Source organism: Melospiza melodia, chromosome 2, assembly GCF_035770615.1.
Source record: "Melospiza melodia melodia isolate bMelMel2 chromosome 2, bMelMel2.pri, whole genome shotgun sequence".
In the NCBI taxonomy this organism is placed as follows: domain Eukaryota; kingdom Metazoa; phylum Chordata; class Aves; order Passeriformes; family Passerellidae; genus Melospiza; species Melospiza melodia.
The window spans coordinates 143,657,973-143,892,942 of record NC_086195.1 but is presented as its reverse complement, the minus strand read 5'-3'; the positions used below and the strand labels follow the sequence as shown (position 1 = coordinate 143,892,942).

General features: G+C 50.7%; 12 protein-coding genes and 3 long non-coding RNA genes across 19 annotated transcripts; 6 read left to right on the top strand and 9 right to left on the bottom strand.

Moving 5' to 3' along the window:
• Positions 1 to 2,915: 2,915 nt before the first annotated feature.
• EVA1C (eva-1 homolog C) lies at positions 2,916 to 34,705 on the bottom strand. Its single transcript, XM_063150281.1, has 8 exons — positions 34,579 to 34,705; positions 22,280 to 22,476; positions 18,913 to 19,036; positions 15,853 to 16,005; positions 8,538 to 8,681; positions 5,096 to 5,167; positions 4,378 to 4,470; positions 2,916 to 3,582 (listed from the first exon to the last, which is right to left on the bottom strand). Exons 1-8 carry the CDS (start codon positions 34,703 to 34,705, stop codon positions 3,191 to 3,193), a joined length of 1,302 nt encoding a protein of 433 aa, XP_063006351.1. The 3' UTR covers positions 2,916 to 3,190.
• Positions 34,706 to 44,213: 9,508 nt separating this feature from the next.
• Positions 44,214 to 83,143, top strand: URB1 (URB1 ribosome biogenesis homolog). The gene is made up of 39 exons (XM_063150280.1): positions 44,214 to 44,352; positions 45,032 to 45,171; positions 46,359 to 46,510; positions 48,002 to 48,134; positions 50,049 to 50,145; positions 51,258 to 51,343; positions 52,454 to 52,579; positions 53,247 to 53,377; positions 53,689 to 53,884; positions 54,347 to 54,484; positions 54,875 to 55,048; positions 55,616 to 55,763; positions 57,158 to 57,280; positions 57,545 to 57,657; positions 58,520 to 58,639; positions 60,882 to 60,998; positions 61,648 to 61,786; positions 62,601 to 62,771; positions 63,702 to 63,898; positions 64,423 to 64,647; positions 65,229 to 65,408; positions 66,159 to 67,020; positions 67,905 to 68,106; positions 68,280 to 68,457; positions 69,026 to 69,084; positions 69,227 to 69,420; positions 70,799 to 70,909; positions 70,996 to 71,059; positions 71,794 to 71,965; positions 72,536 to 72,638; positions 74,735 to 74,895; positions 76,186 to 76,297; positions 76,575 to 76,681; positions 77,285 to 77,428; positions 78,027 to 78,136; positions 79,558 to 79,734; positions 80,059 to 80,300; positions 80,877 to 81,470; positions 82,063 to 83,143. Exons 1-39 carry the CDS (start codon positions 44,214 to 44,216, stop codon positions 82,272 to 82,274), a joined length of 6,849 nt encoding a protein of 2,282 aa, XP_063006350.1. The 3' UTR covers positions 82,275 to 83,143.
• Positions 83,144 to 83,834: 691 nt separating this feature from the next.
• MRAP (melanocortin 2 receptor accessory protein) lies at positions 83,835 to 90,726 on the bottom strand. The gene is made up of 3 exons (XM_063150279.1): positions 90,588 to 90,726; positions 87,264 to 87,363; positions 83,835 to 84,116 (listed from the first exon to the last, which is right to left on the bottom strand). Exons 1-3 carry the CDS (start codon positions 90,691 to 90,693, stop codon positions 84,047 to 84,049), a joined length of 276 nt encoding a protein of 91 aa, XP_063006349.1. The 5' UTR covers positions 90,694 to 90,726; the 3' UTR covers positions 83,835 to 84,046.
• Positions 90,727 to 90,812: 86 nt separating this feature from the next.
• On the top strand, positions 90,813 to 94,922 carry MIS18A (MIS18 kinetochore protein A). The gene is made up of 5 exons (XM_063150278.1): positions 90,813 to 91,860; positions 91,936 to 92,002; positions 92,716 to 92,838; positions 93,853 to 93,946; positions 94,637 to 94,922. Exons 1-5 carry the CDS (start codon positions 91,554 to 91,556, stop codon positions 94,715 to 94,717), a joined length of 672 nt encoding a protein of 223 aa, XP_063006348.1. The 5' UTR covers positions 90,813 to 91,553; the 3' UTR covers positions 94,718 to 94,922.
• A 6,456-nt stretch (positions 94,923 to 101,378) lies between these two features.
• Positions 101,379 to 108,369, top strand: LOC134414960 (uncharacterized). Its single transcript, XR_010026892.1, has 4 exons — positions 101,379 to 101,520; positions 101,615 to 101,734; positions 103,352 to 103,426; positions 106,895 to 108,369. It is a non-coding gene; the product is annotated as an uncharacterized LOC134414960 (long non-coding RNA).
• On the bottom strand, positions 103,103 to 112,218 carry LOC134414961 (uncharacterized). The gene is made up of 4 exons (XR_010026893.1): positions 112,025 to 112,218; positions 110,446 to 110,525; positions 108,051 to 108,171; positions 103,103 to 103,439 (listed from the first exon to the last, which is right to left on the bottom strand). It is a non-coding gene; the product is annotated as an uncharacterized LOC134414961 (long non-coding RNA).
• A 1,170-nt stretch (positions 112,219 to 113,388) lies between these two features.
• Positions 113,389 to 115,711, bottom strand: LOC134414957 (putative mitochondrial transporter UCP3). The gene is made up of 7 exons (XM_063150275.1): positions 115,653 to 115,711; positions 115,202 to 115,340; positions 114,879 to 115,089; positions 114,496 to 114,693; positions 114,240 to 114,341; positions 113,976 to 114,156; positions 113,389 to 113,827 (listed from the first exon to the last, which is right to left on the bottom strand). The coding sequence occupies exons 2-7, from the start codon at positions 115,325 to 115,327 to the stop codon at positions 113,722 to 113,724; spliced, it is 924 nt and encodes a 307-aa protein (XP_063006345.1). The 5' UTR covers positions 115,328 to 115,340; positions 115,653 to 115,711; the 3' UTR covers positions 113,389 to 113,721.
• Positions 115,712 to 117,096: 1,385 nt separating this feature from the next.
• On the bottom strand, positions 117,097 to 153,720 carry C2CD3 (C2 domain containing 3 centriole elongation regulator). The gene is given in 36 exon segments (XM_063150276.1): positions 117,097 to 117,571; positions 117,574 to 117,775; positions 122,793 to 122,895; positions 123,534 to 124,599; positions 125,361 to 125,569; positions 126,277 to 126,489; positions 127,389 to 127,489; positions 128,198 to 128,403; positions 128,980 to 129,044; positions 129,701 to 129,839; positions 130,701 to 131,021; positions 131,867 to 132,478; positions 133,522 to 133,611; positions 133,971 to 134,239; positions 135,393 to 135,513; positions 136,678 to 136,850; positions 137,839 to 138,019; positions 139,374 to 139,557; positions 140,208 to 140,451; positions 141,733 to 141,884; positions 142,143 to 142,580; positions 143,325 to 143,447; positions 144,298 to 144,416; positions 145,935 to 146,047; positions 146,512 to 146,718; positions 147,375 to 147,529; positions 147,922 to 148,066; positions 149,226 to 149,354; positions 150,051 to 150,183; positions 150,697 to 150,914; positions 151,615 to 151,814; positions 152,396 to 152,553; positions 152,993 to 153,253; positions 153,385 to 153,457; positions 153,488 to 153,633; positions 153,636 to 153,720. Coding segments are annotated over 36 exon segments (7,422 nt in total). The 5' UTR covers positions 153,706 to 153,720; the 3' UTR covers positions 117,097 to 117,488.
• Positions 125,446 to 130,895, top strand: LOC134414959 (uncharacterized). Its single transcript, XR_010026891.1, has 3 exons — positions 125,446 to 125,581; positions 126,372 to 128,680; positions 130,762 to 130,895. It is a non-coding gene; the product is annotated as an uncharacterized LOC134414959 (long non-coding RNA).
• On the top strand, positions 153,620 to 169,705 carry PPME1 (protein phosphatase methylesterase 1). The gene is made up of 14 exons (XM_063150274.1): positions 153,620 to 153,776; positions 158,989 to 159,083; positions 159,891 to 159,982; positions 160,075 to 160,132; positions 160,633 to 160,684; positions 162,434 to 162,588; positions 163,189 to 163,279; positions 163,605 to 163,670; positions 163,873 to 164,002; positions 164,429 to 164,558; positions 165,017 to 165,061; positions 165,847 to 165,911; positions 166,951 to 167,018; positions 167,669 to 169,705. Exons 1-14 carry the CDS (start codon positions 153,679 to 153,681, stop codon positions 167,685 to 167,687), a joined length of 1,164 nt encoding a protein of 387 aa, XP_063006344.1. The 5' UTR covers positions 153,620 to 153,678; the 3' UTR covers positions 167,688 to 169,705.
• Positions 169,706 to 173,043: 3,338 nt separating this feature from the next.
• Positions 173,044 to 178,292, bottom strand: P4HA3 (prolyl 4-hydroxylase subunit alpha 3). The gene is made up of 13 exons (XM_063150359.1): positions 177,685 to 178,292; positions 177,135 to 177,277; positions 176,686 to 176,900; positions 176,216 to 176,365; positions 176,067 to 176,118; positions 175,734 to 175,891; positions 175,476 to 175,652; positions 174,935 to 174,999; positions 174,631 to 174,790; positions 174,140 to 174,202; positions 173,816 to 173,884; positions 173,517 to 173,613; positions 173,044 to 173,311 (listed from the first exon to the last, which is right to left on the bottom strand). The coding sequence occupies exons 1-13, from the start codon at positions 178,290 to 178,292 to the stop codon at positions 173,241 to 173,243; spliced, it is 2,028 nt and encodes a 675-aa protein (XP_063006429.1). The 3' UTR covers positions 173,044 to 173,240.
• Positions 178,293 to 178,633: 341 nt separating this feature from the next.
• NEU3 (neuraminidase 3) lies at positions 178,634 to 181,279 on the bottom strand. 4 transcript variants are annotated; one of them, XM_063150270.1, is made up of 4 exons: positions 181,222 to 181,279; positions 180,583 to 180,637; positions 180,251 to 180,493; positions 178,634 to 180,164 (listed from the first exon to the last, which is right to left on the bottom strand). In XM_063150270.1, the coding sequence occupies exons 2-4, from the start codon at positions 180,607 to 180,609 to the stop codon at positions 179,220 to 179,222; spliced, it is 1,215 nt and encodes a 404-aa protein (XP_063006340.1). In that variant the 5' UTR covers positions 180,610 to 180,637; positions 181,222 to 181,279; the 3' UTR covers positions 178,634 to 179,219. The 4 variants fall into 4 exon arrangements, with proteins under 4 accessions (XP_063006340.1, XP_063006342.1, XP_063006343.1 ...); XM_063150272.1 differs by having other exon boundaries at positions 180,251 to 180,490; XM_063150273.1 differs by lacking the exon at positions 181,222 to 181,279 and adding an exon at positions 181,141 to 181,194 and having other exon boundaries at positions 180,251 to 180,490.
• Positions 181,280 to 182,431: 1,152 nt separating this feature from the next.
• On the bottom strand, positions 182,432 to 186,512 carry SPCS2 (signal peptidase complex subunit 2). The gene is made up of 5 exons (XM_063150269.1): positions 186,445 to 186,512; positions 184,755 to 184,838; positions 184,343 to 184,502; positions 183,244 to 183,379; positions 182,432 to 182,690 (listed from the first exon to the last, which is right to left on the bottom strand). Exons 1-5 carry the CDS (start codon positions 186,481 to 186,483, stop codon positions 182,504 to 182,506), a joined length of 606 nt encoding a protein of 201 aa, XP_063006339.1. The 5' UTR covers positions 186,484 to 186,512; the 3' UTR covers positions 182,432 to 182,503.
• A 1,006-nt stretch (positions 186,513 to 187,518) lies between these two features.
• On the bottom strand, positions 187,519 to 217,664 carry RNF169 (ring finger protein 169). Of its 2 annotated transcripts, XM_063150267.1 has the most exons (7): positions 217,560 to 217,664; positions 214,720 to 214,835; positions 199,703 to 199,779; positions 195,809 to 195,955; positions 194,994 to 195,106; positions 194,228 to 194,327; positions 187,519 to 192,186 (listed from the first exon to the last, which is right to left on the bottom strand). In XM_063150267.1, exons 4-7 carry the CDS (start codon positions 195,884 to 195,886, stop codon positions 190,993 to 190,995), a joined length of 1,485 nt encoding a protein of 494 aa, XP_063006337.1. In that variant the 5' UTR covers positions 195,887 to 195,955; positions 199,703 to 199,779; positions 214,720 to 214,835; positions 217,560 to 217,664; the 3' UTR covers positions 187,519 to 190,992. The 2 variants fall into 2 exon arrangements, with proteins under 2 accessions (XP_063006337.1, XP_063006336.1); XM_063150266.1 differs by lacking the exons at positions 214,720 to 214,835; positions 217,560 to 217,664 and having other exon boundaries at positions 199,703 to 204,108.
• CHRDL2 (chordin like 2) lies at positions 213,517 to 233,997 on the top strand. Its single transcript, XM_063150358.1, has 13 exons — positions 213,517 to 213,622; positions 214,834 to 214,924; positions 215,640 to 215,763; positions 217,541 to 217,696; positions 219,486 to 219,579; positions 220,395 to 220,537; positions 222,092 to 222,185; positions 222,747 to 222,802; positions 223,973 to 224,141; positions 225,066 to 225,260; positions 227,572 to 227,754; positions 230,975 to 231,067; positions 232,687 to 233,997. Exons 1-13 carry the CDS (start codon positions 213,517 to 213,519, stop codon positions 232,764 to 232,766), a joined length of 1,584 nt encoding a protein of 527 aa, XP_063006428.1. The 3' UTR covers positions 232,767 to 233,997.
• The last annotated feature ends 973 nt before the right edge of the window (positions 233,998 to 234,970 follow it).

Below are 234,970 nucleotides of genomic sequence, written 5' to 3'. Positions count from 1 at the left end.
ATTTAAAACTTACTTGGAATTATTTCACATGGCAAAAAAGGTTCTTGAAAAAACACTTTGTTCTTCCACTTCCTAAGAGGAAAATCAATGTCCTGGAGCTTATAATATTCTCATTTCCTCCCTGTAAGCAAGGGAAAAGCACGCATAGGAAACGTTTAACACAGATTCTGCTTCCCTTTGACTGCTGTTCTCTGATGTAATTGGTGCTGGTTTTTTCTTTAGCTGAGCAAACTCTCCATAGCATTGATGCTTTTTGGAGTTGTCACAACAGCGTTTGTGGCTCTGCTGGATTCATTTATTGTGGCTGAAATGGAATGAACTCACTGGGAAATGATTGAAGAGTACTGGAACTGAGGAAAGCCTGTAGGTATTTAACTGTCCAAGGAGATAATGAGATAGACAAAACTTTGATTTTGCAAAGCTGCAAACCTGTATGTGGTGTTTCTTTCTTGTAAACCACTTATTTTTGGGAGTTTGAGAGTAGCTGTGCCCTTCCATGAAGGGAATCCATTCTCTCTCCAAGGAGACATACACCAGAACATTGCTAAAACCTCAGCCCTCAGCCTGGAGAGGTTCCAGCTGTGGCACTGCAGCTGCTGGTTTTTAGGGCTTGGGACAGAAGTGCATACCTCATTAATTTTCTGTTTTGTCTGCTGGATATTTTGGGTGTTGTTTCAGAAAGATTCAAATAATTCCATGTCTGTTTATCAGATTTTTTTTATGTTTACCTTCATTCTGACTCTGACTGCTGCGAACAGTGAGTATTTGGAAATGAGGTGAGCCACTAATTGACAGCTTTCCACAATTAGCCTGGAAAGTTTATGCAAAAAGAATGAAATAGCAACTCGAATGCAGAACTATAAATAGTTCAGTCAGAGGAACAGATGCTGAGTGAGGCTTGACCTCCCAGCCTGGAGCAGAAGCTGCTTCCCTGCCCTGCTGAGTTGGTGCTGGGGTTTGGGCAGGGTCTGTCACTGTGTTTGGGGATCCATTTAGACAGGCATGCCTTATTAAGCACTGCTCTTTGTTTTCCCCTCTAAACACATTCCCAGTGTCTGTGAAATGCTCCACCTTGGGAAGCAGCTGCTTCTCTGGCACCTGGAGGAATTTGTCTGTCTGCCTGCTGGTGAGTGGTGGCAGGCAGGAGGTAAGTCAGGAGGGGATCAGGTCATCAGTTAAATCACTGTTTCATTGTTAAATCACTATTGCGATGTAAAATGTCTTTCCTCCAAGGTTGTAAAAGCAAGGAGAGGACTGGGAGCTGGGAAAAGCAAAACGTTTTGGCCCAAGGAAGGGACTAACCTTAGGTTTCTGCTGATGTGCTGCCACTGCAGTTTTGTTACCAGGAGTGAAGACCCAGGTGTGAGCTGGCAATCCCAACGACAGGTACCAGATGGATGGAGGAATGGATGAACAGAGTGGGGAAAGCACCCGTGTGCCCAGTGGCAGGAGCCAAGCAATGGACACAAACTGGAACACAGGAGGGTCCCTCTGAGCCTCAGGAACACTCTGTCACTGTGTGGGTGGCTGAGCACTGGCACAGGCTGCCCAGAAAGGTTGTGGAGTCCCCTCTTTGGCTGGACCAGGTGTTCTCCAGGTGGCATCCTGACTTTACCTTGTCTTGAGTAAAGTGAAGGAAAGGTAACTCCCAGCTTTTGTTAGGATGTCTGCTTATGGGCTGAAACCCCACTGAGGCTTCCCAGTAAAAAATGAGGGAAGAAAATGCACAGATTTTAGTGACTATAAACATTAACTGCCAGCCAGATAACTTCCGAAAAAGATCAGCTGGGCTGTGGGCCCCAGGCTTTCCAAAAGAGAGTTTAACCAGGATAGAGTTTTGGGGAGCCCCTGCCCTCAGCCCAGCCCACTCCATGAAAAGATGATCAGGTTTTTGTCACTAGCATGGTTTGTCAGCAGGAGGAATTGCTGGGATGTAGATCAGTCCTCTGTATCTGACTGGCAGTGGGTGGCACCTGCCCCATGAGTCAGAAGGAAGGAGCCAGATCTGGCCCAGGGCCCTCCCCAAAGGCAAATTTACCTTCTTCACCCTCAGGACCAAGGCATGGGCTTCTCCTGACCTAAACCCGATGATCAATATTGTGCACAGCCCAGGCTGTGATGAATTCCTGCTGAAGGGGAGAGCAGTGGGATTGCAGCCAGGCTCTTGGGCTGTGCTGGCCTCTCCTGCAGTTTCCCAGTGCTCTGGTGACCTCAGCCCTCCGTCCAGCTCCTCAGCCTCTCTTCCTTCCGCTGATAGGATGCTGCTTGCTGCTGAGATTTTTCCAGTTGAGCACAGGATTGTGCCTTAGTCATCTGAGCAAGGTCCCTTCCTCCCTTTAAAGTTTTTCCAGGATTAATTTCACTGTGTATCAGCAGGAAATGACAAGCCACGTCACTGTTTTCTTTCCAAGGGTTTCATACCACGGTCTACCTGGGCACACGGCATCTAAGTGGAGAAGCACAGTGAACCCATGAAGTACTACCAGTAGGAAGTGACAGTTTTCCTCCTTTTGTTCAGTAAATTCCCTGTGGGCTGCAGTAAAAATATTGGAGACATTTTTAAGACAGGAAGACTGTTCTGGTTTCAGCTTAGACACATTACTGATTTAATTTTCTCTCTAACTGAAACCAAATCTGACTAGTCTAACAATTTTCAAGTGAAGATTGTGAACTGATAACAAATCCTGAGAATATGACCTGCGTTGAATTGCTGGCTCTAACCCTGCTTTAGGATCAGGAAAATGAACCCAGTGTTTCCCTTAAGTGAAGTATTCTTGGCGTGTGGTAACTTTGAGAGTCCTTCATGAGAGCAGCAGCCGTTTTGGAGCTCGTCCTTCACAGATTGGCCAGCACAGGCAGCAGCAGGAGCTCATCTTGGGCAGGTCTGTTCTGATGGTTGAACACATCTGATTAAGTATTTTCCACCTTCTTTAATATTCCTGGACATGCATTTGGCAGTTACAGTGAAACTGTAAATTACAGTGAAAAAGTAATCTCTACCATTAGTTAAAACCGTAGAGTGTTTTTCACAGAAGGATTTCTTGACAGTCAAGGGTATGAAACCCTCTTTTTATTGTATATATTTCTTTTTATTTTACAAATAATTATATTCACTGATAGGAATGTTCCTTCACAGAAGGTACATTTTGTTTTTTTAAAAAGGGGTAGAGTGCCATCCAAAATAAGCCATTTATTGTTCATTAATATAAAATGTGTTCATATTCCTAGGGGGTGTCATATCCAAGCCACTGTTCATCCAGATCTCCTGTATGATCTGCTCTCTGCGCTCGATCCTTTCGGCCAGCTCCGCTGCCTCTGCTGAGTTATACCCTGAGTACGGAGGTCTGTACAGTCCGTCTGTCTCACCCTGGGTGTCCGAAAGGGAGGAATCCTCCTCCTCCTCCTCCTGTGGTTCAGTGCTCCTGTGGGCTCTGGCACTGTGTGGCACCAGCTGATCCCTGTTCCCGTGCAGTTTGCGGATGTCCCCGGGACACAGCACGCAGATCACTAAGGCACACAGCGTGAAGATCAGCCCCACACAAACGCTGGACACAAAGAGCAGAGCGAGCCTTTCAGGGTGATCTGCAGGCAAGAGAGCCAGGCCTTAATCACTGTGCAAACTGCCCCAGCAGCCATTCCCCAGTGTTCCATGGGCACAGGGCACCCAAACTCCTGACACAGCCTGACCCTGCCAGCTCTGCCTCTCCAGCTGCTGGGCAAAAATCCATTCTGGTTCTAGCACTGTCAAATAACAGCATGGCCCCAGCCCTTTGTGAGCAGCTCAGTGCTGCTCTCAGCCAGCTGCCAGAACTCTGCACACCTTGTTTGGTGTTTCCAGCCATGCTGTCAGAACAACCAGGGCCATGAGCAGAGTGGCTCTGGGCTCTGCAGGGCCTCGGCAGCATCTCCAGGCCGGGTGAGGAGGGAGCATTTTTCTTCCTTGGCACTTAGTGTTGCTAAGTCACAGAACCTGCTTCATCTCACAGCAGAGAAGGCTGGCTTTGGATGGCTTGTTGCTCTTTTTTGTTACTCCTTGATGATCCATGTATGTATGCAACGCAGCCTTTCCAAAGATGGATGTCTCCAGTGCTCTCACAGGTCAGGGCTGGGTTTTCAAAAGTACTGAAAAACCAACAGTCCCCATTGAAAACTTAGCAACTGCAGCCAAGATATTTTTAAGAGAGTTTGAATCCCTCAAGGCAAGGAATATTCCTTGAATATCAACTATGCTGGGATTGTCTCATCCACAAGACTGTGATGATACTGTAATATCATTACCATAAAGATGGGATTACTTGTAACCTTTGGAGTTGATCCCCCCTTTTCCCACAATGCTATGATCCAGTGGGCCAAACAATGTGAGCCTCATTTTCCTACCTCTAATGTATGCAAATGTAGCCAAGTAGTTGGAGCTAACAACAGTCCCATCTTTCTTTGGGAGTCTCGATTCCCTTGGATCAAGGTCGACACCTGTGACACGAGGAGGTAAAGCAAATTCAGTGAAGTTACTAAACTGATATTTTATAAACCCAGTAACTTCCCAGCTAACAAGTCCACCCAAAACACGGGCAGGTCAGTGCTGTGCTCAGGGAGCTGCAGAACACTGGACCAAACAACAGCTGGTAAGTTAAATAAAGTAGAAATAACAAATTATTGAAAATATCAAACATCTAGAAAATGGCAAATTCAGTTAAAAGAGTCTATTGCCAAGTGACTTGTGCCTATTCCCACTGGGGTTTCTGAAATAATTTTACTTCAGGAAGCTTCACAGTTCTCCAGTGGCCTTCCCAGCCTAACCATGCCACGTGCTCCTGTTACTGGGGACACACATCAGGCTCATCCTTAACTTTGTGGCCTTGGAGAAGAGCTGTTGTTGGCATAACTTGTAAAAGACTCTCCACCCTGAAACAGCTGCAATTTCACTTTTACTCTCCCCAGCATGCTGGCTCTGGGCAGGCTGGGCAGGTCACTCTTCCTGCAGGCCTGTGCTCACACCCCACTCCCAGCCTGTCCTCTGCTCTCCAACGGGAAGAGCAGCTCTTTCAGCAGGGTTTGCACTGCTCCATCCCAACCCTGTGTCTGTGCTGGTACCTACCATCGTTCTGGTTGATGGAAGACTTGTTATCAGGGACCAGGGGGTTGACTGCTGTCAGGATGAATTTGGGAACTGCAGAGACAAAAGGTAAATTGTGTTCTGTGAGTTTTAAGAACCCTCTCCCCAGTTAATTATGAATCCCACTGCTAACCCTGGGTTTGTTAACTGGGTTTCTGAGAGTGGAATTGAACGTTGAACTCACTCTTGGAGCTCTTTTCCATGACTGTGTGGTTTGTGTGCAGCCAGGGCAGCTCTGGGCTGTGACTGGATTCACACCCTGCCTGCTGCAGGAACATCTCCATGCAGCCTGGCACCCTGCCCCTTGTCTTCAGCCCCTCAGGAGTGTGCCAGCCAGTGCATGGAGACAAAACTGGCCTCTAAATTGAGCACAAACTGGGCTACAGCCAATGCTGAGTTGCATCTAGATACTGGGTTTGGATGAGGATAATTCACTGTCATTCTAAGATAAATGCTGAAGTCTTGCGTGATGTCATTTGCAAAGCTCTGAGATGGACAATTGCTGAGGAAGGTGGGGAGGATGGGAATCAATGAGCTGCATCTTTCTCATTGCATTATTTTATTCCCTTGATAAGTGTCCAGTCTTCTCCAAGTAATTAAAAGAACTACAAGGAGGTGCATTGTAGAGGCATTGAGAATTCACATGTTCTGTAATGGATGACTGGCCCCTTCAGCCACCCAGACCTTGGCACCTGTTCCTGTGCTATTGGGAAACGCTGATTGATTGATTTTCAGACTGACAGGGGGGTAAAAGAGGGAGAAATTTCAAGTATGACACTCACCTCTATCCCACATAGAAACATTTGCCAAGAAATAGTGTTGAGAGAGTTAAATGGAACAGAGGAGACTGAGGTTTGCAGCTTAGCATAGTTTTCACTTGGAAAACAACTAAAAATAGCACTTCTTTCTGAGCACAACTTTACTTTCTGTGTGGGCTCAAAGTCAGAGCTGCTTCCTTTCCTGATGAAGGAATCCTTCTGGGAGTCCTCGCTCCTGTTTGCAGTGGAGCCAACAGATCCAGGGGTAAATAAGCTCATTTCTGTTTTGTCCTGTACCTCGTGCTAGTTGTAGCTGTTTTCCAGCAGCAGAATACTTTCCTTAGTGTGGGGGCAGACAGGAGCAGGATTGTTTCCAGCCTGCAGGCTGCATTTGCAGCCCTGGCGGTTCTGAGGACCATGCCTGTGTGGTGAACAAATCTGGGAGGAGGCACCTTCTCCAGTGCAAAGCTCCTGTTGTGGCCTGGGGCTCCTTCACCTGTGCTGATGCTCCTTCTCCTAGGGGAGCTCCCCAGGGCTTTGCTTGCTCTTTTCCCCTGTGCATTCAAATATTTATTGCAGGGGAATGTTTAGTTCAGAATGGCATGGACAGAAAGAGCCCCTGGCTGCTTGCATTGCTTGTGTTCATTGTGGTGCCTTTCAGATGCAAGGATTTGACTGCTATAGGCTACATCAGGTCACTGAACAGAACAGCTGGGACCAGGACAGGAATGTTTATTAAGATAATCACATCTGTATTCCAACTTGTGCCAGCACTGCTTTGGCAGACAGGAGTCAGTCACCTCCTGCTAAAGGCAGCCCACAAAGGGACTCTGGCATGTGCCAGAGTGGGAGTGCCAAACACCATGGGGCTGAGGGAGCCTTGTGTCCTGAGAGAGCATTCCCTGATCCATACAACGGGGCTGTTTCCTGAGAGAGGGTTCCCTGATCCACACCAGGGGCTGAGGGAGCCTTGTTTCCTGAGAGAGCATTCCCTGATCCACACCACGGGGCTGTTTCCTGAGAGAGGGTTCCCTGATCCTGAATGCAGGCTCAGCCAGAGCCAGGAGCTCCCACCTGGCACAGACAGGAGGAGATGATGCTGAGCAGCGCACTGGGGGCACTGACACTTCAATAAAGCAGCACCTCCCAGCTGCTGTCATGTTTTACTGTCAGGAGTGAAGTGCCAGGGTAATAAAGCAGCCAGACACACTCCCCCTAAACAGCTGCTGACACTGGGTGGGCAGTGTGGGGTTTCTTCACACCTCCTGACCATGCTAGGAATACTCTGAAGTGTGGTACAGCCCTGAGAACAAAACTGCTCTGCTCTGCTGAGTTCCTGTCACTACAGGGGCAGATCTATTTGCATTATCTTGGGAAGCATCAGATTAGCAGGCATCCTCTAGTGAGGAGAATGAATGGAAACTGCCATTCTGGAATATTCTTCCTGTGTTCACTAGATAATCTGTAAAATAATCAAATCTGCAGATCATTGGCTAATGCTTCACACTGCACAGCCCAGTAAGATTTGGCAGAAGGAAAACTCTTCCAAATGTGCCAGCAGCACAAAAGAACACTATTTGTTACCCACGTGTTTCTGCAAAGCCACATCTCTAAATAACAGAATGCATAATTCCAGTGCCAACAAACTCACAAACAAACTCACTCTGCTGGTCTGGTACACAGACATGCAAAGAGGAATGACTTTTTGTGATTATGCTCGTGCTAATTAAACAGAATTCCATTAGCTCGTTCATAAGGGCAGCTGCACAATAACATAATGTATTGGTGCAATGGCAGATTCCCAGATCTCTCCAATCATAGGAAGGTGAATTACTGCACCACCTTTCACAGCTGACAAACCAATTCCTGGGGACACTGAAAATCTCCCTGGGCTCATTTTGCTCTGATCTTCAGGCAGAGGTGATCTGGCCATCAATCTCACAGTGCTGTTCTTAAAGCATGTCTCAGGTAACCTGTGCCCTTTGAGCACTGCTCACTGGGGATGTGAGCAGTGCTCACAGCCACAGGACTCTGCAGGATGTACCTGTGGAGCTGCTCCTATTGGAGTGTTTTAGGGAATTCTGCTTGCCTCTTAGGAAATTATATTAATCTATACCTAACCATATGGAAAACTTCCCTTTTGTTTGAGGAGTGAGCTGAAGTACTTTTCAGTCCTGCAAGCAATGTACAGCCTCAACCCTTTTCATAAACCCTCGCTTCCCTCTCCATGAGCAAGGAAACCCCTCTGTGAGGGAGAAGCTGTACTCAGATGAGTCAGGTTTCAGGACTGGCTTGTACACAGTGCCTCAATTATGCTAGGCTGTTTTACCTGCACTGAGGCCAGGCAATGCCAGTTTGTTTTTTCTAGCTCTGTTGCAGGTGAGCTCTGTGGAACAAACTCTTATCTTGATAGTATTTCTCAAAAATATTGAACTACCCTGTTGATATTTATGGTCGGTTGCATTTTTATAGCAAAAACCCCTTAATGCCAGAGCCTTTGTGAGGTGCTACTGTGCCCAGGGGCTTGTACACATATTTTGTGTGGCTGTGTCCCAAACCTCCTGTGTTTAAGGGAAATGGGTATTTGGAAGGCTCAGTGCCCACATGTGGACATGTGTGTGTCTCTGCAAGCAGGAATGAGGCCCTGGAAACAATTGTGCATTTACCACATGCATAGCTGACGTTCAGGGATTTTGTCACTCCAGGCAGGCACGGGCTCCCAAAATCCCGGCTGGTGACAATGACTTTGCATCTCTGCTTCCCATAGCACCTTTTGGATAACACTTCCAGTGCTGTGTAAGACAAACAGTCTGAAAGAAAAACACACACAATAAATATACATCACCCTGGAGTTACCTGGAATGAGAGCTGCTGGATACAGGACTAGAGGTACACCTGAGATCAAGTGCAGATTTGTACCTTGGCCTTAGCAGGAATTCAGGGTTAAACATTAAGATCTGTCAATGCAAGGAAGTCAGCTACAATACAAATGTGAGCTTGCAGCGAGGTAACTCTCCCTTGTTGCCTTACAGGTGCATACTAAGGGTGCAGAAAGAGTCTCATCAAGCTCCAAACAGGTGCCCAATGTAAGGTCTCAATGTTCCATTCAGGATGTGTTGGAAAAAATGAGCACATCCCTGTAGCTCTCCATCTATGCCATCTCACATGTAGAGGTGAAATGCTGTTTCCAAGTCAGCCCTGGGTTACTGAGATGACTCAACTGGATATCCAAGTTCAGTTCAAGTCAGGTGAGATCAGTTTTTGTGTTGCAACAGCTCAGGTTACAGGGAAGTTCAGGATATTAAAAAGTAGCTTTTGGTTTACTATGAAGAGGTCAAAATGTGCTCAATATTTAACCAGGGAAACATGTGCCTTCCAATAATGGGTTTTGCACTGGAGCTGAAATTATTTGAGTGGGAAAGTGTGTGAGTCACACTCTGCTTTACAAAAAAAGAACATCTCTAAATGTGATTAAGTTCTCTGTATCCACATGAGCTGAACTCCAAGCCACACAGCAAAAAACACCCTGTAGCTTTGGTTTCTGAACAGAAAGGCTGCAGAAAGGACAAGTTTGGAGACAGTAATACTTCTCTAAATCTTTTTGCACCACCCCACACAGTGCAGCTTTCTGTGTGTGGCAGATATGTTTCACTCCAAGCTTCTGAGGCCAGGGGCTCTAAAGGCCTGGACTGTCATTCCTGGGGATTAAAGCAGTCCCTACAGTCAAGGATGGCCTCCTGACACCTGCAACTGCAGAAGCTCCCTTGTGCCTCTGGAGGAAGGACAAACACTGTTTGCAGAGATACGCCAAAGGTTCCCTGAATCTGTGTGAACAGAAGAGAAGGTTTGAGACCGAGTTCTTGACATTTAATATTTGAAAACGGAGCATATTTGTGATTTTTGGAGTAAACTCCCTGACACCAGTACTAAATCAGTCCTATACCTGGGCAGAGCCATCAGAGACACTGGGCTGATCTGTCTGGCAAGGGCTCGTGGGGTGCTTTGGACATGGATTTTAGGACAGAGCTCTTTGACTTTGCAGAGGCCTGAAATCCCAATAGCTGTGTGTCCCAAGAGAGTGCTGGGAAGGCAGGGAAGGGCTGACCTAAAGCAGTGAGTAGTTCTGATTAACTAAATTCAGCAGTTTTAGTTTCCCTCCCTGGCAATTCCAGATGAGTAAGGATATAATTGGATGGATGTTTTAGGCTTACTTTGGCAAGTACAAAACCAACTGGAGAGTATCAGAAGAGTTGTCAATTGATTAATAAATTAATAGACTGGGAGCACAAAAGAAAACTGGCAAACTGAATTATGTTTTCTATAGAATTCCCTGCCCTGGGATTTACTCTTGGTGCCTTATAAAGCCAGGAGGATGCTGTGCTGATGGTTTTCTACATATTCAGTGATATGGCAGCTGTATTTTTCATTTTGCCTTTGCTCATGTTTCTGTGGGACTGAATAGCCTCTTATCATCTCTATCCATGTTGGATTTATATTTATCATTACAGCCTGCAGTTCTTGGCAGGCCAGCTTGGGAGATCCCCCAAGGCTTGCCTGGTGTCACAGGTGAGTAAATGCAAACCGGGGCTGCTTCTTCTGCAGGACAGGACACACGTTACCTGGAAAGTGTTATAACTTAAAAAACTTATTTAAAACTTCTTGCATTGTGAAAAGGTTTCGGGTTTTAGTGATTTAGTAAAAAATCCTGTCTGGTTTACATGTGGCCTTGCTGCCTTCCCAGCAGTTCTATGATGGGATTATCTTGGATAAGTTACCCTCCTCCTGGTCAGACACCTTATTGCAGTGACTGAACGAGGAGAGGTCAGGCTGTGTTTGGAGTGAAGGAATCCCATGGAATGGCCCCAGAGAAACCATGGACTGGGAGATGAACATAAATACACCACGTGGCTTCTTCCTGACCAGGTGCTTTCTGATGTACACAGATAACCTGGGGCCTGTCAGACTGGTACGTAGGTTTTCAATAAGCTGCCTCTGGAGAGGCACATTCCCAGAGTGCTCCAAGGCTGGTGGTGCACAAGGCAGCAGTGTGTGCCTGGGAACGCTCTCCACTCTCCATGCCTCTCTCCCAGAGCTGCCTGTCACACACCAAGGCTGTGGTGGATCCTTTGTACCAGACACTGGCGTGGATGGCACCGGGACACGGGTGTCAGGAAAGGTTCTTAATGCACTAATAAAGTGTCCAGTCTGACTGCAGCTATTTAACAGTTGGAGCAGAAAGCCTTGTTTCTGCAGGAAAGGCTCTTTCAGCTCCCTAATTAGCTTTGTTTTGGTAAGTTTTGGCATGCAAATGACATGCCATAAATCACACAGGCTTTAATGAGGAGTAATTTGTCTTCTGCTTTCTTAAAACTGCTCTCAATTCAGACAGGAGGAGCTTTCCCTCCCTTTCCTGCCACACAAAACCTGCAGGTGCTGGAGCATCTTGTGCCTGTCTCAGCCTCTCCAAACGCTTCCAGCTGCTTTCATCCCCAACTGCTCCTCACTTACTGTGCCCACACACAGAAGAATAAGGAGCTCCCTTTTAAAATCAACTGCAAGCCAAGATTTCACACCTCCAAATCACGATGGCTTGTGCTTTGTGGAGCCCAGATACCAGCTGTGGGGACATGAACTGAGAAGGGAAAACTGTGGAGTTTGGAGCAAGCTGAGGCTACAGGCTCCTAAAGAAAGCTGCTGAAATAAGATGGTAATTTATGCAAAAGCATGGACACAGGGTCCTGCCTGTGCATTAGAAAAGGGCCATGGAACTGCTGATTGCAGCAGAAACAATGCTCACAATGTGAGCAGCAGCACTTTTGTACAAAAAAACCCCAACGTGGTGTGTCTGTCCTCCTTGCAGATGGGTGTGCAGGGTGGGGGTCCGTCCCACCAAGGGCCAAGTGTGGCTGATCCCCATTTCCTGGCAGCAGGAACCCCACTCCCTGCTCCTGCAGAGACACGAGCTCCTGGCTCCTCCTGGACTTGAGGGCCAAGTGTACCTTTCCAAACCTTTCACAAAAATAGACCCAAGAACCCCTGGTAAAGAACCCTGTTGGTAAAGAAATCATTGCTGGTTAAAGGGATGTATGTCTCAGTGTGCTCCAAGCAACTTCCACCAGCAAAATCTGATCCTCCCTGTTCATCTCAGTGCAAAGTTATTTGGACTCTAAAAATGGTGGCTGGTCTCCTCCTGCCTTCAAATAATCACTCCTCATCCTGCTGCTGCACTGCAAACCTCTTCTTTTAAGGGATTTTTGTCTTGACAACATTCACTGGGGCAGAGGGGTGCAATGGCTCCTACTGGCACCTCTTGGGGCCCGAAGCACCAATTTATCTTCTCAGTTTGCTCAGGCTGACACAGGCAAGGGCCTTTTCATAGCTGATGTCTGCACCTAGAGCGAGCTGACTTAAAGGGGTTTTGTGGTGCAAGCAAAATTGACCTGTTTTATCCTTGCTTTTGCATCCACAAAATTCATTTGGTTCCTGTCTCCCATGCCCAAAGTGCCAGGGCAGTGTGGAAACATTTCCAGATCTGCCTAAAGCTGCTTTTACCTTCACTGCTGCTCCTTCTGCTCTCAAGAGAGCTTCCCAGGGCACAGGCTCACACCAGGCAAAGATACAGCTCTTACTAAGAGACAAAAACCAAAAGCTTTTCAATCAGTCAGTGGATAAGAGGCCCTTTGAATTGGCTACAATATCCAAGCAAGCAAACAAACAAAAATAATCACAGCATCACAGAATCCTGTTCCATTAAAAAAATGACACCTAGCTGGATTGGAAGGAACCTACAGGACTCTCAAAACCCCCCTTTGCTTGACTTTCTCAGCCCTTGTTCTTCCCTGAATTCCCCTGGGAATAAAGAGGAGACTAGGCCAAGCCCAGCCCCAGGGTTTGCCTCGGCACAGTGCAAGCTGTGAGCAGAGTTTGAATTCACCTTCCAGAAGTGGGGCTGGGTAAAAGCGAGGGCAGCACTGGAAAGAGCAATGAGAATGTGACAGGGCTGTACCTCAGGGCTCTGCTGGCCGTGGTGCTTGAGGGAACACACATCTGACCAGCCAGTGTGCATCCAGGGAATCTCTGGGCAGGATGTTGCAGTGTTCTGGCTTGCAAGCTGAACCTGGAGACAACCCACTACCAAGCCTTCTTTCAAGTATTTTCATGTATTAACAAGAGTAATTTATTATTTGAGAGGTGTTTGTTGACCTGAATCTTCCTGGTGCTCTCTATGGTAACCTGTTCTGGCACAATTCTTTAACTTTTTCTGACCAATAAATTTTCTGTTTCCTGCTGCACATGTTAGTACAAATATAAAAGAGATAATGGGTCAGAAAAGGCAGCAATACTCACAGGAACAAACTGCTATAGTTTCCTGCTTTGGGGCTGGGCACAATGGATTCCTCTAGGCAGAACCATCTGCTCCAGAACCACACCCAGAATTTTCTTGTGAAGTTTTTGATAGTCTTGGTAAAACAGGAAAGTTGCTGGCTGGAGATTCTGTGCAGGTTTAACAGTGCCAGGCACTGGGACAGCTGCAGAAGCTGGCTTTTACCATCAAACTGGCTCAGAGAACCAGCTGCGTGAGCAGATACTCATGCTAAAGGTGGAGGGGGAGGCTCAGGGTCCTACAAGTGCCCAAGGGCACACAGATCCCTCCTGCAGCAGAGAGGGATTTATATAGTTTATTTCCTGTATGGAGAAGAGCCTTTATGCCAAAGAAATGTTTTCCTGGGCTCCCTTTGAGGCAAAGCTCTGAAAATCTGCCACCTGATTTAAAGGTGGTTCACAGAACAGCAATGCTTGAGAATCCATCTGTGCCAGCCCAAAGCTGCTGTCTGTCCCAGCCCAAAGCTGCTGTCTGTCTGTCCCAGCCCAAAGCTGCTGTCTGTCTGTGCCAGCCCAAAGCTGCTGTCTGTCTGTCCCAGCCCAAAGCTGCTGTCGGTCTGTCCCTGCTATCACACACACACCAGCAGGCAGCCACCATCTCGAGGAGCATCCCATACCCAGCACACCTGGCAGGACCCTGTCAGGTATGGAGAAATGCAAACCTTTGGAGCTCACCAGAGACTTTCTGGGCCTGCCTGGGACCTGTGGGTAACTTCTCTTCTGCACAGTGCTACAAGAGTCACCTCACAGTTTCTCTGTGAAGCAGTGAAAGAACTGGAATGGCCTGAGTGCTGCACTTGGGCTGAGTTGCACTAATGTGAGCAGAAGCAATAATGGATATGTGTTGGAGCTCTTCAGCTTTTGGTGCAAACATAAATGTGTGCATGGGTTCTGGTTCAGGAGGGAAGAGCTGTCCCAAGTCATTACATTGAAATTACCATTGTTTTCTCTGAGAGAAAGGTACACAGTCATTGCAGGAATCTACTCATGCACCCACTCACATCTGTAGGTGCTTACACAACCACAGAAATAAGATTCAGGCTCGAGAGAGATCTCTGGACCCAGATGGGTCTGGCTCCTAAGTGCCAAATTTCTGTGATAACTGAATGTGAACTCCCACCCCACACAGGGGCTCTTGGAAATTCCACAGAATTCCTGCAGAAAGTCCCTGGTACCACACAGGAAGAGGCCAAGCACTTCCATTAAGCAGTAGGAAATCTGTACAAGGATCTACCTTCTGTAGACCTGCTTTGTGTTTGTCTCAGGCTTTATGCTCTCTCCTGCTGTCCTAGGCTGCTTTCCATAGCTCAGAACCAGTGCCAGCCAGGGTGCTGCTGCACAGCTGCTCCTGCACAGGGGCCACAGCACAGCTTGCTGCTCCTGCAGATTCTTTATCCTGGGAAATTTTATCCTTAGGAAAGGTTTGCAGAATTCTGATCTGTGGACTGTGAGTGTTGGCATTAGAGGCAAGGGAGGGATTTTGAGAGTTCAGTGAAGTGCAAGACATGAGTGTGGTGGCAGCCTGTCCTGATCAGAGAGGCTCTGCCCTGCCTTGTGTCACCTGTTAATGCCACTGTCATGAGGGCTGTGGGGCCTGCCAGAGACCTGCTGAAATGTTCTCCACAGGACAGACAGGCACAGCTAAGTCTGTGTAAGGGCCCAAGAGAGCTGGTGTGAATCACAGACCTGGCAATATTAAATAGGTTCTTGTCTAAGAACAGATTGTGATTTTCAGCCAATAAATTTCTAATAGCATCTATGTAACTAAATAGAAACATTGGCTTGCAGACAAAGGGCTCTTAAGATGAATTATTGATCTTTAGATGTTCAGAGATGCTTGTCATAGGCATGTAAAACATGTTTCTAATGAGCAATGTTAAGCCTTTGCACAGGGCTGGTGTCAGTCATGCAAGCCCTTCCCCGTGTGGTACCAAGGGGTTGGAACAGCACACTCATCTGCTGGCCTTCTCATGGTGTGAAAAGTTACCTTTGTGCCCTTGCTGTCACCACTGAACCTGTTATTCAGTTAGTCCTAGGTACACAGGACATTCCTGACTGGGTGCCAGGGAGAAGTCCCAGGGACATTTAACTCCCCAGTGTGCCACCACAGCCTTGGGCTCTGCTCATCCAACAGCATCCAAAGCAATGGCCCTGCCCCAGGGACCCTCTGTGCAGTCTGCAGCCAATGCAGGGAACATCTGGCACAAACAGGGATCAGAGAACAAGGAGCAGTAGCACACAGAATCCTGACACTCAGGTCACCTGGTCACTGTCAGAAGCTGGAGGAAGAAGAGAGACCAACAGCTGATATTTATTATTTGTCACCTAAATTCAAGACAGGCAAGGGAACTAGTTCTTGATGCCAATCATATGAAGAACTGATTAACTATATGAAAGTTCATTACTTTGCTGCATTTCTCATCCTATGTTCCTCCTTCATACAGGACCATTTGTTTGAGTTTCAGAAGCAATCTCTCTCACTTTTCCATCACAGATGCTTTCAGAACACCATTGCTCCTGCAGCTGCAGTTTCTCCCCCCTGTGTTCCTGCTCCCTGTGCTCCTGCCTGCAGAATCCCTCGGTGGTGCCCAGACATACCAAAGGGGGGTGAGTGCTCCGCCTGGGTTGAGCAGACGCTCTCCTCGTGTGCCCATCTGCCATAGGTGGCCGAGTAGATGATCAGGAACTTGGATTCCTGACAGTGGAGCTTCAGTTCCTGGTTCTCACATGCTGATTTGGTTTTGTATTCAGCTGGAGTAGAAGCAAACAGCAATATGATAGCGTGAGGCAATTTAAATGGCTGGGCTGTTAATAGCAGATAGCAGCAGGACAGAAACAGCTTTCCTGCAAATGCTGTTGAAGTGGCACGTGGCACCTGTACAGCCAGACACAAAGTCAAGAGCAGAGAGCTCCTTCCAAATGAATTGTGCCCAGGTGACCGTCTAGGGCCTGTGGCTCCATCTTGAAGAGAACAGAAAACCCTCATTTTGCCAATCTCCTTTCCCAGTGGAACAGCCTCCCTGCTTTCCTGGCTTTCTTTGCACTCCTGCTCAGCCAGAGAAGTTTCACCCTTCCCTTTTGTGTCTCCTGGGGACCCTGTTGCATTCTGCTGGTGCCTCAGTCACAGGCAGGGCTGGCACCACTCAGTGACAGCGCTGGGCGAGGCAGGGACAATGGCAGGACACAAGGGCAGGACAGGTCCCCATCCCAGCCCCACGATGCTCTCAGCTGTACCTGCACTGCTCCACCAAGGCCACTGTGCTTCCCTGGGTGGCACCATCCAGCAAGGGCTCATTTCAAAGTTGGACTGGCGAGGTGATGTGAATTAGGAGCCTGAAATAATCCCCCTCCCTTGCTCAGCTGGCACAGGCACCCTGGCAGCACCCTCAGCAGAGGTGGGGAGGCACTGAGCTCACCCTTATGGCTTATCCCTCCTTTAAACCTGCCACCTGGCCACCAGGGCTCTTCCTGGCCTGAGCAGCCACTCTGCTGGTGGCACTCCACCTTCTTAAATCCTTCTGGTTGAGCTGTGGTGCCAGCCCTTTCTACTGCAGATAAGGTCAGGGAGAAGAGTTTATTCTCTTCCAGTTTTTCTGTCCTCAAAAATGTGAAAACAGGAAAAGGAGATTCCTGAGCTGAGCAGAAGAAAAGGGAAACCTCATTGTTAGTGAGTGAAGGGTGGATGCTGGTTCTTTGGGAGCTGGAGAGAAAAACCTCCTCTGTACTCATGAATGAAAACTCTGTTGTTTCATCCAGAACAGAACAGATAAAACAATGGGTTCATGGTCCTGGTAAAAGTCCAGTTTTTCCATTCGAGCTCATCAACAGCCACGAGCTTAAGTGTAAAAAGTGATTTTGAAAAATATTTTGAAAACATTTTTGGAAACATTTTGAAAAATACTTGAGCTCCTGCAGGTTGTGAGTTCTGCAGAAGCACATGCCATCCTGTGCACACATAAACAGGCCAGAACCTGGGGTCTGTGCCCAAGGACTGACTGAGAGCCTGCAGCTGCTCTCTGGGTTTGCCTGGCTCTGCTGGAGAGGCTGTGGAATTTCATATAACCCCAAGTGGTACCAGGCAAGGAGAGCTCAACATAAACCTCTGCAAAGACATGGCAGCAATAATTCTAAATAGCTGAAAACCCAAGTGATTTAGACAACTGCTTCAGTACCCACTTGAAGGCAAGGAGACTGCAAAATATACCTGAAGTTATCCTGCAGGGATTTCCTGAGCAAGGGTGTTTTCCACTGCCAAGACTAACAATATTGGTACCTTACCCACAAATATCAATTTCCTGTCACTAGAAATCATGTCATTTGCACTGGAATTGGACTAGTCCTCAATTCTGAAGGCAGCAGCTACTGTTGAATACATTTTTGATCAGCTTTTTAAAAATTCAGATCACAGAAAATACTATATACTCAAAGAAGCTCATCTCCCATGGGAAAAAATATTGAGCAGCTTCTGAAAGTAATGAACAGGGTCCCAATTCACTTTTGATTAGCAAAAAAAGATTTCTAATGACACAGACACTGCTATGATATTCAAATCCATCTGCTATTAATAATGGACTATTAATCTACAATTGGTAATTGCAATATACAAAAATAATTAAACTATTGATATAATAAAACAGATAATGAAAATTTTAAATTCCATGCATTTTTCCCCCTAATGATTCCCCCTAATTGATTGGGAGTTCCTGAGTTAGTGCTTTACCAAAGGTAACATCTGCCTGCTCCACTCCATCTCTCTGCTCTGGCTTCCACTTCCCATGGTGAGCTGGCCCTTCAGTTTGCTTGCCCCCTGCTCCTGTCCTACCCCTGATGTCTATCTTAGTGCCCTGATCAAAGAAACCCCTTCGTGCTTCTCTGAGGTCGGTGTTTCTGTGTCGGCTGGTGAACCCGCCCATAAATCATCACCCAGCTGTTTTCTTTGGGACCCACTGCAGCCACAGCGGGAATTCACTGGGAAGAGCTGAGCCCCCGGGCTACTGGAGCTCGTTCTCACGTACCATAGCCACAATGAGAACGATTACAAACCACCAGGAGAGGAAACCTCATCAGGATTATCTTAATCGTCCTTCCCCTTTCTCGTGTTTACCAAGTGGATTCCCTTTGAGGCGGGATTTGTCCCTTCACATTCAGCATGGAATACCTGCACAGAGCACAGCTGATTCTACAGTAAAGGCCTCTGCCCAAGTCAGCACATGTATCTTCTGGCCATTATTCCATACACAGGAGGTATTTTTCAATCTTTGAAAGCTTTGGGTCCTGCTCCTTAAGTGTTTTTTGCATATTCCTCCCTAGGATACCTTCTTCATTTGGATCCTTAGCCCAAGCACGTGGTTTTGCTGCTCAGCTCTTTCTGGTATTACATTATCACTGCTATGTCACTGAAAATAATTTCCGTAACATTTTTCATTTCTAGTCTGATGTCTGACATCTGCCCTTGCCAAAGTACACTGCTCATTAAAGCACCCTGAAGCTGCAAACACAATGGAGAGCTAAGCTAAAGTAGAAAAGAACAATTTGTTATCAATCCAAGAGCCCCAAAACCTCACATGGATTTATGCAAAGCCTTGTGCAGAGGCATTTTAACCCAAACAAGCAACAAAACACGCAGAAAAACACATTTGCCTGATAAAGATTACTTACTAGGTTTGCATTTAAAGGAGACAAGGAGGAATTTAGTGGTCCCTGGACACAGATCAGGCCCAAAAACCCGACTATTGACAAGGAGCTGGCAGGATCTCAGGTTTTGGCATTCATCCAGTACTTTCTAGAACAATGGGCAAAAAGGATAATCTTGACAACAAGATATGAAGCTGTACAGCAATGAAAACACTTAGTTGTACTTTGTTCTACACAGGAGAGAAATCACAGCTTTTAGGCTATAAACATGCAAGAAACATCTGCATCATTGGATCCAGGCCACAGCTGTGCTGGGTTTGGAGTCATGGGAAGTTTATGGGAACCATTCATCACAGCCACGCTCACAGCACATGAGGATGCCACCAACTTGGTGTTTGTCACTTTGGCCTCTGCCCCTGGGGAGGCTGCCAAGGTGCCCTGAGTGCCACCACAGCCTCGATGGTGCAGAGCCAGAGCACAGGGAGACACACGGCCCCAGCTGTCATACCCGAGGCACTGGTACACTCCTGGCCACATTTATGGGAGTGCAGTGTCCAGGGAAAGCAACAAAAAAGGTGTCTTCTTAACCACTTCTTGCTCTGCTTACATGGGCCTGAACATGCTCTGTAAATACCCTTCACTTGGAAGAGTCTGACTAGTGACAGGTGCCACTCAAGCTGTAAGCCGTGTGTAGAGCCTCCTGCTTAAGGGACACTTCCTTCTGGCTTGCAGTTTCACACATTATCAGGTATTCACTTGACTTGGCACCAGCAAATTCCAGAATTGGTGTGATTGGGCAGCACAGATGTGCAAGTCTATCCTCAGCCTCCATGTCTGGTTTTGTGGGGTGTTTTCAATGCTGTTTCAAGGCCATATCTACTCCAAATTCACTGGCCCAGCAATAGATCCTGGTCCTGACAGTGCAGCCTCCCTGGGAGTGGCAGCAGAGCCAGAGCACAGCAGGTCAGCAGTGTCATACACAAAGTGTTGTGTGGCAAAAGGACTGAGTGCCTGCACTGCTCACACTGGTGCTCCCACTCCAGCTGTGCTCTTGGAACTGCAGCTGCAGAAAACATGAAACCATTGCCAGGGCCAGTCTGTCCAGCTTTTATCACAGTCACAAGCCAAACACCTAAAAACACCCTGCAGGTTAAATGCAGTAGTATATTTAGGAATTCTTATTTGCCTCCAAAACTCAGTTAATGGAGGGCTTTTCTTACACTCTTTCTGGATAGTCTGTGTGGTTGTACACAGGATTCATGGTGTTTAAAATCTCAGCAGGCTGTGACAAAGGAGGGTGTTTGTTATCTCCAGGTCACCCCACTCTTGGCAGGAGTAACTGTAATAACCCATTCTGATAGTTTGAGGTAGTCACTCAAAATCTATGGAAATTTTTGCTTCTCATCAGAAGAGGTCTCAGTGATACCAAGAGACCAAATGACAGATTTCCCACTGTGGTGGCACAAGCTGCATTCCTGTTTCCAGGCTGAGAGAGCTGGCAGTGGCTGGGTCTCTGTGTCATCACTGGAAACCTTCCCTCCAAGCAGCACTGACACACATTGGCAGCACATTGCAGTGACCCTGCAGCTCCCATTGGCAGGGAGAGGGGACATGCATCCAACACTTTTTCAGCATTAAATGCACTCTGAAGAGTTTAAAAGGGAAGGAAAGCACAGCAGACTTAATTCCGTCAGTCAATTTTCCTTTTACAGAGTTGCAAGTAGAAAAAATAACTCCTTGTTGATTGGGAGAGTCCTGGAAGGGAGCAGTGAAACAGAGTTACATCTTCAGTAAACAGAGATAGCTGTCCCCTGCTGAGTCACCTTCTGTTTGCACCTGAGCTGAATCATCTCCTGTGCATCTGTTTGTGTTTTCTGCTGCCTAATGTGAGCAGCCCTGTCATGATGCTGTGCAGAGCCACAAAAGCAAACAGTGATACCAAAATAGCACGGGGTAGTCACAGTCTGCAGCCAGACCAGCTTTGCATGAGCCCTCTGGCATACAAAGTGCCTGTGGTGCTTCCTCCAGCTACAGGGCACTGTCAGCTGCTGTGCACACTGCAGATTCCAAAGGGAAGGGAGGGAGGCATGAGGTCACTGCTGCTCTTTTCTAAGAAATCACTTTACAAGATGTAACAGAACTGGAACCCCCTGAGATGCAGAGCATTTGTATCTGACACAAATTCATGGCCTTGCCAAAATGCTTTCCTGCCTCTGATCAGCCCCAGTGCCCAAATGATGACGGTAGTTTATAGAACAGTTACCCCATGCTGTGTTTATTATATTCCAGGGGAAAAGCTGTCCATGGAGACCTCACAAGCCCAAAATAATAGCTGGTGCCACTTTACTGCAGCCAGCAATATAACATTAAGGATGCATCTGGCCTGCTGTTTTTGGTGGAGAGATGTACTTTCACATGGCCTACAGGTCATGTCTGGAATGTCCTCAAAAATTGCAGTACATCATGGGTGAGCCACACTTATAAAACTGCCCTAACACTGTTTCTACAGAGAGGATTTTACTGCCAAACCTCTTCATAATGCCCTTCAGCTCAGTGGTGGTGGGAACAGACATTCCTGATGTCAAGAAGGAACGTGTGGCCTACAGACAGAAACGGAGCTGCAAACTCCATCAAAACTTCTGTAAAGCATGTACAAGTTTAACAAACAGAACATGTTCAATTCCACCGACTACTCATTTTTGCAAGGATTTACTGAATTTGGAACAACACTGGGTATTTTTCACTAAGATGGAGCAAGCCTTTGACAGCAGGGTAAGTCAGACCTTGTTACAAAAGTCTCTGCAGCAGAAAGTAATAATTGATGAAGTATAAATCATTTTAGGTTATACTGAAGCAGGCCCAGCAAACAAGCCACAGGATGTTGCTGATACAAATCAGGCAGACACAGAAATGCAGGTACCTGCAGAAGTTCTTTGGATTTGCTATTTAGCTGTTGCTGTGCCTTTGCAGTGAGGGAAGACAGGCATGCAGCAAGCCAAATGCCACCCAGCATGTCATCTTATCTTATTAGCTGGATTTGTAACTCTGCTCTGTCCAGGGCTTGTATCCTCCCCTGGGGCCAAGGAGGGCCTGTGTGGTGGATTAGGACTGGTCAGCTCAGTCATGGGCAGCCCTTGAATGGAAAGGAGCAGACTGTTTTAGGGAACTTTAGGAATGGGGTTTCCAAAGCCAGGTTCATCACAATGGAAGGCAATCTCCAAAGCTCTCACAATCCCATGGTAATCCCCTCCTGTCCAGACAAACCCTTCCAGCTGTAACACTTTGGGTGGTGTCATAGCTACAGAGCTGTCTCGTTCCAGGTTGAGAACACTTGCACAGAAACATCAGGGAAACCATTGTGTGCCTTGAGAACGTTTACAACACGCGGTACCTGCAGAGAGGTGGGTGCCACGCAGTCCCTGGGCTCTGCCATGCTGGATCCAGGCTGCCCAGCCCTGCACACGCGGGGGTCCTGCCCATAGAACGCTGACTGCACGCTGATGGTGGAGTGCCGAGGGCACTGCAGGCTCAGGTGCTGCCCGTCGCAGGCCTGGGCCGTGTGGTTCTGCAGCAGCTTCGTGAGGTAACCTGGAAAACATGGAAAACATTCAGCCCGTTACCACCAGCACAGGAAATTACAAGCGCCTTAGATAATCACAAAACCACAGCCAGCCTCCGGAAAGGGCACTGCAGTCAAGGTTACAGGTCTGGCCTGCAGCCACCCAGCTCTCTGAATGGGTCACCCTGACGTGCTCCCTGCACTCGGGCTGGGAACACGAGGGCTGGGGTAGGGCATGGGAGCCCTCCCAGCACTGCAGCACTGGAGCAGGATGTGTTGTAGGGACAATCCAGGGCTCAGCCCTGGCTGCTCACGGTCCCAGGGTGTGTCTGCAGCAGCCAGAAGGGCATTGCTGGGTTTTCTGGGCCAGGCTCTTGCATTCCAGCTACCTAAGGTATTATTCCTTATACATCTTGTTAAAAGGATGTGCTGCACTTTTGGGCTCGTGGGCAGCTGTGTTTCACACACTCTTATATATATATATATATATATATAAAATGGAGGAAAAAACCCCCTCACATTTTCTTGCGGGAACATTTCTTGTTGTGGCCGAATCAGGAGATTTTTTGTACTGTTAAAACAAAAATTAGTTTTCTTAAAGAAAATATTGAAAAAAAGGTGATTCCTTTTATTTAATTAAAATTTGCCCTTTAAGTAAAATATGCCATTTAATTTTCACACTTCTGCCCTTCATAAATTTTCCCCAAAGACAAGCAATTTTCAGAAAAGTTTTTAAATAGAAACTTTAGTATTCCCAGGAAAAGATAGGAAAATAATGTAATCATAGAATGGCTTGGGTTGGAAAGTTCCTTAAAGATCTCCTAATTCCAACCCCCTGCTCCCTTCCACTAGAACAGATTGCTCAGAGCTCCATCCAGCCTGGCCTTGAACACTTCCAGGGATGGGTCAGACGTGTCAGTTCCCTGGCATCTTTTCCAGCCCCAGCTGTGCATCTGGATAAGGAAAACCAGCTTCCCTGTCAGCTATTGAGTCTGGAGGAACCTGCTCCACTGTTACCTTTCCTGTTGCCTGTCTAGAGCCCAGGCAGGACAGGAGCCAGGCAGATGCACCTCCAGAGCAGCAGAGCTGTAGCTGAGTTCCCCTCACTGACCTCAGGCTGGGCCCTGGAGCTGGGACAGGACGAATGTCATGCTCTGCATTTGCACTCTGGAGCTCAAGGAGACCGGTCTGGCAGCAATCCCCACAGCTTCTCATGGGTTAAAAACAATAACCAAGTTCACAAGCAGACCCATCCCCTTCATTTTCTGTGTAACTGAGATCACAAATAGCTGGAGTTCCTTGCCAGAGCCCCTCCTCTGTCAGGCTGCTCCCGAGAGATGCCAGGGAAATGGGCCGGGTGCCCAGGTGCACCCGGGTGACTCCACTGTGGCCAGGGCTGCAGAGGGGCTCCTGTGGCACTGCTCTGGCATCACCCCCGTGCCACAAGGGGCCACAGGGGCAGGGCATGCAGCCCTGCATGGACTGTGGGCACCCCACACCCTCACAGGTACCACCCAATAGGTTCAATCATTTCAGTTCTTCAGGTTTTGAGTTACGTGGGGCCAAGAGTGCTGGATACAAAACAGTCCAGTATTCCCTAAAGAATATCAGCTATGCTGTGATTTGGATGAGTTCCCTGGCATCTTAACTGCTACTTTGATCCTGCAAATTCCTAATCCAGCACCTAAGCACCTTTCTCCAACAATTGCAACCATTCAATCCTCTAAGAAAATGTCTTTACAAAAAACTTGATCTGATTCTGTAGGAGCAATATGGTTCACTTGTAAAAATGACATTAGATGGACTGGTGAAAATAAGATACCTTGCTCTCCAGCCTTCCAAGCAGCTTAAACATGACTCTGCTGTCACTAAAATCCTTGTGTATTTGCACACAATGAGGGATAAAAATAGTAATGGAAATTGCTGAAACCTAGTGTTCTCTGATAAGAGGAGTGGTGACACAGTATCTGAGTTGCTCATCTCACAAGGCAGCCCAGGTAAAGCTGCATTTTTCATTATTGCACACACAGACACGCGTGGAGCAGTCAGTCCCTGGCAGCTTACAGCCTGTGCTGAGGGAGAACTCCCACCCCAAAGTCACAATTTCCTCCCACCCTTCTCTGAAAAACCCCAGGCTCTTTCCTGTCCCCTCTCCTCATGGTGGGCACTGCCTGCCCTGCACCCATCAGTTTCCTCAGCAGCTGCTGCTTCTCCTCCTTCCCTGGGCAGTGTGGGCTGCAGTCCCCTGGCAGAAGCTTCACCCTCCTGAGACCATGTGCATCTCCATATTGTTACTGACTTCTGCTCAGAAACAGATTTTCCCACAAGGAGCAAATTCAGCCAAACAACAAAGTAAAGCTGGGGGTCAATCGGGTGTGATCTCTGATACCAGTAGTAACAGGCATGGTGATCAGAGTGAGGGCATTGGGAGGGCTGAACTCCTCCTCCTGGGGCAGCTCCCTGTTCTCTCCTACTGTGTTTACTCCATCAGTATCAGTTAGCTGGGAATTTGGGGAAAACTTTCTTTTACTGGCTAAATATGGGAGCTGGACTACAGCAGCCCTGCAGTCCTGGTCCCCTGCAGGCCAGAGAAGCCTTCCCCAGCTCCTGGATGGCCAGGGAGATTCCCTTTCCCCAAGAGCAGGGCAGAGGGAGGGCTGGAGCACAGCCAGCATGCATGCAGTGAGGCTGTGGCTCTGTGTTCACTTGGGCTGGGCAATCAGAACACTTGTGAGTTTTGGGGTGTCTTACCCTGAGCAAAGAGAATCATAACCAGACCCTATAAAAAACCTCAGGTTACTTAATGTTTTAAACCTAATATTGTTTTTTATTTCCTTGTTTTCTGGGTTAGGTAGTGGAGGGGGAGATGGTGTTCAGCTGCACCAGTTACTTTTTCAAGTATCATTCTGTAATGAGGAGGGGTTTAAAGTTCCTCTTTTTCCAGAAATAATAGATGTCACTCTTTAAAACAATATGAAACTCTACCAAAAAAGGTAACTGCCATGAGAATTGTCTAAATTAGGAAGCCTGGCACTACTGCAGTGTCCCAGTAACATCTCTACATCCTGTGTGAAAGCCCCACCAGGCACTTTCCCATTTATCCAGGACACACACTCATGGCAATGCATGGAGTGCCCTGCATCTGGAATCATGCACGAGACATTAGAGGCTGGCTCAGAAGTTAAGCCCAAAGCACACAGGCACAAAAAGATCCCATTATTGGGAGGCCAGAAGGTATCATCACACCCAACTGTCTGTCTAACCCAGACCACTCACTCATTGTAATCTTTTACTGAGACTCAAACACCAGCACAGAATCCAGGCGTAATCCTTTCTTCCAGAATTAGCCAAATTAGTCACAGCATCCACTGGCTTGACAAAGAACTTCAACTAAAAAAACATAGCACCAGAGAACCACACAAAACACTGAGGCTGAGCAGCTGGACAAAGCCCTACTGATCACTTTTCACTGAAAAGGACAACTGATAAATGATTTTTAAAATGACTGACAAAAAAACCCCAAAACTGGCATAGGAGAATAGATAGATATTTCTTTATATGAGAAAGAATTCTTAAGGGGTTATAGCTGGCAGAATCACTTTGAATAGCAACAATAAGAGTAGCAGTGGACCTGAAGGTATGGAAATCCAAATTTTTTTTTTCTGCTGAAAAGCACTGAGAATCTGGGAATTTTGAAAGTTCTCTGTGTGTTTGAGTTCCCCAGATGCAGGGATCAGGGAGAAGAGCATTCCAGGCTGTGAGCCCAGTGCCCAGCCACACTAAAAGCAATCTCAGCCTTGGCTCAGGTGATGTCTTTTGGGTAGGACAGCAGCTTTGCAGTGCAGTATTTTTAGAGGCTGAGGCTGAGCAGTCCACAGGCTGTGGAGGTTCTCAGAACTGGGCCTTCACACACAGATTTAGTAACACAGTTCCTGTGTATTGTTCAATTTAGTTTCATTAGCACAGAAATTTGCCAGCTCATTTTAAAGACATACCCATCTATTTTAGAGCAAATTGGATAGAAATAGCACACGTATTGTTGTGGGAGTCCCAGAAGGATAATCCATCCGGTAAATCTCCATCAGCTCCCACAGCTCTCTGTGAAGAACTGTGCCAACTCTCATTAAAAATACACAAGGCAGCTGGGTGAATCTGAAGGAAGATATTTCATGCAGTGATAGCAGAATAGTTGATAACCTCTACTACAAACACCATTGGAAGCACGGCTCTGATATTGACTGGTGTTTGGTGCTGCAGCAATTCTCCAGCAGTGTTTTCTCTGTTGGCTTGTGAAGGAAGCACTGAGGAGAAATGAACTCCTGAGTTTCAGCCCGAATCCCACTGCCACACCCTCTGCTGCTCTTGGGGCAGCTCTGCCACAGGTCCTGCTGTGCCAGGGCTCTCTGTGCACAGGGCTCTCAGGGCATTCCTGTCACCTGCCTGTGCCACAGGTCCTGCTGTGCCAGAGCTCTCTGTGCACAGGGCTCTCAGGGCATTCCTGTCACCTGCTGTCTGCAAATTGGCTGCAATGTTTCTAAAAGTCATGACACTATGTTTCTTGCTTCATCGTTTTATTCAACCCTTGCTCTCTTTGCTACCACCCTACCAACTTCAAACCCTACCAACTTTCACTTGTATTGCAGAGATAGCATGAAAAGTTGTTTTCCTGTGCAAGGAAAATGTTTTCCATATAATCACTCTGGTTTTTTGTATTATCTAGATCTTTTTTTAAAGCAGTGATAGATGTTTCCCTGGAAAAACTAGGCATAATCTAGTTTCACTAATAAGACAGTGACCACAAACCCCATTCCATTTCCAAATGCCTACTTTGGCTTCAGAGCACTCAAGTTGCTGCTTTTCTTAGAACTGGTCCTTGAGACTTTTCAGGTGCCCATTTCTAAGGAGAGGAATCTTATGAGATCCTGACCTCTGTCCATCTGCCATTCCTTTACTCAGCTCAACACTTTTTAAGCTTAATGGCCAGTTTCAAACTGAGGGGTGCAGGGCTCAAAGAAACAAAGCTCCTACAAGTTTCATGGCAATTGAAGCCTGAGCTGCCCCTTTCAATTCAGTCTCAATGCCGAATGCTGCAAGAGGACTGGCAGCAGGAGTGGCAGGATGGTTATCCTGGAGAGCCAGCAGCCTGATGCCAGGGGAGCATTTGTTCCCACTGGCCTGACTGACAGATGAAGTCTGCAAGAAGAAAATGCTGAAGTTAGTGGTGAGGATGCCTTTGGGTAATCAAAGCAGTGGTCAAGATACCAGTCACATTTTCCATGAACTGTTCTATCCACATGAATGCTTTCCTATGGAGATTCTCTTCCTTTTCCCCCTTGTGGATCATAACATGAATCGTAACCTGAATTACTGAATCTAATTCCCACTGTGTGTTAAATCTGAGGGTCAAATGAAGCAAGAGCTTGATTCTGCTTTGGCCAGAGAAAGGGCCAGGTAGCCATCAGATAATTCAGTGCAAAGCCTCATCCACACTCCAGTTTAAACAGGGTTTATTCAGAGAGCAGCAGCACACAAGAAGCCAACTGTGAGCTCTTCCTGGAAAAACAAAGCCAAACCATCATGAGTAAACAACAGACCTGTAACTTTTGGTCCCAGTTTCTCCAGGAACCACCGAGCCTCTGCCTCTGCATGACTCAGCTCAGCCTTGCAGTTCTGTGAGTTACAATTCTGCAGAGCGGGGAAGCCCATGAACCTGCACTTACACACCAACCCTGCACTTACTCACCTCATGAACCTGGACTTAAACTGGAGAGATCCCTATGCACTTGTGCTTTCTCACTTGCTTTCTGGTTTTATTTCCCTCTTGTGTCAGGAAGAAGAGGCAAGCTGTTCCTGATCCCCAAACCCTTGGGTCTGCAGTAAACTCCACCCAACATCCAGTTATATTTCTCTCAGCTACTCCATGAAGCCAGAAGGGCAAACACGTGTCTTGGACCCAACATGGAACTAGTGCAGTAGAAAAGGAAGATTTTCTCCATCCCATCTAAAGCAGCTGACAAGAGCCATGGGTTAGGGAAGACTTTAAAGCTATTTTCTGCCCTTGCCAAAATCCTCCTTTGATCTGGACACAGAGTAGCCTCTTCCAGTGCCATTAACAAGAAGTAACAAGAGAAAGGCTCTGTGGGCAGCAACTGTTTCTGAGACAGAATGAGAGACTCTTTATGCCCAAAGACAAAAAACTTTGAATATTCCCAAAGCCTGCAAGCAGGAGAACCTCAGGGGCTGGAGGAAAATGTTTGTCTGAAAACTCAGATGTATGATCGTGGACCTTCATGTTCCCCAGGAGAGCCAGGGGGCTGTTCATTGCCGCCTCAGAAAACAAAACACAGGTTTTGTCTTGGAAACACAACTTTGACTCAAGCTGTGCATTTTTTTGTATCCCCATTTATATTTGATATTCAGAAAAAATCGGAAAATCTGAAAAGATCAGAAAAAATCAGAAATCTGGCAGCTCACAGATCTGCAGTGCTATGATGGTTTATAGTACAGCAAGTCCAAGCTAGAAAAGCAAAAATACACTCCCCACTTCACTCTCAGCACTTGATGATTTTCTTTACACCAACATTTCTTTGTCTTCTACTCAGTTCTAGCCCAAAGAAATGAAGTTTAAAAACTACAAAACTATTCTGAAAGAATAATTCTTATCTTCCCATCCAAGATTAAATACAATGAAGAAAAACAAACAGATATTTGTGGCTTTGAGACCCTCATCCAAAGCCCAGTGAAATCCTTGGGAATTGTTCCAGTGACCATAGGCTTTCAATTAGGTCTTATATAGTGAGCGATGTTTTAAAATTAATTCTAAATTAAGAGCCAAACCTCACTGGTATTTAATTTGTTGCCAGAAGGCACACAATAGACCTTTGAAGCAAAACTCTTAAAATGCCTAGAAATTCAGATGAAATGACTCACCAATGCTGAACAAATAAGGCATGACCACGCCTCCTTCTGCTCCTCAGCTCCCTTAAGACACTATTTTCTCTGTGTTGGGTAATATATCAAAATATTTCTGTTTCAGTTGTACATTATGGCTGGCAGATGACAGAATTGTGCTAAGTGTTGACTGGTCAGACAGTGCCCTGTCTGTCTGGGGACACGTCCAACAAGAGCTGAGTATTTGTCTGGAACAGTCTGTAGTGCCTTTCCCCAGTAAAGGTGAGACTGGGAGCTCTGCCTCACTGGGAAGGATTCAGCAGCAGATGGAACAGGAAGGCATAGGGAAGCCAATCCCTGCTATTTATTTGGAATAAAAATAGCATATGGGGTGTCAGGTGCCAGCAATCTGCCAGGGGAACAGAGAGAGTTCTGCCCCAAATTGTGAGAATCTGAGAGACTCAAACGTGTTGGACTCTGAGCAGCGGAGCTCAGGAACTCGAGTTCTGTGTCTCGTGTCTGAATTCCCCAACATCTGTAGGGGCAAGGGCATCACACCATCCCTTAATTCATCAGTGGACTTAACAAAAAATATTAGCACACCTGAAATGTGCTTTCATAAGTTACACTTCCTCAGAAAGGCAAAAAGAACTGCAGGAAAAAGCCTGAAACAAAACCTTGGGTCTCAGCACCATGATCTAAACTAAAATCTCTGCTCTGACACACACCTCTTTATTCCACAGAACAAATCCCAGACCAGAGCCCACTTCACTCAGGGAAACTTTAAACCAGACTTTGAGGTTTAACTCACACATACCTGAAATGAAACACATTTCTAACATGAAATGCTTTTCTTTAATGAAGCAATGAACACTTGACTTTGACAAGGCAGTGCTGAGAAGATGCATTGTTGCATCACTCCTTGCAGCACTTCTTTAAACATCCTGCTGGAAGGGCATGCTACAATTGCCACGGTGAGTCAACAGAACTGACTCAAGAAAATTTGTACAGGACTTCATCTGACCAACACAAAGCCAACAGAAAAACCTCTGCATCGTTGTGGTTGGTAGTGATTGATCCTGCCACATTACTACAAACAAAGCATTTGTTTGCTTTCCTTTTACCTGGGAGAATCTGGGATGGGTGAATGCCACAGAACTTAATGGAAACTTTTAATGCAGAGAAGTCACAGGAGCAGATTACATTTCTTGGGTGAACTGGTTTGTTTTTTCATTAGATCCACTTGTTCCTGTGGTTGGGTCAGGAGACCAAGTCTGTGGAGTTAAAGCGAAGCTCAGTGCTGTCTGAACTGTTTTGCAGGAAAAGACAGAAAACCTGACACCAGTGGACAGAGATTAAAAGGTTCTACCCCTGAGAAGTGGCTGCTTTCTGTTAACGTCCAGAAAGTCACTCCTCACCCCAGTTATGCAATCACAATTACTTCATTTTTGATCTTCAGTTACAGGCACATTGCTTGAGAGCTGCCCAGAAAACCTGGCTGGGACTCAGGTAAGGAAAAGGGAGACTGAGTGGAGAGCAAGCCAAGGAGGCGAGGCCAGCCCGAGCTCAGAGCAGCAGGAGAACAGCAAAGGGAGGAAGGAGCACAAAAAGGGGTGAATGGATGTTCCTCGGTGTTCCCAGAGAGAAGGAGTTTGTTCCCAGATGGAGAAGGGGTCAGTTTGCTTTGTCAGCAGACAGGGAAAAGGTGGGAGGAGGAGTGGGGATAGGATGGAGAGCTGGGGCCTTTTCCCACTCCAGCATGGAGAGCAGGGGCATGAGGAAGATGAGGAGCAGGGATCCCTGCTCTAGGAAGGTCCCACAGACAGGGAAGGGGTGGGGGTAGGATGGAGAGCTGGGGCCTTTTCCCACTCCAGCATGGAGAGCAGGGGATGAGGAAGATGAGGAGCAGGGATCCCTGCTCTTGGAAGGTCCCACAGAGTGCCACCATCCCAGCCAAGCCAGCTCTCTCTCAGAGGCTGGGACACCCACAGTGTGAAACACTGGGAAGAGTCTGCTGGGTTTGCGGACTCTTGTTTGGCCTGCTTTGGGAACCAGCCCTTGAACACAGAGGAGCTGTGAGGAAATGACTGTCCTGATGTCCTGAAAAGTGGCTGTCCTGATGTCCTGAAGCCCTGATGTCCTGAAAAATGGCTCCTCTGGTACTGTCCTGAGAGCCCAGGGTGCTCAGAGACTGGAGAACCAGCAAAATTCACAGCAGCCCCCTGCAATGGGACCTGATCCAAACTGTGAAAGATACCAGTGATCACGGAGAAAATAAAGAAGAATTTTAGTTAACAAGGTGTGCTTTGAAGAACAGGCATGAGGGGAAGAAAATTCTGTATTTGTAGGACCACTGTCATATTCATGAAGGTCTAAGGACAGAACTGTGGATTTAATCTCTCTTCTTTCAGTTTAAATATGGGCATGAATACCTGGATTCCACTTTGAAAAATTAATCACACTGAGGACTGCAGACCTCAGAGCACTTCTCCACTTTCAGTAACTAATGGAACTAATAAATATAGATTTGTGGAATCATTAAGGTTGGAAAAGACCTGCAAGATCATCGAGTCCAACATCTAAATTTCTTGTTTATTGCTTCAAGCTGCCAGAAAAACATTGATTATGCACATTTTTATTGTGTCAACATAAGAGAAACTATTGTGTCAAAATAAGAGAAACTCTTATTTCCATTAAGAGAAACAATTGAGTTGTTCTCACAGAGTTGAATTTTGAGCTGCTGCTGGTGTCTTATTTCAGAACATTTTTCTCCCCTAGAAAATACCAATCCACAAAATGTTATTGCCCAGTGAAGAAATGTCTCACTTAAAAAAACCTAACCAACCAAACAAAAAAGCCAACGAAATAGACAGATTTTTTTTCTCATAGTTAAAAGCTAGACAGATGAGAGCAAGACCTTGCAGCTGTCAGTAGTAGAAAAAATACAGACCCCAAATACAAAGTTATAAATATTAGTAATAACCCTTCCCTATACACTGTTCCCTGCTCCCCTTTCCAGAGCATCCCACAGATCCCAGAAGGAGCATCCCTGGGTTGTTACAGACAAACAGCGAGGGCTGGTGATGGACAAAGGGCTCTGGGCAGGGTGGAACTGCTGGCACAACTGAAACCTGCATTAGGGGAGGAACAGGAATTACACGGGCAGGTGCTGGAGGCTGGCAGCAGGGCAGGAAGGAATTCTAGAAGCTCTCAGAATGGTGAGCAGAGGAGGAGAGAGGAAAAGAGTTTGGGCTCTGGGGGTAGGGGCCTCATTGCACTTTCAGCTGCAAGGCACTTGGAACGGGCCAGGTTTGTAGCAGAGTCCAGAAAAATCCAGTTGCTGCTCCTGCCGAGGAAGGGAGCAAAGAAGGGAAATCAGCAACTCCACAGACTCCTCTGCAGGCTGCTGTTCTGGAGCTTGTACTCCTTTAACAGCATCAAACGGCCTGAGGATGGCACTGCAGGGTGTCCCCTCACCTCTGCCAGCTCCTGGGACACAGCACCAGCTTTTGGAGCAGCTAAAAACTTCTCCCTATGCTCTGCATACTGTTTTTTAAAGGTTACAGTAACATTTGGTCTTTTCTGTCATTCTAGATTAGATCTCCATGTTATAATTAAAATGTGAGCAGAATTTGTTCAGACCTGGGAGCTTCCCAGTCTGGTAGGAATTCTGGAGTCTGCTTTCCTTTTCTACATTTTATTTACTGAAACGTCTGCATGTCATGGTTAATACTGATCTCTGGTCATTCTACCTATTTGGAAAACTCAGTGCACAATGAATACTGAAGACAGCTGTACTTCTGAATTTAATCTTGGATAACCCTATCTAAATAACATAATTTTAAAAATGAACAGACTTTTTTGAGAGGAACTTTCCTACATAAAGGGATAATTTTTAACTCAGTAGCTAGTTGAAAAGGAAAATGTGAACATTTGTTTTATGTTATTGTGGAGAACCACCATGTGATTCCAAAACTAACATCCCAAACCAGCAGTTAAGCAAAAAAAAAAAAAAAAAACAAACAAAAAAAAAAAAAAAACAAAAAAAAAAAAAAAACCAAAAAAAACACCAAAGAATGAGACAGCAAGCATTTAAGAGCCTTTTATATGTGAAAGGAATTTAATATGAGAAATGTAGCTTATCCAAGTACGTAATTCTGGTCTTTATATTTCATGGCTGCTTGCTTAGAAATTGTCAGGCTTGTGGAGGTGGACATAATTTTAAAAATTACAAACTGTATTTTTCTGTATTTTGCTGAGGAAATAGTTTCTGCAGAACCATGACAAGCATATTGAACTGTATCAACACAAACTATATTAAAATGCATAACAGCACATATTGGCTATTAATTATATATTAACTTTGTTCCAGTGCACTCGACTGGCTTTTGGGAGTTCTGCTCTGTTCAATACGGGAAAGGTTTGCTTTCTGCCCTAGAGGCAGTTCCTTAAGCTTCCAGCTGCCAGGAATATGCTGCGCTCGCTGCGACACACAGAGAGGAGAGAAACAACCCTTCTAAATGACTTAATAACAGCAGTGGGATGTCCGGGAGCACCAGAAAAGTTATAAGAGTGAAAGTTACAAAGAAAAGTTACAAAGAATAGAGGCTGCTTCCTCATCTTGATGGAAACAAGGGTATTTTCCCAGTTCCTGCGGTGATGCAGCACCTTCGCAGAGATCTGTGATTCCTGGGCGGCAGCGGGTGCCTCTTCTCCCCGGGAAGGGACTCCCCTCATCCACCCCTCTCATGCTCCGAGCTTCCCTCCCAGCAGAGAGGAGGGCAGCACTTGTTCGCTCCCTCAGGGCCCGACTCCAAGTCTCCAGGAGAAAGTGGGAACCTTTCCAGGGACTTCCACGCACTTTTGGTCAGGCCCTGGCCGCTCCACGCCCAGCGTTCCCACCGCGCAGCGACAGCTCCGCTCCCCGTGTCCCTGCCCACCCGGCCCCTCCGGCAGCCCTTAACCCTCTCCTCCTCCTGCCTCCCTCCGGCACATCGGCCCCGCGCTGCCCGGGGTGCAGGCCCGGACCCGGGCCCGCAAAGGGAGCACGGAGCGCTCCGGGAATCCGCGGTTCCGTGCGCGCTCCGGCCGGGAGCCCGCGGCGCCGCGCTGGACGCGCCGGTCCCCTCAGGGCACTGCGGGGTCTGACAGCCCCGCCGGACCCTGCCCGCGGCGTGCCCGGCCCCGGAGCCCCCCGGAGCCCCCGGAGCCGGGAGCCGCTGCTCGGTGCCCGCCCGTACCTGAGAAGTCGGCGAGAGCCGCGACCTCGGCGCCGCACAGCAGGAGCACGCAGGACAGGAGGCGGAGGAGCCGCCCGGGCTCTACCTGAGCGCGGCGTGGGTGCAGCCCCGCATGCCCGTCCCTCATGGTGCGGGACAGCGCGGCTCGGGCCGGGGGGGCAGCCCCGCCGCCTCACATGGTGCAGCCGGGCCCGGCTGCCGGCGCGGCCCCCCCCGGCGCCCTCGGGGCTGCCCCTGCCCCGCGTGGGAGAAGGAGGAGGGCGAGGGCGGAGCGGCCCTGCCAGCGGCCGCGGCGGGAGCGGGTCCAGCGGCCGCGGGCACTCGGGGCGCGGGGGCGGCGGGGAAGGGACGGGAGGGACGGGAGGGACGGGAGGGACGCGGGCTCCCGGCGGCGCCGCGCCGGGCACTGCCCTCGGCGCACATCGCGCGGCCGGGCTGACTCAGAGCCGGCTGCACCTCGCCCGCCCTCCCCGGCTCTCCCCACCCCTCTCCGAGCCGTTCGCGCCTCCCTCCCGGACAAGAAGCTCGATTTCACCGTCTCCCCCCTCATTATTGCTTGGCAATGGTGGCAGGACGGTCACGGACTTACACACACACCGCGACCACATTTCCCCGCTTGTGTTTTTCCCGAGACAGGTGCAAGGTGCTCCCCATCACTCCCTGTCCCCGCAGCCCAGCTTCCCCGCGTTCCCTACTACAGGCGCCCTCGGCTCTCGTGCCAGACCCTGCCAGGGCTGCTCCAGCCCCGTTCCTGCCCTCACACCTCGGCTCCCGTTTCAGACCCCTCCACGGCTGCTGCTCCAGCCCCGCTCCTGCCCTTCCAGCTCGGCTCACGGGTCTCTGAGGGAAGCCAGCTGGGACCTGCGCCTGGCAGCATCTCCGGATGAGGGATTGCAGTGGGCAAACAGCACTGACTCTTCCATGCTGCAAAAGGAGCATCTCTGTTTCCTCGCACTGACACCACCCGACCGCAGTCCCGGACTCTAGTTCAGCGTGCCTGGAGTGTGTAGGCTTGGCTTAAAGCCTTCACTGCAAAGTGAGGAAACATCTTGAAGTCACTTTGAGAGAGTTCAAGTCGTTCCCTGAAATCTTTTGTGATACAGAAAAGTGAACCAGTGAGAAGTTCAAACAAATTGTCATTGCTACCTGCTAAACTACCTTCCAATGTAATTTGGTGCTTCGTTTAAGGGATGAGGCACCCAAGGGAATAAATCAGGACAGCTTCCAGTTCCTGTAAGAGCTGTCCTCATGTAAGAGAGCTTAGAACCAACACTGGAAATTGGGCACAAAAGGATCTTTTTTCCTGGCGCTGTGGGTAAACATGAATATCCATGCATGATCACACGGATCTCCTGAAAAAAACACCCCGAATGAGTCAGTGAAAGATGATGGAACCAAACGAATTGTGTTAAATCTATTCCTCTCCTCCTGTTCCAACTGAAGTTGGAATGCATCCAGATTTGAATTTCCAAAGTTTGGCACTTCTTTTCAGAGGTTACACTGAACTTTGAACAACTTGGTCTTCATGTTTGAATCTGAATCCACTTTTGTTCCTCTTCACACACAGAAAAACAACAGGGTAACACATATATTAGCCTATGCTTCCTTAGTCTTGGGCAGATAAGAACAAAACAGGTTTCACATGAACCTGTCCGAGGTCAGGGACACTCCATCAAGTGTTACTGGACTCAGATAAAGGGGATCAAAGATGCCGAAATAACAGTATAAAATCACTCTGAAACATCTGCAGCTGCAAACAGAGATGGGGAGAGGGAACAGCAGCTCTGCAGGTGAAGCCCTTGCTGCTGGCTGCTTCAGATAAGGACAGTGTTTGCCCTGAACTCAGCCAGTTACCCTCTGCCTTCCAGCAGGGAACTGGAAGGAGACTTGTGGGAGTCTCCCCTACTCCCCTCCTTTGTCCCCCTGACCTTGTACCTGATCATTCAATCTGACCCTTCCTGCACTTGCTGTCTCAGGTCAGTCCCACCAAAGGCAGAAATGAATGCTGGGGAGCAAGCAGCACAGATTTTCACAGAGAAGCATTTGGAGGCCACACTTTGATCCTCTAGAAAGGCGTTCAGGTAATTAGGGTGAACTTACCTGTCCGTCCCAACCTCCTAGCTGCTGTAACCTCGTATCTGCCATAACTTCAGGTGGGTGCAGTCAGCCCATCTGTGACTTCAAGATGCCAAAGCTCCACTCCCTGTACAGCCAACAGAGAGATATCTCATGTTCTGGCCACCTGTTCCAGCTCTAGCAGGAGGTGTTTCACCTCCTTCTCTCACATCTGCTCATTGCTCCCTGGAACAGATGTCAACAATGACCACTCAGTGTGCTGTGAGTGACTGAGCAGACTACAGATCTGTGACCAGTAGACAATCACTGCAGAAGAATATACAAAGCATCAAAAATAACTGGGAAGTATCCCATGCCTGTGCTTGAAAGGCTTTGAATCAGAAGGTCTGATGAGCACTCGTGAACTTTCTGTTCCCAGTGAGACAACACAGCTTTTCCTAGCCTGGTGGTGCTGTAAGCAGAAGACCGTGATCCCAAAGTGCAGGAATGAGCCTGGGATGCTTTTGGCACTCTGCAGGTGCAACCCAAAGGCAGAGGCAGTTTCCAAGAGGAATGACTGAACTGGGAGAGGTTCAAAACACAGCTAACCTCCAGGGAGGTGAAGCACTGAGGGCTGAGTGACTGCACACGAGGCAGCTGGCTGCTCCTGCTTGCAGATATCTGCCTTCGAGGGAAGCCTTCCTGAGGAGGAGGAAAACTTATGGACACTGGGGCTGACAGGAACTGAATGGCATCTATATTTTTTACACACATACATGTATGTATGTGTGTGTGTGTGTGTATGTATGTATATAGTGGGTTTTTTTCTTTTCCCTCTGAATGGGGGCTACTTTGCTATTCAAAACGAACCTAAAACCAAGTAACCTAAAATATGAAAAGTAGTCTTGCAAATCTCTGCTTTTCCCTTTACCCTGTGATGGGTAGTGCTTAAATAGTAAACTTGGAGACAGGAGTGTAGAACACAAAGGCAGGAAGGGAGACTGTTCATCATGATGTGCAGAATGCAGCTCCCAGAAGCTGGCAATACTCAGCTGCTGCAAGACAATATAACTAATCCAGACATGTTCAGCATGTCGAATTACAGAATCTTATCCTTTCCTCACAAGCAATAGGAATTAGATTCCTTTTTTTTCCCCCAAAGGAAAAAAAATCACACAAAACTCCAGGAGTTAGAATCCAGGAGAGATATCACATCTGCTTCAGACAGTTTCTCTCTTTTGGACTTGGGGAGAAAAGAAATCATTTCACAGTGCCAGAAATGCAGGATTTGTGTTGTTACATGCAACACATGTAACATTTGGCAAAAGCAAAGCCAAAATCTGAGCACTTAACTTATTTTTCTCCACATTAATAACTTTCCCCTGAACTTCACTCCAACTGCCAATTCAAAGCTCATATCATGACTTAGTGTATGGGAATTCCAATAAAATTAGCGTGCCAGTTAAGAAGTAAACAATGTGAAATAAAAGAAAGTGAATGTTAAAAAAATAATGTGAAAAAAAAGAGACAGTTGAGTTAGATGGCCTAAATTTTTATATTAGTGGAAAAAATCACTAGATTGATTGTACAATAACAAAAACTGTCAGAAAAAAATCTCAAGAGTTTCTCACAAACACACACACATGTCTGTGTGTACACTTCTCACCACTACACCCCTTACTGCTTTTTCTTCCTGCTTTCTCCCCTGTAAATTTTTAAGAGCTGACATTTGTCATTTTAATTTTATTTTCCCAGAATAAAGTTTCCAGGAATTTCCCTAATGTTCTTTTTTGGCTTTTCAGGATTAAAACAAAACAAAGCAAAAAATTAAGAACAAAACCCCAGGCTTTTCCCACATTTTTAAATATTTTATATTCCTGCATTCTGCCCCAGACAGAATGTACAGGACAGTTCAAACAAGTGGGTTGCTATCCTCTGTCTGTTTCTATGGAAATGAGTGTCAGAGCACTTAAAACAAAGCACATACTTTACAGTAATCACTCTATGGTGATTATTTAAAATAACAGACTGCGTTTTTCCCAATCTAGCCTCTATTTCTATGGATACAAGCTGAAGATGGTTGTAGGGAAGCTTGTTCACCAGTTTTTCCTAATTCTAAATGTGTTTTGGATGCTGTAAGTTCTCACAAGGTGCTATGGATAATAATAAAGATCTAACAAGATCTTCAAATGTACTGTAATTTGAATTTGAGGGCACCATTTGGTGAGCCAGAGTTAGGAAACACTCTCACGTGTGTAAAGAGAAATTTGAATGAATACTGAGTAAGCACTCCACGCAGCAGGTTTAGAAGGAGGGAAATATTTGCTGGTTTTGCTATTTTTTGACTTGCTTTAGAGAGAGCAAGCTCAGCTAAACCAGCTTTGAGTTTTGTGCTCCTGAGCTGCTCCTTGGCCATAACGCCAGAGGGACCCTGAGCACCTCACAGGACAGAGGATGCGGCCCATGAGGTTTGAACAGCCAGCCTCCTCACGTTTCACTGGAATGAAACCTCTCCAGGCACAGCAGAAAGGCCCCACTGCTCACCCTCCTGAGCGCTGCCAGTCGTGCTGGCACTTCTCCTGTACACAGATTGCTTCTTCCAGCAGTGCACCTGGCACTTGTATCGACATGAAGCAAGAGGCACGTCCCATCTCACAGAGCTTATGCTGGAAACAAGAGAAAACATGACCTAAGGTGGAGGCAGAGCAACTGCACCAAGGAAAAGGTCCTGGGTTTGTGTTCTTGCTCTCTTAAAGCACCCAAGTTGTCCCTGGTCCCTTCCTGACATGATGCTTCAAAGACACACTGGCAAAGATGTGTGTCCTGCCTCTCAGCTTAGGAAGAACATTAGGACAGACTTGCTGGCTGGACCACGCTCTTGGAAATCAAGCTCTTTGTGGAAGTGCTTTATTATGGTTTTATAAGCCTGCCTTTGATGGTTGTTGTCACTGTTCCCCTTTAAGAAATAAGTATTTAAGCTAAGATTTTCCAAAATGACTAATGATTATGTACTTGAAATTCAAGACTGAAGCTTTTTAAAGCTACAGAATCAATGTCGAAACACTGAAAAAAACTGTGGCTTTTCCAAGAGCCTTGAAAAAATCAGGCTTCAGGGCCTCTCAAGTTAGATATGTAAAGGCATGGAAAACTGGTAGTGTTTCAGAAAAGAGTAGCCCATATCAATATCTAACCAGTGAGAGCTGATAGGTTTGAGATCCAGACCTCAGGCTAATTCAACCTGAGCACTGTGAAGTTAAAGGCAAATAACAAAATTTGAAAATAATTATTGCAGTGTTTGTAAGGGCTTCCTGGTAAATTCTGTGACTCAGTGACCATGCCAAACTAACTCAGAGTGGATGATGTTTGGGGATTATTCCATGTGCAGAAGCTGGGAAGGATTTCAGTACACAGAAGATACCCTGAATGCTGCAGTAGATGCTCAGAGGTGGTTCCAGCTCCTCCAGCTCTTCACAGCCTGCTCACTGACCTCCCCACTCTCCTGTCCTCTTCCCTTCTTTTCTGATCTTTCCACCCATTTTCAGCACCTGGGCACTCAGCCCAGCTCCAGACTCACACCATGCTCTGACTCAAACCCTCATAATGCCCTGTCCATATCGACAGGCTCTGATATTCCTTGTGGGAGGAACACAAATTTCCATTAGTCAGGCCTCAAACGCACTCCTTGCAGCGCAGCTGAAATAACTCTGGGATTGGAGGAGGAGGGAGAAGAGGAGGAGAGGTGGTTTTGTTTTGCAGTGTAAAAAAAGCTAGAGTAAAAAAAGCTGTGGTTTTACTTGAGCCTTGCCAGCCTCTCATCTCCTGGGTCCACACACTGACCTTGCACATCCCCTGGACTCCTCCAAGCCAAACTTGTGCAACTCGAGCACTGCAATGACTGTGTCTGACTGTGTATGACCTGTCATACACATGTGCATGGCCTAGCACTGGGCTGTCCAGGATCATGGGAGTGTGGGGCACAGGGCATTCGGACACGTGATGGCAAAGAAGGGATAGTGCTGGGAATATTCCCTCTGGGAGGCTGTGCTGAGGAGGGGATCCTGATATCCCATCTCTTGCAGCATCCACCCTCGCTCCTTCTGTGATCCCTCAGGGTGTCAGAGGCTAGGAAGAAGGAACATTTGACAAGAAGCTCTGTATCACACTTGAAATATTGGGAAAAACCAAAGGAAACTTTTCTGTGGAGTAATTGTGTGAACTAAGAGCAAACATTGAGAACTACAGCTTTAGAGGTGGGATTTTGGATTAAATCCATTCCCTCTGAATGCTTTCTATAGTTAATTTATACATAAAATGAAAGAATTACTTAAGAAATGAATGCATTTCTTAGCAGTGTAGGGTAGGGGATCACAACTGATAGATGACCTTGAAGTGAAGCCACCACAGGGGGTACTTTAACTGGGCTCCAGCAGCCCAGCACCAGTGGGTTAAGGGACAGGTTTGGGCTGGGATTAGCACGGGCTGTGCTGGGATAGCTGGCTCAAGGTTTAACTGGGCTCCAGTACCCCAGCACCAGTGGGTTAAGGGACAGGTTTGGGCTGGGATTAGCACAGGCTGTGCTGGGATAGCTGGCTCAAGGTTTAACTGGGCTCCAGCAGCCCAGCACCAGTGGGTTAAGGGACAGGTTTGGGCTGGGACTAGCACGAGCTGTGGTGGGATAGCTGGCTCAAGGTTTAACTGGGCTCCAGTACCCCAGCACCAGTGGGGTTAAGGGACAGGTTTGGGCTGGGATTAGCACGGGCTATACAGCTGGGCTCATGCACTGCTGTGTCAGCTGTCCCACTCAGAGACAGCCCCACATCTGCAGGGAGAGGTTGTGGGCCTGGAGATCAGGCTGAGTTTGGGAAGGGTCATGAGGACATGGTTGGGGAGTGATGTAAATGCATCTCAGGAGACTCAATCCTGAGGGTGGCCAGTGTTAGCTACAGAACAGCAAGCATCCATGGCTAAAGGCTGGATAGAGAGAGAGGGGCTGGCTGAGAAGGACAGCAGTGCTTAAGGCTGGAATCAGAAGGGAAACCTTGGAGAAGCTTTGTGCTTTCTGCCACATCAGATTTTTGTCTTCAGGACTGCATGGGTCAGGATCCCACAGTGCAGGAAAAGGTTCAGGTGTGGGAGGCAAAGGCAATCCAGCAGGACTGCAGGGCTGGGGCTTGGCTGGTTACACACTGCCAGGGCAGCAAAGGCTTCCGAGGTCCTCACTGAGGCAGGAAAGGGTGCCTTGGCTCACTTAGCCTGCTATCCAGAGCTGTTCCTTGAACAAGGCAGAGCTGAGGTTCATGCAAGGGACCAGGAATTGTTTTTCAGGCTTGAAAATGCCAGAGGGGCAGTGTGTAACTTGGATATGATGATCTGTTCATCTGGCAAGAACCACAGAGGAGTATTTTGATTTACTGGGAGCTGGGCAGCTCAGAGGTTGCTGCTTGACTCATTCTCTGCTCCCATCTGCTGCACACACAAGCACAGCAGAGCAGATGCATTCTGTCTGGGCCTGAGGCCTCTGACTGGCCTCCATAATTGCTGCTTTCCAAAAAGCAGACTTAGGGAGGAAAGCTGTCAGATATAACAGAGAAAGGAAAGGACACGGGCTTCAAAGTGCACTCCAGCAGAACATGGAAGTGGCCTGGCTGGAAGTGAGAGCAGCAGTGTCCTTCCCCAGCCTCCTGGAAGCCTCTGACAGCCTCACAGGCAGCGAGGGGACAGAATAATTGAACTTGAAACAAAATTAAATAAAAATAACTTTCAGTACCATTCTGCAGTACTTTTTAAAATATTAGAACTATGAAATATGGTGTGATGGTAACTATCAGGCTTGTAAGTCTGGAAAATAGGACTTCTACCTGGAAGATCTCAGAATCTCAGTATCAGTATTGAGCCTTTTAAAAGCTGTGTTAAATCATATCTTTTTTTCCTGGTTCTATTAGCTCTGGCCTTCCTTTTCATCCCCTCAATAACAATGCAACTCCCTCTTGAGAATGTTACTTACCTTCTACATTATGTGCCTATCAATTTCTGGAACTGCAAATGTATTTGGATACCTCCATAAATTTAGATTTCAAGAAAACTGTAAGACTGAAACAAAGGATTCCTATCATCCAGAAGAACCACCAAAAATATTTTATGGAAGAGCTGAGAAGTCTGTACCTTTGCACAGAATTTGCTACACTGAGGTGAATTCTAAATGGCACTGCCTTCTAAAGAGGCAGAAAAATAGCTGGAATGTAGTGAGTTAAATTTAAGTATTCCTAGAAATAGGAATTATTAGCAGAGCTTGGAGCATGATGTCACTAGCAGCAGTAATATGTTTTTAGCTTTGTTCTCATAAATTACTTTTAAAAAGCCCTTGTACCTAGTGTCTAGTAATTAATATTTTCCCATTTTCCTTCCCCCCTCCCCCAGTCTTATGTAGTCTTTTTATTTTACCCTTTTCTGTCTTCTAACTTCAGCTTCTTTTATTTTGTTCTATCCTCTGCTCTCAAAACATCGCAACATCTTCTGTCAGTGTGAAAGCATTTGTTCATCCTAGGTCTCAGAACGACTGTGAATGTTGCCCTCTTCTGGATCACTCTTTTTACAGTATTTTGCTAAATAAAAACCAAAAAGAAAAACAGTTTGAAAAGGCCCAGGAAGATACTAATGTTACCTTTATTACTTGCACATATGAAAAAGAAAATCTGGTTTGGATTTCGATAGATCTCTATTTTAATTTTTTCTTACTGAACTAATCTACTCTATCTTCCACTACTGTTTCCACTGTTGTCATTCCACATGAAACCGTTTATTGGAACAATGCTTTTTCCATTCCTCCTTATCACTGTGCTTGTCCTGGAATAACTCTTGCTGAAAGCAAGGGAAGGGTTTAGATTTTAATTCATCTAAGCCTGCACTCTGGCAGTGGGAAGCCGTCGCCCCTTTTCTGTCACTCCTTCCCTTATAAATAGTCCCTCTCTGTCTCTCCCGCGGGCCCCTTCAGGTACTGTAAAGCCACGGTTAGGTCACCCCGCAGCCTTTCCCTCCCCTGGAGAGAGAGGAGTATCTGAGGAAGTTCTCTCCCTGCCCCGATTCCCTGCACTCCGTGCTTTCCCCTTCCACTCCGAACTTTAAGCCGTGTTGGTTCAGGATCGCAGGGGGCTGCGGTCTGGGCAAACTGGGATGACAAAAAGCCGCTTGGCCTTGCAGACAGCGATGGATGAGAGACTGCTGCAGACGGGACATGGGGCAGGAATTGTTCCCTGTAAGGGTGGGCAGGCCGTGGCACAGGCACAGAGCAGCCGTGGCTGCCCCTGGTCCCTGAAGTGCCCAAGGCCAGGCTGGACAGGGCATGAAGCAACCTGGCCTAATGAAAGGCGTCCCTGCCCATGGCAGGGGGTTGGAAGGTTACGGTCCCTTGAAACCATTCCATGATAGCTACTTTTAACTCTTTTTGCCCACCTCGGCACTGGTAGCTGGGGAAGCCTTCCCGCTAGGGCGGTCCGGCTCCTCCACGGCCCCGGGCTGCTCCCGCCCCTTCCTGCGGGAGCGGGGGTGGTTCCGGGGCGGGCCCGGGCCGGTTCGGATCGAGCATGGCCGGGAAGCGGAACGGCGAGGCCGGGGAGCGGAGCGGGGAGCCCGCGGCCAAGCGCGCCTGTGGCCCGCGGGACGAGGAGTTCAATGGCGCCCGCTTCAAGGCGCTGCTGCGGGATCCGGCGGCCGCCGCCAAGGGTGAGGGGCTCTGCAAGGCGGAGAGGCGCGCCCTGAGGGGGCTGCCCCGGGCTGAGGGGGCTGCCCCGGGCTGAGGGGACTTCCCTGGGCTGAGGGGGCTGCTCCGGGCTGAGGGGGCCGGTCCGGGCTGAGGGGGCCGGTCCGGGCTGAGGGGGCCGGTCCGGGCTGAGGGGGCTGCCCCGGGCTGAGGGGGCTCACCCGGGCTGAGGGGGCCGGTCCGGGCTGAGGGGGCTGCCCCGGGCTGAGGGGGCTGACCCGGGCTGAGGGGGCTTCCCTGGGCTGAGGGGGCTGCCCCGGGCTGAGGCGGCCGGTCGGGGCTGAGGGGGCTCACCCGGGCTGAGGGGGCCGGTACGGGCTGAGGGGGCTCACCCGGGCTGAGGGGGCCGGTACGGGCTGAGGGGGCTCACCCGGGCTGAGGGGGCCGGTACGGGCTGAGGGGGCTCACCCGGGCTGAGGGGGCCGGTACGGGCTGAGGGGGCTGACCCGGGCTGAGGGGGCTGCCCCGCGCTGAGGGGGCCGGTACGGGCTGAGGGGGCTCACCCGGGCTGGGCGGGCGGCCCGGGGGACGTCGCGGGGATGTCACGGATGCCGCACACGGGCACGGCCCGGCCCCTCTGTGTGGCCCAGAGCGGGTCCCACACGTGGCGCTGGTGGCCCGGGTGACGCGGTGGCTTTCCAGGGCTGGAGACCTTCGTGTCCATCGCCAAGACGCTGCCGTCGCCCCAAGTGTACGATGTCGTGGAGGGATACGTGAAAATTTCCATGGAGTGTGCTGAGATATTCAGGCTTCTCGATGGAGAAAGGAAACCTGAAAGTGAAGTAAGCTGGATATGGGAGCTGTCATTCAGGGGCTGGCGGCTACAGTCCCAACAATCCCACCCTAGAGAAGAACCAACAAAAGGTTGCCAGGGAATGGTCACAGCTGCCAAGACTGCCAGAGCTCCTGGAGCATTTGGACAAGGCTCTCAGGCACAGGGTGGGATTGTTCAGGTGTTTGTGCAGGGCTGGGAGTTGGACTGGATGATCCATGTAGGTCCCTTCCAGCTCAGGATGTTCTATGGTTTTATGGATAAATAATGCTTTGTGGTGTAAATAACTCTGTAAATTTTTGGTTTGGGTTTGGTTTTTTTCTGGAAGTAGCAGTGGCAGAAGCACCTACCAAGTGGGAGATGCTCCTTTCTGTTCATAGATGTTCCTGGACATCTGTTTAATGACACACACAACCAATAGTCCTGTCCAAATCAAACTGTTAAGGTTATTTAAATGTTATCAAACAGCCTTTTAGGAAATAAGGGGATCAACAGAAGCATTTAAGAAAGCAAAACCAAAGTAGCCTAGTGAAAGTAAGTGTTTATAGAAATGTGCCTGATACATCAGCATTTCTAGGAAGCCACTAGTAAAGGTGACTTCATTTTTCTTATTTCAACTGGACACAATTTTATCCTGCTTAGAATATGATGAATGGACAAAGAGTTCAATAACTTTTCTCTGTGCATGCTGGTGCAGCATTGCTTACAATGTAGTATTGTATTGTGTGGCTTTTTAACCATCACTTGCTGTTCTTTGCCTTTCAGTATCATTTTTGTCTCTGTAATGTTCAGTGACAGCCTTCCCTCAATATCCCGTTGCTAGGAGAGGCTGATGTTTGTAATGGGCACAGTCCCAGTGCTGTTTGGATTCTGAATTCTTCTGGCAGGAATTAATTGCAAGATTGGAACATGATATTTTTTCTCCAGGACATTTCATTTTTCTTCATCCACTTAGGAGTAGTTGTCTCTTGAAGTGTTGATTCCTTGAAACTTCATGTTCTCAGAAGTGATCTTCACAAAGAGGAAGCATTAATTTGGGAGAGAATTTAGAAGTTAATGTCACTTTCATATGTGGAAGCTTTCCTCTTGGAGTGGGGTTGCTCTTTTTATTAATGCTGGTTATTACTGTTTGCTCAGCTAATAATTTCAAGCCTTACCTGTCATTGTCTGATATTAACATACTTTTTTATCCTGCAGATGCTGTTAATCTTTCAAGCTCTAGAGGCCATTTTACTGAGGACAGCCAGTGACCTCTCACATTTTTCTGTTGTGGGAATGAACATTGTCAAAAAGTTGATTCATTCCTATATGAAACTGGTCTATGCTGCTTTGTATTCTGAGAATCACAGGTAAGTCTGCTTACTGCTCTGGTGGAGAATCTCAGTCAAGTGATCTGGAGGGACTGTACTAGATGTTGCAAAATTCATCTTGACTTATTGCTAATAATGCCCCTTCATTTATTAATCCTTTTCCATTTGTCGTGAAATAATTGCCTGTGGAACTCTGATACATCAAACAATCCAGTGCAGTAGGATACTTTCCTGAAGCTCTAGTTTTCATCAGCTGGGCTGTCAGGGTGAGAGCTAGCATGGGTGGTACCTTGAGTCCTGTTATTTTAATGCTGCTTGACTTGAGGGGTGAAATGTATGGTGTGGAACAGGGCTGGGCAGTCTTCTGTGATGACAAAAAGAGCTGCTCTTGAGTGCTTTATTTCCCTGTATTTTTTAGAGTCAGCTTTCCATGTTTATCATGGATTTTTCTCTTTCAGACTGGCTTTTCTTATGCAATTTTTCCAGTCTCTTAACTCTGAGGTAATTTTGGGTTGTTCAGTAATTGTGTTAGCTATCCATGTTCTCATGCTCGTGTGGATAGGGGAAAGAAATTGCAAATGTCAGGCATTTCAGTACAAACCTGGCAGCAGGAGGAAAGCAGAGGAAAAACCAGACTGAAATTGGCTTGTCCAAGGCAAGGACTTGTCTTTCAGTCTTGGAGCAGAATTGGAAAAGCTTTCTGTGCTTTCCCAGTTCATAGACTGCTCTGTGCCTCCTGCACTGTGCAGTTGATCTTACTGCAGCAGGCATTTAAATGGGACAAAGAATCTCAAATAGGTGCACTGGAAACAAATGTTGAGGCTGTGCAAGATCTGCACTTGTGATTAAGTGTTTAAAGGTTGCAGGTTCTGGAGAAATCCTTCTGGAACCTGCACAGAGGAGGCTGCAGATCTCTGAAGGGAGATGCTCTGCATTTCCTGTGCAACCTCTTTGATGTGCAGAGGTGTTTTCTTTACTGTGTGTCTGGATGGGATCTCTGCTTGAGTCACGTGGCTTTTTGCAGTTTGCCCATGACAAAAACATGATGGACAGATTACAGATCTGTTCATGATGGTGGCTGTTCGGATGATGCAGGTCTGCAGTCTTGTGCACAGTGGCACTGACATGTTCCTGTTGAAATAAATGGCAAACCTCTATGAATTCAGGGGTTCATAGAACCATGGAAAAATTAAGGGTTGTCTAGTCTAACTCCACTGCCATGAACAGGTTATCTTCTAGCTGTTAATTTTGTCACTATCTCCCTTTTGAACTACTCTATAAAGGGAATATCCAGCCTCACATTACAGCCTAATTTTGGGGAAGAACATAAAAAGGCATTTCCTTCCTTCTCCCCTCGCCCCTCTTTCCCAGCTGCTGTTATTACTGCCTAAAATAATTAGTTTGATAGTTTAACTTCCCTTCTGTTTTCTCTTTTACTTTTAATCTCCTGGTTTGGCAGTTTGTATACCATCACCCTGGGAATGGCCTGCAGGTTTTCCTCTGTTTGGTTTTGTTTTGTTTTGTTTTCAGGGTGAGCCGGGGGTGCCTTACCCTGCTGTCGGCCATGGTGGCTCAGGGCCCGGACTCAGCCAGGGATGTCTACAGTCACTTTGACTTCAACAACAAGTACCTGCCTGGATTGCTGAAAAGAAGGTGTAAGCAGGTAAATTGAGGTGCTGCATGCCACGGCATGCTGTGCCAGGGCTCCACCAGCTTTTTTAGCTACCTGTTCAGAACAAAGCTGTTGCCAGTGTTTGCTGAATTTTCATCTGCAAGAGCTTAACTCTCCCTTCCTGTCCTGTGTCAGGCTGAAGTCCTTGATTGTGCCCAACTGGACACATGAACATGCCTCATGTGTTTCCAACCAGCTGTGGAGAAATAGAAATGTACAGTTTCTGTGAACTGCCCTTCTAATGCCTGAAGCAGAGTGAAAGTGATAGTAAACTCCTGAAGACTAGTCTTTTCTTTTGTGGTTTGGTCCCACTGAAATAAATGGGGATTGGAGAGAGGATATTGAGAGTAATTATACAGAGTAATTGCATTTGAAAACATAAACAAGAGTTCTAAATAGTCTTTATCTGGAAATCCTTAAGAGGAATACGTGAGTGAAGAGAAGAAGTCACTCCTCTTTTTCGAGAAGAAACTATCTCTTGTTCCCTCCCTGTTTGCTAAAAATAGTCAAAATTGACCCAATCCAGTGCTTTAGAACAAGAATATTTGTGTCATTCCAAATGCAAGTGTATAATAAATCCAGAATTGTTTGCAGTGTTGGCATACTGTTTCTGGATTTTAAAGATTACTTGCAGGGTGAGTGTGTACGCTTGTGTTGGGTTTGTGCCATCTGAGATGAAAATTCACACTTTTTCTTTATAAAGCAATCAATTGGAAGGCAAAAAAACAACACATCCCTTTATCCCTTTTTCCCTGGAACCACCTTTTATAGCTCCAAATTGTCAGGTTCCATGGATTTTGGCCTCAGTGCAGGAGCTGTCTGCAGGAGTAGCTCCACCCTTGATTTTAAATGCTTGGGTTTAGTCTTTTGGCCACAAACTGCTTAAATAAGGTACAAAGAGTCTAGCATCCAAAAAGTCTTAGTCCTGTACAGCTTTCAGTGAAATTATGTCACAGCTGGCTATCAGAAGTGAGATTTTAATACAGAAATACCAGGCCCAGAGTTTACAGCAAAATCTTGTTAATTTCTCTTTATTTCTTCTTTCAACCCTTTGGTGAGTCCCTGCTGCCTTTTCTTTTGCTTACTTAGAGTCTTCTTTCAGGCTCCTTTACATGCAGCTTAATTTTGCACAGCAGGTTTAAAAACAATGGTAAATCATGACAGGACTCTGTCAGGGGATGCAGTGGTAGGATGAGGGGTGGCTCTTTGGAAGAGGTGTATTTATTTACAGTGGATTTGGGAGGGGATCCTGGGCCATGAGGGTGATGGGACGTTGTCCTGCATAGGCTGCCCAGAGAAAGGAACTGCCCTGACTCTGGAAGTGTCCAAGGCCAGGCTGGACAGGGCTGGGAGCAGTGGGAGGTGTCTCTGCCCATGGCAGGGCATGGAATGAGGGGATCCTAAAGGTCCCTTCCAACTGAAACCATTTTGTGATTCAATGTTCATATCCTGTGGTGCTGTTACAGGTCAAGCTTTCACTGCTCCCACTGTTCCTGAGCTGGCAGTTTTATATTCACCCTTTTCATGGGCATTTCTGTGCACTGACCAAGCAGGGCACAACTGAGGAGGTGCAGTGATGCAGGGTTTGGCATGGAATGGCTGTTAGTGGTTCCTCTTTATTTAAATTTCTGGCCTGGTCTCATACATTGAGAATTGACAAGCACATAAAACAGTACATTTTCCTTTTTATGTAAAAGTGATCTGTAATGCGGGAAGTTTTTTAGCTGTATTGCATGTAAATGTATGTCTGTGGCTGCATGCAACATTTTTATAGAAATTGTTTTGTTCACCTGTTTATGGTGCTTCTAGGGATAATCAGCAGTTGCAGTATCAATTCTGCAATTGGGTACAATCTTTGTGCTAACAACATTGTTTAATTTTACATTTCCATTTGTGTGTTTCCAGGGCAGACCAGATGTCCGCATGGCCTACATTCAGTTTGCTCTCTCCTTTCTCATTGCTGGTGACAATGCAATCTTGGCACAGGTGCTGGAACTAAAAGGTACTTCATAATTTTTTGGTTTTAAGGCACAGTCATTTATAGGTAATAATAAGTATGACCTAATTAAAAATGTGAACCAGGTAGAGAGCACTAATAAGAAGCTAAATATATATTTTTAGCCTTATTATCTGAAAAGCTTTAAACTTCTTTGGTAGTGCAGTAAATAAGCCTCTCCTGCTTGAGAACAATATGCTATCTGCTAAAACTTTGCAAAAATAAAGTCTTAGGTGACACAGATAAAAAACCTGTGAATCTAATAGAAAACTTTGAGGCCATGGAGTCAATAAACAAAAAAAATTCACGGCCTCCATCCTTGCTTGTAAGACAGTAACAGTGGATATGTTACATTCCTTTTCCTTTGAAAAAGGTGTTATTTTCCTTTGAAAAGGGTGTTCTTCCATTGCCTTTCTGCCCTGTGAATTGGGACCCTTGGAAAAGTTATGAGACAATCAGAAGGGATCTAGAATTATTGTTTTAAAAAAATGCTCAATGCTAGCTGGCAGCAAGTAATGGCAGGGGGCTGAGAACTGGCTCTGATTATTGACTGCTCTTGTCCTGCCACCCCAGGGCTGCTGATTTCCTTGAGGTGCTGGCAGCTGTCAGTTCTGTCAGGCTGGGGATGGCACACCTCAGCCCAGTCAGGGCAGATGGCTTTCATTGCCCTGTAGGAGCCCCAAGTTCTCTGTAAACTGAGGTTGTCTCACTTTGGGATGCACTGTGAGGCAAAAGGTGATGGATGTAGCTGGAGATGGAACCTCCCAGCATTTGAGAATCACTCAGTGAAACAATTACAAGTGCTTCAAGGGGAGGAATATGAAATTACTTAATTTTTAGTGTGGCATTTCAGGGCCCAAAATGTATTTAAAGTTGACAGATGCTGTAGCAGTGTTAATCAGTCAAGATGAGAGTAGGCTGGGCAGCATCACTTGGTCATAACCATGGTCATAGACACATCATCCTTCTCAACTCTGATTGCTGCCTTTGGTTCATCCTGGAATGTAACAGCAGGATAATTGATGTGACATGGAAGAGGAATGGGGATGAATTCCCTGGAGGATTTTAGTATGAAAAGAGCTTTCACATTTTGACTTAACATTTGAAATGTCTGTTAGATTTCATTCCAGCTATTCTTCGCTCTGAAATAAAGGAAGACAGAGTTTCTACTGTCAATCTCCTGCTTTCCACACTGACAGCTAAGGTATGATACACCCTGGAACGGTGTTGTCTCATGTGTTCTATTTTCCTCGCTGCTGAAAGCAGTTCTGCAGGGATTTTTCCCACAGTGTTCAGTTCTTAGGGCTGCTGGCAGAGTGCTGCTGCAGTGTGGGACTGGTGATGTGTGTTGGAGGTTGGTAGCTTGGCTGTGTTACTGTGTCAGGGATGGAAGCAGGAATTGCTGAAAGGTGTGAGAGTTGGCTTAGTGGTGGCTTTTCCTGTGCTCTGTCACCTTCTGAGCATGGCCCTGCCTCTTTCGTGGGCGCTCTTATTGCTTGTAGAGCAGCAGCACCTGAGATATATTTTATTTATTTGAAAATGTTTTCAGCTCTAGAATCTGACTTTTAAATCTCTGTTCGGAGCTGCTATGGCAATGTTGCATAAGCTGTTGCATGAACAGTTGAGACAATGAAGAAAAACATAGTTTCAAATTTAGAGTGTAGCCATAAGAGCCTGCCTCAGACTTGGGCTTTTCTCAACAGACCAATTAAAGCCAAAAATGTTCTTTCATTTTGCTGTTGCAATGACACGAAAAAGAAGGATAATAAAAAGCTATCATTTAAATGTAAAATAAAGCTCCTTGGCACTTTGTTTTTCAAATGAAGCTTTTCCTGCGTGGGAATCATACATCATGAGCTGTTGTGTTATTGGTGGATCCCAGCACACTGTATGACTCTTTCAGCTTAGCAAGAAAAATGAGAATTAAAACAATGCCAGCAGTAAAGCACAGCAGAACTTCTGAGAAACTTCCTTCCCTTTCATTGAAACTTCATTTGTAGTAGGCTTTGCTATGTCTGCACCCAGGTTCCCCTGGTTCTGCTCTGTGGCTGTGATGCTCTAAACATGATCTGTGCTCTTTAACATGAACATGTGTCTGTCCAGCACATGCAGGGTGTGCAGAGGGTGGTGTAGGGTCAGGGTGCAGCAGGAGCAGTGAGAGAAGTGTGACAGGACAGGCAGAGCCTTTCTCCTGCTGGGTGAGGAGATCCAACTCTCCCTTATGTGTGTACTAGAAGAATGAGGTGTGATGCTGTTTTGCCATGATTTTGTGACAACCTGCAATAAATAGAGTTTGCATTTTTCTCATTTTCAGGTGGTTCATAACAAAAACATCAGCAAGACACAGAAGGTTCGTTTTTTCACTGCAGAAGTGTTGCTGCACATCTCCTCACTGTACCGCTGGAATGGCATTACTGATGTCAGCCCAGAGGATTTAAAGGTCTGGCCATACATCTCTTTGTTACTCTTAGTCCTTGTGCTGCCTTTATTTCCCTTGCTCTTGCAGCCCCCAGCTTTTGAAACAGCTCCCAGTTGCTCTGAGCCTGATGAGCTCAAAGAGAGGAATCCACTGAGCATGTTTAAAAAGAACTCCCAGATTTCTGCTGCTTCTCACTGGGTTTTGGCTACAGATTTTTCACCTTTGTGTGTGCCCTCTCTGCCACATGCTTATGACCCTGCCACTCCCATGCTGATGTACTGTGAACACCCTTTGGGGAGATCTGTGTCTAGGAGGGATCTGCTGGGAGCTGTGCAAACCTTGACCCCATTCATAAGCATACATTTCAGTTCTGAATCACTGTAAGTTCTTGCAGTTCCTGGCAGTCCCTGTAAGTCATATGATGCATGATTTCCCAGCCAGAGTTGTCAAGAGTCTTCTCATCCCTAGGCATCTTGAGTTGTTCTGGATTTAGAAAGTTAATGGAATTGTAGAATCACAGAATGGTTTGGGTTGAAGGGGGCCTTCAAGTCCTGAAGTTTCTCTTTTTGATCTGAACACAAGCCAAACTTTGTTTTAGTATTTCTCTGAGAGGAGCCATATAGAGTGAGGCTGATATCTGTGATGCCAAATCTCACATGCCTTTTTTACTCCTTTTTGGTTCTTACAGGTGGCTCAAGGTTCTGAGGAGATGGGCAAAGCAATGGTGAGAGAACTTGTGCATAGTTTCTTGATGGACCTGTGCTGCTCTCTGAAACATGGCATAACCTTCTATGACCCAAGTCTGGCAACTTCTGGCAAGTGAGTCACTGGGCAGCTGGGATTTGTACATGGATTCTTTGCTAGAAGCAAAAGAGACCTCAGCATTTATCATGTCTGCCCTGAAATGTGTGGTGTTAATTCACATTTGTCATGCAGAAAATGTGCAGGTGAATTAATTTCTTACTTCTTTGAGTGTAAACTCAGAAATTATGCCAGGAGGATGAGAGATCTTGCCTTCAAATAATAGTTTTGCCTTCAATTAATAGTTAGAGAAGCTGCAGAGTTCACATCCCATATGAAGTATCAAAATAAGGATTTCTTATTCAAAGTAATTTTTTTGTCTTCACCAGGGGAGGAAATGTGGTACTTCTGCACTTCCTGCTTGGTTTAAAAACTGCAACAGAGGATGAAATGGTTGCTGATCTCGTGGTGAATATTCTCAAAGTGTGCCCAGATTTACTGAACAGATACTTCAAGGAGAGCCAGTATTCCTTTGTTCCTAGAGTGAAGTCTGCTTGGATGGACAACATGAAGTTGCTCAAGAAGGTGAGACTGTGGGTGATGGTAAAAAGCCATGCTCAGAGCAGGGAGCTTTGTAAACATGTAAACTAAACTGGTAAAAAAGGAATTGGTGTAAGAAACAGTGGGAAACATCACATCAGGGACATATTTTTTGAGATGCAGCAACATCAAAGCTCAACTAGAAAAACCTTTTGAACCTTTTGTCCTTTGTGAGTGTTCTGCTGCCTCTTTTTTAGCCTAAAATGGGCAAATAGGATCTGGAATCTCTTGAAAAGGGATGGCCTTTAGCAGGGATGCTGGTTCCATAAAGAGGGTCCATTTAGTTTAGTCTGGAGCATGCTCTGTAGCATTTTTGCATAAAAATTGACATTTAATGTTGCTGTTACTTCTGACAAGTCAAAATCCTTCTGTAAAATGCTCCCCAGAAGAAGCTGTCATCTCCAGAACTGTATCAGTGGGCTTAAATTTATGTTTCTTTTCTTTCAGATCTATGAGGCTCAACCAGAGATCTCCAATGCTTTTAAGAGTTCAGAATTTATTCCTCTTCCCAGATTGCTGTCGATGGTGATGGTGACAACAGTCCCTGCAGTGTGCAACAGAACAATGTTCACCCAAGGGTTAAATGTAAGAGCAGTCTGTAGCATTTCAGTGACTTTTCTGTCCTAGTTTGTACTGTTTCATCTTAGTGTGGGATCATTCAAGGAATTTCTGAAGTTGATTTATTACCTGTGGTTTATGTTGTCTGCCTCAGCATTGATCTGGCTTGGTGAAGCACTGGAAAATGAATTAGAATCGCTGATATTGATTGCAGGTGCCTTTCACAAGCACCAGTTCTGCCGCTGTCCACTAGTGTTTTAGGCTGGGAATCTGAAAACCCATGGATTCCTTACTGCTAGCTAAGATCCAGAAAATAAGTGATTCATTGACCAATTTTAACCCACATTCAGAGTATGGATTCTGTGCCTAGCATAACAGGAATCACCGAAATGGCATTAATGCACTTCCCTCTTTTAGCTGCCCAGCACAGAGGTGAAGCAGAGCATCCTGTCTCTGGTGTCCATGGTGCTGAGAAGAGCCCTGAGGAACATTCAGCACTGCTTGTCTGAGGAAACCTGGCAGAGGTCACAGATCTACACTCTGCCTGCACTGCAGGAGTTTGTGCAGCTCTACAGAGAAGCTGTCAGCAAGGTAGGAGCAAAGAGACAATTGCAGCAGACAGCTGCTCTCCCTGTGCTCTGTCCTGCAGTGGTGCAGCTGAGCGAGGGTACCCTGGGGAGGCTGTGGGTTACATGGTGTGAGGGAGGAGCCTGCACTCCTGCCATGTCTGTCTGATGGGAATGCAGATACAATCTTGTGGGGAGACAGAGCTGCAGCATTCATGGCTGTGGGGCTGCACATGATTTCCAGGAGCAGGAAGCATTTATCTTCCTGGTTAAGTCAATATGCAGCCAGCAGAGGTTACTCACAAGTTACTGGACAAGAGGGTACTTGAGTTGAAAATACGCCATGAGGAAGAAGAACCAAACAAATTTTTCACAGGAAGCCTTTTCAATAAAATGTTCTTTCCAGTACTTAGGTTAGGCAGAAGTGGAAGTGCAGTGTTTGATTTGAGGTCATTCTCTGATAGCACACAAGGTCAGTTCCAACCTTTGTGAAGAGCTGCAAATCTTCCTGTTGGATGTTTGGGGAAGTATTTATCACAGGAGCTTTGTCTTACAAAGGAGAGCTGTTGCAATTTCCCCTTTTTGCTTTTAGGTTTTGCCAGACATGACCAGCATAGTGGCTGTCTGGCAGTCCCTCCTGAAGCAAGAGAGAGAACACAGCAATGGCCCAGCAGAGAAGAAGCAAGGTGATGTCTCCACTGTGAAGGCAATGACCAAGACAGAAGCTGCTGAGCAGCATGGTAGGCAAAGCAGGTGGAGTTACAACTTCTTATCTCTGTGGGAATGAGTGATGTGAAACCCTCATCCCACCCTTAAATTCAGCAGAATCCAGATCTCACTTGTATTTACTGCTCACCTTTTCTCTGTTCAGTTCTTCAGGCTGTTAGGATTGCCTGAGAGCACAGCTCAGCATAGAGGCTGCCCCTGCTGCTAGAAGGTGAAGCAGTTTGACTTGGCTGTCCCAGGATCACAGAGTGGTTGGGGTTGGAAGGGATCTCTGTAAATTATCTTGGCTGATTCCTCTGCTTAACCTGGGTACCCAGGTCCCCATCACACAGCTCCTGAACATCTCAAGGATGGGGACTCCAGAACCCCTTTCTGCAACCTGATGGGTGCTCAAGTCAGGAAGTGTTTCCTGATGCTCAGGGTGTTCCTGTGGTTCCATTTGTGCCCTGTGCCTCTGCTCCTGCCCCTGGGTGCTCCTGGCAGGAGCTTGGCACCATCATCTTTGCACTCTCAGGTGCTCATACACATTGATGAGATGCCCCTGAGCCTTCTCTTCAGGCTGAACAGTCCCAGCTGCCCCAGCCATTCCTCACAGGAGAGGTGTTCCAGTCTCTTCACCATTTTTGTGAGCCTCTGCTGGACTCTCCCCAGTGTGTCCATTTTCTGGGGACTCCAGACCTGAACACAAAGCTCCTGGTTTGGGCTCCCCAGTGCTGAGAGGAGGGGAAGGAGCAGCTCCCTGATGCCAGGACACCAGGACACCAGATCCTTCCCTGGCCAGCTGCTGTGTGCTTGGGTGGCCCCAGAATGTACTGGTGTACCTGTTCCTCCTCAGGTGCAGGGCTCTGCTGTTCCTCTTGTTGAACTCAGCCCTCCTGCCCTTGGCCTTTCCATGCTAGGAGCTGTTTCACAGCCACAAAATGAAACTGGCAAGGAGATGATATGCCTGAAAAATAATTTTTGGAGAGATTTTTGTTTGTCCCAGTTATTTCACCAGCAGGAGGTCTTGTTTTTTTAGCAGTTGGTTACTCTGGCTACACAAATATTTGTATGGATGTAACACAGGAGTGGACAGGACAGGTGGGATTCTTACAGTGAGCATTCAGATGCTCAGGGTGTGTTTTATATGTGTGAGAACTTCCAAGTCAAATGAGAAACGGCAGCTCTCAATCTAAGCACTGAATGAGCAGATTTAGTTTTGGAAGTATTCATACAGGAATGCTGGGGAAATGGAACTGGAGATTCCACGGGTGTTTTTCTCATTCTTCTTGTTGGGAAGATAGGTAATTTCCTAGGCAAACCTGCTGGAAATACAGTTATTAATTCTGCTGCTGGCTAATGGAGGTGTGGCACTGTGCACTCTTGCTGTGAAAGAAGAATGAACTAATGATGGAAGCATTTTGTTTAGGTTCAGATGATGCTGAGACGCTGCTTCTGAAAGCTGCCCTGCTTCAGGTCATATGTCTGTACCAGAAGGTTGTGCCCCACATGGTAGCACAGAGCAACTTTGATTTCAGCAAGCTGATAAAAGGTATGTGATGGGTATTTGTGTTTTTGTTTTCTCTGGCTGTTTACACAGCAGAAGGGAACGTTTGCTTTTCTGCCTCTGAGGCTGGATTGTCACCTTGGGCTGGCCAGCCCTAGCTGCAGTTTGTCTGGGGATCCCATGACGTGAAGATCTTTGAACTGCTAGCTTGTCTCACACTTTTCTCATGCTTTAAACCCTGACACATGAGTGTTCTGAGGTTTCAGGAAGATGGACCAAACCAAGCTGGTTTCTTGTTTCACCCCTCAGGTATAGTCACTGAAAAGGGCCTGAGGGAGGAGGTCCCTCCTCTCCTGCAGAACCACATCCTGAAGGTGGCTTTGGAGCTTCCTGCCAATAAATTTGCCTGGTTCAAAGTACAGGTGAGAGGCCGATGCAAATTTATGTTTCCTTGGTCTGTTGTCCTCAAATCTTCCCATCTGGCATTGCCTAGTTTTGCATTAGTCCAGTCATTTTAGGAGGTGACCCTTGTGTAAAGCCAGCAGGAATGACATTCTCAGCAGTGGTGGAAGATCCCTGCTGATCTGAAAGGTCTTTTACAGGGACAGCATTTTTGTTGTCACCTCCCTGGTGAGTGCAGGTGAAGGTTCCAGGAGCTCTGTGTGTCTCTGGAGAGGAGCACAAGTGACAATGGGCTGGATTGCCCTTGTCTGGAAAGCCTCAGGCTGCAGACCAGGGAAACGAGCACTGATGGCAGCCATCCCACCCCTTCCCAAGGAAATTCCAACATTTTTAATGCTCCCCATAATTAGAGGAAATCATCAGGGCCCCAGCTGTCTTTTTCACTGCAGGCTTCTAAAATAAGAGCTCTGTCAAGAGTTTGCTTGTCATGTCAGGAGAAAGGAGTGGGCCTGACTTTGGGGAGAAGCAGAGACACTGTTGGAGTGTTGTAACAGGGATTGACATGGAGCGACTGGGGAGTAAAATATGATTGGGGAATAAATATGGTTGATGGGGAGGTGGCATTGCCTTGGGTCCTTGCAGTAGTTGGGGTTTCTGTTATTACTGTCTGCTTCCACTTTCCAGGAAAGCATTTTACAAGTGAGTGCAAGGATCCTGGCTCATTAAATGCAAAGTAGTGTAAGTGATCCCAATTATTTCTGGCCTTGGCACTTTTGGGCAGGTCTATAAAATAACACACTTACCTTACACATCAGTGTCAGTGCAACATAGCCCTGTACAGTGCTGCTGTAGCAGAGGAATTTTAATATATTTTTCTTGCAGGACATCTCTGAGACAGAGAAGATATCTGGTGAAAAATCAGTCTTCTATTTACTGATGAAAATGTTTGTTTCGAGTACCCATTCTCATCTGAAAATTTCCACCAAACAGTTAATCATCAAGGTAAGCATTTGAATTGAAATATCAGGATATTCACCATATCCCATTGGTCTGAAATTTCAGGATTCTAGTTTTTTCTTAAAGCAGACGCCTTTACTGCATGGTTGTGTGGTCAGCAGAGTCTCCTTTCCTGTTTCTTGTGACTGTTGTTGGAATTTGCTGTCAGATAACTGGCTATTAACAAAATATTTTCTGGAAATAAATGCTCTGAACTGCCTTCCCTGCAGCAGTTGATGAAAGAGTAAGGAAAATGTCTTTAATGTTTGCCCACCCTCCCCAGGCTGAATTAATTCTGGCACTGTAATAAATTAATGTGGTTTGTGCCTGCAAAGGTCTTGACATTGATCTAGAGGAGATTACTTTTGAGTTTTATTTTTTATCATTATTTATTTATTCTGTACTTTATCATTGTTTATCTAGTCTGTACTCTAGCACTCCAGCCTTGCATAAGCCTTGGATGGTTTGCTCTGGCCCTGCAGAATAATCCTCTCTGCTACTGTCTGATACAAGCTTTGGTGCCAGGAGTACTTTGTCCTAAAAATTAATTTAAATCCCCTTCTGTACATTTAAATTAGCTATTTGACTTTTCAGGAAAACTGGTCAACTACAAGTCCACAAGACAGCAGAGGCTGTTGTTTTTAGCACCTTATTAGAAGAGGACATCTTTAGTTATCTGAGATGGGGTAGAGATTAACATTGGGAATAAATACACCCAAACTGTCCTGCCCAGAGGAAATCCAGGAGCCTGTGCTGGCCCTGTGCAGGGCGCTTCATGCAGTGTCCTGCAGTGTTCATGGCTCCTGAATCTGTACCCAGCTTTGTGCATTGAATCTCTGCATTTAGCTCTAATCAGAGAGTGCCATTCAGTCCTCCAGACCCAGTTCCAGTGATTGATTTGGGGTTTAGTTGCCCTTGGCCCTTGCAAGGGTTTAAAGGCAGGTTCTCTTGGTCTCCCAGTAATGAATGTCTGAACCAAAACCTGCTCAAAATGTGCTCTTTTCCTGGTGGTTTTGGGTTTATTTGGCCAGGTGGGAACATGGACTGCCTCACTTGTCCTTGTGTCCACTTTCCCCTGCAGTCCATTGCACTTTCTCTGAAGGGAATGTAGGAGCAGGGGAGTCAGAGCAGTTATGGCAGCAGAAAGGCTGCTAAGAATAGATGGTAAGGACTGATTTTTCTGTGCAGGGCCATGTAACTGAAGGCTTGTTTTGGGATTTCACATTCTGTTCCTGCCTGTTCTGTGAGAGCTGCAAGTGTGTTTCTATTTCCAGACTCTGACAAAAATAGTCAATTATATTAAAATTAATCCTTTTCCCTTCATTTTTCTTTATTTAAATGAATTGCCCTGTCAGACTGATGTAAGCAGCAGTTATTTTTAGAGTTGCTGGTGTTGTGCACAGAGTAAACGTGGAACAAATGAGTTGTGATGGCTTCCTTTTATTCTGTGTGTGGAGAGGAGCAAAGACACAAATTGATCCTGTGTAGTGTGGGTGGCAGAGTCAGGAGCTGGGCAAGGTTCCCTCTCTTGTTGACAGCTAGGGACAGGGAGTTTGGCCATGGTGTCACTTGAGTTCCTTCCTCTCCTCTCCTCCCTCCTCCTGTGTTGCTTGTACAGCTGCAGCACAGCGTCACCAGGTTTGGGTGCCTGAGGTCAGGGCCTGAATGTAGAGAGCAGGAAAGTGGGGGAAATTTCTAGATGTGTCAAAGCCTGTCTCTTGGTTGTGATATGGGTCTACCTCACCACTCCCACAACCTGCACTTCTCTCTGGATCTTGCTGTGGCCACAACCACTGCTCATTTACGTGGCTATTTATCCTTCTGCCTAATTGTTTCCTGTACAAGTAGCCTGATTTAGGCTTAATTTAGCAACTATTTTCCTTTATGTTAGATCAGTAAATCTCCCCTACAGGGTATTTTTAAGGTGCTTTTTTTTTCTGCCTGTGATGATATAAAGATGTACAACCCTCTGAAAGCAGTATTACCTGCTTTCCAAAAATCATAGAAGTAAGATTTTTATTGTGCACTATGCAGTCAGAGTCCCCCTGGTGAGTGGGAATAAGGCCTCTTGAGCTGAGGGGATGAGGAGATTGACAGATAGTTCTTTCCATTAACCTGCTCTTCTCCTTTTCTTTCCCAAAAGAGGGAATCATGAAGTTACTCTGCAGAAAGATCTGTATCTCTTGGGGTTTTGTATTTTAGGTGTTTTGAGGTTAATTTACACACCTCCCCTTTGTTTCCTGGACAGGTTTTACGTGACAGTGGAGTGTTTGAGTACACATGGAAGGAACTTTCAGTTTGGCTGGAACACTTGGATAATACAAAAGAAGACCAGAAGGAAGCAGTGATTCAGTTTTTGGAAAGGGTAACAGTGTTCAAATTAGCTGGATAAACAATGCAAAGAACAGTGCTAGTGGAAACTAGAGATTTTATTGCTATTGTTGAGAAACCTGTTAAAGAACAGTGAGTAAATTCTGAGAAAAGCATTGTCTGGGATTCTTTATACAGAGGTGGCATCCTTGTCTTCAGTGGGAGGGACAGCGAAATGATTTGTGAGAAGATTAAATCCAAAAAGATCAGTTGTTCTAACAGCATTGTTGGTGTGAGGGTAGGGTGTTGTATGTGTGGATAGCTTTTATCTCCTCCTTAGGTGCCAACATGATCAGAGCTCAGTAAATTGTGATCTTGTACAAGGAAAGCTGACGCTTCCCGTTTACTTGGCAGGATGTTGGATGCCCCGGGCTCCATTTCCAGGGCAGTCTCCCCAGGGACTCAGTCTGTGGTAGCATTGTAGATGCCAAATTGCAGTGGACTTTATTTTTTCCATCAGTGTCCCCTGTAGAGCAGGAACTGTAGACAGAATCCTGCAGAAGTAATATGGATTAGTTTTAGTCCTCCTAAAACCTGCCCAGCTTCCAACCCCTTTTAGCACATGTTCTTTCTTAGCAGCACGTGGTTCCCCTGCCCTTGACAGCCAGTGCACTCACTTACCTTTCTCCCCCCTTTGCTGGCAGATCCTGCTGAAGCTGGTGACCAAGCCCTATCCCTACACAGACAAGGCAGCAGACGTGGTTCAGGAGGCCAGCATGCTCCAGGCCACCATGTTTAAACAGGACTCTGACAACGTCAGCATCCCTGTCTCTCACATTGATGGTATGTGGGAAGCCTCAACAGTAGAATTTCACCACTTGGGGCTGCATTTTCTAGCCCTCATCAGCAAGCTGGGGATGGATAACTGTAGAAATCCTGTTACAGAATCCTCCAGGATTCATTCAGCTCTTAATGTGTACTTGGTATCAGAAGTCAGAATTGCAAAGTTACCACTTTACCTCCACAATTAATTTTTGATGTGGTTGTGCCACTTTCACAGTATTTGAAATCTCTCTTCATGCTCTTGCAGCAGCATTTTCAAACTAAAATGGAAATTCAGTCCTTCTGCCTGGGGCTGTTCACAGAATCATGGAATCCCAGAGTGGTTTGGATGGGAAGGCACCTTTTAAAGCTCATCCAATTCCAACCTTTGCCAAGGGCAGGGACACTCTTCTGTAGCCCAGGCTGCTCCAAACCCCGTCCAGCCTGGCTTTGGACACTTCAGGGATCCAGGGGCAGCCACAGCTGCTCTGGGCACCATGTGCTGGACAGCAGCATTGAAAGCTGTCATTTTGTGTTGCACTTAACATTGTATTGCCTGACAAATGTGGATTGTTTGGGGTTTTTTTGTTTTTTGTTTTTGTTTGTGGGTTTTTTGTTTGTTTGTTTGTTTGTTTGTTTGTTTTTTCGGGGTTTTTTGGGGGGGGTTGTTATGTTTTGGTTTGGGGGTTTTTTTGGTTTTTTGTTTTTTGTTTTTTGTTTTGTTTTTTTTTTTTTTTTTGAGGAACACAAAGATGCTTTGTGTTCCTGGAATGTTTTTCTGTCGTTTTTCCAGTAGTCTGTATCTTCTGCTTACATTTTTACCTTCTCTTCCTAGATGTCCTGGATATGGTGGATGTTCTGATCGAGGGCAGTGATGACTTCGATGAAGAAATTGGGTTCTCTTTAAATGAAGACATGATTATCCAGACATTTCCCTTCAGTGCTGTTGTCCCTGCTGCATTAGAGGCCAGGAATGTGCTGTTGCTTCAGTCTGGAGATGGAACAGGTACAGATTTTTTTTTGTTTTGTGTGTCATTTCTACCATTGGAGTGAAAGTGGCATCGTTTTTACCCATTTTAAATAATTTTATACCATTTTTCATTTTTATGACATTTATTTTCTTCCCTGCAAGCAGAAGGAGGTGCAGATTCCTGGTGTTTCATGCTCAAGAGAGGCATTGAAGCTCCGTAGGTGGTTCTGACCCTTTTCCCTGACCCTGAAGAGAAGAGACCGTCCCTGCAGGGACAGCCTTGGTCTGGCAGTAGCTGGCCTCAGTAACACAGTGTTTTAAGGGCAGAGTGTGGAGGTCAGGAGAGGAACATGGTTTCCATGCCTGTGGGCAGCTCTTCCTGAGATCAGGGAGAGAGGACTGCAGTGTTCAGTAGGAAATGGATGTATTGTCCAAAGAAAACTTCAGAAATGAAGCTCTGGTGGCAAATATTGCAAAGTTCTGCCACCTCCTTGAGGAAAGCCTTAAAATCACCAGGGCGTCAGGTGGGCTTGGAGCAGGATTTGCCAGCACCACAGCACCTCACTGAGTCCTCTCTGTGTATTTGGCAGCACCTGGGGTGTACTGAAAGTCCCAATTCTGAAAGAAGATTCTATTTAACTTGTACATGTTAACTGGGGTGTGTACCCCAGTACAAATCAGTTTTTCTCTGAGCTGGTGCTTGCTGGGGTTTCTTCCTGTTAAAAGACAGGCATGTTTAGCACAGCACAGTGAAGGTGGAGTATTTGCTTCTGCAAGAACTAATGTGTAGAGGATTTCTCAGGTACCCCAGTGGTCAGGAACACTTGTCTAGGTCACTGCAAACACTTTTTGATCTTGCTCAGTACTTTTCTGTGTGATGCTTCGAGCCAAGGCCCACACTAAGGAGGGTTGTGGCCCCAGTGTCCATGCTCATGTCAATAGTTTCATTTATTTTTGCTTTTCTAGGAGCACACATCGTGGAGTACCTTGTTGCTGTGTTCACTGACCTCCTGCACTCTCAGAGAGAACCCCTTGCTCTCTGCTTGATATTCCAGCTCTATGACAAAGATCTCAAGTCCCTGAAAGTGTCTAAGTACCCTCAGCTCTACCAATTTAACCAGTACTACAAACTCTGGATACCCAAGCAATCCCAGGAACCTGTGGTATGGAATACCTGAAGTTCCTGAATTATTGAGCCACTATTCCTATAAAAACCTCACAGTTTGTAGAGGTTACACTTCCATCAGAAACAGCATTTTTATGGAGCTAATTCTGCATTTCTTGTTGATCATGTTGGGACACAGATTTGCTCCAGGGCTTTTCTCTGATGACACAAGAGTCTTTGTGGTGTTTGGGAGGTGATCCCAGGGCTGAGGGCTCATGCCCAGACTCCTCACAGGCACAGCAGAGCCTGGTGCGTGCTCTACCCTCTGTTTGCAGCTCCCCTGGGTGGGTGGAGGATCACAGCCCCCTGGGCTGGGTTTGGGGAGTGTTTCTCAGTTCAGCAGTGAACAGTACATCAGATTCCCCTGGGGACACTGCTGGACAGTTCTGCTCTAGCAGCACTGCACACTTGTGATCCTGGAGCTTCAGCCCCAGTTCAGCTCAGAGCTCATCTCAAAGAGAAGAGATTCTTGTTTCATACTCATCACTGCTGTTCTCTTATGCTGTTTTTCACTTGGAACAGTTTAAAAACCACAAGGGGGTAAGTGAAGAACCCGCTGTGGCACTGGATTGTGTATTTCCCACTTTGCTGAAGAGTGCCTATGAGAGAGGAAGCAATGCCTTACTGGAAGATGGTGTGCAGACCAAACTGAGAGACTTGGCTTCCAGGCTGCCCCCTGAGCAGCTCTTGTTGGAAGCAAAGCACATGCTGCTGTACCTGAAATCCACCGTGGAAAACTTCAGCAGTGTAAGAGCAGTGCTGTCATAATACTGTGGTTATGGTTGGGTGATTTTAAGGTAGAAGGTACAAATGGCTTGGCTGTTAAAATTTAGGTTCCAGGTCTGTAGCTCTTTTTCCTCTGCTTGGCTCTGGGGCTACACAGCGCCGTGCAGAACTGCACCTACAGCACCTAAACTGCAACTACACATACAAAACTGCATTTGATTTGTAAACAAATGTCAGTATTTCTGATTATTGAAGAGTGTTGGATTTACTTTGCATGGGTTACCTTACTGATGGGTGTGAGTGCAAATAAACTCAAGAATTTAATCCAGCTCTTGGATCTCCCTGAGAAGCCTTTGTAGACAGTAAAATTCACTGGCCTGTGTAACTCCAAATGCCACAGTATAAATGAAAATCTATCAATATTTATTTGGCAACCCCTGACTTCGCTAAGAATCAGGTTTCTACATAGGGAAGTGGTTCCTTCCTCAAGAAGAGGTTATAATCTAAGTAGTTCTTAGTTAACCCCTGTTCCTGTTGGATAATGACCCTCCTGCTCCCATTCTCCTCTTTTCTTCACTCCCAAGATGTCTTTATCTCCATAGGTTGGTAAAACCTTGGGTCCTCAGCTCATTGACCTCTTTGTGGACATTCTGAGCCTCTTGTTGTGCCGGGGCAGTCAGGTAAAGCTGGAGCAGCAGCAGAAGCAGGAGGAGCACCAGGCTGAGTCAGATCTCTTCATGGATGAGGAGTCTCTGATGGCTGAAGGGTCCTCAAATGACCAGGTACCAAATCCTTGATGCAGAGGCACTTGCTAGTAAACTTTGATTTGATTGATTCTCTAGGGAGCAGTTTTGCTACACAGAGAGGTGATGTTAAGGTCTTGGAAGAGAATGTAGGAACATAGAGCATGTGGTCCAGCAGCTGCAAAACTGCTGTCTGGAGATGTGACCCAGCTGCATCACCCACAATTTGACCCCTGAGCTGGAGCAGTCAGGAGAGGTCCTGAAAGAGATCACATGTGCAGAAAAAAATGTATTCCCCCAGCCCAGTGTGAAAATTATGTACTTGAGGAGTGAGTTTTGCCCTTCTTTCATCTGTTCTGGGAATTTGTGGAGATTAGAATGCATTGATGAACCTAGAATATTCAGTTTTCCTGAATATTGGATAAATACTGGATAAATATTTATCCAGTATTTCCTGAATATGGCCAGCTAGTAGACGATTATTTTGTGGAGATTAGAATGCATTGATGAACCCTAGAATATTCAGTTTTCCTCTGGAGATGAGCTTAGGCACGTTTAGAATGCTCAGTATAACAGCATAAATGTTGGGAGAATGGTGTTTATGTGCTTGCAATTCAGTAATATTTTTTATCCTCTGGCCAGCTAGTAGACAATTTCATGTTCAGTAATTGTAATATTGTAATATTTATAATTGTAAGATTTCCAAGTTGTGGAAAACAGGCAGATGAATGAGGTTTTTTTTCCCCTGCACTATCCACTCATTGATGCAGTTACCTGTGTTTGTTACAGACCCTGGAGGATTTGCTCACCCTGATTTTCAGACACCCTACCCTGGAGAGCTGGTTCCTGGCCGTGGAGCTGCGCTCTGTTCCTCAGCCCGGCTTGAACCCCGTCACTGTGAAGCTCCTGTCAGCTCACCTCAGTTCTGGGGTGCTCCAGCTGCTGAAAACAGCTGCCCCCATCGTGCAGGGCCTCACAACAGATCACAGACACGTCTTGTCCAAGTATTTCGAGGCCGTCACAAAAAGCGTCCTGGCAGAGCTGCAGGCTGTGGGCAAGGGCAGAAGCCAGGCCTGTGCCAGGAGGTCTCAGCAGCTGCAGGCTCTGGAGGAGCTGCACACGTACATGGCTGCAGCCCAGCTGAAGGAGATCACACTAACCATGCTGCAGCTTCCTGAGATGAGCTTGACTGTGCAGAAATCTGACAAATCCCCTAAGAAGTGGCAGCAGTTAAACTTCTATGGACAGGTTTTGGTGAAGCTCCTTACAGACAGCTACCAAAGGCACCCCCAGCAAGGAGAGTTTCTGCTCTCCACAGGGCACATTAAGGCTTTGGGGATATTGATGTCAGCATCAGCCAGCAGAGATTTGGAGGAGGTTTTCCTCCAGGCTCTCCAGAGTGAGCCAGTCCTTGCCCTGGCTGTTGGTGTCGAGGTCCAGGCTCACTGCCTGGCCCAGTGCTCACACACCTCCCTGGCCATCGTGGCCGTGCTGATCCAGCACTGCAGGACTCACCTGCTGCAGTTTGAGCTCTGGTGTCTGGGCAGTGGCACTGGGAAGTTCCTCAGGAAGCACATGGAGAGCTTCCTGCCCCTCATTAATGTGTATCTGCAGTGCAGAGACCAGCACAGCTTCAGCCGACCTTGCGCAGGTAAGGGCACTGCTGAGCCCTGCTGGGGATTCAGGGGCCAAACTCCCTGCTTAGCTCCTGCTGGCCTTATAAGGTCTTGGAATCTTTACACAGCCGATAAAGGTGATAAAACTTGGATGTGTGACCTCCCAGGGCTATCTTGGAAGTACCTCTGCAGCACTGAAGGTGAAGAGGTGTTCTGAGGGCTGGCTCTTAGACTGCAGCCAAGGGCTCTTACAGTCACTGCTGCCCAGATTTCTCTTTTGAAGCCCTTATTTAATGCTCAGTGCATGTGCAAATCTGTCATTGTGCTTCTCCTGGCTTGGTACAGGAGGTAAAACCTTTTGTTCGGATAGAAGAGTGTCTGCAGTGTGCAATGCCACAGCCAGATGGTTTTTGCAGAACCTGAGCTTTCACTTTGACAGAGTCCAAAAATTTCTTCTGAAACAAATCTCCAGCTGTGGGCTGGCTACAGTCATGCCTTCCCAAGCTGGCAGTCCAGAACTTTCCAAACCCACAGCAGCATTACATCCATGGACATGAGTGTTAAATCCCTACCAGCAAAACAATGAGTCAGGATTCAGCTGGGTAGAACAGGATCACTTTAATTTCATTTCTCTTATTGCCCAGAAATGTCAATAGCAAAGGAAACAGGCTAAATGGGGCTGTAGCTCTACCTACAAGGTCAGGCAGTGCTAAGAGCTTGTCAGCAGCCTGGGAAGCAGAGGATGGGTGAAGAAGTGAAGCTCTGCTGTAGCACATCTCTGTTACAGATCAGCAGCTGCTGTAGCAGCATTCCCTAGAAACAGAGCAGTCTGGGTGTGGATTAGAAAGTGATTTGGGGTGAGTGTGTTGTGTTTAACACCTGCAGGCGGTGGAACCTGTGCCCTCTGCTCTCCCAACAGTTATCTCAGCTGTCACCCCTGTCCTGAGGAAAGTCCTGTGGAAGGAGCTCTGTGCCGGGATCCAGGACAGCGGAGCGTCACACGAGGCCTCTCTGAAACTGCAGATCCTTGCAAAGCTGTTGCCACCTGTGGAAAGCAAAGGGCTGCACAGCCTGATGGAGTGCCTTCCTGCTGCTCTGGAGAGAGCAGGGAGTGAGGAGAGGTGAGCAGAGAGTGTGTGTGCCTCCCTCAGGGCTCAGTCTGTCCTGGGAAGCACTGGGATAGGAATGGGAGCTGTAACAGCATCCTCTCCTCAGAGAATCCAGCAAAACATATTTAACATATACAGAACCAAGTTAAAATGTTAATAAAAAATCCCCAACTGTCTCTGTGCAGCTGGGCCGTGGCAGATGCCATTTCCACAGTGCTTAAAGACTCGGAGGAGCTGCATTCCTGGAGGAGACAGCTCTTGTCGGTCTGCATGAAGGGGTTGGTGGCCATCTACAGCAGCAGTAAAGATGAGAGCAAGCCAGAAGTGGAGAGGTCCATGCTGCTGAGACTGGAGGAATTACTGGTCAGACTCCTTACCTGCTTTGTCACAGGGGGACTGTAGGCATGTGTGTGATTGGGCAGTTGTAGGTTTTGTAAATACAGATTGGGCTTGATTTCCTCTTTTATGGATCCTGGTTTCCATGGGCTTTTAATAGCTTTTGCGGAGTCCTGATAACCCTTTATATGAAGGAGTTTTATGTTCTTGATGATGGCTTTCTGGTAAGAATCCCCTTTGAAGACAGGAGTTTGAGGTATTTAGGAGTAAGAAATCAAAGGTTATCAGTGAATTTTATTTTTTTTTAATTAAAAAGGATGATAAAGATACTTCTGCCAAGACCCACCTGCCATGCCATCTGAAGTCTGGGGCAGAAATCTGGTTGATCGTAAATAGAAATCCAGACTTTGATCCTGAAGAACAGTGCTTGGTCACTCCCTCTGTGCTGTCCCTGGGTTTGAGTTCTGATCGCCCCACAAGTGTTTGGCCTGCATGTTCTCAGTGTGTCCCTTGAACTGAAACTGCTGCAGAGGCTCCCTGTGCCAAATGTAAACCAGCAATGTAAACCAGCCCCTCTCTTTGCTGCTGCACACAGGGTGTGGTTGGAGAAGTGGACCCAGATGACTGGTGCAGCCTTGTGAAGACAGGACTCAAGTGAGTGTTTCCATTTTAATTTGGTTTGGTGTTACTAAGTCCATTTTCTTTGCCCAGTTCTCATTGCTTAAACAACTCTGAATTTTGAGCAGGTTTCCTTGGGTTGGTTGTGGCCTGACCCCTCTGTGCTCCCTCTCCCAAGGTACCGGTACAGGGATGGGACATTCCTGAGGGTCCTGAACGCTGCCATCCAGTTACTGTACAAGGAGGAATCCCCACTCAGCCAGAGCTTGCTCAGGCTCTCCAAGCTGCACATGATGGTCACACAGCACTCTCTGTTTCTGTCTGCCATCCTGAGGCACAGAGAGGAGGATGGCACCAACACCCAGACCAGAGGTATTTTAATCATCTCCTTCCCACACTGAACACAGTTAATCTTGTCTTTCTTGCAGTATATTCTCTCCATCCAGTAACACACCCGCTCATGTAAATACTGCAGTTATTAACAGTTCCAGAATATTGGCATTTAAATTGTGCCTCTGCTTGCATCCAAATGTTGCATTCATTTTATGCTGGTTTTAAACACTTCAGTTTTTAAAACTACTGGAAAGGTGGATTTGGGTGTTTCTTTGTTTGTCTGTTTGTTTTTCTGGTATTTTTAACCCAGTCAAAGTCTCAGAGTGATTGTTTTGGTTTCTGTGAGGCCATTAGTGTAAGATGCCTGAAGTGCACATAGGTCCTGTGATGTTTAAACCTGTTCTAAAATAGGGTGACACAGGAGATTTAAAGTTGATTTTGCAAGTTTTATCAAAAATGGCAATTTAAATTATGTGTATTTCATATTGCAACCTTTCATGAGGAATATCCCTCCAGAGGAATACAAATTGGATGTAGTTCATGTGTAGGACTGGCTTTGTTTCTTCTTCACTAAAATCCTGCCTGGATTTGAGCCACCTTTAATCCACACAGACCTCAGCTTTTCCCCACTGTGCAGAGGTTTGAGATTCAGTGATTGAAGGAGCTGTGTAAGAAAAAGGGGGGAAATTCTCAGGGCAGTGTATTGATAACAATTTTTGTTTATTGATGAGCAACATGTAAATAAGCTTTAAAGTTTTAAAGCACCTGAAAAGAGAGAAAAACTCTTGTGAGGTGACCAATTAGTGAAAATAAGGAATAGATTTTGCTGCTTACTGTGTGTATGTGTGTTACCTGTGGAGTGTATTTCTGTAGAATCAGGATGGATTCTGTGAGGCCAGCTGCTGAGTCTGGAGTGTGCTGCAGACAGCCTGTTTGTTCTTGAGGAACCCAGTCACTGGCACTTTGTGCTTCTCAGTTAGTTACTGAGCAAAGGTGGAGCATTTGTGTACCCCAGGGGACAGAGTTCCTGTGGCTCACACTGGGGACCTCACCTGGCCCAGTGACTTCTGTGTTCATTCTGGGAATACCGTTTAAAGGTGTTCCCTTGAGTTAAATGCATCAAAATCCCCCTTGAGTGTGTTGGGGAATGGGCTGTGGTATCCTAGAGAGAGATGTTGATGTGGAATGCCCAGTGCTGTGTGTGCATCCATCTGGAGTGGGTGCTGGGGTGTTGTATGTGCTCTGTGTGCACCCATCTGGAGGGGTGTTGGGGTGTTATTTGTGCTCTGTGTGCACCCATCTGGAGGGGTGCTGGGGTGTTATTTGTGCTCTGTGTGCACCCATCTGGAGGGGTGCTGGGGTGTTATTTGTGCTCTCTGGGGCTGGGAGCTGCAGGCTCAGGCTGTGCTCATTGCAGAGGCTCTGGTGGACATCCTGCTGACAGCTGTGCAGCTCAGCCCCTCTCTGTGTGACAGCAGCCACCTCCCTGTGCTGCTGGGAGCCTACGGGGCCACGCTGAGCACCACAGGTGAGTGTCACTGCCAGGGCACCTCCTTCTGCAGCTGGTCCTTGTGTCCACAGGCCACTAACTCTGGGTTCCATCTTGGGTTTCAGATCAGAAGATACTGCTGCTGCTCCAGCTGTATGAGAAGAATAATCAAAGCCTTATCAACTCCAGGTGAGCTGAACACCTTGCTTTACTGGGCAAACTGCATACAGGGAATCTCACAACTGGCATTTTCCAGGGTCTCATTTTTAAATGAAGGAGACAGTGAACAAGGTGCAACCTAAAGATGAATGGTGCTTTTGGAAACGCTTTTACTACACATTTCCTATTTTTAATGTAATTCTCTTCTGTTGCCCAGACTCTGTGTGTCTGTGGGTTAGATGAGGGAATGTCTCAATTCTGGAGTCAGTCTTTCCATAATTGGGGCTCACTATAGGGGTCTTCTCACAGGTGGGAGAAACATAAGTCTGCAACATATGTCTCTAGTGGACTTTTCCCTTTCCTGTGCCCAGGCAGTCCACAGGAAGGCCTGTTCCTAACAATTGTGGTTTGGCCTGCCTCCCTCACATGCACTTTGCTGTCTTGAGGCAGGAGCAGAAATGGCTCCAGCAGTGCAGAGCACTGGCTGAGACAGCTCTGGATTGCTGTCCCTTCATGCAGCCGCTGTCACTCTTACCTGCACTTACAGCCTGAATCCACAGGTGCCTCTGAGTGGGTACATCTGACTTGGATGGACAGGGGAGGGCAGGGTGAGACTCATACTTAATTTGCAAGCTTTGGGATGGATGGAAAAGGTGTTGCCAGGGAAACAAGTTACAGTTTCAAGTGCCACAGGGTACTAACCACAAGTGAATACAAAATTTCGGTTCTCCTGCCTAATGTGTTTGCCTTTAACAATGTTTAAGGATCCTGCTGTGGGGTCCAGCCGCTGTGGAGCATCACAAGACGTGCAAGAGTCTGGGGAAGTCCCTGTGGCAGCAGCCCAGCATGGAGGAGATTCTGTGTCTGCTGGATCGGGAGAAGATGATGAGGACGATCCTGTCGTTCCCTCAGCACCGCCGGCTGCTGCCATCACAGGTGCTCTGGGATCAGCCTGTCCATGGTTCCCTTCTTGGAGAGGCAGGAACACTCTTGAGCCGTTCATGGCTGGCACCCCTGTAATCCATGGCAGTTTGTTCCCTTCAGGAGAGTAATCTGTGGCATTCGTGGCTGGCACCCCTGTAATCCATGGCAGTTTGTTCCCTTCAGGACAGTCATTTCAGTTCCTAGAAGGGATTAGTTCTTCAGCAGCACTTTTCAGAGTAATTGCAGGATACAGGCCCCATCCTGTCAGCAGGGTGATAGTGCATTGCAGAGGTTGTCATGTATGTGAGACCAGGATTGCACAGCCCAAGGACCCACTGGCTCTCCAGCCTTCCTTACAGTTTGCTGGATTGCTGTTGGTGCTGCTCAAGGGAAATAGTTGTGGGTGTGCTCTCACAGTGAAATCCAGCTTTGAACACGAGCGTGTCTCACCCTGTGGTGCATTGTATTTTACAAGGTGCAGTATCAAGGGGTTTATAGTGGGATGAGGTGGTTGTGGAAGTTTAAAACCAAGCTTGAAATTGATGTTGTTCCTTACAAATGCTGGTTCGGATTTGGTTTCAGGGGATACAAGGGTCACTATATAAAGATGAAACACTGAAGAGCCTTGAAGACTTCTATGATCCTTGTTTTCTGCTTCAGCTCTTCAGTGAACTGACCAGGCCAGGTACAGTGTGTGTTTCTCTTTGGTATTTAATGTTTCTCTTTGGTATTTAGTGTTTCTGTTTGGTGTTTAGTGTCAGGTTGCTCTGCTGCAGAGCTGCACCTGGAGCGCTGTTATCCCTGATCCAAGAGCTAACACTGCCAGGAACGTGTGCCTGACTTTGGAGGGAGGAAACAAACTGCTGTGAGGGCTGTGGCTGGACTGGCTGGAGATCTGGCATGTACAGAACAGGGAAACTTCAGCCAGCTCCTTTTCCACCAGACAGATGGGCATGGGGCCAGTGTGTTTCACAAGTGGGCTGGTGCTCTGGACTGTCAGCAGGGTTCTGTCTGACATGACTCAGCTCTGCATGTGGAGAGGAGAAAATAGCCCTCTGAGCTTCTCCACACAGAGAGAGTCAGAGTCTGTGTCCTGAGAGGGGCATTTTGAAAGGGCCCAAGTGATTGATGAGTCCCAGTCCCATGGTGCCTGTAAACCACGTCAGCTGCTCTTGGAACTCCCAGTTCTTTATTTGTTTGCTCTTTGTGCTGGCTACACAGTGCCATCAGAATGCATAAACATGGACTTGTTGCACAGTGCTCAGTGCTTGCTGAGGAAAAGCAAATCTAGGGCTGGGCAGATAGCAAGTTCTGTCTATCTTTAGCTCTGATAAGCATCTTATGGAAAGCTTTTCCATCCTGGTTCTCAAGGTCCTTTAAATAAGCTCTGTGTCAGACAGAATTAAATTGGGGTGCTTTTCTAATAAGAGCTTGTTATTTTATATCAGTTTTTGAACATATTGTCCAAGGGCAGCAGGATGGAAAATATTACCACTGCATGTTTTCAGTGAAGGCAAGTTTTCCAAATAAATCTTCCTGTGGCCTGCTGGAGTGAGAACCTTGAGTTTCATCCTGTGGCCCTCTGCCCCTGTGGGAATGGTGGGTGCACAGCAGCAGCTCCCCAGGGCTGCAGCCTGAAGGAGAGAGAGCACAGTGCTGGCCCTGGGACAAATGGCAGGGCTGGGGGGAACTGGAGACCCTGCTTGAGCTGGCAGTAAGGAACTGCCAGGCATGAAATTGGGTTTTAGTAGTTCTAGTAGTAGAGGAAAAGATGAGAGAAATAGCCCAGGTGCTGGTACAGGGACAGAAATAATCTGTGACTATTTAAATGTGGTTTTATATATAAATACATACATGCACACATACACACGTGTACATATACATATACACACACATATTTGCATACACACTAGCCTGTGGGCAGTGATAGGGGAGAAAATCAGTTGGCCAAATGTGGGTACTTGGCAGTAAGATTGCAGCCCCTTCCTTCTTAAATAGGAATATTTGTTTTAGAAACTTCCTCCTGACCTTCAGTGTGAATGACAAGAAAATCCATTAATATTATTGCTAAACTTGTACATTTGTAGCTGTAAAACACCCCTGAGGTGCCATGGAACTCCATTCCTGGAGGTGAGGTGGGAGGTTCACACCCAGTCATTTCCTGCCATCAGTGAGTGCAGATGGCAGCAAACACATCCAAAGCACACAGAGCAGGAGCCCTTAGAGGAGAAACCCCAGATCCTGATGGCAAAATGCTGTGAAGGCTGCATGCTGCATTGAAGGGTGTGCTTCCTGCTTGCTCTGGGGCTGATCTCTGCTCATTGCTGGATTTTGTTTTACCTGGAAGGGCTCAGGGCAGGCCTGACCACCAGAGTCACTTGTGCCTGCACAGGGTCTCTCAGGCACCCTGTAATGTTCTGGAGAGATGAATTTTCCCTCTGGTTGTTCTTTGTACTCAGCTTCCCTGACACAGTGAGACGCTAAGATGTGTGTACAGAATTTACCCCAACTTTGCATGGCCTGGTGGGCAGGATCATCCCTGTCTCAATAAATGGGAGCAGCCCCGTGCATTTCAGCTCAGGTAGATAATTCCTGCTGAGAGGGAATTGCTGGAGCCCTCTGTCAGCTGGAGGAGCCTCCGTGGCCTGAGGTCACAGTTTGTGGGGTAGAGCCAGGAATGGGTGCTCATGGCCAGGGGTGTGAGGGGATCGAGTGCTGTGACACACCCTGGACTGTCAGTGCTAACACAGGCTGCTCTCTGCTTCTCTCCCATCCCCTCAGAGTGCGTGGTGGCCTGTCACAAGTTTGTGGAAGTCAATGCCCTGGGTCTCACCGTGGCTGCCCTGAGCAGCTACGACCCCAGCATGAGAGCGGCGGCGTATTTTGTGCTGGCCTCTTTCCGCTGCCACCTGGACGGGGCTCGCTGTCGGGAGCAGAGCCAGGTGAGCAGTGCCAGGCTGGGCTTTGGGGAGCAGAGCCAGGTGAGCCGTGCCAGGCTGGGCTCTGGGCTGGCTCTGGGGAGCAGAGCCAGGTGAGCAGTGCCAGGCTGGGCTCTGGGCTGGCTCTGGGGAGCAGAGCCAGGTGAGCAGTGCCAGGCTGGGCTTTGGGGAGCAGAGCCAGGTGAGCAGTGCCAGGCTGGGCTCTGGGCTGGCTCTGGGGAGCAGAGCCAGGTGAGCAGTGCCAGGCTGGGCTCTGGGCTGGCTCTGGGGAGCAGAGCCAGGTGAGCAGTGCCAGGCTGGGCTTTGGGGAGCAGAGCCAGGTGAGCAGTGCCAGGCTGGGCTCTGGGCTGGCTCTGGGGAGCAGAGCCAGGTGAGCCGTGCCAGGCTGGGCTCTGGGCTGGCTCTGGGGAGCAGAGCCAGGTGAGCAGTGCCAGGCTGGGCTGGCTCTGGGGAGCAGAGCCAGGTGAGCAGTGCCAGGCTGGGCTCTGGGCTGGCTCTGGGGAGCAGAGCCAGGTGAGCAGTGCCAGGCTGGGCTCTGGGCTGGCTCTGGGGAGCAGAGCCAGGTGAGCAGTGCCAGGCTGGGCTCCCTTTGGGGAGCAGAGCCAGGTGAGCAGTGCCAGGCTGGGCTCTGGGCTGGCTCTGGGGAGCAGAGCCAGGTGAGCAGTGCCAGGCTGGGCTCTGGGCTGGCTCTGGGGAGCAGAGCCAGGTGAGCAGTGCCAGGCTGGGCTGGCTCTGGGGAGCAGAGCCAGGTGAGCAGTGCCAGGCTGGGCTCTGGGCTGGCTCTGGGGAGCAGAGCCAGGTGAGCAGTGCCAGGCTGGGCTGGCTCTGGGGAGCAGAGCCAGGTGAGCAGTGCCAGGCTGGGCTGGCTCTGGGGAGCAGAGCCAGGTGAGCAGTGCCAGGCTGGGCTCTGGGCTTGCTTTGGGGAGCAGAGCCAAGTGAGCAGTGCCAGGGTGCCCGAGGACACCTGGTACATCATGGACATGTGTGTGGGAGAGATGCTGCCTTGCTCATCCCCCCACATGCATGTGTGAGACAGCTAAAGAAGCTTTCCATCCTCTCTTCCATTGTTTCTCCTCTACTGCTTTGGGTTTCCTCCTACTATAACCATGAACAGAGAAAGGGGAAAACACATTGTAGGAATTCTTGGGAGTTTTGTATGCAGGAATAGCAATCCTGATGGAATTGATATTTCACTGTATGGCCCATGCAGTGTCCCTGAAGCTGGTTGGTGCCTTGTTCTCCTGTTGTGTTCACTGGGGCTGTGCCTCAGCCTCTCTCCCTGGGCTCTTGCAGTTGCTGTATCTCTTGGACGCCGTGCAGAACGGAATCAGGCAGCCCAACCTCAGGCTCACCTTCTCCCTGAGCCTCTACATCGCCCGTGTGGCACAGCAGATCCTGAGGCCAGGTACTGGGACTTGCTGGGTGAGCAGCAGGGCGTGGGGAGTGCTGATCTCCTCAGCTGCTCTGTGCCCTCCTGACTGACCTGTAGTTCTGGGGAGGGAAGGGGAGGCTGGGCAGCACCAAGGGAGCTCAGAGCAAAGGCCCTGTGCAGTTCTGGGCCGTTCTCCAGCCTGGAGCTCTGCACACTCGCTGCAGCTTCCACAGATTATGGTCCCTTGTTGTGCATTGGGAGCCTTGTGCTCCTCCAATGCAGCTTTATTAACCAGCTTTTCCCTTCACAGAGGACCACATGTACATAAAGGTGAACAGATTCCTGCTGTCACACCAGTATTTGGACCTCAGGAAGGTACCAGGCTTTTTCCAGCTTTTCTACAGTTTTGATTTTGAGGTAAGAGTCCCATTTTAGGTATCCAGTAATTAATTCTTCAGAAATGTACTAAAAACAGCCATAATGTACTAAATGTACATTAGTACATTTAGTACATTAGTACTAAATGTACTAAAAACAGCCATAAAAATACAACGAAATCTCATTCTCCCATAGGTAGTTAATTATTTATTTATTATCTTTCTTATGTTTCATATTGGAATGAAAAATGTTATTTCTGTGGGGTTTTTGTTGCTTTCTTAATACCAACGCACAGTGAGTTGTGCTGTGTGTGCTCTGTGAGCACAATAAACAGAATATTCTGCCCCAGCTAGCTGCAATTTCTCTTTGAGTTTGGATTAGTAAAGTTCAGTTCAACTGAAGTGTTTTAGGAACAGCAGCTTCTAAAATTCCATTTCCACTGCATGTTTGGGCTGCAGACTGGCTGTTCCCAATGGATGTTAGTGATTAAATTTGATAGGAATGGGAAAGGAGAGGTCCAGAACAAGCTGCAGTGAGCCCTGAGCTGGCACTCAGAGGGAACCAGGGTTTTGTGCTCTTGGGAGCAGTTTTCTTTGGAAATGCCTGCATGTCTGAGGGTGGTGTTTCTCTTTGTGGCTCCAGTACAAAACAGAGCGGGAGTGGATCCTCAGGTTCCTTGGGGAAGGGCTGCGTGACAAACACTGCTATGAGCTCTATGACTACCAGAGGATTTTCCAGGTCATTCTGTCCTTCTTCAACAGTCCTTTGTGTGACGAGGGCTCCCAGGTAAGAATTAAAACAGAAAGTTCCCAAATCCCCAAACCACAGAGGTTTGCGTGGCTTTGAGATCCCGAGTACAAACCAGAAAGGAGCAGCTGACTCTGCCTTGTTGGTTTTGTGTATGTGTGGAGGGGGCAATGATTGCTTGTGTCTAAATGAGTGCCACCCTCATGCCTGAAACTGGAACGGGTTCCTGCCATCATGGAGCCTCACGTGGCTGCCCTGCTTTTGCTCCTACAGTCGGGACCTTTTCTTTTCTGGGGTCTCTATTCCCCAGCCAGTGCATTTGTTGCCTGAGCAGGGTTCAGCAGGAGGGAAACCCACGTGCCAGGAGGAGCTCTCAGGTTTGGGAGCATCCACCCTGAGTGTGTCAGGTATCAAACCTTGGGCAAAAAGATAAACTTGTCTTGCTGTCTGAATGCTTCTGTAAGAGCAGCACCTGTGGTGTGAAGCTGTGAAGGGAGAATGTCTGTCCTTCCCTGGAACTGCTGAGAAGAGCTGGTGGTCATTTTACCTTGCAGTGATCAGATAGCAGCCAGATTGCTGATTTGAATTAAATAATTAGATCCTGACTGTAAAACACAAGTTGCGTTTTCTGTTTCAGCGTCGCATCCTGGAGATCTTGCAGAGTGCTGCCCGTGTCACCAGAGCTGCCTATGAGCTGGTGCAGGATCACAGCCTGCTCACGTGGCTCCTGCACAGCCTGGAGAGAAGGTACAGAGTGCAGGAGACATGGCAGCCATTGTCCTGTCTCCAGTGCAGGAATGGGGGCTGAGGGGAAACAGGGGGACAGGGGCACCAGGGGGGACAGGGCACCAAGGGGGACAGACAGGGGCACCAAGGGGGACAGACAAGGGGACAGGGGCACCAGGGGGGACAGACAGGGGGACAGGAGCACCAAAGGGGACAGACAGGGGGACAGGAGCACCAAGTGGGACAGACAGGGGCACCAAGGGGGACAGACAGGGGGACAGGGGCACCAAGGGGGACAGACAGGGGCACCAAGGGGGACAGACAGGGGGACAGGGGCACCAAGGGGGACAGACAGGGGGACAGGAGCACCAAGTGGGACAGACAGGGGCACCAAGGGGGACAGACAGGGGGACAGGGCACCAAGGGGGATAGACAAGGGGACAGGGGCACCAGGGGGGACAGACAGGGGGACAGGAGCACCAAGGGGGACAGACAGGGGCACCAAGGGGGACAGACAGGGGGACAGGGGCACCAAGGGGGACAGACAGGGGGACAGGAGCACCAAGTGGGACAGACAGGGGCACCAAGGGGGACAGACAGGGGGACAGGGGCACCAAGGGGGACAGACAGGGGGACAGGAGCACCAAGTGGGACAGACAAGGGCACCAAGGGGGACAGACAGGGGGACAGGGCACCAAGGGGGATAGACAAGGGGACAGGGGCACCAGGGGGGACAGACAGGGGGACAGGAGCACCAAGGGGGACAGACAGGGGCACCAAGGGGGACAGACAGGGGGACAGGGGCACCAAGGGGGACAGACAGGGGGACAAGGCACCAAGGGGGACAGACAGGGGGACAGGGGCACCAAGTGGGACAGACAGGGGCACCAAGTGGGACAGACAGGGGCACCAAGGGGGACAGACTGGGGGACAGGGGCACCAAGGGGGACAGACAGGGGCACCAAGGGCTGTGCTGGCAGGACTTGCTGCACTCTGGGGTGTCCCTGTGTTTCTGAAAACAGAACCAAGCTGCTTTCAGGCTGTGGTAGGAGGGAGGATGCTGGAGGAGCTTTGTGATTTGGAAATCACTTCCCTGAAAAGCTGGAAAAGCAAAATGGCACCTTGTGCTGGTGTTTTTACCTTCTAAATTTCAAGCAGCCTCGGATCACCTCCTGTCACAGGAGCTGCTGCACAGGAAGGGGCACAGGGATGGATTAGAGCTGTCTCTGTCTAGAACATTCCTCCTGCCCTTGCCTCTCTCTCACACAAACTTCTCTTCTGCATGCACAGAGTGCCCTGACAGGCTCAGGCAATGCACCAAAAGTGCACTGGAATATGGTCCCTGGAGGTGATGGGCCAGCTGCTGGTGAGGATCTGCCTTCCAAAGGTGGTTTTCTTTTTTTTCTTTACCTTTTTTTGTTTGGTTTTGTTTGGTTTTTCAGGTTTCTGGAGAACAAGGTGATACATAAAATAATTTCCTTAGTCCACACGCTGTGGCTAACAAATTTAGGAGACAAGAGAAAAAACAATAATCCATCCCAGGAGAACAGGAAACTTCTTCCTATTCAGCTTGTAAATGAATTTCTGTGTGTTTTGGTGGCGTTAATCAAACATATTCGGTAAGTGCTTTGTTTTGGTTTTTGTTTTAGTTGGTTTGCATTTCATCCTCTGCCCAGTTTGAACTTCATTAAGGCCAGGAGGATTTCTGTATCTCTGCTAGAGGGATGGCTTTTTTCGCCTTCAGTTTGTGTGCCGAGTATGAATTTGGATGAGGTTTCTTTGACAGGAGGATTTAGGTGTTTGAATACAGGAGAAGTAAACTAAAATGTGATGCACAGTTGCTGTTGAGTCCTTTGTCCCTAATTCCTGGCCATTCTGACAGCAGGGATTAGGAGCTGTGCTGATGAATTGGCAGGCATGGCACTTGTGTTTTCTCTTGCCAGGGCTAACACGGACGTGGCCAGGCTGGCTGAGCTGCTCAGCACCCTCAGCTCCGTGCTGCAATACCGTGCTGGGGTTGTGGAGGCGTTCAGGGACATGAGGCGATTCACGGTCAACGCCAGCGTCCTCTCCAGCCGGGAGCTGCTGCTGCTGCTGCACAGGTGGAGCCTGGTCAGCGCAGACCTGCAGCTGCAGCAGGACCTGCAGGCCCTGGCCCACAAGTACCAACACAAGGAATTGCTCAGTAAGTGCTGAAATGCCTCAAGGAAGGTTTGTTTTGTTGTGGCTGTTACAGAGCAGCAGTTCAAGTGAGGCAGACTTCTCTGTAATAGTGCTAATGCCTTCTGTCAGACTGATGGACCTTGAGGGAGGAGGAAAGGACATGGAAAGGCATTTTTCAGATCTTCCTTGTGATGATTTTGAACCTTACCACAATTTGGAAACTTTGGAGAAACACAGTTATGAAGGGAAAGAGCTTTAAAATGAAACTCAGTGGCAAATCAGGCTTTGACAAAGGGTATTCTTTAATGGAATCCTAAGAGAAACAGCAGTGCCTGGAGGCTTTGTGCTCAATGGTGTGCATCATTCTGAGCGTGGATGGGGATCTGAAAGTGATGTGTAAGTAAAACCAGCAAATAAATAGAGCAAGTGAAAGGTAATAGTTGGTGTCTCTTGTAATCACCAGTGTTGAAGAAAGGAAAAAAGCCAGGACTTGTAACGACTGAATCCACATACGAGAGCACCTCACTTGCACAATTTTGTACCAGGAAAATCCTTTGGAGTGTCTGATGTTTGGTTTTTGGTGGTTCTCTTCTTACAGAAAATATCAAAGACAAGAACAAAGCTCCAGCCTCATGTCCTGGTCACCCTCGGAAAAGGAGTGAGGTGGCAGAAGATGACACTGCTGCAGACGTGGCAGTGTCAGAGCTGGAGCAATGCAGAGAGCACCTGAATTCCATCCTTGCCCATTGGGACCCTGGTTTGGCAGCACCGCCCTGCACACAGCAAGGGGACACCCTCGGGGCCGCTGGGGCTGGGGCCGAGGCAGGGGCTGTCACCTGTGCCTCCATTCTCGTGGTCACCAAGCTGCTGCTGCGGTCCCTGGCCGGGCAGAGCCCCCTCGGGGAGCAGCGCGTGTCCCCGGTGCTGAGGTGGCTGCAGAGCCGTGTCCTGCCGCACCCGGAGGCCGCGCGGGAGCTGCTCGGGGACGGGGCGCTGAGGACCGGCCTCCTGCGGCTGCACACGCGGCTCTGCCAGGCCGGCGGCGCCCCGGGCGGGCTCTGCGGGCAGCTGGGGGCGCTCAGCTCCATCATGCTGCAGCTCCTGGAGCAGCGGGGCCCGCCCGGCCCCTGCCACGGGCTGGTGGCATCGCTGTGCCCGCCCGCGGCGCTGCAGCAGGACGCGCACGAGACAGGTGAGCTGTCCTGTTCCTGTCGCTCGTGTTAGGGGCGGCGCTGGGAGAAACGAGGATATTCCAGGGCTGGTTTGATCCTTGGAATCAGCCATGGCCAGCCAGGCTCGTGGCTGCCCCAAGCAGGAGCTGTGTCTGGTGGGATGGGGCAGGGGTGGGCAGCACAGAGCGGGGTCACACTGGGAGGGTTTCTGGCACTGCAACTCTCCCACTCCCTCTGAGAAACTTCCTTTAAAGGACTAAAATTGAACAAAAGGTATAAATAAATAAATATAATTCTAAGAGGGAAAATAGTCTGCAAAAAACCCTAGTTCCACGTGGTCCTGGATGCTGATCCCCACTGCTGTCAGAGAGAGATCTGCCAGGGCAGATTTCAAACTGCTTTGTTGAACAGGAAACTGGTTTGTTCCTTCCTGAGAGCTGGGAGTGTGTCTGTGCCTTTGCATGGGCAGAGCCCCTCCAGATTTTCCAGCTAGGAAAGAGTTGGGAACTCTTTCACAGCACAGTCCTGGAGGCACCAACAGCTGGGCTTGGGGATGCTGTGGGGAAACAGAAGAATGTCTGCTCTGATTTTTCTCTCCCCTTTCTCCCACAGCTGTTTCTGTGTTCCTGACTTCCATTTACGTCGGGGACACGTGGCTGGGAGCACAGCAGCCGGATCTGTTCCTCACCCACGCCAGACTGGTCTGCTCTAGTGCAGACTGGGAATTACAGGGTGACCGGGACACTCGGAAACAAGGAGAAGAAACTCTTGTGTCTCTTTGCAAAAAGATTTGGCTCCATCAGGGCAATAATGCAGGGGACTGACACTGATCTGTAACGTTCTTCTGTACCCTGTCCTCATCACTGTGAGCCCTGCGAGCCTCCTGAGCTGTTCTCATGCAGACCTGCCTTGTTTGGGCACAAAAATCAGAATTTTATGACTGGGTGCAAACTCAGGGGCAAGATTTTATTCACCATCTCTCAGAGGGACATTAAAGCTCCAGTTTCCCTCTCCTTGAACAGTTTGAGAGACAGTACTGCTTATATAATTTTTATTACAGGCATTTTTATCTTTTTGAAGAAGCAGAAAGTCTGTTTGTGCACGTGTGTGCCCTTAGTATCCATCCTCTCTCTAAAACAGGACAGGAAAAAAAGGCTGCAGAGCTTCCCACAATGGGGTGTGAGTGCCAAGAAGGAGGAGACAGAGGCAGACTGGACTCGGGGATCAGGACTGTCTGCTTGGGTTTAAAAAGCTTGAATGGCACTTTATTTTTATTACCCTTTTTAAAAATAAAATCAAATTTTAAAAAATAAAGCCCTGATCCATGGCTGCTGCTGCCATGTGTGACACAAACCCATCTTCCCTCTGCCTGGAACAGGTGAGAGATGGAACTGAACCCCAAAGGATTTTCAGCTCAGTGATTATCCGTGAGTTTTATTGGGAACTCTCAGGGAAATCTTGTTCTTCAGTGTGGCTGTGAGCGTGGTTGAGCAGCCAGTTCAGACCTGCAAACACAGCAGTGCCACAGTGAGAGGCTTGGAATGGTAAACCAGGGTTTATTCAACTGAATCACATCTGTGTGCTGTGCCCAGGTCCTTTGTACAAATAGTGTACGGGGAAAAACCAGAACTGCACATTGCTTGGGATATGGATGGAATTGTGGTGGGGTTAAATAAAATCGAGATGCAAATGAGGGAATTGCTTGTACGTGTAAATATTCTTATCCTAAAGGAGCCCTCAGCTCTGTCCCGAGTTACAATTACATTTCTTTACAAACCCGCGAGCCTTTTGGAGGCTGCAGTTTGTGTCATGTAGAATTCCTAGGGGCTGCCAGCAGGAACTCTGTGAGCCGAATCTGGCTGGGCTCGGCCGAACCGAGCCCGCTGCTCTCGTGCGCGCTAATTAGCGCGAGTGCGGTCACAGCCCAATGAGCTCCTGTGCCACGGCGCGCTCCCGATCGTGTCCGTGCGATGGCCGGGCCGCCCGCGGGACGCGGCAGCAGGAGAGCCCCGAGCCGGGCGAGTTTAACGTGAGGCGCCGCCGCTTGCCCGCCCTCAGGGAGCCGAGCGGAGCCGAGCTCAGCCGAACACAGAGAGCGGCTCCGAGTTCGGCCGAAGCGAGCCGAGCTCAGCCGAACACGCAGAGCGGCTCCGAGTTCGGCCGAACCGAGCCGAGCTCAGCCGAACACGCAGAGCGGCTCCGAGTTCGGCCGAACCGAGCCGAGCTCAGCCGAACTGAAGTTCCGCTGAACTTGTGTTTCCCGATGTGTAAAGTGACAAGGGCTCTGCTGTATTCCAACACACGAGCAAGAACAGCAGCAAAAGCTCCCCCTGAGGTTAATTTACCCCCGTGGAGCCGGCCAACACCACAAAACGCAAATACACTGACAGTAAATAGGCTGTATTATTTATTGTTTTCTTCCACCGCCCCTTGGCGGCTTCCTTTAAAAAAAAAAAAAAACATTACTGACACCTTGAGCACGTCCCGCGGCATTCCTAAACTTCAAACCACAGGGATCGCACAGGGATTCCAACACATTTCGCTGGCGAGTGCTCGGTCCTTGCACCAGGATCAGCCCCGGGTGCTCTCGTGCCCGTTAATTAGCGCGAGCGCAGCCACTGCCTAATGAGCTCCTGCCCGAGCCCGGGCTGCCGTTCGTGGCCGTGCTGGAAGGAACGAGAAGGAGGTGTTGTCTACAAACAAACTGCGGGGCTGCAGGTAGGCAAACCCCGACACTGAGAGGTGAAAGAAGTAATGAACAGAACCGTAAAATCCAGAGGAATTCCGCTAATTGACAGAGACTGCTGCCCACCCAAGCCCGTGCTGTTCCTGGACTTGAAGAAAAAGAACACAGACACAAAGAAAAGGAAGGGGGAGATGCACATCAGAAGGCGATCTGTATTAGGCGACTTGGGGAAGTTTGTACCTCTCAAGTACCTCAGCGGATGGGGAAGACAGAGGGAAATGCGTCCGAGAAATTAGGATAAAAAGGAGGCTGCGTCCTCCAGTTAACTTGAGACACCCGTGGGAAATGCCCATGGCCTCTCCCTTTATTCAAATAAAGTTACAGGACTCCAATGTCTCCTTTTGGACATAAACTTACGGTGTTTGTGGATTAATCTTCCTGACAAGGCGATGGCCGGACCGCACGCGAGATGCGGCAGCAGGAGAGCCCCGAGGTTTATGTGTTTAACGTGAGGGGGCGCCGCTTTCCCGCCCTCAGGGAGCCGAGCTAAGCCGAGCCGACGGAGCGAACGGTTCCGAGTTCGGCCGAAGCGAGCCGAGCTCAGCCGAACACGCAGAGCGGCTCCGAGTTCAGCCGAACCTAGCCGAGTTCAACCGGAGCGAGCTGTTCCGAGTTCAGCCGAACCCAGCCGAGCTCAGCCGAACACACAGAGCGGCTCCGAGTTGAGCCGAACCGAGCCGAGCTCAGCCGAACCGAGGTGAGTAATTCAAAAAGCAGAAACAAGCGCCAAAGTCTCGACAGCAGGCCCGGCACAGGGAGGCAGGGTTGGAATTCTCTTTGCTATGCTGCAGGTGTATTCAAGACATCGTTCCTCTTTGTTTGACAGAAGGAAGACCACAGAAAAATTCTTACCAAAACAGGATGTTTTGTTTCCTGTCTATCCAGCAGCCAAATAGCACCAGCTAGCTATCCATATCTTAAAATCAGCTGAGGAACTGACCTCGGCCCAGGCAGAATCACAGAACTAAAGCTGAGATAAGATACACCTGAAAAAGCCTTTCATTCTGGATGTTAACACACATCACTGAGGCAAACCTTAATGCTCTGTGTCCCAGCAGAGTGACCATCAGCTGCCTTGGCAGCAGATGGGTTTGGGATCTGTGGTCCCTTTTGTCTTATTTCTGTGGGATGGTGCAGTGCTAACTAAAGGGACTGGGACGTGGATCCCTCCCTGCAGGGCTTGTACAGGCATCAGCCCTCCCCACTCTGCCAAAGCCACCCACGAAAACTGGCACCATGTCACTGGGGACTGCGGGGAAGTGTGTGCTGCAATTGGATCGTGGATTCCAGTCCAGGAGCTCTCTGTGTCTCAGGATTCAGCTGTGGCACAGGCCTTAAGGGGACACTTGTCAGTGATTGTTTCTGTGCAGATGTGCAGGTAAGAACCAGGGACTCAGCTCTGGAGAGCACTGAACCCTTGCCAAGGGAGTTCACCCTTGGTGTTACCCCCTGGGGCAGGAGAGGGGTGTCCTGCACGGCCAAAATGGCATCAAGTCTGCATCAAAGGAGGTGGGGGGATTCTGCCCCTCTCCCCCACTGAGGTGAGACCCCACCTGCAGAGCTGCCCCAGCCCTGGGGTCCAGCACAAGAAATCTGTGGAGCTGCTGGAACAAACACAGAGGAGGCCCCAGAGCTGCTGCAGGGCTGGAGCCAGGCTGGCAGAGCTGGGGGTGCTCACCTGGAGAGGAGAAGCTCCAGGGAGAGCTCAGAGCCCTGGCAGGGCCTGAAGGGGCTCCAGGAGAGCTGCAGAGGGACTGGGGACAAGGATGGAGGGACAGGACACAGGGCATGGCTCCCACTGCCAGAGGGGAGGGATGGATGGGATATTGGGAATGAGGAATGTTCCCTGGCAGGGTGGTGAGGGAGGACGTGGGTGATCAGGGAGAGCACAGGGGCCCTGGTGTCCCTGGGCTGGCAGAGATGGATGAGCACAGAAGGGATGAAGGTGAAAGCTCTCCAGCCTTGAGCAGTGACGTGAGCGGGCGTTTGCTGCGTGAATATATCAGGATTATCACCAGGAAAGGGCCAGGAGGCTCCTGACAGACACTGGTGATTGTCATGCCAAGGGCAGGGCTGGGTGACACAGCAGAGGGGGTGACAGAGCAGGGGTGACAGGTTCACACTGGTGGCATCTTTCCAGCAGCACGCTGGGTTTTGGTGCTGGAATTGCAGGGAGTGGAATTGAAGTGGGGCTGAGAAAACAAACAGAACTCGACCCAAAAGGGCAAGTTTTGTGTGTGACTGGGTTTAATAGTTTCTTCAGTCCTAAAACTGTTTTCTCACAGTGTTTCAAGCCTAGAAAAATAGTAACATGGGATGGTTTCAAAGCCTAAACAAATCTCATTGAATGCTGGTTTTCATTAATGATTTCTGGGCACTCCAGAAAACATTTCTAGACTTGCCTTGTTCACAATGGCTCCTTTGATTTCCAAAATTGAATGCATGAGGGATAAATGTGTGTATTTTTGAGCCAAGTATTTTGCTCAGTAACATGATGAAAAAGCAAAAAAAACTTTAAAAATCAATACTTTGTTTAAGTCTTGCAAATGCTCTGAGATTTTCATGCACACAGAGTTCTCCTGCCAGTTTTTTAGGAACAGTAAAGTGCTGGTAACATGCGTGTGTTACCCTGCCATTTAATGTCCATTTCCATGTCTGTTGTGTTGTTAATCTACCTCCTGCTTTGTGGTTTATTTGGGTAAACTGCCTTTTTTTAATTGTTTTTGTTACCTTTTGTGAGCATGCCAGAGGCCCTTGGGTGCCAATAAATGGGAATGTTAGTGCTCCCTCTGACTGCTGCTTCCCTCTGCTTGCTTGTGACCTAATCCTGAATCTCTGCCCAGCCTGCTGAGCTGAGTTTTCCTGATCAGAAAAGGAGGAGCAGTGGGTCAAGAGACGCTCCAGCCAGACACTGACAGGAAAAGCTTCACGTCTGTGCAGTTACATATGTTCTGTGTCACGGCTGCATCACTCGAGGCACTGAGTGTTTCCCACGGGTTATTTTTTCACACTGGTATCTACTTGCTTTATCTCTGGTTATTCTTGCTTTATCTCTGGTTGTACTCACTTGGCTGGTGTTGATCCAGAGCAGGACATGCAGAGCAGAACAAGGAAAAGGAACATCACAAAGGCGGCGAGGCCGACCCAGAAGGCGATGACGATGGAGTCTGTGGGCACAGCAGAGGGTTCTGTCATTTTGCACGGCAGAAATTAAACACAGCAAGGTGATTTGCCCTCCCTGCTGCAGGTATGTCATCTGTCTCATTTCTCCTTTCAGAGAGAGGGTCTGAGTGCCAGTTTGTTCAAGGTCTTGAGAGCCTCCTGACAGTGGGCATGAGGGAGGGAAAAGCCTCTGGAGTGTCCTGGTGCCCAGACCTGTGCAGATAACTGAACGTGGCTCCTGTTACACAGGCACAGGGCAGCAAGCCTGAGTGGTCACTGCCTAATCCTGCAGGGTCTTTAAGGAGAGGCCCTCAGGGATGGAATCCCAGCCCTGGAAGCATTTTATACCAGGAGAAGTAGCAAGGGGGGTTTGTTGCACAGGGCCTGTGCCCCTCCCAGCACATCAGGGCAGTGGAAGGGAAGGGAAGGTGCCCCTTGCCCTGCAGCCTCCGTGGAGGAGGGCAAGGTGCCGCCTGCTCTGCCAGGAGCACACGGTGCATCTGAGGAGCAGATTGCCAGTGCCCAGGTGTGCCCACAGTGGGAGGGTGAGGTGGCTGGGGGAGCAGAGGGAGCTGCTCCCTCCTGCAGGCTGCAGTGCTGTGCCAGTTTGATTGCCTGAGCCCTGGGCTCACTGAGGATCTGCTCCCATCCCCACGGCACCTTTGGCCACTGTCCCACAAATGCTCCCTCCTGGGGCCACTGTGCTGGTGGCCTTGGGAAGTCTGGGTGCCCTGCCCTGGATTCATAGCAGACGAGGTGGAAGAAGAAGGGTCACTGGCTCCAGGGACAAATATTGACTGAGATAAAATAAATCTTCCCCCTGAAAGCACAGAAAACAGTGTGTTCTCTGAAACAGGTCCTGTATGTTTGAGCGTTTCTTTGTGAAAAAGCTCAGGATGTGTTGGCATCAAAGGCACAAAGAGATTAAGGGAATTAGCCCAGCTCCTTTCAAACCCAAAACCAGAGCTGGCCCAGCTCTGCCCTGATCAGAAACCTGAGTTTGGGCTGGGCTGCTGAGAGATATCAGTGGGGAGGGGCAGCCTATTTTATTCTTCCCTTGCCCAGGGACATTTTGAGAAGCCCAAAGCTTTGAAGTGTTCCACACCACTGGGACAGAAATTAAGAGTTTGGATTTATAGAATTCCCTGTCAGAGCTATTCTGCCTTCATCTTTTAAAAACAGTTTTAACAGATTTCATGGGATTCACTGAAGCTAAATAAATTGGCTCCAGGGCTCAGATGGAGCTTGAACCAAAATTTCCTGGGTTTAAATTCTGCAGTTAGTTGGGTTTTGTTTGTTTGTTTGTTTGCTTGCTTTTGTTTGGTTTTCTTGGATTGTTTGGTGTGGGTTTTTTTGTTTGATTGGTTTGGTTTTAACTGGAATAATGTATTTTCAGATTCTACCAATCTATAAAAAGCTTTCCTGTTGCCAAATTTTACCATCACCTTTTGTGCATGTCTGTGTGCATGCTTTTAAATAGCCTATTAGATCACGGGCCAAGTAAGATTTTTTTGTTATTTTCGTACAAAATTGAGAGAGATGCACAACACTACAAACAGAAAGCAAGACCATGAATTTTTATCTGGGTTTAGATTCATTTTTATGAGACAAATTCAGTCTCAACAAGTTTTAGGGACCGGCCACGTAACAGAAGGAAGGAAGTGCAGAGATCCAGGTCTCTGTTTCACATTAAAAGAATTAAAAAAACCCTGGGAGGCAAAACTGAGAGCACACAAAGCCAATATCCCAGCAGCAGCTTCTCTCAGTATAGGAATGTAAATATTGTGCAAGGACAGGCAAAGAATATTCATTGCTTGACTGGTACTTTTACTCCAAACAGTGAAAAATCCCAAGCAGGGATTTGTGGAATTGTTTCCCTTGGTGTTTTCATTAGAACTTGTGAGCCACTGTTCACCCACTGGGATTTGGAGGAGGAAGGATAATAGTTCCAAGAGGATGCACTCTCTGTTCCTCCACAAAACTGTCAACCAATTTAAATTAAATTTAACTGAGGGCGAGCATCTTGTCTCAACAGCACAGTTTCTACAGATTTCAAGGACAGAGGCAGCTGAGGAAAAATGCCCTGTGAATTGCCTGGGAGGGAAGTGCTGTACAACAAACGCCACCCCTGCTGTGCACCAGGTGATCCAAGTGGGAGGAAAATGTTACTAAGGAGAAAACGGGAAAGGTTTATTCCTGATTTTTGGGTTTTGCTACACCAGCCACATGCCAGGGACTTAGATCTAGCTCAGCTCAGCAGTTTGGGGTTTCCCTAGTGGAATCTGGGGGTAATCATCTGCCCTAACTTTAAAATTAAGAGAATTTTAGCTGAGCTACTCCTGGTCCCAGCAGCACCAAATGTTGCTCTGCAGCATTAGAGAGCAAGATTTTCTGTATGGAGGGATGGGGATATTCACACCACTTTCTTTAAGGTGTGGTGCTCTAAGTTTGGAGGCAATGAACCCTCGGCTGACCTGAATGCACAGAAAAGCTTTTCTAGGGTAGGTTTCTGCTCCTTTTCCCTACTGCTGTCCAAGCAAGCAAAGGACAAGCAGCTCCTAGCAGAGAATTCAACCTTCACCACCAGAAAGCCAGTTTCTTGCACTCTTAGTGAGAGAGACATGAAGGTATTCTGAAAGGCCATTACATTTTCCTGGGATATATAATAATTGCACTGTAATAACCTTGGGAAAAAACAATTTTAGTTTCTAAATCCACATCTGAACAGTTTCAGCCATCCTCAGGGATGGGAGGGAAGGTGAAAGAATATGTTTGCAGCTTACTGTTCTTGGCTGGTGGAAACATACATTTCCTTTAGTAAAAGTCTGAATGCTTACCAGTTGCATTGTCAGCCTTGTCCCAAGATGAAAACGCAGTGTTTTTCTGAAAACCTCTGCTCCTTCAGTGAACTTTGGTGGCAGTAGCACACAGGTAACTAGCACCCCACACTACAGATTCACAAGTAATCACATTTCCCCTTAGCAAATGGCTAAAAAATAATCTGTCCTTGTAAACAAGAATTAGTGTCAGCAGTCTTAGAGCTTCAGATACTGTAAAATAAAGCCCAGAGTGTTTGTTAGTAACTATCCAGCCTGAAGGCAAACACCCATTCACACAAACCAGGCACTGGCACGGACTCTACTGCAAGGAAACAAAACCAGGTCAGTGAGACAAGCAGTGCAACACTTCCCCTGTGCTAGATTAGCACCTACCACTCCACAATACTTACATTTGTTAACCTTCAGCTTGCTTCCATCTACTGGAATTGGATCTATGTAATCCCAGTAATACTCGTAGGACCAGAAGTACTCGGAGGAGTTTGTGCTGTTGGCCATGTCAGCGGCGCCTTTTCAGCCAGCCCAGAGCTCCGACCCAGAGCTTTGCCTCATGGCGCTGCATTGCCCTCAGAAAGGGAATTGCACAACCGGCGCCTGTGCCAATCGCCCGGGTCCCGCGGCTCAAGGACTGCCTGGGGACTGGAAACATCAGTGAGACAGTAACTCGTGTTGTTATTCCTCGGGATGTTTCAAACTGAGGCGGGTGCCTGTAACCGAGGGACAGGGTGGACAGGTGCCAGCTGGATCACAGGCCCTTCCCTCAGAGCAGTGCTCTGTTCTGGGAGCTCCGGAGCACGGGCGGGCTGGAAAACATTCCCGAATGTGTCTGGTGGGAAGGGCTGGCTCTGCAGGGGCCACCCCACCAGTGGCTGAGGGCTTGTTCAGCCTGGAGGGGGCCGAGGTCAGGGCTCACCGGGCTGCGGCTCCTGCTGAGGGCAGCTCCGGGCTCTGCTCCCCGTGGCCAGGGACAGCACCCAGGGAAGGGCTGGAGCTGGGTCTGGAGGGGTTTAGGCTGGATTTCAGGGAAAGGTTCATCCCCAGAGGTGCTGGCACTGCCCAGGCTCCCCAGGGAATGGGCACAGCCCTACAGAGATCCAGGAGTGTTTGGAGAGCGCTCCAGGGATACTCAGGGTGGGATTGTTGGGGGTCTGTGCAGGGCCAGGGGCAGGACTGTATGATCCTTGTGGGGCCCTTCCAGCTCGGGAAGTTCTCTGAATTAGGAGTGACTTGATAAAACGCTTCATGTACTGGAATACCCACATCCTTTGCTTTGGTTCCCTTTGTTTGGACCCTTACGAGGTCCAAACGCCCCCGGGCGGTGCTGAGGCGGCTCCGGGAGCAGTTCCGGGGCAGCCTCGATGCTGAGGCGGTTCCCCGGGAGCGGTTCCGGGGCCATGTCCGGTGTCACTGCCGCTTCCTCGGCGGGCGATTCGAAGGCGATGCTGGGGACCGGTGCCTCGGCGGACGGGCCGGACCCGCTGTCGCTGTGCCCGGCGCTGGAGCAGTCGCTGTCGCTGCTGGAGTCGGGCGCCAGCCAGGCGGAGCGGGAGCGGGATGAGGTGCCCATGCCCATGGTGTTCCTGTGCGCCGGCTGCCGGCGGCCCGTGGGCGACACGTCCAGCTGGGTGTCCAACGACGAGGCGAGCGGCTGCATCCTGCTGCGCAGTGAGTGCCGGCCCCGCGCCCCGCGCCTCCCCTCACGGCCGCCATCCCTCCATCCCTCCTTCCCTCCCGCTGCAGGTGTGGCCGCCAGCGTCGCCGTGGACCCGGAGCGGAAGATTTCCAACCTGCCCGGCGAGTGCGGATGGTGAGGGCCGGCCGTGGCTGGGCACAGCCCCGGGGAGATCGGGGGATCCCGGGGAAGGTGCTGGGGACAGGCCCGGGGAGGTCGGGGGATCCCGGGACAGCCCCGGTGCAGGGCCCGCAGTGCCGGTGTGGGCCTGGAACTCTCATTTGTGTGGGCTGTGCTGTGTGGCCTGAGGGACAGGGATTCCTCACAGGGACAGGCAGGGCTGGACAAGGGAATGGCCTCAGCATGAAGGAAGGCAGGTTTAGATTCAGTGTCAGAAGAAGTTTTCCCTGTGAGGGTGGGCAGGCCCTGGCACAGCTGTGGCTGCCCTGGATCCCTGGCAGTGCCCAAGGCCAGGCTGGGCACTGGGGCTGGAGCAGCTGGGACAGTGGCAGTGTCCCTGCCATGGCAGGGGTGGGATGGGATGGGCTTTGAGGTCCCTTCCACAATTTAGTGATTCTGATCTGTAGTGATTCTGATCTTTAGCGGTTCTGATCTTTAGCGGTTCTGATCTGGGCTTGCTGAGGTCAGTCAGCCTGAGGAGCTGCTGCAAATTCAGGCTGAAAGATGAGTGCTCATAATTTACACCGTGTAAAGCAAGTATGAATGCTTAAAAATTATAATGCATGATTGTTTGGGGGTTTTTGTTTTGTTTTGGTTTTTTTTTAAGGAAATGGATGGGGTGAGGTGCTTCCTTTTATTTTTTTCTGAATCAATGTTATTTCTCACAGCTTAGTAGAAACCTTATTCTGCTCTGGCTGCTCAAAGACCCTCGGCAGCATCTACAGGTGCACCTCAAGGAGCCTGGACTTCAAGAGAGATTTGTTCTGTTTCACTATTGACTCCATTGAAAGGTAAGCACAGAATGTTTGTGTGCCAGCCCCACTGCACTCACAGGCATTGCACTGAGGGCTCTCCTGTTATATCTCTGGGAAGTGCAGAGGTGGCTTTTTCTGCTGCTCTGCCCCAAAGGGGTTTTCTGTATTGCTGCTGTTGGCATCACAGTGCTCAGTTCTGAGGAACATCACCGTGTAAATTCTAGGGAAAAAAACACACCAAACCAGCCAGGTCTGCCTTTGGTATGAGAAATTGCATTCCTGCCAAGCAAATACCAGCAGGTCCAGGGCACGGGAGGGTTCCTTCTCCTTTTCTCTGAGGAGTACACAAGCCAAGCACCAGACAGGCCTGTCTGGAGCCCCTTTGGGGTCAGCATTGCCAGCAGGCAGCGTGGCCAGAGGGGCCCAGGCAGGACTCGGGGCAGGTCTGCCCTGTGCTGGCCACATCTGCTCTGTCTCTAGGGTGGGCAAAGGCAAATCTGACAGCTGAGGATGAGCCTGAGGCTCTCACTTAGCCGTTTAAAATCTGTCTGGAAAATGAAAGTGTGCTTGGGCTTAGTCAGTTTATAGCACTTAAAAGTGGTGTTAAGGTATTGTTCAAGAACCATAGAGTGAATCAAGGCTTTGTGCCAGAGTTCCTTTATGCAAGCATTGTTCTGATGGACAGTGTTCACCTGAACTTGTTTCAATGTCTCTGTTTTTTTCTGAAGTTCCCATTCATTTTGCTGTGGATGTTCACCCTCATGCTCTGGATGGCGCTTCTGGGTTTTTTTCTTAATTCCACGGCTATGATACCTTATTTTTTGGCAGTAAAATTCCCTAAAGCACTGACCTGGCTGCAGAATGGCACTTTCCCTGGAGAGTAATGCTGCCTCTCCCTCCCAGCCAGCCCTGCACTGCTCTCAGTGCCTGTGCAGTTTTCACTGCAGCCCCAGAATCCATGGCTGTCTCTCAGGGCTCTGGAGGAGTGCTGGGTTTGGATTTTGGCTTCAGGGTGGGAATCTGTGCATGATCTGACCTGTGCCATCTCAGCTATATCCTAGGGACCCCAGGAAAGCAAGCTGTCATCCATGAGCAACCACTCATTCTGGAACGTCAAGCTGTCTTGGAAGAGGTGCTGGAAAGGGTGAGATTTAACCTTATAATTAATAATCTGTTTAATTCCCCTCTGTGAAACCTTAATGTGCTTCAGTAGTTTCTGCAGAACAGCTTATTTCACCCAGAGTAATTGAGTGCATTGTAGCTTGTACTGGTCTGCTTCATGTTATTGGTACCTTGTGTTATGCAAGATTTTCAGTAACTTTCCTTCAATTTTCATGGTAATTAGCATTTTCTGTCTATCAAGCACAGCATTAGGTTCCTGTTTATGTCTCAGTAATTTGATATGTTGTTTCTAGTTAGTTCTGATTCACTTCTCCAGATCTTCACTTAACTTTTAGTCGTGTTTCTTTTGTCTTTTTTGCAAATGGACTGAATGCTTTTGCTGTAGCTTTGCATTGAAACATAACATCATAAATCAGGTTGATGTTTTGCTCTTCTAAAATCTGGTGACTGCAGGTAGGAAGAGCTGGGAGCAAATAGTGTAAGGAAGTTGGAAACTGAAGGGCATCCAGCAGAAGCTGAGTGTGTGGCTCTGACACCAGGGCTGGAAAAAGTGGACAGTGAGTGTTAGGGCTGGGTGAGCTTTCACAGGAGGAAATGAGCAGGGAAAGAGTCAAATGAAGATAATTGGTGATGTGAGATGAGGCTGGAGCCCTTTCTGACACCCACACGTGCTCTGTGTGTGTGTGTGTGACCCACAGCTGTCCTTTTGCAGGTGGACATGCTGCTCAAGGCTCTGGAGACAAGGCTGGGCACGGTGGAGTCGCGTGTGGCTGCCCTGCGCAGGCAGGTCTGACAGGAGCTGCAGGAGCAGGGCACAGGGGATCCCTGCCATCCCCTGGGATCCCAGCACAGGCTGTGGAAGAGCTGGGAGCGTGGGTGCCCTGTGCAGGGGGGAGCAGGGCCGACCGAGGCTGTGTCCCAGCCCAGGAGCTCCTCTTGTGTCCCTCAAGAGCAAACCCCAGGGATTTTTTTCTTAATAAACACTTCTGATCAGACAATCTGTAGACTGCTGGTTTCATGTAAATACTTATTTAAGTTTTTGTCTCTGGAAGCAAAACATTGATCTCCTGACTTCCCTGCTATTCAGTATCTACCGAACTGGGTGGGCATTTTCCTAAGCTAATGAAAAACCTCCCTGTGATTCTGTGATTTCCAAAGGAACAGCACTGAGTTTTTCTTATCTCCATAGCTTTAGCTTGACTCATGCTCAAAGACAGGAATGGCTCAATAACTATATGTGGTGAATTGTGAGTTTGGCAGGGTTTTTTGCAAGTTTGGGGCTAAAATGTGATGTAAGAAAAGGCTTTTTATGCAGCATTAAATTTTTGCAGCATTGCAGCTTTTCAGGCTTTCCAAGTTGCCTCATTCTGATTTAAACTCTCTTGAAATATGTTTAATATGTTGGGATTTTTCATTGTTGTTGTTGTTGTTGGGGTTTTTTTGTGTTTTGGTTTTTTTTTTTTTTTTAATTTGGGGATTTTTTTGTCTGCCTTAGGAAAATTTAACAGATCTCACTTTTTTTCTTCTCCAGTTGAGTGTAGTGTTGTCTTCTTAATTCAAAAAACATTTGCTGTATGGAAAAACCATCTTGCCTTGTGAAAGGACAGGTAGGAGCTGTTGTAATGGCCAGTGCCCTGTGGCACAGAGATTCCCAGGCACTGGGGAGCCCTGTGCCAGGCACACACACCTGGCCAGGTCCCTGTGGGTGCTGCTGCTGTACCTGGTGGTGAGGTGATAACCAGCTGGGCTTTGCTGCCAAAGTCAAACCCAGCAGTTTTCCTGTGAATCCCAAACTGGGCCCAAGGGCTCTGTCCCTCAGCCTCTGCTTCCATGGGTTTGGAGGGGTTGGATCCCAGTTATTCACCCCAGGAGCTGCCCCTCCATCCTTTTCCCCACTGTTCTGTTCCAGTCGTGGGAGATACTTGGGTTTTGGTTTTTTCCCCTGCAGTTCACTGCAGATCCCAAAAAGCCACAGGAGAGAAGATGTGCTTCCACCACCAGGTGAGGAGCCTGATTTTGGAATGTTTGATGGAATTGGCCCAGTAGCTTTTCCTTCTGGGCTTCCCGTAGTCTGTCCATGGCAGGTCCAGCCTGTGCCTTTAGCTTGGAGCCCTCAGTCCTCAGGGAAATGAACCTTTGGCAAGTTCTTACAGCTCTGCCCAGTGCTGTATGGATTGGGATGATTTTCTGGAATTAGGCTGTCCATTCTGACCCGTTTGTTCCCTCTCCCTGCAGACAATGCCTGCTGAAAGGCTGAGGTGACACCAGGATCTGTGAAACCCCTGACTCCCCGTGCCTTCCTGAGGCTGAAGCCACGTTTGCTGTCAGTGACCACAGAGTGGAAGATGCTAAAGACTGAGAACTTGGGGATTTTTCTCCTGAATCCCAAGACTCTCTGCAGCTGTACACTGTCTATCTCTTAAAAGAGTTTCTGGGTTTATAAAGGTTTTTACATTCTGGAATATTTATCTGTAACTCCAGTAAAAAGAGTCATACTGTATCAATGTGGTGTCAATGACTTTGAGTTGGTTAATTAAAGCAAATTATTGATAAGGGGTTTGAGCATCCCTTAGTTGGAGCTGGCAGCTCTTACTTGTTTTCTCTTCATTCCTTTAATTCCTTTCAATTATTTCTTAAGCGATTACTGCAATTAGGATATACAATAAGGACAGCAGCATTTCTGCCCTGCTGGATTGGGAAATCCAAGCCCAATTCCTTGCAGAGACTGAGGGGATGGCTTTTGACAGAGGGAATTTGGTGAGGAAGAGAGAGCAGAGGTCCCACAAAAAGTGGTTAAGGCCAGTTCTGCTGGCTTTGGGTGCCCCTAGCCCAAAAATCATCCTGGCTAAAGGAACTTGGGGAAGCAAGGGGCCCTGTGCTGGGGGCCTGTGCTGGGACCCCTCAAATTGCAGCCAGAGGCGCTGGGCACTGCCAGCCTTTTGGGACACGGCTACTGAGAGGCTCCACGGCCTGATCCCGAGGGTTTTCCCATTGCTTCCTGTCGTCCTTAGCACCGGGCAAGGCATTACAGCCCCACAGGCTGAAAATCCCATCGGAGCAGTTGGAGTCACAGACGAGCACACAGAAACCAGGCTGGGAGAGGACACGGGCTGTTCCATAGATTTAGTTTTTACAATGTGTTTTGAATTTATACCAGAATCTCTCCCCTCCCCTCAGATCCTGTATCCTTGAGTTTTCTCATAAAGACTCCTCGGCCTACACTGGGAAATGATTCCGCGGCACCGGGGGAGCGGCGGGGTCTGGGGGTCCTGGTGCCGGCATGGGGACTCCCCCTGCCCCGGCCAGTTCCCGGTTCCGTCCGTGTGGAGCCTCTCCGCTCTGGAGCTCCCGCCGCCCACGGCCATCCCGGCCCCGATCCCCGGCCCACACCGCGCCCGCCGCGGGAGAGGCGGCACCGCTCGGGACCCCCCGGCAGCCGACAGCGACAGGAGCCGAGCCAGAACCGCGGCCCCATCCCCGGCCCCGCCTCAGCGCTCGGGGCTCCGCGCAGGGCCGGGAGCAGCCCCGGTTCGGGCCGGTGCGACGGGCGGGGCCGGTGTGGGGGACACGGGCGGGGCCGGTCGGGGGACACGGGCCGGGCCGGTATGCGAGACACGGGCCGGGCCGGTCTGAGGGACACGGGCCGGGCCGGTGTAGGGGACACGGGCGGGACCGGTATGCGGGACACGGGCGGGGCCGGTGTAGGGGACACGGGCGGGGCCGGTGTGGGGGACACGGGCGGGGCCGGTGTGAGGGACACGGGCCGGGCCGGTGTGAGGGACACGGGCGGGGCCGGTGTGAGGGGCAGGGGCGGGACCGGTGTGAGGGACACGGGCGGGGCCGGTGTGAGGGACACGGGCGGGGCCGGTGTGAGGGGCAGGGGCGGGACCGGTGTGGGGGACACGGGCGGGGCCGCGAGCGATGACCCCGCCCCCAACCCGGGTAGGGCGGGGCGGACTCGGGGCGGGCCCGGGGCTCCGTGAGGCGGGGCCAGGGGCGGGGCCAGAGTTCCGTGAGGCGGAGCCAGGGCGGGGCCAGAGCTACGTGAAGGCGGGGCTCGGGGGCGGGGCCAGAGCTACGTGAAGGCGGGGCCGGGGCTACGTGAGGCGGGGCCAGGGCGGAGCTTCAGGGGCGGGTCCCGCCTCCGGCTCAGGTGTGCGTGGTTGGGCCCGGGACCGGCTCAGGTGTGCGGGACCCCAGCGCGGCTGCGCGGGGCGGGGCCGAGGTTATTTAAGATCCGGTAATCTCGTTAACCGCCATTTGCTCACTCGGAGCACGCTGCGGACGGGTGCCTCTCGTCCCCGCTCCGCAGCTTTTTCTCCTCTCCTGTTCCCTCCTCTACCTTTCCTTTCTCCTGCTTGTATTCCCCTTCTTTCTCTGCTTTTCTCTCTCCCCCCCTTTTATCTCCTCTCTCCTCCTTTTCCCTCCTCTTTCGGCCTCCCCTGCTGTCTCCCCCTCTGCCGTTCCTTTTCCTCTCTGTATTCTCCTTCTCTCTCTTCCCCCCTTTCCTCTCCTCCCCTTTCGGCCTCCCCTCCTGTCCCCTCCTCTACTCTTGCTTCTCCTCCCCGTATTCTTCTTTGTCCCCCAGACCCTCCCCTCCTCTTCCCTCTACTCCTTTCTATTCCCCCTCTCCCTTCTCTGTCCGCTGTCCCTCTGTCCCTTCACAGCCTTTCCTTTCCCTTCCCTTTCGCTTTCCTCCCTGCTATCCCTCCTCTCTTCCCGTTCTCTCCGTTCCTTCTTTCCCCTCAGCCGCGGGGCTGGGGGTGCCGGACAACAATAAAGCCCAGAGGGCCGGAGTCCGGCGCCCCCGGCCCCGCTGGAGCCCCGCTGGTGTCCCCATGCAGTTCCACGGTTGAACGCAGGGGGCGCCGCCGGGGCTCCGCTTCCCCCATCCCACGGGGGCCCCTCGTTTGGAGGGGGTCCCGGGATGGGGGGTCGGGTTTGGGGCCCCCCTTGTTTGGCGGGGGTCCCGGGGTGGGGGACACCCTCATTAGGAGGGGGTCCTGAGGGGGGGTTAGGAAGGAGCCCCCTCATTAGGAGGGGGTCCTTGGTGGGGGGTTAGGAAGGGGCCCCCTCATTAGGAGGAGGTCCTTGGGGGGTGGTGGGGGGGTTAGGAAGGGCCCCCTCATTAGGAGGGGGTCCTTGGGGGGGTAGGTAGGTAGGGCCCCCTCCGGAGGAGGGGGGCCCGGGGGGGGCGGGGCGGGCCCCCTCCGGGGGAGGGGGCCCCCGGGGGAGGGGGGCGGGGCGGAGGGGGGGCATTCCCCCCTCCTGGCCCGCCCCCCTCCCCCGGGCCCCCTCCTCCGGACGGGGTCTCGGCCCGGCCCCCTCCCGGGGACCCCCTCCTCCGGACCGGGGCCCGGGGGGGGGGAGGGGGGGCGGGTGGGGTGGGGGGGAAGCAGAGGGGGGCACGTCACTCTGCGCGGTGACACATACGTACACGTGTAAAACAAAACACACACACGAACGGCCCGCCCCGTCCGGCCCCCCCACCCCACCCGCCCCCCCTCCCCCCCCGGGCCCCGGTCCGGAGGAGGGGGTCCCCGGGAGGGGGCCGGGCGGGGACCCCGTCCGGAGGAGGGGGGCCCGGGGGGAAGGGGCGGGGCCAGGAGGGGGTAATGCCCCCCTCCGCCCCGCCCCCCTCCCCCGGACCCCCCCCCCTCCGGAGGGGGCCCGCCCCGCCCCCCCCGGGACCCCCTCCTCCGGAGGGGGCCCTACCTACCTACCTACCCCCCCAAGGACCCCCTCCTAATGAGGGGGCCCTTCCTAACCCCCCCACCACCCCCCAAGGACCCCCTCCTAACGAGGGGGCCGCTGTAACCCCCACCCCAGGGCCCCCCAGTGTGATGTAGGGACAGCCGGAACCCCGGCGGTGTGGGGCGGTGCATTGAACTGCAATGGGGGGACCCGCAGAGCGGCTCCGGCCCCGTGTGGTGACCCCAGCGAGGGCGGGGGCGCCGGGCTCCGGCCCTCAGGGCTTTATTATTGCCCGGCACCCCGCGCCCCGCGGCTGCGAGGAGAGAAGGAAAGGGAGGAATACAGAACGAGAATAGGGGAGCGGGGGTACGTGAGGGGAAGGCGGGGAGAGGTCGGGGTGCGCAGGGCAGCAGGGGACGGGGCAGGGGGGAAGGCAGGGTAGGGAGGGAAGGGGGAGGATAGAGGAATAGGGTAGGGTTAGGTAGGGATGAGCAGGGTAGGGGTGAGTGAGGGAATAGGGAGGTGGGATGGGAGCGAGGGGCGGGGGGCGGCCGTAGGGGGGGAGGGAGGGGAGGGCTAGGGGGGAGAGGGAGGGGGGGGGTTTGGGGGGGGGTGGGTGTGGGGGGGTGGGGGAGGGGAGGAAGGGAGGGGAGCAAGGAGAGGTGTAGAGAAACAGAAACACTGAACAAAAGAAACGCTGAAGAAAATAAAGAGAAACAGAGATATAGAGCGCCGACCGACTGCAACCTACCCCACCGAACGCCGAGGAGCAAATGGCTCCGCCGGGCCCTCCCCGCGCCTTAAATCCCCCAAGGCTCCGCCCCGCGCAGCCGCACTGGGATCGCTCACACCTGTGCAGACCCCGCCCCTCGCACCTGTGCCGGCCCCGCCCCCGGGGCCCCGCCTCCCCCCCGCCCCCCCTCCCGCCCATAAAAGCCGGCCAATCCGCGTCTGTCCCGCTTCCTTCGGGGGATGTTCGGCTCGGGATGCTGCGGGAGCGACGGTCGGAGCGCTACAGGAGATCCGGATCAGGGGGTGCTGCTGGTGCTGCGTGGGGCCCGAGGTGCTCAGGTAAGACCGGGATCGGTGTCTGGGTTCGGGGGCTCGGGTCCTGGTCCTGCCAGTGTCTGCTGTGGGAGGCGGGGAGGGTGTGGGTGCTAGGTGAGACTGGGATCGGTATTTGGGTCTGGGGGCTCGGGTTCTGGTTCTGCCGGTGTCTGCTGTGGGAGGCGGGCAGGGTGTGGGTGCTAGTGCTGGATGGTTGAGGCGCGACTGAGCCCGGGATCGGACCGACATCGCTGCAGGGGGGGAAGATCCGCTCCAGGACAGACGCTGGGACCGAGCCCGGCGCTGCCACTCCGGCTGCGGCCATTGCGGGGTCCCGTCGGGGCTGGATGGTCGAGGCGGGACTGGGGCTGACATCGGGACTGATATCGCTGCAGGTAGGAAGAGCCGCTCCGGGACGGGCGCTGGGACCGAGCCTGGCACTGCCGCTCCTGCCCCAGCCGGCGCAGGTCTAGGGTCCCGCCGGGGCTCTGCATCCCGGGGCGATGATGGTGCCGGGCCGCCAGGAAGACGGCGCTTCCCTGGAGCAGCTGCTGGATCACGGCTGGAAACGGGTAGGGCAGGGGAACCGCCTATGGCAGCCCCGGGACCCCCCGGGCCCCGTCGCTCCCTCAGCGCCGCTGCCCGTCCCGCAGGGCGCCCCCTGGCGGACACGGCGCTGCTCCTCAGCCCCGCGGGGACACCGAGCCCGGCCCGGCAGCGCCGCGGTCACCGACAGCCCAGAAGGACCCCAAGGAGCAGCGGGCATTGCCTGGAATGGAGGCACGGACCGTTTGCAGAGGGGCTCAGACAGCAGTTCCCGTTTCTGACCTCCCAGAGCTCCTACACAGCTCCCAGGTATGTCTCAGCCACCCCAAATCTTCTCTCTCCTTTCCAGCCTGAGGCCATTGCTCCTCAGCAGCACTAACACCAAAGCCATCTTTCTTCACAGATATTGAATCTCAAGCAGTATACCTGGGAGATGCCTCAAAATCAGAGGTTCAAGCGGGATGAAGTTTGGAACTTCCCAGGGAGTCAGCTGAAGCGCAGAAGTGAAGGAAAACTTTTGCAGGTGGGTCCCACTGGAGGTGTGCTGAAGGCAGGGGCGTGCATCCCTTTCATGAGGGGTAAAAATGTGCAGAGGCTGCTGCTGAAGCTCTGAAAGGAGCTAGGCTTCTTCAGGGAGAGGTGTGCTGCCTCAGCACAGGCTGGGAGTGCATCCAGCCACTGCCTTGTCCTGCTTTAAAACATCAACGGGAGCTCGAGCTCCAGGGGTGGGGGGTGAAATCAGCTGGGTTCCAGGGAACTTTGTCCAGTGACCCCAGGGACATCAGTGGAGCCGGGGGATGAGGGTTTTAAACAGCAAGTTCTATGGAGTATAGACCTGTCCTTGTCCTGATCCCACTCAGCTTCCCTGGAACCTCTGCTGGCTCCTGACACAGCTGGTGTAAAAGTGGTAGCTCTGTGTGGGAATTTCCACTCTCCATGAGGTGCTGTCAGGTTATTCCAGCAGGAATTCATCAGGGAATGTGGGGCTGTGGGTATAACTCATATGAACTAGCCAAGCTGATACCAAACCCCAAATCCAGGCACCACATAGAGAGCAATCTCTATGCTGCCCTGTCAGCTAAAACTCCTGGGCTGGGAAATTTCAGCAGCCAAATACATGGAATGCTCTAAATCCTAGCAGCCAGCATTCCCCAAAGGGACAATCCAAGTTCCAGGGTGGCAGCTGGCGTCCTTCTCCTGCTGCTGGTGGGACAAATTCCCCTCAGAACGGGCAGGAGCTAGGAGCAGGAGGGGTGGGAGCGGCATGGGGCAGTGCCGGGAGATGAGGCCGCTGCAATGTCACCTGGATCGGGAGGTGAGGCCGCTGGAATGCCGGCTGAATCGGGAGGTGAGGCCGCTGCAATGTCACCTGAATCGGGAGGTGAGGCCGCTGCAATGCCGGCTGAATCAGCTGGGAACATTCCTTTCCTGCAGAAGCCAGGGCAGATCCCTCCTGGCCAGGCTGGGGGACCGCTGCTGGGTCTGCTCTGGGGTAGAACCCCCTGCCCTGCCAGCAGCCCTGACTCTGCTTTCTCTCCCAGCTCCTGAGGGTGTCAGGGCCGCCGTGAGGGAGCTCAGGCCCAAAAACCCCACAGCCCACAGAGTGAACGATCCCAATAAGAAATGCAGTGTTGTGATGAAAAACCTGTTAAAAAGGCTGTGACAACACTGTAATGGGATTCCCAGGAACCTTCTGGTTTGCTCCTGGGTCTGTTTTTATGTATTTTTAGTCCCTCAATGGGCGGTTTGTAGAATTTATTCTGGGACTCTGGGGTTGAGCAGGGCTGGCGCTTTGGATTGGCCTTCACCTCTGCTCCCCCTTGGGCCGAGCTGGGCAGACTCATCCCCTCAGCTCTTCCCTCCAAAACATCCCTGACTCATTTGCCTGCAGGTGAACCCGGGTTTGGCCCCAAGCTGTCCCCTCCTCACCTGCCCTTGCCCTCACGGTGTCCCTTCTGTTCCCCACAGTGCCCTGGTGACACCAGGGAAGGTCCCTCTGCCTTTCTCCTGCCCCTCTCCAGGCCCGGCCGCTCCTCTGCTCGCTCTCTCTGCCCTTGTCCCACACAGTGGGGCACAAAAGGGGAAAGGGTTTATTAATTTAATTAATTCTGCAATTAATTAATTATTTCCAACTCCCCAGTGAGAAGAACATGAACTCACAGCCACCGAGGCCTGACGGGTTCCTGCAGTGAGAGCTCAGCGCACGTCCACAGAGGTAAGTCCAGCATCTGAAAAAAAAACAAAACACAGGTGAAAAAATGTGATTTATTTTGCTTATAAGTTATTTCAGGTTCTTAAAGCCCAGCCAACATTTGCTCTTGATTTTGCTTGAGTGAATCATGAGCAGGTCATGCCATTCATGGGGGCAGAAAAAGTAGATTGAGCTCACCTTATTTCAAGTTATTAAAAAAGATTTAGAAGTCTTTAAACACAACACACTTCAATTACCATAATGTTTCTTCCTTGATTTTAACTGATTCTCAGTAGATTTTATAAAACTTCAAACAACACATCTTTCTTAACAGACTCATAAAACATTAGACAAAAAGTCCTAATACCAGTCACAGGCTTACACAAGATACCCTCCCCACAACCAAACAAAAAAATCAAACTAATGTACCAAAAGTAGACCTTAATAACATTAAAAATACAACTCAGCCATATCCAAAAAACCCCCTGAGTTTATTTCCTCCAAACACTAAATACTCTTCAAATTCTAAATCAAAAACTCTTTAAAAAGTTACAAAAACAATTAAAAATTCTTCAAATATAAAAAACCCGAACCCATAAGTAAATATTACTCAAAGCCCACAAAAAAACCCAAAACAATCTAATCAATATCGTAAATACAAAAAAACCCATTATACAAATCGTTACCATTCTAAATATAACATAAATGAAAATATCTTAGTAAGACACAGAACTCCCAATAAACAAAACTACAATGTAAAGATATATGTAATAATAATAGTTCAACAAACTGAAGTTTCTCCAAAACCAAAATACTTCAAAAGCTTCAATATTTATAACTAACAACCTTCAATAAGTCAAGTATTAATAAAATCAAAGAAAATTCAATTTCACTACATTTAAGTCTAAATAGTCTTAAATTTAATTTTATCACTGTAATGTTCTATTAAAGTTAGGTTTATTATTCCTTACTATCATAATTAATTATTTCTAAAATTAAATATTATTTAATAGAACTTATCCTAAGTTGTATTAAAAATCATTTATCTAAACTATAAAGCATATAGTTAATTTTGTTAAAAAAGTAAAACAACTCCAATTAAAACAACTACAATAAAAGTCTAACAAACACCTACTCATAAGTAAAAAAACCTAGTTTATTAAGTCATCCATTTAATAAAAAATGCTATTCTTCATTACAATCTCTAGTTTTTATCTTTTATAAATAGCACAAAAAATAGCAATTACTATTAATATCACATGATTTTAAGATTTTTATTCTATTTACCTAATGTATAAATATTTTCAAAGTTACCTTAACTTCTCCAAACACTTACTACTAATAGCCTAGTTATAGTAAGTTATTAATTTTACAATAAACACTAATTATAAAACATTATTATAACATTTACAACCGACTTTCACATACTTTACCATCTCTTTATATAATTACCAAAACCACATAATTTCAAAATCTCACTCTTTTATTCTCTAACTACTTATACATCTCTGAAACTAAGTTAACTCCCTAACTAATCTCTACACTAACCCTGTCATTTAACCTAATAATGTCTCATAATTTTAAATATTTTTCAAAGTTAAAAAAAAAAACTTTATTAAAAACCTCCTCCAAAGTATTAATCTTATAACTTTCCTCAGTTATTATTACATAAAGACTTCTATAAAAAATCCAAATACAACATTAATTTATTTTTCTAAGTTTCATACTAAGTATTCAGCCTCTCCCCTACAACTACATTTCCTCCACCCTCACACTCTCAATATCTAAATCCAAATTCACAATCCTGTCTTTAACCACTTTCAAATCTTTAAAAAATAAGTTTATTATATTCAAAACATCTATATTCTAAAAATACTTTTAAAAACCCAATTATTAAATAATTTAATTAATCTTGAGGCCTAAAAATTTTACTCATAACTACTATTTTTAAAAACATTGCATAAAAATGTATTAAGTGACATGCACCAATTACAATTTAAACTATAATCAAACCCTAACTTTGCTGAAATAAAATAATTAACAACAATCCCACATATTTGCTATATCAAAAATAAATTTCAAATAGTTTTAACTTAACAATTTAACTTTATCAATATAACAACTAAACCTATTTTTAACTATTATGTAACCTTCCACTAATTTTAAATTTATCAACTGTTAGAAACTCTAAAATAATATACAATATTTTAATACTTAATAATTATATAATTACACATGTGTTACTAATTATATCTATGTTCTATAAATAATTCCTAATTATTTTTCTTTACTACATACATAATTTTACTCTAATATTTCTTCATACTTATAACAAAAAATTATTATAACTTATATAATTACCTTACAAATCTCTATACAATTTTATAAAACAAAATTTATCAGCACTTTATTTCTCATATCCAAACAAAGTTTACTTACATCTCAGCAGGTACAAAAACCCAGGTAAAGTTTCAATAAAAACAAAACAACATCACACAAAAAACACATTGACCACTCCACCAATAAAAAACCAGTGTAAATACAAATGTAAATTACACAAAAATTCTAACTTACACGTAACATCTTGTATTACACCCACAATAAACTAGAAATTTTAAGTTTCTTTATAAATATAAAAATCAAGACTATTATAAAGTTCTTATTAAATAGTAACTTCAAAATATGAAATTCAATCAAATGTTACACTTCTACTCTCTTTAGTTTATTTACTTTTAAATATACAACTTTACCAATTAACCAATCTAAAACAACCATTTAAGTAAATTTAACTAAAGTTCCAAGTTTAAATACTTTGTATTTATCTATCACTACTCAAAAAAATCCATTCTTTACTTACCTAATCAATATACCAATTATAAATAATCCATATAATGAAAAAGTACATTACTAACTCTTAATATAAAAATAATTACCAATACAAAATATAAAAAATATTTTATCCATCAATACTAATCAAAATATAAAAATATTTTTAAACCTTGAAACTTAACACAACAAATCACTTTTTATGCCACCTATTACTTCAACAACACTAAAATGATTAAATAAATTAAAATATTATCTAAATAAGCAATCTAACACTACATCCTTTACATGAAATAACTTTTAACAGATATCAAAAGTATTAAACATGCAGTTTGACAAAAGAAAACAACAATTTTTCTTTTATTAATGCACAAACATAAATATAAAAAAATTAATGAAATATATTCTATAACTGTATCTAATAACTCACAATCTATTTATAAAATTATACAACTTTTAAAAAATATAAAAAATAAGAATAAATAATAAAACCTAACTAAATTTAATAAATAGAATTTAACACTATAATTAACAAATATAACAATTTTATATTTTAAAGTCATTTTAGTTATTATAATGCTACTGCTAATAATAATAACACCTTATTTACATTAATATATACAACCAATACTTAACAAATCTATTAATAAAAATTTCTTAATACAGAGAGAGAGGGGAGATGTGGGAATTGGAAAACCAGAAACTTCCAGAGACACCAAATGATTTGATCTGCAGTCTGGGAAGAAGCTTGGATTGATGTAAAAATACAATACACAGGCATTAACAGAAAAATAATACATAAAATAATTATGTTTGTGTGGTTGTAAGAAAGAGCATGCCTTAAGTAAGTGAGGAACTGTGAAGGTGAGGTGGTGAAGGGTTTATAATGTGAGGGTGGGGTTGTAAGTAAACAGAGTTTAGAATTAGAAGCATCTGTGTGCAAGTGAGACAAGCCTATTGAGCAAAAGTGTGCACAGTGCAGCAGAATTAAGTAAAGGTCATAGGTTAGAAAAGCAAAATAAACCCTGTGGCAGCTGTCTGTGGGTTAGAAAGTTATAAATTGCCTTGTAATGAAGAAACTCTTGAACTGTAGCAAACTACTTACTCTTGTAAAGTCTCCTGGCCTCTGAGGCTGATGTTCATCTGAGCAATAAACCCTTCTCACCCAGAGCCAGGGCACTGAGGCTGATGTTGGTGTGAGCAATAAACCCTTCTCACCCAGAGCCAGGGCACTGAGGCTGATGTTGGTGTGAGCAATAAACCCTTCTCACCCACAGCCAGTGCCATGCCCTGGTTGCTGACAATGGTGGCTCTGGGCAGGGCTGTCTCTGTGTCTCTGCCAGAACACAGGGCTGGGGCTGTGTCACAGACATCTTTTAGGAAAAATCCTTTCCTTAGAATTTTTCCTCCTGAGAAGCTGAGAGGCCTCAGGAACAAAATGCAAACAATGGTTATCTGCTGCTGTGGGATGCAACAGGAGCGTCTGTGATTGGTCTCATGTGGTTGTTTCTAATTAATGGCCAATCACACTCAGCTGGCTCACACTCTCTGTGCCAGCCACAAGCCTTTGTTATTCATTCCTTCCTTTTCTACTCTTAGCTGGCCTGCTGATGAGATCCTTTCTTCTATTCTTTCAGTATAGTTTAATGTGATACATACCATAAAATAATAAATCAGCCCTGTGACCCATGGAGTCGGATCCTGGTCCCTTCCCTCACCCTGGCCCCTGTGAGCAGTCCCAGGCTGGGCTGGCAGCAATGGCATCCCCAGGCAGTGAATGCAGCCCAGAGGACAAGAGGAGCCCTGTGTGCCCCTGACTCACCCACAGCAGGGCAGGGCCTGAGCCCTCCAGGGCAGAGCCTGTGCTGGGGCCTCTTGCCTGGGGCTGCTCAAACACCAAAGCTTTTGGCAAAGGTGGCAGGAGGTTGGTGATTTGTCCTGGCCTGAAAGAGAGGAGGAAAAGAAAATTATTGCACTGTGGAAGTCAAAGGATCCAGCTTTCACACTTCTGCTCTGAGGGCTCACTATGGGGTTTTATCCATGAGAGGTGACACCAATTCAAACATATCAGTGCCCTTTGCCAGCATTTCTATTCCTAACCATTTCAGACATTAAAAGGAAGCTCATTTTTCTTATTGCAATCTTTGCCTCATTTGAACAGAACCATTTTTATCTCCCATCTCACTTGTCAGTCCTTTAGCACTGGGCTTTGTACAAAGGGAGGGTGCCTCACAAGCAATCCCAAAGAGAAACCCCTCCAAAGCTGCCAGGGCAAGGTTCCAAGGCACTCCAGAGCACAGCCAGCTGTTCCTGCCCTGCCAGGCCACACAGCCCTGTGCCATCCAGCTGGGCTGGGCAGGCCAGGCAGGGGCTGCCCTTCCTCCTGGGAGCACAGGGAGACAGCCTGGGCAGCACCTGGGAACAACAGGGGAAAGGCAAAATGAAAATGTTTACTGTCAGAAAATGAGTGTCTGCAATCAGAGCTTCTGGACAAATTCAGTAACAGCACTTTCATGTGATAAATATGGGCCCTGCCCATCCTGCCAGCCCAGGTGAAAGCAGGAAGGAGAGCTACAGGGACAGCAGGAAGGGAGTCCCTCATTTGGATGGATTTCCCAAAGTCTCTGCTGTACTGTACACTCTGTGCTCTTTAAAAGAATGGATTGCTGCTACAAAAATGATATTTTATCAGCCACAGCCAGGGCAGGGTGAGCTACAGCTGCAGAGCCAGGTGTGGGGGAGAGCTGGAGAAGTGAGGGAACAGGCAATCTTGTCAAAAATAAATCTTGTTCAGATTCACCAGTGCTGGGAACAAGGCAAACACGCTGTCCTGGATGCATCAAGGACACAATGGCCCTGGTTTGGCTGCTGTCCTTTGCCCCCAAGCTCTGGCCTCACCCCTCTCCAGAGGAGCAGGGAATTCCTGCAGGGTCAGGGGACTCTGCTCCCACTCCAGGGATGTGCCCAGGAAAGGAGGGAGCTGTTCACAGTGACTGAGCAGTGAGGAGCTGTGCCACGGGCGGCTGGGGCTGGAAATCCTCACTCAGGATTGCGCACTGGATGTGCCAGGAAGCACATGCACTCACCTGTGCCCATTTCTGTGATGTGTCAGTCAGAAATCATGTAACCAGCGCCTTGCTCCTCACTGCACCGCTTAGAAATACATTAAAAACAGAAAAAACCCAAACAAACCAACCAAACAACAGCCCACAAAAGAGAGGGCTCAGTGCAGCACCATCTCAATGTTCTGCTCAGGGATGGACAGAAAGGAGGAGGAAAGCTGTTCTTCCAGTGCTGCCAGGTCTGGCCCAAGCAGTGTGAAACAGCCAAAATTGCCTCAGCTGCAGCTTCCCCCCTTGCCCTGCCTGCTGAGGGACAGAGGCAGCACAGAGCCCAGGCTGGCAGCACTCACACCCTGCTGGCACAGACATCTCCATGTTCCATCTCTGGCCAAACAACCCCAGGATGGTTCTGCTTTCCTGCCAGACTTGGCAAATGTCACTGACACTTATGCAGGCACAGACACCCTGTGTGGCTCTGGGGTCAGAGCCCCTTTGGCACAAAAACCCCAGAGAAGGTTGGGAGGAATCTGATAAATCTTCCTCACACAAAGCTCCAGTTTATCAGATTATGCTCCTTTTTGACCCAGACATGGGGCAACTGAGAGGCATTTTAAAAACTTTGATCCCATGTTCAGTCTCATGTGAAGGGTGAGACAATACAGATGTTAGAATTCACCATCACAATCAGCAGCCAACTATTTCCTGATTCCAATACACTGTAAGTGTTTCTTGGCCTGTCAGCTTTTGCCACACCATGCTGTAAATGCCTTAAAGCCAATCATCTAAATTACCCCTTGTGAATCTTATTACAATGCATCTTTCATAGTTCTATTTCTCTAAGGTATCCAGTCTTATTTACAAAGTCATCCTTTAAAACTTGTTTCTAGCTCCAGTTCTCTCTCAGCAATGTCTGTCCTATTCCGTGGCATTTCTAAGTCAGCATTTCTTATCTCAGAATTTCCATACAGATCCACACTATGTGATCCTTCTGTCAAACTCTGGAAATTTCCTGCACATCCATTTCCCTCCCAGAGCTGTTCCCTGGCCAGCCCAGGGGCTGTGGGTGCTGCTGCAGGGCACAGGGGCTGGAGGAGCCCTGCAGTGACATTAAAGCCAAAAAAAGCAATTGCCAAGCACAAAGAGATCCATCCTCACCTGCTCTGATGGCTAAGTCCCTGGGGCTCATCCTCAGCTGTCCCTGCTCCAGGGAGGAGGGCCTGGGCTCACACGCTGCCCTGCCAGCAGAAGGGAAAGGGTTAATGGAGCTTTTGGGCACGTTCTGTCCCCAGAGGGTTTGGCACGGGAAGCTCTCACACACAGAGAAAGGGTTAATGGAGCTTTTGGGCACGTTCTGTCCCCAGAGGGTTTGGCACGGGCACGGGAAGGTCTCACACACAGAGAAAGGGTTAATGGAGCTTTTGGGCACGTTCTGTCCCAGAGGGGTTTGGCACGGGCACGGGAAGCTCTCACACACAGAGAAAGGGTTAATGGAGCTTTTGGGCACGTTCTGTCCCCAGAGGGTTTGGCACACGCACGGGAAGGTCTCACACACAGAGAAAGGGTTAATGGAGCTTTTGGGCACGTTCTGTCCCCAGAGGGGTTTGGCACGGGCGCGGGAAGCTCTCACACACAGAGAAAGGGTTAATGGAGCTTTTGGGCAGGTTCTGTCCCCAGAGGGTTTGGCACGGGCACGGGAAGCTCTCACACACAGAGAAAGGGTTAATGGAGCTTTTGGGCACGTTCTGTCCCCAGAGGGTTTGGCACGGGCGCGGGAAGCTCTCACACACAGAGAAAGGGTTAATGAAGCTTTTGGGCACGTTCTGTCCCCAGAGGGTTTGGCACGGGCGCGGGAAGCTCTCACACACAGAGAAAGGGTTAATGGAGCTTTTGGGCACGTTCTGTCCCCAGAGGGGTTTGGCACGGGCACGGGAAGCTCTCACACACAGGGAAAGGGTTAATGGAGCTTTTGGGCACGTTCTGTCCCCAGAGGGTTTGGCACGGGCGCGGGAAGCTCTCACACACAGAGAAAGGGTTAATGGAGCTTTTGGGCACGTTCTGTCCCCAGAGGGTTTGGCACGGGCGCGGGAAGCTCTCACACACAGAGAAAGGGTTAATGGAGCTTTTGGGCACGTTCTGTCCCCAGAGGGGTTTGGCACGGGCGCGGGAAGCTCTCACACACAGAGAAAGGGTTAATGGAGCTTTTGGGCACGTTCTGTCCCCAGAGGGTTTGGCACGGGTGCGGGAAGCTCTCACACACAGAGAAAGGGTTAATGGAGCTTTTGGGCACGTTCTGTCCCCAGAGGGTTTGGCACGGGCGCGGGAAGCTCTCACACACAGATTATCCCGAGCCAGAGCCCTCCGGGGCACCCTGCAGACAGAGAGCAGGAACAGACCCGGCTGCAGCGCTGATCCCGCTCCTGCTTTCCCAGAGGGGCAGGGACAGCATTCCCTCCCGGCCCCGAGAGCCCCAAGGACAGTCACTCATTGGGGTGGCGCTGGAGCTGCCGCTTTGCTGGCACTCCTGCCCTACAGCCAGCAGGTTTCTGTGGGAGCAGGAGTTATTTGTGCAGGTCAGAGGCTGCACAGCCCCAGATCATTCCCTTATGGACACAAAGCTTCCCACGTGCATTCTGTAGCCCAATTTGTAATTGAAGTGCATTTCAAGAGAGTTTCAATGGGAATGAGGTGCCCTGGTGCCAGCCCAGCATCAGATATGGGGCATGAGGAGACTCACCAGACACATTCCCTGCAGTCTCCCCTCTCAGCGCTCCAGCTGCAGCATTCGCATTTCTCACCGAGTTCTCTTTCCCGGATTCCCAGCAGGAAACTGGTGGCCGCTTCCAGATGCAGACCCCCGAGGCAGCGCTGCTCCTCTCCCCCCCGAACCCCCCCTGCCTCCAACCTTTCCTCCTTTTATAACCACGGCTCCACCCAGGATTCAAAGGGAGGCTCCCAGGTGCTTCCCAGACCCAAATCATTCCAGGTGTTTCGGGAATTAACAGAAATAAGCTCGTCCCTTTTGGGGTAACAAATTATCTGTTTCCCCATTTCCCCTTCTGTCTCCTGTTCCCTAAGGCAAAACACCCGGATCAGGTGGGGGCCGGGGTAAAATGTCAAGTCCAAACCCAAACCAAAGTTGTTTTTCCATCGGTTTCCCTCAGGACTGTTCAGTTTCCCCGCTGTTCCTCGGCCACAGGAGCAGCTTCTCTCTGGGACCCGTGGGGTGGCACAGGGACCCCCGTCCCGCTGCCTCCCGAGAGCGGAGCCCATCCCATCACACCGCAGCTGGGGCGCGGCGCGGGTTTCGCTCCATGGAACGCGATCGCAGCGAGCCGCGAGTGCCGGCACAGACCCGTCCCGCCCGGCAGCGGCTCCGGCAGCAGTGCCACAGCACACACGGCCCTGGGGGCGCCACCCGCCCGGGGGACCCCTGCGCGCCCCTGTCCCCTCCGGCGGCACCCGAGGGCACCGTCCCTGCCCGAGCCAGGGGAACTGTCCCGATCCCGGTACAGGGACAGGGCGGGCACGGGGCTGGGCACGGAACCGCAGCCCGGCCGCCTTGTCCCGGGACAGCAGCTGTCCTCGGTCATTCCTGCTGCTCCCGGGGGTAAAACCCGCCTGGGGAATTGCTTCTGATCACAGCCAGCAGGTGTCTGACGGGAGTCCCTGAAATAGAGCTGAGTGTCTGTGACAAATGAGGGTGCTAAAGATGGAGTGACAGCAGAGGGAACCTTGTTCCTGCCAGTTACCCATGGGGAGAAAGCAATTCCCAGTGTTTTATGCTTGGGAAACAGGGAAAGGGAATTCTGTGTCCGCTCCTGCTCAGGATGTACATCTTCACTGTCCTATAACGAGACCATTTGAGGCTTTAGAGAGATTGCCGTGGGTAAAGGACCTGCTGCCTCGGCAGGGCAGAAGGTGGAGCTGCTGTTGGTGATTGTGACAATGACCCGAATAATCAAAGATCAGTGGGAAGTTGTTCAGTGCACCGGCAGTGATAGAGAATGTGCTGGACTAGTGTCACACGTAGAGCTGGACAATGACCCTGAACACCCCAAAAAGGCAAAGAAACCCTGAGCCACGCTGTGATCAGACCCCATAGGGGCGATTTATTGGAAGCGCCAATGAGGAACAACGGGAATTCCCTGGCCCTCAGCTTGGTCCCGCCTGCACACACCACCGCCCTCGGGAAGCGCTGCTCTTCCCGGCGGCAAAGCCAACAAACATTTTTTCCTCCGTCCGTCAAAACTCTTCTCCGAAAGCCTCTGTTCTCCCGCGCTTCTCCTCCTGCAGCATCCTCCTCCTCGCGTTCTTCGCATCCCTCCCCGGGCCCGTGGCTCCGCTGCTCCCCGGCGCTCCGGCAATGAATAGAATGGATGCGATTAATGTAATCGATGTGAGCCTCGCCGGGCGGCCCGGGGCGCCGGGGGCTCAGGCCAGCGCCGGCCGTGCCAGCACCATCAGACGCTGCAGCTGCTCGTAGGACACGAACATCACCACGTTCCAGGAGCCCAGCCGCAGGAAGGACGGGACGAAGCTGTGCCGGCACAAGCGGGGCTCAGGGGACGTGCGAGGACATCCCCAGAGCGGGGATCCCCCAGATCCTGCCCGCGGGTCGGGGTGTTTGGGGCTCCGTGCCGCGGCCCGGGCAGTGACCGCAGCCGGTTCGCAGGAGCTGAACTCACCCCTTGTAGAGGCCGGCGGGGCCGTCCTGCATGAGCAGGGCCAGCAGGCAGCTCAGGGCATTGCGGTACTGCCCGGGGCTGGCGTTCATGTACCGCGTCTTCACCACGTCCACCGGCGACGCCACCACCGTGGCACAGAACCCGGCGCCGAAGGCGGCCACGAAGTGGCACGGGACGTTGTCTGAGGGTGGGCAGAGTCGGGGCTTGGACGCTGCAGGGACAGGGGTGGCGCCCGGCCGTGTCCCCTCCCTGTGCCGTGCTCACCTGTCATGAGCTGCGCCCGCAGCAGCGCGTCCTTGAGCAGGTCGTAGGTGACGAGCTCGCCGCAGTTGATGATGGCATTGCGGGCGATGTTGGGCAGCGTCCCTGGGGGAAGGAGGGTGGTGGCGTTGGGACCGCTGCTCACAGCCCCGACTGGAGCATCCTGGGCAGGTGCCCCAGCCCGGCTGCCCCCGTCCTTCTGCCCTTCCTCATCGTCATTTCCATCCCTTTCCCAGGCCAATCCCTTGCCCAGGCGCACCTCTCCAGAGCCCGCGCACGCCCTCCTCCCTGGCGATGGTGCGGTAGGCATCCACGGTGCCGCTGTAGCGCCGAGGGCTGTCCCACTGGGCCCCGCTGGCCTGGAACCGCACCTTGACAACGTCGGTGGGCTGGGCGCAGGCCACAGCCACGGCGCCCGTGGTGCAGCCGGCCAGGAGCCGCGTAGCCATGCTTGTGTCTGCAGAAGACGGGTATCGGGACTCCCGGCCCCTCAGGGACACCCAGCCCCACAGGGACCCCGGGGTGAGCGGCCTGTGGTGCTGCACAGGGGCATCTCGGGGAGCTGTGCCCCCAGGGTGAGTTCCTCTCTGGAAAGGGCAGTGCCTCAGGAAGGGGGTGCACAGGGAATTCGGGGACACTCACTCTCAGCGCCCTTGGGCGTGTAGAGCTGCTTCACAGAGTCGTAGAGGCCGATGCGGATGGAGGCGAAGCTCATCTGGCGCTGCAGCCCGGCGGCCAGCCCGCTGTAGAGGCTGCGCGCTCCCTCCGTCCTCACCATGGTGCTCAGCGTGCCCAGAACGCCCCGGTACTCCACTGAGCTGACCGTGCGGGGGATCCTCACCTCGCCCTGGATCTGTGGGTGCCCACTGTGTCACCCCACCCTCTGCTCCCCGCCAGGTGTGCCCAGCTCCGGGTGGGGCAGTCCCAGGTCAGGTTGCTCCCTCTGCCCGGGGTTTGGATCGTACCTGCAGGCGCACCTTGGCCGTGTCCAGGGGGAAGGTGCACAGGTCGGCGATGCAGCCCGCCATCCCCGCGCTCACGAACTTCACGGTGGCCGGCGGGGGCACCTCGGGGGGCTTCAGACCCACCATGGTGGCACAGGGGCTGGAAGGAGAGGAGGGTTTGTGGGGGAGCCGGCAGGGTGCGTCAGGACAGGGCTTCACGTGGCTGTCCTATTCGGCGACCGAGGTGACGATGGTGTGCCGTGGTGGCTCTTGGTGCCTTTGGTTAGTCCCAAAATCCATATCCTGCCCTGTCTGCTCCCTTCTACCGCAGGGAAACTGAGGCACGGGGCTTGCTCAGCATGGGATCACCAATGCCCACCCTTCCCCATCCCACCCCAGCCACACAGGGGATGCTGGGTGAGATCATCTCCCCCGAGTGACCTGCCCAAGCCACGTCCCTCCGTGCCCTCACCGTGGGGACCTCGGTGTTCCAGCTCCTGCCTTGCACAGGCAGTGCCTGAGAGCCGGCCTCTGGCCCCACCCTTATATAGCACCCAGGGCATTTCAGCAGCCAGGATCGGGTGACAGGAAAACAGTGTCCCCCTGGTGGCATTTCACTTGATGGCACTGGGTCACCTGGCACCCCAGTGAGGTGGCTGCCTCAGCCCTCTGCCCCCTCCCGGGGCTCAGGCATGGGGAGGGGGGCCCTGCCCAGACCCCCTGCATTGCACTGTGGAGGAATGTTGGTTTTTACCCTAAAACACTCTGGGAAGGACGAGATGCAGAAAACCCTCACCCCAAAGCTTACCAAGTGGTTTGGGGGCAGCGCAGCACTGAGCTCTTTGTGCAGGGCAGGCTGGATCCCTTTGCCCAACACAAACCATGAACCTCAATCCATCCCAGAGAGCTGCTGAGCTCCCAGCAGGATTGCCCCTGCATGGTGGAACGCGTTCCCAAGCTCCCATGGAGCTGGGGCTGGGTGAGCACCTTGGGGTGTAATCCATCACCAAATCCATGGCACCCTCAGAGTGTGGATGGGCACTAGGGCTGGGCTCAGGACAGGAGGGCTGGAGGCCAAGGTGGAGTGAGAAAAGGCCCCTTTCCCTCCTTTTTTAAAAACTCAGTGTGTTTAACCCTTGGTGCTCGTTAGCCCCACATGCAGAAGGGTCCCTCAGGATGTGCTCTGAGCCTCCACACTCACACCTGAGCTCACTGTGCACAAGGTCCTGACACCTGGAGCCACCTTTGCCCCATCCCTCGGGCTCCAGACCAAAGCTGCCTGGCACCAACACCCCTCTCCAGCTGGCTCCTGCCTTGTTTTTCCTGCCCGGCTCCAGGGCTGACCCAAAGCTGAAAGGAAAACGTGTTTACCTCATGCCCAAGAAACAGCTCGGGGTCAGTGCTGTGACCTCCTCTATGGCAGTCAGCCCAGCCCAGCTGGCAGCCTGCCCGAGGCTTTTTTGGGATGCCACCAGGAGAAAGCAGCCTGCACGTCACTCCTGTCCTTCCAGGGGACACTGGGTGCCTTTGCCTTCCATCCCCACCAGCAAGGGCAGGGGAAGGGGCCACAAGCACAAGGCAAGCTGTGCCAGCAGTGACTGACGCGTTCAGGGTGTCCCTGGGAAAAACAATGCTGCAGAAGTGGGAGAAAAAAGGGAATGCTGATCCTTTGGCTGCTGAAATCCTGAATTCCAGACGTGGCTTGAAAAGCAGCTCAGATTGGAAGTGACTTGGCCCACATGGGGCTGTGCTGCAGGGTGACACTCGACTCCTTGGCAAAGCCCTGCTCTTTCCATGTGCCCCTGGCCACCCCAGCTTCCAGCAGCATTTCTCTGACCTGGAGCTCATGTGGGAGAGACTCCTGTCTACTGTTGAGGAAAGGTTCCTGCCCTGTCATAGGGACACTTTGCACAGGCTGACAAGAAAACTGGAATTTTATTGAAACAAACACTGGAGAGAGCAGTACAAAAATAACTGAGCTCTGCTGGCATCAAAGTCTGTTCTCTGAAAGGTGTACAAAAATAATTTAAATATAAATATAAAAGTCTCATCTTTCTAGTCACCCTCTTTTGTACACCCACCAGATTTTATGTGCCCTCGGTCTGTGTTCACACAAGCACTTTGGGCACCTGAGGAAACAGAGAATTGTGCTGCCCACCAACTATTTTTGAAAGGGCTATTTGACAGGAATAAATCCTAAAACTGGACTAGTTGGAGAGCAGATAACAGGTTATGGGTTACCCACAGGGGTGTGTCTCACTGGGGACCTGCCCCTACAGGACACAGCTCCCTGTGGGTGCCACAGGCTTTAAGCCCTTCTAAACAGGGGACTCCAATTAACAAGCCAATGAGGCAAACTAAAAGCAGAGCCTGAAGGCTGTGGCCTCCACTCCCCTTCCCTGGGGGGCTCTGCCTTTGCCCGTGCCTGGTGAGGAAGCTGTGCTGTGCAGGGTCTCTGGGCAGCACTATTCCTTCGTGGAGAGCTGAGCAGAGAAGATCCTGGCGATCCTCTTGGCCTCCTCCTGCGAGAGCTGCGGGCTGGGCCTGGGCCGAGCCGCTCTCCGGTAGGGAATCCCTGCAGGCACCGCTCCGCTCCTGCCCTGGGGAGAGAGGCACCAGGGTCAGAGCTCTGCCTTCAGTCGTGGCAAACCACAGGGCTGGGCAGAGGGTGGCAAGGTGGATACACAGGAAAACCACCCCAAGGAGAAAGAGATGATCTGAACCCAGAATGGGGCTCTGGTGTGTGACCTTGTGGGTGCCCACCCCTGGCCAAAGCCTCCCCGCACAAAGCCAAAGGAATGCCAGTGCTGTAGTCACTGGGACCTGACTGCATTTTGGCTTTCCATTATTGTTTTACTTTATCATTTCCAGAACCCTGAAGACCAAATATCACAGAGGAGAGGCAATGCTCTGTCAACAACAAATCCTAAGCCTGCTGACAGGACAAGGCAGAGAAGGGGTTTAAACTAAAAGAGGAGAGATTTAGATTAGATATTGGGAAGAAATTCTTCCCTATGAGGGTGATGAAGCCCTGGCACAGGGTGCCCAGAGAAGCTGTGGCTGCCCCTGGATCCCTAAAAGTGCCCAAAGCCAGGCTGAATGGGGCTTGGAGCACCTGGAAGCCATGGCAAGGGATGGGGCTGGATCAGCTTTAAGGTCCCTCCCAGCCCAAACCACCAATGTGATTCCATGATAAATGGATGGGCCAGGCTCAGGTGCCTGCAGGGACCCCAAGGCAGCAGCCCAGGAGAGGAAAAGCCCTGGCTTAACCAGTATCATCTCCTCTGTGCCCTGCCAGCAGCCTGGCTGTGTCCCTGGTGCTCCTGAGTAATTTCAGCACACAAAAAACCACAACTCCCCCCAGCTAGTTTGGAGCTGGGCTGTGCCTGTGGAGCACTGAGCAAAGCAATCCTGCTTCAGGAGCCTTTAAGGGAGGAAGCTGGGGGGCCAGGAATGTCTTTTGGAAAACTGATCTGCCAAGCTGGCCTTTCACCTACATCCCTGGGCTGTCTCCCTGAGCCTTGGAAAGGTCTCCTGAGGTGCCCAGCTCCCTCCCAAGAAATGGCACCAGGACCCTGCTGTGGTGCACTTTGAGATGCACTGTCTGGAGAGGGAAATGGCTTTTTCAGGAATAGGAGAGTCCTTGTGTTTGGTAACCCGTGCATTACAGCCTGCAGGTAAAATACTTTAAACCACTTCCCCTTCTTATTGCACTGAAATAACAGACATGATTATGAGGAGAACTCTTGCTTTGCTCTTCCTAACAATTCTCCAGGATCAATTTCCTAAACCAAAATACAAGGAGCCAAGAGAGATTAAATGCAGACCTGGCCACAGAAGAAGCTTAAAAACCAGCAGAACGAGCTGCTTGCTGGGCAAAGCACCTCCCCTGGACAGGGCTGTCCAGAGACAGGACAGCAGCTCATTGGTCCCATGCTGTTTTCTGCCCAGCTGTCCAAGGAACAGCCCAACGGTCAGGAGTGGCTGGAGAGGGGCAGTGAGCAGGCTCTGGGCTGATCCCTGAGCTCTGCACAGCATCTGAAAGCATCTCTCTAGGAAACTCCCCCAGTCTGCCAACTAACCCCTTTTCAAAGGTGCATGAAACTGCATTTCCTGCCTCCCACTGCTCCCCTTTCCCATATCCCACGTGTCCTGCAAAGCCAGGGATGGAGAGCCAGCAGCTCCTATTTCCAATGTAAGGAACAGAACCAAGAATGGTTTGGGTGGGGAAGGACCTTAGAGCCCATCCAGTGCCACCCCTGCCATGGCAGGGACACCTTCCACTGCCCCAGGCTGCTCCAAGCCCTGTCCAGCCTGGCCTTGGGCACTGCCAGGGATCCAGGGGCAGCCACAGCTGCTCTGGGCACCTGTGCCAGGGCCTGCCCACTCTCAGAGTCAAAAATTCCATCCTAACATCTAATATCCCTAAAATGCTCAAGAGAAACAGCACCAGGACCCTGCGGGCAAAACACTTTAAAACACTTCCTGTTCTTACTGGGCTCCAGGCTGAGCCCCTTCCCAGCTCCCTCAGCCCCTCCTGGTGCTCCAGCCCCTTCCCCAGCTCCCTTGCTCTTTTTTTGGACATCAAACCTTCCTCCGACCCACCTCACAGGCAGATTCTGGCTGCCAGTCTGATCCTGCTGCATAGTTTCCAGAGCACACATCTGAGATGTCGTGTTTACAGCACTCCTCAGCCCAGGAACAGGCTCAGGCCAGTGCCCATCCCAGGTGTCCTCCTGTCTGTCTGTCAGCTCCAAGTGCCTGGGGCTCAGCCAGGAAGCACACGTGTTCCTTGGGAAGATGCAGGAGGAAAGGGCACACGTGTGCCGCGGGTCACGCTGCACTCTGCTCCCTGCAGGAATGGCACTGGAGCCAGCCAGGGATTACTGAGTGCCTGAGGCTGGGCTAGAGCAGATCCATGAGTTACACATGGATCCACGGTGCGGGGCACGGCCTCTCCCAAGGTCAGGGAATTCCAGGCTTGGGGGCAGAGGACGTTTCAGCCCTGTGGCTCAGTGGGTTTGTGCCCAGGGATGGAGGGTGAACAGATCTGTATTAACAGGCCACAACCCACCCTGGCACTGCCACCTGATCCTGCTTTCCAGCAAGGAAATCACAAAGATCCAGCAGGTCAAGAAGAAACAACACAACCAAGAAAGGATTTTTCTGGCTGCTGCTGCCGTTGGCATTTTTGGATAAATGCTGTTTTTGTGAATCTGCCCAAGGCTGTGTTATTTCTAATTCACACTGAAGGTAAGTCTATGTATACACAAATATGAATTATTCTGAGTAAAACTGGTTTCCATGTAAGTTTCTTATCCTGTTGGAATATTCCTAGAGGTAAGGCAGGAAAAATATCACTGCATTTGGAGAGGGACTTAGCCAAGGGCCTGGAGTGCCAGGACAAGGGGAATGGCTTCCCACTGCCAGAGGGCAAGGCTAGATGGGATACTGGGAAGAAATTCCTCCCTGTGAGGGTGGGCAGGCCCTGGCACAGGGTGCCCAGAGCAGCTGTGGCTGCCCCTGGATCCCTGCAAGTGTCCAAGGCCAGGCTGGACAGGGCTCGGAGCACCTGGGACGCTGGAAGGTGTCCCTGCCTATGGCAGGGGGTGGGACAAGAGGATCTTGAGGTTCTTTCCCACTCAAACCATTCTGGGATTCTGGCATTTTATGGAAGAGTTTATCCATGCTCTGATTTTTCAAACCTATCCTCTAAGCCCCAGTGTGTGGAAGAAAGAGCCGGGAAGAACCCCAAGAATGGGAAGCATTAGTTTGATGTCATGGAGAAAAGAAGGAAAAAACAAAGAGGCTTTGTGAGGCTCTACAAAACTCTGATCCCTGGGAGGTGTCACAGCATCCAGGCTGAGCCTGACCTGCTGCAGCCTGACCTCAGGGCCCTGTGCTCTCTCAGCAGGAGCTGGGATAATGCTTCTGTCCCAAATGCTGCCAGCCCCTGTGCTCGGGCTGCCCAGCTCCACAGCTCAGCACTGCTGTGTCACTCCAGGAAGGAGCTGGGAGAGCAGGAGCCAGAGCAGCCAGGGAGAGGTGGCAGGGCCCTGGAAGGCCAGCAGGGACGTCTGCCAGCTGCCAAGTGAGACAGGGCCCTGCTGTGACCAGAGCACAGCTCGGGTGTCAGCCTGTTTGCTGACCTGTGCACAACCAAACCACAGCCACATTTAGAAGCTGATGTCCCTAACTAAAAAAAAAAACTATGAGGAAGCATTTTTTTCTGAACTCTATGTATTGGCAGCAGTGAAAAACTGGTTCTTCACAGAGGGAATGTGATGAACAAGGCACAACCAAATCCTGTCTCACACATCCCACAAGTGCTGCAGCAAAGGATTAGTATCAGCCAATCCTCAAATTAAGTGCTTTAAGACCAAAATATCCTAATAGTGCCTTGCTAACATTTTACCTAATTAGTAATAATTTGCAGGGCTGTAGTCCCAGCCGCTCAGCTCAGAGCTGCAGAGAGGGAATTCAAGGAAAGCTGGTATTAGTATTAAACCAGAGGTTTCTGTGACTTCAGAGCTGTCAGAGCCTGAGTCTGTTTTGATTCATCAGGCAATCTGTTCCCAGTGACATAAATGTCCCTTGAAGTGTTTGTTTCAGAGGTCACACAGAGAGGAAGAAAAGCATCACCCTATCTGGGAGTGGTAAACAAACAGCCCAGCTGCTGCACACCCAGATCCACACAGAGCTGGGGCTGGAAAAGGATCAGGAATTCCAGAATGGTTTGGGCGGGAAGGGACCTTAAAGCTTAGCTCATTATCTTGTCCCATGAGCAGGAACACCTTCCACTGTCCCAGGCTGCTCCAAGCCCCATCCAGCTTGGCCTGGAACATTTCCAGGGATCCAGGGGCAGCCACAGCTTCTCTGGGCACCCTCTGCCAGGGCCTCTCCACCCTCACAGGGAAAAACTTCCCAATATCCAATCCAAATCTCCCCTCTTTTAGTTTAAAATTGTTTCCCCGTATCCCATCACTATATGCCTGTGTAAAAAGTCTCTTTTTATACCCCCTCTTTATGAACTGAAATTAAGATAAATATGTAGATGTTGGAGCGACAAACCTCTGACAGTAAATAAGCCCTTATGAACATTTAAAAAAAGCAAAACCTCAGCAATCCACAGCTTTCCTGCAGGAGGAACAACCACTCAAGCCATTCTACTGCTCCCTGGGTCACAGAACCACCACAAGATCCCTCTCCAGAAACCCCCTCCTGCTGCAAACTCCCTCATTTCATCCTGATCTAAAAGAGATAATCTGAAGTTTGTCAATCACAGGTTAAAACTCTCAGAACCAGGCATGTCACCTCACACTAAAGCACAAGGAAGTGCAGAGTGAGCACCTGCCACTCCCACTGACCTGATGGAGCAGCATTTCCTGAGCATGCTGGTTGATACAAAGGCATAAAGGACCACAGAGAACACAGCCATGGATGTTAAAACCATCCTCACGGAGAGGAGAGCTGTCAGGAACATTCCCCTGACACTGCTGGAAGCCATCACATCTAAGCTGAGTGCTGGCAGGCAAAGGAAGGGAGAACTTTTGTTCCTGCTTCAAGGAATGGACTAAGCTGGACAATAAAGGCAAGGACATCCCATACTCACTTTTGGAGGTGAGGAAGGATGGGAAGACGTGCAGAGCAGTCTCATGGAGGCTTCCATCTCCTGGGGTGGAAGGAAGAAGTTGGGAACAACCACAGGATCAGATCTGAGCACAGCTGTTGAGGAACAACCTTTGGCAGTACGCAGTTGCACAGAGGTCCAGGTGTGGAAAAAGCCTCAGCTGTTAACAGGTCCCAGTAAATTTCATTTGTTTTGATCAATATTCCACTCTTCTGAACACTTGGTTCTCTCACCTGGGCTTGCAGAGCATGGGACACTGAGTCACTTTAAAACAACACCTCACAAATTGGCAGAGGACTTCATCCTGCAAAGATTCCAGCACTCAATTCAAGATTTGTAATTTGTGCAAGAAACATTAGGAAGTATTTTAAAAGCAAAATAAAGCATGTGTCTTTTGATACGGGAGAGACACAAGAGCTCTAACACATGGGGGAAAATAACGCGGAGAGAAAATGCAACAAGACATGGGAACTACCCAAAATAAAGTGACTCTCACAAATCACAAAATTTGTTGGCTGCAAGTTTCAAGAAAGTCATCACTACAGTGTGTGAAACAGTGTAATGGGGTCCTTCAACGCCCTCCCAGATCTCCAGCCTGGATTCATTTCCCAGGGAAGAGTTTCACACAGCACATTTCTCTGTCCTGAGGCCAGGGAGACTCTAACTAAGCAGCAGAGTCACCGAATGCAAGAGTGTTTAAGAAAACATTTCAGTAAAGGATACAAGGTGACTTTTTGTTTGATGGGGTTTTCTGAGCCTTCCACTGCGTCCTCACTGCTGTCATCAGGGAAGCTCTCACTGTTTCTTTCCGAGCCAGCTTGGGCTGATACACTCTGAGCACAGTTCTCATCAGAACCACTGCCTGCCTTGCCTCGATGATCCCCATTTACAGCCTCAGCATCCTCCTCTTCCACTCTCTCAGTGCCTTTTTCATTGCTCAAACCCATGTCTGCTGGGGATGGCAGCAGCTCCTTGGAGCCTGCATGGAGCTCCACACTTTCCTTTATGGTCTGGAAGTCTCCTGCTGCTGTTCCTGTGCTGCTGTGGAAGCCCTGGAGGTCTCCTGCTGCTGCTCCTGTGCTGCTGTGGAAGCTCTGGAGGTCTCCTGCTGCTGTTCCTGTGCTGCTGTTCCCTCTCTGGAGGTCTCCTGCTGCTGCTCCTGTGCTGCTGTGGAAGCCCTGGAGGTCTCCTGCAGCTCCCCAGGGGCTGTTCCCACCCACACTGGGGCTCACGGGTGGGCTCAGGGTGCTGAGCAGGCCCTGGCTGTCCCCTTGCAGCATGCTGGACAAGGTGCTGCTGTTCCCTCTCTGGAAACACCCCACATCTATGGAATGCTGCCCTTCTGGCCTGGGCTCCAGCGGCTGCAGCTCAGCCCCCTGCCCTGTTTCGGAGATGATGCTGGACCAGGGGCTCGTCCTGTCTGTCATGGTGGTAATTTCATTCAGAGTTCGTGGTTCTATTACATCTTCTTCATACTCCTCCTCACTGTGAGGCTGGGTGGCAAAAGCACCTTCGTTTTCCTGGCCAAAAGGATGCTCATCCTCAGGGACAATGGGGCCGAGGAGCTGGTGCAACATGTGTCTCCCAAACACGGCTCTGCCGGCAGGGCACGGCTGCTGCGTGTCCCTGGGAACGCTGGGCACAGCTGGCACCTCCAGCTGGCCCTCAGGAGCTGCAGGGCTGCCTCCTCCCTGCTGCCAGCCGGGCACAGCCCAGGCACCCCGCTTCCTGCTGCTCTCCTGGTGCTCCCCAGAAGCTGCCTTGCTGTTCTTAGTTATGGTCTGCAAGTCTGCTTAACAGAAAAGAGCATCAGTGAATGCATGGAGCAACAATTCAGCTTAAGTCTGAGTTATGTGGGGTTTGGGCACAAAGTCCCAGGTGTAAGGATGGCTGGGAGCTGAACCTGCATAGCCTTGCAAACATGTGAGCCTGTTCTGCTCTGCCACCCACTGACAAGGCCAGGAGAACAGAAATGCTAAGGGAAAAACAGAAGCATTCAGGATGAAATTAATGGGAACTTTTACAAATTCTTTAAAAAGCCACATCACTTATTTTTGCTCCCCGGTGAGCAGATCCGGTTCACTGCTTGCATCCTCTGAGAATTGAATTCACCAGTGTTAGGTAAAGTGACCAACTGTTCTGAGGCAAGTTCTGATCCAAGGGAACACTGGGGGACATTTGGAAAGGGAGAAGGAAGAGTCTGGAACAGACTGTAGAGGAAAGCACGTAAAAAAAGCAGTAAAAACAATTGCTAAGGATGAGAAAGGACATAGAAAGAGCAAAACCTTGGAGAATAAAGAGCAGGAAAAAAAGACAAGATCAAAGTGGCAGAAGAATGGTAAATTCTGGCATAAGAGGGATGTACCTTTCATCTCTTGGAAATGCTGCTTCCCTGCAGGAAGCCTGGGCAGGAAAAGCATGGAATAGCTTTCCAACTGGCAGCAACTGTAGCTCTGGGCTCCAGTTTATTCTCTGCTCTGGTAAGTTATTTAAAAGCACCAGCAGGGATTGGATTTCCTTGTCACTTTGCTACTCACAGCAACAACTCACCATTGATGAGGCTGCTGACCTGGGACACCAACTGACTGGATTTTTCCAAGAGATGGCAGCCTTTGGGATCCCCTTCTCTGCCCATGGAGCCCTGACGGTCACTCTCCCGCTCCTCATGGCCTGGTCTGGAGGTGCTGAAGTCGGGAAAAGACCTGGTCAGCTTCTCACTGAAGTACCTCTGAACCTCATCCAGCTCACTCAAGTTCTTCCTGCAAGCAGTGGTAAGAAATTGGGTCAGAGGGGGAAAATAAGCCTGCGGCAGCTGGGTTTAAACTGGGTCATTCTAGCCAACAACAGGTAAATACGCAGATAAATGATTAAAGGTTTTTAAAAAAAGCAGATCGGTAGGCAAGTGTTGAGGGTGCTCTAAGTGAGAGGATAACACTCCAGAACAAATCCTGACTTGGCTGTGAAACCTGGGCTGGAAGCTAAAAAAAGAACTAGTTCTAAACTTACTTAATCAAAGGAGTTGGATTTGAGATGACCTTCCAAGAAAAGTCATAAAGTCAAGGATATTACTTGACTTGTGGCTGAGCTTGATAAAAATCTAAGGACTGCTTTGTATAAAAGATCTAGGGATTCTGAGATACATTGCTTGTGGTAGGGATGAAATACCCCAGGAAGTATCTTTCATTCCTGTATTCCTAGAGATAATAAACACTAATCTTCGAAATTTATACCTCATTTTAACCTAGAATCCAGTCAGGAGAACAGTGAGGGGTTACAGGAGTTACCTGAGCACAGTGAGGGGTTACAGGGGTTACCTGAGCACTGCAGGGGTTACCTGAGCACGGTGAGGGGTTACAGGAGTTACCTGAGCACGGTGAGGGGTTACCTGAGCACGGTGAGGGGTTACCTGAGCACAGTGAGGGGTTACAGGGGTTACCTGAGCACAGTGAGGGGTTACAGGGGTTACCTGAGCGCGGTGAGCAGCGCGGCGCGCGAGGCCAGCGGTGCCGTGTCCCTCCGGGTGGTGTGGCACGCGTTCCCATTCCTGTCCTCCTGCTGCAGGGATCCCTGGAATCTCCGTGGGCTCCCCTCTGCCCGCTGCAGGGACTCGTGGAAGCGGCGCACGTTCTGCATGTGCTCCTCGTGCCGGGGGGGCTGTGTGCCAGCGGGGCCCATCCTGCTGGAAACAACCCAAAATCCAGCCTGGAACCCCTCACTGTGCAAAGTCTGCCACCTGAGAACAGCCTGTGTCCTGAAATCCACTAAAGAGCCACCCATGGGTGAAACGAGTTCCTCCAAATGTGCACAGGAATGGCATTTGCTGCCTCAGGTTTATGCCAAAGTCAAGGTAACAGTGGGGCTGGCAGGCAGCTCCCAAGCCCGTTGTTCAGAGCCCAGAGAGGTGGCACCCAGTCCCTCCAAACTTCAAAGACACATATGGGAAGAGGATCATCTCTGCAGGCTAAACAAAGAAATAATAAACTAAGACACTCTGGCTCATCTGAAGGGACAGAAAGCAGGAATTGCTGCAGGATGTCTGACAGTCCTGCTCCTGTAACATGCAATATTGCAGCGTTTCACCAGCTGCCATTCACTGGTCATGGGCAGAAATTAGGGCAAAATAAAGGGGAGGCATCAGGAATACTCTATCTAATTTACACTTACTAAAAATAAAACCAAATACAGACACAACCCTCATTCTTATCAGGGCCTGGAGAAAGTACCTGCCAGCTTTAACAAGGGCACCTTTTTACCAACGGTAAATAAATTATGATTTATTTATTTACCATTTACCAATGGCAAATAAATCCTTCTGTACCAGGGTGCAAATCAGGAAGTATCAATGACAAGAAAAAGAACATCTGGGCTGTGCCAAAAGGAACCTGTCCCAGGACTGCTTCCTCCTGCACCTCTTTCTCACTGGGAAAGGCAATGCCCACTAATTTTTAAGCCCAAACACAGTGGGCACACTTTGACAGGGTGTACCATTTCTCCAGTAGAGCCAATTTGCTTTAGAGAGGCATTTCTGAGACCTGAAAATAACCAAAAAGTTGTCAGCCTCTCTGCCTGAGGACTTACTGCTCTCGAGCAGGAACGCTGACTTCCTTTGACAAGGAGTTCAACATCTGCTTGGACAAGTGTGCAGAATTACTGGGACATGCTGGAAAGCTGACCTTCACCTGGGATGGACAGGAAAAAGGAACACTCTGCGTGAGTCTTTCACAATAAGAAAATAAGAGAAATCAAAGTATTACCCTGCTGATCCTAACAAAACCTCAGGCTTTCTAAAGAGCTTTAAATTTTCAAATGATTTCCCAGCACTGAGCCAAAGTACTATTTCACAACACTTTCATTTCAGACACTTTTGCTAACTCTCTCCATGCTATCAGAGAGTAAAGTGATGTAAAGTAAGATAAAGGCTGCCTTACAGGTCTATAACACACCAAAGCATATCCGGGGAGTTTAGAGAATAGAGAAAAACCCAGTAAAAAAGGCAAATATCCCAGAAAAACAGATTCTTGCCAAATCAGATGTTTCCTAACCAACGAAAAGTTGAATCTACTGTATGTTTTTGGGTACCAGCTGTCACCCAAAGCAGCCAACAGATCTAAGCCATGCTCCCAGACATCCAAATGCACAGAATAGTCTCCTAAAGAAAATGAAGCAACCACAGAGTGAAGCCAAGGGGATGCTCATGACCTGCTTGAGGTGCTGTAACTAGCACTGGCCAGCAGCTACCATGGAAACCTGGAGCAGAATTCCTGAGGAATTAGGTGGTTTTTAAGCAGACTGGTCCATGAGGGCGCTGTGAATTGTCTCAGGAGCCCAGAGTGCTGGGTGTCAGCAATGCAGTGAGGTGTGAGGGGGCAGGAGATGGAGGAACGTACGGCAGAGCTCTCCGGCTGGCCGCGGGCCCTGGCCTGCCGCTCCTCCCTCAGGCTGCTGATGCTCTGCAGAGGGGACACGGCCACCTTGATCTGCCCCCGGCACTGCCCGCTGAAGTCGGTGATGTTGTACCAGCCACACACCAGCTGGAAGCCCGAGAGCAGCGGGGAGAGATCCACGGCCGCAAACCCGATCACGCGCTCCGACTCTGGGGAGGAAGGACACGAGCACACTGACATCAGTCATTTCAGGAACGCTAAAACACAGCCCTGGAAACATGGCCCGGAGGCGCACAACATCCTGTCCAACAGGGGAACACTGTCTGGATGACCTGGGTTTTGTTCAGCTAAAAATGTCCCTGCAGAGCAGAGAAAGCCCAGGGCAGGGAGAGGGACGGGCAGGAGAAGCACTGTGAGCGCACAGTGCTCTGCGTACACAGGAAGGTTATTCTGGAAGCAAAACCAAACAGCACGAGAAGGAAGCAGGTAAGAATTTCTTTCAGCAGGAAAATCCAACCTCTAAAGCACTGTTACAATAAAACCAGAGAGAATACAGATGAACTAAATCTTGCAAGATGATTAATGGGGGACAGGAGGATGCCAAGGGCCCGGAAATGAACAGGTATTTATCTCTAGCATTCTTCTTGTACAGGGCAAAAGATGGCATTACAATTCTACTACCCTATTCACTTAATAGAATTTCTTTTCCTTGCATGAAATACAAGGACCCTAAGGAAGGGGATGCAGAAAACACACTCCTCTTAGTACTGCACCACAAACTTTACCTGCTTTATGCCATACTTTGAAGACCAAGGTTTGCTGTGGATCTAGGAGAAGCTCTTTGGATAATCTGTTAGGAATAAAAACCATAATATTTCATGCAAAGCAGGAAAAAGCAGTAAAATGCTTCTGAGGTTGTCAGTGCCATTTTATCTACCCAGACAAACCAGTTTCCTTCTGTACTGATGGGGACAGGAACAAAACAAACCCCAAATTACTGAGCCTCAATGTAACACATCTCTACATAGTCTGGGCTTCTGCTTATTCAACAACTATTTCCCTCTCCTCACTCTTGCTGTACATTTAAAAGATAGGACAAAGAAATTGTGAGGGAACAGAAATATAGAAACAGTTTATTTCATGATTTGATAACACAGTGACAGCAAAGCACTGGGGCTTATGGTGCAAAGCTGTAATGTTAGAAGTTCAGTGCTGGAAATAAAAAATAAACACATGTAAAAATGAAGTGTTAAATGTAGAACAGTTTTTAGGTTCTTTGAAGGGGCTCAGATTTAAAACACTGGAGGAGACACTAGATTGGATCACACAGGTTAATTCCTGAATACTGCCATGTATGACTTGATCTGCTGAGGTTCCTTGAAGCAGTCAATTAATCTTTTTTCATTTAGGCTCAGATATCCAGGTCTGAGCTAAAAACCCCCAAACCTCATGTCTTTTCCACACCTGCCTGGCTGCCAGATGTGGAGTGTGAACCCCATCTCTCACCTTGCCTGCTGCTGGAAGTCCCAGACTGGTGAGTCTGTATTTCCCACCACTGGCGTGGTGACTGGAGCCTCTGCCCCAGCCACAGCAAAGGACACGCAGCTGCTGGGGGCTGCCACCTCACGCTCTGTCAGGGGACTTCCTGAAATTACACAGAATGAAATACAGATTTTTTCATTAATAACGACAACAACAACAAAACCTAAAGGCAGTTCAGCAATTAAGATCACACAGCTGGCAAAGAAATCAAACTAGAAACAGGCATATTCAAGGCAGAAACAGAAAATTCATTTGTCCAAGGTCATATAAGAAGTCAGAAGTAAAGCTAGGAATACAACCCGGCTCCTGAGGACCCTGTTCCAGTGCTTGAGCTACTCTCCATGCTGCAAGACAAAAATATATAAATATTTCTGCTTTATATCATCAAAAACTTTGCAATAACAAAATTGCACCAGTTTTTCAAAGACTATGGATTCCAGAAGATTCTAGAATGATTATAAAAATGCATCTACAGGGCTCAGATTCTTTTAGAATTACATACCCTTAAATCATGGCTTGCATTTGACTCTTAGCTGTGTTGTCAGGGGAAGAAAAGCTGAGTACAGTGAGACAGCTTTACAAATTTATTATGTCCTAATTTGCAGGAGTCTGTGACAGGGGCATCTTGGCGTTCAGTTATTCAGTCAGTGCTTAACCTGGAGTTCAGCTATTCAGACAGTGCCTAATACAGAATTTGGCTGTCATCTCTAACAGGCAGCATTAAGTTATTTATATTTTGGAGTTTATTCAGGAGGACAGGCTGTGTAGTTCAGCCTCCTGCTTCCCCTGTACTTACACAGTGATCGGGGCTGCAACACCACGAAGCCAAGTTAAAAATCCCTCCCTGCCATTCACTGTGCTGGAGCAGGAACAGATCTCAGAGGGAAACAAAGAATCAGAAAACAAAGAAAGAGAAAAGAAAGGCAGGAAAGAGAGAAAAGGGAGTGTATGTGTGAGGTGTTACCTTTTAAACTTAGATGCATTGCTCTCTCCACAAGGATATTGACAGCAACTGTGTTTTCCAGAAACACCATGTCCTCTTCCTGTGGCTGGCCATTGGTGATCCCTGAACCTTCAACATCCACCTGCTGTTTGTCAGAGAGCTGCTGGCCCCGAGCAGGGCTGTCCCCTGTGCCTCCACCTTCGCTGCTGCTGCTGCTGCTGCTGCCCTGCTCAGCACAGGGAGCTCTGGGCAGGGCAGGGGCACTGGGAGCGACGCTGACGTGGACGCGCACGGCGGCTCCTGCCAGGTCTGCAGCATTGCACCTGAACAGGGGGTAAACACCTGCAGGAGAGGGCACAGACAGCCAGGAACTGAGCCACGGGAACAGCAGGAGCTCAGAGAGCTGCCACAGCTCCTGCCAGGTCTGCAGCATTGCACCTGAACAGGGGGTAAACACCTGCAGGAGAGGGCACAGACAGCCAGGAACTGAGCCACGGGAACAGCAGGAGCCTGGAGAGCAGCTGCTGCAGCTCATTCCTGCAGAGACCTCACACAAGCCCAGCAGAATGAATTTTGATTCCCAGTGTAATTTCTATGTGAGTGTCACCCAGAAGCACAAGCCTGGAAACATTAAAGACCATGACCAATCCCCCAAATTTGGTACACCTTCATTTTCCCCCAGTCACTCAGATTAGGGCACATCAGCTTCCTGAGAGCCCTGGGAACAGCGACTCTGCATAATTTTAGATACGCATATGGAGAACACAACATATACCCTGCATAAAAATTTGTTTTAACTCTTGTAGTGTACCTAAAAGAAAAGCCTATCAGTCCACAAAGCTGATGAGTACCATGTAGATGACAGAAGCCATAAACTAAAACACAAGTTCCACCTCATGGAGGGGGCAGAGCCCTGGAACAGCTGCCCAGGGAGGGCCTGCAGTCTCCATCTCTGGGGACATCCCAAACCCACGTGGATGTGCTGCTGTGGCACCTGCTGCAGGTGACCCTGCCTGGGCAGGGGGAGGGACTGGTGATCTCCAGAGATCCATTCCAACCCTGACCACCCTGGGACTCTGTGCACGATAAAAACCCATGAACATTTTGTTTCAAGGGACTAGGGAAGGAAGCACATTAAATTGCCAGCAGGGAGGAATGGGATGTGACCCTGAGTTTCAGGGACTCACCACTGACACTCAGCGTTCTCCTGGATTCCTCTGCCAACGCTGCCAGGTCGACGTAGGCAGATCCAATGAGACGATCTGTGTCCAGGGGTCTTTCCGCCTCATTGTCCTTACCATAGGCCCACCACACCTGGATTTCCAACTTCTCCTCCCTGAAGAACCACAGCAGCCCCTGGCTCCTCCTGAGGGTCACCTTGCTGGGTTTCCTGAAGCTCACCGTGACGCTCTCCATGTCGTCGCTCAGTTCTGGCCGCCGCAGCCACGTGCAGGTGGGCTCCTGGTCGTACAGTCTGTACCTGAGGTAGCAGCGGGTGCTCTCGTGCAGGTGAGCCTGCCCGGCCAGCAGCACGCAGTGCAGGGGCAGCCACAGCCGTGGCGTGGAGACGGTCACGGACACCGGGCCGGCGCTCTGCTCCCAGTCCTCGCTGCCGTCCCCGTGCGGCTCCTCGCTGCTCCAGCCCAGGAGCCGGGCGGCCTCCAGGACGCGCTCCCTGTCACCCTGCTGGGCAAAGGCCACCGAGAGCTCCAGCCCTCCCACAACGGCCTGCAGGGCGTTGGAGCACTGTGGGGACAGCGGCGCCTCGGAGAGGGTCACTGGGAACCAGCCTGAAACACCTGCGGGAGGACAGGGCCTGTTAGACTTGTCCCAGCTTCCCAAAAATGCCACTGAGGAACAGTCACCCCTCTGGTCACCAACCAAGGACCAGAATGCCAAATAAACCTAGGGCTTAGTTCTTGTTTGGAATTTTAATAAATGATTTCTAATCTGAAATGGCAACAAGTTCCTGGCCTTCTAAAAACCTCAGCAGCAGTTCTGATCCCAAAGGATTTTCACTTCATTAACAACATCCATCTTACAATAACACTATATCCCTGGGATACCCAATTATAAAATTATGTGCTCTCATTTATTTCCGACTCTCTTCCCATTAAACACAACCTCAAAATTTTGGGCTGGAGAAAATGAGAACTTCACTGAAATTAAATCAGAAGTAACCAAGGCAAATAATAAAAACATTGTTATTATAGGGTATAATAATCCCAAACTAATACTAGATAAAAAAGATCATTAGGGGACAGATATGTGAATAATTTTTTCACAGAAATTTCACAGAATCGTCTAAAGTAGAATGGACTCAAAAGGACCATTGAGATACTTTGTAGACTGTTTAAAAAACCCCAAAAAACAACAAAAATATTAAATCCTGCTACTTCCTAATTATCTAAGACTTTTGTTTGCGGCTTTGACATTTTAAAAAGAGTCACTGGTCCTGCACTAAACACTGCAACTCATGGACCTGTCATCCTTTTTGGACTTTCTATCTAGAAAATAAGCAGCACTGAATAAAGCCCTAAGGATTTCAGATGCTGGCTTCAGCTGGCACGGAGTTAAATTTCTTCATAGTACCCCCAGAATATTCATTCAGCCACTAAACATCCTACACCCTGAAAACAAGTTTTCAAACAACCTTTATGTGACTTTCCTAATACCGGATTTTTACTGAAGACATGGGGAACATCTGAGAAAATTTTGTCTAAAAAACCCAGAAACTCCCCCCAAAACCAAAACAAGCCCCCCGAAAAAGGAATGGAAATTGTTTTAAGGAATTGCAGTAGCATTTACACAGAATGTCAGCAGCACAGCACTGCTGTGTCACCTGATCTCCTTGTCAGCAGGTCTCTGGTGGGGATCGTGACTGTCCCAAGAAGATAATCTCTGGATGTTCTGTCAGCCAGTTTGCCAGTGGCTGGAAAATAAAATGATTTTGTTAATACGCCCAACTGGCAGGGAAGGTTTAGAAGTGATTGACTGGAGGACAGCTGTAAGAGGTGAGCTTCATCACTGGGAGGTTCAAAAACTCTTTGCACAAGGGGAACAGTCTCTCCCAAAGACAATTCAGATAATTACATCTATTACAACTGCAGAGTTTCCTGCAGAGGGCTCTGAGCAACCTGACCTGCTGGAAGATGGCCTTGCTCATTGCAGGGGGAGGTGGTTCAAGTCCCAGCCCAAACTATTCCATTATTCTGTGAGTATTTTTTTAAATTCACTAAAATTAAGGGGATCTCTGCAGCAGTATTCAATCCTTGCCCCCGCTGTCCTTACCTGACTTGGTGCTCTGATGGTAGATGGAGAAAAAAACACTGCCAGACTGCAAGAGCTCCCCCAGAGAAGAGGCTTCCCCGGTGCTGTTGTGGGTGACGAGCTGGCAGAGGAAGCGCAGGCGCTGCCCGAACTCGGGGCAGAAGGAGCAGGGCACGGCCCGCGTGCGGCGCGCCCGCGCCGGCGGCAGGAAGGACGGCAGCGCGCACACGTAGGCGTTCACCCCCGTCCCTGCGTGGCACCGCACTGAGGGGCTCCTCCGGGCCACTGCCCTGCAGCCCAGGCGGGGAGAGGAAAAGAGGGAAGAGAATGCAGATAACGAATGAGGAATCTAGCAGCCAACATGCTTAAACACAGGAGAACAGATGGGACTAACAGCGAAGGTTCTAAGGCAAAATTCACGCGGGCTCTGGCCGCATAGCATTTGCACCTTTCCTTTTCCTCTGAACATACTAGGGACAGATATGAAATGGTGAGAGGAACTCATGCATTCATCACTGGTGGCTTGCTCTTATTTGTGGTTGAGAAGGTACTCAGCACCTTTAAGGATTCACTGTACTGTAGAAAAACTTCCCTGAGAACCAGCTCCAGAAAGAAAGGTCCAAAGGTCAGGCCAGATTATTTTTACAGACCAAAATTGACCAGAAAAAGGAGATAAAACTAGCAAATGGAGTAATTTACAATAAACCAGACCCAGGTACTACTCAGGTCATACACCTGAAGGATGACGGGTCTGAGGTCATTCCATTCCCTTGACTTCTCCAAGCACCATACAATAGTGATCCTCACCTTTCAGTTAGGATGGACCAGGGTCTCACAGCAACACTGAGAAAGGGTCAGGCCATGGCTCTGGAATGCCAGGAGCCATCCTTCTCTTGTGGAACTGACTCCCTCTACTCTAGCCCTTTCCTGACTCTGGAAAATCACATATTCTGGAACTAAGTCTAGCTGATACCACGCAGTGGCAGCAGAAGCCTTAAGGTGGGAAGGAACATGTTTCATTTCCTAGTCAGTTTATTGAGGTTTTCACAGTGAAATGCAATAAAACAACCCCAGCTAGCTTTTAAACAGCATCAGCAACAGCAGAACCAATGCCCAAATAGGTACCATCTTATATTAGCCAATTTTTACATCAGCCATTGGTGTAAAAAAAAAAAGTGGAAATGTAGGAAAACATGCCCTTTCAACCTGCATCCTTCTACAGAACAAATGCTACCACCCTGTACTGCAGCTTCAGGGAGCAAAATAGCTGCTGATGGTCTTTATAAAGTTATTTTCACTTTAGAGCAGGACCTACTTGGAATCTTGGTCCCTGCAGATGGAAAACTGGCCAGTAAGAATTTGATCTAATCCCATGCCTCAGCCTGCTGCCTCCAGATAAGGCTGTTTTAAGTGAAAAGTGGTTCTTTTTGAATGGGGCCTTACCTGGCTGCTGCCTGCAAACCAGCTGCCCTATGTATTTGTACAGAAAGAGAAACAGCTTGAGCAGTTTCTCTTTCTGCTGTTTTCAGGGATCGCTGATACCTCACACTCACATCCAGCAAACCTGGATTAATGAAAGAAAGGAAAGAAAGAAATGCTCAGCCCATAATGCACGTACATGCAACACGCTCAATATTCAGCTATATCTATTAACACAAAACCTACTCCATTAATGAGTATTTTTCTGATAGGATAACTCCACAAACCACTGAGACTGGCAGGGCAAGAGGCTGCGCTTCAGCTGGGCGGCAGTGTCGCCCTCCTGTGGCCCAAGCGCAGCACTGCAAGCCGGGTCCCGCAGTGTCGCACTCCTGTGGACAAAGAGCAACACTGCAAGTGCAAGTCAAGGCCAGAGTGTCGCCCTCCTGTGGACAAACAACAGCACTGCAAGACCAGGCCTGCAGTGTCGCCCTCCTGTGGCCAAACAGCAGTACTGCAAGACAAGGCTGGCAGTGCCGCCCTCCTGTGGACAAACCATAGACGTACAAGACGGGGCACGCAGTGTCGCCCTCCTGTGGCCACGCCACAGTACTGCAGGCTGTGAAGCCGCAGTGTCGCCCTCCTGTGGCCACGCCCTGGTACTGCAGGCTACGAGGCCGCTGTATCACCCTCCTCTGGCCGCGCCACAGCATTGCAGGCAACGAGGCCGGAGTGGTGCCCTCCTGTGGCCAACCCCAAGCACTACAAGCCTGGGGGCTGACTGAATTTTTTGAACGTTTGAGGGTTTCCCCTGTTTAATCACTAATTTTTTACTCATTATGGTGTTAGTGAAAGCTGGGAGGAATACCACTCCTGGTTGGTTTCAATTGCCAACGCAAATCCATATTTTTATTTGCCCTGGAGGCAAACAGACTTTTATAGAATTCGACAGAACTTTAAACAGAATCAAAACTGCTTTGGCTGGGAAAGACCCATAAAATCATAGAGCTAAATCATTCCTCCAGCACTCCCATAGCTACCTGTCCCTAAGTGCCACATCCACACACCTGTTAAATCCTACCAGGGATGGGGATTCCACCATGGCCTGGAGCAGCCTGTGCCAGGACTGGCCAGCCCACTGGGGGAAGAAATTTTCCCTAATATCAAAGCTAAATCACCTTGGCACAACTTGAGGCCATTTCCTTTGTCCTTTGCTAACACACCATCAAATACTGTTGTGCTGCTCAGATGTTTCCTCAATTGAACCTGGCTTTACCACCTGAAGGGAAAACCCACAAGCCTTGCTCACCTGAAGACTGCAGATGAAATTCCTCTGAGGAATCACTCCGGGGGACCAAGGGAAGGTTAAAAGTTTGAATCCCTATTTCTTCGCGGTGCTGCAGAGTCACCATGGCACAGAGCCGTGACAAAGGCAGGGCCCCTTTGGCAACCAGCTGGTCTCTGACATTTGGGTAATAATACCTAGTAGGACACAAAAAACCAGCATCAACATTTCTCTCAAACTGTACAGAAGTCAACTCTGAGTGTCTTCAAAGCTTAATTAGCCTCCCCAGCTACGGGAGAAAAATAAATGTATTTCCACTGAAGAAAAGAATCATTAAGTGCTTAAGCAGATAATGCTACAAATACATACTTGCACTAGTCCTAACAAGTCAACAAGCAAGAACTCCACTAAAAGTTGGCATCCCAAAGAAAAACGAGAGAAGGATCTGGCGCCAAATATTCTCTGCTTTCACTTCTCAGTAATAAATGAAAATACCTCTCTTGCAGAACAGATTTGAGGTACCAGATTGTGAATATAAAAAAATTACTCTAAACCTTTTTCTTAGTGCATTACTTGGCTTCAGCTTCATCCTAAAACAAATTCTGGCACTGTATCTTACGAACAGCTCAGAGTAATTCTTATGTGACTTTGCAAATTTTAAAAAGCCTGACTTGTTTACTGCAGAATGAACAGATTATTATCTTTTCCAAAGCTATTTGTCTTCATGGCTTCTGCTCTCCATTACTAATAATTATCTTCAGTAGCCAAAGAAGCATTTTGAATTTACAAAACACTTTTATTATTTCTCTTGTACTCAATGATTTGTATGAGGAAGAAGTGCAAATCCAGCACAATGAAATTATACTTTCAGGGTGCAATTAAGTAAAATTTAGATGCGTCAAGCATTTAAACTACTTTTGGATTGTTGTGCTGACTAAAAGATGGAAGAAAGCAAACTATTAACACACACTTTTTAAGTTATAAAAAGGAGTAATTAGGACTCTTGGTGGGGAGTAAGGCTCACAGGTTTTAAGTGCAGATAGTCATCACTAAATGTTGATGATTTTACCTTTTTTCTATCTATTATTAAAAATATCCACTCCAGAGCCAGAGATTTTTCAAGATCAGATGTACCTCTATCAGTATTGCTGTGCTATCTACAAATAATAGGACATTGTTCTGTACCTGCACCAGACTTCAAACTGGATTCCGCCTCCTGCTGCTCCTGGTGACATAAATGCACTGACCAGGAGCCTCTGGACTGGGACATCAGCAGGAACCAACAGGGAATGATGATGTTCATCATTAAAGATGGGATCAGGGACACACAAGGTGGTAGCTGTTCTAAATGGCTTTAATGTGATGCCTGGAAGTCAAGCAGAACTGGTTAAAAATGGTTGGAATTGCAGCTTTCCATCTTTTCCTGCTTGTAATAATTCAGGAGGTAGGACCCATGGACAGGGAATGAAATCCTCCTGGGACAAGGTTTGCTCTTCTGAGCTTCACTTCACAAAGCTGTTACAAGCAATCCATGCAGCCCCAGGACCCTGTGAGCCACAGCCTGGGAACTACAGCTAAAGAGGCAGTACAGAAATCCCACAGCACTTACTATGGAACCATTTTACTGAATGTCATTTTTTTTCAGTGGTGATGCAAAGCACACAACACTATGTTCTTTCCTACAATTACAATTATTTAAATATTCTTTTATAATCTGAAAAATGGTGGATTTAGATTGTATATTGGGAAGAAATTCCTCCCAATAGGAAGGTGAGGCCCTGGCACAGGTTGCCAGAGCAGCTGTGGTTGCCCCTGGATCCCTGGAAGTGTCCAAGGCCAGGTCAGACAGGGCTTGGAACAGCCTGGGACAGTGGAAGGTGTCCTTGCCATGGCAGGGGGTGTGAATGGATGGGACTTAAGGTCCCTTCCCATCTAAACCATTCTCTCAATCCTAGTGATCCAAACCAAGCAACTCTTCTGTTGGTGTATCCATGAAAATCACAGAATTGTTATGTTTGGAAAAGGCCTCTAAGATCATCAAATCCAGCTATTAACCCAGCCCTGCCATGGCCACCCAGTAAACCACATACCCAAGTGCCACATCCAAACACTTCCTGAACATTTCCAGGGATGGTGACTCCACCACTCACCTGGCCAGCTGTGCCAGGGCTCGATAACCCTGCTGATGAAGATGTTTTCCCTGATATTCAACTTAAGCCTCCCTCAGCATGACCTGGGGCCGTTTCCTCTTGTCCTGTCCCTTGCTGCCTGGCAGCAGAGCCTGATCCCCACCTGGCTGCACTCACCTGTCAGGGAGTTGTGGAGAGCAAAACAAGCACCCTGAAAGGCTTGTGCATGTAAAGCCCTTGCTGAATTTCACTGTGTACTATCTCCCTATTCCCTGCAGACCCATTCCTGCACCTTTGTTGCACTAGCAGGCACAGCCCTCTAGCACCTTTAACCCTTTAAGAGAAGGTACCATGTGAAGAGATTTGGAATGAGGTCTCTTTTTCCCACTGGGAACTTGCCACCAGCCTCAGTCAAACAAGGCTTTGAGTCCAGTGACACAGCCCAACCCCAGTTTTTCCAAGAAAATAAGCGTTCATGCTTGAAAGCTCAGAAAAACATGTCCCCCTCTTACTTAGGCAGAGGGAACACGACTAAATGATATTTAATTAAAGCAATGCTCTAAATAAGGGAAAATTATAAAACAAACTTACCATCCTCATGCAGTCCAGGTCCTTGCAGTGCACCACAGCCAGCCTCCTGAACAGGGAAATAGTACTGGATGTAGCAGTCAGCCTCTCCCCAGACTGTGGACTGCAGGGGAGTGAGTCCCTTCACACTCTCCACGTGGATCTCAAACACGTGCTCCATCAGGTGTTCCCCTCCTGGGTCCAACTGCTAACAAAAAAAAGGGGAAGCCACATGAAAGTGGTTGAGTCATCCCTGGAGGTACTTAAAAGCCACGCGAATGTAACATTTGGGGACATGGTTTAATTGTGGCCTTAGCAGGGCTGGGTTAGTGGTTGGATTCAATGAGCATAGAGGCCTTTTCCAATCTAAACAATTAGATGTGATAAGGATTTAAGAAGCCTGAGATGGGGGACAGGGAAATTATCTACCATTTTCCTCATAAAGTTTACAGAAACATTGAAAGTCTGAAAGAATTTTTTTTCCTTTCCTGCAAAGCACATACATAAAAGTTCCCAGCTATCCAACTTCAAGGTAGTGGCAAAACCCCCACAATAAGGCAGTGAGAATTAGGACTTTCTATAATTTGCTGGCTGTTTTTGTTTTTACTGGACTTGTGAAGATAGAAACAGTGGACATGCAAGGCAATAAAAACGGCATAAAGTCAAGACTGGTGAGATCAAGCTGGTAAAAAAAAGAGTATAAACAATATAATTCTGTGTACAATCTGCAGAATATAACAAAATTGGCTACAGCTCCAAGAAGAGACTGGGGATCGTTCATTTGTTAATGAACCTACTGGTAAAACCCTTTTGACATATCCTTAACAGCAAGAATGGGGTATACTGAAGAGTAAATACCAGTGTGGGTTGTGTAGCCAGATGGTCCAGGGAGTGAGGAGGACGTTGTGCGACTGGGGGCACCATTCCCTCCTCAGATTTGAGTCTCTGCAGGGCCACGATCTGCTCAGCTGATCCCATGGCCAGGGTGACCCTCAGGCTGCCGCGAGTGCTGCCCGTGAAAACGTCCACCACGGGCACGAGGCCATCCACGGCCACCACCGGGTACTGAGCCTGCAGGAGCAGATGGGAAACCCGGGGATCCCTGCAGGACAAACAAACAAAAAAGCCCCAGCATGAGCCATCTGAGTAGGAACAGCATCACACAGAACATGTTTTAGATGGGATTTTCAATGCTGATAAAAACCAGTCTATCTCTGTTCCTCTGAAATTTGTCTCACATCCCACCTTCACTCACCCATGAGCTGCTGGGTGCAAGAAGTTATTTCCAGCAAGGACAAAGGACAATTTCCCAAAACCTACCAACCAGCCTAGAGACCTGTGAACAAAGGGATGAATGGGAACAAGACTCTCATTAACACCCTGTAGCCATATGATATTTTTATGATTATAGTTATGCACCTTTGGGCATGGAAGAAAAGAGGGAACAGTGACAGCCTCCTAGAAAGATACCTAGTGGATACCCAAAAAAAATACCTAGAAAGATACCTAGAAAGAAACCCTAAAAATCTGCAATCATACACTGAAGTTATTCAAGGCCAGGTTGGATGGGGCTTGGAGCAACGCGGTTGAGTGGAAGGTGCCAGTGCCACTGGATGGGTTTTAAGGTCCCTCCCAAGCCAACCATTCTGGGATTGTAAGATACACACAAATAAACTGCAGTGGCTTACTAAAAAAATGATACAAATGACACAATAATAACTAACAAAGTAGTGGCCAGTCAGCTCCAGCACCACCTGGTTTCCACATGCCACCAGCTCTGACCAAAATAAAAGGAATAAATCCTTTGCATTAGGAAGAATTTCTTCTGTCCAGTATTTCCAAGAATTTAACTGTTTTAAGCAGGTATATTACTTAATTGAACAAGAAGCCAATAGATTAAACTCAAAAAGAACAAAGAACACAATTAAAATAGGAAGGTTTTGGAGACTTTTTGACACCCAGGCTGTGCAAACTGACAGCATCTCTATGGGATCCCTGCAGAACATAATTAGGGCAAACCCAGTCACAATATTGGAAAATTACTGATGGGAAGCCACACTTCATTCTCCTGTGTAGTCACTCTGACTTCTAGTTTTATTCCATCATAGGACCACAGGTTAAGCAGGCACCAACCCTGAGGCACCTCAGTGACTTTATTTGTCACACTCTATCTGTACTTCTGGACAAGGACAGTGTAACTCACACCCTGCTCAGTGCAGGAAAGGGCTACATGAAGCTTGGTGGGGCAAAAATGCCTTTTGCTATGGAGTGTAACTAAGAACCCTCCCACAAAACCTCCACACACCATCACCTACTTCTTTCTCTAAGCTTCAGCTAGGATATTTCCCAACCCAATAAAAAATGGGGAAAAAACCAAATTTACTTGAACGAGATGTAAAACTGATGCAGAGGGAGTTTCACTAATCCCAGCAATTTGTCAGAGCCAGGGCTTCCCAGCTTGTTCCATGCTTCAATGATCATGACATTGTTCTTCAGCCGCTCCAAGCGTTTGGAGGTCAATGAAAAAGGCATCACCTGAAAGGTTTAAAGCAGAATTAGTGCACAGAATTCACTGGAAAATATTGGCTAAGTACAGAGCATTCTGGTAAATCTACTTTATTCCAGTCTACAGAATTGTACTTTTTAGAGACAGAAGTTAAAAATCAAATGTGCATTCAACAGAGCCAAGCAGAGATGTTTCTACGTACCAAAAAAGTAATTTAACTAGGAAATGTGTTGTCAGTGGGGAATACCACACTTCCATCAGTGGGAAATGGAGAACATGTCACTTGCCTGACAAAAATTGAAGGCAGGCTGTCTCGTGCCCCAGACGACAGCGGATCTCGTTGCCTCCTCACTGCTGAGCAGTTTGCAGTTCAGATACACATTGCAGGAACTGGGGAGGCCAGAGCCTTCAGCCATGAAGTCCTTTCCATCAGGCACCATCAGGAGCACGTGCAGCAGCAAGCCCTGCTCCTCAGCTGGGGGGATGTGTGCCACCTCATCCCGGACTGGCACAGGGCACAGCGGCTGCGCGATGTCCCTGCCGCCCGCTCCCGGCCCCCGGCACTCCTCGGGGCTCCTGGTGGAGCAGGGAGGGATTCCTGCACTTCCACCCCTCCTGCTGGGCTCCTGCAGGCCCAGCTGGGCCCCTCTCAGCTGGGGAGCTGGGGCTGGGTGCCCGGCTGTGGCTGACCTGGCAGCGGCGCTGGCCACGAGCTGCAGGGACACCTGCAAGGCAAAGCACAGCTGGCCAGGTGTGCCACATCCAGAAACAAGGCATGCCACACAAACTCAGGAAAACACATCACACCTTTGGCTCCAGAACTCACCCAAGGCATTATGGTGGTTGCAAGCTACAGCTTTTCTTGTAAAATAAACTACACGTAGTTTTAAGAAACAAAATCCACGCCGGAGTGCAAAACCATACAATTACAGATGAATTATTGAATGGTCTGGGTTGGAAGGGACCTTAAACCTCACCCCACTCTTAACCCTTCACCTGCTAATACAGAGAGCTGTTTATCCTCAGAACTGTCAAATCCTTCAAACTGTTAGTGCTTCTCATTCAGAAGCTGAGCAAACTGGCAGAAACTGTGTCTGGAGAAGAAAATTCCTGAAGTGACAAGGGCAAAGAGGACCAGACCTCCATGGCAGGAGAGACCTCAGCTCTTGCCACATGTGAAGGAGCCAAAGCTCCAAGCCCTGAGTATGTGCCACTCAAGATTTGCCTGTGGAGTGGTTTCTGTATTCAAGTCCCAGCTTAATGACAACATTCCTAGACATGCAGGAGTTTCAAAATATTTCCCCAAAACGCTAAGAATAAAAAAGGGTTAATGTTATTTTATACTGGTCTTGCAAACATTTGTATCTGAGAACTGGTAAAATGAAACAAAGAGAGAAAAGAGGAGTTAGAAATAAGAGTGTGCAGTCAAAATTAGCAACAATTCAAGGCAGAGATGGTAAAACACATACCTTTAGGGGCCCAACTTGTGTGTGCTCTCCATCTTTTTCCACAGGTACGTCCCAGCTGACACTGAGCTGCTCAGCCTCAATCACCCTGCGGAGCTGAAGCGCTGCTGAGCCAATGGCCACAGCCTGAGGGTAGGTAAAGAGTTAGTTTTGCATGATTTCTATCAGAGCTAAAGAATTTTGGGGGAAGAAAAAAAGCTTTCTGGCTCCCACTCCCACTCCCAATGTCAGTTGTACCAACAGGGATTTAGGAAATTTCCTCTACTTCCAATTCCAAGTCTCACTAGAACAGTAAGACAAATTTTCCTGGAACGTACTGTAAACAATTCCAGATTAATGCAATAATTGAATAACCTAAATCCTAGTAAATGAGCACAATTTCCATACTGAGAGGTGCAATTTACTCCTCCATGAAAAGATAAGCAGATATCCTTGGTGCTGATTAAAACAACATAAGCTGAGCTAACCACTCTCACCATCTCCATCACAGGCAGATGGCTATGCAAATCATCTTATCAGATAGAAATATACCTTTTCCCCCCCAAAATGCACAAATTACAGCTGCTTTTCACAGCTTAAGCAACAGTCTAAAAGATGAGGGAAGTACTTTTTTTTTTTTTTTGCTTGCCAGTCTCAGTCTCAGAAAAGCCTTTAATGAAGTGACACGAGTGACAAGCCTGGAGCAGTGAATGGTCCTGGCCCCAAGGCTGCCAGAGCTCCAGAAGTGTTTGGACAGCACTCCCAGGGATGCACAGGGTGGGACTGCTGGGGTGTCTCTGCAGGGCCAGGGGCTGGGCTGGTGATGCTGTGGGTCCCCCAGAATGTTCTGTGATTCTCTGAAGCCTCAGCAGCAATCAGTGTAATGTCATTTTCCCCCCCAATATCTGACTGTCTGCACTGTGCCTGTGGGAAGTGGAAATGCAAAGAATTCCTTTGCTTTTTAATACACAAAGAAGGAACAATTTGTAGTAAATACCTTTTTCTGTGTGCTTTTTCTCATGTAGATTTTAAAAGCCAGGTCAGAGCCCCACCAGTGCTCCATCATCCTTTCCCCCAGCCACACAGGGAACACAGACTGCTGCTGGAACTTCACCACTGCAAGGAAGACAGGAGCACAAATATCCAAAATTATCGGATATAAATAAACTTTCTCCTGTAGAGTGTTGTTACAAACACAATAATTTAATTCTGCATTGTTTATTAACACCAATAAAGTAAACTGGTTTTCATTTTTGAAGGCCAGCAAACAGCAGAAGGCCAGCAGGACAAAATTAAGATTATGAATTCATAGATAACTAATAAAAACAATTAATAAATTATCAAACAAATTAATATAAACCAACATTATAACAATACATAAAGACTTCAGGTGACACCACCTCTCTGTATGCAGTAAGAGCTGTCCTTCCTCAGCGGGAGAACCCTGCCTCATTTTAACTAACAGAGATCAAGAGGGCTCTTGAGGAAGGCAAAGCTGAGCTGTAAGAAAAATCACAGCTTCAGGAAAACAGGAGGGTCTGCAAGCAGAGACAGAACCAATTTGCATTCAGTCTGGAAAGGAGTACAAGAAGTACAATGACAGTGTTCACAAAGGATAAGGAAATATTCTTGTGATGACAAAAATGCAAGTTACACCAAAGGAAATGTCCAACTGAATGCCCAGCTCTTCCCCACCTTGTCTGGGATGGCTATGGAATCTTCCTCATTAGGCATATTTAATAAATGACATAAACAGCTCTCAGGAAGGATAATGCTACAGTGCATTGACTTGAAGTCTTCTTCAAATTATTTTCTATTTTATAACCTATTTTTCTAGGTCCCAAAAAGCTGGACTCCACACAAGGCAAAGGCCAGAAGGATGGATGAGTTTTGGATTCCAAAGGTTGTATTACAGAAGTTCAGAAGAAACAGATGTTTTCTCTGGCCACAAATGGAGAATTCTAGGAGAACTTAGAATCTCTCAAGTGCCACTCAGAAAGGTGCAATGCCAATGAATGACCACATGGGAGAGGCATTTGAAAGTCACCCTGGCACTCCAATTTCTGGGAAGACTGGGCAGGGAGCACCTTGCTCACCCAGCATTCTCTGCTCAGTGGGCACAGAAACAGAAATTGTTCTCAGAGACACAAACACTGGTGACTCTCAGTACAAAGATTAATGTCTGCTCATTTGAGCACAGGACTGGAGATTCCCTGGACCCAGCAGATTTTGTGAGCTATTGGAGATACTACAGGACATACTTCAACACCTGGGGAATTATTTATTTGGGCTGCAAGTAGCTCTGATGTTTCTAAAAGTACTTGATCATCCTCCCACTACTGCAGAAAGAATACTGGCTTTATGTTCAAAAGAAGAATGGGCTTACTAACTTGTTCTTTCCTTAGGAAAAGAAATTTGAAAATCCCAGTATGAATACCTCTTGGAAGAAAAAAAATATTTAAAACTCACTTGGCTTCCCTCTCCATGAGAGGATCATTCCCCCATGTGCAGCACAGCAACTAATCATACTCTGATTTTCAGGAGCAAAGGAAATATGTGGAAAACACTACTAAATAATTTCTAAGGGATGGGGTCAACAAAACTAAATCTAAGGGGGGAAAATGATGCTCTTACCATCATCTGTGATTTTACTTGAGGCTACTCGAATTGCTTCTGTAGCTATGGAGACCTGTCCCTTTCCATCCTTGGAGACCCTCACAGGAAAGTGGTACTCCACAAAGAAGGTGCTGTGAATAAAAAAGTGGGAGGGTGACCACAGTCCACCAAGAATCTGACGTGAGTCATGAAACTGAACACAGCAGGCAAGTTCCAGATTCACAGCTGACTGCAACACTCTTTTTTCTAGGATAATTTAAACACCAATTCCATTAATTCCTTCCACAGATTATCTATGTGCCAGATCCTCCTCCAATAAACTCCCTTTTGTTTCCAGTGTGCTGCCAGGCACAAAGGACATCTGCAGCTCCCCAAAACCCTGGGAAAGGCACAGCCTGAGGTGAGCCCACATCAGGATAAATCAGTCACACCTCTAACTTTCCCAGCTTGGAAATTTGTTGGGATACAATCTCCTCAGAGGAGCAGAAGCCTCAGCAGCCTGGAGAGCCTGGGGAAGCTGCACTGCACAGGAGAGCTCAGGGAGATCTGCCCTGAAGGCACAGCAAACAAGCAGGAATAAACAATTCCCCCTTACCACTTATGGACAGACATGGGCCGTGGAGGCTTCCCCAGCAAACCTTTCCTCCTGGGGGAGGTCTGGATGCTCTCAGGAGGGATTCTCAGGCTTTCTATGGTGACTCTGGCCAGGTGTACTCGCTGCAGCAATGCCAACCTGTCTGCACCCAAGGATGTGAGAAGAGACATTTCTCTGTGGTCTTCTGGAGGAGCAGTGGGAGAGCAGCTGGAGACACAGAAATGAGGTTCAGGACTGCAGAAACATTCTTGACATGACCAGAATGAAGGGGGAATTGTAGCTTGGTGGGAATGTTACTTAAAAACTGCCCAAGGTTCACTAAAGTATACATTTAAAATATATTTTTACTACAAATTTAGTGGTCTCTGTAATTCTCTGTAACAAAAATCTTACAATATCTGGGGTCCAAAACTGAAAAAAACCAACCCAGAAACTGCATGTTCCACATTGCTGATCTGAATCCTAACTCTTCAAAAAGAAAAGCTTCATTTCATGCCATGTACAAAAGCAGGGAGATGATACAGTTATAGACAAGTCTCTGCTGCAGAGGAACAGCAACAGGATTTTTGTCATAGTTTTAAATCTCATTTGTGTCATTTGCAAGACTTGAGTTGCAAATGATTTTGTGTTGGTTCCTCTGGGGATATGAATTTTACCTGACGTAAAAACAGCAGTGTCAGTCACAAAAATAATCAGAAATAATTGTTTGGAGCTAAAAGGGAAATAAAAATAGTCACAAAACCTTTACATTTACTGAACTGTACAAGATAAACTTGAAAACTGAACACTTTTACTGGTTCCATACGAAAAAAAAAGAGAATTCAGTTTCGATGAGGTAAACCAAAAGTCACTGTTGTAACTACCTGGGTTTAGTTTCTGTCACATTCTGGTCAAAGGCATGAAAATCCTTCTGTGGACTCACTGGAGCTGCTTTTTTGGCAGTGTCTGCCTTGGATGCTTTTTTTGAGGCTTTAACATCATCATCACTGAGGAAATCACTCAAACTGGAATCAGATTTCTAAAGCAGAAATAATGCACACAAATAAGAAGTTAATTATCATTGTACAGAGTTCCATAATGGTCACAATACATAAATGGAAAACAACTTGTGCATTGCATCTATTGAAACAATTAAAATGGTACCAAAATTTCAGGGATTTAAAAAACAAAAAGTGTCCCTGGACAGCTCAATTGCAGCAACTTCCAAACTCAATGCTTGACTTTGTAGTCTTAACAATCTTCTTTTAATAAAAATAATTTCAAGCAATGTACACAGGTACTCACAAGCATTTGCATGATACTTATAGCTTATCCAGCTCTAAAACACTGAAATCTGTCGTTTTCCTGATCATGCAAACTTCCTGCACAGCACATTAGGGAAGGCACGTTTTCCTGTGGATCCCCACTTACAGGGGCTGTGTAGAAGAGCCTCTCCAGCAGACTCTGGTCGTAGTGGGGATCCCCCAGCTCACTGTCGTACACCTCGCTGCCGAGGGACAGGGAATCCCACAGGGAGCCCGTCTGGTCCCAAAGCTGCCCCGGGGAGAAATCAGCACTGTGGGTACAGGAGAGAGAAACCTCAGTGTGCCAAGCTCTGCAGGCAGTCCCCAAGGGACGTGGAGAGAATTTTACCCTGGATTTGGGCCATGCTGGCTCCAGGCAGGGGCAGACTGTGCTCCCACAGCACGTCTGTGAGCCAGCCTGAGGGGTGAAATGGGGACAAATCCCTGTCCCCAGAGGAAAGCAGTGTGTGGGAAGGGAGGGACAGTCTGGGTGACAGCAGATCTCTGCACATCACCCAGTCCAAACCCTGCTCAAAGGGAATGAAATGCAAATAAAAAGTTGTCCAGACGGATTCTGGGTGTCTTGGAAGCTGCAGATTCCACAACCTCTTGGAGCAACCGACTCCAGACCTTGATGATTTTTATCACTAAATATACCTATGAATATCAACCTCTGATTTTTACCCTTCACTGCTTTATAACTTCTGGAATGCTTTAAGATACCAGTGATACTTAAGGACAGTTTACTTTGATTAAAAAAAACCTCCAAGCTATACCTGAGTAGTAGGTGCAAATACAAGTGTCTTTGGATACAAGCTGGGGTTAATTTGGCTTGAGAGTTTTCTCTGTGCTGTGAGCTTAAAATCATTTTATGATCTGCAACATTACAGTGCTATCCACTGATAAACCACAGTGAAAAAATAAGTGTAGGGCACAAGAAACATGAACCTTAAATTCTGAACCATATCTGACCCAGAAGTTGTGTGCTCAGGGTGCAGATGTGGACACAACAGAAACATCATTTATGCTATGCAAAATGAGAGGAAAATGTCCATTTAATAACTGGAGAAAGATTAAAAATAGCTACAGTTTCTTATTAGTTTTAATTTACAGAGTGTTTCCTCTCCCAAGAAACAAGGTATTTGTTTTATGTGCTTACTTTATGTAACACTTTAGGCCACAACACTTATTCAGTAACTTGGTTTTATGAAAGATCGTGGCTAATCTTTCTGACATCACTTCCACACCAAGTGGCTTGGTGCTATCCAGGTTGTCATGCACTAAAGCTGAGTTATAAAACACCTCCATCACTTGCACACATGTCACTGGTTACATTCCCAAAAATGTGGGCAACTTGAAGGGTCAAGAGACACTTTTCACAATGGTCAGACAAGGACAATTTTGCAGAAGCCTCCAGTGCATCACACTCACCTGCCCAAGAGCAACTGGATTGCTCTTTCTTCAGAGTTTAGGTCAAACTGCTGATCTGAAACTTCAGATCCAAGGTGATGGGGATCTCCAGGAGTGGGCACCAAACTGGACTTCAAGCCTTTTGGGTTCCTGGGCAACAGCAATGGAAGCACAGACAGCAGAAAAAGGAAAAATAAAGACATTAAGGCATGCTCAAGATGAATCCATTAATCGGTCTATCAGTTTTTTTCTGCAATGTCCAAAATGAGCTACTTTTAACACAAATACAAATAGTTTGTGCTGAAAGAAATGAAATTGAGTTGGCAATAGCATCACTGACTATCAAAGACAATGTCATTGCTTTCTGGTTATCACAGAATAACAGGCAATACTCATATTTTTACGAAGGAAAGCCAAGAAATCCAAGTTTCTTTTCTCCTAAGAGAAACCCATGTATTTAGGTCATCAATTACTTAAACTTTTCTCAAAAACTGTTTTTTGTGATGCAGTGCCATTTCACTGGCACTGTCTTGCACTACTCTTATTCCCTACAAAAATGTGTATTTCCTTGACAAATAACTTAGAACTAATTACAAATATAGTAAGAAATGAAATTAAAATCAATTACTTAAATCAAGTCTTACTACATGAAGATTAAGATGGATTCACAAAATTCAGACATTTATTCACAGGTAGAAATTAACTTCCCATTTGAATGATGTGGTGCTTTCACCCTAAATGAATTCTAAAACACATCCTATGAATCTCAGAATCTACAATTTTTGGATAAAGCCCCAAAATTTATGGTTTGGAGCTTGAATCTCACTTCCCCCAGTCCAAACTCACTTTGCTGGTGCTTCAAAATTGTCTCTCTCTATAAAATGAGACATTTTATTCAGTTCAATCTCCATGTCTGGGCTGGACTTCATTGCAGAAACAACCATGGCATCACGGAGTTTACTGCCCTGATCCAGGAGAGCTGGGAAACAAGCAGAGGGATTACATTTCAGCACTCAAATGCATTCTAAAAGCCATGTGGAGACACAATCAATGTGTCAGCTACAGTCAAGAAACCTGTTTTCTGCTGTTAAAAAGAGATCTTGGTGCACTGGGGATTAAATATGTTTTATACACCAGAAAACAGCTCAGGTGGGAGTGAGGAGAGGGATCCTCCATCAGTCTCCCACTCCACTGCACACAAGGAATTTGTCTGCACACAGGGTCAGGTGCTGAAGGGCATTATTAGGATAATTTAGGGAAGAGCAGGATGTCTAATTTTTGTTATTTTCTGTAAATATGGAACTCCAAAGACAGCACATATGGAGACACGCCCTTCTCCAATGCTGGGAAAGCCTTTTTGGATTAGTGCAGCAAGAGGGGGCGAAGTCTCTCTTTCCCTTCAGAAAACCTGACAGATACTCAGAAAACCAGACAGGCAGAGGAAATACCATCTGCAGTGAAAGGTGGGAGACGAGGCAGGCTGCACACAAACCTGAGAGCAGGTCCTTTGTGGCTGGGTTGTGCGCAGAGAGCACCCATGTGCCGCCCCTGGGAAGCGCCTTGGGATCGGCACTGGTGGGGAACGACAGGGGCTGACCCTCAGGGCTCATTTTCACATCTTCATCTGGCAAAATCCCATGGGGATGAGGAGCAGGAAACGTGTCCTTCATGTTTTCAGAGTTCTCTTGGTACAGCAAATGGTCCTTTCCTCTAGGGAAAAATGAAACTGTGTTTCAGTGACATGTCCAGAGGGTGGGTAAAGGGATTCAGAACTCTGCAAATTCTCCAAAAGGAAACAGGACATGTTATTTTAATGATTCCTCACCTGCCACTGAGACCACCAGAGAGACCCACCCAAGCTGCAAGTAAAAGATTAAAAAAAAAAGCTTTTTAAAAGATATTTTTTACAAGAGTACGTTGTGACAGGATGAGGGGGATCAGATCCCCACTCACTGCCAGGGTAGGTTTAGATAAGATATCAGGAGAAAGTTTTGGTGGACCACAGTGAGACTCTGGCACAGGTTCCCCAGAGAAGCTGTGGCTGCCTCATCCATGTCCACGGCCAGGAGCAACCTGGGATAGTGGAAGGTGTTCTGGCAGCAGGGCTGAAATGAGATGAGCCTTAAGATCCCTTCCAGCCCAAATTATTCAGTGATTCGATTATTTGAGACACATCTTGTGTGGTCTTGCATGACTTGAACTAAGTCAACCTAAGAAGCAAATTTTTATCAGAAAAGAAATTGTCCCTGTCACCTTGGAAACCCTCAACACCCTGGATTTCATATAAAATGTATGTTTGAAAAGATCAAGCATCCCATAACTCACAAGTGTACTGCCAGCATTTAAAAATTCTGTGTGCACTGCAAAATAAACCAGAGCTTTGTCATGTTGAAAACAGAAAAAAGGGTACCTAGGAGATGTGGCTTTGCTGTTGTCAACAGACTCCTCCTGTTGAACAGTCCCCTGGGCGTGCCTGGGCTGCTGGGATGGAGCAGGAGGCTGGCACTTGCTGCTTCCCTGGGCAGCAGCAACACCTGACCCTCCTTGCGTGGCTGGCACACAGGTGCTGGGGCCATACAGCTCTGGCAGAGGCTCTAGAACCAGTGACACCTGGGAGACAAGATGGGGAAATATCACTTTGTTCTTTTCCTATCCAAGTGCAGAAAACACTGCATTCAACTTCACCTGTTGTGCAATGGAAAATTGCTAATTTTCTACATAAAGCCATATTTACATTACACAGCTATGTTACATATTCACAACTACTTGTTTCTTGTTCCACGTTTTCAAATCCAGTCAACTGCCTTTCATAATCAATTTTCCAGATCCAGTTCTGTCTGCAAGACAAAACTTTCTTAATTCCAGATGTCAAAATCTTCTATTATTCCAGCCCAGTGAAGTGTAAGGACCAAATATCCATTTTAAATCCACTGCCAATACTCACTCTCAGTGTAGAGATGACCACATGTTCCTCGTAAAGCTCAACTACCCCACATCCCTCTAAGCAAAATGAAGCCAACACCACCATTATTTGTTTTTTTTTTTCCATTTCTTACCTTAGCTCAGAAATGCCTTGGAGAGAGTGTGCCACGTACAGCTTGACCCTGCACCTGATTATGCCAGTGTCACAGCACATAATTTATAGTAATATTATATTATCATTTCATAATGAGCAAGGACATCAAGGCTACCTGCAGCTCTCCGAGTTTCTCCGATGTTGGTGACACCACAGCAAAGGAGCCTTTGATGGGGTGGCTGGGGGACAGCTGGGACAGCTTCGTGATCTGTGCCCTGCCAAGGGGCAGGTGCTCACGCTTGGTTAGAACCTCCAGGACAAGAACTCCCATATCTGCAAAAATCAGGAGCACCTTCAGGTCACAGTCACAAGTCACACTTTTTTGGCTAAAATTACAGAAATGCCAGAGGTTAACGTTATGTCCTATTACGATAACGGGGCAGCAGGTAAAGAAGGGTCAATGCAGACATTATTACTTGGCAGTAAATGATGATGAATAAGTATTTGGGATTTGGAACAAGGATTCCCAGGATGAATAAGTATTTGGAAGAAGGATTCGCAGGAAAGGAACGCTTAGGGCAGGACAAAGGGGAATGAACGGCTTACCACTGCTGGAGGGGAATGAATGGCTTACCATGCCCAGGCCAGCCCGTTCCGCCCGGCCCGGGAACAAACCGCTCCGGACGCCCCGCCTGCCCTGCCCCGGCACCCCCGGAGCCCCCGTCCCGCCGCCCCAGCGCGGTCCCAGCGCGGTGTCCCGGCGCGTCCGTACCTGCCAGGTACGCGGCGAGCTGCCGGGGCCCGCAGCGCACGGCGAAGCGGGCGCAGGTGCGGCCCGCGGGCTGCCCGGCCCGGCCGGCGGGCTGCAGCACGGTGCCGCCCGAGCTCTCGCCCCACCAGCGCAGCCGCACCACGGCGGCGGGCTGCGGGCCGGCCCACAGCACGCGGGGCACGGAGCAGCGCAGCCAGCAGCGCGCCGGGCCCCGCACCAGCGGCGGCAGGCTGGCGGCAGCGGCGGCGGGGTCGCCGGGACCTGCGGGGACAGGCGGCGTCAGCGGCCCGTACATGCCCCCGGGCACCGCGCCGCTCCCCGCCCCACCGCTGCACGCCTCTGTCCCCGCCGCGCCCCCCGAGCCCCGCCGTGCCGCCCGTCCCGCCGCGCACCTCCCCTCCGCCGCATCCCGCCCGCGCCTCCCGCCCGGCAACCGCCGCGGCGGCGGGGACTACTGCTCCCGTGCTGCCCCGCGGGCACGGCGGCGGGGACTACAGCTCCCGTGCTGCCCCGCGTCCCGCCTGGCACAGCGGCGGGGGCCGGACTACGTTTCCCTGGGTGCCCTGCGGGCGGGCGGGCGCGCTCGGTGCCGCGCGGCGGCGCTGTTGGCGGAGCCGCTTCCGGCGCGGCGGGGCGGGGGCGGCGCTCTCGGGGGTCCCGGTGTTCCCGGTGCGTTCCCGGCTGTCATGTCGGCCCTGGAGAAGCAGCTGCATCTGGGCCGCCTCCCGCCTCGGCCCCCGTTGCCCGGCGGCGGCGGCCAGTCCGGGTCCAAGATGCGCATGGGGTAGGCGGAGGAAGGGCCGGGGCGGATGCAGAGAGCGGGGGGAGCTCGGGGGAGCGGTGACAGCGGAGCGGAGGCTCTGCAGGGCGGGGGGTCGGGCTGGATGTCCGGAGGGACCGGGGGTCTTCACTGGGGGGATCTGCCAGGAAGGGAGGCACGGTATTCCGGGTCTGGACAGGGAATGATCATTACTGGGTGATCTGGACAGGGAATGGTTATTATCGGGAGATCGGGACAGGGATTTGTCATTTTTGGGAGATCTGGGCAGGGAATGGTCATTATCGGGGGATCTAGACAGGAATGGTCATTTTCGGGGTATCGGGACAGGGAATTGTCATTACTGGGAGATCTGGACAGGGAATGGTCACTACTGGGGGATCGAGACAGGGAATGGTCATTATCGGGGGATCTGGACAGAGGGGATCTTGTCCTGGGGGATTTGGACAGGGAACGGTCACTACTGGGGATCTGGAAGGGGGCATGGTCATTCTTAGGGGTCTGGAGGGAGGGTTGGTCCTGCTTCCCCGTGTTCCAGGAGAGTGACACCTGGATCAGGCTTCTCCAGCCGCAGAGGCACCAGTGCCCAGCGTACCCTCCGGCTGGGGAGGTGCTGGCATCAGCTCTGCGGCCCTTTCCTCCCGGTGGTTTTGCCATCAGTGCTTGCAGGAAGGGTCCAGCACCATGTCTGGGTGGTACCTCGGGGTGTGGCTGGGGGAGAGGTGTGTGGAAATTCTCAGGAGCTGAATTCCTCACCTTGGTGGTCCTTTTGGGGGTCCCTTTCCAAGTCAGAACATTCCATGATTCTGTGGAACGGGATTTCTCAGCCGCAGGCACCCATGTGAAGTGACTGCCAAGTGACTTTAATCCCTGCTTAAATCTGCATTTCGAGATGATGGAAAAGTCTGGGATACTCTTTAATCTCTTAAGCAGGGGTTGAGAGCTCATTTTGGGAGCTGTGGGAGAAGTTTGACCAGTGTCCAAGGGTGTAACGTATTAATTTATATAATTTTTCCTCTCTTACCATATACTGGAAGGTTTTAAACACTGTCAGGGAAATGATTATGAGTGAAACAAAATCCAGTGCTGTGGTTAAGGATCAGGAATTACCCTGGAATCTTCCCTTGGAAGCAGTGGGGAGTAGTTCATAATCATGTTGTGGTTTGATTTCCCCTCTGCCACCCTTTACAGGTGATGCTCCTGTTTGGGAGGTGCTGCACATCCAGCATGGAATGGCCTCATCCAGAAGGGCCTGGGCTTCTGTGAAAAGGAGACAAGAGGGAGTGGGATAGAAATTTCAGCTTAAGCTGAGCTTATCCTTTCCTAAGTTCAGTTCTGTTCAAACAAGTGCAAGATTCCCCCTGAAGAGAATTCCACCAAAAGAGAAAGGGATTAGTTGCACAGGGAAAACACAGTGTGATTTACAGTGCTGGCAGATATGCAGGGCTGCCCTGAAATAGTCCTTCACAATTCTAACTTCTACAGGGAACAAAAATAACTAAACTTAGAAAATGTTTATTTGCTGCATTAAGCATCTCGCATTTATAAACGTGATTTATTTCTGCGCTTTCAGTTGCTTGAGTTGCAAGCCAGGCTTTTAAAAAAATGGGTTTAACCTTAATATCCAAGAATGCCAGCAACTTGAGTTTTCCATGGCTAAATCCTCTGACTGGTGTGTGGGGCACTTTCTTTTTATTCCCTTTTTTCCCACCATGCAGGTCATCTTAATGTGACTGTGGTGTAGCTGAAAGCAGATCTTGAGAAGCAGAGGGTCAAGCATGTGAGATTGCTACAGAAAAATAGAATTTACTGAGAACTTCCTAACTTAAATAAAGTCTTACATTCTTTGGCAATATGCTGTTAAAAGGTTAATGTGTGTTTCAGTAGTTCCTAAGAACATGGCACCTGTTGCTGCATTTAAATCTGTGAAAATAAACGTGTTCCTAGCTTTTTCTTTAAAATTTATTCTTTTCTTGCTATTTTTTCAGTACAAGCACTTCCTTATGTCTCTCTGTGGGAGAGTCTCATTTGGGAAGTCAAAGTGGCCGAAGCAAACTGAATCATGGAATGGTTCAGGCTGGAAAAGCCCTCCAAGATCTTGGAGTCCAACCTTTCCCCCAGCTCTGCCCCACATCCCCAGTGCCACATGCACACAGCTGTCAGTCCCTGCAGGGATGGGGACTCACTGGGCAGCCCTTTTGGGGAGGGAATTCTCCCTGACACCCAGCCTGGCTCCTCTGACATGGCTTGGAGTGGGTTTTGCGGGAGCATGGGATGTGTGGTGGGATTTCAGTGCATTTCGTGGCACGTGGCATCAATTCCTGCTTTGCCAGCACAGTCCTCTGCTCCCTGGATTTAAGTGCTCTGCAGCAGAAATGATGGTTCCAAAAGGCCCTTTCCAAAGGAGGCTGGAGCTTCTCTTTGGCTCAGGCAATATGTGAAACTCAGCCTCTGGGAGGAATTCCGTGCCCATTCCTTTAAGGAGCGCTCATGGCCAAGGCTGTGTTGGGAATTGCAACTGATTCCTTCAAATTGCTCCACAGATGAAAACCAAAAACAAAATCAAAGTCACAAAACAAAACAAAATCAGGCTTATGGCCTGACTCTGTGTTCTGTGGGGAAATAAAATAATAGAATTTGTGAAGTCACCTCCCACGGCAGCAGATCCCAACAGCTGTAGCAGCTTCTGCATTTCCTGTCCTGTTTTTTGCCTTTTGCTTTTTGCTCGTGGCTCATTCAGAGTTAAGCACCTGGATGGGATTTGAAAGTGAAAGTCAGTTTGCTGTTCCTTTCCAGTGTGTGAGTAAAAATCACGTACAATCTCTGAAGATCTTTTAATTATCCAGAAGGACGTGACTGGATCAGATCTGTGTAATTCAATCATGGCAATTCCTACTCATTTTTTCCTTTTTAATCCACTTTTCCCCCTTGGAATCCTTTTAATAAAAAAAAAATTTAATGTATTCAGCATCTCTAAGGCAGAACTTAAGATACTGTCCTTGTCAATTTTTAGAATTTCTAAATACAACTTGTCAGCCGTGGCAGTTTGTACTTGTAGATGATGTTTGATTTGCTTGGGTTCAAATATGATGTGAGAATGAAATCTCCTGATTCATGCACTTGTTCTATATTTGCTTTAGTAGTTTTAAATAGGGGCTCTCAGCAGAAAAAGGACTTTCTGAAAATGGTTCCTTCTGCTTGGGGCAACTTTTTTTTTTTTTTTATTATTTTTAATTTTAGGAAAATACCTGAAAGAAAACCCCTTCAAAAATTGGGGAGAGATTTGGTGAGCCATGTGGGCATCCTAAGGATAAAGAGGACAAATGGCACAATAGCATAAAACAGAGGGTGCCCAGTATTTGTTTTGTAATTCCAGTTTAATATGCTGGCTTGGAGTTTAAGGATCAGTCTAGAAAAGTTATTATGTCAGATCCATTTCTGTTTTGGTTTGCTGGATACTTTAAAAAGCTATTAGTTAGTTCTGTCAGCTTAAATAATGGTCAGCAAAATATGACTTCAACATAGGAAGGTGCAAAACCACAGCTGCTGTTTATTTGGCACCCTCCTAATTCTGAATGTGTGTTGATGCTTCACTAAAAAAAGCAGCTCTAGAAAAACTCAAAATCAAGGATTCTTTTCTTTGGAGAAATGTTTTTGCTCAGCCCTCTGTGGTCACCTGGGATTTTGTGGAAAGCAGCACATTTATTCTGCCCCCACAGATTCCTGGTGCCACAGCAGTGCCAGGGCTGGGCTCCTGTGGCACACCCAGTGCCACCATCAGTCCCCACATTCCCCACAGATTCCTGGTGCCACAGCAGTGCCAGGGCTGGGCCACCAGGGCGTTCCTGCTGCCCACCACATTTATGGATCAGGTGGGAAGGGCTGTGGCCAGGCAGGTGACAGCATGTGCTGATCTCCGGGAGCTGCTCAGGGCAGTGGAACCCCCAAGCAGCTGCAACATGCTGTGCAAAAGCCTGGCTGCAGCTGAAATGCTGCATTTTGAGAGGGTGAAGGAATTTATTTTCACTAGCTGCACATCCTACCTATTCAAAACCCAGAGAGGGGAAATCATCCAAGCTGTGGGCAGTTCTCTCCCTCTCCAGAAAGAACCAGAACTGGTATGGAGAGAGCATGTGATCAGGGCTGGGATGGCTTCCAGGGAAAAATTAAGCTTTGACTGTGATCTTTTTTTCCTTGATCAGAGGATGAGATTAGGCTGAGGTGGTAAAGGAGATTAATATTTTCTGGATTTATGTAGGTGTGTGACTTCTCATTTTATTTAATTGAGATTTAACAAGAAGTCTGGAAACCCACAGGAGGGAATTTGGTCCATTCAGGGGGTGGCTGGTTTATGTTTCATATCCTAGAAACACCAGGGGAAACAGAAATTTTGTTTCTGCAAAATTGAAAAGCTGCTTTGTGTGTTATTTTCTATTTCTTTAGGAAGCCAAGAATTCAGGAGAAACTTCTTCAGCAGGGATTTTTCTGCTCTGAAGGTCTTTCACCCCTCACGCCCATGCTTGATTTTAATATTCTGTGCTGCCTGCCTGCCTCCCCCAGAAGAGCTGAAGTGCAAAAACATGGTTAAAATGGTGCACTGTTACTCATCCTGTATCCTGGCTAGAATTGAGCCTAATTATGCCACTTCCAAAATTAAGCACTACTCTTTTAGCCTTACTGAGTAAATACCAGCCCGAGAAGCAAATTCTGCATCAACTGAGTCATCAGGAAAATTCTGATTGCAGAGCCTTTTGTCAGTAATGGTGGTACAAGGAGAGGGCACAGCTGTACCTTTTGAAGGAAGCAAAAAATAAATGGGTTTGTCAGCTGGGCACCTTTTGCCTGTGGCTCACTGCAGACTCGGAGGTGGCACTGGGACAGTATCACTGTTCTGTTTATTTTCCCTTGGCTTGGGTCTGAGTAGTCCAAATCACCATTGCTCAGTCTTCCTTGGAATTACTCGATGAGGAAAATACTCTTTTCTCTGTATCCACTGCATTTCCTCAACAGGAGCAACAATTAGGGGAGGATTCCTTCACTGACAGTAAAACTCTGGATATTGTGGTTGTGTGGGCACTTCACTGATGCGCCGTTTGCTTCCAGTCTGAGCTGTTGTGTAACACCAGCGTGTTCTCTTCAGTGAGAGGAGGCCTGGATGCCAATTTCAGTGGAAGACTTTAAAAATAACTCTTTCTTATGGGATTTTTCTGTCTTGCAGCCCTGGAAGAAAGCGTGATTTTTCACCAGTGCTTTGGAGCCAGTACTTCGAGTCTATGGAGGACGTTGTGGTAGAAAATGAAACCGGCAAGGATATATCCTTTTTTCTTTCCTCAAATTGAATTTGTCATAATCTCAGAGATTATGGGGGAGGTATCACGTTTTGTTTAGTTTATTTGGGCTCCTCAGCTTTTTCATGTGTTCCTTCTCATCATCCATTATGTCTCCTGCAGGGTTCAGTGTCAGTAACCAGAACTATCCCTTGTAGGCTGACAGTTAAACTGTGCCTAGCAAGGCTAATTCCCGATATTACTTCTTTAGTAATCATTTTAAATTAAATTTAATTTAATTTTTTATAATTTTTAAAAAGTGTTTCCAACAGCCATGGGCAGGGACACCTCCCACTGTCCCAGGCTGTTCCAAGCCCCAAAGTCCAACCTGGCCTTGGGCACTGCCAGAGATCCAGAAGCAATCCTCTGGGCACCCTGTGCCAGGGCCTGCCCACCCTCACAGGGAAGGATTTCTTATGAACATTTTATCTAAATCTCCCTTTTTCTGGTTTAAAACCATTCCCTTGCCCTCTCAGTATTTTGCCTGTGTAGAAATAACTCTCCATCTTTTTTCCTAATGGATTTCTAGTTTTCTCTTAGTTCACTTCCCTGTTGTGCCCAGGGAGAAGAGGACAGGGGATAAGAGAATTAAAGAGGGGGAGAAAACCTGGGCAGCAGGAATACAACTCTTGAAGATTAAACTGAGTTACATTTTTGTCCAGGTAATGCTTGAACATCCCTGTTGGTCAGATAAATGAAGAGTAGAAATAAACTACTGTTTGATATTGCAAGCTCCAAAATCCATTCTGCTGCCTTGAAGAAGCTCAGAGAAATGTCCTTAACTGTTCATACACTTTTCGAATTTACAAAAGTGGCTTGGAGGGGCCTGTCTTGCTGCTGCTGCACGGTGGAGGCCACTCTGCCCTGTCCTGGGCTGTGTTTACTGTAAGTAAAGCTGCTGCTCTGTTTGTTGCTGCAACTGCTTGTTGCTACTAATCCCACTTTGCAAACAGTGTTCTCTCTGTCTCTCCTTGCAGTCTGCAATCATCAGCAGGATCCAGTGTAGGATTGTGGCCTTAGACCTCCGAGGCCATGGTAAGGCAAAGAAATAAATCTGGGCTCAAACCAGCGTGTTACACACTCCCATTTTTTAAGGAGATGCAATGAATCCCTCTCAGGATGACTAGAAAAACATCCTTAAGGCATCCCAATTTTGATTCAAAAGCAGGGATGGAAGAGTGGCTTCTGTCAGAAGCTGAGACCCCCTGAACTTCTGCTTGAGACACTGGTGGACTGCTTCCTTCCACCAAGCCATCTTTCATATTTCCATAACCTCTAAGTGGTCCTTGCCATGAGAAGTGAGGACTGTTCTTTCATTTTAAGATCCATAAAGAACACCGTTGCGGGCAGTGTTTCCTACCCAAAGTACCGAGTGTTCCTGTTAATTCTGTGTTTCTTAATTATGCACGTTCATTGCAGTAGGATTGCTCTTCATATCTGTGCCTAAAAGCTTTGTACCATCACTGCTCTAAGTCCTGAGGGGGCCTGAAGTTATTCAGCTTAAGAGAACTTAACTTGGGTTGGGTTTTTTTCAGGAGAAACAAAAGTAAGGAATCCTGAAGATCTGTCTGCAGAGACTATGGCAAAGTAAGGAAACTTATGCTCATTTCCCTTTTCACAAACCTCCCCTTCTCTCCTTGGCTGAACAATAAACTGCTTGAGGGCACACAGCCTTCATTCAGAGGAGCTGGAAGATTAATTTCACATGATTCTGGTAGTTACCCCTCCTTTCCTTCCATTCTGGGACAGTTTGAAATGCTGTCCCTCCCAGCTGAGCCAGATGCCAAGAGCTGGAGTTGTTCTCCCAGTACCCCGAGTTTTTAAACAGTGAGCACTTTAAACCTGCCACATGCTGAGGAGCTCCTAAGGGAGGTGGAATGCTTCCCTTAGACATCCATGGGGTATTTTAGTCTGAATCACCAGTGTGACTCTTCCTCACCCTTGGGGTGAGTGCTCAGGGCAGGCCCACGCTGGCCTGGTAACACCCCTGAAGTCTGGGTCACAGACACAGGATTTTCAATCATAAAACTGCTTTTTCAAACTGTCATGACCCGCTTTGGCATGCAAATCCATCCCCCTCTTGACAAAACTGTAAGAAAAGCAAATACCCACTGCTAAGCACATTATGTTCTGCCCATATTTAGTACAAAGAGACTCTTTGCTGTGACTACAACTAAATGATGAAGGATTTTGTAACCTTCCCATGGACAAATCCACTTGGTTTGTTGAGGGGAGGCCATGTGTGAAATGTATTCTGACTTCCATTGTATACCTTATTCCTGCTGCTTATGCCTTGTCAGATCCTGATGTGTAACTGTCCTGAGGAGATGCTGGATTAAATAATTAGAATATTTCAGATCTGGAGCAGCACTGCTGTGGGGGGAAAGCAAGTTCCTTTTGTTTTGAAACCTTCCCCTCTTCTTAGCAATGAGCTTGAAACTTAGTCCTGAGTATCTTTTAAATAGGAGCCTTAAATTATAGCTGGTGTTCCTGTTTTTCTTTTAAGTCAAATCCTCAAGCAATTTTCTCTAGCAGAGCAGACAAGCTGGTCAACCTGTTCATTTTTTCACTTGTTTTCCATTTTCAATAGGAATGGAATAATTTTTTCCAATAAAAATTGCTCAGTTCTCAGGCTCCTCTGCATGGTTGTAGTCAGGAAAGCCAGCTAGCGGGGTGTCTTTAAACTGCTGTTCAGGAGATTTCAGCTGTGAGCTCTGCTGCTGTTCTGGGGTTTGGGCATCATACCAGCCAGCTTTCCCGTCCTGGGAAAAGTGTCAGGAAGTGACAGCTTCGGTTTAACAGGAGATACCTTTTGGGAAGGGTGGGGAAATTGCCCCTTGCCTGTCTGTGCTCACAGAGAGTCTCAATCTTTTTGCTCATGCTCAGTGTTGTTCATCTTTGCCATGGTCAGCAGGGCCCAGTTATTTTTCTCTAATTCCAATCTCTTCTTTTAAGAACAATGAACTTCTTGGTTTGTGCTTCCATGCAAGATGATTTGACAGCTTTTTCTCACCTTTTATTTAACGGTCCCACTAGCAAGTGTCAGCCTAAAATATTTTCTACAAGGAATCACAGAATTTGGGCTGGAAGGGACTGCAGATTTCATCCACATGGGCAGGGACACCTTCCACTAGACCAGGTTGCTTGAACATCTTTTCAGTTAGCATCTTTTAAGTGAGGATTCTGTTAACAGAAGGAGAAATGGCATGGGTGTCCAGGGTTTCCTGCTTTGCAGCAGTGACGGGGGAACAGCCCGGGGGTCAGACGGGGTGTGAGGGCGCTCCCCGTGCAGGCCGTGTCCCTGCTGGGGTGCCAGGCGTGCGTGCTGTGCTGCAGGGACGTGGGCAGCGTGGTGGAGGCGCTCTACGGGGACCTGCCGCCGCCCATCATGCTGATCGGGCACAGCATGGGCGGCGCCATCGCCGTGCACACCGCCGTGGCCAACCTGCTGCCCAGCCTGCTGGGGCTCTGCATGATCGACGTCGTGGAGGGTGAGTGTGCCCGCCGCTCCCAGCCCTCCTCCCTGCCCCACATCCCCCACACTCCCGGGTTTGTCCTGTCTTTGAACCCACTCCATCCTCCTTGCAGATCCTGCGTGCACAAAAATCTTCCCAGTGTGACCCCTCCTTCTCCTTCCCCTTTTCCTTTTCCTTTTGCCAGGTGTACTCTCCCTCTGTTTGCCTTTTTCTTGCTAATGTCACAGAATCAGAGGATCAGCTAGGTTGGAAAAGACTTTGGAGATCACTGAGCCAAACTTATGACCTACCAACACTGCGTCACCTAGACCATGGCACTGATTTCTTTGAAACACTTTCTTGATGGGGAAGAGGGTGGCTTTTGCCGTAATGATTGCTGCTGATAAATGATTGCTGCTTTCTCTTACTGTCTGAACATCCTACCTGTTCAAAAAGCAATTTCCCAATATGACTGTTGGCTTAGAAATACTAATCTGTACTTTGCTTAGCAGCATTAGATCACTGGGGAGCTCCAGCTCTCTGTGAGGCTGTTGCAGCCAGTTTTGTGTAGAGGGATGTGGCAATAATTTCATCAGATGCCATGAAGATGATGAAGATGATGCCATTGGCTTTTAGGTACTGCCATGGATGCCTTGAACAGCATGCAGAACTTCCTAAGAAGTCGTCCCAAAACATTCAAGTCGCTTGAGAATGCCATTGAGTGGAGGTAAAGCTTGGGCTCGGTCTCTGGAATCACTTGTCTGCATAGCCTGACTCCCGAAGGAAACAAAGTTTATATAATTTGGCTGTTTACAGGCCCTGTCCCAGCCCCCTGACACGGGTTTAACCCTGTTTCACCATTAAAACTTCTCCCTCTTCTCAGTTACAGTCACAAAGGGAGGTTCGCAAAATTTTAGCTTGAGCCACTCTGTTCAGTTTCAGAGCAGGAGCTTTGGGGATGGTTTGGGGAAGTCCTGAGATGTAGAGGAGTTTAACTCCTCTTTCTGGGCCTTCAGTAAATATTTCTATCTTCTGATTTTTTTTTTCCATAGCGTAAAAAGCGGACAGATAAGAAATCTCGAATCTGCCAGAGTTTCTATGGTCGGTCAAGTCAAACAGTAGGTGGCCTTTGGTTTATTTCATTTATTATTTTAAAATATTTTTTTTCTGTTTTACAACACCATTGCTACATAAGTGCACTTGAAAATGAGTATTTCTTAAAGCAAAATTGCTGAACACCTATGGTTTAATCCTGGCTGGTGTTTTGGTTTGGATTTTTTCCTTTTGTCAGGGAATCAGTTTCTGATTTTATTTTCTCAGGTGTGAAGAGGCAGCCAGTCCTGAATGCCCTAAAGCCATAGTAGAGGGAATTATTGAGGAAGAGGAGGAGGACGAGGATGAGGAAGGAGGAGGCTCTGTCAACAAAAGGAAGAAAGAGGATGACACAGAGGTTGAGAACTTGTTACTGTGTTTTCAGCTTCCCCTGCAAGAGCTGTCACCTGTGGTTATCCAAATCATTCTGATATGAAAGGGAGCCACTCCAGGGAGAGAAAACTGAAGGCCAAATGTTCAGGCAATTTGTGAGCTATTTGTGTCAGTAAAAAATAGCAAACTGATTGCCCTGAATCCTGCAGGCTCTTCTCCTCTTGGTGTAGCTCTTGCTGACTTTCTTGTTCCCTGCTCATGTACTTTGATTTGGAGAGAGATGTAGAAGCAAGGAGGGTCATCCCTGGAAGTGTGTAATCCACCAGAGGGAGCCAGTATTGTTTTATTTTTTATATCTGTGTATTTATGCATTTCCAGGTGGCTCCCTGGGTTGGTTTTCTTTCTGCTGTTTTACTGATCAGTAACACAGAGCTCTCTCTCCTCCCTGCAGACAAAGAAGGAGCATTTATACACGTGGCGAATCGAGCTGGCCAAAACAGAGAAGTACTGGGATGGCTGGTTCAGGGGTTTATCCAACCTCTTCCTCAGCTGTCCCACTCCAAAGCTTTTGCTTCTAGCTGGTACGTGTCCCTCCCAGTCCAGGGGTGCACTGCAGTGAGGTCACACTTGCATTTTAGAGCACAGGGTCAGCATTGGGCTGCAGTGGTTCCTGGCAATACCTGGGCTTCTGTGTCTCCTAAAATAGTGTGGTGTGATCTGAACTTCTCCAGTGAAAGTCAAATACACCTGTAAGCCCTTTTTGTACCTGAATAGAAAATACCTTTTGTAAATATCCTTTTAAGTAGTAGGGAGGGGTGTGCTCTTGCATTTTTTGGCTGTGTTTCTTTCCTGTAACTTTACTCTCTCAAGGTGCAGCAGTGAAATGCCCTTGTCTGGGTGCCAGAGGTGTTTATTTTCTGTTTTCCAAGCTAATGTATCTTTTAAAATACAGAGAAAAGCCTGGCTCAGAGAATGGTGTTCTCTCTGGCTGTTCTCCAAAACATTAGTTTATTGTTATTATTTGTTTATTTGCTTGTAGGTGTTGACAGGCTGGATAAAGATCTGACCATTGGACAGATGCAAGGTAAATATTTAATATTGCTACTTCAGCCTTATCATAATGCTCTTTTTGCATGACAGCTTGTTGCTATGGGTACAGTCAATATCCAAACAAATGGGCATTAAAGAATTCGTCCAGGCCATAGTGTTCTCCTGCTGTGGTCAAGGAAAGGTGGGGAAGGTGAGGAGGGAAAGGTTCAGTTCAAAGGGCTGCTGCTGTGGGCATTGTTCAATCCGGTGTTCAGTGCTCCCAGCAGTGGAGCTGCTACACTCTTGGATCAGAATGATTGCCTGTGAGGGCTTCTTTCTGATCCATTTTTTCCCTTTGTAGCTACATCCCTGATGTTCCTAGCTAGAACACCTGGGACCACTCCAAATTGTCCCATCTCCCAGTGTTTCTGACAGACAGCAGACCAAGATTAAGCACCTTCATTCATGTTTTGGGGTTTGGGTTGGGTTTTTTCCCCCATGCCAGCCTTCCAGAGCAACCAGTACTGGAAAGTGGTACTGGATAGCAGGATAAATGTTATCTTAAGGTAAATCTGGTGAGAGTTCTAACTCTGACACTTGCCTGCATTGAGAAGCTCTGAGAAGTTCAGCTCTATTTTACTCCTGGGAACCTGTTCTAGTTACACCTGGAGAAGGTGAATGAAGCAGCTGGTCCATGTTTCCTTTGGAGACCACGGGCTGTGCATGGTGTGGAGTCTGCTGAGGCTTCCTGCCGTCCCTGGGGCCTCTTTTCCAGCTGCACTTAGTGAGGCCAGTAGGTGCAGGGCGTGAGATCCGTGTGCTGACTCTCTCGATCCACAGGGAAGTTCCAGATGCAGGTCCTCCCACAGTGTGGCCACGCAGTCCATGAGGATGCTCCGGACAAGGTGAGCCCCACCATGGGGTTGAAGCTACAATAAGCCACAATCTGAAATGCAGAAAAGGATCTGTTCCTTACCATGCAGCAGAGATCATACTTCTGGGGCATTTTCTGGCACCACAACTGGATTTCATAAGCAGCTTGGATTTTTCAGCTGTCTGGAAAGCCCTGGATAAGATGTTACATGCCACAGGGCTGGGCTATGGATTTAACTCCCAGGCTCGTGGTGATGTACCTAATTCCACCCATGTGCAGTGTGGATTTCTCCTCCCTTCCTTAAGCAGTTCCCCACTATCCACTGCACTAAGCTGCAGCTTTAGGGGTTGGTCTGTGTTCTGTTGAGTTGGGTGGCTCACATTTTCCAAATAGAAACCAAATGTTCCTGCAGCAGCTCTGACAGAGCAGTGCTGCTTCTGGGCACTGCTGGGGTTTCTGTCCAGATGGAAGCAGGAATGTGGTGCAGACAGTGGAGCCTGTGGTTGGGAGCACATCTGGTTTTAAAGCTCATTCTGCACTGACAGCTCTGTTAAAACTCAGCCTTTCTGTGCTTCACTTTACCAGTCTGAAATAGGTATTTCTATCTAGACATACTCAGTTCTTAAGGTGTTACTGGTTTTTATACATTCTGAGCAATGTTGACCAGGCTGGATGGGGCTTGGAGCAGCCTGGTGTAGTGGAAGGTGTCCCTGCCCATGGCAGGTGTTGGAAATGGATGAGCTTTACTGTTCCTCCCAACCCAAACCATTCCAGGTTACTGTCTTGCATCCTAATTTACCTTTTCTCCCTGCTAAACTTAGACATTGTTTCAAGAATTACTGAAATGGGTGGAGAAAAGGTTTGGTCACTTCTTGATGGCAGGCTCAGTGTCAGAGTAAAGCTGGAGGGGTGTTACAGAGAGCTCTTGTTTTAAAGGAGCAAACAGTTCAGCAACAGACTCCTGAGGGTGTGAACTGTTGTTGGAAATACTGCAGGCTTTGAAAAATGACTGGGTTTTGTCTTCTCTTTGTGTCCCTTTAAATCCTGAGCTGTTTTTCCCCTTCTCTCAGGTTGCTGAAGCTGTTGCAACGTTCCTGATCCGTCACAGGTTTACAGAGCCCATTGGTGGATTCCAGTGGTAAGGCTCCATGGAGCTGTGTCCCTGAGCAGGGCTCCTGCCCTCACTGCCTGTCTGGCTCTCGAGGTGGGAGGCTGGAATTTTAGCCTGGTGCTGAAAACCACAGATAAACAAACAGCTCTGAATCACAGCCACTAATACATTCAGTGTTTGTGTTCCTTTTACATTTCTCACATATTTACATGTGCTGATGGAACCTCCTTCCTGGGAAGGGAGGAGCAAAGCAGATTTCTTTCTTTGTAGCCTGCCAGAAAGCAAAATGATAAATTTTATGGCAGTTAGCTAAAGTAATATTTCATTAAGTAACCAAGGCCCTGTGTTGTGGAAACAACTTGCATCACACTCCCTTGGCCAAGAAATACTGGTGAGATGAGGCAGGTAAAGCTGAGTGCTTCTCTCTGCAGACTCTCCATACTTATCTCATGCGTTTTCTTATCACAATGGCCTGTGGAGGCCAGGCCCCTGTGATCAGCCAGGCAGTGAGAGAAGGGTGTGATTGATAAGCTTGATAGTGTAGGTTGATGTGTGAACAGGGAGAGAGTGAGAAGACATAAGGACTTTACAGCTAAATTTAGGTTGTCACAGAGTTTGCAGAGAATACCTTGATGCTAACATGGAGTCTTTCTTCCATTCTCTTTTTTGCCTCCTAGTGTGTTTCCTGCTTGTTAATATCCCAGTGTTCTCCAGCACTGATTCCCATTGTAAATAAACTGCACCAGAGGCCACTGTGATGTATCCATATCCTCTCATCTCCCAGTCCAGCAGCAGTGAGAAGTTGGTGTGAGATTCATCCCCTAGAACTAGCTCTCCAGAATATCTAAATTCCTAGGGACTTCCTTGCTGGGAAGCAGCTTCTACTGAAGACCATGAAAAGCTCTTCAGGCCCTTGGAACTGGGATCCTCCTCTCTGCTGCCACAAGGAAAGGCCTCCTGGAACCCCATGTAGTCAGTCATACCATCTCCACCGATGCTCAGGCTTCCTTGGACCCAGCTGCAGAAGGGCTGTTGGCAGTGCAGAGCCACCGAGGGCATTGCAGCACAGCCAAAGGCTTCAGGATTTCTCCGTGGAGTCACTGGATCATCTTGGAAGTGCCCCTTAGATTTGGGTGTTGTACATACACTTCTTTTTCCCCTAAAGCAGACGAGGAATTGGCTTCATTGGGAGCTCAGGTTTCATCTCACCAGTGCCAGCCTTAGGGGTTAAGCTGTGGGAAAAGCCTGGAGGCCACTTTCCTGTGCAAAGCTGGATGGGATTGTGAACCAAAAAGGCAAGAGGGGGACTGTGAGCTCCATTTCAGAGCCTTGCAGTTTGTGAAGTGCTCGCTTCAAGTCCTCTCTGAGAAGAAGAGCCTGAATAACTCCATCTACTACAGACACATCCACAGGACTCTGAACCTGCCTTTATGGGGAAGACCCAAGAGCAGCAGGGACAATGTGGTCAACAGGCAGTTTGTTTTCTGCCCCTGGAATGTGTTTGTCCTTCCCTTCTTGTAGCTGCCACACACAGCTGGGCAGAGATCAGCGCCTTTGGGATGGAAAAACATGGAATGGGCTGTAGGAAGAACCCTGGGAGAGCTTGGAGTCAGTCCTGCTGATGTTGATGCAGAGGTGTAGGCAGCTGTTCTCCCCAGTATTAGAGGAAGGACCCTGTTTCCACTGTTGCTTCCTGGTTCATTTCGCTGCCTGCCTTCCAGAATTCCATGTGCACAGAGAGCTTTTCTTCAGGGTTCAGTTATCCCCAGACAGCTCCTGGGCTTGCTTTCACCTAAGAGTCACTTTTGAGTGTAAGAGCAGACATGTTTTGGAGCAGTTTTCCTCAATATTTTGCTGGTGGATGTGTGAAACCCCTTTTTTTTTTTGCCTGGTGTCCATAACCCCTTGCTGCTGTCCGATGATTTTAACCCTGCTCTGCCAAGGCAAAGGTCTGTGGTGATTTGGGAGCTGCCCTGTGCATCCCATGACAAGAGCCATCAGGAATCCTTGGCACTTGAGAGGTGCAGGTGGGACAAAGCTGTGACTCACCGGGCACGGCAGCCGTGGTGGCCTTGCTCCCTGTCCCTTCCCTGACACATCAGGCTGGGAAGTGCCTGGATTTGAGACAGGACAGCCTCATTGCAGAGAGGAATGCCCTCATGGCACTTTGGGCACTCAGGTGTGACAGGAGCAATTGGTGGCTCTCTGCACTCCCCTCTGTGAGTCACCGTGTCGATTCATTGGTTTGGTGTAATTCCACCCTGGTCTAGTTCCTGATGGATTCCATGGATCTTCAGTAGTCAAGATGCAAAACAGTTCTTTCCGCAGCCGTGTCCCCAGAATGGCCAAAAGCCCCTTTTGCAGGAGACTCCTTGGTTCAGGTTGTTAGGGATGAACTGCTGCAGCGTGTCTGTCCAGTCTCACTTCCCAGGATCTTGCTGTGAATGATCTGGTGAGTCACATTCCTGCGTGGTGAAGTAACTTGGAGAGCCTGACTTGGAGTGAGCATTCCTCGGTTATCCCTCTGATTTGTGAGCTCGTCAGAAAGCCGGGGCAAGCAGAACCCTCCGTGGAAAGCCAGCCAGTTCTGTGTTCTGCAGAAGCACCACTGGGAAAGGAATGATTCCTGCAATCCTGTGCACTGCCTGGGATTCTGTTTTGCTGTTAACATTGAGTGAGTGAAAAGAAAATAAATATTTCCAGAGCCTGTTGAAGTGACTGGTGCGTCGCTCCGTGCCAGCTCCCAGCCCTGCCCAGGTGGCTGTTCTGGGACTCGTGTGGGGCTGGATCAAAAGGATGGATTCCAGGGACAGCAGCAGCACCCTGGGGGTGGGTGGAAGGGAAATTCCTTTCGGCTCTGTTAAGCCATGCACATTTTTGAGACTGGGCTTTTGTCTGAGGAGTATTAAGGCTCCTGCTGCAGTTTCCAGGGGGCTGCAGGCTGGGATAAATGGCACTTGGTGAAGGATACACAGGCTGTGGTAAAAGTAACTGCAGAGAGAAGGAGTGTTCTCTCTGGCTTATGAGAAACAGGGAAATTCCTCCCCAAAATTCCCAGCTTTGCATTTTTCCTGCAGCCTTTTGATTTCTTAGAAACCTCTCTTGGTCTTGTTTCACTTGTTGGATTGAGGATCCTTCCCAATGAAGGGTCCCAAGGTTTAGCAGGAGCAGGAGATGCATTTTGGGATGCTGGTCTGTTGCAGGCTTCGTTTCAATTGAATAAAGTAAATAAATAAATGTCTGAGACCTAGGATGGGTTTTGCCAGATTATGTGTACTAGACAAAGCCATCAGGGATTTACAGATGACTGGAGCATTGGGATTGTTGGAAAAATATTATTTCCTGTATTGCCAAAGCAGGTACTCTTGCTTTGAATAAATCAGGCCTTGAGGAAGGAATTAAACTCAGGCCTGGGACTGTCCAGCCAGAATTTTCCCCTCAGATTGACAAGGGTGAGGCGGCAGTAGGTAAAATTGTTATTTTTCCCCTTTTGCCTTGGACAACCTGAGGAAGGACCTTCCAGCCCTGCTTCCACGTGTTTATGATTTGCAAGCAGTGTTAGGATGACTTGCAAAAGGTGGAGCTGGGCAACACAGACCTTGGAGAATCCCCCCAGGAGGGTCTATTGGGTGTTAGGAAGAAGTTTTTGTACAATCTAGGCCCTGGCACAGGGTGCCCAGAGCAGCTGTGGCTGCCCCTGGATCCCTGGCAGTGTCCAAGGCCAGGCTGGACGGGGCTTGGAACACCTGGGACAGTGGGAGGTGTCCCTGCCATGGCAGGGGTGGCACTTGATGGGCTTTAAGTTTGGTCCATACCCAAATTATTCTGATTCTGTGACTTCAGCACTGACATTTTTCCTCTTCTCCACTACTGCCTTTTCTTTTGGGAGCAGGAAGGCCTGGGAAAAGCGCTGTGTGGAGTGCCTGGCAACCACTGGTTTGAACTGGTAATCCACAGTGTTGGAAATCCAGACCTGCCTCTTTAGGCAAGGTCACAAGCTTGAGTTTATGGCTTTTCACTGCCAAGAACCCCTGTCCCTGGTGCATTGTCCCACCTGTCCCCGAGCCTGGTGCTCTGCTCACAGGCTGGAAGTGCCCTTTGTGTTGTCCAAAGCCGCATCCCTTGTTTGTGCTGTCCATCCATCCGTCTGTCTGTCTGACAGCGCTGCCCCCTCAGCACCGTGTCCGTGTGTCAGTTCTCTGGAGAGCCGTGTCTCGTGTCAGCCTCATCCTGGTCTTGTCCTGTTCTGTGCCCATCTCCCTCGCCTACAAATAAAGCATTTGTGAAAAGCCTGGAGTAGGAATTCCTGCTTTCCCTTTAGCTGAGATACTTGGGCTCCTTGGAGCAGCCTGTGGAGGAAGGGGGTTGATCCAGCTGTTCCTGCACCAGACCCAACCATTGGGTTTTTCTGGTGACTCATGGAAGCTTCTTGTAATCCAAAATGCTCCTCCATCCCTTCCCTGCATCCCAGTGTGGGGAATTTAGCCATAGCTTTCACTTTTCCCCCTCCTTCCTGACCAATGACTCTCATATGTGCAGAAACATCTGGAAGTAATAAATGGGCTGGTGAGTAACCTGTGCTCTGTTCAGCCTTCTCTGCTTGTTCCTGACTGGAATTGGGATAAACGGGAAGTCTTGCAGGCTGTTTTACATTCCAGCAGGTTTAACAGCTCCAAAGGGCTGCTGGAGCCTCTGTTCTGCCCAGATGCTCCCTGCAGCTCAGCCCCATCCCTGTGTGCCCATGGAAGGGTTAATCCAGGCTGGATGAACACAGCCAAGGAGTGATAAACGTGCATTTCTGACCCCAAAGCAAGGAGAGCCTCGGGAGAGCTCTGCCTTCTGTTTTATCTCCGTCCCCGATTTCTGCCAGGCCAGAAGGTGATATGGTGATCTCTGGAAAGCTGGGTTTCCATCCTGGAAGACCTGAATCTCATTCAAATGTCACCTAGATGAGTGTCTCGGTTTAGAAACAAATTAAGGAGAAAAACGCTCTGGAAGGAGTGTTTCCTCTAAAGAAAGGGGAACAATCCCTTTCTGCCAATAGGAGGTTAACAGCAATGGGTGAAAGTGAAAAAAACCCCAATCGTTTATTCCTAGAGTGCCCACACGGCACAGGAAAAAGAAACTGAATAAATGCTAGATATTGAATTGTCCGACCGTAACCATCTGCCCCCACACACACACACACGCTGGATATAAACACAATGAAATTAAATGAAACGAAACGAAACAAACAAAACGAAACAAACCAAAGCATACCAAACAAAAACAAACAAAAAACTCCCAACAAAACAGAACAAAATCCCAGGAAAGGGGGGAAAGCCCACAAGGGCCGCATTGTGGTGGGGAGGGAAGAAAATGGCGGCGGCTCCCGTCCCGGGGAAGGGGAACACAAAGGGGGCACCCAGCACCTCCGGCTAAACACAGGGAACCTGTGGATTTATGGCGCCGTCCCCTCGGCACTGCAGACGATGCCGCTGGATCTCCGGTCCTTCCTCCGGTTGGCTCGGCTGGGCCGAGTTTGGGGCCGGGCCGGGCCGGCCCCTCCCGTCCCCGGCCGATGCTCCTCCCGCCGGCTCTGCGATCTTGGGCCAAAACCGAACCCAACAGCTCGGGGAAAAAATAAAAAAAAAAAACGGCCGAAGGATTGCTGGATTGCTCCCACAGTCTCCTAGGCCAGGGAAAGGGAAAAAGAAACCCGAACCCAACTCTGCTGGCGAGGCTAGCAAAGGCCAGGCTCGCTCAGCGGGCTGAGGGAGGGAGCTCGGTCCGCACACCCCGCGGAGCAGCGGGCAGGGAGGCAGCGGGAAGGGCCGCGGGGGGACCCGGGAGTCCCTGGGGCTCCCCGTCACCATCGCTGGGCACGGAGCGAGGGCCAGGAAATAGGGAACTACAGCGGCTATCGCTGGGCTCCGAGCGAGGATCAGGGAATAGGAAACTCGCCGGGACGATGGGGCTGGCTGGAAGGAGCTGCCTTCTCCCCGAGACTGGATTTAGGCATTCCAAAACAGATGGGAGCCGCAGGGATAGAGTTTGGCACCGCAGAACAGACTCCGGTTTATAAAAGACTTTATTTCCACCCAGTTTGGCTGTGGTTGAGCAAACGCCCCTCCTGATCGTGCCCTGCTCCGCTGCTGCCCCCTTCTCTCCCTTGCTCTGCCCTTGGGGAGATGCTGAGATGCTGTGCTGGGGTGACTTTGCCACCTGCGGATGTCACATCAGATGTCACATCTGTGGTCCCAGGGCAGCTCAGTCCTGAGGGTCAGCGCTGCACGGCCGCCGGAACTCCTGCCCATGCTCATGGATCCACTTATTGGCCACTGGAAGGGACAAGGACAAGGACAAGGACACCCATGTGTGTTCCCTTCCCTTGGCACCTTTCTCTAATCTTGTGCTGGTATCGGGGAACTTTCCCCCTGTTGTCCAGGGTATTTGTGCATTCCCAGCCCCTCTTGCCTCCCCGTTGGTGGAGCTGTCCCTCCAGCCCCGTGTCACCCTGGGGTGAGCCCTGGTAGCATCTCTCACCCCACTTGTCCCCGGCCAGGACGGGGCAGCCGGCGTGGAGGGTGTCCCCGTCACCATTCCCGTTCCTGCGGAGGTTCCACCAGAAAAGGGCTGCATTCTGTGGAGCAGAGATGGGTTTGGTACCCCAAAACGGAGCTAGGATGCCCAAGAGTGAATTTTGGCACCCCAAAACAGATTAGGGAGCCTGGGGTTGGGGCTTGGCATCAGGAGAGGCTTGACCACAACTCCCTGAAGGAGCTGGGATACAGAGGGCAGCACCCTCCCTTCCCTGCTCCCAGCGGTTCCACACGAGCCCTCACCTTGACCACGGGCACGCTGAAGTTGGCATAGATGAAAGCAGTGGAGCCTCCAGCCTCCACTGCACTCAGCTGGAAAAAGGGCAAAAATAGGAGCCTTGGTCCCCCCTTCCCTGTGGTGTTCCTTTGCACAGGGAAACTGAGGCACAAAACCTCCGTTGGGCCCCAGCTCTGTTCCCCACTTTGGCACAGCACAAGCTCCTGAACACTCCACAGATGTTGGCACTTCCCACGCACTCCAGTGTTTTAGGGCTGCCCTCACCCATCCCATCCCCTGAGGGCCAAGCCAGGCTCATCCCTCCAGGCCTGGAAATGGGGGGGACTCACGTAGATCATGATTGTGGCGATCCTGTTGCCCGACTTCATTCTGTACAGGGGGCTCTTCATGGACTGCTCCAGGAGGGGAGGTGGGCATGGTCAGTGCTGCCCTGACACAGCTCAGCCAGAGGCCCCTCACACCCCAGCAGCTCCAAGCTGTTCCCCCACAGAAAATCCCTCTTCTCCCTTCTCTCTCCCTCCTTCCCTCCCTCCCTAGGGATACCCCAGGCACCCACCCAGGGATCAGCATCCTGGGACCATCCATCCCACCCCTGCCAGGGGCCATGCCAGGGTGCAACACTAGGAACATCTCAGGGAATAACCTTGGGATCACCATGGGGACACCCCCGGGGACATTCGGGGCCTTCCCTTGGGCACCATCCCAGCAGCACCATCAGGAGCATCCCAGGGCCCATCTCCAGGAATGTCCCAGGGCCCACCCCTGAGTCCACCCCAGGAGTCCCCCTGGGTGTCCCCCCTGGCGCCCCCAGCTCCCTGACCGTGGCATGGTCGAAGTGTGGCTCGTAGTGGCCTCCCAGGCCGTAGTTGACCACCTGCAGGTGCTCGGCGTAGGGCGGCCACAGGTCCAGGCCCGTGAGGGCGGCCATGCGCCGCTCCAGGGCCTGCACCACGGGGTCGGCCGTGTCCTTCAGCCACGCGCTGTGGGACACCTCACATCAGCCCCCCAATTAATGTGGGGCTGGGCTTCACCCGCAGGGCACTGCTGGAGGAGCCAGGCCTCCCAGCACGGCCATGCTGCCACCCCAGAGGTGGCCATGGAGGATGAGGGAGGGAGGCCGCTACCTCTTGCTTATCCGGTACTCTGCTTTCTGCTGCTTCTCCCCAGAGGCCACCACGGATCTCTGCAGCTGAGGGACACATGGGGGACGCATGTTGCCACACATGGGGACCCTCACACCAAGCAGGGGCCGTGGTGGGTTTGTGGCAGCTGGTTGTCCTACCCCAAGGTGTCTCACTGGGGTGAGGGAAGCAGTGGCAACAGGTGGGGTCACCAAGTCAGGCCTGGTTGGGAAGTTGTTTAGGTGCATTTGGACCTGGTTTCTTCCAAAAAGTCTTTTGGGGGACTCAAAAGACTCACATGGAACTGGGGTCATCATCCCCAGGGTCTCATCTAATCCTAGAGTGGTTTGGGTTGGAAGAGGCCTTCCAAGATCATCCCATAGGCAGGGACACCTTCATCTAGACAAGGTTGTTCCAAGCCCCGTCCCATCTGAACTCCCTGGAGGAGGCTTTGGCCTTAAAACCCCTCCTGTCTCTGCATTCACCCTGGGTCACAATCTCCTGCTGCAGGAAAGGGACATCCCTGGGGAGAGGGAGGGCTCACCCAGGGCCCTGCCAACCCCTTGATAGTCTCAGCCTCAGCGTCAGTGATGAAATCGTGGTACAGAGCCACGTGGGGCTGGGTCCGGACCATCTCCTTCTTGGCGGGCTGCAGGAGCAGGAAGGGGCTGCCGTTGGTCTCGTAGGAGCAGCCGAGGTGCAGGAGCTGCTCTGGGGCTGCCTGGGGAGGAAGAGGACCAAGGAGGGCGTGAGGGGGGACCCCAGAGGTGCTGTGGGACCCCAGCAGCCCTGCCAGTCCCACCTGTGCCCTGGGGCGCTGGCACAGCTCCTCGTAGGCGTCACGGCTCTGCAGGAGGGTGCTGTTGGGGCGCTGCAGGGGCCTGGTGCCTGTCCCTGTCCCCGTCTCCAGCAGCTTCTTGTACTTGGCCACATTCCTGGACACCCTTTGGTTTCTGGGATCTGCTGGGGAGGTGGTGTCACCCAGAAGGCAGCACCCCCATCAACCCCCTTCCCTGGAGAATTACCCCAGATGGGGGCAAGAAAAGGGCGAGGGAGGCTGTTGCCATGCAGAGGTGATGGGGACATCCCAAAATCTTTTCCCTCTTCCTGCTGCATCCAGGGTTGTCCCACATACCATAGCGGAGGAACTCCCTGGAGAGGCTCAAGGCGTGAGAGATGTTTCCAGCCTGGGTGGGGGAGTGGAGACCCCATCAGCATCCATCCTCCCGCCCCTGGTTTGGCTCTGCTGGACACTGGGCATGGGGAGGGGACTCGTGGCTGTACCATGAAGTAGGAGAAGGCCAGATGGTCCAGAGCATCCTCCAGGCTGCTCCGGTCCTCCAGGTTCCAGCTGCCGTAGGAGAGGCGGAAGAGTCTGACAGCCTCCTCCAGCCACACAATGGAGTGGTAATAGTCACCTGTGTCATAGGCCACCTGCGGGGCAGCACATCACCTGCACCTGCCAGCTGGGCCATCCCATCCCGTCCCATCCCATCCCATCCCATCCCATCCCATCCCATCCCATCCCATCCCATCCCATCCCATCCCATCCCATCCCATCCCATCCCATCCCATCCCATCCCATCCCATCCCATCCCTTCCTTTCGTGTTCCATCTCCACCTCAATCTCCATCCCTGTTTGCACCTGTGCTTCCATCCTACACCATGTGAAGAAACCCCCGAGCCCATCCCTGTGGAGGCAGCACCCCAGCAGGCTGGGGAGGCTTTGTGGGGGCCGTGGGGCTCTCCCTGACCTTTCCCACGTGGAAGCAGTCGTCGGCAGAGAGGGGGACGCGCCGGCCGGGGCTGTAGAGGGGCGGCTGCCCGGCTCTCTGGAACACGCCGCTGGCCAGGCCCTTGACGCTCAGGGCGTACACGTCCTGCAGCCGCATCAGCGCCCGGGCCGCCCCCTCCAGGTCCTCGGCTCCAGGCAGCTCCTGCTCCATCTCCCTGAGCCCAGCATGGAGCTCTGCAGGGTGGGAAAGACATGGGGGGATAAATGAAATGATGAGGTGCAGTCACCCTTATCAGCTCTTTTCCCTGGGGACTCCACATCCTGCTCCTCATCCCATCGACCCTTCCCCTCCACATGTTCCACCCTTCCATCTGTTCTCCTGCTCCTCCATCCTCTCCCCACCACCTCCTGGCTCTGCCCAGGTGACAGAGGGGACACGAGGCCGGGCATCCTCCCCTGGGTGGGTACCCTGGGTGTTCCTGGTGGCCTCGTCGTTGTAGATGACGTTGGGCCAGTCCGAGTGGAGGCGCTTGATGAGGCTGAAGGCCAGCAAGGGGTTGTCCACCGAGGCCTCGGGGTCCTGGTGCAGTGCCTGGACCTTCTCATAGAACCTGCAAGGCACCCACGGGAGGACACTTTGGTGTTCCTTGGTGCTGACACCCCCATTGCTGGGCAGCTTTGCCTCAGTGTCCACTTTGGCCGAGCCAGAGCTGAGGGACTGTGTGACCCAGCCCAAAAATTGGGTCTGTGGGCATGGTCCGTGCCTTGGGCATGCTGTGATGCAGATCCCCATGGCTGGGGGCCACGTCCCCCTCCTGGGGCACAGCCGGGGGAAGGGGGGCCTGAGCCACGTCCAGTCTCAGCTTCCCGTCCTCCCACCACGCCCTTATTTAGTGCCGCCCCCCAAAACTGGGAGCTTTGGGGGAGGTGGGGATGGGCTAACCCCTCCTGGCAGCCAGGGAATCGCGCACGCCGGGGGCCGGGCCGGGATGTGCGGCTGCGGTCGGGGTGCCGGTACCTGCGGAGGAGGCGCAGGCGGGAGCTCTCGTCGCGCAGGTAGGAGCGGAGCCGGCGGAGCAGGCGGCGCTCGGCGCCCAGCGCTGCCCGCACGCTCAGCATCGCGGAGAAGGTCTCGGCCGGGGCGGGGGGCGGCAGCAGCGCCAGCAGCGCCCCCAGCACCCCCAGCGCCCCCAGTGCCCCCAGCGCCCCCAGGGCTCCAGAACGCCCGGCACCTCCCGTGCCCCCGAGCACGCCGAACCCGAGCGCTCCGAGTCCCTCCAGTCCCAGCACCGCTCCCAGTCTCCCCAGTACCTGCAGCGCCCCTACTCCCAGCAGCAACCCCACAGCCCCAGCAGCGCCCCCCGCACCCCCGGTGCCAGCCGCGCCCCGAGCCCCAGCGCCCGCATCCGGCCGCCGCCGCCGCCGGGAGAAGCGGGGGAAAAGGGGCGGAGAGGCCCCGCCTTTGGGGGGAAAAGGGGTGGGGGGCCCCGGATCCGCCACGCTGGCTGGGAGGGCGGTGTGGGGCTGCTCCCCGGTCTGCTTGTCCCTGTCCCCATTCCAGTCTGCCCCTCTGTCCCTACCCTGCTTGTCCCCCTCTCGTCTGTCCCCGTCCTGCCCCAGCCTCATCCTGCCTGTCCCCGTTCTCTCCTGGCCCCATCCTGCTCTATCCTCGGCTTCATCCTGCCTGCCCGCTCCTGTCTGTTTCCATTTTGCCTTCTGTCCTTATCTGGCCCCATCCTGCCTGTCCCCATTCCATCTTGGCCCCATCCTGCCCATCCCTGCCCACATCCTGCCTGTGCCCGTCTCGATTTGATCTTCTGCCCATCCTGTCTGCCCCCCCTCCCGCCTCTCCGTGCACAGAACAGCACCAGGATGGAGTGGGAGGTGCCGTGCTTGGGGCCATCCCGCATCTTTCTGGGGCAGGGCCAGCGCCGTTGGGATCTTCCCTGTATGGACTGGATTTCACGTGTTTTGGGAGAATTTTATTTGACAGCAGCACGGGGATGTGAGGTCTCTGTCACTGTTGGGATGCTACAAGCTGTTCCCTATGGAGCAGAACAAAACACTCCCCAACATTCTCTCCCCTTGCCCCCAATCAAGATTCGAGCGCTTTGCCCAGGGGGCCAGGAGAAACTCAGTCTAAAGCAGTCAAGTGAAGAAAGCAGCATAAAAAATGGTAAAAACTGGGAATCCTCTGCCACCTGCAGGAACACAGGAACTGGAATATTTTAAACTAAACCAAGATTCCTGGGTTCTTTTTCCTTAGGGAATCAGCTGCTCTTGCTGGCACCTTCTGCTTTTCAGCTGCTACCAGGTGAAAAATGCTGATTTTTGGAGGAGCAGCGGCATTTGGTGTGCTGTGCTGGCATCCCCCTTGGCCAAGCCAGAGCAGATCCTCCCTCCACTGCCGCAGGTCACCGACAACATCCGACGGGTGATTAAAAGACATAATTAAATAAAAGGTACACGATGTGTACAGGATGCGGTGTCCTGGTGAGGTCTCGGCACTGCCGAGTGCTCAGGAGCGGCCGCGCTGACAAACACGGGTCTATGTTAGGAAGCCTTGAGCTCCTGCTCGCCGGAGGGCTCCAGGGTGAAGAGGCAGAAGGCGATTTCCTCGCAGGCGCTGCTGGCGCCGCACTCGAACAAGCAGCCGAAGAGGCCGCCGGGGCACACGGCCAGGTCGGAGTAGCCGGCCGGCCCGGCGTGCAGCACCCAGGGCCGCCGCCAGCCCGCCCCGTCCGGCGGCGAGGGGTTCACGTAGAGGCCCAGGTCGCGGCGGCGGTGCCGGTCGGTGGGGTGCGAGTAGAGCAGCCAGGAGGGCGCCCCGGCGGCGGCGGAGCGGGCGAAGCTGACCACGCTGCCCTGGCAGCCCCGCGGCGGCTCGCCCAGCGCCGCGCACGGCGCCGCCCGCTCGAAGCGCAGCCCGCGGTCGGTGCTGAGCGCCACGGCTCGGCAGCCCCGCGGCGCCCGGGCGCTGCAGTACAGCACGGGCGGCCCGGGGCCGCGGATCTCCGCCACCTGGCACTCGCCCGTCCGCTCGCCGCCCAGCAGCGCGCCCTTGTGCCAGCGGCGCCCGCCGTCGTCGCTGTAGAAGACGAACGAGTGCTGGCGGGTGAAGCAGGGCAGCCGCAGGGCCCCGCACAGGCAGCCGTGCACGTAGTAGGTGTAGGCGGGCACCACCAGGCGCCCCGAGTCCAGCTGCACGCCGTGGCCCGGCCCCACGGCGAAGGTGGCCCAGCGGGACAGGTCGGCGCCGATGGCCTCGTCCGTCACGTCCCGCAGCGCGCTCCAGCCGCGGCCGCCGTCCGCGCTGCTGGCCAAGCAGAGGCGGGCGGCGCTGCAGCCGCTCCAGATCTGGCGCCGCTCGGTCCTGCCCTGCTCCACGCAGATGCAGAAGAGGAAGACAGTGCCGCTCCTGGCGTCGTAGAGGGGACAGGGGCTCATGGTGCGGTGGCCGGGCAGCGCCAGTGCCGACAGCTCCTCCGTGGGACCCCACTGCCGGCAGGAAGGAGAAGGGGCTCAGCCTCGGGAGCCCCCCGGCATCGCGCCCACCTCGGGCTCCTGCAGCCCGCGGCGTTTACCTTGACCGAGGAGCCGTGCCGGCGGCCCCGCCGCAGCACCAGGTACTTGGCATCCTCGTCCCGGGCCGAGGAGCGCTTCTCGGCAAAGGCCAGGAAGGAATCATCCGGGGGCACGTAGAGCAGGGCCGGGATGCGGTAGGTGACCCCACCTGCCTGTCGGAACAGCGTCTCCGGAGGGAAAATGTGCGAGGATCCTGGCGGTGATGGCAGTGGTGGGGGGCTCTCCCCGCCATCCCCCTGCTGCTGGAAGGGAGGGACAGTCAGATGTAAAGGGTTAAATCCCGGCAAAGGAGGGGGTGGCCCGTAAGAGAGGGATAGGGATGAATGCTCACCTCGAGGCAGGTGGTGGCCTGGGACATGGTGCCGCCCTGAGGTTCCCCCTGGGACCTGAGCAGGGTGGGAGAGTGGGGTGAGAGCAGAGCTCCTGCCCGTCTGTGCCGCTCCCCTGTGCCGCACAGCCTCCCCTGCTTCACCACGGTACCGCCTCCCGCTGCTGCCGAGGGCTGAGCGCCCCCTGCCCCGCACCGGCACCCCCGGGCTCCCACCGCCTTGAGCTCCCCCAGCGGCACTGGCCCGGGGTCCCTGTGCCCGTGCACCCCTTCATTCCCGTCCCCCCTCGCGCACCCCTCCTGCCTGGATCCCAGCGGCACCCCCGTGTCCCGGCCCTGGCCCACAGCACAAACCCCCTGCATATGTCCAGACCCCCAGTGACAGACGCCCCCTCCGCGCATCCCCCTGCACTATGCAATGACCCCCGTCAGGCCCCGATCGCCTCCACCCACCTGGAGCACCCAGATTCTCCCCGTGTACCCCCCGACACCCCCAAGCCCGCTCCCCTACACCCCGGTGCCCCCCCAGTCCCAGTCCCCATGCCCTGCACTCCCCTGCACCTCGCAAGCACCGAGTCCCCATCCCCTCCGTGCCGCGGCCCCCGCACTCCTGCATCCCCCGCATCCCGCATCCCCGCAGACCCCGCTCCTGCCGCCGCCGCCGCGCCGGGGCCGCCCCGCTCCGCCTCTTCCTGCAGCTCCCGCGGCCGGGGGGCCGGGTCAGGCGCTCGGCGGGCGGGGATGCCGCTGCCGGGATCCGGAGCCTGGCGCCGGCGGGCAGCAGGGGCCGTACCTGGGCAGGTGTGAGCGGGTGATGCGCTCCTCGCTGCTGGAACGGGCGGGCGGAACGGTGGGATACCGGGAGGAGATTGATGGGGGAGCCGCTGCCGAGGCGCCCCGACCCTCTCCCCCGGAGCAGGCGCAGGGAGCCGGGAGAGGGATGGAGGCAGGATCCTGCCCGGGATGCCGGGAGAGTCCCCTGCCCCTTGCGGGACAGGCGTGGCCAGGGAGGGCCGGAAAACCAGCAAGGTCCGTCTGGGGGCTCCGAGGTGAGGCAGCCAGGCCACACCAGCTCTGCAAGATAAAGAGAGGAGCCGCCCTCATCCTGTGGCACCTGGGGATGAGGTTCAGGTGACAAGACTCTGGCGGTGCCACGGGAATGCCAGGATTCTTCCAGCCCTGAGGATTTTGTGAACTGGGATTCCCTCCCCAGGCGTGAAACACCCCAGAGATGCTCCAGGACACGTTTGATGTCTGTTCTTCCCTTTTATTGAAAAAACAACCCAAAAAACCCTCTTTTTTAAAAAATGCCAGTTTATAGAAGGGACGCGTGAACGGGAGACGCCAGAAGGGAACTGCAGGACAGACAGACAGACACAGCTTGGAAAATCTTTTACACTTTCTAAGAAGCTTTGTGGCTGAGCACACAGAAGTAGCATATTTGATTCTCCCCCCCAACACATAAAAGGATTTTATATAAAACAATCCTCTATCCCTCCTTAGATAAATACAAAAATAAAGCAAACTGGTTTGCGAGGGGATGGTTGTTTCACAGAAGGGTTTTGTCCTGAACTCCTACCAGAAATGGAAAGGTGGGATTGGAAAAGGCCCCTGGGCACAGAGCCATGTGATAAAGCACTGCCAAGTAAAGCAGGGATGCTGGGGCAGCATTGGTGATGTGTTTCCCTGTCTGAGGGTCCCCAAAATCCAATTTTGGAGTCCGCCTCAGAGCCTGGAAGGCAGGCACAGAGACCAAGCTTAGCCATGAGCTGCAACAAATCTTGGGTCCAGTATTAAAATTCCTGCTTATCCAAAATGGAATAGGACTTCAGGACAAAAACAGAGGCCATGATTCACTTTCTTTGCCATTTGACTTTATTGGTGTTACTTTAGCAGGCTGCTGGGAGGCGGCTGGGCTCCGAAATCACTTTGTTTTCCTCTCCAGGGCCAGGCTGTCGTGCAGCTTGGACACCTCTGGCTCGTAGGCCTCCATGACTAACGTCCCGTTGTTATCAAAGAACTTGGCAATGGACTTGGTGAACTCGGCTTCCCTCTGCTGCTTGGTTTTCCCGCTGATGAACGTCAGCTTCAGGGTGTACTTGTCATCGAACCTGTGGGAGGGCAGACACACCTCAGGGCAGGGTCCCAGGGGGACAGAAACCCTCAGAGCAGGGTCCCAGTGGGACAGAAACCCTCAGGGCAGGGTCCCAGTGGGACAGAAACCCTCAGAGCAGGGTCCCAGTGGGACAGAAACCCTCAGTGGAGGATCCCAGGGGGACAGAAACCCTCAGAGCAGGCTCCCAGTGGGACAGAAACCCTCAGAGCAGGCTCCCAGTGGGACAGAAACCCTCAGGGCAGGGTCCCAGGGGGACAGAAACCCTCAGGGCAGGGTCCCAGGGGGACAGAAACCCCTCCTGTCTGAGGGGAAGTCCCCCCCAGGCTGGAGGCCCCTCCTGGGCACTCACATTTAACACAATTCAAGGCCTTTACACCCTGCATTAACGAGAAATGAAACGTGAGCCCTTGGGGATGCTGCCATTGCTGAACAAGGACATGGATTTGGTGGAGCAGGATGGATTCTGAGGGACAGGCAGTGCTGGGGTGGTCTCTGGCAGAGGAGGCAGGGCAGGGTGCCCTGGCCAGCCCACAGCAGGCCGTGGGTACCGTTTGAGGCTGGAGGAGAGCTGCCAGACATCGTCGGGATCCATCCCCGCCGGGTCCTTCCTGTGGGCCACCAGGAAAATGCTCTTCTCCTTGTATGAGGTATAGATGGTCAGGATGCCCATCATCACAAAATAGGTGCAGGGGAAGTTAAGGAAGTCAGCAAGGTGCAGGGAGAAGCAGAAATCAGGCAGAGGAGTCGCTTGGATCCCCTCAGACACTGTGGTTTAACCACCTCTCGTGACATCTTGATTCCAAACAAGAATCAGTTTGGCTGATGCTTCATCAGCATGAGAAATTAACTCATAAATTTAAACTTTAATAATTTGTTATTCACTCCCTGGCAGTGCCCAAGGCCAGGCTGGATGGGGCTTGGAGCAACCTGGTTTGGTGGCAGTGTCCCTGCCATGGCAGGGGGTGGGAATGGATGAGCTTTAAGGCCTCTTCCCACCCAAACCAGTCTGGGATTCTCTGACATGTGCTGGAAAAACTTGAGACTGAACAAGCCACAGGAGGAGTTGCTGGGCATTCCCCCTAAGCACAGACTGAGCAACTCCTCTTTCCCATTTCTGGAATAAAGTAATTTCAAGTGCTGCAAGACAAGTCACCCATTTGTTCTGAAAGCCACCCAGAACAGCCAGGAACAGGGAAATTCTTTGGGATCACAGAATTGTTTGGTTGGAAAATGTCTCTGAGACCACTGAGTCCAACCATTCCCCCAGTCCAGGCCACCCCTGCTCCTCTGCATTGCTGAGCCTCATGGGGTGAGCTGTGGAGCGGATCCAGCTTGTGCAGATCCCTCTGCACAGAGCTGCTGGCAGGAATTTCCTCTTTCCCCTCTCAGTGTCTGAGCTGTGCTATCAGGGAAAAGCAAACGTGTCTGGAACCAGACTGTGGATGGAACAGAAAAAAGGAAGTGCCTCAGACCGCCCAAATTTAGGGGCATTACAGCCAGACAGGCAGGAACTCCCCTGTCATATGAAAACTGTCTGATTGTCAGCTGATCTGCACACGGCAGGAACAGTAATTCCCGCAGGCCTGAAAATGGAATATCCAGAAAATATGGGAAATCAAACCCCTGCCGGGCTCTGTGAAGGATATGAGACGACACAAAAGGCAAGGACGGGCTTGGATTCGGGAAAAGGGTGCAGGTAATCCCAGACGAGAGCCACGATGGCAAAGAGGCAGGAGATGGTGCAGATGAGGAGGCGCCCGTCGATCAGGCGGAAGTTCTCCACATACTTGTACTTCTCCAGGAGCACCTGTGGGACAGACGGGCAGCCGGGGCTCTCAGGGAGGTGCCACGCTGCTTTTGGCAAGGGAGCAGCCCCAGGGGCACAGGCAGACTGAGCACAAGGTTTGTGGGCAGTTAATGCCTGCATCAGGCACCACAGGACCGGAGATGCCACCGCAGACCTGGTGTGGCTGCGGGCACAACCCACCCCAAAAAGGGAAGGGAACCAGAGGGATTCCCAGGAGGGGCAGCTCAGCAGACACAGACAGAGAGGGCCCACCTTTTTGGCAGAGTCGTCCAAGGAGTTTTTCACAGCTGAACCATCCCACTTGTCGATTTTTACTGGCTTGTCATCGATCTTCCACTGCAATGGAAAGGGTGGAGTGAGGGCAATCCCATCCCAACCCGTTCCTGCCCTGAGCAGCAGGACAGGGGGCAGAGCAGAGAGCAAAGCTGCTTGGGAAGGCCTGGCTGGGCAGAGGGAATCACCCCCAAACTCTGCCTGGGCAGCTCCTGGTGGGTTCCAGCCCATCCACCTCGTCACAGGCTGATGTGGCTCTGGCAGCAGGTTTGGTTTTGCTTCCTCATTTGCTGCCCCTGCTGCCATCCCCAGGAAGGGACAGCTGGGCAGGATTCCTGCCTCTGGATGTGCTCCTGCTGTCCAGCCACACTGCCCCACACACACTCTTGGGGGATGAGGAAAATTTGGAGAACCCCAACTGTCTTGGTACAAGGGGAGAATTGAAAGGCAGAACCAAGAAATTTCAGTTAAAACCATTCTCTGGAACAAAAGCAAAGGACTCTGTCACTCTTCACATGCATTCACATCTTCTGCAGGAATGGGTCCCTCCCCAGGAACAATTCACATTTTCCAAGGGCCCACCTTCCCCTGAACTGCATTACTGCCTGGTGACACATCAGTCCGAGCCCTGAGTATCCCAACTCATCCCTTATTTCACACGGGGCAGTGACTGGGGCTGGAATCTTAGCTGCCAGCTGAGCAACCCTCAGCTTCACTCCTGTCATTTTCCTGCTCTGGAAGCTCCCAGGCTGCATGGGTTAACTGCCAGCCCAAAGAGCTCCCCTCCCTCCTCTGCAAGGAGCAGAACCCCTTTAAAACACAATGCAAAACTCGACCTGCTTGCCCTGCAGCCACACAGGGAAAAGCCCAGCTATCCCCCAGGCCTGGCACGAGGGAATTCTGAGGCACACAGTGAATGTCACTGCGCATCCAGTTTTATGAGGCACAGAAGGATCTAAAAACCACAGAGAACTGGGACAGACCTCTCACATCGGGGTATGGTACCAAACATTTCAGGTGGCTGCTCCTGGAGCATTTCCTTCCAGGGTCAATTGGCATACAAGTTAACTGGAAGCCACAGCCTTTGCCCAAAGAGAAGAGGAACGAATTCCTTCCACTAATTATTTTTGCTTTTACAAGCATCTACAGCATGGAGGGCGATGACCAGGGCTGAAGGGAGGATGCTGAGGGAGGATTCTCAGGGATGAGGGGGGATGCTCAGAGCTGAGGGAGGATGCTCAGGGATGGGGGTGCTCAGGGATGAATGGGGATTGTCAGGGATAGGGATGCTCAGGGATGGGCATGCTCAGGGCTGAGGGGGATGCCCAGGGCTGAGGGGAGATTCTCAGGGATGGGGGTGCTCAGGGATGAATGGGGATGCTCAGGGATAGGGATGCTCAAGGATGGGCATGCTCAGGGCTGAGGGGGATGCCCAGGGCTGAGGATGCTCAGGGCTGAGGGGAGATTCTCAGGGATGGGCATGCTCAGGGCTGAGGGGGATGCCCAGGGCTGAGGATGCTCAGGGCTGAGGATGCCCAGGGCTGAGGGAGGGGCACCCAGCAGTGAAAGGTGGATCCCGGGGCGGGCGGGGGAGGGCTCGGGGCTGTCGGGGCGCTGCCCGGGGCCCGGGCCGGGCCGGGGCCGCTCGGAGGAGCCCCGCCCGCCGTACCTTGTCCAGGAGCCCGTTCCGGCCGCTCTTGGCCGCCATCTTCTCGCCGCCTCCGCCCCCGCCCCGCCCGCGACACCTGGGCGCTCCTGATTGGCCGCGCGACCGGAAGTCCGGACCCCCGCGCCGCGCGGCACGCTGGGAAATGCAGTCCGTCCGCCCGCCACACCCATGGCCTGCAGGAGGGGCTCCCATCATGGAATCGCAGGATGTGCGTTGGGAGCGACCTTAAAACCCATCCAGTCGAACCTTCCAATGGATCAGGCTGCTCCAAGCCCCGTCCGACCCCAAAAGGGCTGCCCAGCCCTGGCACAGCTGCCCAGTGTAGGCAGTGGTGGTGTCCCACACCTAGAGGGATTTAAAGCCATGTGGATGTGGCACTTGGGGACATGGGTTAGCGGTGGCCTTGCAGCGCTGGGGGACTCGGTGACCTTGGAGGCCTTTTCCAGCCCTAACTCTTCCATGGATCTATGATCTCCAACAGGATACAGCAGCCCTGTTGTGTGGCTGAGCCACGTGAGGAGGATGCTGTTTATTCCTCCGTAATTAGACCCTTCATGTACAGCTGCCATGACAAGGAACCCCTTGTTTTCCATGCTAAGCTAGATGGCCACTGGGGCTGATCCAATATAGCTGCTTTGATGCAGGATATCAGTTTTATGGAGGTGCCAGTGGAGCTGGAAGTGGAGAAAGCACAGCTTGAGCATGTCCTGCAGCAGATGGCAGGGATCTGGACAGGCTGGGAGAGCAGCACCTGCCTCTCCTGCCCACATGGAAACACAGGCTCAGCTCTGCCAGAGTGCCACACAGAGCCTGCTGGGCTCCCTGGCACCTACGGCTGGATTAACCCCAGCCCAAACCTAGCTGCTGGCAGATCAGCCTCGGATTGAAATGGGTTTGTCCCCAGAGGAAGGGGGACGTGGCTCTCCGAGCTTTTGCAACCAAATGATTTTGTGATTCCACTATTACTCCACAACATTACTCCACAACCTCTTTGGATGGAGTGTCACCTGTCAGGGACAAGCAGCAGCAGGATCCTGCTCGTTTCCAAGCACAGCAAGAAGCAGGGAGTCTCACTGTCAGAATCTGTTTTTATTCTGTTTGAACCTCGGCCTTTGCCCTGCAGTTCAAGTCCCGGTTGCTGTTAGAACAAACACTGTTATTTGTACACATGAGCCGGCGTATTTCAGGTTTGTGACAAGTGTTTCACGAGCAAGGTTTACTCTGTTTCCAACAAGAGAAGCCACGACATGACGGACGCCTGCACGTCATTCCACTGGCACGTTTCACACATGCACGCCAGGGCGGGTGCCCGCCCGTGTCTGAGCGTGACACGGGGCCGGGCGGTGGCACGGGGAGCAGAGCGGAGCCCGCAGCCAGCCGGAGCTCTGCCGGCAGGGGAGCACGAAGCACGAGGATTTACAGCGTGGCCGAGGGAAGCGCAGGACAGCCGGGCTGTGGGGCTCCCTGCGCGGCCCAGCCCGGCTCTGCGCGGGCACAGCGAGCGGCTGGCTGGGACGCACGGCGCTGCCGGCAGTGCCAGGGCGATGGCACACGGGGATCGGCCCGGCCCCACGCCGGTGACACCCACGGCTCCACCATGGACACAGGGCGGGCTCCGTCTCATGCGCCCCCTCGGCCGTGGGACGAGCTCCTTGAGCTCCTTGCCGGACAACTGGGGACGGGCCAGGGCTGTCCTGCCCTCGCAGCATTGCTAAAGGCTTGTTTTCTCAGAGTCTTTAAGGCTTGGATCTCCCCCTTTGCTTCCGCTGAGAAAATGCAGAGAAAGAAGCGCTTGTTCAAGCTACACTTTGTGACTGCTGTGCACTGCATGTACAATAGCATTGGAAGAGAAATACTGACAATAGACAACAGCGTCATACAATCAATCAATCAATCACCTGGCACCATCCCTTTTGGCACTTTTCCTTCATTTGTCTCATCGGGCTGACTCCGCACACAGACCTTCCTGCGCGGCTGTTCCCGGGCAGAGAGCTCCAGAGGGTGGGATAGCAGCTGTCTGGGAGCTGGTGCATCTTTGGCAGACACAGTCCTTCCGTCAGGGAGCCAACCCCAGCCCCTCTGGAGGAGACACTTTGGGAGGAGGACACTCCCATGCCCGTGCTGCCCCACGGCCAGCCAGGAATGCCTTCATCCCAGGGGGAAGGCAGCTGAGGGTTGCAGAGGACTTGCAGAGGAGCGTGAATAAATACTTGGTGTGATCTCGTGTGCTGCATCCACCGTTCAGCAGGAGGTAATCTTCCTTCTCAGCTGGCATGATTTCTGGCAATGGTGACCTTTACAGGGGAGAGGCTGGGTGCTCCTGCTCCGTTTAGTGTAATTATTTACAATTTCTGTTGGTTTTTGCAAGCTTACACAGACTTGGAGAGCATTAAATTAATAAAACATTCATCCTGGCTTTGCGTCGCCGCAACCCTTCCAGGACAGGACTGTGATTGCACATCCAAAGGTCTCCTTGAACGCAGGCCCCATGGCCTGTGCGTGATGCCTGGGCAGCTGGGATCTCTGTTCTGGGAGCACAGGGGGTCCCATGAAGCTTTTTTGGGCTGGGGACAAGCTCCAGCCCAGGCACTGCCTCCTACACTTCTGCCCAGCTTGGATTTGGGATCAGCAAATCAACGCACAAACCCCTAAACACTTATAAAATCTTTTCAAAAGAAGGTATTTAAGACACTGGCATAGTGCATTGGGCTGTGAAATCTGTTTTAAGAGGGGGAAGAAAAGATACATTCAGCATCTAAATAGGTTTTTTTGTGGTGTAAGCAGCCCAGGCCCAGCTGAACCCCCACGAACACCACGAGAAAAAAGGAAAGTGTTTAGGGAAGTCTGTTTGGGGCTCCAGGTATGAGCCGCAGAAAAGGGGCCTGCAAAAAGAATTCTACATCTGAATGCACCTGGGAAGTGCACATTGCAGCTCAAAATGCTGGGAAAACCAGCACGGATCCCGGGTTAAAGCTGCGGCTTTCCCTCTGAGCTCCCAGGGCAGACCCAGGCCATCGCTGCTTCTCTCTGTGCTGCTCCTCTGGGTCCAGCCAAGGCTCTCATTCCTCAATTTCCTTCTAACTGGCAGCTGGACAGAGGAGCAGGTTTGGTTTGGGCCCAAAGCAGCACCTGCCAGGCTGTGGTGCAGGAGAGGAAGGCAGGGCAGGCCAGGTGCCACCAGCCCCAGGTACAGCCTGAACCATCCAGTGGTTTGTGTGGCAAGGAGATGCAGAGATAGAGATATATATTATGGAATCATTGCTATAAGATTTCTCAAAACAAAAGTGTCAATCTGTTGAAATATAGTATTCAAAATATATAAATTTTACCCAATAAAATATAAGATTTCTTTTTTCTTTTTTTTCCTGTGTTTTTTTCCTTTTTTTTAAATCCAGTTCAGTTAGGGGGGAAAAAGCCTGCCAGGGTCCTTGCAGTGAAAAAGAAAACCAGTTCCTGTTTTCTTTTTAACTGTTGAAGATGGAGGGAGGAAATGGGGCAATGCAGTTAGACCACATCTGTCTATCCATGAGCACTGGCTGCCCCCCTTCGCAGGATCCAAGGGAAGTTGGTCCCTGCACTGTGCTCATCCCAAGAACAGCCCTGGCACACGGGGGGCAGGACAGGTAAAGCCACAACCCCTGCCCCAGACAAAGGTCCCCATGAACACTCTGCAAGGCAGCTGCCACGGGCTGAAATGGAAGGGAACTTTTTGAGCTATGTCAGTAGGGAAATAATCCATGCAATTAACCCATGGAAGAGGGTTAGAAACACTCAGAGGGTGGCCTGCCACATGTGGGCAGAGAACACCCGCTCCACCAAGGCCAGGCTCCGAGCCAGCTCTGCTCCAGGCAGCTCCATGCCTGCAAGTTTGTAGTGCATCACTCACCTGAGCTTTCTTAGTGGTTGGAGCCTGAAGCCTGGAAGCTGGAGCAGGGGCAGGTTTTTCAGTAAAATCCTTATTTCAGGTCCTTCTTTTCACTGCATTTGGCTTTCTGCTTCAAGAAAGTGACAAATGATCTGTGCTGCTGCTGCAGACAGTGAGATACATTCATTTGGAAATAATACAGGGGGGCTCTGTTTAGGACTCCCCAGGAGAAATACAGAGCATGGATGAGAGGCTGACCCCACAACCAGATGCAGCCTGAGGGAGAAAAGGGGGCAGGCAGAGAGGAGAGGACTCTCAGGCAATTTTTATGAGCAGAGCTCAGATTTCTCTTGGGATGGTCCTCATACCCCACATTCACAGCCCTGCTACCTGGAGATCCCAGGTGTGCCTGCCTGCCTGCCTGTGGAGGCCTTGCAGTGTATTCACAGGGATCAAAGACAACTCCTTCAGACCAACGCACCTGAGGACTTTTTTTCTCGTTCTCTCTCTTTTTGTTCTAAATCTGAAAGGACGCTGGCTTCTCTCTGAACTGGACCCAGAAATGTCTTACCACCGAAACGAAAAAACAACTGCGTGGGTGAAGTAGGGCAAAAAATAGTTTTCCTCTAAGACAATCTGATAAAGCTCACTGTCCCCCAGGAAGGCAGCATGGCCTGGCCGGGCTACTTGGCGCCCAGCGTGCTCTTGGAGCGCAGCAGGTAGCGGTCCACGCGCACTCTGCGCCTCTCCACCGTCCTGTTCTCGCTGTCGAAAATGCGCTGCAGGTGCAGGGCCAGCCTCCTGTCCTCCTCCTCCTGCTGGAGCTTCTGCTCCACGCTGTCCCGGCCCTCGGGGGGCAGCGCCGCCTCCGCCGGGGCCGCGTGCCTCAGTCTCTTGACGGAGCCGTTGTGCTCCAGGTGCTTGGTTTTGCAGCGTCTCTTGCGGCCGCGGCGCAGCAGCGGCGCCTGCTCCCCGAGGAGCTTCTCCACGGAGCCGCACACGCTGTTCTGCACGTTCATCAGCTCGCTGTTGTTCAGGTACTTCAGCTGCTTCTTCCCCTTGAGGGGCGCTGCCAGCGCGCTGCCGTCGGGCAGGGACGCGCCGATGCCCACGAGCCTCCTGCTCAGCGCTTTGGGGCCCAGGCTGAGGCAGGATTTGTCCGTGAATGTGTTCACCTTTAGGTCGGGGGCCTCAGCCACCCGTGTGTTTAGGCAGGTTACGTTTGATCTCACATCTGGTTCTGCAGCACCGTCATCAGCGGCTGAGGCCTGCGAACCCCCGTTCTTCTCAGTCCCCCTTCCCAGCCTCACTTCACTGACCGAAGGGAGGAAATCCAGCTCAGGGCGAGGCTCTGCCGTCGTGTCAGGCGCAAGGTGATCCTCCTGCGCTTGTGGCTGCTCTTTAGTGCAACTGCTGGCGTTGGTGATGTCAGGAACTGCGACGTCCTCCCCGGGCTCCGAAGCCAAGGACGTGAGGGTTGCTTTGGAGAGAGTCTTTTTGATCTGACGCTCCTGAAATATCTGCTCCCACTTCTTCAGTATCCTAGGACTGGCCTCATAGGTGGTGGGCTTCTGCAGGCTGCGGTTCAGGTTCCTGGGGGTGGACTTGATGATGAGGGGGCTGAGCACTCTGCCGTCGGGCAGCCTCTTGGGGGGCGTGCACGGGGAGCACACGATGGGCTTGAAGTGGTTGAGCTCCTCGGAGATGCTGTCGTTGCTCTCGGGGCTGATGGAGCGCTCGGGGCGGTGCAGCGCGGACAGCGAGGAGGCGGCGCTGAGCAGCAGGCGCCGCTCGGCGCTCAGCTCGGGCGCCGACAGGCAGCGGTGGTTCTGCGCGCACGACAGCACCCCCAGCAGCGGCGCGGGGCCGGGCGGCACCTGCAGGGCGACAGGAGCAGCGCGTCGGGGCTTACCAACGGGCTCGGCGGCTGCCGGCAGGGAAAAACAGCGCTGGCACGGAAAGAAACAGTGGGAAGGGTTCCACTGATCGGGGAATGGGAAAAGATATTGGCTTTTACAAACAAACTTTGGGTTTGCTGATAAACAAAGCAAGGACCTCTTGCACCTGGCTCGGGTTTTTCTCTGTAAAGAGTTTTGTTATTTTGCCTTTTATTAAAACTTTTTGTTTCCAACACTACCACAGAAGCCATCCTGCTGATTTTATGCCATCTAAGGTAGCTGAGCTATCTTGGGTGTGGAATAGATCCCCAAGAGCTTATGACACCTGGCTCGAGGAGACCCCTATTTCAGTCCAGCAGAATCGGGGTGTCCAATTTATTTCAGTCCAAGAGCTGCTCTTGCCACAGGTAACAGCCACTCTGATGGCACAATCACACAGCCACAGCATGGTTTGGGTGAGGAGTGGCTTTAAAGGCCATCTCATTGCACCCTCTTCCATGGGCAGGGAATAGTTCTCCACTGGTTTCCACTAGACCAGATTCCTACAAGCCCTGTCCAGCCTGGCCTTGAAATGTGTTTTCTCTTTACCTGGATAAACCTGCCCACTCGGTGTTAGGCTGATGGCTGCACTAGATGACCTTAAGGGTCTCTTCCAACCTGGATGAATCTGTGAAGACAAGGAGAAGCCAAGAAGCACTGCACCACCCTGGCTGAAGGAAACATGCTCCTCAAGGGAAACGATCTCCAAATTATTTTTTGCTCCCTTCCAAGCTGTGGGAGAGAAAGAGTAAGGACTTGGCCCAGATATAAGAGGCACCTGGATGAGGCCTTGGGGATGTGAGTTAGGGGAGATTGTGTTGGTGCTGTGTTGACTTGATGGCCCTGAAGGTCTCTTTGAACCTGAATGATTCTCTGATTAAGAGCAATGTTTCTTGTCATCTCTAACACAGTCCCTGAATGCTGCTACACTTAGGCATACTCCTGGTTCAAATAAATCAGAGAGGCAACAACACACACAACTGCAAATTGTCTTCTTCTTAGCACTGAGATGAAATATTTTTATCCACTGGCTAGTGTGTACAATTAACAGCTTTTCCATGCTTAGTCCAAAAGAATTATTTTTCTACTCAGTTATTTTAAGGTCAAAATAAGCCTTTGGAATAACCTGTACTGGAAATTGGTCATGTCCATAAGGCATCCTCTTAAAAAGAAGTCAGTCCTTGGGGGGAAGGTAAGCCATGGCTGTTCACTCTGGCTCAGTCCAGCTCCCAGCAGCTCAGGTGGCAGACTGCACAGGTTCCTGTTCCTCAAGGGATCTCTGGACCCGAACCCTCTAACCCTCTCCTCCTCCATCAGGGATGAAACTGATCCCAGGAAGGAGGGGTGTCAGCACGAGGAGGGGGAACATCCTAGCACGAGCAGCTGGGTGGCTGCCCCATCCTTAGAAGTGTCCAAGGCCAGGCTGGATGGGGCTTGGAGCACCCTGGGATAGTGGAAGGTGTCCCTGCCCACGGAAGGGGGTTGGATGAGCTTTAAGCTCCCTCCCAACCCAAACCATCCTACGATCCTATGAGGACCAGACCTTTTTATCTCCTATAGTATGGAAGTGCCAATGTACCCTGACGTCAGGAAAGCAATGAGTTTTGCTCTGTTCAAACAGCTTTGGAGAGAAAGGGAAAGGAAGAGAGGATTATTTTCCTAACTTTCTAAAAGATTTTTCTTCACCTGGCTGGGGAGTCAGCCTTGGAAAGAAAATGAATCACAAAACAAAAGCCTGATGAGAACCCTTTCTAATTCCAATTAGCCTCCAACGTTACACAAGAACCCTGACACCTGTCTGCTTTTCTGTTTAGTAATTCCTAACCCAGCAGGTTTTATTGGGAGCCACAAGGAGGTGATTGGCCCCAGGGCGATAACAGGGCCACAAAGCCCATATTTGCTATCTCCAGATTACTGGAGCTGTGTAACCTCAGATAAGAACGTTTACACACAGGAGCCTGTTTCCACACGCTGCCTGTACCTTGGCTTTGGTGGCTGGGGCTGATCTCTGCCTGCTCTTGGATCTCTCCTGAATGGTGTCGTTGCAGCTCCGGCTCCTCTCCACCTTGGAGGTTAAATTCCTGAAAAGCACAAGGGTGAGAACAGGAACCTTGGGAACAACCAGCTCACCAGCCCTGGCAGCTGCTCCCCGCGGGAGAGGCATCAGCCTTGGCAGCACCTGGCTGGCAGAGGAACCTCCCCTGCCCTCGGGGAAAGGGATCCAGGAGCCCTGGATTTGCAGCAGAGTCCTGCTCTGCAAGAAAGCCAGCAGGGTTTCACGGACACCCCTGCCCAGGGCCCATGATGAACTGAGGCCAGTGCTCAGGAGGAAGCTGGGGAAACCCCTCTGCTTCCCACCTGGAAACACACCTGCTTATCCAGCTGCTTCCACTGTGCCAAGCAACAGCCTTCCAGGGAGTTTGGGGCTATCCCTTCATATCCCTGCTGCAGAAGGGAACCAGCACTCCTGAGTTCCCCCTGCAGAATTCTGATTTCTGACTAACAGTTTAAACCTACAGGCAGTGATTTTTCCCCTTCATGGGATGAACATTAACTTCCTTAACTTCCAGGTAGGAAGTAATCAGACAGACACCACATTCTACCAATGGGTCTGCTCTAAAATTCCAGGGGAAAAAAAATCACTTATTTTAGATTGGAACCACCATTTGAATCAGAGCATGTCAGGTGTGTTTAAAACAAGTCAGAAGAACATTTTTAAAGGACATTAAAGGACATGAGCCTCTTACCCTGAAAGGAAAGCAAAGGAGTAAGCGCTGGTCCTGGAAACAAAAGCTGAGCGGTGTGTTTGCTTGCCCTGGAACGGCTCCTCGTTCTCCGAGTCCGAGAGACGCTCCGGAAACTGAAGTCAATCAAGGAACAGTTAGCTGACATGCACAACACAAACAAAGAATAACTTGGAAAATATAGCTCTGTCTCGCAAAAGTGCTAAAGATCCCCACATCCCCCATTTCTGATCATACTGACAGGACATAAGGCATAAAAAATACAAAAACAAGCACACAGCTCCTATACATAGCTGTTAGTCATCCAATAAAGGTAATTTATTGATCAAGAAAATGTGGGACAATTCTACAATAGAGGTTACTGCAGGGTGTTGGTTACTCAGCCCCCATGGGTCAGCCGATCAAATAGAAATTTTAATAGCATTTCCTGCAGAGCCTCCCAAATGAAATGGGAAATAGGCAGAAGTCAGCATGAAGAATGTGCTGAACTTCAGTTGTACAACTTCACTGCAGAAGATTCATGAAGAAATACTCATGGAAATGCATGCAAGCCTACAGACCAAGGGTATCCCCCAAGCTGTGGGGATCTGTTGTGTTAGGAGGAGCCACAGCAGAGGGTAAAAAGGGGGACAGAAACCTCTAGAGGAACATCTGCAGTCATAACAGACCCTAGAAGATAGTTCTCATTAACAAGGATCTTTGTAATCTGCCAGCTCATAGCCTTCGTAAACTATAAAAACTCAATCGAGGAATCCTGGAAAGCCAAATAATGAAAATTTTGACATGTGGGCAGCAAGGAGAAGCATGAGCTCACTTACACAGTCTTGGTTCCCTTTCAGCACTACAGATTCATCTTTTTTCTGCTGCTCCTCCATTTTTCTTTTCCCTATGTCCATGTCATCTAGGATGAACTTGTGAATCAGATCCTCAGATGTCTTTTCTTCTTGTAGCTTTTCTTCTCTCAGCTGGAAATAAGGACAAAAGAGGTAGAGTAGTTGAAATCTGAAGTCCTACACTTGGAGACTGGAAAGACCAAGAGTTTGGTCACTATCAGTTAATTTTGTGCCTTCATTTCTCCACTCCAGGCTAGAGCCACTGCCTTTCTCTCACAATAATGAGAAGACTGGTTTGCTTCTATGCCACATTTGTGTTTTATACATAAGAATCATGGATTTTATCTTCTTTGCAAAACAACAAAGGCACTGCGAGGCCCAGGGCTGGACAAAGCCTTCTCTGCCACTGTATTTTCTAAAGTAGAGAGACAAAAGCTTTTCTCTACTTGTAGGTGATCACACTACAGATAAAAATGTGCAACACCAGTTTCAAGCAAGCTGTGATATTCCAGTTTTAGCCTCCCGATGGCCTGACATGCAGCACACACAGTTTGGCAGACACACAAGCAGCAGCATCTAAAATAAAAGGTGAATGCAGCAACCCCCATGTTGAAAGCTCCATGAGAGATGAAATCCCATTGTTTCACCAATGTGTTGGATGGAGGGGATCCAGAGAGGCCACTCTTCCCCTGAGTCCAGGCTCAAAGCTTGAGTTCAAACAGGGAATGCCAGGATCTGGGCCTCAAGGTACGTGGGCTCTGCTGGGCTGCCTGTCCTGCTGCACTATTCTCCTCCTCACCTAAGGAAACAAACTCCCCTTTTCTGCAGACTTGCTGTCAGCACCAACAAGACCCCTTTTCTCCTCCCTTCCAGTACCTTTTCCTGAGGAAGGGGCTTGGCACCATCTGACTGTCCTTGCCCATGGAGGCTCTCCCTCCATCCCCCAGCCGTTTTCCCAGCTTGTGCCTTGTCTCTTGCTCAGCCTAGACACAGCCCAGGAATTGTCTCCATCTATCTGTACACAGAACAGATCCTCCCTCCTTCCTCCCTCCACCCTGAAGTTATCCACACCTCTGACTGACACCTCTTTGTCCTGCTCATGAACCACAGCCCCAGGAACTCATATCCCTGGGCTTTTCCTCATATTTGGCCATAGGCATCTCAGGTGCTTAAGAAGCTCCCTAACTCAAAAAGGCAGCAACAACTTCTTCCAAAAATATTTGGTGTTTTTCTTCCCTGCTGGAGGAAGGGAAAACCTCAGAAGTATGGACATAAGGATGAGAAAGAAATCAGAGTCCACGAGGCATTACAGGAAAAGCACATGGTGATTTTCAAATTGGCAAAGACCCAAATCCTACTGAATCCAAGGTCCCAGAGATGAGGAAGAGAGAAACAAGGAGGAAAACAAGGAGGAAAAAAGGCAGAAACCAGGAAAAACGCCCCTGTTTGGCTGATTGTGGGTGTTCAGCAAATATTTTCAAAGACCGGTTTGACTCCTTGCTCAGAGTTGTTTTAAGATGTATCTTTAAATTCCTCATCTATTAATAATCTCAAGCAATAACTACAACAGAGTCTGACTAACATAGATTGTGACCACATGATGCAGACATGATGAATAGTCTGCTCTAAGTCAACAGTATTTCTGCCTTTGTGGAAGCATCTGAAAAACAAATTCACACCAAGGTTTATGATAAAGATTTCTAATTTTTTTTTGGGCTGGCTGAAATACCACCCAGCACTCATGTCCCTCCTGTATTTCTCATGTGGAAGAAAGTTATATGGAAAAATTCACTTTTCTGGCTAAATTATAAAATCAAGAGACACAAGAATATGTAACAACACACAGGAATATTTAAGGATTTTGGGGAAAGTGTGAGGTGACAACCTGAGCTTTGCTGATAGTGAAGTCAAAAAGGCAACAACAGGATCCTCATCCTAATTAATAGAATAAAGAAAAGAATTTAGGTCCAGAGTTAAGGCTGCAAGCAAAATCAAACTCTAATGATAAAATCTGTACTAATTTCAGAAATAATAATTTGAAGTAGCCTTAATGTAAATTGTCTCCCAGAGAATTTCCTTCCAGACATGGCAATGCTGTGCTGGGACAAGAGGACAAGAAACTGAAACAAAATAGTGTGAAACACGTGGGAGACATGTGTCTCTCTCTTCCTGGGAGAAGGACCTCATGTTTTCTGAGCAGCATCTCTGAAATACTGGATGCAGCACCAACAGCTGCTGTCAACAGTACAGTTATCAGAACATGCATTTTAGTCATTTTGGATACTGCAGCTGCAGGGGGAAAATGCTGTACCAGCAATGGATAATTGTTCACTCAGAACCACCACTCCTGACACTAATATTAATTCCAAAAGTTGGGCAAACTCACGTTTGGTCTCTTCTCTCCCCGCAGGACCTGCCCAGGTCTGTGGCTCCCGCAGCCACTCCTCTGCCCTGGCTCTGGAGGCTGCATGTCAGCACATGCCTCAGGTGGGAGTTTCCCTCCCACTCTGTGCGTGCTCACAAGCAACAGACTCGCTTGTGATAGAGGGAAAGACAGCTGGACAGGATGAGTGAGGGTTTGAGTGCACAGAAATGACAGCCTCCTCTGGGAAAACAAAAAATGCAAGAGCAACAAGGGCACAAAAGAGGAAAACCCAATCCTGCTGTCCTGCACAGACAGCAAAGATCTATCTCATTCTGAAAGGCAGCTAGAAAATTCAGCTATGAGATAATCCATGTTAAATAAAATCTTTTCAGTACATAATTATGGTACCACTTTGTTTTCAACTGCAAAAAGGGTGGAAGCGGGTCAAGAGTTCAGATATGTAAAACAACTCACATCTGGGAGATGTAAAAAGGTTTGGAAATGCTCCTGTCCTCTCCTCAGGAGGAAAGCCAGGTTATCTCCATTCCACGGGCAGGGGAGCTGGGATCAAACTCTGTGTCTTCAGACAGGGAAGGAAACCAAATCCTATCCAAGCTTAGATTCCCAAACCTGAGTGCTCCCTGATTCAAAAGTTCAGAGATGCCAAAAAACTCTTGATAAGTAGCAACAGTGACAATTTTCAGATCAGCTTCCCTACAACTTCCTGACAGGAGGGTAGAGCCAGTCTCTCACCCCAGGTAACAAGTGAGGGCTTTTCCCTTGTTTAAATAATTCTGTGATTCTATTCTGATTTTGTGAACAAGGAAACAGTGTGACTGCATCATCAGTTATCATTTTACCAGCCAAACCTCACTGCCATTTCCTCTGACATGAGGACTCTCAGACTCTCCTCCCACAGGGCTCTTTCAGCTGAGCTTCACAAAAACCAAGTTTAAGCTGGCAGGGGGAAGAAACTCATCTCCCATCTGCCAGGGGGCAAGAAGAGGAAGGCAGCAGGCTGAAGGAGAACAAGACAAAAACATGCCCAAATGCTGGAAACATGGTCAAGTATTTTCTGACTGGAAGGGAAGGGAGAAGGGCTGGCACGAGACTGCACATGGTATCTTTTTGCAGACAAGGCTATTTTAAAAGACATTTCACTATTGGCTAAAAAAAAAATAGAAAGCTCTAGTTTGGAATAGTTTGCTTTTGAGGAGAAGGAGGTGCCTTATGCTGCAAAAGTCTTTATGGAATTACATCCACAACCAAACACTCACTCCAAAGAAGGTACATTTCCATGTTCTAGAAGGCAGACTAAGACAGCAAAATTTGGCTTCTACATGCTCAATTACAGCCATTTCCTGAACTGGCTGAACAGTGTAAAGAGAATAAATGAGCTTTGTTAGAGAACAGGAAAAAAGAGCCCTTCAGGTTTCCCTACAGGTAGGATGGCATCCCTGCAGGAAATCCAAGTTGTTCTGGAAGAAAAACCACAATTACCCAAAAATACTGACCTTCCTTAGCTGGCTTTCATATTCTTCTCGGAGCTCTCCTGTTTTGCTTAATTTAATGGGTGCTCTGAATATAAAGTCTGGAAAGAAAAGGGGAAAAAAAGGAATTATTTTTTAGTGCAGGATAACTGGTGCTGGCCATTATTTCCCAAAAAGGGTGAGATCTCCAGAGGCTGCACAAGAGCTTCTGCAGCACTTTTCTCAAGCCCAGATGTTTATACTCTGCCACTGCTATCACAGCTCTGTCTGACATACAGAAACATCGGCAGGAGACGGCCCAGCAATCCCGCTTTGCACTTCCCCAGTTTCCTGTGAGATTCTCAAGAGTCCTTGACCAGCAGTTAAGCAATCAGGGAGCACTGGGAGGACGTAAACACAGGGCTGTGGAACGGCCCGGGGATGTCTCAGGGAATCTGAGTCCTGGGAATAAACCCAGGCTTCAGGCACAGGGAATCTGAGTGCCAGGAGCAAAGCCAGGCTTAGGGCACAGGGAATCTGAGTGCCAGGAGCAAAGCCAGGCTTTGGGCACAGGGAATCTGAGTGCCAGGAGCAAAGCCAGCTTCAGGCACAGGGAATCTGAGCGCCAGGAGCAAAGCCAGGCTTTGGGCACAGGGAATCTGAGTGCCAGGAGCAAAGCCAGACTTTGGGCACAGGGAATCTGAGTCCTGGGAATAAACCCAGGCTTCAGGCACATGGAATCTGAGTGCCAGGAGCAAAGCCAGGCTTTGGGCACAGGGAATCTGAGTGCCAGGAGCAAAGCCAGGCTTTGGGCACAGGGAATCTGAGTGCCAGGAGCAAAGCCAGGCTTTGGGCACAGGGAATCTGAGTGCCAGGAGCAAAGCCAGGCTTCAGGCACAGGGAATCTGAGTGCCAGGAGCAAAGCCAGGCTTTGGGCACAGGGAATCTGAGTGCCAGGAGCAAAGCCAGCTTCAGGTGCCTGCTGCAGGCCCAGAGTGCCCAGAATTCCCTCTCCTCATGCCCCTGCAGCTCCTGCACTGCCGTCCCAGAGGAAGCACAGCCTTTCTCCTGCTTGCAGGCACTCCCAGAGCAGGGGTTTGAGGGCAGGATGCTCTGCCTGGCACAGGTTCCTGTCCTGCTCCCACTTCCTCCCTTTCCCCTCGGGAGGCCAGAAGCCAAAAGCACACTGGCACAGGGTCACAGCTCAGCTTCCATCCCTGGAGTCTCTCATTCCCAAAGGAGTCCCTTGCTTGTTTCAGCCTCAAAGCTCCCTCCCACTTCCGTGCAGTGCAAGTCTGGGCAAGCTGCACTTCGGCTGGAGCAGCCTGGAGGCAAAGGGAACAAGCAGAACAAAACAACAACCCCTGGACAATGATCCTGGCTCAATCCGTGTCGGTGTTCCAGGCAGGGTGCAGCACAGCTCATCATCCCAACGTGCTGCTGTCAGGATGGAGCAGGTTTGGGCATGGAGGAAACATCAGGGGTACTTGCTTTCCCCACCCTGATAAAATTAAAGGATATGAACCAATAGCTCCAACACATTTTTACAGAATCCCAAGATTATTTAGGCTGGGAAAGACATCTGAGGCCATTGAGTCCAATCTGTGACCAATGCCACCTTGTCACTGAGCCTGGAGCACTGAGTGCCCCATCCAAAGTTGTTCTCTGGACACCTCCAGGGATGGGAGTGCAGCACCTCCCCAGGCAATGCCTGACCCCCCTTTCAGTGAGGAAATCCTCCTGCTTCCCAAAGGGAACATCCTTGGAGGCTGTTTGCTCTTGTCCTGTCCCTGTTCCCCGGGAGCAGAGCCCAGAGCCCCCTCCCCAGCTGTGCCCTCCTGCCAGGGACCTGTGCAGAGCCACAGGGTCCCCCTGGGCCTCCTTTTCTGCAGCTGAGCCCCCTCACAGAGCTTCCCTTGGTTCTATCTGCCTCCAAATGCCAGGTACAAATGGCAGGGGGGTGAACCAATAATCTCATGTAAGCAAACAGATCATAAAGCCTTTTTTCTCATAAAACAGCTGCTATTTCCTCGTATTCACACGCCTGCACGAGCCAGGCTTGCTCCTAAAGGACAACACCCCAAGTGTCCCTACACATGTGCTAAAAATCCCCAGAGATGCTGGTGCTGGGGAGGCCAGGCTGCATTCCCTGCTCCTGCAACCAGGCACGCTGGAAACCTTCCACCGGCTTCCCAAAATGTTTTTTCAATTGTGGCCTTGAGCGGTTCCAGCTCTTTGTGAACTTTATCAGGCTGAGACTGCCACGGAGACAGTCCCAGGAGCAGCAGCAATCTGTAACTCGCCTGCAGCACGCTGCAATTACTCCTCAATGTTTAAGGCTTGTCTCCAGAGCTAAAAAAGTGGAGTTTTCCCCTCCAGGGCACAAGCTAACCCCAGGGAAACACACAGCAGGAAAGATGAGCCACGTCCATGCTCTCACTTCTCACTTGGGGTCAGCAAGCTGAGGAAATTTTAAATAATGGACTAACATTTATGTCTAAGTTCTGGAGGCTGAGCTAAAGGGCTCCAACACCAGGTGGAGGCAACTTTATCAACAGTATCTTTATGCACCAACTTGTATATTTTACAGATGGGTCAAAGAAAGATAGATCCCAAAACTTCCAACTCTGTACAGAAGAGATGAAAACAAAAATGTATGGGAAGATGTACATCTGCATTCCACAGAACTCCAGAATGGGTCAGGCTGGAAGGGACTACTGTGGGTCACCTGGTGCCACCTCCCTGCTAGGACAACAGCAAAGCAGGCAAAACCACTGAAGAAAAGGCTTTTTACTTGATTTTGCAGCACAAAGCTTGCCCTTCCTCTCGAGTGATCTGTGGGTCAGCAGAAGTGGCTCCTGAATGAAGTTGACTCTGCTGGGATGCTCTTTCCCAGCCTGGGGACAGCACTGAAACAGTCCTGGTGGCAGATCAAACCTGGCATCCTGCTTTTTCATGCTGGCAGGCAAGAGCTGCATCCTATTGTGCTCAGTCTTGGAAAAAACAACTGATTTCTGCACCATTTGAGAGGACAAAAGATCTTCTAATTATTTAACACTGGTTTTCTTTAAAAGAGGCATCTGACTTGCAGCCTCCGTCCCCTTGAGTGAGTCCATCTTTCCACACCAGCTCAGATGTGTGTCTTACACACACACCATCCCTGTGGAGCCGCACTCCTGACCAGCATGTTTTATATTTACTGGCAAAAGACCCAGAAACCTCCATCTGGTGAATTCAGCAACATGGGGTGACTGAGAGTAAATCTGAACTCGATTCAGAACCCTCTGGGTCCCTGCCTGTCCTTCAGAGGCGCCTGGGCTCTGCCAAACCCATGCCATGGGGCAAGTGCCAGCTCTGCCCCCAGCAGCAGCAGCAGCAGCAGCAGCCAGGCCCCCTCGCCCCCAGCTCCATGGAAACTTTCTGCAGGCTCTGCAGCTTCCATTTCCCTCCAGGTTTTCACCACTTTTCCTTCTAACTCCTGCAGCTGAGGATGAAATCTTAAATGTTCTCAATACACAAACCAAGAAGTTGGGGATTTTCTGACCCTGGCACAGGTGTAAGCACTACTCGACTGGAAAATTATTTTCCAAGAGTTAATGATCCACTGCCATGCCTCTCACACTGACCACTGGGGCTAGCTCTGGGTCTGGCCTTAATCACTCTCTTCACTGGATTAAAAATAATTTAGGTATTGTGGAGTGCTGGAGAGAGGACAGCGAGGAAAGATATGGAGGGGCAAGCCCTCTGACAGCCCCACAGCACAGTTACTGCCCCAGAGAGGCACCCTCTCCTATCTTCCTAGGAAACCTTAAACTTAACTCATCCCACCGGCAGTACAACACTGTGACAAGGAGGAAAACAGGGATGGGGTCAGTTTTAACCAGTTTGAGCAAATCACTGCTTTTCCCAAGACAGGGAAAGGCTTCTTGGGGACTGCCACTTCCAAACTTGTAGCACTGTGCTCTTGAGACAAAAAAACAAGCAGTGACAGGCTGCAGAACAACAGCAACAACAGGAACTCAAGGAATCACCAGGAAATGCTCAAGACCCAGACTGGTTTGGTCCAGTGGGGAAAGGGGAAAACCGCTGCCAAAAAAGGACCGGGAGGAAGGAGGGGGAAGTCGTTTTACAAGCCTGGCAACAACACAGCACCCCTCCTGCACGGGCTGAACTGGGGACTGCTGTGCACTGCTGCTGGGCAGGGAGAAACAGGAGAAATCTGACTCTGAAACGGCAATGCACTCATTCTCTCGCAAGCCAGGCTGAGCACCTCGCTGCAAACACATCCTGCTCCTTCTCCTCGGCCAACCGAATCTTCAATCAGCCTGCAAGCCTCCCATCTGCCGCCCCTCTCTGCCTTCCAAGAACCTCACCAGGCAACTGTTTCAACATCAGAAACCTCATGGCACCTCCGAGTTCCACGGGGCGCCTTCCCAGGTGCTCCATGGAACCCGGAGATGCCCAGAGAGGACGTGGGGCCCGTGGCCGCCTGCACGCTCCCGGGGCAGCAGCTGGGGCCAGGCTGGAGGCAGCAGGGCAGCTCCAGGGCAATCAGGGGCCCAGGAGCTGCCGGCGAGCCCGGCCCATGCCAAGGCACAACGCGGGCAGCCAGAGCGTGTCCCTGCCCGTTTCTGTCCATGCTGCGACAAGGGCTTGCACTTCACACCTACCTGGGCACCTGGGGCACAGTCCCAGCCTCAGGCAGGGTCTGAGGGCTCCTGCAGCCCACTGCTATGGGAGAATCCCAAAGGGAATGAGGAAAACTGGGACATGAAACCACGATCAATGAGCCGGTTTAAGCTGGAATCATCAAGGGTATGTCAAGTGGCCATACCGAGCAGTTTTAAAGATTTGGCACATTTTAAGTGATTCAATTAAATACCTGAGCTTAATCAGTGTTTGATAACAGAATCACAGAATAACTGAGGTTGCAGAGACCTCCGGAGACCCAGCCAGGCTGCCCAGGTCCATGTCCAAATGGGATTTGACTCTCCCTGAGGATGGAAACTTCACAAACACCCTGAGCAACTCGTGCCAGTGCTTCCCACGCTCACAGGAAAAGGTATTTTTCTCATGGCCAGTGTTTCAGTTGTGTCCTGGCCCTGGGCACCACTGGGATGAGCTGGGCTCTGCTGCCTTTGCAGCCCCCTCTCAAGGGCTACAGACACTGATAAACAGATATATAAATATATACGTGACACATCCATTGATAAGGCCATGGTGACTGGCACAGGTTTGTGATGCTGGGGTGAAAGCCAATGTCACCCATCCCTTCAGGCAGGGCAAGGAGGAGGAACGACAGCGTCAGCCCCTCCTTGGTTCCTGGGAAGCAGCTATCCCTGGAAACCCCTCCTGGACAAGGACAAGGTGTTTGGGAGGCAGGCTGCTGGATTTAAGGCAGGGAAAGCAGGCTTAACCAGTGTCTCCATGGTGAGAAGGCTGGCTCAGTGGGAGCACAGAGAGCAGATGCAGGGACTGCACAGATCACCTCATCCCACCCCTTGCCATGAGCTTTCCACTGCCCCAGGCTGCTCCAAACCCCATCCAGCTGGGCCTTGGACACTGACAGGGATCCAGGGGCAGCCACAGATGCTCTGGGCACCTTTACAGGGAAGAGCTTCATCCCAATGTCCCATCTAAACCCAGTGAGAAGCCATTCCCTTTCATCCCACACACATCTCCCACAGCTCAGGACAAGCAGAGACTTTACTTTAAGAGGCCCAGCTCAGACATTGCCCAGCATTCCTCCAGCAAGGCTGGACACTCTCACCCAAGGAGTCCATTTAGCATGGCTGACACCACTGCCCTGGAGCAGAGACCGACTGGGGCAGCTCCCACTGCCCCTCCTGCGGAGGAACCGCTCCCGACGCCCAGCCCAGCTCCCCCTGGACACCCCAGCTGCTCATGGATTCAGCAAATCCTTCCTAAATCTCTTCCAGGTTAGTGGGCTTGGTTCAAACCACCAATTTGAGCTGTTTAAGCTCATCCTGCCAACTCTTCCCACAGCCAATTAGAGGGTGCTGACACAAGCAGGGAGCGGGAGACCAGAAACACGCTCGGAAAGGAACGGGCTGGGCTACAAGGATGTTTATCTGCAGCTTAAATCCTTGTGTGCTCTGCAGGGCTGCCCTCAGTCCTGCTGAACCGGGCACTGCTGCAACACCTCTCCAACCAACAGATCCCAGGGCACCCCGAGTTCTGACAGCAGCAGGGTGGGCATCTCCAGCAATGCCAATGCCTCAGACAAGGATTTATTTTGAAGGGAGCACAGGGAGCAGTTTTTTAGGAGCTGAGAATGCATCTGGCTTTGGAGGCAGGGAGCAAACGTGCACCTAAAAGCCATGAACACAGGGATGATGGACTTTTCCTAAACCAACAAGCAACTGGTGCAAAACCCTTCCTGTCCTGACGCAGCACAAACCTGCCCAACTCCTGGCAGCACTGCTGGAACCGTTCACTTTTGGTACAAGATCATCACACAACCACCCGAGCAAGTGGGGGAACATCCCCGCAGCCGGCACCCCCTCCATCCCCCCTGGGCTCCTCCCGATACCCGGGCACGGTGGGCCAGCCCCGGTGCCCCCTCCCCGCCCGGTCCCGCCCGGTTCGGGCTGAGCCCGCGCCAACTCATTGCCCCCCGCGCTGGCCCCGCCCCCGGCACAGGCCCCGCCCCCGGCCCCGCGGATTCCCGGCACGTCCCGCGGAGGCCCCGCCCCCCGGGCTGAGCTCATCGCACCTCCCGCCCGCCGCGGCCCCGCCCCCCGGGCTGAGCCCCCGCGAACTCACCGCGGCTCCGCGGCAGCCACGCCCCCAGGCCACGCCCCCGCCCCCGCGCCCCCCCCGCCCCTCCCGGTGCAGAATGGGGGGGGGCGCAGGTGCCGCCGCCGCCGCCTCAGCCGCACCTTGCTCCGGCGGCCGCTGCTCCCCGCCCGCTGCTCCGGCCGCCGTGGTGGCTGCGGGCTCGGCCTGCTGCCGCCGGGCCCGTGTGGAGAGGCGGCTGCGGCACAGCGGGCAGCAGAGGCCCGGGCCCTGCAGGCAGCGCTGGAAGCAGGCGAGGCAGAGCGAGTGGCGGCAGGGCGGCGTCACCGCCTCCACCAGCGCCTGCCGGCACACCGGGCACTCGGCCACCGCCAGCACCACCGCCTCCTGCTCCTCCTGGGCCGCGGGCCGGCCCCGCCGCCGCCGCCCCCGCACCGCGGCCCGGCCGCCGGCACCCGCCGCCGCCGCCGCCGCCATCTTCCCACACTTTGAAGGGCCGCGGCGGCCACGCCTACCCGCATAATTCATGAGGGGGCGCCCCCGCGGCGCATACTAATGAGGGCGCGCCGGCCACGCCCGCTCATGAATATTCATCGCGCGGCAGACGGCAGCGCCCCCTGCGCGGCCCCGGTGCCGGTCGGGACGGGGCGGGCTGGGCACCCGGCTGTTGGGATAAATCGTGGAATCACGGACGGTTTGGGATGGAAGCACCCCAAAGCCCACCCAGTGCCATGGCAGGGACGCCTCCCACTGTCCCAAGCTGCTCCAAGCCCTGTCCAGCCTGGCCTGGGGCACTGCCAGGGATCCAGGGGCAGCCCCAGCTCCTCTGGACACCTGTGCCAGGGTTCTTCCATCCTCACAGGGAACAATTCCTAATTCCCACTATGCCATCCAGCCCTGCCCTCTGGCATGGGAGCCATTCCCTGTGTCCTGTCCCTCCATCCCTTGTCCCCAGTCCCTCTCCAGCTCTCCTGGAGCCCCTGCAAGCCGTGCAAGGGCTCTGAGGTGTCCCCATGTGAGCACCCCAGATCTGCCAGATGTGATTATAGAGGGTGGCTGGTCTCTCTGTCCCCATCCTGGCCCATGAGCCCTTTGTTCAGCCTTCCCTCCGCTGTCCAGCTGAGGAAGGGGTGACAGAGCAGCTTTGGTGGGTACCCCACGTCCAGCCAGAGTTAAACCATCATGGATGGTGACTCACAGCAAACCAGAGGAGGCAGAGCCTCTGCACCAGTTGCTATGGAAATCTCTTGCACTTCTCTTCTGCTCCTCATCTCTTTACTGGGGCACCAAACCAATCTGTCTTCTCATCATATTTTAGCACCCCCTCTGATGGAGCCTCCCAGCTAGGTTGGGTTGGCAGAAGGGAGAACGTGGCTGAGAGGCAGAGGTGAAGCCCCACACCTCTGAGCCCCCTGAGCAGGCTCCTCTCTCCTTGGCTGGAGAGAGGAAGGGGCGATCCATGCCCAGGAAACAGCCTCTGTACCCGTGCCAGGAGCTTGCTGGGGATATCCTTAACTTTCCATCTCACCCACACGTCTATCTTTAGTTGTCTCTGGCTGTCGAATGACTAAAAGGATACCAGCATGCGGATCCCTGCTGTTGCGGGCTCCATCCAGCGCCAGTTGACAAAAAGCTCGTGCTGGCTTCAGTGAGATGAGTTATGGCAGCGGTTTGGGGTGGCCCGTGTCCAGCAGTCTGTGTGTCTGTCCCGCAGGCGCTGCTGCTGCTGCTGCTGGCCGCAGTCAGGGCAGTGTGCCATTCCCGAGCTCCCAACAAAGCTGCTGCTCCCAGGATCGGCCTGGGCCGGGGCTGGGCACCGGGGAGCCCCCGGGAGGGACAGAGAGCGTGGAACAGGGGACAGCTCCCCACCGGAGCCACCTGCAGGACCAGGAGCTGTGCAGAGCCCCAGGCTCGCTGGGATTTGGGAAGGGATCTCTGCCAGCTGCGCTCCCAAATTGCTCCTGCACATCCAGCCTTGCTTTCTGTGTCTGCAGCGTGCCTTCCGACCCAAAGCCCCAACAGGGGCAGTGCTATTACACGGCCACAGGGCAGGGTCAAACGGAGCACTGGGAAGGAATGTTTTACAACAAGAGCCGTAAAGAAATGGCCCAGGGTGCCAGGGAAGCTGTGGCTGCCCCTGGATCCCTGGAATGCCCAAGGCCAGGCTGACGGGCCCTGGAGTGGCCCGGGCCAGTGCAGGTGTCCCTGCCAGGGCAGGGGTGGCCCTGCGGGGGCTCTGAGCCCCTTTCCATCCCCATCCCTCCTGGCTCTGCAGCCCGGGATGTGCCGCGCTCAGGGCCGGCCTGCAGAGGGAATCCTAAGCCCGTGCAAGGCTCCAGCCTCAAACCCCGCCGTGCCCAGCCAAGGCCTCAGCCTTGCCCAGCTGTCGGCAGCGTCTCCCTGCTGCTCCCCCTCGCGAGCAGCTGGCAGGGCTCTGGCACCGCCGCTCCTCTTGCCCACCTTCCATGGGGAGCAGCTGGCACAGGTCATGGTGCACACACGCTGTACTCTCCCATTTTTCCTCTCTGTCCTTCCCCCTGGCTTCATCCAGCCTTTCTCCACCCCTGCCCCTTGCTTGGTTGCTGATCCCTGTCCTTGGAGGAGGATCTCTTACCACTGTCCTCTGTGTGCCACTGGTTGCACAGATTACAGATATCTGTTTGGGTTTGTGCTTGGGAACGTGCTCAGACTCAGAAAAAGGGACCAGGTTTCCCATTCCAGGTTGGACTGGGCGCTCCCAGTAATCAGTAAATCACCTTCTTGAGCCTCACCAGCCAGTGGCTGCCTCAAACCCTCCCAAAGGTGTGACTTTGGAGCTCCTCAGAGCCCACTGGCTCCCTGGCACGGGGGAGTGACACACACTGAAATAACTCCATGGGGAACCCTCTGATGAGCATCCCCCAGGCACAGCCACCCTCAGGAGACCTCCCTGAGGAGCTGTCACCAGCACTGGTCACCCAGGAGGATGGGAGCAGGGAATCACGGGCTGGGCTGGGTGTGAAGGGACAAAAACTCATCTCATTCCTTGATGTGGGCAGGGACACCTTCACTGTCCCAGGCTGCTCCAACCTGGCTGTCATGGTTTTGCTCAGGGTCTCTCTCATGCCACAGCCCATGGTTCAAAATAACACCAGATTCTGTTTTCATTCTCATTAAAAAATTTTAAAAAAGGGAATTGTCTTGTCCTCTTGATTGCCCATCAAACATGCAGTGAGTTTGACCTTAGGACTCAGGAACCAGAAGACAAACAGAGCACACCCGTGTGTTGATATTTGCCGTGGTTTTTGGAGCCTGGTTCATGATCACAGATGGATTGGTGCTGGCAGCATTGAACTGTCAGACAGATTCCTCCCCAGATGAAGATAAAGAGCTTGGTTTTGCCAAGGGGTGAATGTATTCTTTATGAGACCCAGCAGAGATGTAACTCAGCACCTTGCTCCTGACAAGGCTGGCCTTTATTTCCTGGGTCTGCACTGGGGACCTGCCTGAGCTTTCCCATAAGTTTTAGCCCTGATGTGGGGCCAGGATCCACAGTCCTGAACTCAGCTGCTGCTGCTGCTGCAGAGCCACAAAATAACTCCATTGACTTGCACTTTGTGTCCCCATTTGTCTCAGCACTTCCATAACTTGCCCACAGCCCTGTGCTACAAATGGGCTTTTCAATCAGCCCTGTGCAAGGGAGGAGCTGGGAGAGGAGGCACCAGCCTTTCCTGGGGGGAGCTGGAAGGAGCCTGCTGTTCACCCAAACCCCTTCAAACATCCCCATCAGGGCAGGAGGGGGAAACAGAGGGGCATTGCTAGAAAAGACTTGCAGAGAGCTGGGAATGAGTGGAGCAGTGAAAAAGGGGAAGTGTCTTCAGGGGGTGATAATGTTAATCTCTGGGTCCAACAGCAGCAGCACCTGGAGCTGCTGGAGAGAGCCCAGAGGGGCTGGAGCCAGGCTGGCAGAGCTGGGGGTGCTCACCTGGAGAGGAGAAGCTCCAGGCAGAGCTCAGAGCCCTGGCAGGGCCTGAAGGGGCTCCAGGAGAGCTGCAGAGGGACTGGGGACAAGGGCTCCCACTGCCACAGGGCAGGGATGGACAGAGGGAAGCAATTCTTCCTTGTGAGAAGAATTCCCATTCGTGGCTGGCCCTGGGATGTGACAGCACAGCTTGTGCTCTCTGTAAGGCTGGTGCCAGATGATGAGCAGAGTGTCCCTGGATTCTGGGCTCCTGTAGCCCAGAAATTCCTGGTCCTTCAGCAGAATCCCCCTCGCCACTCACGGAGCAGTGAAATTCCAGCAGGAGCTGGTAAAGAGCAGATTGTGGCCATCCCTGCAATGCCTCAGCCCTGCCTCCTGCTCTGCACACTGGGCTGTGCTCTCAGAGGGTCACAGGTATCCCTGGGGTGGGGAGAGTCAAGGTGGGCTGAAGATTCACCTCCTTTCATCACTGGGATTCAGCGCTTCCCCCTTTCTTCACAGAATGTATGTCCAGCCCATGTGGGCACAGAAATGCCTCTTGATTTCTTTTGCTCGCAGCTTAAAGAGAAAATAACAAAGCTGGTGATTTAGAGGGATACCGAAATCTTTCTTATTACAGATGTCCCTTGTATCCAGCTCCAGGAACAGGCACCTGCAAGCATGGGGCATGTGCTGGCACCTGGGGTAGAGTTAGAGACAGAAAATCAGGAGATGGATTGAGAGAAGAGGTTATTCTGCAGAAAGTGCCCTTGATGTCTTTAATCTCTGCCAGAAATGGGCCCTGTGGTTGGTGTGAGCAGCATCAGGGCTCTGGGGACACCGTGGCAGACCAGGGGCCTGGTGCCACTCTCACTGTGGGATGGCAGCAGGCACGAGGATCTCACAGCCTGGAAAGCCCAATCCTGAGCTTGAATCAGAGAACAAAATGAACAGTTTGGGTGATGGAGGAGATCTCCTGTCACCAGAGGCATCTCAGGTGGTCATAGCTCCTTCCTGGTGCTGGGAGGAAGCTGAAGGAGATAACGGGAAGAGAGAGACCTGGTGTTGCAGACATGGAGGCATTTGCAAAGAAGGACCCTGCAAGGTCTGGGAACTCCATCCAAGCCTTCCCAGTGATGGAGCATGAAGGTGTTTACTGCTGCATTAAATCCTGGATTTCTGTGCTGATCAAGTGTCTCACTCTGAGCACCCCTGAGCTGTGAGGACGGAACAGGAGGAATGGGTAAAAAACCACACAAAATCTAGGGAACTGCAGAAATTCACCTCCATAACGAACTGGTGGCCCTGGCTTATCCTGGAAGTGGCCTGGCTGAGGGGACACAGCTGCCCAGGGAGCATCCAGTGCTGCTCAAGGAACATCCAGTGCTGCCCAAGGAGCATCCAGTGCTGCCCAAGGAGCATCCAGTGCTGCTGAGGGAGCATCCAGTGCTGCCCAGGGAGCATCCAGTGCTGCCCAGCATCTCTGTGAGGCTCTGGAGAGCAGAGAGCTGAGCCCACAGACAGGCAGAGAAGGGCTGGCAGCCCGAGCTGGACCACTGTGTGTGTGCAGGGCCTGGGGAGCAGCAGGAACAGGAGCAGCGTTGTGTGGAGGCCAGGTGGCTCCTCCAGGGATGACAGCATGAGCAGCGCTGTTCCAAGAGATGCTGTTCCGTGCCCATCCTGCGGGGATGGACGGCAGCGGGGTGGGAGCACTGCTGGGCTGCTGGCAGGGGGCTCTGGGCCGGGGGGTTCCTGAAGGCAGGGGCTGCACCGGGCATTTAAAGAGTTTATGGAGCTGAGGGAATGCCCAGGTGTGCAGGTGGTGTTGGACAGGGAGAAGGGGCGGCGATGTGTACCATTAACGATGTACCCCATCAATGATGTACCCCATTAACTATGTGCCCCATTAATGTCATACCCCATCAATGACGTACCCCATCAATGACGTACCCCATTCACGATGTACCCCATGAATGTCACCCCCAGGGCGAGGTGCTGCCCAGCAGAGCCCCGGCCGGGCTGCAGGGCCGCAGGGGTTAACCCCGCGGCTCCCGCACCACCTCCCCGCCCGCCCTCCCTCCTCCCTCCCTCCTGCCGCCGCCGAGGAATTTCCTAAAACACCCCCCAAAAAAGTGGGAACATAACAATAATAAAAAAATTATAAAATACCCACGCTGCGGATCCCCCCTCCCGCTCCGATCTCCGCCTTTAATACCAACAAACAACTCCTGGCTCTCCCTAAAGGAGGCGCCTTTGATCGGAGCGAGACGAGCCCCGCCGGGCACCGGCACCGGCACCCCCGGGCACCGGCACCGACAGCCCCGGGCACCGGCACCGCCAGGCACCGCCAGCCCTGACACCGGCACCGGAGCGCTGCCGGCACCGACAGCCCGGCTCCGGCACCGACAGCCAGCCCCGGGCACTGACATCCCCCGGCACCGACAGCCCCGGGCACCGGCACCGACAGCCCGGCTCCGGCATTGCCGGGCACCGACAGCCAGCCCCGGGCACTGACATCCCCCGGCACCGACACCTCCGAGCACCGATAGCTCCGGCACCGACAGCCCCGGGCACCGGCACCGACAGCCCGGCTCCGGCACCGACAGCCAGCCCCGGGCACTGACATCCCCCGGCACCGACAGCCCCGGGCACCGGCACCGACAGCCCGGCTCCGGCATTGCCGGGCACCGACAGCCAGCCCCGGGCACTGACATCCCCCGGCACCGACAGCCCCGGGCACCGGCACCGACAGCCCGGCTCCGGCATTGCCGGGCACCGACAGCCAGCCCCGGGCACTGACATCCCCCGGCACCGACAGCCCCGGGCACCGGCAGCGGGAGCGAAGCCCTCAGCGCAGACCCCGGCCCATCACCGGGCCACCACTGGGCCACCACCGGGCAGCGCACCCCGGGCACGGGAGCGGAGCCCCAGGGCACCGGCAGCGGGCTGCGATGCTTCCCGGGGCGGGTCCCCTCGCCTTCCTGCTCCGGTGCCTCCTGCTCCTGCTCGCCTCCGAGAGCCCAGCCCGGGCCCGTAAGTCTCACCCGCGCTTGTCCCGCGGCGCCGCTTCCCTCCGTGCCTCAGTTTCCCCGGCAGTTTGCGGGGTGCTGGGCGGGCACACGGAGGTGTCTGGGCACGGCAGGTGCCGAACACCCCCGGCATGTCCCGGGACGTGCAGCCGGCCGGGTTTGCTGTCCTGCCCTGCTGGGGACGCACACGGCGGTGTCCCCTGCGCCCGTGCTGTCCCCGCCTGCTCTGCGGGGCTGGTGAGGGGGCGCCGGGGCTGGCAGGGGCGGCAGGGAGGGCCGGGACCCCCTCCATGGGCTGGGAATGCCCCGGGCAGGAGGGGCTGTGCCACAGACCGTGCTCCGCACGGATCCCACCCTGCCCGAGGGCATCTCCCCTCCGAGGGGGAACGGGACAACGACAATGCCTCCGCCGCCCAAAACAAAGCTGGGGGCTCTGCTCTTTCCTCCAGATCCATCCCCTGTCCATCCCTGGTCCATCCCTTGCCCATCCCGCACTCTCTGCCCCTCTTGCTCCCTGCTGAGGCACAGAAGGGTTGGGATAAGGACGGGAGGTTTGGCACTACCACGGAAAGGCTCGAAGGACTTGGCCAGAGCTGCTCAGGAGTTTGGAGGGTGCTGGACGTGTTAACTGGGCGGGGAGGTGGGCTTGGCTTGGGAAAAGCGCCGGGACCCTCCCCGTGGGTGCTGGGTGACATGGCAGAGCCCCCAGGGCTCCGGGCAAACTGGAGCAGGACCTGCCGTGTCCCTGCAGTTATTCCTCCCTTTAATCTCCTGGAATCCCAGCGGAGCCTGCCGGTGGCTCTGTCAGGGTGATTTACAGCGTGCCTGCTGCCAGCAGTGCATTAGGCACTCCAATAACCATCCTCCTGGAGGGAGTGAGGGCCCAAAATGTGAGCCCTGCGTCGCCATCCCGGCCCTGGGGCGTGCTGGGGGCATGGACGGGGCTGTGCAAAGCCCTGGGGAGCAAACTCTGGTGAATTCAGCTCCTCTCCCTTCCCTGGGCTCATCCAAACCCAGCACACAGCATCTGCCCCTTGAGCAGGGTGTGGGTGCGGGTCCCTGCCCCTGCTGGGAAGGGCAGGGATGTCCAGGAGGTGAGGCAGGTGTGAGGTGAGGGGTTTGCTCTTTGCAGGTGGCAACAGCCCCTAAGCTGGGCATAAACTGTGCTGGGTGGGGGCAGGAGGGTTTGTCTGCTCTGGGGAGATGTTGGGGGCTGTTTGCAGGACTGAAACGTTGATGGAGAGCTGGTGGCTGTGGGATTGGAGCAGGGCTGGAACACTCCAGCTTTGCCACAGGGCTCACCTCACCACGTGGAGGGCTCGGCCAGGACTCACCTCGAGGTCACGGGCAGGCTGGTTTGGGTGGCAGAGTCATCACCAAGCCGTGGAATCATCACCAAACTGTGGGTTTCTCTCACTGCCCACCTCTGCAGGCTCCCCTCTGCTCAGGGCTGGTGTGCAGGGAGAGTGGAGACAGGAATAAATTAGTTACGAGCAGGCTCATCAGCCAAGGGACCTACAGTGTCGTGGCTAAAAATAGGTGAGCAGCAGAAATGCCCGGGCTCCAAGGCAAGTCAGGAAAGAAGAATTTGCCCACAGAAACAGGCTATTTTAGGGGATTTGCACTCCAGCTGAAGAGAAGTATCAGAGGCACAGGTTACTGGGACGAATGTGCTGCATTCTGAGTAATTCAGGGGCAGTGGGTGAGCACAGGGATGTTTTGGCTGGAGGCATTTAGACACCAGCATCTCTGGAGAGCACAGGGCAGTGGATTTCCCCAGGAGCTTGGAAGCTGCTGTTTAATTTTTTTTAAATATGGTTTCTGGAGAAAAGGGGGTTCCTGGGATCCCTCAAAAGTTTGGATCCAGCAGGGAGGAAAGGTGCTCCAAGATGGGAAGGACCAGGATGGAAAGCGAGTGCTACCCACGGTAAGGGAGAGGTGAGGGCTGCACACCCTGCTATAGGTAACAGAGCATTCCCTTGGGAAGGAGGGAATGCAGAACCCTGTCTGCCTGGCTTCTCCACTCTGGAGAGCTCAGAGGTGCTTCCTGAGGCTGCATTTTCATGGCTACAGAGCTCTCCAGGCTCCCAAAGTGCCCAGAAGGCATTTGCAGCCCAGAGCTGAGCGGGGCGAGTGTGCAGGACTTGATGTGGATGCGAGCAGAGTCTTTGGGATGCCACATGTCAGGGGGCCCGTGTGTTTCAGCCAGTCCCTGCTCAGCAAATCTGCATTTTAAGCCCTTCATAAATACAAGGCTGTCACAGGAGCGCCTGGACTCTGTGTACCAGACGGTGCTCTTTGCACTTTATTTATGGCTGCTCTTAGAAACTGCTGTGCACGAGCTCCTCCCTGGTGCCCAGCACGGCCCTGGCTGGCAGGTGTGTGACCCCCAGAGAGGCTCTGGGAGCTGGGAGCCCAGCTCAGGCATGCCCTGCTCCAGGGACAGCGCCCAAGGTGCTCTCTGGGGATGCAGGACCAGCATCAGGATGGAACAGGAGAGCAGGAGTGAGGGGAGATGAGCAAGACCCCACAGCCTCCTGCTGAGCCACCAAACTGCTCAGAAGACTCCCAAAATGACAGAACCCCACGTGGCTCGGGTGGGAAAGGCCAGGTAAAATTAAAGATTCAGGACAGGTACCTTGGCAAGCTTTCCAGCTACCAGGAAATTGAAACCTCACCAGGGGCTGTGGCAGAAGCCCTGAGCAGCATCTTCACCAGGTGCTCCAGAGACACCAGTCCAGGGTGACAAACTGAAGGGTGTGGAGAAACCCACCCTGGCTGCACCTCTCACAGCACGAGAAGGGTGTGCATCTCCTTGGGATGCACCTCAACAACTCCAGACACCAACAGGGTGCCACCCCACAGCTTCCTGACCTGCTCTAGGTCCAGAGAAGTAAACCCACAGGACTTTGCTGAGTGTGCTGCTGCTGAAGGTGCACTGAGCTCACCCTGCTGACCAGCACGGGAGGAATCCACTGCCACAAATGGCTGTTCACTCCATCCCAGTGACCTAGGATGATGTCCAGAGTTTGACCTCTGAACATGAAATTATTAACATGGCATGGGAAAAAATGGTCCAGAGCCTTCAGCTTTTAAGCCCCATCCATCCATCCATCCATCCATCCATCCATCCATCCATCCATCCATCCATCCATCCATCCATCCATCCATCCATCCATCCATCCATATCCCTGCCCAAGCATGCTGGCACCTCTTGCCAAAGCCCCAGCACTGCAGAGATGCCAGCAAGTGTCTCCTGCTGCCCAGCCCTGCCAGTCAGCTTTAATTTTACCAGCAGCCCTCTGCAGACATGAATCAGGCTGCTTTCGAGGGCTGGACCCAAACCAGGGCTCCACTTGTGATTAAATGTTTGCAGGGAGCAGCCAACTGGCATGGGAGCTGCGAGCTGAGCGTCACACCAAGGCAGCTCTGTTTCTTCACCCTCAGCATAATTCATGGGGATGCTGCAAGCAGGGAGAGATGAAGTCATTTTCTCACCCTTTTGCAAAACCATGATTTTTTTTTGTTTAGATTTTTTTTTTTGTAATTTTGTTTTGTTTTGTTTTGTTTTTTCCTCTCTCCTCTGGGTTTCCTCATGCTCAAGCCACATGCTCTCTAGTTTTGTGTGGTTTGCTGTAAGCTCGTGGCCAGGAGCAGGGAGTTGCTGGCTCTCAAGAGCTGTGGGGACAATGTGAAGCCCTGAGCAGGGAAAAGGAAGGAGAACACCTCTGTCTGTCCCTCTGATAACCCCCAAAGCCACTGCAGACACCCACACGGGCTGTGCCTGGGCCAGCCAGCCCGGACAGCTGCTGCTCACCACTTGTGAAGGTGCAGCTTGGGGAATCAAGTGCCTAAAGCCATCCAGGAGAGGCTCAAAGACAAGGAGAGGGCCTATAAACACCTTTGTGGACCCATCTTGCAGGGAGCATTTCTGTTTCAGAGTGAAAACCCGATTTCCTGCCTCAAACCCACCCGTTCTGTTCCTTTCTTGCAAAGGGAGTCCAGTTTGCTCAGAGGGGCTGCCACTTGGGCCAGACGGGTCCCAGGGTAAAAAACGCACGAGAATAAAATAAAACTGGGGGGAACCAATCAAAATCTGGTCTTGGTGTGCGGGATGTGGGGAACGAGGCGCAGGCCGTGCTTGCTGTCGCCCAGGAACAGCCCCGTTTCTCACCTGGCCTCTCCCGCTTGCTTGCAGGGCCGGAGGCGTTCTGCGACTTCAACGGCAAGAAGTACAGCCCGGGGGAGAGCTGGCACCCGTACCTGGAGCCGCAGGGGCTCATGCTCTGCATCCGCTGCAGCTGCGCCGAGGCACGTCGGGCACCGGCCCACCGCGGCGGGCAGCGAGCCGGGAACGACCCGGGGCTGCCCATGGCGCCAGGGACGCTGCTGCTGACAATAACGGAAACAACGACATTAATAACAGCTGTGCTAATAACAACAATGCTCACAATAATGCTGATAACAATAATGGAAACGACAACATTAATAACAGCTGTGCTAGTAACAACAATGCTCACAATAATGCTGATAACAATAATGGAAACGACAACATTAATAACAGCTGTGCTAGTAACAACAATGCTAACAATAATGCTGATAACAATAACGGAAACGACAACATTAATAACAGCTGTGCTAGTAACGACAATGCTCACAATAATGCTGATAACAATAACGGAAACGACAACATTATTAACAGCTGTGCTAATAACAACAATGCTCACAATAATGCTGATAACAATAATGATGCTAATGTTGCTAATAATAACAACAATAACAATAACAACAACAACAATATAATAATAATAATAATAATAATAATAATAATAATAATAATAATAATAATAATAATAATAATAATGTTGCTGCTAATGCTAATAATAATAATAATAATAATAATGTTGCTGCGAATGCTCCTATTGCTGCTGTTAATACTGCTGCTAATGCTGCTGCTAATACTGCTGCTAATAACAACAACAACAACAACAATAATAATAATAATAATGCTTGTTGGGAAGGATGAAACTTTGACAAGAAAGTCTCACAGATACTAAAATAATAATAATGCTATTAATAATAATGCTATTAATAATAATAACAACAATAATAGCGTTGCTGCGAATGCTCCTAATGCTGCTGCTAATGCTGCTGCTAATGCTAATTCTGCTGCTAATACTCCTGCTAATCCTGCTGCCAATGCTGCTAATATTGCTGCTAATGCTGCAGCTAATACTGCTGCTAATGCTGCAGCTAATACTGCTGCTAATGCTGCTGCTAATGCTGCTGATAATAACAACAACAACAACAACAACAATACTAATAATCCTTGTTGGGAAGGATGAAAGTTTGACAACAAAGTCTCACAGATACATGTGCTTGGCAGAAAGATTTTTAAATGTAGAGTGTGATGAAGGAATAGAGATGGAAGCAAGTTTTGATACAGAAGAAAAGAATTGCTGAGCCAGTCTTACTGGACAACTAAGGAGGCAAAGCGTGTGTTAGTTAGAAGGGGTTTTTATAGCTTAGAGCAAAGGATAAATTTACTTCAAACAAGAAGATGTTTTTACTAAGCAGGAAGATAGCACAGGCAAACAAATCTGCCGATGTGGCAAGTAGAAAAAAGGTCTCAGAATTTTCTGCTATAATGGTAATAACAATAACACTAATAATGCTAATGCTAATAATAATAATGATGATGATGATGATGATGATGTTGCTGATAATGCTGCTGCTGCTGCTGCACTGGGGCTTTGCTCGGCAGCTTTGCAGCAGATCGGTCCCACTGTCTCATTTCAGCAGATAAGTTATTTTTTATGCAGGCAGACAATGATGGGCCAAGGGAAGGGTTCTAAACCAGAAGAGAGGAGATTGAGACTGATATTTAGAACAAGAAGCCTGTGAGGGTGGCAGGCCGAGGGCTGCTCTGGGGTGATGGGTGAGGGACCCAGGCAGGGCTGGAGCCATCCCTGGCGAGCACAGCCCGCACAGTTTGTGACACACAGTTTGTGACAGCGTGTCCCTCCTCCTGCAGGAGGGCCGAACGCTCCCTGGGGACTAACCAGCCTGTCTGTCTGTCTGTCTGTGTGTCCTTCTGCAGAACACCAGCATCAGGTGCTCCCGGATCCAGTGCCCGGCGCTGCCGTGCGCCAGCCCCGTGACGGAGCCGCAGCAGTGCTGCCCGCGCTGTCCCGGTGCGTGGGCACCCCTCGGGGCAGGGCACAGGGTGGCCGTGCCACACAGGGCGGTGGCACCCAGCCCCGGCTGCTCTGTCCCTCCAAAAATCCCCTTCTGATGGAAAAGGGCTCTCTCCCCATGCCCCCATCCCCAGAGCTCTGTGGGGACAAAGTGTCAGTTCACACTTCTGGGGCAAAACAGGAGCTGGCAACTTGTTCTGATCATTTGCCAGCAAAGTGTCTTGGATTAAAAAAAAAAAAAAATTTAAAAAAAATTTAGGGAAAAAAAATTATAGTTTTTGAACAACTTCCTTCTCTGCACTGGAGACTAGCTCAAGTTTTAGCCCAAAAGTTCTTCTGCTTTACCACTACTGATTGCCTAATTTTACCTCAATATGGTGAGAATGAAGACCTCACCTCAAGATTTAGTCTCAAAACTTTCCTTACCAGAGTGCTGGCAGAGCTAGTCATAAACCACGAGTGATTTGAGAAATTAGGGGAAAAAATAGGAAAAAAAACTCATTAATTTTAATTTTTTGCTAATTACCTATGAGACAATCCCTTTTTACTCGACTTCACCTGAATCTGGCAATGGTTACAATCAGGGGAGGGGAAACCCCAATAATTTTTTTAGGAGCTTTGTGAGGTCAGGCTTCCAGGTTTTCCCACTGTGCTGAGCTCAGGGCAGCCCCATCCTCCAAAACCTTTTGTACCTTTCCTTGCTGAGCAGCCACGCATTGCTCTGACAATTTGGGGTGCCCGTGGGGTGTGCAGGCCCCTTTGGGGTGGGCTGGGCTGGCTGTGACCCCGCTCCTTGCTCGCCCCTTTTGCAGAGCCCCCGTCCCCGTCCGGGCTGCGGGCGCCCGCCAGGTCGTGCCGCTACAACGGGACCACGTTCCAGCAGGGAGAGATGTTCAGCGGCAGCGAGCTGTTCCCCGGCCGCCAGCCCAACCAGTGTGTGCAGTGCAGCTGCTCCGTAAGCCTCCTCCCCATCCTCATCCTCCTCATCCTCCTCCGGGGCTCACAGCCCTCGCTGCGGCACCCTGTGCCCCTTCTTTGGCGCCAGCACATCAAGAAGGGGCAAAAGAGCCCCAAAAGTACCTTGGCCTGTCATCACACACAGGGGTTACACTGGTTGTAACCTGTCCAGCCTCTGCCTGTGGTGCTGGAATAGCTGCTCTGGGGTGGCAAGAGGAGTGACTGACATGTGGGAATGATGCAGCTTTTGAGGAGGCTGGTTCCCCTCTAAAGAACCCCAGCTGGGTGATGTGAAACACCTGAAACACCTGAAAGAGCCCTCCAATCCAGCTGCACGTGTCCCCAGGAGCCCGTGGGCTCCTTGTCCCTCTGGGCTGTCACTCTGTCTATCTGTCAGGGCAATGCCTCGGGTACACAGGGGGAATAAAGGGCTGGCTGAAGTGGAGCTTCGCTGTGGGGATGTCCCCGGGCTGTGTCTGGTGCTGTCAGCTGCTGGAACAGCTGCGTGAACAGCTGGTCTGACCCTCTTTGGGAACTGCCCCAAGAGCAGAGCCTCTGGGATAATTCCTGCTCTTTTTGGGCACTGGCTCTTGGGGCAGGAACTGCTGGGCAGGAGGAGAAGGAAGGGAGAGGCAGGTGTGGGCTCCCTGGGGGCAGAGCAGAGTCTGCCAGATGCTGCCACCCACCACACTGCCCTCATCCCCTTCGTGCTCCTTGCACAGCAGTTTGGGTCCTGATGGGAGGAGAGGCAGCTGTGGTTTGCTTTTCTGAGGATATCCTTGGCTGACCTCTTGGTCTTGCTTGACTGGGAGCTTCTGGATACCCCAGAGAAAATTACTGCAGGAAGATCACCTTGCTGTCGAGGGCTGGCTGCTGAACATCCTTTTTTACCCTTTGGAAAAGTGGCAAAAACTTATTCTTGCCACAGACTGGTGCAAATCCACTGCCTGAGGTGGCACTGGGATGCACAAAGGTCAAGGCTGCCCTCAACCTCTGGTTTTCAGCTTGAGTCACCTGCAGCAATGATGTTTTCCAAGTGATCCACTTGGGTCTATCCCTGCACCTCTGTGTGCTTGTCCCTGCTATTGGGGAAATAACCAAGGGAGAGGGAGGGCAGAGCTTTGGTGTGGACCTGGACTCAGAGTCCTGCTTCCCACTTCCACCCCTCTCCTCTGGGTCCTTTTCCTGGCAGATGCCAAGAAAATCCTCTTGGGGGTTGTTCTGCAGGGCTGGGAGGTGTGTGGTGGCTGTTCCAGCCTGGCAGCACTGGTGGTGCCTGCCCTTTTTGGGGAAGGGCAGTGTGTTATCCATGGAACAGCTGTGCCAGGAGAGCACACAGCCCTGCAGGACGGACAGACAGACAGCGCAGCAGGGACAGACTCCAGCTGCCAGCAGGTGCTGGATGACTGGTGGCACGGCAAGATGGATTACCAGGGGGCTTTTGGTCATGGACTCATAAAATCCTGGGATGGTTTGGGTTGGAAGGGGCCTGCGTGGGGGACATACAGCCCTTTATAAGGCTGACAGTGTGTTTTCCCTCCTGCCCTCCTAGGAAGGCCAGATTTACTGTGGCTTGGTGACCTGCCCCGAGCTGCTGTGCTCCTCTCCCTTCAGCGTGCCAGACTCCTGCTGCCAGGTCTGCAAAGGTAACGGGGCTGGGAGTGAGGGCTCCACACCCCAGCTGGCAGCAGGAGCCATCCCGAGCCACTCTGGCAGGAGTTTGGGAGCCTGGGCTGTAAATCAGGCTCCTTGTTATCTCCTGGTTGCACCAGGAAGTGCAAGCTGAGGGCTTGGGCTTTCCTTGGATAACATGGATTGCATGTGCAAGGCTTGGGTTTTCCTTGGATAACATGGATTGCATGTGCAAGGCTTGGGCTTTCCTTGGATAACATGGATTGCATGTGCAAGGCTTGGGTTTTCCTTGGATAACATGGATTGCATGTGCAAGGCTTGGGCTTTCCTTGGATAACATGGATTGCATGTGCAAGGCTTGGGTTTTCCTTGGATAACATGGATTGCATGTGCAAGGCTTGGGCTTTCCTTGTATGATTAACATGGATTGCATGTGCAAGGCTTGGGTTTTCCTTGGATAACATGGATTGCATGTGCAAGGCTCCTGTTTCTCCAGACTCCCAGGCAGGCCAGCATGTGGAGGAGAGCTGCTTTCAGCCCCCAGCATGTTCCAGGACAATGTTTTTCCCTTGCAGATGGCTCCCTTGAGAAGCCCTCGGAAGAGGAGCCCCTGCAGTTGAACAGAGGTGTTGTACGTGACGTTTGCATTTTCAAACCCCTTGCTCCTAGCACAGCCCCCTGAGCAGCTCACAGAATGCCCTGGCACAGTGAGATCCACTGAGAGATCCTTGCACCATGCCCAGCAGCTCCAGGAGGACATCCAGATCCTTGCCCAGCAGAACATGGGCACCTGATTTGCAGGTGGATTGTGCCATGGAATTGAGTCTGGCTGGGAGACACCAGCCTAGGTGGGAGCTCAGGCCAGCACCCAGCAAGGAAAAAGGGACTCCTTGGCTCCTGGGTTCCTTCAGGGCCACATTTTGGAGCTGGGCTGCCCATGCCAGCTCTGTGGGATTAGGTCACTCAGCTCCTGGCTCTGCCCTTTTCCATACTGCTCCAGCACCTACAAAACCTCCAAAACAGACACAAGGGGACCCTTTGTGCTGCGTGTCTTGTCCCAGCACTCTGCTCCTGGAAGCCTGGGATGTTCCTGGGGTGTTCCTGGGGTGTTCCTGGTGTTTCAGCCCTGCTGGCTGGCAGCCACACTCTGGCTCCCCTGGTGCCTCCCAGGTGGGAGAGCAGGATCTGGCCCATCCTCCCTGTCTGTGACACACAGATGCCAGCCCTCCTTTTCCCACCTAGGAAGGACCAGCCCATTTCCCTGTGTGTTTGAGGGATGGAGAATTCCTGAGGGAGCTGGGAAGGGGCTCAGCTGGAGAAAAGGAGGCTCAGGGGGGCCCTTGTGGCTCTGCACAGCTACTGACAGGAGGGGACAGCCAGGGGGGAACAGGGACAGGAGGAGAGGGAACGGCCTCAGGCTGGGCCAGGGGAGGCTCAGGTTGGATATTGGGGAAGTTCCTTCCAACAAAAGGTTGTCCAGGCCTGGCACAGCTGCCTGGCATCCCCATCCCCTGAGGGACTTACGAGCTGTGTGGATGTGGCACTCTGGGACATGGGATAACGGTGGCCTTGGCAGTGCTGAGGGAATGGTTGGGCTCCATGATCTCAGAGGAATTTTCCAGCCTGAATATTTCTGTGATTTATATGGTTTGTGGGCCATTGCTTACCCCTGTGGTCTCTGCCCCATGCACTCCTGAGGGAGGGCGTGCAGGACACTGCATGGCTTTTTCCAGCATGCTTTGGAAGGAAAACAGCTCAGCTGCTGGAGTCTGAATCCCCTGTTTTCCCTGGCTGCTCACAGAGACATTCCCAGGACCAGTGCTTGGGAGAGGTGGTGGGCAGGAAGCCCCCCGGAGCCACCGTGTCCACGGCTCTCAGCTCTTCCCTGGAGCTGATTCCCAGAAGCTTCAAACCCAAGGGAGCAGGGGGCACCACTGTCAAGATCGTCTTGAAAGAGAAGCACAAGAAAGGTAAGGGATGGAGGGGCCAGGCAGGGACTTTTAGTGGCCTCTCCAGAGCTTGGAATTCTTTGAGGATCTGATTCAGCAGCAGGTTTCCACCAGCAAGTCCTTCTGCCCACTCCTCCACAGCCAGCCTCAACCAGGTGTCTCAGTCCTCCTGAGTGCCACTCTCCAAAGTGGGCTGGGAGAAGGCTGGTCCTTGGAATGTTTTGGAGATCTGGGACTTGGGAAGGAAGGAGCTCAGCTGGAAGGCTCCACATGGACCTTCCAGGAGAGTGGCACACAAAGACAGGACATTCCTCCTTGTGCAAGGGCTGGCCCTGACCCAGGGCTGCCCCAGGTGTTCCCCTGGAGCACAGAGTAGGGAAATGAGGAGAGGAGGCCGGTCCCTCGATCCAGAGGGGGAATAACAGCTCCTTTCTCCTCTTGGCCGCTCTCCCACCATTGTGCCTCCAGAAGGTGCCTTGGGCGCGAAGGCCCGGAGGGAACTGTGGGACTCCAGAAATTTCCGTGCAGGAGTCAGCAGGTGGCACTCTTCACTGTGCTTCACTCCTGCCGCGGCCGGGAGGGACCCCGGGCTCCGGAGGGTGGCAGCCGGGTGAGGGCCCCTGCCCCTGCAGGGCGCTCACACCGGGCACAGCCAGCCCCTGGCGCTGGTCCTCTGCCCCGTGGCACCTGATGGGGGGCACCTGCTGGGTCCCTGTGGCACCTGCTGGTCCCTGTTGGCATCTGCTGGGTCCCTGTGGCACCTCTGGTCCCATGCCACCTTCTGTGGTGTCCCGTGCTGCTAGAGAACATGGCTCCTCCACACAGCAGGAGCAGCCATGTCCTCCATGCTCCGAGGCCGTGCCTCCACCGGGCCTCGGGCTGACAAAGGGGAGGAGGAGGAGGGTTCACGTCCCCAGACAGCTCTTTGCTGTGTCTCTCCTGCAGCCTGTGTGTACAATGGGAAGACCTACTCGCACGGCGAGGTGTGGCACCCCGTGTTCCGGCTCTACGGCCTGCTGCCCTGCATCCTCTGCACCTGCAGGGACGGCGTCCAGGACTGCCACAAGCTCACCTGCCCCAAGGAGTACCCCTGCCAGCACCCTGAAAAAGTGGATGGGAAGTGCTGTAAGGAATGCCCAGGTAGGTGGGATCCTGCCTGCTCCTGCAGCTGCCTCCCAGCTCCTGCCCCAGCCTTGGATTAAAGCCTCAGGCTGAGAGAGCCAAAGGGATTCAGGTTGCTGGTGGCTAGAATTCACACCAGACAGGTCCAGCAGGGTTGGAGGGCAGCAGGACCTTCCCAAGGTAAGGAGGATCCCCAGGACACCCACAAGGTTCCATCTGTTGGGAGGATGAGGTCTGGAGTTGTGGTCCAGACTGGGAGTGCTGGGATGGAAGGAGCTTTCAGGGCAGAGGACACACAGCCTGTGTGTCCACAAAAACCAGGGTTAAATTGTGCCAGCTGAGGTGTAAGTGTGAAGGGAGGAGTGAGGACACTTGCCAGGAGAAGGGCTGTCTGTGGCGCTCATGGCTTGTGGGAATTGGAACCCCCATCTCTGGGAGGGGAGGTTGAACACACAGGTCTTGGGGTGCTCCAGGTAGAACTGGGCTGGAGCTGGGACATGGGAAGGGGCAGGAGCACCAGGAGAGGCTGGGAAGGGGCTCGGCCTGGAGAACAAGCAAAGGGCACTGCCACGTTTTGGAACGGCTGCAAAGTTGTTTGAGCTGAGATTTCCAAGGTTTTCCAGCGCCTGAGTGGAGAGGTTCTGAGATGGCCTCCTCAGGGGAGCGCAGGGCAGAAGCTCAGCTTGTTTTAATAAGGTTTTTGATATGTTTATGAGCAGGATTTACGATGTGGTGCCTGGTGGGAATGGGATGTGATGACTGAGCAGAACCCTTCCAGTCTTGCATTCCCACTCTAGTGGGTCTCTCTGGTTTAAATCTGACAACTTTCCCTGCTCAGGTCTCCTGTCTGCTGCTCAGACTTCACTTTATTTCCAATTGACCACCCTGATGCAGCCAGAATGGTTGTGTTCCTGCCTTCCAGCTCTCACAGACAGCGATCACACACACACTGCTCAGCCAGGTCACCTCCCTGCCCTTTCCTTCACTGCCTGCAGGCTTTGCCCAGGTCCTTTCCCAGGTGCTTTCTGTGGCTGTCCTTATCTTCCTCCTTTGTACCAGTAACTTAGTGGTTACTGGTACAAGTGATTTTTCCAAAGGGACCCTGACCCTGGGAATTGCTGTGACGTGTTGTGTGGATGGGGGACACTGCTGTGGGCAGAGCTGGTGACCACCACCTCAGTGTCCCTGCTCCTCCTCCCCATGCTGTGGGAGTGTGAAGCTCCTTGATTGTTTAATTCCCATTGAATTCCAGGGGTTCCTTTGCTGCTGGGAAGGTGAGGCTTTAATCGGGGACTCCATGATCCCAAAGGGCTTTTCCAGCTTGAACAACTGCACATTTCTGGGAATGCCCTGGAGCAGGGGTTTCCCTGGGACAGGTGAGGGTGCTGGGCCGTGCTCACCCTCCTCTGCCTCACGCTGAGCTGCAGAGCTGAGCTCCTGCCCTCTGCCTGCTGAAAAGCTTTGCTTCCCTTTGAACTGGGATTTCCATTCCCTCTCAGAGCAGAAGAGCCCAGGAGCACCCCAGAAAGCCTGGGGGAGAGCAGAATCAGGCCTAAAATAACTGTCTTGCTAAAATAAACCCCAGGCATCTATTTATAGCCAAACTTTCTTTCGAGTAGTGTGAAAAGCTTCAGCATCCAAACTGACTGGGAGAACAAGGCTAAATTCAGCAGAGCTGGGCTCCTCTGCGTTCCAAGGACCACAACCAAAGGCAATAAATCTCCTTCCAAAACCACAGGGCATTCTTAATTACTCCAGATACATTAAAAAAAAAAAAAAAAAAAAAAGAGGGGAAAATGAGCATCCCTTCTTTACCAAGGATGCTGGAAAAGTCACGTAGGACCCAGGGTGGATGTCCTTGTGGTGGCACCCTGTGTGGGGAGGGTGCTGGGGCTGGTGCTGAGCCCAGCTGAGGGGCTGAGCTGGGCACACTGCCCAGGCTGCCCTGCTGTGGGCCATCCCTTGTCTCCCCTGATGTTCCTCCCCAGCAGGAGCGAGATGAGAAGTGGGGAATCCAGCCCCTGCTTTGTGGCCATGGTGGCACCAAGGTCGCTGCAGGAGTATGGGGGATCCAGATGGACAAAACCCCCCTTCCCCATCCCTGCTGGCACAGGGGCAGCTGGGGTCAGGGGGAGTGAAAAACATGGGGATGAGGAGGCCCACAGCTCCTTTATCAGCCTCTCCTTTGCTGCCGCTCCTGGAGCTGGGGCTCGGATCATGGGACGGTGCCCCGAGGCACCAAAGCCACCGAGATGCCTTTTCCATGACCTGGCTGCGGGGATGGTCCCTCCTGCCCCTGTCGATGACCTGTGTCCCTGTGTGTGCTCAGAAAGCAGGGTCAGACCCACGGACGAGGCGGGCAGCCCGCGGTGTGGCGGCGGCCCCGGCCGTGTCCTGGTGTACGCCTTCGTGCCGCCGCGCTCCGAGCCCTCCAAGGACATCCTCAGGACCGTGGCCATCGAGAGGGAGCCGGCAGAGGAGGTGGAAATCTACAACTGGAAGCTGATTAAAGGTGAGCACCATTGTGAAAGCGGCCAGCAGAGCGGGAGGTGTGTGTGGAAACCGATGCTTTCCAAGCTTTGTTCGGTTTCTCTGGCTTTTCTTGCGGCGCTCCACCCTGTGCGTGGTGGATCGAAACCTGCTGACAGCAGGCTGGCTTTCCTGGCTCCCCCATTTCACACCCTCTCCCTGCATTCCATGCAGGCCAGGGGCTGGAAACCACTTCTAGCCCCCCTAACCTCACCACGAGCTGCAGCACCATCTGGGGGCACAGAACATGGGCAACCAAGCAAGGGCCGGGGCTGCTCCTCCAGACCCCCTGCTCTCGTGCCAAATGCACGTGGAAAACAAACAAAGGAATTGTTCTGGTGGCTCTGTGGTTTTGCTTTCACTCCTTTTTTTACACCCCAGTCCACCTACAGCTAGAAAGCAGCTGCAGAGGTGCACAAAGGGGGATGAATTGTCCCCAGCCCATTTTTTGGATGGGTGGGTTTGGATGCTCCTTCCTGTTGGTGTGTGCTCCGGAGGTCAAGGCACAGCAAACACGCTGTCAAAAGGCTCCAATCTCTTGCTCCTTCCCCACACCTTCAGCTCTGCTCCTGTGCATGTGGGGAGTCTGGGGACACCTGGTGCAGTAGATATTTGTGCTGTGTCTCTCTGTGGCCCAGGGAAGCCTCCCAGTGCCCCATTCCTGAGTTTCCACTGGACACACTACCCAAAAGAACTTGAGTGCTTCAGGTTGGTTGTACCTTCTCTATGGATGCAGTGGCCCTTGCCCTGTGTCTGCTGGACTTGTGCAGCCATCCTGGTCCCCTGGTGTGCCCGTGTTTCACATCACTCCCTGGGGAGACCTTGGCCATGGCTGGACATCACCTGAGGCATTAACCCAGGGATGGAGCCCTGGTGGTACCACGTTCCCATGCTGCCCCTGGCACGCTCCCTGCTGCCCGTGCTGCCCCTCCTCAGCAGGGCCTCCCTCACAATGGCACCTTGTGGCTGAGGACAGCTCGGGCCCCGCCGCTTCCTCCCCTGGCTCCTTGGCAGGGCAGCACCCAAACCCTGCCGGCACCTTCCGAGGCCAGCAGCCCCAGTCTGCATGGAGCTCCCCAGCCCTGCCAGCCAGGGACAGGGGAGGCCCTTGTCCCCGAGGCCAACACGGCTCTTTTGCTTGGCACGGCGCAGTGTTGTTGTTGGGAAACAGCATGAGCTCACTCACATATGGATTCCACCTCTCTGTGGGCCGTGGCTCCACCAACAGAGCAGCGTGTGTGGAGCAAAGAGCCTGCAAGTCACACCTGGACCTGGTCCATTGCCTTTGTATGGGCTCATGATACCTACGTGGCCTCATCTATTTCTGGGCTGGGATGGTTTCCTCCACGGAGCAGGAGTTGGGAGGAGAAACCAGCACCAGCTCCAGCCAAAGGTTTTGCCCAGCTGGCTGGTGGTGCACAGCTGGCCTCCACAAGAGTTGCAGTGAGGGCTTCCCCATCTTTTTAGGTTCTGAACATCACCAGCAGTTTTGAAAATCTGATGTTTTTGACCTGTTGTCCTCTCTGTCCTTGCCAATCTTCTCACAAATCCCCTTTAAAGCACTGAGAACAGTGCCCCAGCAATTCGCTCCATCCCATCCCAAGGGCTGCCAGGAGTGCTCCTGCCTGTTGGATGGGATGTGTGTGCCAGGAAATGGCACTGCCCTGTGCCAGCTCCATCCACCCTGCCTCCCCACTGCTGGACTGTCCTTAGCCTGTGCTGCCTTCCTCTGCTGCTCCCAGCTCCTGGGATGTTGGGAATGACCCTCCTGGGGCCAAAGGTCTCAGCCAGCTCTCTGAGAGCTCTTGGGGAGCATCATCCAGGTCCTTGATTAAAAGATGTTTATCTCTTGTAGCTCTTGTTTAAAATATCCTCTTGGTTACTAATGTGCTGGAAAGTGCTCCATCAGCCCCGGGACTGTAAGCACACCCTCCTGCTCCTTTCTAATTATAGACCAGAAGAATTTATTGAACACTTGTGCCTTTCTTGCGTCAATAACAGTTTTATTATCTCCATCCAGTGTCTTCTTTTGTTACTGGTAGGACTTCTTTACCCAACCCACTGGAAGGACTAAGTAACCGTGCAAAAATCCATCTATTTCTCTCTCTGCCTTTGACTTCCTGTACTAATTTTCCACAGTTGATAACATCTCATTTATCTGGCTTGTGAGGCAGTTCCCCTTCATTACATACCCTTTTCATGTGTAATTGCTGCTGGGAATCAGGGAAAGTCTCTTAACCAAATAAGGGGGACCACGTTTCCTCTCCCATCTGCCGGCAGCAAGGGGCTGGCTGTGCCTGAGTGAGAGGTGGGGAAGGATATTCCAGGCATACCTGCCTGCCTTGTCATGCCTTGCAGGAGAGCAGGATTGCCAGATCCCTGATCCCACAGGAAGGGCACTGTCATTGCTAAACACAGGTTCTGGTTTGCAGGGGTCACACATCTGAGTCAGCAGCTCCACAGAGGGTCAGTGCTGCCAGGGGCAGAAATATCAATCCCTGCTGAGGTCAATTGTGTTTGTTCCTGTGCTGGAGCACTTTCAGCACTGCTGACCAAGAGATGGAAACCTTTGGTGCTTCCAGGAAAGGAGATCACCTGAGCATGGAGGGGAGCATTGGTGCTTGAGAGTGAGCAGAGGGGCCCCATCATCCCTTTGCTCTCACCTTTATTTATTTTATATTTTTAGGGGAGATGGAACTCCTGCAGGGCACGATGCTTTCTGGAGCAACAAAATCCCATTGCTTTCACCTGCTCCATGGTGAAACATCCTGGCTCAACAAGCAGTGGCTGCTTTCATAGAACCACAGAGTCTTAGCATGTTTGGGTTGGAAGGGAGCTTCAAACCTGCCCTGTTCCACACCCCTGCTGTGGACAGGACACCTTCCACTGTTCCAGTTTGCTTCAACCTGGCCTTGAACAATTCCCAACTTGTGTGGCAGCCACAGCTTCTCTGGGCAACCTGTGCCAGGGCCTCACGGGGAAGAATTTCCTCCTAATATCTAATATGATACTCAAAGGAGATGTCTCCTTGGAGCCTTGGCCAGCCCTGGCTCCATTGCCAGCTCCCACCAGGATCTGGCAGCAGGTCCTGCACCAAGCCAGGGCCCTGGGACAGGCAGTGTCGGGAGGGGACAGAGAATCCAACCTGTGTGAGCCTTGAGCTGGGCACTGCAGAATCTGATGCCCTGTGTCCCCCTCTGCAGGAATATTCCATCTGATCCAGACCAAGAAGATCAGCAAGCAAGAATTCAAGCAAGAGGCACAAAACTTCAGGCTGATCACCAGGACAAACGAAGGTAGGGAGAGAAAAATCCCCTTTCCTCACTCCTCCAGCACTCCCTCCTGATTTCCTGCTCTGCTCTGGCCCTTCCAAAGGCTGTGTGAGTCCCAGCCTGGTGTGGGAGCTGAGCCCTGGGGACAGCACTTGTGCAAGTGTAGCCGTGCTGGGGCTGACCTGTCTTCACACCCCACGCAACACTCCTGCTTACAGCCACATTTTCACTTTATGGCATAGGAAAGGGCAGCCAGCTTTCTAAAAGCGGCTGCACTCTTGTGAAATCCAGAGGTTTTGTCTCTCCAGAGCTGGTAAAACTGTTTGATTTTTATATCTAATCCATCTGGTGCTCCTGGGAGCATGGGGGGAGGGCAAAAAAAAAATGGTGCAAGGGATTAGCGAAAAATCAAACTGTTGAAATGTGTTTTAAAACCATCCAGGCTGTTCCGGGATGTGCGTAAACATGACGGAGAGCAGGAATGCCTGTGTGGAGGGAGCTGCCGGCTGCTCCCCGCTGGCTGGGCCGGCTCAGAGCCGTGCCTGCAGGGTGCAGCACCCGGGGCTGTGGCTCACTCCCAGTGCCCCGGGGCTGTTCTCACCCCCAGTCCCTCTCAGACAGCATCTCTGACCAAACAAACCCTGGGGGATTGTCCAGTCCCTGCTGCCAGGCCGTGCTTCACACCCTGGTGCGGTCTCTGGCACGTGCTCCTTCTCCTTGCCTCAGTTTCCCCTGGCAAACAGCCCTGTTGTGAAACCGTCCCGCTGCCGTGGCTGTGAGTTCTAGGAAAGCTCTGACCCACGATTTCCTCACAGCAGAAGGTTAATGCAGCCAGAAAACCCTCCCTCACCCCTGGGGTGATGACACTGGTGCAATCCTTGCTGGGGTTGCACTGAGGAGACAGAACACCTGGAGGGGAAGGAAGCACCTCCAGCCACCTCCTGCACATCTGGGGATTCTTTAGGGAGCAAGGAGAGGGACTGGGACACTTTGTCCTGGTTTGGGGGGGCTTTCACAGCTCCACATGTGATTTGCTGGGAGTCTGCAGCTCCTTGGGGGATCTTCCCTCTTCTTCTGCAGCAGGATTTTCCCCTACCAGAGTTTGCTGAATGGAGACCCAAGGCTGAGGCAGCAGCACAAAAATAAATATAAATGGGGAAGATTGAGCAACCCACCCTCAAATGGGGCTGACAGAAGGGAGGAGAGAACCCTACCTGTCCAATGGCCATGACACTGAAATTTTGGCTTCCCAAGGTTGAGACAGAGGCAGAATGCTTCCCACCCTGAGAGGCAGAAAGTCAGCCCAAATCTGAGACATGTTGGGGAGGACAGGGACCTACCACATAAGAGCACCATTTAAAGAGGTGCAGAGGAAGGTTTGTCCCTGTTTCAGCCTGAGCTCCTTTTCTTTTCACACTGTGTGAGTGTTTTGCACAAAAAGCACTGTAAGTGCCACTGACTGTGCCACTGCTGCATTGCAAGGGTGAGAGCCCCTCCGAGCCCCATTTTAATTGCAGTACCTGTGGCTGGGGTCAATTTAACTGCAGTACCTGTGGCTGGGATCCCCGAGGAGCTGCTCTGAACACGGCCTGCCCCGAGGCTGTTGCTAATGTCTGTCTGTCTGTCTGTCCCTGCTGATTCAGGTCACTGGAACATCTTCCGAGCGCAGACGTCAGAGCTGAGCATGACAGAGAGCCCAGAGAAGGAGACAAAGACCTTGTAAAGCCAAGAACTCTCCTCTAGCTATCGATTTATCTACACACAGACACACATACACATATACCCCAACCCCAGAGCTGCATTACTCAGTAGACTGGCACTGCAATACAGGTTACACTAGCGGGAATTCCAGCGACTCCAGAGAACCATCCCAATCCCAACCCATGGGAACCACAGCCGGGCAGGTGCCAGGAGGAGGAGGGATCCATCCCAGACACCCCGGCATTCCTGAGGAGCGCGGCAAAGCAGGACATGACCGTGCTTCTCACCAGGGCAAAGATGACCTGCAAGGGAGAAAAATCATCCCTCCCTCTTTCCTTGGAGCCCCTGGGAGCTGCAAAGGGGTTTCTTTGGCTGGATACCCTCCAAGGGGTGTTCTTTGAACAATCCCCTCTCTTCTAGCTGGGATGATTCCTTTCCCTCTTTGCAGGGAAAGGATTATTTTCCCTGGGATGATTCTCTTCCCTCTTTGCAGGGAAAGGATTCTTTTCCCTGGGATGATTCCTTTCCCTCTTTGCAGGGAAAGGATTCTTTTCCCTGGGATGATTCTCTTCCTTCTTTGCAGGGAAAGGATTCTTTCCCCTGGGATGATTCCTTTCCCTCTTTGCAGGGAAAGGATTCTTTTCCCTGGGATGATTCTCTTCCTTCTTTGCAGGGAAAGGATTATTTTCCCTGGGATGATTCTCTTCCTTCTTTGCAGGGAAAGGATTCTTTTCCCTGGGATGATTCCTTTCCCTCTTTGCAGGGAAAGGATTATTTTCCCTGGGATGATTCTCTTCCCTCTCTGCAGGTCACCTGGAGATGTAGGTTTTGGGAGGAGCCAGCTGCTGGCAGGGTCTGAGACCCTGGGCACTGCACTAAGGTCGCTGCTCAGCATTTACTGTGCTACATATTTATATCTATCCTATATAATATCTACCGGGCTGTATTCACAGGAGGGGCATCTCCCAGAGGGCAAACAGGATCATTTCTGCAGCATGGGGAGGAGGGTGTGCAGCAGCATCCCCTTCCCCCTGTTTGGAAACAGCTTTGGGGGATTTTTGGATTGTTTTGGTACATATATTTATCCCTGGATTCTTGTTTTATTCCCTTTTGATAAATCTATTTATTTGGAGATCCAACTCTGTCTGACAAATCTGATTAAAAGTCTTCTTGATTCAGCTTCCTGTGCTGGTTCTCCTTTCCCTGTAGGGTCTGTGTCAAGGCTCAGGGGCCCTGGTGGGATCTGGTTCCCCTGCATTCACTCGAGACTGGGATGCAGAGAAATCCCACAGAAGCTTTGCTCATCCACAGGGGATCACTCCTTCCCATTCGCTGGCGGTCTGCTCATGGCTCTGGGCTGCAAACAGAGCTCACCAGGGCCCCACAACAGGGCTGAGGTGCCCAGGTTTATCCAGGAGAGAGCCCCTGGGAGGCTTTGAGCATGAGGGGGCTCCCATCCATGGTGGGAGGTGAAGGGACAGGGGCAGAGCCACCTCCTTGCCCCAGGGCTGCCAGCCTGGCTGGAGCTGTGTGCATGGAGGGAGGATGCTGCCAGCGCTCTGACCCCTCACTTGGCAGCCCAATTAGCCTAACGGCCCTGGTGTGATCTAACTGGAGCTGAGCCCGGGGCCAATTTGTGCTCATTTCCCAGCACTGGAGGCGTTTGGAGTGCGGCTGCCCCGGTGGGGTCACGGCGAGGGCTGGGAGGGAAGCAGTACGAACTCTGCTCTGCCTGGGCCAGGTGAGGCTCCTGCAGGTATCCACAGGATACCTGAGCCCATCCAGGCTGTCCTGGGGCCAGGACAGGCACAGCTCAGTGCCTCACACACAGCAGCGCTGCTGGAGACAGGGCTGTGACAGGCACAGGACTGGGACAGGCTGCAGGCGCGATGGAGCTGTGGGAATGCGGTGTCAGTGATGCCAGGATGCCCAGCCAGCCTCGCCAGGAGCCCGCTCTCCCCTGCCAGGGGGCACCGCTGGGATTAACCCTTCTAATCGGATCAGCAGCCAAGGGGCAGAAGCCAGCGCCTGGCTCGCCGTGCCTCCGTGTCCGTGCGTCCGTGTCCGTGCGTCCGTCCGTGCGCAGGCAGGGCCCCGCCGGGAGCCCGGGCTGCGAGCGGGGTGGATGCGGGGACGCCGCGCCCCGGCACTGCCGCCTCCCACCGTGCGCACACCCGTGGGCGAGGGCAGCCCCGGCTGCGGCTGCAGAGGGGGCCGCGATGGAAG

Coding starts and splice junctions, on each gene's coding strand:
- EVA1C (XM_063150281.1), bottom strand. CDS start 34,705: ATGAGGGACGGGCATGCGGGGCTGCACCCACGCCGCGCTCAGGTAGAG. Junction 19,037..22,279: donor TGGCACCCACCTCTCTGCAG/GTACCGCGTGTT, acceptor CCATTGTTCTAG/AAAGTACTGGATGAATGCCA. Junction 5,168..8,537: donor GAACGTCAGCTATGCATGTG/GTAAATGCACAA, acceptor TTGTCTCTGCAG/TTCCCAAATTCATCCTGACA.
- URB1 (XM_063150280.1), top strand. CDS start 44,214: ATGGCCGGGAAGCGGAACGGCGAGGCCGGGGAGCGGAGCGGGGAGCCC. Junction 78,137..79,557: donor CTGCACAGCCTGGAGAGAAG/GTACAGAGTGCA, acceptor TTGGTTTTTCAG/GTTTCTGGAGAACAAGGTGA. Junction 80,301..80,876: donor CCAACACAAGGAATTGCTCA/GTAAGTGCTGAA, acceptor CTCTTCTTACAG/AAAATATCAAAGACAAGAAC.
- MRAP (XM_063150279.1), bottom strand. CDS start 90,693: ATGGCCAACAGCACAAACTCCTCCGAGTACTTCTGGTCCTACGAGTAT. Junction 87,364..90,587: donor CAAGCTGAAGGTTAACAAAT/GTAAGTATTGTG, acceptor CTGTGCCCACAG/ACTCCATCGTCATCGCCTTC. Junction 84,117..87,263: donor TCTGGATCAACACCAGCCAA/GTGAGTACAACC, acceptor CGTTCCTTCCAG/CACGGCCACGAACGGCAGCC.
- MIS18A (XM_063150278.1), top strand. CDS start 91,554: ATGCTGAGGCGGTTCCCCGGGAGCGGTTCCGGGGCCATGTCCGGTGTC. Junction 91,861..91,935: donor CGGCTGCATCCTGCTGCGCA/GTGAGTGCCGGC, acceptor CTCCCGCTGCAG/GTGTGGCCGCCAGCGTCGCC. Junction 93,947..94,636: donor TGGAAGAGGTGCTGGAAAGG/GTGAGATTTAAC, acceptor GTCCTTTTGCAG/GTGGACATGCTGCTCAAGGC.
- LOC134414957 (XM_063150275.1), bottom strand. CDS start 115,327: ATGGTGGGTCTGAAGCCCCCCGAGGTGCCCCCGCCGGCCACCGTGAAG. Junction 114,694..114,878: donor CACGCCCAAGGGCGCTGAGA/GTGAGTGTCCCC, acceptor CGTCTTCTGCAG/ACACAAGCATGGCTACGCGG. Junction 113,828..113,975: donor CCCGCCGGCCTCTACAAGGG/GTGAGTTCAGCT, acceptor GTGCCGGCACAG/CTTCGTCCCGTCCTTCCTGC.
- PPME1 (XM_063150274.1), top strand. CDS start 153,679: ATGTCGGCCCTGGAGAAGCAGCTGCATCTGGGCCGCCTCCCGCCTCGG. Junction 159,084..159,890: donor AAATGAAACCGGCAAGGATA/TATCCTTTTTTC, acceptor ACTGTTCATACA/CTTTTCGAATTTACAAAAGT. Junction 163,671..163,872: donor ATGGTCGGTCAAGTCAAACA/GTAGGTGGCCTT, acceptor TTATTTTCTCAG/GTGTGAAGAGGCAGCCAGTC.
- P4HA3 (XM_063150359.1), bottom strand. CDS start 178,292: ATGAGGCTGGGGCAGGACGGGGACAGACGAGAGGGGGACAAGCAGGGT. Junction 175,892..176,066: donor CAGGGAGTTCCTCCGCTATG/GTATGTGGGACA, acceptor CCTCCCCAGCAG/ATCCCAGAAACCAAAGGGTG. Junction 173,614..173,815: donor TCAGCGTGCCCGTGGTCAAG/GTGAGGGCTCGT, acceptor TCTGCTCCACAG/AATGCAGCCCTTTTCTGGTG.
- NEU3 (XM_063150270.1), bottom strand. CDS start 180,609: ATGTCCCAGGCCACCACCTGCCTCGAG. Junction 180,494..180,582: donor AGGCCACCACCTGCCTCGAG/GTGAGCATTCAT, acceptor CCTCCCTTCCAG/CAGCAGGGGGATGGCGGGGA. Junction 180,165..180,250: donor GGCACGGCTCCTCGGTCAAG/GTAAACGCCGCG, acceptor TCCTGCCGGCAG/TGGGGTCCCACGGAGGAGCT.
- SPCS2 (XM_063150269.1), bottom strand. CDS start 186,483: ATGGCGGCCAAGAGCGGCCGGAACGGGCTCCTGGACAAG. Junction 184,503..184,754: donor TGGACGACTCTGCCAAAAAG/GTGGGCCCTCTC, acceptor TCTGTCCCACAG/GTGCTCCTGGAGAAGTACAA. Junction 182,691..183,243: donor CTCTCCTCCAGCCTCAAACG/GTACCCACGGCC, acceptor GCCCTCCCACAG/GTTCGATGACAAGTACACCC.
- RNF169 (XM_063150267.1), bottom strand. CDS start 195,886: ATGGACATAGGGAAAAGAAAAATGGAGGAGCAGCAGAAAAAAGATGAA. Junction 194,328..194,993: donor TCCTTTGCTTTCCTTTCAGG/GTAAGAGGCTCA, acceptor TGTGCTTTTCAG/GAATTTAACCTCCAAGGTGG. Junction 192,187..194,227: donor CCCCAGCCACCAAAGCCAAG/GTACAGGCAGCG, acceptor GTCGCCCTGCAG/GTGCCGCCCGGCCCCGCGCC.
- CHRDL2 (XM_063150358.1), top strand. CDS start 213,517: ATGTCCCGGGACGTGCAGCCGGCCGGGTTTGCTGTCCTGCCCTGCTGG. Junction 217,697..219,485: donor TCCGCTGCAGCTGCGCCGAG/GCACGTCGGGCA, acceptor GTCCTTCTGCAG/AACACCAGCATCAGGTGCTC. Junction 224,142..225,065: donor GAAAGAGAAGCACAAGAAAG/GTAAGGGATGGA, acceptor TCTCTCCTGCAG/CCTGTGTGTACAATGGGAAG.